General features: G+C 46.0%; 10 protein-coding genes and 2 long non-coding RNA genes across 25 annotated transcripts in view; 8 read left to right on the top strand and 4 right to left on the bottom strand.

Moving 5' to 3' along the window:
* Positions 1–628: 628 nt before the first annotated feature.
* RPA1 (replication protein A1) lies at positions 629–75,186 on the bottom strand. 3 transcript variants are annotated; one of them, XM_042915523.1, is made up of 17 exons: positions 75,048–75,186; positions 58,831–58,881; positions 57,241–57,319; positions 56,471–56,579; positions 45,399–45,487; positions 23,509–23,601; positions 20,542–20,677; positions 18,820–18,922; positions 16,144–16,212; positions 15,812–16,004; positions 15,513–15,652; positions 14,653–14,801; positions 12,333–12,465; positions 8,859–9,035; positions 6,536–6,643; positions 3,158–3,244; positions 629–1,645 (listed from the first exon to the last, which is right to left on the bottom strand). In XM_042915523.1, the coding sequence occupies exons 1-17, from the start codon at positions 75,078–75,080 to the stop codon at positions 1,538–1,540; spliced, it is 1,857 nt and encodes a 618-aa protein (XP_042771457.1). In that variant the 5' UTR covers positions 75,081–75,186; the 3' UTR covers positions 629–1,537. The 3 variants fall into 3 exon arrangements, with proteins under 3 accessions (XP_042771457.1, XP_042771458.1, XP_042771459.1); XM_042915524.1 differs by lacking the exon at positions 75,048–75,186 and adding an exon at positions 64,560–64,582; XM_042915525.1 differs by lacking the exons at positions 56,471–56,579; positions 57,241–57,319; positions 58,831–58,881; positions 75,048–75,186 and adding an exon at positions 53,803–53,893.
* A 217-nt stretch (positions 75,187–75,403) lies between these two features.
* SMYD4 (SET and MYND domain containing 4) lies at positions 75,404–122,723 on the top strand. Of its 2 annotated transcripts, none has more exons than XM_042916451.1 (11): positions 75,404–75,585; positions 76,707–76,852; positions 94,598–94,742; positions 100,723–100,812; positions 102,322–103,456; positions 116,339–116,521; positions 117,429–117,592; positions 119,523–119,655; positions 120,492–120,608; positions 120,799–120,922; positions 122,021–122,723. In XM_042916451.1, exons 2-11 carry the CDS (start codon positions 76,719–76,721, stop codon positions 122,196–122,198), a joined length of 2,403 nt encoding a protein of 800 aa, XP_042772385.1. In that variant the 5' UTR covers positions 75,404–75,585; positions 76,707–76,718; the 3' UTR covers positions 122,199–122,723. The 2 variants fall into 2 exon arrangements, with proteins under 2 accessions (XP_042772385.1, XP_042772386.1); XM_042916452.1 differs by having other exon boundaries at positions 119,601–119,655.
* A 1,558-nt stretch (positions 122,724–124,281) lies between these two features.
* Positions 124,282–135,226, bottom strand: SERPINF1 (serpin family F member 1). The gene is made up of 8 exons (XM_042916791.1): positions 135,038–135,226; positions 131,025–131,113; positions 129,302–129,500; positions 128,488–128,643; positions 127,885–128,088; positions 126,674–126,816; positions 125,113–125,323; positions 124,282–124,669 (listed from the first exon to the last, which is right to left on the bottom strand). The coding sequence occupies exons 2-8, from the start codon at positions 131,103–131,105 to the stop codon at positions 124,410–124,412; spliced, it is 1,254 nt and encodes a 417-aa protein (XP_042772725.1). The 5' UTR covers positions 131,106–131,113; positions 135,038–135,226; the 3' UTR covers positions 124,282–124,409.
* A 6,928-nt stretch (positions 135,227–142,154) lies between these two features.
* On the bottom strand, positions 142,155–148,914 carry SERPINF2 (serpin family F member 2). 2 transcript variants are annotated; one of them, XM_042917023.1, is made up of 10 exons: positions 148,792–148,914; positions 148,513–148,582; positions 148,301–148,339; positions 148,119–148,181; positions 147,621–147,822; positions 146,992–147,135; positions 146,674–146,877; positions 146,046–146,188; positions 143,945–144,149; positions 142,155–143,279 (listed from the first exon to the last, which is right to left on the bottom strand). In XM_042917023.1, exons 1-10 carry the CDS (start codon positions 148,806–148,808, stop codon positions 142,867–142,869), a joined length of 1,500 nt encoding a protein of 499 aa, XP_042772957.1. In that variant the 5' UTR covers positions 148,809–148,914; the 3' UTR covers positions 142,155–142,866. The 2 variants fall into 2 exon arrangements, with proteins under 2 accessions (XP_042772957.1, XP_042772956.1); XM_042917022.1 differs by lacking the exon at positions 148,792–148,914 and having other exon boundaries at positions 148,513–148,767.
* Positions 148,915–150,659: 1,745 nt separating this feature from the next.
* On the bottom strand, positions 150,660–164,885 carry WDR81 (WD repeat domain 81). The gene is given in 12 exon segments (XM_042915888.1): positions 150,660–151,894; positions 152,931–153,110; positions 153,391–153,536; positions 154,209–154,445; positions 154,448–154,894; positions 155,566–155,731; positions 155,820–155,985; positions 156,299–156,489; positions 156,608–156,798; positions 157,059–157,166; positions 160,976–164,509; positions 164,512–164,885. Coding segments are annotated over 12 exon segments (5,826 nt in total). The 5' UTR covers positions 164,651–164,885; the 3' UTR covers positions 150,660–151,573.
* Positions 164,886–169,373: 4,488 nt separating this feature from the next.
* Positions 169,374–174,829, top strand: LOC122207008. Its single transcript, XR_006196642.1, has 2 exons — positions 169,374–170,377; positions 172,416–174,829. It is a non-coding gene; the product is annotated as an uncharacterized LOC122207008 (long non-coding RNA).
* A 1,383-nt stretch (positions 174,830–176,212) lies between these two features.
* TLCD2 (TLC domain containing 2) lies at positions 176,213–178,879 on the top strand. The gene is made up of 4 exons (XM_042916350.1): positions 176,213–176,502; positions 176,913–176,995; positions 177,199–177,281; positions 177,846–178,879. Exons 1-4 carry the CDS (start codon positions 176,333–176,335, stop codon positions 178,296–178,298), a joined length of 789 nt encoding a protein of 262 aa, XP_042772284.1. The 5' UTR covers positions 176,213–176,332; the 3' UTR covers positions 178,299–178,879.
* Positions 178,880–186,115: 7,236 nt separating this feature from the next.
* LOC122207168 lies at positions 186,116–197,814 on the top strand. The gene is made up of 4 exons (XR_006196703.1): positions 186,116–186,435; positions 190,695–190,847; positions 192,455–192,534; positions 197,721–197,814. It is a non-coding gene; the product is annotated as an uncharacterized LOC122207168 (long non-coding RNA).
* A 446-nt stretch (positions 197,815–198,260) lies between these two features.
* Positions 198,261–229,857, top strand: PRPF8 (pre-mRNA processing factor 8). Its single transcript, XM_042914891.1, has 43 exons — positions 198,261–198,367; positions 198,554–198,664; positions 199,159–199,327; positions 200,711–200,875; positions 200,954–201,172; positions 201,300–201,512; positions 201,639–201,764; positions 201,845–201,950; positions 202,849–203,039; positions 203,169–203,288; positions 203,379–203,568; positions 203,704–203,823; positions 203,933–204,067; positions 204,425–204,554; positions 204,963–205,159; positions 205,681–205,887; positions 206,015–206,178; positions 206,331–206,457; positions 206,596–206,788; positions 207,064–207,251; positions 207,417–207,655; positions 207,890–208,036; positions 208,227–208,437; positions 208,640–208,756; positions 220,044–220,291; positions 220,393–220,572; positions 220,767–220,902; positions 221,022–221,191; positions 221,331–221,460; positions 221,585–221,731; positions 222,220–222,380; positions 222,569–222,760; positions 223,074–223,311; positions 223,443–223,571; positions 224,684–224,797; positions 224,877–225,050; positions 225,349–225,542; positions 226,266–226,505; positions 226,600–226,741; positions 228,657–228,797; positions 228,933–229,072; positions 229,177–229,379; positions 229,524–229,857. Exons 2-43 carry the CDS (start codon positions 198,565–198,567, stop codon positions 229,676–229,678), a joined length of 7,008 nt encoding a protein of 2,335 aa, XP_042770825.1. The 5' UTR covers positions 198,261–198,367; positions 198,554–198,564; the 3' UTR covers positions 229,679–229,857.
* An 860-nt stretch (positions 229,858–230,717) lies between these two features.
* Positions 230,718–234,654, top strand: LOC122206305 (Rab interacting lysosomal protein). The gene is made up of 9 exons (XM_042915366.1): positions 230,718–231,089; positions 231,164–231,257; positions 231,342–231,448; positions 231,578–231,823; positions 232,172–232,299; positions 232,692–232,814; positions 233,472–233,555; positions 233,836–233,922; positions 233,954–234,654. Exons 1-9 carry the CDS (start codon positions 230,862–230,864, stop codon positions 234,057–234,059), a joined length of 1,203 nt encoding a protein of 400 aa, XP_042771300.1. The 5' UTR covers positions 230,718–230,861; the 3' UTR covers positions 234,060–234,654.
* Positions 234,655–234,718: 64 nt separating this feature from the next.
* Positions 234,719–245,755, top strand: SCARF1 (scavenger receptor class F member 1). Its single transcript, XM_042916427.1, has 11 exons — positions 234,719–234,904; positions 235,227–235,288; positions 235,550–235,651; positions 236,522–237,047; positions 239,028–239,246; positions 239,651–239,779; positions 240,589–240,692; positions 241,179–241,299; positions 242,625–242,746; positions 242,831–242,977; positions 243,633–245,755. The coding sequence occupies exons 1-11, from the start codon at positions 234,804–234,806 to the stop codon at positions 244,490–244,492; spliced, it is 2,493 nt and encodes an 830-aa protein (XP_042772361.1). The 5' UTR covers positions 234,719–234,803; the 3' UTR covers positions 244,493–245,755.
* Positions 245,756–252,190: 6,435 nt separating this feature from the next.
* SLC43A2 (solute carrier family 43 member 2) overlaps positions 252,191–283,375 on the top strand; it is a 40,839-nt gene continuing 9,654 nt past the window's right edge. The window contains exons 1-10 of one of the 10 annotated variants that reach the window (XM_042914662.1): positions 252,191–252,700; positions 253,017–253,136; positions 253,751–254,210; positions 263,182–263,389; positions 264,679–264,734; positions 266,130–266,206; positions 279,669–279,761; positions 281,160–281,293; positions 281,377–281,579; positions 282,031–282,180. In XM_042914662.1, the coding sequence (XP_042770596.1) occupies positions 254,051–254,210; positions 263,182–263,389; positions 264,679–264,734; positions 266,130–266,206; positions 279,669–279,761; positions 281,160–281,293; positions 281,377–281,579; positions 282,031–282,180 (1,081 nt within the window). In that variant the 5' untranslated portion in view covers positions 252,191–252,700; positions 253,017–253,136; positions 253,751–254,050. Of the gene's footprint in view, positions 252,701–253,009; positions 253,137–253,256; positions 254,211–263,181; positions 263,390–264,678; positions 264,735–266,129; positions 266,207–273,243; positions 273,371–273,463; positions 273,466–279,668; positions 279,762–281,159; positions 281,294–281,376; positions 281,580–282,030; positions 282,181–283,375 lie in introns of those variants that run through there. The other 9 variants (XM_042914660.1, XM_042914661.1, XM_042914657.1 and 6 more) reach the window with 9 other exon arrangements.

Consider the following 283,375-nt stretch of genomic DNA (forward strand, 5'->3'; position numbering starts at 1 on the left):
TGCTGAGGAACAGGAGTCATCTCGCCTAGAGCTGGCCGCTTCCTCCCAAAAGAGGACAGGTAAAGATGAGACCGACAGGACAGCCTCGTTCTCCACCTCCACAGAGAGCCGCCATACGCCTCACCGGCACGAATCAAAAACCAGGTCCTCCCGCTGCAGGCTGCCTGCAACACTGCCTGGGTGCTCGGGGAGGGATGTGCAGCAAATGCCAAGTGGTGGGTCGCGGCAACCGGATAGATAATTAATATGATTAGGAACACACAGAGCAAGCATGCTCTCGCTGACTGAAAAGCTCAGTCGCATAATTACTGTTTTCTTACTGGCTCACTGTCTGTACACATTTCAAAGCCTGGTTGGTGTTAGACTGCTGTGTAAACATCAATAAAATCCCAAAGTGCCAGATCATCGGCATTCCTGGGTACAATGGCTTTTTGTTTCTAGTTTTTTCACTCTTTTAAAGATGCATCTTAGGGTTGCAAACATTAGGAAGAATGATCTCTACGCTTTGGACTAATCTGTGAGTCTGTAATGAGTTAACATCTCCCCCAAGTGAACATTTATTATGAAGGCTAATTAATTGCTTTCCAGTTACAAGAACCCTTTGCATTCAAAGAAAGTAGGATTCACACACAGAGAAGCTTCTGTTTATTAAAACAAAGCAGGGGGAAACAAAGAGCTTCTTCCTTCAAAATCCCTTCTATTTAACATAGCTTTAATCAAGAAATGAAACCTACAAATGCAAAAAATATGTACAGGTAGAAAAAGTATACATTCGCCAACCAAACTGCAACATTAATTGAAGTAAAAACTAAAGCAATGCTTTGTAGTTGCCTGGATGTCCCTGGGGGACAGCAAGTCAATGCTTATCAGCCTTCCTCAGAAGAGACAATTTTGATTAATATCAGACCCATCTGACTCATCTATTAAACCCCGAAGGAAGGATATTCTTCAGATATAAAAGACATGTCTTTGATTAATAATTCTACCCTATTGCCATTCCAAGCATTAACAACTCTGTGGCACCTCTAGAAAGGAAAGCCTTTGAATTCTAGAAAGACACACTAAAATACAGGTTCCGCACAGCCACTTTTCGGCTCTCCCTCCAGAGAAGGAACCCAAGTTGTGAAGGTGTCACCACTGGAGAGGCGGAAACCCAAGTTACATAATTTATTTCACTGTCTGCAGATTTAGGGTCAATTACTTCTGACATAATTCCTGCTTGAAGATAATGAAATCTTAATATCACTGACAAAAGCCTCAAGACAGAGGGACTGGCACTACACCTCCCGCCAGCTGACCCGCTAGGTCTGACACAGTTTACACCTCAGCCACCTGAGCACACTGTCCTTTGCCTACCAGTGGGTTCCAAGATGCGCCTGAGAGAGGAAGCGCCTAGTCCGCCGCAGAGAGGCTCTATGCACTGGGGAGCTAATGTGGAATTGTCACAAGGGGGGTTGGGGGGGGGGGACTGCGGGAAGGAGTCTGTTTCATTTCAACTCTGCTTTTTCAAACTTCCGCCCAATCAGCACTGCTCTGCTCACATCATCAGTGCGTTTCTCTTGATGTTCATGATCAGCCTTCTGCCATATTCTCTGTAGTCCACGGGCTTCACGTCCATCACAGTGGCCTTAATTCGAGACTCATCCTTTGAGAAGAGAAAAGCAGTTCGTAAACGAAGGAAAGCCCGTGGCATGGAGCAGTGGTGATAACCCCCTTTGCTTTAGAGGTTTCAATGATCCCGGCAGGAGAAAACACAGAGGCATGCTGGATTTAGTGTTCAGTAATTCCAATACAGAAAAAGTCACAAGTGAGAGCCAAGTCCAGAATTCTGGGGCTGGGAGAGTGGGGAGAAGCCCCTCTCCTTCCCTCATCCTTCCCTCATGCTCCCGAGCACTCAGAAACCTAGAATCCAAATGGGATGGACCTAAGCGGGCTTATCAAGGCCGATTTATTTTCTTTGCCAAGGTGGTAACAGGAGCCCCGAGACGATGAGTGAGGCGCTTAAAGCTACACAGTTAGTTCTGCAAGCGGTGTGAAAGCAAAGGCACCTGAGGCAGAGGAGGGACACCTGGCCTGGGTCCCATCTCGGCTCTGCAACAGACCACCTCTCTGTGCCTCACCTTCCCGTCCATACCATGAGAGGCTGAATGACCCTTCAAATGGCCCCTGGATCTCACCTCAGACACTCTATCAGACATTTGCCTTCCTACTCATTTAATGCCCATAGAAACGAACACATCTGTTAGCAGAATACATCCATCAGGGTTAAGGTCTAATAGTGAAAAAGAATGGGGAAACCCCAAAATAAGCAGAGATGTTTTCAGAAGCCTCCTCCTCACTCGTTCATCAGGACTGTGCAGTGTCTTTAGAGGAAGCACGATGTGATACCCAGAAAGGATACACAGTGTAGTGCAGGGGCTCACACGCTCTAGTGTGTGTGCTCAGTAATCACTAGTCCGATTTATAAGCAGAGTTAAGAACAAAGCTCTGAAGCTGGGGGCTGGAATCTTAGTTCTGCCACGTGCTGGCACAGGACTTGGGCAAATGACTTGTTCTCTGTAAGCCTACAGTTTCTCAGTGGTAAAACAGGGATAACAATAGTTCCTATACATCCAGGTTACTGGCAGGACCAAGTGAGATGCTATATACAGTAAAAGGTGTAGGACAGTAACTGGCAGATAATAAGTGACCAATAAATGCTGTTATATTATGACTATACAATTATATGATGCTACAGGCAACTTAAAGGAATTTTCAAGGTAATTTTAACTATGTGTGTTCTTTGTTTCATACACTAACTTTGGAGCTTAAACCTCATGGAAGATGTGAATCCACTAAACACCTTACCATTCTTTGTCAATACATAAACAAAAACCCCCAGGTTTTAACTGAAAGGACCATAAGCATTTTCTCCCCAGATGCTAGACACTGGACAAAACCCTCAACCTCTCTAAGTTAGGTTATTCCTCTGAAAATGGAGATAATAACAGTACCTCAGTGCTGGGCAGACTCGAGGAGTGATAAACGCAGGGCACTTAGTACTGAGTCTGGCACACAGCAAGCAATGATGTGACAGCTGTCACTGCACTGTTGTTGTGGGTGACAAACAGTAGCTTCCCACTGCTAGCCCGCCTGCATCCCAGGTGGCCTCACTTACATTGTAGGTCTCTAGTTTCACCCTGATCTTGAATATGAAAGTTCGGAAGTTGGCATTCTGGAAAACTTCCTCAAATGCTTGCTCATTCTGCAAAAACAAATGTAAAACTTTAGGCATGGAAGCTACCAGACCATTTGAAAATATCTATTAAGATTTTTGAAGGGGCGCCTGGCTGGCTCAGTTGGAAGAGCGTGTGACTCCTGATCTTGGGGGTGTAGGTTCAAGCCCCACATTAGGTGTAGAGATTACTTAAAAATAAAATCTTTAGGATTTTGTTTTTAAAAAAGAGTTTTGAAAAGACTTTTGAGAAAAATCTCTCTCAAAAAAAAAAAAAAAAAAAAAATTACCCCCAGTGGTTTGAATAGGAATGACTGATCTAAAGGCGATATTTCATTACATAAAACTGTTTGGGTAGAATTTTATTAAAACAATTAAAATACTCTACCTACAGTAGTCAAAGTAAGAGAGACAGAAAGTAGAATGGCTGCCGGTAGGGAGTGGGGGGACGCCTGGGTGGCTCAGTCTGTTAAGCGTCTGACTTCAGCTCAGGTCATGATCTCACGGCTCATGAGTTTGAGCCTCACATCAGGCTCTCTGCTGTCAGCACAGAGCCCACTTCAGATCCTCTGTCAGATCCTCAAAAACAAATAAACATTAAAAAAAAAAAAAAAAAAAAAAGGAAGAATGGTTGCCAGGGGCTGGGGGAAGGGGAAATGGAGTTACTATTTAATGCATGCACTGAACTTATACTTAAAAATGGTAAATTTTAGGTTATGCATATTTCAACATAATATAACAAAACAAAACCCAAAAAACACTTAAAAATTTTTTTTAAATGTTTATTTATTTTTGAGAGAGAGAGAGAGAGACAGAGAGACAGAATGTGAGCTGGGGAGGGGCAGAGAGAGGGAGACACAGAATCAGAAGCAGACTCCAGGCTCTGAGCTGTCAGCACAGAGCCTGACGCGGGGCTCGAACCCACAAACTGAGACATCATGACCTGAGCAGAAGTCAGACACTTAACCAACTGAACCACCTAGGCGCCCCCCAAAAAGCACACTTCTAAACTTTAAAAGTTTGTGATGGAATAGGGGCACCTGGGTGGCTCAGTTCATTGAGCGTCTGACTCTTGATTTCAGCTCAGGTCATAATCTCAGGGTTGGTGGGTTTGAGCCCTACCTCAGGTTCTGTCCTGAGTGTGTAGCCTGCTTGGGATTCTTTCTCTCCCTCTGCCCTCCATCCCTCAAAATAAATAAATAAACTTAAAAAAAAAAAAGTTTGTGATGAAATACATCTGAGGCTCAGCATGTTCATGGTAAATTAAGAATGGGGGGGGGAGGGGACAGTAAGAAAAAAGCTCAAGTTGCCATACATGATTTAAACCTCTACATTTACAGAGATTTGTGAGCAAATGAAGCCAGGGAGGTGGGGTGGGTAAAGACTAGGGAAAGTATGAAAAACAGTTCTCTCCTTCTTTATCTTACCCCTCAAATACTATTTAAACTTTTGTACCTTTAAAAAAATTTTATTTATTTATTTTGAGAGAGAGAGAGAGGGAGGGAGGGAGGGAGGGAGGTGGGCGGAGAAAGGGAGAGAGAGAATCCCAGGCAGGCTCCATGCTAACAGCATGGAGTCTGATGCCGGGCTCGATCTCATGAGTCATGACCTGACCTGAAATCAAGGGTCGGACACATAACCAGCTGAGCCACCCAGGTGCCCCTCCCTTTTTGTTTTTTTAAAAAATTTTTAATGTTTATTTTTGAGCGAGAGTATGAGTTGGGGGCGGGGGGGCAGGAAGGACACAGAATCTGAAGCAGGCTCCATGCTCTGAGCTGTCAGTACAGAGCTCAACGTGGGGCTCGAACTCATGAACCATGAGATCATGACCTGAGCTGAAGTCGGACTCTTAACCAATTGAGCTGCCCAGGCACCACTGCCCCCCCCCCCACCTTTTTTTAAAGTAATCTCTATACCCAGTGTGGGGCTTGAACTCACAACCCCAAAGATCAAGAGTCACAGGCTCCACCAGACTGGGCCAGCCAGGTGCCCACTAATTACACTTATTTAAAGAAAAAAAAAAAAAAAAGTCTGGTAAACAGAGAGGGATCACAGAAAGTATTTAATGCATATAAATGCGCATAAAATAAATTTGCAGTCCTCTGGGCCTTCAGATATGTAAATAAAACAATGTGTTAAATCCTAAGAAAATTAAATCAGCTGTCATTATTCTTCTAAGATTAGGGAAAGGCTGGAGTGCATACTCCAAGAACATCATGGTTCCTGAGGGAAGAGTTTCTATATGTCCTCATTCACCAGCAGTAAAAACAGTCAAATGTAATAAGCTCATAAAAAACCCTGAAAAGCTGCCTCAAGCCTTAAAATCTGATATGAAAATAAAGAACCAGGCAAAACAGATAAAAGACACCATCATATTTTAAAGTCAATTCCAGTTATTTCTATAAAAGGGCTTGTTGGCATTATTTTCAGAGATCTCACAAACAATTTAAAAAAGAGGTGTGTAGGGGGGAGCCGAATGGACAGAACTGAAGATAGGAAAGAATAAGAGAAAAATGTGCCAAAACAAATGACAAATCTTTATTCTTAGTGGTTTTTACAAGTATTCTAACCAATCTGGAAGAAGTCGGAGAAAAATACACGGATAGATGCTAATTTGTAGGGCCCAGAAAACACAGCTTTCATTGGTCATCTTTACACATTTTATCTAAGTATCTTTCCTACATTTAGCATAATTAGTAATCTATTCCCTACATTAAATAAACCAAATATGTGAAAATAAGGATTTATCAAAATGAAACATAGAGTTACCTTATGAAAGTAAGTTACTTCATAAAATTCCATCTGAAGACCTAAAGTAGCAAGTACCTTCTATCTGAATTTAAACCAGGATTTGACTCAACTTTTCAGGATGGTGTATGTTAAAAGGGCACATCTGTACTTCAGGTTTCTTCAGAAGATGTCAAGTGACTGAGGGCACACCAACTTTTGTGTGCTAACAGTAACAGGAGAAATAAGTGGTTTACACTTGTAAAAAGCTGCTTTTAAAGCACTTACTTTTTAATTTTTTTTTTTTTTAAAGTAGGCTCCACACCCAACATGGGGCTTGAACTCACAACCCTGAGATCAAGAGTTGCATACTCTGCTGAGCCACCCAGGCACCCTTGAAACACTTTTATATACATTGCCTGATTACCTCATTGTTGGTACACCCAAAGTGGACAAATTTGACAGAATCAGATGAGTCTCAAATAATCATCAGACTGAGAAACTATATACAACACCCAAGAGAAATTTAAAAAACTTAAAGAGCAAAAGGGTGTTATTGGCAACTGTTACACTAATAATAAAAGAGGGACCAACCTTCTCTTTTAACTCCCCAATATAAGCAGTGGTTTGTCCAATGATGGCCTCCGCAGACTCCTGGAAACAGGTGACCCACTGATTCTCTTGAAAATCAGCAATATTTGCCTAAAAAACACATTACATATTAATTTAGCAAAGAAATAATAAAAGGAAGACACACTCAGGAGACTAGAAGATTAACTTTTTCCATTCATTAAAATAATTCCCAGGGGGAAAAAACCCCATTACTACCACATATGCTATATTCTTTCCAAAGAGTGTGAAAAATATCAAAGAAAGAATTTAAAACATAAGTCTGGATCACAGCAGGAACACGATATGCTGTGGGTATGTGGTTTCAGATCTCAGTGGAGATAACAACCCAACTAAACTCTCCTGCAGACATGGAATCCAGGCACCCTGGACTTAGTTCCTTCCCCTCCAGCCGCAATGGCCTCTGGACTAAAGGTTCTGAATGAGCCTCCAATGAGTGAGGACAGGTTCTCTGCATTTCAAGCTGTACATTCTTCAGTCACTGGTTCTATAAGGCAATTCTCAGTCACTGCTGAGCACCCCAGACTATTTAAAAGCCTGAGTCAGGGGCCTTCCTCCAGTGGCCAAACTTGCCTAGCAAAAGAAATGAGCTTGGATCAACTGTCTCCAATTGGACCATGATGTAAAATTAAATAGGGGAGAGTCAAGGAAGAAAGTGGATCACAAAGAATCCATTTGCTGAAGTAAAAGTCTTAGTAGAAATAAGAAAGCACAGTTTTTTTGGGTTTTTTTTTAAGGTGTCATTTGATGAGTCTACATTTTCACTTGGCATATACATGGAGCTTTACTATCAAAGTTATGATGGAAAAGTAAGGGGACAAGAAAAGTTACAAACACTCACATACACAAGAGAATGTGTCTCATCCCAGTTCACACCTACAGTCTGCTTACCGCGTGCCAGAATCCTAGAGGCAGAGCACCCTCAACAGGGTTGAGAATGGCACAACGAAGGGAACACGCTGGGTCCGCACCTTGTGAAACCAGTGCCCTGGGGTTCCACTATCTACGAGCCTCACAGAAAGGCTGATCAGCCATCTAGACAACCTTCTCCATTCTCGTTCGATGGAGTTTATGGTTTACAGGAATATAAAGCTTAAATGTAGAACTTTCCTGCTGAACTAACATTTTGAGGGGCAATTAGAATATAGAAAGGACAAGTAAAATCTTTTTTTTTTATCTGAAAAGATTAAAAAAAATTTTTTTCTATCACAAGAGTTTTCACTGCAGGGGGAAAAAAAAAAAGGAAAATGCAGAAGAAACTAGAAATCAACCAGAAATAACTTCTATCAACAGTATGGCATTTGCCCGCTCAAGTCTGTTTTCTGTGTGTGTACATACCTCAAGACTATATCGAACATATGATTTAAAATTTGCCATTTTCAATTAATAACCTGAACATTTATTCATGTCATCTTCAAATACTTTAACTGTGGAAAACTGTCAAATAAATGGCAAATTCTGATGCTTGCGTGGTATTCCACTCCACAGATAAAATAACGGAATTAACCACTATAATATTAAGGAAGTTAAGTTGTATTGAACTTTTCAACATAACAGAGTAACAGATAACTTTACACAACTGTAACATCTCTGATGATTTCTTGGAAGAAATTCTCTCCAAGTGTTTAATGTGCCAGAAAACATAAATATTTTTAAGGCTCCTGATATGTTCCTGCCAAATCACCTTCTAGAAAAATAGGAGAATGCCTATTTTTCTTATACCTTTATTATCATTCAGTATTATCATTTTTTTAAAGCACACCCTTCACTTTAAAAGTTTTAAAACCGAAAGAAACAATTCTTACAATGCAAAAAAGCCACACTCCCACATCAGCACACAGTCACATTCCCGAGAAGTCAGCTCTACCGAGGGCTAAGAGGAATAGATTATCTACAAGAAAAATAACTAAATATACGCATTGGCTGTATAATTACTGCTCTCCAGAAATGCCATTTCAAATTAATTTATCTTCATAACAGTTAGCAGGAGAGTGTCACCAATGTTGTAATTGTACTACATGCACAGCAACTAAAATCAGCTGGGCATCTAAATGCAACTCTCTGGTATGAAAAAAAGCTTTTAGTAGGAGAAAACAGACTGCTATTCAGTTGAGCGAAAGGCCCCTTACTTTTGTTCTTGTAGAATAAGAAGCTCTTTAGCACTTACTCGTCTGCAGGCTTCCTACCACAAGAGATCTTGTTTTGGCCCTCGTCTCTACCGTGGCGGGTGGGCACGTGGTAGGGACTCGAGAAACACTACAGTGTCTCAACTACCCATTTTACTTACTGACAGGATCATGCGGTACTTGAAGCTGGGAAATTCACTATCACACTTCTCACAGCGGTACAATCCATTCTGTTGATCAATCACTTTCTTAAAGCAGTCCTGAGCTGGGCAGGCTTGATACATACAGTTCTCTTTGCGAAGAAACACAACTGTCGCCACACAGCTAAAATAGTCGGCCTTCAGGAGAAAAGAGTGACATGAGAGACCTGGAACACAGGGCCTACGTCCAAGAGGGACTCAGGGGCAGCCCAAGCTTGCCCTGATATATAAGTGGTAAGTGTTCACATATATGAATCCTTAAGATCACAATGTGATTACAGGGAACGATTCATGCTATAGTTTCTGAAATCACTTGTGCGGACTGCAAAACCTACAAAGGTAATAAACTAAGATTTATTTATTTTTTTTATTTATCTTTTTTAAATTTTTTTTAACGTTTATTTATTTTTGAGACAGAGAGAGACAGAGCATGAATGGGGGAGGGGCAGAGAGAGAGGGAGACACAGAATCAGAAGCAGGCTCCAGGCTCTGAGCCATCAACCCAGAGCCCGACGTGGGGCTCGAACTCACGGACTGCGAGATCGTGACCTGAGCTGAAGTCGGACACTTAACCGACTGAGCCACCCAGGCACCCCATAAACTAAGCTTTAAAGCAGATTATTCCTAGGGTGACTAGGCTCAGTCCGACTTCGGATTGCGTCAAAATCTCCAGGTTTGTGAGTTTGAGCCCCGCAGTCAGGCTCTGTGCTGACAGCTCAGAGCCTGGGCCTGCTTTGGATTTTGTGTCTCCCTCTCTCTCTGCCCTCCCCAGCTCGCACTCTCTCTCTCAAAATTAGACATGAAAATAATAATAATAATAATAATAATAATAATAATAATAATAAAGCACATTATTCCTTAATGAGAAAAGTGAATCCTAAAGTAGACTAAATTAATTAAAAACAGAAAAAGACTATATGAAAAATAAAGACGTCAGGAGACACAGATTTGTATCTCCCGTTCCTCTGACCCTCCAAAGGTTAACATCTAGGAAATACAGCGCAAGGCAGGAAAATCTAGTGCAGCGATGTTCAACCATCCTCCCACATTAAGAACGATAGTAGTGGTTTCTGGGGCCTGGAGTCACCTTCATCTTTGTCTAGGTCACAGTGGCAAACGTTTTCTGTAGAAAGCCAGACGGGAAATACTTTAGGCTTTACGAGCCTTTTGGTCAGAGTCCCTGTTGCAGCTACTCAACTCTGCTGCTGTGGCACAGAAGCATCCACACACAATATGCAAATGAGCACATGCGGCTGTGTGTCAACCCCTGGTCTAAGCCATCCGGGTGGAGAAATCACTGATAAGTAAATGTAGCAAAGGACTAAGTCATGTGCTTGGACTTTTATGTTGTTGTTACTGGTTTTGCTTTTTAACTCTCACAGAAAGGATACAGGGTAAGTAATTTTGAGGGGTGAGCAGTTTCCTCAGGGTGTACTCTGAATTTGGAGCCAGGTCAGCAATCTCTGGGGCTTCCCAATGTCTTAGAACAAAGAAGGCAAAACCCAATAATATGGGTATTTAAAGAGATTTGTTGAGCCCTCTATCTAGAAGGCTCTAGAGAAAATAAGTCTCCTAGGAGAATGCCTATAGAATTTTCTGTATTTTTAGGTAAGGTCCAGATTCAATTCATGACTTTATTTATTTATTTAAAAAAATTTTTTTTTTTTAACGTTTATTTATTTTTGAGACAGAGAGAGACAGAGCATGAACGGGGGAGGGTCAGAGAGAGGGAGACACAGAATCTGAAACAGGCTCCAGGCTCTGAGCAGTCAGCACAGAGCCCGACGCGGGGCTTGAACTCACGGACCGCGAGATCATGACCTGAGCCGAAGTCGGACGCTTAACTGACTGAGCCACCCAGGCGCCCCAATTCATGACTTTAAAGTACAGGTACAGGGGAGCCTGGGTGGCTCAGTCAGTTAAGTGTCTAACTTTGGCTCAGGTCACGATCTCATGGTTCGTGGGTTCGAGCCTCGCATCGGGCTCTGTGCTGACAGCTCAGAGCCTGGAGCCTGGAGCCTGCTTTGGATTCTGTGTCTCCCTCTCTCTCTGTCCCTCCCCTGCTCGCACTCTCTCTCTCTCAAAAATAAACATTAAAAAAAAATTAAAAAAATAAAGTTTAGGTACAAATGGGTACTCTCCAGGCATGATTTTTCTTTTCTTCTTCCTCTTCTTCTTTTTAATGCTTACTTACTGTGAGGGAGGGAGGGACAGACAGAGGGAGGGAGAGACAGACAGAGAGAGAGGCAGAGAGAGAGGGAGGGGCAGAGAGGGAAGGAGAGAGAGAGAATCCCAAGCAGGTTATGTGCTATGAGCGCAGAGCCCAACGTGGGCTCAATCCCACAACCATAAGATCATGACCTGAGCTGATATCAAGAATCAGATGCTTAACTGACCGAGCCACCCAAGCGTCCCTGATTTCTTTTTCTTTCTTTCTTTTTTTTTAAAGTAATCTCTACACCCAATGTAGGACCCAAGATCAAGAGTCACCTGCTCTTCTGACTGAGCCAGCCAGGTGCCCACAGGCCTGATTTATTACACACAGTCTACCTGTAGATCTAAGAAGAAAATTGGGAAAAGAGAACCTGAAGAGTGGCTGTTCCTATGACAAGACAATACCTATCTGTCTCATGTTTAAGTCTCAAGATGCCATATGACAGCATCATCAGATGCCGTTGACGACAATGAGGGATAAGGGAGTATAGCGAAACAAGGGGGAAAGGAATAAAAACTGTATTATATAATATGAAAACAATAAAAGTAGGAATTGCTCTTTTGGGGAGCATAAAGGAGAAATAAATGACTTAAATAATGAACTGCTGGCAGAATACAGGTTTAGATCAAGACAGGAAGAGAGTCATTACATACAAACATTGAAAGGAAGCTGCAACTAAAATCAAATACCAGAGCCGATTCCCATCAGAGAACAGTGGCAAAATCTCAGCCCGTGAGAGTTTAATACTGTACAGCCAGTGAGGGCACGTGTGAACTGCCTGATGTCTGACCCTGAGCCTGACTAGTGCTCAGTGTTAGCTATAACCTCAAAACCCACCTTCTTGGTGTGTGGGCACTTCAACTTGTAGGCACAATCAGCAAACACAAACATAGACCCGAAGTTATTACCACTTCATCAGGATCCCTCTAAGAATTAACTCTCTAAGTCAGAGTTTCTTTTTTTTTTTTTTTTTTCTAAGTCAGAGTTTCTAATGTTTTTCTGCCGCAGGATACCTGAGGGATATGACATAGCCTATTAGTAAGCACGACTCCCTCACTCTGGTGATTCTCAACTGTCACGCCATGCTCTGGTCAGACCTCCAGGTAAGAATCACAGCTCTGAATGAATGTCTGACAGGTGGTACCAGAAATCAGGTTGGAAAACTCATCCTTCCGCACACTCTATATGCTTTTGTGAAGAAAGTTAGGAATGTGGGCTACCTTGTCACCATGGCCTAGGTTCTCTGATTTAGCCTCATATAGAGTTTTCCAGTTGGTGTTGCTACCTCCTGTTCCTCCACTCTTTAGATCAGAGATGGAAACACCATCTAAGGCTTGTCCTTCAGAGTCAAACCTGAAAAATAAACAAAGAACAACAGGTACTTTATTATACTTATTGAATATGCTACTTGTTTCTAGACATCAGAGGCTATTCACTAGCCCCCCCCACCTGTCCTACATTCATAGGTCGTGGTCACATGGGCTGAAATGATTATGTTCCTCCTTGTATCTTAAGCCAACTGCAGGAAGTGAATGACCTCTTTTCATCTCAATTGCTCTGATGCCCCCCAGTGGTCAAGAAAGACAGTGCCAGAATATCACAGAACTTTTTCTTAAATTAGCATCTGTTATACACAGTTCTTTAGGCTACTGATGCTCATTCTCAGCAAGTAGCCACATTTTTATCATCACTGAACTGTATCAGTATAGAAAGTGACAGTCAGCATATTGACTGTCACGTTTTTTGTGGGAAAAAAAAAATTTCATGGTAAAAGATCTTATAAGCCTGATAGAGAATCTAAAGATTACGTAACCCGAAGTAATTTAAGATATTATCTATTTTCTTGTAGATTTATCTTAGTGAGGTTCTACCTATGCCAATATTAAAATTAACATTAATTTGTGTTGCATTATGATTAAAACTGATTATATTTCCTGAACACATATCAGCTGACATGAAGGAAAACGGCTCAGAAACATACTTGAGGGAGGGAGGAGTCAGTCTGAGATTAAAAACATGCCAATGTCATCTAAAAGGAGGATAAGTGAAAGCTAACCACAGAGAGAGCAGGCTCCTTAAAAAGGGACCATGTCACAGAATGGGTGCCGCCCTAAGCTGCAGACAACTGCCTTCACATTCTGTCAGGGAAGCGGCTAAATCCGTCACAGAAGCACAGCAAGGTCCATAAATCCATTTCACCACTATCTACACCAGTTAACGGTTTCAAAAACTCCAAGGAGACATTTGCCACCAAAGATAGCTCATCAGGAATCAGCAGAGCAAAGACTGAAGCAGCCCTTCTTACAATAAAAAAATTCCACATTGGAAAAAAGAAAAGAAAACAACAAAAACCCCTCCACATTGTTACAACCAAGATCAAACATCTCCAACCCATGCCTAGGTGGGGTGTGTGCAGTGAACTTCTCTTTGATCAACGGCAGGTTATTTTATTCTGCAGACAGCCGTGTCTTTTTATGTTGACCAGGATCACTGTTAGTGACAAGTAAAATATGAAGACCTTAATGTGGGCATGCCATTAACCTGGGGTCAAGCTCTAGAGCCTGAAAGAAAATCAAGCGAGAAGGACAGACCACAGCTGTGGTTATTTCTGGTCAGACTATGAGCGGGACCTGCCTTATAATGCAATGCCAGCTACCAGAATAGCTAAATACAGATACGTGTGGACCATACTCAGGAGGCTGGCTTAAGTGTCACGAACACTCTAGTAGATGTTTCATGAAACTACTCAAACACTAGTGCTACTACTGGTTCACATTACACTCAAAATAAAAGTGAGAAGTATGTCACAGGAGCGAATTGTTTAATCACTAAAACCCTAAGACATAGGTGGAAACCAATACAATCCCCTGGGACTACAGCTACACAAATTATTTAAGCTCAAGCTAAAGTGTTTTTCCCTGACCACATCAATTCTTGCACACTATGTTTCAGTTTGAAGTGCTCTTTAAAGGCAGAGTTTTAACACCCTAAAAAGCCAGATAGAGTGCAATCTTAACAGGCTCTCATCCGAGTGCCTGGGAATAACAAGGCAGTGCCAACAAGAGCCCACTGTTTCCACTGCACTTTATCAGAGTCCAGTGAACACACCGGAAGATGTGCTCAGCACCAACAACTGGACAGAACGGGGAAGTACACTCTTTGCCCACACCACAGAAGCCCACAGCTTTAAACCTAGGCAAGAAAGCTGGCTTTAGCTTACGGTCCCTCGGGTCCCGGCTGGAACAGCCTGGCCCCACCCTACTTTGGCAGGATAGAGGTCAGCATGCGGCACGTCCATGCTAACTGCCTCCTCCGGAATCTCTGGGTTTGTCATGGGATTACAGGCTTGTCAGTTTAAGGGCTTTAAAGCCATCCTCTCAGAAGGCATAATGCCTCCGAGAAATAGAGGAACTGCTCCATTCGGTAACAAAGCCCTCTGTTCTGCAGACAGCTCACATACTGATCATAAGAACCAAAAGAGCCACTTCTTCTCAAAGGCCGGGCTCAAATGACCCCTTGGTTTAGCCCCAAAATACCTACCATCCACGAAGCTTATAGGCCTCCGGGATGTCAGGATTCACAATGACCGTGCTTGAAGACAGTACAGAGAGGCTCCGTCCACCAAAATCAGAAACTCTGGCTCCTTTGATAGCCATCACAGGTTGTCTAGAACCATCAAATCTATCAGCCTGGGTAACAACAAAAACACCAATCAAATACAGTGAACAGGTGTCACTGTCAGGAAGAACACACAGAACATGTTTATAGAAAACAAGGAACACAGTCAATAGTAGAATAAATGCAATAAAATAGTACATGGAGTCTATCCAAGTTAACCTCACTCACAGGAATCTGTTCAAAGATACATTAAAACTAACCTAGGGTTAGAAGAAAGATCACCTCTCTGTATAAAACTTAAATCATAGCATACCTCACAAAAGTAAATCGAATAAAGAATTTCAAATATTCCCTAGACAGCTCAATCCTTCATTAGGAAGGGCCTACATGGCCAAGGCCCCACAACTCTTTTTTTTTTTTTTAATTTACATCCAAATTAGTTAGCATATGGTGCAACAATGATTTCAGGAGTAGATTCCTTAGTGCCCCTTCCCCATTTAGCCCATCCCCCCTCCCACAACCCCTCCAGTAACCCTCTGTTTTCCATATTTAAGAGTCTCTTCTGTTTTGTCCCCCTCCCTGTTTTTATATTATTTTTGTTTCCTTTCCCTTATGTTCATCTGTTTTGTCTCTTAAAATCCCCATATGAGTGAAATCATATGATATTTCTCTTTCTCTAATTTCGCTTAGCATAACCCACAACTCTTAAGACAAGACAGCCACCCAGCTCTTTACATCTCTGCCTTCTGCACACGCTCTGACTGCTCAGTACAAATGCTCACATCTTCTCCCCACAGAGTAGTGGTCACCACTTTCCCCGACATGTCCATCAAATAGATGTCTCTCTTCGAAACTTCTCTGTTGTTAGACTTCACTGTGATTTTGGTGGCATCTTCATAGCTCTTGCAGATCCCAATTACGTCTAAAATACAGGCACAATGTGTTAGCAAAAAACGGTCAAAGCTCCCATTACAGCATGATCCAAGGTTGAATGGCGAGCACTTAAGCCTTACATTTCCCTTACATGTTGCAAACAAAAACTAATAATCCCAACTCTCTTTGCTCTCATTTGCAGGCTTACCTATCAGAGAATCTTTAGACTTATTCTCCAGGTCACCAATCGCTGTGAAATCAAACTGAACTGTTGGTAAGTGATGACCATCTTCACAGGGCACGACGGAAGTCTCATTATTGAAGGTCATCTCATAGTCATTTTTAACAGCTGTGAACTGTTTGTTAGCAATCTTCAGGGTGCCTTTAGAGATGTAATAGACCTGCAAAAGAGGCCAGGTGTGGAACGTGGGTAGTCTATCAGATTAAACCACAAATTCCTCACCACTACGCCGTTCTCCGAAGGACGAGAGTCCCCCATACCGCTCAACTGTTTCAGTTCTCAACGCGACACCACCATACCTTGTTCATGTCAATAAGGGGAAAAAACTTGTCCACTTGCTCGTTGAAAGCAGTAGCTCTGATTTCACCCTGCAGAAACAAGCAAGAACCGGTTAGAATTGCGTCCATCAGGTTTTACCACTGAAAAGCAGGACACCGTGGTGTCAAAATGACATCTTTAAGCAGTAACACAAGCACAAATGGGATGTGTGAGAGGTCTACAGATGCCCCAGAAACACGTATTTTGTGGTCACACATTCAAGCTATTAACCCCAGCCAACAACTTGGGTTTAACTAGCTGATCCTGTTACGGTGCTTTATGAACCTCAAATTAGAACCCTAAAAACAAGGCAAAACAAAAAAACCCACGATGAACCTAGTGATTTTAATATTCTGACAACAGAAATAAAAACAAATTTTGAACACTGACACGAATGAAGCCCACAAGGAAGCGTGATGAGCCAAATGAATCACCAGCTGCCCTCACGTTGGCGTCAAGCGAGGGATATATTCGGGAGTCACTGTCAAAATGTTACAATAAGTCACGTTTTCAAGTTGCTTGTGATTTGATTTTCACTTTACTTTTCTGTCAGTCAAAGTACTATAGATGGGGACACCCAGCTGGCTCGTTGGTGGAGCACGTGACTTTTGATCTCGGGGTTGTGAGTTTAAGCCCCACGCTGGGTGTAGAGATTACTTAAAAATAAAATCTTCACTTAAAAAACAAAAACAAACTATAGATGGATAAGAAACTTAAAAAAGGCTCAAATTTTTGCCAACTGACAGATCACACCAATAATTTGGTAAAAAATTAGGTTCTGATACTGATTCTGCCATCACACAGTCAATACATTTGGGATATCACTCCATCTTCCAAAAACTAAAAACCCAAAACAAACCACCAATTTTCCCCCGCCCTTGCAGAAGTTTGAACCAATAGGATGTAGGCAGCAAATTATGGAAAGAGCCTAAATGTCCATCAACTGATGAATGGATAAAGAAACTGTGGTTTATATACACAATGGAATACTACGTGGCAATGAGAAAAAATGAAATATGGCCTTTTGTAGCAACATGGATGGAACTGGAGAGTGTGATGCTAAGTGAAATAAGCCATACAGAGAAAGACAGATACCATATGGTTTCACTCTTATGTGGATCCTGAGAAACATAACAGAAACCCATGGGGGAGGGGAAGGAAAAAAAAAAAAAAAAAAAAAAAAGAGGTTAGAGTGGGAGAGAGCCAAAGCATTAGAGACTGTTAAAAAACTGAGAACAAACTGAGGGTTGATGGGGGGTGGGAGGGAGGGCAGGGTGGGAGGGAGGACAGGGTGGGTGATGGGTATTGAGGAGGGCACCTTTTGGGATGAGCACTGGGTGTTGTATGGAAACCAATTTGACAGTAAATTTCATATATTAAAAAAAAAAAAAAAAAAAAAAAAAAAAAATAGGATGTAGGCAGCAGCTTGAAAACAATGTGTGAAGTACATACTAGGAATTATAAATAAAACTAACAAACAGCTAACGAGACTGTCGAGAGATTCCACAACTTGGATGTTTTGTCTCTTCATCATGCTTTGGTTTTGTTTAAGTATAGAGTTTGCACAGCCAGAATCCATCTCCCACAAAACCACTCACTTTTCTTTTAAAAAAAAATTTTTTTTAACATTTATTTTTGAGACAGAGAGCGAGCAAGCATGAACGGAGGAGGGTCAGAGAGAGAGGGAGACACAGGATCCCAAACAGGCTCCAGGCTCTGAGCAGTCAGCACAGAGCCTGACGCGGGGCTCGAACTCCCAGACCACGAGATCATGACCTGAGCCGAAGTTGGCCACTTAACCGACTGAGCCACCCAGGCGCCCCAACCACTCACTTTTCAAGGTGGCTGTTATATGCCTTCTGCTGTGGCCCAAAGCAACACTTTGCTCATAACCAGACATCACCTCTCAGGGCTTCAACTTAGCCTGCTAACAAGTCAGACAGAGTGTCTCTGCTTTCTACTGCTCATGAGGCTGCTTATACATTTAAAAAACTAATTATTGGGCACCCTGGGTGGCTCAGTTGTTAAGCATCTGACTTCAGCTCAGGTCATGTTCTCACGGTTCGTGAGTTCAAGTCCAACATTGGTTGAGCATGAGCCCCGCTTCTCTCTCTCTCTGCCCCTTGCTCACCTGCCTCCGCCCCCAAACAAACAAACAAATAAATTTCTACAAATGCTTTCATTTAAAATCAAGGATTTTAGAAGTGCCTGGTTGGTTCAGTTGGTACAGCGCGTGGCTTTTTTTTTTCTTTTTTTTTTTTAAGTAATCTCATCTCTACACCCAACGTGGGGCTCAAACTCACTACACCGAGATCAAGAGTCACATGCTCCATCAAATGAGTCAGCTGGGTTCCCCGAGCATGTGACTCTTGATCTCAGGGTCATGAATTCCAGGCCCCTGTTGGGTGTGAAGCCTATCTAAAAACAATAATTTAAAAAAATTGCTTTTCAATAAAGTAAAATAAAACGAAGGATTTTATTTAAGACCTTTAACCCTTTGCACACAGAGAGCCATCAAAAGAATACAGACAGGAAAAACCACAATAACAATCATGTTTATTTTTGGCCTACTACTGTTCCTCATCTCATAGGCCTGCACAGAGATGAGCCCTCTGTTTCTTAGGCTCCTCCTATTTCCCCACTTGACAAATACTCACACTTTCATCAACTAGTTCTAGGGAGAAGAGCTTCCCTTCCCCCCGGGAATTACTCCAGGTACGGATCTGACTTTTGTTGGTAACTCGAGCACAGATAGTCCACCTAGAAACCAAACAGATTATGTTAGTGCTCAGTCTTACGTGGGAAATGTCTAAAAGGGTGCCCTATTATCTTCCTATAGTCTTTATCTTATGCATATTCCATTTTTCAATATAAGCTGTATTTTAATCCAGCTAATTAAAACCCCAAGAGGACATACAGGTTTGACAGTTTATAGAATAAGCAAGTAGTAAAACATACGAGATGATTTAACACTAACTCATTCTCCTGTCAAATTAGTAAATTTATAAACCCTCTCCCTTCTCCAAAAAGCATCACCAAGGCAACGGTATCCCCTTAATGAAAGGTTCTAAGCTAGAAAATGCAGTAATACCAGCAATTATATTTTGCCACTATTTTCAATTATGGGAACTGATAAAACTGGTGTCAAACTTCTGTCTCCATTCTAACACACACTGAATATAAATACAAAATTATGGAACACGGTATTGGTGAGCTACCAAAGGAAAACACACCAAAGTACTATGACCTCAGACAGAGGCCACTAAAAAAAGGAGGCACAAGATTCAATCAATATCCAGTCTTGGTGCCTATCCTGGTTGGCACGTGTTGGGCACATTAGTTACCTTACTCCTTACCCCTACACTGCAAAGAGTTGAAGAATGAATAAAAACATAGCTGAAAGAACTCTGAAAAGAGAATTCACTCATTCTCAACTGCTAAAATCAAATGGAAAAGAATTATAAGAAATATCCAGGGGTGCCTGAGTGGCTGAGTTGGTTAAGCGTCTGACTTTGACTCAGGTCATGATCTCATGGTTCGTGAGTTCGAGCCCTGTGTCGGGCTCTGTGCTGACAGTTCAGAGCCTGGAGCCCACTTTGGATTCTGTGTCTCCCTCTCTCTCTGCCCCTCCCCCACTCATGAGCTGTCTCTCTCCCTCTCTCTCTCTCTCTCTCTCTCCTTCAAAAATAAATACACATTAAAAAAAAAAAAGAAATATCCATTCAGGGTATAGTAATGCAGTTATACTAATAGTACAGATTTTTTTAGTCACCTAAATCATACTAACAATTTTTAGACTAAAAGTCACTTATTTATATGATGAGAAGATGAAATGTCTTCTGAATTACAACAAATATTAATTTTTTACTCCTGATGATAAATGGATTTAAGGCATTAAATATTTTTCAAATCAAATTCTTTCAAAATTAATGAAACTCCATAATCTACAGTAGATTGCTTTTCTTGCCTTTTTTTTTTTTTTTAAACATTTATTTATTTTTGAGAAAGAGTAAGCCGGGGAGAGGCAGAGACAGAGAAGGAGATACAGAATCTGAAGCAGGCTCCAGACTCTGAGCTGTCAGCACAGAGCCCAATGTGGGGCTTGAACTCACAGAGCGTGAGATCATGACCTGAGCTGAAGCCGGACGCTTAACCGACTAAGCCACCCAGGAGCCCCATTCTTGCCATTCTTTTATGATAAGAGAGTTAATGGTTGCCACAATTTGTACCCTCTTCCCCCTCTGGAGGGAAAAAAAGAGATGAAACTTACTTTATGTATGATAGCCCTGAAGTTCGCATATACATAATGCAAGAGCCCATAATAACCCCTAGCATCATACTGTAAGTACATTCTGAACGTACTCTATGGAAAAACTCACTTGGATTGGTAAGGGGTGAGGCTGGCGATGGGTACCACTTTGACCTGTGTTCCTCCAGAACCTGTGTTTGCTAGGTTGGTAGCTCCAGCTTTTCCAAATATCTTTGAGGCACCATAAGTCTTAGATGCAGTGGAACCTTTAAAAACAAACACAAAGAAGGGCAATCATTGGTCTACATAAATTTTATGTAAGTTTTGTAATAACTCTCAATTACTGAGGTGTTGCTCATGAAATCATACAAAATGAGAGGCAACGAGTTTTTCCTTTTTATCAATCAAGAGATATGGACATCAGAGACCAAAACAGGCAGCTAGAAAAGAGATGGAGAATGAAGGCTGGGCACACAGAAGCTTACTACTTTATTTGCTGACTTAAGCTATGACTGAGGTCAAGATGATAATAGTAGTGAGTCCAGACACTGCTCTTTCAGAGGCCTGTCCTTTTTAACTTTTTTAAAAAATTTATTTTGGGAGAAAGGGGGGGGGGGGGAAGGAGGGAGGGAGACAATCCCAAGAAGGCTCCACACTGCCAATGCAGAGCCCGACACAGGGCTCAAACCCACAAACTGTAAGATCAAGAATCGAAATCAAGAGTTGGATGCTCAACTGACTGAGCTGAGACTCATCCTTCTTAAACTATCTTCTTGTATCAACGGGAGACATAATGGGTCAGAGAAAGAAAATCAACCAACATCCTTCACTGGTCAAACCAATGGCAAGTCACTGCATGTATAAGAAAAAAAAAAAACAGAAGCGGGGCGCCTGGGTGACTCAGTTAAGTGTCCGACTTCAGCTCAGATCATGATCTCACCATTCATGAGTCTGAGCCCCGCATCGGGCTCTGTGCTGAGAGCTCAGCCTGGGGTTGCTTTGGATTCCGTGTGTGTGTCTCTCTTTCCGCCCCACCTCTGCTCGGTCTCTCTCTCAAAAATAAACATTAAGAAAAAAAAGCAGAAGAAAAGGTTAGGAGGTGAAGGACACAGTAGATGAACCATCTGAGGTGAAGGACACCAATACCTATCACAAATATTTTACCTCAAAACATCTTCAGAAAACGCACTGTTCTCAACTGGTCTATAGGACTGAAAGGTCTACACTGAAGTCTATGCGACTGGGTTTAGTTGGGGGCAAAGGGCAACAATCAGTTTTTGGTTCAAGACAACCAGGTGGCTGGGAACCAAGATCCCTTCTGCCTCTTTACCCAAGCCTAAGCAGCTACTGTGCACTTGGAAAAAAACAGGTAATTAAAGCTTATAAACACTGGAATTCCTTTATATGCACAGTTTCTATAAAGTTTCAACCTCCAAATTCAGAAAATGTAATTTAGTCCAATTACTTCAAATCTTCTCTATCAAAACATTTCTTTAGAATGGAATTTTGCTAGAGATGTAAACCTACCATTATTCAGCATTTATTTACTGAGTTTGTACAACCTGTAAGACATTATTCTAGGTATTTGTAGCATTACAAAAAAATTTTTTTTTTAATTTTAGAGAGAGCATGTGCATGAGCCAGGGAGTGGGAAGAGAAATAACCTTAAGCAGGCTGCACGCTCAGCCTGGAATCCGATGAAGGGCTCCTTCCCACAACGCTGGGATCATGACCTGAGCCAAAATTAAGAGACAGACACAACTGACTGAGCCCCAGTCACAACTGACTCAGGTGCCCCAGTATTTGCAGCATTTAATAAAAACCATACAGACTGTCCTAGATCTTAACAATTTCCTATTCTAACTGAGGAGTCAAGAGAGAACTACACATACAACAGTAATAATTGCATCAAGACTATGCAAGGAAGCAAGTGAACTTCGCAGAATACATGTGTATATGCATACGTAATATCATCAAGAAGATAGTTATACAAAACATGCTTCCCCTCAATACACACCCAGTCTTTTTTTCTTTCACCACCCAGTTGATGTGTGTTTAAAAAGCATTAACTGACTTTTAAAAATAAATGTTAATATAAGCCAAAGACAGACAACTGGGAAAATAAATCTGTGAGAAGAAGGAAAGGAACAATATACGATTTGCATTTCAGGCTTAAGGAAGTGACTTTTACATTATTTACCATGTTAGTATATCTATGCCACTACCTCCTTCAACAGAACATAATTTGAGAGTTGTGTATAAATAGATACACGTATACAGGGGAGCTAGATGGAAGGTAGACTGACAGATATTGCAAGATAGATACAAACATCAAAGAACAATGAAGTCCCATGTCCTGAAAGTTTCACAGCCACCTTAGTGATGCCTTAACCTTGTTTTTCTTAAAATCTCAGCATTTAAAATTAGCAATTAATAGTTGAGAGGAAGAAAGGAGGGGGTGTATGAGACACTGTGACAGAAAAAAAGGACCTCTAAAAATAAATCCAACCAAATTCCACACATCATCATTCTCAATAGTAGTTCCTAAAGTGAAGGCCAGAAAGTAAACAAAATGATTCCATTATAGCCTCTCAGGACCTACTGCAGAGAGTTAAAGAAAGAAATGATTTCTCATCCATGAGACTGAGAAGCAGAACCTATGACCGGTATAAATGATACCGTCTTCACATTAAGATAAATACCCGTGAGGGCCCCAAATGGGAAACTTGGAGAGAGACAAGCGAAATTCAGTTAAGGGGATTCCAAACAGTTAAAAGGTGCAAATTTAAAAGATATGTAAATTCACAAGTCAAGAGAGTGCAAAACGTAAGATGTGAGAAACCACCAGATAAACTATTAACAGAGAACAGTGTATCATTCTGATTAAAACAGGCATATGAAGTATCTTTAAAAGGCTATCTTTAATCATTTTTTCAATCACATACTTTACTGTAGGAATTGGAACTATCCTTTGCAAGAAGCAACTAGCATGAATGACATTTTGAAAACTCCCTTTAGTCCCAGGTTAAATTTCTAAACACTACTCAGAAGCCTGATACATATAATCGGCACGTGTCCTCACACAGTAGTAGCTTACCCATCCCTGAGCTCCCATTCTGTTGCTGGGGCTTGCTGGCTGGCGGGTTGGCTGCTGAGGCCGGAGAAGGAACTACCTGCTGCTGCCCGTGTCCTGGGAACCCAAAAAAAGACAACTTTAGTGCAAATAATCCAGCTTTAAAGATTTAAACTTAAGCAGAAGAAATACTCCAAGAAAGTGTAATTTTTTTATTTCGTTAAAGACTCTCATGGGTCAGAATTCATGCTGTTGCATTCAACTGCATGCAGTCAATTTGCTAGGGGTTCACTTTTGTTTTCATTATATGAAAGGTTGGCTCCATTCACCTTTCACCTGTTTATAATTGATAGCTTTCAGTTTTAATGAGGTTCTCCCCTAAGGCCTTGCCCATTTCTCCTGCCTGAACCTGAAGTCAAGTCACTGGGCTGAATCGGTGACATTACCACTATTTCCATAGCAACAAATCGATGTCATCAACAGAACTGTGTTCACGGCAGGATCTATCAGAAGCAAAAGCTGGGAGGTAAGAAAAACCTAAAAGCAGTTCAATTGTCTCTGAAGTGCTCCTGCTTCAAAGGAAAAGGAGACATTCAGAAAGGATTCTACCCTTTCCCTCCCAAACAAAGCCACCTTATTTTGAAACCGACAGTTGGTGGAAAATGAGAGTTGAAAGAGGCTTAGGTACCGTGAAGTGCTAGTGAACTGTCACAGCAGGGAGAGATGAGATGGGGTTCAGAAGCAGGTGTGTCAAGGAAACAGGAAGATTAAAAGGAAAGGAGGGGAAACGAACATGTCTCTCAAGCAGAAAATAAGAAATACCATACCACGAGAGTATTTATTTGCCCTTCACCCTTTCTACAAGTGCTTTAGGAGTTGAAAAATGTTAAAACTGCAAAATATACCTAATGTAAAAAAAATAATAGATTTATGGAATTTGATTTTGCCTTTGTGGTGGGCACTAATTTAGGCTGTTCACACAAATACAGCTCAAAAAGATTTCCTAGAAAGTCCTACAAACAAACATGGTAAGCACTGCTGAAAAGGCTCCCCACCCACCACCTTGTCTCTGCCTTCTCCAATCACTAGGCTTATTCCTGCTGGGCTTCCCAAGTCTGTACCTCGAATGGGCCTATTACACCCTGACTTCATTTCCTTCTGCCAATATTCTCTTAACTAGTACAACAAAACGAAGAGCTAACCATGCCATTCAAGTAAAATAAATTTAGCATAAAATTAAAAAGGTTAAAACAGAATTTCTTATTCTTTAGTTCTTCCTACGGAGGGAAACATTGAGACCTTGCTTATTTCTTTTCTTTAATCCCAATTACCTATTTCACTCATTCCCCCCTCCACCTCCTCTCTGGTCACCATCAATTTGTTCTCTGTGGTTGATTCTATTTCTTGGTCTCTTTTTTTTCTTTAATTTTTCTTTCTTAAATTCTACACATGAATGATGTAATATGGTGTTTGTCTTTCTCCTACTCACTTAGTTCACTTAGCATTATACTCTCTAGCTCACTCCATGTCGTTGCGAATGACAAGATTTCAATCTTTCTATAGCTGAATAACATTCCATCGCAATATGTGCATACACACACACACACACACACACACACACACACACACCCCACATCTTCTTTATCCATTTATCTATCAATGGACACTTGGACTGCTTCCATAACTTGGCTACTGTAAATAATACGGCAATAAACACAGGGATGCTTGTATCCTTCTGAATGAGTGTTTTTGTATTTCTTTGGATAATACCTAGTAGTGCTATTACGGGATCCCAAGGTAGTTCTATTTTTAACTTCTTGAGGGAACCGCCATAAGGTTTTCCACAGTAGCTGCCCAGTTTGCATTCCCACCAACAGTGCAAGAGGGTTCCTTTTACTCCTCATCCTTGCCAACACTTGTTTCTTGCGTTGTTGGTTTTAGCCATTCTGACACGGTATGAGGTGATATCTCATTGTAGTTTTGATTTGCATTTCCCTGACGATGAGTGATGTTGAGCATCTTTTCATGTGTTGGCCATCTGTACGTCTCTTTTGGAGAAATGTCTGTTTATATCTTCTGCCTGTTTTTTGGCTGTTGAGTTGTACATATCAGTTCTTTATATAGTTTGGATACTATGCCTTTCTTGGGTATATCATTTGCAAATATCTTCTCTCATTCCCTAGATTGTTTTTTAGTTTTCTTGACTATTTCCTTCAGTATGCCCAAGCTTTTTATTTATAAACTGTAGTCCTAACAGTTTATTTTGTTTTTATTTCCCTTGTCTCAGGAGACACATTTAGAAAAATGTTGCTATGGCCAATGTCAAAGAAATTCCTGCTTATGCTCTCTTCAGGTCTCACAACAGGTCTTTAATCCATTTTGAGTTTATTTTCGTGTGTGGTGTAAGAAAGTGGTCCAGTTTTCCCAACACCATTTGTTGGAGAGACTGTCTTTTTCCCATTGTATAGTCTTTCCTCCTTTGTTGAAGATTAATTGATCACATACTTATGAGTTTATTTGTGGGTTTTCTTTTCTGTTCCACTGATCTGTGTGTCCATCTTTGTACCAGTACTATACTGTTTTGATTACTACAATTTGTAGTATAACTTGAAGTCTGAAATCATGATACCTCCAGTTTTTTCTTTCAAGACTGCTTTAGTTATTCAGAGTCTTTTGTAAACATTCCACACAGATTTGAGGATTATTTGTTCTAGTTTTATGAAAATTGCTACTGGTATTTCGACAAGGATTGCATTAAATCTGTAGATTGCTTTGGGTGGTATAGACATTTTAACAATATTTGTTCTCCTAATCCGTGAACATGGAATGCCTTTCCATTTCTCTGTGTCATCTTCAATTTCTTTCATCAGAGTTTTATAGTTTTCAGGATCCGGGTCTTTCACCTCTTTCATTCAGTCTATCCTAGGTATTTTATTATTTTTGGTGCAATTGTAAATGGGGTTGTTTTCTTAATTTCTCTTTCCACGGCTTCATTATTAGTGTATACAGATTTCTGTACAATGGTTTTGTATCCTGTGACTTCACCAAATTCATGTATCAATGCTAGTAGTTTTTGGTGGAGTCTTTAGGAAAGTTTTATTTCTTCCTTACCAATTTGGATGCCTTTTATTTCTTTTTGTTCTGAGAGACCTTACTTACATAGAAAAAAAGAGCCTAGATTTTTTTTTTTTTTTTTAAGTAGACTTCACACAGGGCTTGAACTCATGACCTTGAGATCAAGACCTGAGCTGAGATCAAGAGCTGGATGCTTAACTGACTGAGCCACCCAGGTTCCCCAAGAGACTAGATTATTGATAATGAGTTTTTGTGATACTTTTTAGTTTTTCCATCATCTCTGAATTTACCAAGTGTCATATGAAATTGCATGGGAAAACTGCCCTTCTTTGACAGTGTATCTAGTGATGGAACACTTTGAAATTTTAAAGTAAACTGTTTCTTAAATCGGTAGGGAAAAATAACTGGAAAAAATAAAACTATACTTATTGGGGCTAAGTAACTGGAAAAAATAAAACTATACTTATGTGCTTCAAGAAATATATTCAAAAGAATCAAACGATTTAAATATTTAAAGATGGAGCCATAAAAATATACAAACTCCACTCCACCTAGTTCCACTGTTTCAAACACATCTCAAGTCCCTTCTTCAGTATCATGCCTGCTTCTTCAAGTATCTTGCTGAATAGGACACGGTCATGGGATCATGCTGATCTCTTAACACTTAATTTCTATCACAACATAACTAACCTTTATGAGGTAACTAGAGTGATCAAATTACAGCAACAGAAAACACAACAGTGTTTACTAGGGACTGGCACAAGTAGGGAATGGGGGATTATGGTCTAATGGTTAGAGTTTCAGCTTGAGATGATGACTGAAAAAGTTCTGTAGGGGTGCCTGGCTAGTCAGTCCTGTCAGTGGAGCATGTGACTCTTGATCTCAGGGTTGTGAGATGGGGCCCCATGCTGGGTGTAGAGATTACTTAAAATAAAATGTTAAAAAAAAAAAGTTCTGGAGATGGATGGTGGCGATACTTGCACAGCTATGAATGCACTGAATGCCACCAAACTGCACTTAAAAGATGTAAATTTTTTTCTGAGTATTTTACCATAATTTTCAATAATATAACTTGCCTATTTACCTATTCTAGGTTGAATTTTTTTTAGATATTTTAACATATGAGTTAAAGCATTATTTTTTTTTTCATGCTAGGGATTTTTAAAAATGTTAATTCATTTTCGGGGTGGCTGGGTGGCTCAGTCAGTTGAGCATCCGACTTCGGCTCAGGTCATGATCTCATAGTTTGTGAGTTTGAGCCCCATGTAGGGCTCTGTGGCGACAGCTCGGAGTTTGGAGCCTCTGTGTGTGTGTGTGTGTGCATGTGTGTGTGTGTGTGCGTGTGTGTGTGTGTGTGTGTGTGTCTGCCCCTCCCCCACTAGTGCCCTGTCTCTCAAAAATAAATGTAAAAAAACCTTTTTTTTTAAATGTTTATTTTTGAGAGAGAGCAGGCGCATGAATGGGGGAGGGGCAAAGAGACAGAAGAGGACAGAGGATCTGAAGTGGGCTCTGGGCTGACAGCAGGGAGTCCAATGTTTTCCCCTCTTATTTCAACTATTTGGAAATATTTTATATTTGGGTAAGTTGTCTAGCTATATACTTTGCATTTCTCTATTTTTTTCTTATCCTTACTGGAAATGGGGGTGAACAACTTAAATACCAAACTGGTATTTGAAAGGAGAGTGTATAAGGCATATGGTAAAAAGTGGGGTTGGGAGAGAGAAGATTTGATAGATTATTAGCACCTGCAAATGAAATACATATATTTTTTAATTATCTAAATTTAGACTGGCAGACATTTAAACGTGGATGACTAGGATTTTTATGTGTGTTCAGCGGGAGCTTCTGAACAAAGGCCAGCTGAGTCCCTCCCAGTACTCTGGTAGCTGTTTCTCCAGCAGCCATTACTCTAGTTTAGTTGGTTTACTGTAACCAACAGTATTTTGTGGGTTTTTTTTAAGTTTGTTTATTTTGAGAGAGACAGCATGAGCAGGGAAGGGGCAGAGGTGGGGGCGGGGGAGAGAGAGAATTCCAAGCAGGCTCCACGCTGCCAGCTGTGGAGCCTGACACGGGGCTTGAACCCATAAACCACCAGATCATGACCAGAGCCAAAACCAAGAGCCGGACGCTTAACCAACTGAGCCACCCAGGCACCCATATTTTGTGTAATTTTGTTTGCTTATTAAAAATCCCCAACACCAAAGGACGCCTGCCTGGGTGGCTCATTTGGTTAAGCGGCCGACTTCAGCTCGGGTCATGATCTCACAGTTCGTGGGTTTGAGCCCCGCACTGGGCTCTGTGCTGACAGCTCAGAGCCTGAAGCCTGCTTCGGATTCTGTGTCTCCCTCTCTCCCTGCCCTTCCCTCGCTCATACTCTGTTTCTCCCTCTCTCAAAAAATAAATAAACACTTAAGAAAAAGTGTAATAAATGTCTTGTGTGTGTTTACAAGTACTAAATCTGACGCCACACAGAACTACAGTATACACGAAGCTACAGCAGTTATGCTAGCACATCAAAGTGTTTTTTTTTTTCTTTTTATTTAAGTTTACTTATTTTGAGAGAGCAGGAGAGAGTGCAAGCGGGGAAGGGGCAGAGAGAGAGCCAGAATCCCAAGCGGGCTCCGAGCTATCAGCACAGAACCTGATGTGAGGCTCAAACTCAGATCATGACCTGAACCAAGAGCAAGAGTCAGATGCTTAACTGACTGGGCCACCCAGGTGCCCCAAATGCTTTTTTTCTTTTTAAGTTTATTTATTTGAGAGACAGTGGGAAAGAGAGCGCATGTGCACAAGCTTGGGAAGGGCAAAGCAAGGCAAGCATGTGCACAAGCTTGGGAAGAGGGAGGAAAAGAGAGAATCCCAAGCAGGCTCCGCTCTGTCAGCACAGAGCTCAATCCCCTGAACCGTGAGATCATGACCTGAACTGAAATCAAAAGTTGGACACATAAGTGACAGAGCCACCCAGGCACCCCACTTTTTCTTTTTTTCAAGTAAGCTCTAGGCCTTGAGCTTGGGCTTGAACTCAGGACCCCAAGATCAAGTCGCGTGGTCCACCAACTGAGCCAGCCAGGTGACCCCAAAGCATATTTCTTTTAATAAAAAATTGACAGAATGTACTTTTTACATTTTAAGGGAGATTAGTAAGGAAGCAGATACAAAACAATTCCATGGGAGCTAAAAAGGATGGCTGATTTGAACTTGATGAGGTTGAGAACCAGAGGAGAGTATAAAGGGTGGGAAGCAAGGGATTTGTCAGGATTCAAAACGACAAGGTGATCAATCCCAAAGGCAAACTGCAGATCCCAGATAAAATCCAATGGGCGATCTAATTGTTATAATTTCTTATCAGTATATAATTTACTGGTACAGTCAATTACAATCATTGGATTCTCAGACTCAATAAAGCACAGTGTATTTAACAAGACACCAATTAGGCTATATTAATAATAGCTACAATCTTTGAGTGCTTACTATATGCACCAGGTACACGGTTAATCTTCAGGACTATGACAAAGGCACTATTACTATCTTCATTTAACAGATGAAAAAACTGGGTTAAAGAGAGCAAGTAACTTGCCCAAAGTCACACAGAGCTAGGAGGAGGCACAATCCAGTCCTGATCCACGTTTGTCTGACCAGATCCACCCACTTCACCACCATCCAGTTAATTTTTAATTGTAAGCAACCTATTCTGGCAGCCAAAACTCTAGTTATATAGAACATAACTAATAACCGAAACATCTAAGTCACTAATCTTGTTAGGGCAATCTTAAACTCCTGCATTGGCCCACACTTGCAAATCTGGCACATGAGACAAGAGACAGTCCTGAAACCAAATGGATGACAAGAGTCCTGGTGCATTCTAAATTGCAACAATCGCCCTTCAATTTAATGCGCTGCAACACAGCTGCTGACCACAAAACCCGAAATTAGTCCACGGCTAAATGAAAATCTTTCTAAAAACTGAAATTATACCCCCAAACAGCAATACAGAGAATCAACTGCTAATCTTCTGTTTTGTGCCACCTGCAAATGAAACCATCCCACTAAGATGAATTAAGGTCCTAATTCTTAGACTCTTTTGCTCTGTGCTAGCTTTAACCACTGTCTCTGAACCAGGGGGAAATAGGACATTAAAAGACTCTACCGGGGCGCCTGGGTGGTTCAGTCCGGTTAAGCATCTGACTTCAGCTCAGGTCATGATTTCACAGTTCGTGAGTTCAAGCCCCGCATCGGGCTTTGTGCTGACAGCTCAGAGCCTGGAACCTGTATTCTGTGTCTCCCTCTTTCTCTAGCCCTCTCCCTGCTCGCACTCTGTCTCTCTCTCTCTCAACAAAACATAAAAAAAAAAAAAAGAAAGAAAAAGAAAGAAATACTCTAGCTTCTCAAGTTACTTGCACTTACACCTATCATTTTTATTATCATTATAATGGTACATTTGGCTGACTTAGTTGGTGGAGCATGCTACTCTTTTTTAATAACTTTAAAAAAATGTTTATTTTTGAAAGAGCGTGAGGAAGAAGGGGCAGAGAGAGAGAGTGAGACACAGAATTCAAAGCAGGCTTCAGGCTCTGAGATGTCAGCACAGAGCCGAACATGAGGCTCGAACCCACGAACTGTGAGATCATGACCTGAGCCAAAGTCAGATGCTTAACCAACTGAGCCACCCAGGTGCCCCATGGAGCATGCTACTCTTAATCTCAGGGTCATGAGTTCAAGCCCCACATTGGGTACAGAGATTATTTAAAAAACTTTCTTTTTAAATATATATCAGGAGCACCTGGTTGGCTCAGTCATTTGAGCATCCAACTCTTGATTTTGGCTTAGGTCATGATCTCCCATCCAAGTACTAACCAGGCCCGACCCTGCTTAGCTTCCGAGATCAGACGAGATCGGGCGCGTTCAGGGTGGTATGGCCGTAGACGGCTTAGGTCATGATCTCACAGATGATGGGATCAAGCCCCACACTGGGCTCCACTCAGCACGGAGCCTGCTTGGGATTCTCTCCCCCTCTCTGTGTCTCTCCCCCACTCATGCTTGTGCTCTCTCTCAAGTAAATAAACATTAAAAAAAATTTAAAAAATATATAGTGGTAAATGAGCCACCAGCTGAGAAAAATTAGCTAACAACCACAGAATATACAGAGTAACAAAAACTCAATTTCTACTAGCAAGTACCTCTTAACAACCAGAAAAAGAAAAAAAAGTCGACCCATTAGTTAAAAATTCCTGTTGGCCTAATACGATCGGAATAAGGCTGAAAAAAGTTCCAACTTCTACCTTTCAATAATAAATAATGCTAGTAACTATGTATCATATAAGAAACTTAAGTCTAAGTAAAATAATGTTATAAACACTGTAGGTACACAGTAGTAATATACATAGTGACAAAAATATATAGTGATAGATATGGGAGTTTAAAATCATCCAATCCAATATTATATGAAACATGAATTACGTTTGAAGTTTTATTTCTCATGTTTGGAAAATTCTGTTAAGTATCTGTACTTAATGTGGTACTAGTTCCAAACAATTTCAATGCACATTTTGTAATTCCTCTGCCTATTTCCCAGTTGGGTTTAGTCAATTAATTTCACAGCTCACCTGATATGTCACAGGTTCTGGGTTAAGTGCTTGGAGGATACAAATCTAACTTTACTTCTCTCCTCACTAGTAACAGTTTCCTTGCCTTCACAATAGACAATTAGAAACCATTTGTGTGAAATACACCACAATGCAATAGCCACTGTAACAAAGCTATTTCCACCATGGCCCAAGTAACAAAGTGTTATTGATCTGGTTACAATGAAATTCAATAGCAAATAATCCTGGACAGCAAAATCTTCCCTCATCCCTCTGCACTTTAACAGGCCCTGAAGAAAGAGAAGAGCGAGTGGAATGGACTATTGAGACAAAGGAGTTTTTCCGCTAGTTCTATAGTCCTGACCCCAAGCGATAATTACCTTTCAACCCTTTCAACTCCAGCTTTATCTCAAATAGTTTTCCCCTGAAACACAAAATGTCCACAGCAACCACTCAATTAAATACAACATAAAAAACATTAGAAATCTGGACAAAGGTGATAAAGTTGGGCACAATGATCTCTCCCTCAACCCTTCTGCATCCAAAGATTTCATAGAGATGCTAAACACTGTTTTGTCCTGAAAGCTTGAGAAGATAACCAATGTGCTCATTTTAACAGAACTTTACTACTGCAAAACAAATGTGATGTTCCAACTTAAGATTTTAGGACTTTACCTACATAAGCTTCAGCTTTCCTTCTCCAATTTATTTATTTATTTTTTAAGTTTACTTATTCATTTTTAGAGAGAGAGAGAGGCAGAGAGAGAGGGACAGACAGAATCCCAGGCAGGCTCCATGCTGCCAGCACCGAGCCCAATGTGGAGCTTGAACTCACAAACCCAAAGCAGAAACCAAGAGTCAGACGCTTAACCGACTTAACCCAGGTGCCCCCTTCTCCAATCTAAAGTACCAAATTACTATGTTTTGTATAGGTAAACATTAAAATCTAGAAGGGTCCATTTTTGGAAGAAGCACAATTAACCAAATTTTCCCACTTCTAAAAATCATACAGAGCATAAAGGAGAATGAATACATACTCTACACACAAACACCCCACATAGAGACTACATCTTTAGTGAGTTGAAGGAGCAGAGAAAACCCATCAATTCCAAATTACATGAAAAGTGAAGCTCAAAACACCATAAATCAAGAAACCAATTGTAAGACAGAAGTGGCAATCATGATTTAAATATAGAAAATGTAATTGTGTAGATACTAGAATAAAACATGGGGGCACGTGGGTGGCTTAGTTAAGTGTCAGACTTCGGGCTCAGGTGATGATCTCACAGTTAGTGAGTTCAAGCCCCATATCCTGCTCCTGTGCGGACAGCTCGGAGCCTGGAGCCTGCTTCAGATTCTCTCTCCCTCTCTTTCTGCTCCTCCCCTGCTTGCGTTCAGTCTCTCTCGCTCTCAAAAATAAACATTAAAAAAAAAATCTTTTTTTAAGTAACATTTGAACATATTCAATGGCCATAGTAAAAGGCAGAAGGTTGGTGGTGGCCCCTGGGTGGCTCAGTGGGTTAAGCGTTCAACTTCAGCTCAGGTCCTGATCTCAGTTTGTGGGTTAGAGCCCCGCGTTGGGCTCTGTGCTGACAGCTGAGCCTGCTTAGCATTTTCTCTCCCTCTCTCTCTCTCTCTGTCCCGCTGCCGACCTCTCTCTCTCAAAGTAAATATATGTAAAAAAAAAAAAAAAAAAAGGTGAATACTTTAATAACTTTGGAGTAAGGAAGGCCTTCCTCGTTTTTTTTTTTTTTGATGAAAAAAAAAATTGTTTTTAGGTAGGCTCCATACCCAATCTGGGGCCTGAACTCACAACCCCAAGATCAAGAGTTGCATGCTCTACCAGCTGAGCCAGCTAGGAACCCCTAAAGACCTTTCTAATGATGGTTCAAACTTCCAAAGTCATTTAAAAAAGACTGGAAAATTTAACCTCATAAAAACAGCAACAAAAAAATTGCTTGTGGCAAAAAGCCACCATAACCAAGTAAAGAAGGCTTTTTATAACTGATATCAGAGACAAAGGACTAATCTCCCTACTCTTTAAAGAACTGTTAAAAATGGAGAAGAAAAAGACGAACAACCTAAAAGAAGAATGGAGGATACACAGTTCACAGAGAATCAAAAGCCCTCAAATATTTAAAAGGATGCTCATCTTGCTGAGAATACAAATTAAACACTACACTGAGATGTCAGCTTTCGAAAATCTATGAGACTGGTGAAAATTCAAAAGATTGATAACGCACTCTGTTGGTACAGCTGAGAAGAAACTAGTACTTTCATGCACTGCTGGTGGGAATGCAGAATGTTACCATGCTACAGAGGGGAATCCTACCATATCTACCTACCACTGATGCATTTATCCACTGATCCAGGCAATCTTACTTCTGGCAACCAAACCACCTCTGTCAATACACCCACGTATGTACAAAGTTACTCGCTGCAGTACTGTTTTCATTGCTACAGCATGCAAACAAGCCATGATGTAACAAGGCTGGTTACACTATGGAACAGCTACACAACAGAACACTCTTTAATTGTTTTGTTTTGTTTTTTAAATAAGGAAGATCTCTAAGTGTATATACATGGAAATATCTCTAAGCTAAAAAAAAAATTTTAAGGCAGGATCAAAAAAGGGAAGGGGCACCTGAGTGGCTCAGTTGGTTAAGCATCCGACTTTGGCTCAGGTCATGATCCCACAGTTCATAGGTTCAAGCCCTGTGTCAGGCTCTGCACTGACAGCTCAGAGCCTAGAGCCTGCTTCAGATTCTGTGCTTCTCTCTCTCTCTCTGCCCCTCCCCTCCTTGTGCTCTCTCTCTCCCTCTCTCTCAAAAATAAATAAACATTAAAAAAATGTTTTTAATCATAGAAAATTTTTAAAAAGGTAAGATAATATACACAATATCCTACCTTTTGTGTAAGCAAACTGGAGCACAGAATAAAAATAGATAATATTTTTATTTGGTATATATTTGCATAAAGAAACACCCAAAAGATAAAAAGAAACTACTAAAATTGGTTACCTATACAGGTCAGCAGTGGATACAAACATGACATTAGCCAGCGGCAGGGGTAGCAGTAAGATTTCCCTAAATATATAATTTTGTACTTTTCACTTTGGAAACATGTAATTATCTATTCAAAAGTTGCAAGGAAATTAATGTTTATAAAAAACAGATGTCTGATTATCTTAATTATATTTCCATTTTTAAAATTATACAAGTTTGGGGGCACCTGGGTGGCTCAGTTGGTTAAGCGTCCCACTCAGGATTTTGGCTCAGGTCATGATCTCATCATTCATGAGTTTGAGCCCCACATCAGGCTCTGTGCTGACAGCATGGAACCTGCTTGGAATTCTTTCTCTCCCCCCTCTCTGCACCCCCCACTCGTGCAGGCACACTCTTTCTCTCAACATAAATTAAAAAAAAAAAAATTATACATGTTTTAATGGACAAATATACTAACATGAATTAGACTACTTCTGATTATATATACACACAAAAACATTCCTATAATAGATTCAACTCACACACTCTACTAACTAAAATACAATTTTCGTAATAGGCAAAAATTTTGATATGAAGGTTAATCTTTGAAGGTCTGGGTACAGTGGAAAGCATCTTCACCTGGAAATCAGGAATAATGAGTCTCATCTGTTGAAGCGACTCACCTGCTGTGTAATTTTTAACTTGCTCTGCAATCTTGGCCAAGTCACTTATCACCTCCTTCACTTTCATTCTGTCTTATGATTAACACATAAACTGATCTCTAAACTGATCTCTATAACAGTTCCTTCTATCTCTTAACGTTCTGTGATTGTGCAGCAGGCCTGAGCATCTCAAACTTTCCTTTCCTTTCCATTAACTCCACTGAGGTGAAGACCAGAACTGAGTCCCAGATAGGAAAACAAGGACAGGATGCAGTTTGCTTCTAGCACAAAAATTACTGGGATCACATTTATCTTTCTTAAGCAAAAGCTTGACTAGTAATTTTTGATTAATGATAAATTGAAGAATTATGCTTGATAAGTTTAAATTTAGACAGTGAATTAGTGTACTTTAGTAGAAACCACCCAAGCACCTTTCTTTATTAGGACCAACAGAAACGGTTTAATTTTAACCAGAACAGTTATTTCTCTAAGTTAAAAACAAACACCTATTGGGAGTGCAAGCTGGTGCAGCCACTCTGGAAAACAGTATGGAGGTGCCTCAAAAAACTAAAACTAGAACTACCCTACGACCCAGCAATTGCACTACTAGGCATTTATCCAAGGGATACAGGTGTGCTCTTTCGAAGGGACACATGCACCCCAATGTTTATAGCAGCACTATCAACGATAGCCACAGTATGGAAAGAGCCCAAATGTCCATGGATGGATGAATGGATAAAAAAGATGTGGTGTATGTATACAATGGAGTATTACTCAGCAATCAAAAAGAATCAAAAGAAATCTTGCCATTTGCAACTACGTGGATGGAACTGGAGGGTATTATGCTAAGTGAAATTAGTCAGAGAAAGACAAAAATCATATGACTTCACTCATATGAGGACTTTAAGAGACAAAACAGATGAACCTAAGGGAAGGGACACAAAAATAATATAAAAACAGGGAGGGGGACAAAACAGAAGAGACTCATAAATATGGAGAACAAACTGAGGGTTACTGGAGGGGTTGTGGGAGGCGGATGGGCTAAATGGGTAAGGGGCATTAAGGAATCTACTCCTGAAATCATTGTTTCACTACATGCTAACTAATTTGGATGTATATTTTAAAAAATAAAAAATTAAATTAAAAAAAAAAAACCAAAAAACCAAACACCTATTTAATTTCCTACTGTGAAATCAATTGGGAAAGAGAAAGAAATACATAATGGAAAACTTTAAATAAGGTAAGTCATATATACAACCTTTGGCATCCTTTATACTGACCAGCTGAAAAGTCATTTTTAATTTTTGTATGTGTATATTTATTTTTGAGGTGCAGGGGAGAGAGACAGAAGATCCAAAGTGGGCTCCATGCTGACAGCAGAGAGCCTGATGCAGGGTATGAACTCACAAACCGTGAGACCAAGACCTGAGCCAAAGTTGGACACTTAACCAACTGAGACATCCAGGCACTCCCATTTAAAATTTTTAAACATCATGTTTATAATTAAAATAGCTAATAAAAACTATTAACTTAATAAATTATATAAGCTCTTAAAATTATTCCATACATTTCCTTAAACATATGTATTTCTCATAAATTGTGTCAGAAATTCTTTTCCAAATATTCATGACTGATTATCATCTCTTCAGATTTAGTTAAATAATTCACTGATGGGGCACCTGGGTGGCTCAGTCCGTTAAGCGTCTGACTTCGGCTAAGGTCGTGATCTCATGGTTCACAAGTTTGAGCCCCATGTAAGGCTCTGTGCTGACAGCTCTGAGCATGGAGCCTACTTTAGAGTCTGTGCCTCCCTCTCTCTCTCTGGCCCTCTTGCTCACACTCTGTTTGTCTCTCTCAAAAACAAATAAAAACATTAAAAAAACATTTAAAAAATTAACTGATAATGAAAAACAAATAATCCAATTAAAAATGGGCAGCAAACACGAAAAGACATATTTCCAAAGAAGACATTCAGATGGCCAACAGACATGAAAAGATGCTCAACATCACTCATCATCAGGGAAATGCAAATCAGAATTACAATGAGATGTCACCTCACACCTATCAGAACGGCTAAAATCAACAACACAAGAAACAACAGGTGTTGGTGAGAACGTAGAGAAAAAAGGAATCTGCATGCATTGTTGGTAGGATTGAAAGCTGGTGCAGCTACTGTGGAAGACAATTGGGAGGGTCAAAATATTAAAAATAGAACTACCAGAACAAGTGCCAAGAAAAGAGAGCTGGGAGGTGACCAAAGCCACATAGTATCAATGGGGAAGGTCACTGGAACAGCAATACAATGCAAAAAATAGCTAAAGTGAGAGTGACCAGGCTCGTTTTGGATCCCTACTTATTAAAGTATTTTAATCAGTGAAAAATCTACTCTGCTCACAATGCTCTTCAGCAGTGCACACTGGGGGATACTGTGCTTCTCAAAGCTCTACCCATCCCATGAACAAAGCATGTGGAACATGAACGGGCCGAGATATTTTCAAAGCTGGACAAGTGACTGGAAAACCCCGTGCAGGAACTATGTACCTAGAAAGCCCAGTCGGCTTGGAAACCACCTGTCTAATCAAAAATCTGGAAGAACTCAATAGCTCTTTAGCACAGTGGAGGAGGACTGGAAGAAGGAGCCACAGGGAAAGACGATGAGTAAGTCTGCTTTATGGAAAAAGAAATTTTTCTACGTTTCATTATAAACTGTCCAATTTCTTTTCCGGTATTTATGGAAAAGTTAAAAGTAAATGAAGTAAAGGCGTTGCTAAAATTTTTATACAAGTTTAATGTCATATTTTAAATTTCCTTTTCATTGGACATACTTTCCTCTTACAGTAAGTGTGCTGGTAGCAATCCCCTGTATTGTTTTGTAAGCTCAACAGCTGATAAGGCGTAACTTTTTTCATTAGAAGAAATCTCATATTTACTTAGAATCTTTACTTGGGGAGGAAAAAATGTTTTGATATCATAAAACAGATACGATCACATTAAGTGAATATTTATTTTTGATGGCATATATTAAAAATTAATTAATTTTTTTTCTCTGATTTAACCAATTAGAAATGGAAATAATCAACAGTCTGATTAGGGGCAGACTTTATCAGATTAAAGTCTGCATCTGGGGCGCCTGAGGGGCTCAGTTGGTTAAGCATCTGACTCTTGATTTTGGCTCAGGTCATGATCTCACAGTTTGTGGGGTCAAGCCCTGTGTCCAGTTCTGCACCAACAGCATGGAGCCTGCTTGGAATTCTCTCTCTCTCTCTCTCTCTCTCTCTCTCTCTCAAAAATAAATAAATAAATCTTAAAAAATAAAGTGCATTAATAAGCATGTTAACACGTAGAAAATAAAACTTAAAAATTCAAAAAAAAAAAAAAAAAAAGAATAAAACTCCAATATGATCCTGTATTTCCACTACTGGACATTTACCCAAAGAATATGAAAACATTAATTCGAAAAGATACATGCACCCCTATGCCTATTGCAGCATTATTTACAATAGCCAAATTATGGAAACAGTCCAAGTGTCCATTGATAGATGAAGGGATAAAGAAAAGGTGGCATTATTCAGCCATAAAAAAATAAAATAAAATCTTGCCATTTGCAACACCATGGATTGAGCTGGAGAGTACAAGGCTAAGTAAAATAAGTGTGTCAGAGAAAGACAAATATCATCTCACTCATATGTGGAATTTAAGAAACAAAACAAATCAAGAAAAAAAGGGACAACCCAGAAAACAGACTCTTAACTATAGAGAACAAACTGATGGTTACCAGAGGGTGGTGGGTGGGAAGATGGATAAAAGAGGTGGGGATTAAGAGCACACTTATCATGATAAGCACTGGGTAATGTATAGAATTGTACACTATATTTTACACCTGAAATCACTATATTGTACGCCTGAAAATAATAGAACACTGTATGTTAATACAGTAACTATATGTTACTGACTTCACCATAGTGTGAAGTCAGTAAACAAATGTCTACACTGAAAAATCAAGAAAGAACAGCATAAATGTTATTTAAAAATATGGAAATAAATATGGGGAAAAATATGGAAGAAATAGCTTAAAATTTGAAAAGACTGCCTTTGGACAGGAGTTAGAGGCCAAAGAAAAATAAGGCAGGGAAATGTTATTTACTTGGTTTTGTTTTAAAGTGTACAGAAAACCATTTGACTCTTTTTTCAAGTTTATTTATTTTGAGAGAGAGCGTGCGTGTGCATCCATGCAGGGGAAACGCAGAGAGAAAATCCCAAGCAGGCTCTGCGTTGTCAGCAGAGCCCGACCTGGGGTTCAATCTCACGAAAGGTGAGACCACGACCTAAGCCAAAATCAAGAGTAGGATGCCTAACTGACTGAGCCACCCAGGCGCCCCAGAAAGTACTCTGAATGGAATAAAACTTGTAACACCAGAATGTGCTTGACATTGTTAAAGCAGTGCTTAGGGGTAAATTCGTAACACCAAATGCCTCTAATTTTAGAAAAGAAGAAAGGTCATAATCAATGAGCCAGCATTCATCTAAAGAAATGGTGAGAAAGAACATATTAAGCCCAAAATAAACAGAGGAAAGGAAACATTAAAGATCAATGCATAGGGGCACCTGGGTGGCTCAGACCATTAAGCACTGAATCTTGACTTCAGCTCAGGTCATGATCTCACAGTTTCATGAAATGGAGCCCCAGGTCATCTGACAGCATGCAGCCTGCTTAGGATTCTCCCTCTTTCTCTGCCCCTCCCCAGCTTGTGCTCTCTCAAAATAAATAAATGAACTTAAAAAAAAAAATGTTTTTTAAATCAAAGTAATATAGAAAATATAAAAAGAGGAAAAAAATCAATGAAACCAAAAGGTGGTTCTTTGGAAAGATTAACAAAATTGATAAATCATCTAGCCAGACTGATCATGGGGAAAAAAAAGAATACAAATTATGAATATCAAGTATGAGAGAAATGACATCACTACAGCCTTTCACAGACACCAAAAGGCTAATACTACATTTATTTGATTCAATCTGATAATTTCTGCCACTTAATTGGGGTTTTTAGGCTACTTACCGTTATTTATTTATTTAAAAGACTTTATTTTTAAGTAATCTCTACACCCAAAGTGGGTCTTGAATTTATAACCCCGAGATCAAGAGTCACATGCTCTACTGACTGAGCCAGTCAGGCACCCCAAGACTATTTACTTTTATAGAGGCCAATAAACCCAACAACTTAAATGACATGGTCAAATTCCTTAAAACACAATCTACTACAGCTCACTCAAAAGGGAATAGATTATCTGGATAACCCTATATGTATCTGTTAAAGAAATTGCATTTGTAGTTTAAAAACCTTTCTAAAAAATATATCAGTCCCAGATGGCTTCACTGGTAAACTCTACTAAACATTTAAGTAAAAAGTAATAATTCCACATGAACTACTGTAGAAAATTTAAGAGGGAACCCTTTCTAATTCATTCTGTAAGGCCAGGATTACTATGACAACAAAATCAGACAAAAGGTATCACAAGAAAATAATAGACAAATGTCCCTCATAATATAGATGTAAAAATTCTACACAAAATCAAGTTGGTTTGTTAAATCAAGCAAATTCAGAAAATGAGATCCAACAATATATAAAAAGTATTAATAGATCATGATGACATAACACATCCTGGAAACCACAAATTGGTTTAGCATTCAAAAATCATTGAATGTAACTCACCATATTAACCAATAAAAAAGAAAAACCATACAATCATCAATAGACACCGAAAAAAACACTGGACAAAATATTCACCATTCTATTCCTGATAAAAACCCTCAGCAAACTAGGAATTAAAAGTAAACATCTTCATAATGATAAAAAAATATATATATATGAAAACCTACAGCTAACATAATACTTAATGGAAAAAGACAATGCTATCTCCCTAAGACCAGGAACAAGACAAAAACAACCAGTAAGGCTAAATATTTTTTGTTATGTATTGGCTATTTGTTTTGTTTTTTGTTTTGTTTTAAGTAAACTCTACCTCCAATGTGAGGCTCAAATTCATGATCCTGAGATCAAGAATCACATACTCTACTGACTGAGCCAGCCAGGTGCCTCTATCAGTCTTATCTTCCATAAGTATTTTATCCTAGTTTAAGTTTACATACCTTCCTACTTTTACCATATGAAATCTTATTTCAATGTAATCATGTATTCATTGTGAATTATCCCAATCCGTATGCAGCCCCATCCTCTTTATTATTTTTGATGGTTTCATTTTCTTTTTTAAATGTTTATTTTTGAGAGAGAGAGAGAGACAGAGACAGAGACAGAGTGTGAGGAGGGGAGGGGCAGAGAGACAGGGAGACACAGAATGCAAAGCAGGCTGCAGGCTCTTAGTTGTCAGCACAGAGCCTGATGCGAGGCTTGAAGTCATAAATTGCGAGACGCTTAACCAACTGAGCCACCCAGGCACCCTTATTTTCTAATTTTTAAAACAAATCTGGAAATTTATTTTGGTGAACAGTGAGGCTTTACTTTTTTTTTTTTTTTCCTAAAGTAGGTTCTATGCCCTGCATAGGGCTCAAACTCATGATCCTGAAATCAAGAGTCACATGCTCTACCGACTGAGCCAGCCAGGCACCCCTTTTTATTTAACTAATTATTATTTTTTTTTTTTTCAACGTTTCTTATTTATTTTTGGGACAGAGAGAGACAGAGCATGAACGGGGGAGGGGCAGAGAGAGAGGGAGACACAGAATCGGAAACAGGCTCCAGGCTCCGAGCCATCAGCCCAGAGCCTGACGCGGGGCTCGAACTCACGGACCGCGAGATCGTGACCTGGCTGAAGTCGGATGCTTAACCGACTGCGCCACCCAGGCGCCCCTTAACTAATTATTTTTAATTTTATTTTTATTAGACTTGGTAGAGGGACAGATGAGCCACTTCCTTTAACAGGGTCAGTGATTTACAATTCTTTGTCTTTTTCTAGAATTATCATTGTCTCTCGTTTAAAGTAATTAAATCATTCTGATTTCATTGTGCTTTTCTATATATTTTCACAAGAAAATAAAACTCATTATCAACAGATAATCACTGTTTAGGAAGTACCAGGAATCTATCTCTTAACCTAAACTATAATTGCACTGGCGGAATCTGTCTGATACAACTATTTTGGAATTTGGGAGTCTCCTGAAGGCTTGCAACTTCCAGGAGAAGATCTGGATGGCAAATTACAGTCAATTTCAGCTCTTAGCACAGTAACAGCTACCTACCTCTGGGCCCTCAGCTAAATGGCAGGCAGCTAGCTGTGCACCTTTTCCTTTTTTTCTCCCCCATGTTTATTTATTTTTGAGAGGGAGACAGAGCGTGAGCAGAAGAAGGGCAGAGAGAAAAGGAGACACAGAATCCGAAGCAGGCTCCAGGCTCTGAGCTGTCAGCACAGAGCCCAATGCAGGGTTTGAATTCACAAACCGTGAGATCATGACCTGAGCCAAAGTCGGATGCTTAACTGACTGAGCCACCCAGGAGCCCCTGTGCACATTTTCCTAAAGCATTGTGCACACAGTTTTGAAGAAACGAGGTAGGCAAAAAGGACCCTGTCCTCCAAATACTGGGGATCTGTGCTCTGAAAGCTGCCTCTGATCACAGAGGTGCAAAAAGGTGGGTGGCCACTGTTTTGCATTTTATTTAATAAAAATGAAAAATAAAGAAAAATAAAAGTTAGGCATGAGGGACACAACAAAGAACAAAATATGGTCTGCACCTTCAGGGAGTTTATTCATGGCCTGGCAATAAACACAGAAATTATTTTAAAAACTACTGGGTGTGGTGAGCTATCAAAAAAGTACCGATTACACACTTTACATTTTTTATTTATTTTTAAAGATTTTATTTTTTACTTTTTTTTTTGAGAGAGTGAGCGAGAGAGTGACAGTGCATGAGCAGGGCAGGGGCAGAGAGAGGGATAGGGGGACAGAGGACCTAGAGCGAGCTCTTCACTGACAGTGGAGGCCAATGTGGGGGTTGAACTCATGAACTGTGAGATCATGACCTGAGCTGAAGGCAGGCACTTAACCAACTGAGCCACCCAGGTACCCCTGAAGATTTTATTTTTAATAACGTCTACACCCAACGTAGGGCTCAAACTCACAACCTCGAGATCAAGAGTTGATTGTTCTACCGACAGCCAGGTGCCCCTGCTTTACATTTTTTAAAAACAAAAATAAAATAAAACCAAAAATGTGCATAAGAATGATCTTAAGAAAGTACATCTGTCAGGGCACCTGGGTGGCTCAGTCGGTTGAGCTTTCGTCTGCAGTTCAGGTCATGATCTCATGGTTTGTTGAGTTTGAGCCCCACACAGGGCTCTGTGCTGACAGCTTGGGGCCTGGAGCCTGCTTCAGATTGTGTCTCCTTCTCTCTGCCCACCCCCCAACTCTTCCTGTTTGTCTCTCTCTCAAAACTAAATAAAACACTTTTTTAAAAATCAAAAAAAAAAAAAGAAAGCACATTTCTCATTAACACTTCAATGTATTTGTTATTTTTAATCTATTGTAAGTGGGACTTTTTTCTATTCTTTCATTTTCCCTCTTTTCCTAATGCAAGCTTGTGATATTGTGATACATAAGAAATATTTTTTTGACCTTCATTCATGGTTCCTGGCACAGAGCTCTCAAAACCCTTACAACTTCCTAAGTAATAAGAGGAATTAAGGGTATCTTATTTATAAAAAGCCCATTTCAACCACACTAAGTATCAACACAGTGACTTCTGTAAAGCTCCTAACAATGGGGATGGTTGCCAGGGGAACCAACCATGTGATGAGAGTTGGAACTTTTAGCACCCACTCCCCACCTCTGGGGAAAGGAGAGAGGTTGGAGGTGGAACCAATCACCCAACAACCAATGATGTAATCCAACATGTCTATGGAGGCCTCCATGAAAACCCAAAAGGATGGGGTTTGGGGCACTTCTGTTGGTGAACACATGGAGGCACGGGGAGGACAGTGCACCCCGAGAGAGTACGGAAGCTCTGTACTCCTCCCACACACCTTGTCCAATGCACCTCTCCCATCTGGCTGTTCTCTGAGTTCTATGAACCACTCTAGCTCATTAATCTAATGGAACCTGAGGAGGGGATTGTGGGAACCTTCAATTACAGCCAGTTGGTCAGAAGCAGAGGGAACTACCTAGACTTTTGACTGGCATCTGAACTGGGGTGGAGGGGTGCGGAGGCAGCCTTGCGGGACTCTGTCTTTATCTATGGAATCTGAAGCTAACTTTGGATAGGTAGTATCAGAACTCAACTGGAACTGTAGGACAACCGGCTCTCGTCCACAGAGAATTAGAGAATTGCTTAGTGTGAGACAAACCCCACACTTTTGGTAACAGACAAGCCAGAAGTATGAAGGAAGTTGTGTGTTGAGAAAAACAGAGAGAGTTTTCCTTTTGGAGTCCTACCATCATTTCTTCCGTACTAAAAAACCTGAAAGAATAACCTGGTTCCTAAACCTCCAAATCATGAGTTTTTAGTAAGACTAACAAATCAAACTGAAACCAAAAGGTAGAATTCTGGATCTATAAAGAGGTATTCTATCGAGTGCTACAACCTATAAAAAAAGCCTTTTACCTTCATTATAGGGCACGGGATTGCCAATCTTTAATCCAACTGCTTCAGCTGATTTCAAAATGTCTAACTCCATCAAAATAATTACTCTCCTACAAATGCAAAGAAATAGAAACAAGTTAGAAAAAATCAATTCAGAACCCTTCAAATGACAAGCTACTTAAAAAGCTCTCCCCCAATAATCATTTTGATAAAACTATTTCCGTTTGTCAACAGGTTTTCATTACTGAATAACGTGAGAAATATATGATATCAATTCCTATGTAAATATTTCCCTTAATCTTTCACTGTATCATTATCAAGGCTTTTTATGATTGCAGGATTTTCATTTTCCATCTAGTCCTTTAATTAAAATGCAGTGCCCTTACCACAAACCGTACCATCAAGGAGTAAATGACACAATCAGAATTTAGATTAAACACAATAATGTATGGCACAACAACAGATGATCTGTTTTCAGAAACATATACCCATCTAAACAATTACCTTTTCCCAGCGAAAACCATTACAACTGTAGCTATTTTTTAATGTAATTATGATCTAAGAACTTATAGTTCTTTTACCTATCTTTAACTCTAATTAAAACCTTTCAATAACTTCCCAAGAACCTTAGCCCAAAACTAAAACCTTTCACACGCCCTACAGGCTCTGTGGGATCTGGTCTTGCTAATCTCTTTCTAGTCCATCTCATACCGCTTCCCAGAAACACTACTCTCCAGCAGTTCTGTTTGCTTTCAATTCCTGGTATATGCCATGTTTTCTCTTGCCACCCTCTCTCCTGCCACAAAGCCTTTGTATATGCTGCTCACTGACTGTGATGACCTTCTCTCATTCTGCCGTCAGCTAGTACTCATTTTTTGCTCTCATCTCAAATACCATTTCTTTTTTTTTTTGTAAAGTTTATTTACTGGGGCACCTGGGTGGCTCAGCTGGTTAAGTGTCCCGCTCTTGATTTCAGCTCAGGTCATGATCCCACGGTTCACGAGTTCAAGCATCGTGTAAGGCTTTGTGCCAGGCGTGGAGACTGCTTGAGATTCTCTCTCTCCCTCTCCCTCTGCCCTTCCCTGCTCTAAAATTTTTAAAAATTAAAAAAATTAAAAAGTTTTAAATGCTGTATCACAAGACACCATAAGCAAGTTATGATAAAGTGGGATAAAATATTTGAAACAGCTAAAAAATAGTTGATATCCCTGGTTTACAAAGATCTCCCACGAAACAAAAACATGAACAAAGTACATATATAAAAAGCTATTCAGAAAAGAACTACAAAGAATAAACAAGTACCTGAAAAGACATTTGAGCTCACGAATATGGAAATGTAAATTAAAGTAATGATAATTAACAATTATTTTTAAAAATTAGTAGCATACAGGCACCTGGGTGGCTCAGTTGGTTAAGTATCTGACTTGGGCTCAGGTCATGATCTCACAGCTCGTGAATTCGAGCCCCACGTCAGGCTCTGTGCTGACAGCTCAGAGCCTGGAGCCTGCTTTGGATTCTGTCTCTGTCTGTCTCTCTGTCCCTCCCCCACTCGCACTGTGTCTCTCTTTCAAAAATAAACATTTAAAAAAAATTAGTAGTATCCAATATGTTGACAAGGTTAAGGAGAACTTTCTTTCTTTCTTTCTTTCTTTCTTTCTTTCTTTCTTTCTTTCTTTCTTAACAGGTTTTTGAGATATCATTCACACACCACTCCATTTCCCCACCCGTGCAGAACCACTAATTTGTTTCCTTGGATTTGTTTATTCAGAAGCACTCTTACACAAAGTTACTGGGTGTATTAATTGGTATATTTTCTGTTAAGAGACGTTGTTTGACCCCCACAACACTAACTCAAGCAATCTGCTCTTCAGAAGTAATAGCACAAACACATAAAGATAAACTTGCAAGGATGATTGCTAAAGCCCAGTTTGGAATAAAGCTAAATGTCCATCAAAAAATAAGGGGTAAATAAGCTGGGATGTATGGACACAGATTGTCAACAGAGGCAGGAAAGAGTACAAGACATGCCACCATCCTGAGATGGTAGAATGAAGCAAAGCCCGTGGGACTGAAACTCTATCCCTGACGGTAGAGAACCAAGCCTAAGTTGTTGCACTCAACCCCAGCACAGCACTCCATCTTCTCCCATAACCATACCCCAGAGGACAGAAAAGTGGATAAAAAGCACCACTCAAGCACTCAAAGGTAGCCTGGAGTGGAAGATAATAGATCCCAAGTGGGAAGGTTGGCAAAGAGATGTATCCAGCTTAAACTATGTCGGAGCAAATATGAAGTCTGACAGAACCATCCACGTTAAGCATGAAAAAGATAAAAAGAAATGACATGGCAACAATGCAACATGCAAAAACGTATAAAAATACGAGGAACAAAAAAGGCAGAGACAGTTAGAGAATCCAATCTAGAAGAAAGCATAAGCCAAGAAAGGGAATAATACTTCCCAAGAGAGATTTGGAAAATAAGACTATTCAATAAAATAAAACTCAAAAGATGAGATGAGAGATTGAGAAGAAAAAGGAACTTAAGACAAAAACAGAACAAAAGTAATACCATTATACATCTAACACTTAAAGATTATAAACACCAAGAGACAGCAAGGAGAAAGCTAAAAACTGAACTACTAGTATGTTGGAAAATCCTGACTTAATCCAACATATGCATTAGAAAATAAACTAAAACAAACTGAAGACACAAAGGGAAGACAGTTATCCACAATGTAAATAAAAACTAGAACCAAATGAAATAGAAAACAGCATTAAGGAATAACACACAGAAAGATTTAATTGAAAAGAAATAAATCTGCAGACTGAAAGGGCATACCATGGACCAGAAAAAAAAAAAAAGGAAGAACAATGGACATTAAGACACAGCCTGGTTAAAGGGCACATGGATGGCTCAGTCAGTTAAGAGGTTAAGCATCCTACTTCAGCTCAGGTCATCTCACAGTTTTTGAGTTCCAGTCCCACATCGGGCTCTGTGCTGACAGCTTGGAGCCTGCAGCCTGCTTCAAGTTCTGTATCTCCCTCTCTCTGACCCTCCCCACTCATGCTCTGTTTCTGCTCTTTCAAAAATAAACATTAAAAAAAAAAGACATAGCCTGGTTAAGTCACTGAACTTGAAACATAATGAAAGAATTTTTCCATAATCCACAGAACCTCTTTAAGTTTTATCAACTGTCTAAACGATGTCCTTAATAATCCAGACCAGGATCACTTGTTATATTTAATTATCAAATCTCTTAAGACTCCTTCAATCTGGAACAGTCTTTCAGTGTACACAATTTTTTTACTTTCATGCTTGAGATTTGAAAATCAGAGGTCCCTTATTTTGTAGAATATCCCTTAATTTACCTGAGGTTTCTTCATGATTAGATATAGATTATGTATCTTTCGCAAAAATATACTATTAGTGATGCTGTGTTATTCTCATTGCATCTTATCAGGTAATACACGATTTCTATTTGTCCCATTACTGGTAATGTTAACCTTAATCACTGGAATAAGGTACTGTCTGCCAGGTTCCTCCACTATGAAGTTGACTCTGTTCCATTTACAATTAGTAATTATGTTGTGGGGAAGTACTTTAACCCCATAAAAAAACTTGTCACTCTGCAAACTTTCACCACTTGTTTCAGCATCTGCGGTAGACTGAATCCCCCACACCAAAAGATATCCACGTCCTAACCCCTGAAACCTGTGAGCGGGACAACAAAGGACTTTGCAAATATGATGAAGTTAATGACTGAAATGGCAAGATTATTCCTGAATCCTCAGATGAGCCCTAAAAGGAATGACATGTATCCTTTAAGACGGAGGCAGATCTGAAACAGACAGAAGGCAATGTGACCATGGAGGCAGAGACTGGGCTGATGCACCAAAAAGCCAAGGAATTCTAACAACCACCAGAAGCTGGAAGAGGGAAAGAATGGATTCTTCCAGACAGCTTCCAGAGGGAGCATGCCCCTGTCAACACCAGGATCTCAGCCCAGTGAAACTGATTTCAACTTCCAACCTCCAGGGGGAATAATTTCTGTTGTTTTCAACCACTAAGTTTGTGTTAATTTGTTAGAGCAGTCAAAGCACCCATTGATGTTTCCTGCATGAACTAATATTGTGATGATTACCAAATGGCAAATTTCTATTCCATCATTCCTTCTACATTTATTAGATGGCATTCTATGTTAAGAAGAACCTTTATCTTCCCCCCATGTATTCATTTATTCAGTACAGACTTACGAACTCCTATTTTATTCAACAGGTTGTAATCTGTTTGCATTTTTATTGTGGTTTATAAATTATCTTAGATTGGCAAGTGTAAGATTTCTGCCAGCCTTTTGACAGGGTCCCCTCTCCCTTTGGGCACTTCCTTACCAACTGACACATTAAGATAGTCCAGGCTCGACTTATAATTTCCAAGCCCATAACAAGCCATCCTCCAAGGAGCCTTGGTTCTTTTTGGCATTCAGAAACCAAGATGTGCTAAGTGGGCTCACAGCTATTGCGCTGTCGCTGCTCCAAAGCTTTCTTGGTAGACAGACCTAGGCAAGACAGACAGACACACACACACACACACACACTGCACAATATATGTATACTCCTACACCAACCAGATGTGAAGAGACAGTTTTCAAAAGAAGACATACCTAGACAAGAGGTACAGGAAAAGATACTCTACTTCATGAATCAGGGAAATATAAATCAAAACCACAATAAGACATCACCTCATTCATATCTGTCAGAATGGCAATTATCAAAAAGACTAGAAATAACAAGTGTTGGTGAGAATATGGAGAAAAGGGAACCCTCGTACAGCTGTTGGTGAAAATGTAAATTGGTGCAGCCACTATGGAAAACGGTATGGAAGCTCCTCAAAAAATTAAAACTAGAACTACCATATGATCCAGCAATTCCACTTACGGGCATTTATCCAAAGAAAACAAAAGTAGTAACTTGAAAAGGTAACTACACCCCCATGTTCACTGCAGCACTATTTATAATAGCCAAGATATGGAAACAACCTAAGTGTCCACCAATAGATGAATGCATAAACAAACTGTGGTACACACACACACACACACACACACACACTCTCTCTCTCTCTCTCTCTCTCTCTCTCTCTCTATTATTCAGCCATTTAAAGAAAAGGGGGATCTTGCCATTTGTGAAAACATGGATGGGCTTCCAAGGCATTATGCTAAGTCAGACAAAGAAAGGCAATTACCATATGATCTCTCATATGTGGAAATAAATAAGCTCATAGATACAAAGAACAAACTGATTGGTGGTTGTTAGAGGCAAGGGGAAGGGGGTGGGAGAAATGGGAGAACTGTTTTTGTTTTTAGTTTAAATAAATTGAATAACAATAAAATAAAAATAAAATAAAATAGAACTTTATTTTTTATCAATTTTTTATGTTTTTATTTATTTATTTATTTATTTATTTATTTATTAACACCTACCCCTTGAGGGTTGTTTTTTTTTTTTCTAAGTTTATTTATTTTTGAGACAGAGAGAGACAGAGCATGAATGGGGGAGGGTCAGAGAGAGAGAGGGAGACACAGAATCGGAAACAGGCTCCGGGCTCCGAGCTGTCAGCACAGAGCCCGACGCAGGGCTCGAACTCACGGACCGCGAGATCATGACCTGAGCCGAAGTCGGCCGCTTAACCGACCGAGCCACCCAGGTGCCCCTGTTTTTATTTTATTTTTGAGAGACAGATAGAGTATGAGTGGGGGAGGAGCAGAGAGAAAGGGAGAACAGAATCTGAAGCAGGCTCCAGGCTCTGAGCTGTCAGCACAGAGCCCAAAGCGGGGCTCGAACTCACAGACTGTGAGATCATGCCCTGAGCCAAAGTTGGATGCTTAACCAACTGAGCCACCCAGGCAACCCAATAAAATAGAACATTAAAACCCCAAACTAATTATCTATATCTGTATCTACATCTACCTATCAAAAACGTTGAGTTCACTCTGAAACCTCCAGTTCCAATCCAGAATCACAGATTTCTCCCTTGGCTAGCTCTCACTGCCCTCAACATATTTATTAAATCAATTCCCCTCATATGTCACCACCTGCCACTGCTGCACCCACGGACATCCTCCTCCCGATGCTCAAATTCCATACCTAGTTCTAAGATCACCACCATCTCATTACAAACAAGCACCCTCCTCTCCCCATTGGTTCTGACACTCATGCTGGGCTATCACCACTTCTTGCAGACCCCCTCCTTATTCTGCTTGGCCTCCCTCCTTATCCCACCCAGTCTCCAACAACATGCTGCTGTCACCTGACCCCCACACTCCCAGATGGCTTCATCCCTTGCTCAGGATCCAACGGCCACACAGATTCTTGCCTCACCCTACTCAGGCTCCAACAACCCATCCTGGGCCGCAGCCATTCTCCCCTCGTGTGTGTTCTCCTTACCTGCTGAGGCTCCAGCACCCTGTCCAGCCCACAAAGACCCTCTCCTCACTTTGTTTGGGCTAATACCTGGTTCCAGACCACCACCACCACCACCCCTCCCCTGTAAACACCTACCTTGCTTGACCCCCCCTAATGGCTTTGGACCCAATTATACAGGAAGGAAGAGAGCAGTAACAGTGTTTATATTGTCATTCCACTACCAAGATGATTTCCATCGATTCACCAATTATTGATAAATATGCATGGTGAGATTTTTGGAATGATGCTCATTAAATCATAATATGGTTATTTCTAGGTTGTATCAATTTTAGACCATTTTTTCCCCTTCTTTGTACCTTGTTTTGCATTGCTTGAATTGGTGATTCTGTGTGTTGTTTTTATTAAAATGATCATCTTCTCTAAAAATCTGAATACACAAAGAGCTACAAACATATTCTAAGGAACACTGGTGAAAAACTTTAAATAGTGAAATACTGTGTAATATTAAATGTTAACTAAATTAAAGTAAACTTATACAATGACATGCTAAGTAATATATGACATAGAAGTTTATCTAGGAACATGTAAAACAACAACCATAAACTTAAAAAAGAATTTTATAAAACTATATTATGAAGTTTTTTTTAAGGAAAATACAAATTTATAAGTACTCATGTTTACAGAAAAATTCTGGAAGGATTACAACAAAATGTTACTAATAGTTACTTCTAGGCAGTGGGATTACAGTTATTTTTATTTATGTGAATTTTATAATGTACGTATGACAAAAGTCTTATTTACAAAGCACCAGGACAAGGGGCGCCTGGGTGGCTCAGTCAGTTGAGCGTTCGACTTCGGCTCAGGTCATGATCTCATGGTTCATGGGTTCGAGCCCCGTGTCAGGCTCTGAGATGATAGCTCAGAGCCTGGAGCCTGCTTCGGATTCTGTGTCTCCCTCTCTCTCTGCCCCTCCCCTGCTCATGCTCTGTCTCTCTCTGTCTCAAAAATAAATATAAACATTAAAAAAAAATTTTTTTTTCAAAGCACCAGGACAAGAACACAAAATTCTATCAGGATGAAAATAGTAACAGCAACTAAGTTAACTGTCAACCTAGAATTCTATACTTAGTTAAACCGAGAGTGAAACAGACATTTTTATTTTTTAAATTTTATTTCTTTGTTTAAGTAATCCCTACACTCAAAGTGGGGTTCAAACTCATAACCCTGAGATCAAGAGTCACACATTCTACTGAGTGAGCCAGCCAGGAGTCCAGCAACAGACATTTTTAGATGACAGATTTTTATCATTCACAAACTTTCTCCATAAAAGCTGCTCAAAGATATTCTTCAGGAAAATGAGAACTGAACTAAAAAGGAAGGAGTGTGATGAAGGAGACAAATGGGAGCTAACAAACTATGGGTAAATATAAGTAACGGCTGTCTGTGTAGAGAATGCTAATCAGAAGAAATAAAAACAAAATTGAACACTAAACACAGATCATTTTGAGACCTTTGTTTTATTTGAGAGGATGGTAAAAATACTGACCTATTTTAGAATTTCTGTTAATTTACATGTGGATTTAAAAAAATTTTTTTTTTACATTTATTTTTGAGAGACAAAGTGTGAGCGGGGGAGGGGCAGAGAGAGAAGGAGACACAGAATCCAAAGCAGGCTCCAGGCTCCGAGGAGGCTGTCAGCACAGAGCCGGACGCGGGGCTTGAACACATGAACCATGAGATCATGACCTGAAGTTGGACACTCAACTGACTGAGCCACCCAGGTGCCCCCAGGATTTTTTTTAAATGTGAGAGTACCCACAAAAAACAAACAAACCAAACAAACAAAAACACAGCACAAATAGAATGTCTCTCAAACCAGCAGAGGCAAAAAAGAGGATTAAGGAAAAATCCAATCAATCCAAGGCAAGAAAAAAATAAAGCAAAAAACATGGTAAAAACACAAAAATTAGAAAACATCAATAATAAGTTAAGCAGAATAAACTCACCCACTAAATCTCAAAATGATTTCTAGGGGCACCTGGGTGGCTCAGTAGGTTGAGCGTCCGACTTCGGCTCAGGTCATGATCTCGCAGTCCGTGAGTTCGAGCCCCGCGTCAGGCTCTGGGCTGACGGCTCAGAGCCTGGAGCCTGCTTCGGATTCTGTGTCTCCCTCTCTCTCTGCCCCTCCCCCGTTCATGCTCTGTCTCTCTCTGTCTCAAAAATAAATAAAACATTTAAAAAAAATTAAAAAAAAAATGATTTCTAAAACTGTATGCTGCTGGGGCACCTGGGTGGTGCAGTCGGTTAAGTGTCCGACTCTTGATCTCAGCGCAGTCATGATCTCACAGTTCATGAATTCAAGCCCCACATCAGGCTCTGTGCTGAGGGCATAGAGCCTGCTTGGGATTCTGTCTCTCCTTCTCCCTGCCCCTCCCCTGCTTGTGCATACTCTCTCTCTCTCTCTCAAAATAAGTAAACATTTAAAAAATATTTTTTAATAAAAATTAAAAAATAAATAAATAAAAGTATACACTATTTATAAAAGACACCCAAGATTAAGAACAGAAGTTGTGGCACAAAAACAGACACATAGACCAATGGAATAGAATAGAAACCCCAGAAATAGACCCACAAACATATGGCCAACTCATCTTTGACAAAGCTGGAAAGAACATCCAATGGAAAAGAGACAGTCTCTTTAACAAATGGTGCTGGGAGAACTGGACAGCAACATGCAGAAGGTTGAAACTAGACCACTTTCTCACACCATTCACAGAAATAAACTCAAAATGGATAAAGGACCTGAATGTGAGACAGGAAACCATCAAAACCCTAGAGGAGAAAGCAGGAAAAGACCTCTCTGACCTCAGCCGTAGCAATCTCTTACTCGACACATCCCCAAAGGCAAGGGAATTAAAAGCAAAAGTGAATTACTGGGACCTTATGAAGATAAAAAGCTTCTGCACAGCAAAGGAAACAACCAACAAAACTAAAAGGCAACCAACGGAATGGGAAAAGATATTTGCAAATGACATATCGGACAAAGGGCTAGTATCCAAAATCTATAAAGAGCTCACCAAACTCCACACCCGAAAAACAAATAACCCAGTGAAGAAATGGGCAGAAAACATGAATAGACACTTCTCTAAAGAAGACATCCGGATGGCCAACAGGCACATGAAAAGATGTTCAACGTCCCTCCTTATCAGGGAAATACAAATCAAAACCACACTCAGATATCACCTCACGCCAGTCAGAGTGGCCCAAATGAACAAATCAGGAGACTATAGATGCTGGAGGGGATGTGGAGAAACGGGAACCCTCTTGCACTGTTGGTGGGAATGCAAATTGGTGCAGCCGCTCTGGAAAGCAGTGTGGAGGTTCCTCAGAAAATTAAAAATAGACCTACCCTATGACCCAGCAATAGCACTGCTAGGAATTTATCCAAGGGATACAGGAGTACTGATGCATAGGGGCACTTGTACCCCAATGTTTATAGCAGCACTCTCAACAATAGCCAAATTATGGAAAGAGCCTAAATGTCCATCAACTGATGAATGGATAAAGAAATTGTGGTTTATATACACAATGGAATACTACGTGGCAATGAGAAAAAATGAAATATGGCCTTTTGTAGCAACGTGGATGGAACTGGAGAGTGTGATGGTAAGTGAAATAAGCCATACAGAGAAAGACAGATACCATATGGTTTCATTCTTATGTGGATCCTGAGAAACATAACAGAAACCCATGGGGGAGGGGAAGGAAAAAAAAAAAAAGAGGTTAGAGTGGGAGAGAGCCAAAGCATAAGAGACTGTTAAAAACTGAGAACAAACTGAGGGCTGATGGGGGGTGGGAGGGAGGGGAGGGTGGGTGATGGGTATTGAGGAGGGCACCTTTTGGGATGAGCACTGGGTGTTGTATGGAAACCAATTTGACAATAAATTTCATATATGAGAAAAAAAAAAAAAAAGAACAGAAGTTGAAAGTTAAAAGAAGGACAATGATATAGCAAACAAATATAAAGCAAAAGTTACTTGGAAATGTACAGTTAATACTACTGTAACATACACTGACATACCCTTAAGATGGGAATGCTTGCCATATTTGTTTCTCATGTGTTCTGTGACTGAAAATAAAGACCTTAAAAGCCTCTCCCCAACAAAAAGGTCCTATTTTAGCAACGGTTAACAGTGTGCTCACCGCTGCACCTCTAGCGTGTAGCATCTGTAAGCCCTCACCATGCTCTGTATTGGCTGAATAATTTACGATGAAAGATTCAAGGTTGTAGAAAAGGAGCAGTGTTACATAATTAAATACACCTCTTTTGCTCTTTATAAGTGACCCCTTTTCATTAAAAGATGCTTTAAAAGAGAATGCTAAAAACAGTGCTTTTGAAGAGATTAGAAATAAGAGTTCTGTGTTTGGCTTTAATCTCCTGCTTTGAAATTTCCAATTTGTTTCCATATTTCTCTCCCTTTGGTGCCATGTTTTAGTCATCCGAGTTCAAATCTCAATAGCTGTAAACTCTTAGCTGGAAGCTCATCATTGTTTTTGAAATTCCTAAGTGAATTTTGGTATCCAAAGGACTTCTCTGTTCAAAAATTAGTCCCCATTCCAAAACACAATAAAACCAAAGAAAATTCTAAAAAGCAAAAATAACCCACCACATACCTTCCATCTTTCAGAGTGTTAACAATAAATCGGTTAATCTGGCAAATACAGTTGCTAGACAATTGTTCTCCCTCAACGAGATGGTTCAACTGTGTTGCCAACATGAAAGCTGAAAAGCACAAAGATGTCTTTAGTTCCCACAACATTTCAGTCATAACAATCTGAACTAGCACTGATCACACGTGGACTAGCAAAGAAAAACAATGCCTTGAATGTTTCTGAAACTAAAACTATTCAGATTCTGCACAGTGAAAAACAGTATGATTTACTATGCATTAAACATCTGCTGCTACTCTGAAATGTAAGTATTTCTTAAATTGCCCAGAATCATTTTTTCCATCATTCAGGTTTCATGATGAAGACTAAAAAAATCTTTTCTACGTTCTTCACCTTGTGACTAGAGACAGCAAGCACATATTCTGAAAACTGTCTTTCTTGCTTGTGAAGTTTCCAACACTGAAATAAAAGCCTAAAAAGGCAAGTATAGGACAGCTAACCCATTATATTCACTAAATGTCAATATCATCCTGAGGGAAATTAATCAAAGAAAACAGAGCACCAGTTAGAGAAAATTAATTAAGCCAAGTGGCAGCTTTCCACTAGATCCAGTCTATTGTTAGAATGCTCTCTGCCGGCTGCAATTCTGTCTGAATGAAGTGCACGGTCAGGCAAATGTACACTTCTGAAATGCCCCAAATTATTGCAATCAAAGTGCTGGATGTGATTTTATTATTTAAATACAAATTCCTGGATTTATACATCATACTCACAGGATAGAGTGTTCAATCCATCACTCATAAGCAGTCGATAACGGGGTGGACTATTCCCTGTAGTGATGGGACGGATGTTCTAAGATAGAAAACATGATTCATTAGACAGACTGTCTCCCCAGTCCCCAGAGATAATTACATCTAAGTGGCAGGAGAGTGGGTCTGTCATTATTTCAGCAAACAATGAACTGCTTGCCCATTCTCCTGACACCTACGTCCAAGCAAAAGAAACTTGGATATGATGATTTTCCCACCAGCTTCTCTCTAACATTATTAAGCACAACATAGATGAGAATAAAATGAGTTGCCAATACTCGTGTTCTCTCTCCCCAGCTCAAATTTAATTGAAAATCAATTAAAAAAAAAAAAAAAGAATGATAAGGTACCTAACAATGCAAGGTGCTGTGTAGAAAACATGTTAAAAATACAAAACAAAAAAAACAAAAAAATCCTTGCCCTGATGGGGCTTACAAGTGTGGTGGAGACAGAGGCAAAGAGATATAAGAGATGTGTGCACATGACATGGGGGCACAGCCAAGGCATTTATCACAACTTACAGGAAATCAGAAGCTGCTCTCCACAGGAAGTGAAATACAGAAACGGGGTCTTATGATGACCAGCAGCGAGTCTGGGAGTCACAAGGAGATCACCAGGCCTACTGACTCAGAATCCACAGAATGATCCAGGATCCTGCTTCTATTCATTTTTTAAATTCCCACTAAAATTTGAAACACCTTTGGAGTACTTGGGTGGCTCAGTCGGTCAAGCATCCAACTCTTGGCTTTGGCTCAGGTCATGATCTCACAGTTTGTGGGTTCAAGCCCTGCATCGGGCTCCATGCTGAGAGTGCGCAGCCTGCTTGGGATTCTCTCCCTCTCTCTCTGCCCCTCCCCTGCTCATTCTGTCTCCCTCTCTCAAAAATAAATAAATAAACTTAAAAAAAATTTTTGGAAAACCCTTAAATGGGGGCGCCTGGGTGGCTCAGTCGGTTGAGTGTCCGACTTTGGCTCAGGTCATGATCGATCTCATGGCTGAGCCGCGCATCGGGCTCTGTGCTGACTGCTCAGAGCCTGGAGCCTGCTTCAGATTCTGTCTCCCTCTCTCTCTGCCCCTCCCCCACCACTCACACTCTGTCTCTCTCTTTCAAAAATAAACAAACATTAAAAAAAGTTTTTTTTTTTTAATTTTAAATGAATGATAGGGTTAATGAAGAATGTTAAGCAGACACATTCATTGTAGGCCCATATAAGGCAGATTTAAGAAAGACAAACCTCAGGGCAGGAAGAAAAAAGTAAGGAGGCAATACTAATGATGTGCAGCACTACAGCCTCCATCAATTGTGGCAAGAATAGAAAGGCGAAGGCTCAAATCTAAATCCCCAAGTCTAACTCTGGCTAACTTATATTGAAGAAGAAAAAAACCCAGCCCTAGCTCCTCTCCTGCAGTTACAACAGAACAGGCCTATTTTTTGTGATGAGGGAGAGAATTTCCCAAAATGGACATGAAATCGATATGTGCTTCATCAAATGTAATGTATAATTACATAGAAGTTTTTAAAATGCTTGACATAAAACATACACAGGTACTCACAATGACCTGGAGGACAGGTTTTATGGAAGTGTCTCCCTGTTGCATTATGGCCTGAAAGAGTAAACACAGAATGAGATCTACATTCAAATTATGACCAAATCTGACATATTTTTACAGTTTGGTATTTGTAATAAACCACAGATAACATTATTAAAGAGACTTTTCGGAGCATGTCATCTGAAAATCTAGTAAAGTTTTATCACTTGGATAAAATCATAAAAGCATAAAAGTGCAATACTTGGCTTAACAAGAATACAATTACTGCATCCAAAATACAGGCATCACATGTGTGCTCATTATTCAGAACAGCACATTAATTTGCCTATAGGGCCCATTAACAGACAATTAGAGGGGCGCCTGAGTGCGCATCTGACTTCAGCTCAGGTCGTGATCTCGCGGTTTGTGAGTTCGAGCCCTGTGTCGGGCTCTGTGCTGATAGCCTGGAGCCTGCTTCGGATTCTGTGTCTCCTTCTCTCTTTGCCCATCCCCCACTTCCCTCTCTGTCTCTCAAAAATAAATAAATAAATGTAAAAATAAAAAAAATAATAATTAGGTAAGTATGGGAAATCTTTAAAATAATATTATGCAGCCTTAAAGAGATGTGTATGTAACATTGGTTGCCTCTTTTGAGAGAACTGGCGAGTAGGGCCGTAGGTGGGAGGGAGACCTCACACTGAATCCAATTTTTATATCTTTTGCATTTTTTTTTTTTTAAAGTAAGCTTCACGCCCAGCACAGAGCCCAATGGGGGACTTGAATTCACAATCCTGAGATCAAGACCTAAGCTAAGATCAAGAGTCGGACGCTCAACTGACTGAGCCACCTAAGCACCCAAAACCGTTTGGATTTTAAATCTCATGTCTCTATTAGCAATTATGAAAATAGTATCTACAAAAAACAGACCACCAATCAGGTTTTTAGTTTGTTTTTAAAAAGCCACCATTTAAAGGTAACCATCAGAGGGGTCCCTGGCTGGCTCAGTCGGTGGAACACGCAACTCTTGATCTCAGGGCCGTGAGTTTGAGCCCCACATTGGCCCTGGAGCCTACTTATAAATAAAAAAGTAAAAAATCCGTTTAAGAAATTTAAAAAAATAAATAAAGGTAATCATCAGAAAAAAACCAACAGCAGTGAATACTGGTTCTCTGACCTCTGCTCTTGCCCATGCTGAAATAAACAGCACCACCAACGAAAAAACTGGACAAAAATACATAAACTTTTCAAATACTGGACAACAGGCAGAGCAAGACTGTGGTCCCTGAAAAAAGAGAAACGAATGAGGGGAACACTACAATCCTCCTGGCTTTCTGCACAGAGGCACTCTTGGATCACAGCGTGGAGAGGGAACCCAAGAAGAACGTGGCAGTCCTACTGAGCACAGAGTTCAGGGAGGCAACTTAGTTGGATTTCGTGGATGCAGAATACCAGAGATGACAAGCTACACAGAGTTAGAGCCTCAATAACCCACACAGGGGTTCCCAGGAGTCTCTGGCTGACTTCTAAGTTGTGGATACACAAAATGAGACTCCACACGGCCAGGCAAAGATTAAGTATTAGCTATAAACTGAAAAATGAGTGGAGCTCACACAGGCTAGAACACAGCTGAGCTCTCACCAGCCTGAGTGCAGAAAACTCAATAAACACCTGCTGCTTTCAGTAGAAACCCCAGAAAGGTCATGCTTCAGAAACAGGACTAAACTAGACCCAAAGTAAAAGCTATTCTGGACCCATTCCAATCTCCAAGGGATCAGCTGATTTGTAAGTCAATGAATCAACAATCTGCCAAAACAACTCCATATTCTTTATAGAAAATTTTAAATATTCTGTGGAACAACATGGGAAGTAGGCAAAAAGTACTTCTGCCACATACTGGAGTACTGGCTGTCACCACTTGTGCAACTGTTTGAGCTGTGAGTTGAACTAGCCACTTTTTTCACGGAACATCATTTTTACTTGAAAGGCCAAATGACAAACTGGTTATTCAAACTTTGGAACTGAGTAAATCTTTTCTCAAAAAATAAAGTGACGGGCACTTAGGTGGCTCAGTCAGTTATGCATCTGACTTCTGCTCAGGTCATGATCTCGCAGTTCACTGAGTTAGAGCCCTGCAGGAGCCCACTTCAGATCCTCTGTCCCCTCCTCTCTCTGCCCCCCACCCTCCCGTCGCGCTTGTGCACGCTAAACATTAAAAAATCAAAGACAAGTATTCTAAGATCAAAACATTCAATGGTGAGTACAGCATAACATGTAGACTTGTCCAATTGCTGTGCTGTACACCTAAAACATTAATATAACATTGTGTATCAACCATACTTCAATTAAAAAAGAGAGAGAGGGGCTCCTGGGTGGCTCAGTCAGTTAAGCATCTGACTCTCGATTTTGACTGAGGTCACGATCTCAACGTTTGTGGGATCGAATCCCTCATAGGGCTCTGTGATGATAGTGCAGAGCCCGCTTGGGATTCTCTCCCTCTCTCTGCCCCTCCCCTACTTGTGCTCTGTCTCTGTTTCTCAAAATAAATAAAATGAAAAAATAAAAAATAAATTATAAAAAAACAAGAAGAGAACCACCATGTTTTAGACTATTTGTGTCCCACCTCCCCAAATTCATATGTTGAAGCCCAAACCCCCAATGTGATGACATTAGAAGGTGGGGCCTTTGGAGGTAATTTGTTTTAATAAGGTCATGAAGGTGGAGCCCCCACATTGGAATTCATGCCCTTAGAAGAAGAGACACCTTGGGGCACCTGGGTGGCTCAGTCATTTGGACATGGCAGCAGGGGTGTCAGCATAGAGCCTGCTTGGGTTTCTCTCCCTCTCTCTCTGCCTCTCCCCAGCTTGCACGCACACACATGCTCTCTCTCTCTCAAAATAAACAGACATTAAAAAAAAAAAAAAAAAAAGGAGAGAGACACCAGAGCTCTCTCTTCCCATATACAAAGAAGAAGTCATGTGGGCACATGGTGAGATAATGGTAGCTACAAGCCAGAAACACAGCCCTCACCCAGAAATGAATCTGCTGACACCTCAATCTTGGGTTTCCCAACTTCTGGAGTTGTGAGAAATCAATCTGTTCTCTACACCATCCAGTCTAAAGTATTTTGTAATAGGGGCACCTGACTGACTCAGTTGGAAGAGCATGTGACTCTTGATAGGGGTGTTGTGAGTTCAAGCCCCACATTTGGTGAAGCAAATACTTAGAACAACAAAACTTGAAGAAAAAAAAAAAGTGTTTTGTAATGGTTGTCCAAACTAAGATGAACTGCTCTAAAGCACTCCTTAAAAAAAAGTATAGCTCATAAATCAATAGTGGAAATCAATTCAAATCATAAAAAATACTCAAATAATCCACAAGTCAGGAAAAGCTAAACCACAAAACAACAACAACCAACAGATGGGACAAAGAGAAAACAAGTAACAGAACAAAAAACTTACACCCAAACATGTAACTATACTAAGTACAAACGGTTCAAGTACTCCAAGTAAAAGGCAAAAATTGTCAAAATGAATAAGATCCAACTATCTGCTGTCTACAAGAACTGCACTTCAAATATAAAGACACAGGTTAAAAATTAAACACTGGAAAAAGCTGCATCATTACTGGCAGGCAAAGAAGGCTTCAGGACAAAGAATATTACCAGGGATAAAAAAGGACATTTCCTAATAATGGGGTTGATTCCTGAAGAAGGCACAACAATGATAAATATATACACCTAATAACAAAGTTTCAAAAGACATGAAGCAAAACTCTACAGAGTTAAGAGAAATAGACAAGTCCATCATTATAATTGGTGGTCTCAACTTCCTTCCCTCAGGATGGAAAAAGCAAAGAGATAAAAAAAAAAATATGTAGAAGAACATAAAAGATTTAACTATTAACCAGCTTGACCTAATTAGATCATCTAACAATTGCAGAATAAACATTCTTTTAAGTGCCCCTGGAACATTTTCATCAAGGTTCCATAAGTTGGGCAATATAACAAGTCTCAATGAATGTTAAAAGACTGAATTCAGAGAGTACGTTATCTGACCACACTGGAATGAAACTAAAAATCCTAACAATAGGATATCTACAAAATTTCCAAATACTTGGGAACTAAGCAGTAAACTTCTATTTTTTTTAAACCCAACATGGGGCTCAAACTCACAACCCCAAGATCAAGAGTCACATGCTCTACCTACTGAGCCAGCCAGGTGCCCCGTGAACAGTAAACTTCTTTAATAACCCATCTATTGAGAAAGAAATCACAAGAGAAATTAGAAAGTATTGTTAACAGAATGAAAATGAAAATACAATCTATCTAAACTTATAGGATTTGCTAGAGCAATGTTTCAAGGGAAAATTACAGCTTTAATCCTTAGAGAAGAAAAAAATCCAAAATCAATTATATAACCTTCTACCAGAAGAAGCCAGAAAAGAATAAACTAAACTCAAGCATACAGAAGGAAGGAAATAATAAAAGAGCAAAAAATCAACAAAATAGAAAATGGATAAACAACAGGAAAAAACAATTGAACTAAAAGCTGGTTCTTTGAAAATATCAATAAAATTGATAAAACTCTAGCTAGTCTGGCCAAGAAAAAGAAACAAATATTCTCAATATCAGAAATGAAAAATGCATCACTATATATTATATACGTTAGATTATATATACAAGAGATAATGGAATATTAGGAACAAATTTATGAAAAAGATAAAATGGCTAAGTCCCTTGAAAAACACAAATTATCAAAACTGACATACAAAATGCAGAGAATCTAGACAGTACCATATCCATTAAAAAAACCTGATTTTATAATTTAAAAAATTCCAACAGAGGGGGCGTATGGGTAGTTCAGTGGGTTAAGCATCCAATTTGATCTCAGCTCTGGTCTTGATCTCAGGGTCATGAGCTGAAACCCCATGTTTGGCATAGAGCCTACTAAAAAAAAAGTGGGGGGAGGTTTCCTGGGTGGCTCAGTCAGTTAAGCACCAAGCTCTTGATTTTGGCTCAGGTTATGATCTCATGGTTCATGAGATCGAGCCCCACATCAGACTCTGGGCTGACAGCGCAGAACCTGCTTGGGATTCTCTCTCTCTCTCTCTCTCTCTCTCTGCCCCTCCCCTGCTCGTGTGCTCTCTCTCTCTCTCAAAATAAATAAATATATTTTTTTAATAAAGAAAAAAAATACTAATCTTGCATAAACTGTCAAGAAATAGAAGAGAACACTTTTGAACTCATTTTATGATGTCATTAGTTTTACCGGACAGAAAAAAACAAAGTCGTTCTAAGAGAAAAAACACAGATCTATATTCCACTACAAAATAAAACTACACATTCACTAGGATGGTTAAACTTAAAAAGACTGACAAAATTAAGTGTTGGCAAAGATATGAAGCAACTAGAATTCTCACAATCGATTTAGAAAACAGTCTAGCAATTTCTTATGAACATTCACTGAACATGTAACTCAGCAATTACATTCCTAAGTATTTATCCCAGAGAAATAAAAATATATTTCTACAAAAAGATTTGTATGTGAATGTTCACAGCATCTTCGTTTGTAATGGCCAAAAAATGAAAATAACCCAAATGTTTAACAATAGGTAAATTAAATTGATTATTCACAATAAAAGGCAAAAAAAGGCTCAAACTACTGAAACAACATAGATAAATCTCAAAAAACATTTTGCTAGACAAAGAAGCCAGACACAAGTTTATATGAAGTTTTAGAATAGTCAAGGGGCACCTGGGTGGCTCAGTTAGGCGTCCGACTCTTGGTTTTGGCTCAGGTCATGGTCTTGCGTTTCATGGGTTTGATCCCCGCATTGGGCTCTGTGCTGACAGTGCAGAGCCTGCTTGAGATTCTCTCTCTCTGCCCCTTCCCTGCTTGCTCTGTCTCTCTCAAAAATGAATAAACTTAAAAAAAAAATAGAACAGTTAAAACTAGGGGTGCCTGGGTGGCTCAGTTGGTTAAGCGTCCGACTTCAGCTCAGGTCATGATCTCACAGCTCACGAGTTTGAGCCCCGCATCAGGCTCTGTGCTGACAGTTCAGAGCCTGCAGCCTGCTTTGGATTCTGTGTCTCCCTCTCTCTCTGCCCCTCCCCTGCTCACACTCTGTCTCTCTCTCTCAAAAACAAACACTAAAAAAAATTTTTTTAGGATAGTTAAAACTAACCTAGAAAGATAAAAAACAGAAGTTAAAACTCTGGTTTGTCTAGGTTGGCATTACGGGATGGGGAATTTGCCAAAGCTTGTCAAACTGCACACATCTTGAGCTTTGTTATATATATTTATTATACATATCACAGTTTTATGGTGTGTAAATCACACTGAATTTCAATACAGTATGAATTTTTAAAAGTTTCTAGGGAACGGAACTGGGGCAGGGTGTGGCCAAACATCAATAATTTCATCAAACACCTTCCTGTTCTATTTCATTTAAAAACCACATGCATGAAATCATAGCAGAAAACTTTCCCAACCTGGGGAAAGACACAGACATCAAAATCCAGGAGATACAGAGAACTATCATTTAGATTCAACAAAACCAACCATCAACAAGGCATATCATAGTCAAATTCACAAAACACACAGGCAAGGAAAGAATTACGAAAGTGACAAGGGAAAAAAAGTCCTTAACCTATAAGGGAAGACAGATCAGGTTCGCAGCAGACCTATCCACAGAAAGTTGGCAGGCCAGAAAGGAGTGGCAGGATATATTCAACGTGCTGAATTGGAAAAATATGCAGCCAAGAATTCTCTATCCAGCAAGGCTGTCATTCAAAATAGGATAGATAAAGAGTTTCCCAGACAAACAAACACTAAAGGAGTTTGTGATCACTAAACCAGCTCTGCAAGAAATTTCCAGGGGGACTCTCTGAGGGGAGAAAAGATGAAACAAAACAAAAAGGACCAAAAGCAACAAAGACTAGAAAGGACCAGAGAACACCACCAGAAACTCCCAACTCCACAGGCAACACAATGGCAGCAAATTCTTATCTTCCAGTACTCACTGTAAATGCCAATGCACTAAATGCTCCAATCAAAAGTAACAGAATGGATAAGAAAACAAGATCCATCTCTATATTGTTTACAAGAAACCCATTTTAGACCTAAAGACACCTCCAGATTGAAAGTATCTTCAAAGGGGCACTAAGGAATCTACTCCTGAAATCACTGTTGCACTACATGCTAACGAATTTGGATGTAAATTTAAAAAAAATAAAAAATAAAATTAAAAGAAAAAAAGAAAAAAAAAAAAAGAAAGTATCTTCAGATGGAGAACCATCTATCATACTAATGGTCACCAAAAGAAAGCCAAATAGCCATACTTGTATCAGACAATCTAGATTTTAAAATAAAGACTGTAACAAAAGATGAAGAAGGGCATTACATTATAATTAAGGAGTCCATCCACCAAGAAGATCTAACAACTACAAACATTTATGCCCCCAACATGGAACTCCCAAATATATAAATCAATGAATCAGAAACATAAAGAAACTCATTGACAATAATACCATAATAATAGCGGACTTCAATACCCCACTTATAGCAATGGACAGATCATATAAGCAGAAAATCAACAAGGAAACAATGGCTCTGAATGACACACCGGACCAGATGGACTTAACAGATATATTCAGAACATTTCATCCTAAAGCAGTAGAATACGCATTTTTCTTGAGTGCACACGGAATATTCTCCAGAACAGATCACATACTGGGACACAAATCAGCCCTTAACAAGTACAAAAAGATTGAGATCATACCATGCATATTTTCAGACCACAATGCTATGAAACTCAAAATCAACCACAATAAAAAATTCGGAAAGACAACAAATACTTGGAGATTAAAGAACATCCTACTAAATAATGAATGGGTTAGCCAAGAAGTTAAAGAGGAAATTAAGAAGTACATGGAAGACAATGAAAATGGTAACACCGCAGCCCAAAACCTCTGGGATGCAGCAAAGGCAGTCATAAGAGGGAGGTATACAGCAATCCAGGCCTTCCTAAAAAAGAATAAAGGTCTCAGGTATACAACCTACTTTTACATCTTAAAGAGCTGGAAAAAGAACAGCAAATAAAACCCAAAGCCAGCAGAAGACAGGAAATAGTAAAGATTAGAGCAGAAATCAGTGATATCAAAACCAAAAATATAGAATAGATCAATGAAACCAGGAGCTGGTTCTTTGAAAGAATTAACAAAATTGATAAACCCTAGCCAGTTTGATCAAAAAGAAAAAGGAAAGGACCCAAATAAATAAAATAAAGAATGAAAGAGGAGAGATCACAACACGGCAGAAAGACAATAATATGAGAATATTATAAGCAATTATATGCCAATAAATTGAGCAATCTGGAAGAAATGGACAAATTCCTAGAAACATATAAACTACCAAAACTGAAACAGGAAGAAATCGCAAATCTGAACAGACCCATAACTGGTAAAGAAACTGAATTAGTAATCAAAAATCTCCCAAATAAACAAGAGTCCAGGGCCAGATAGCTTTCCAGGGGAATTCCATCAACCATGTAAAGAAAGGTAAGACCTATTCTTTTGAAGCTGCTCCAAAAAATAGAAATGGAAGGAAAACTTCCAAACTCATTCCATGAGGCCAGCATTACCTGATTCCAAAACCAGACAAAGACCCCACTAAAAAGGAGAACTACAGATAAATTTCCCTGATGAACAGGGATGCAAAAATCCTCAACAAGGTACTAGCCAACCGGATCCAACAACACATTAAAAGAATTATTCACCACGATCAAGTGGGATTTATACCTGGGACGCAGGGCTGGTTCAGTATCTGCAAATCCATCAGTGTGATACATCACATTAATAAAAGAAAGGACAGGAACCACATGATCCTCTCAGTAGATAAAGAGAAAGCATTTGACAAAATACAGCATCCTTTCTTAATAAAAACCCGTAAGAAAGTAGGGATAGAAGGATCATACCTCAAGATCATAAAAGCCATATACAAAAGACCCACCGCTAATATTATCCTCCATAGGGAAAAACTGAGAGCTTTCCCCCTAAGGTCAGGAACATGACAGGGATGTCCACTCTTGCCACTGTTATTCAACACAGTATTCGAAGTCCTGGCCTCAGGAGTCAGACAACACAAAGAAATAAAAGGCATCCAAATCGGCCAGGAGGAAGTCAAACTTTCACCCTCACAGAAGACATGATACCCTATGTGGAAAACCCAAAGATTCCACCAAAAAATTGCCAGAACTGATCCATGAATTCAGCAAAGTTGCAGGATATAAAATCAATGCAGAGAAATTGGTTGCATTTCTATACACTAATAATGAAGCAGCAGAAAGAGAAATCAAGGAATTGATCCCATGTACAATTACACCAAAAACCACAAAAATACCTAGGAGTAAACCTAACCAAAGAGGAGAAAAATCTATACACTGAAAACGATAGAAAGCTTATGAAAGAAATTGAAGATACCAAAAAATGGAAAATATTTCATGCTCACTGATTGGAAGAAAAAATATTGTTAAAATGTCGATACTGCCCAAAGCAATGTACATATTCAATGCAATCGCTATCAAAATAACACTAGCATTCTTCACAGAGCTAGAACAAACAATCCTAAAATTTGTATGGAACCAAAAAAGACCCCAAATAGCCAAATCAATCCTGAAAAAGAAAACCAAAGCTGGAGGCATCATAATCCCGGACTTCAAGATGTATTACAAAGCTGTAATCATCAAGACATTATGGAACTGGCACAAAAACAGACACTCAGATCAATAGAACAGAATACAGAACCCAGAAATGGACCCACAAATGTATGGCTAACTGATCTTTGACAAAACAGGGAAGAATATACAATGGAATACAGTCTCTTCAGCAAATGGTGCTGGGAAAACTGGACAGCAACATGCAGAAAAATGAACCTGGACCACTTTCTTAAACCATACACAAAAATAAACTCAAAATAGATGAAAGACAAATGTAAGACAGGAAGCCATCAAAATCCTCGAGGAAAAAGCAGGCAAAAACCTCTTTGATCTTGGCCACAGCAACTTCTTACTCAACACGTCTCCAGAGGCGAGGGAAACAAAAGCAAAAATGAACTACTGGGACCTCATCAAAATAAAAAGCTTCTGCACAGCGAAGGAAACAATCAGCAAAACTAAAAGGCAACCAACAGAATAGGAGAAGATATTTGCAAACGACATATCAGATAAAGGGTTAGTATCCAGAACCTATAAAGAACTTATCAAACTCAACACCCAAAACACATATAATCCAGTGAAGATATGGGCAAAAGACATGAATAGACACTTCTCCAAAGAAGACATCCAGATGGCTAACACATGAAAAAAGGCTCAATATCACTCATTATGAGGGAAATACAAATTAAAACCGCAATAAGATACCACCTCACACCTGTCAGAATGGTTCACATTAACAACTCAGGCAACAACAGATGTTGGCAAGGATGCAGAGAAAGAGGATCTCTTTTCCACTGCTGGTGGGAATGCAAACTGGTGCAGTCACTCTGGAAAACAGTATGGAGGTGCCTCAAAAATTTAAAAATAGAATTACCCCACGACCCAGCAATTGCACTACTAGGTATTTATCCCAGGGATACAGGTATGCTGTTTTGAAGGGGCACATGCACCCCAATGTTTATAGTAGTGCAATTGACAACAAAGTATGGAAAGAGCCCAATGTCCATCGACAGAAGAATTTTGATAAAGATGATGTGATATATACATACAATGGAGTATTACTCAGCAATCAAAAAGAACAAAATCTTGCCATTTGCAACTATGTGGATGGAACGAGAGGGTATTATGCTAAGCAAAATTAGTCAGAAAAAGACAAATATCATGACTTCATTCATATGGAATTTAAGATACAAAACAGATGAGGGGGACCCGGGTGGCTCGGTCGGTTAAGCGTCCAACTTCAGCTCAGGTCATGATCTCACAGTTTGTGAGTTCGAGCGCTGCATCAGGCCCTGTGCTGACAGCTTGGAGCTTGGAGCTTGGAGCTTGGAGCTTGGAGCTTGGAGCTTGGAGCTTGGAGCCTGGAGCCTGCTTTGGATTCTGTGTCTCCCTCTCTCTCCATCCCTCCCCCACTCTCACTCTGTCTCTCTCTTGAATATAAATAAACATTAAAAAAAAAACAACAGATGAACATAAGGGAAGGGAAGCAAAAATAATATAAAAACAAGAAGGGGGACAAAACATAAGAGACTCTTAAATACAATGAACAAACTAAAGGTTGCTGGAGGGGTTGGGGGATGGGCTAAATGGGCAAGGGGCATTAAGGAAGACACTTGTTGAGATGAGCACTGGGTGTTATACATAGGGGATGAATCCCTGTAATCTACTCCTGAAATCATGATTGCACTATATGCTAACTTGGATGTAAATTTTAAAAAATAATAAAAACCACATGCATATATTAACTTATTACTGTTTAATTTGTGTCATCATAAATAGTGCATATAAGATTAAATCTTCTGGGACATATAACATGATATGTACATTTAAAATAAAATTGCCTCGGGACACCTTGGCTCAGTATGTTGAGCATCCAACTCTTTGATTCTGGCTCAGGTCATGATCTCGCAGTTTGTAGGATCCAACCTCACACTGGGCTCCATGCTGGGTTGGAGCTTGCTTGGGATTCTCTCTCCACCCAACCCCCCACCCTCCCGCTGTGTGTGTCTGTGTCTCTCAAAATAAATTTTAAAAATATTTTAAAAAATACAAAGCAACAACCCAATTAAAAAATGGACAAAAGACTTTAGAATAGACATTTTCCCAAAGACGTAGAGATGGCCAACAGATACATAGGATCCTCAACATCACTAATCATCATGGGAATGCAAATCAAAATCACAGATTGGCTACTATCAAAAAGACAAAAAATATGAAGTGTTGGCAAAGATGTGGACTAAAGGGAACTCTGGTACACTGTTGGTGGGGAATGTAAATTGGTGCAGTCACAACAGAAAACAGTGTGGAGGCCCATCAAAAAAATAAAAATCAAACTACCATATGACCCAGCAATTCCACTTCTGGGTAGGTACCTGAAGAAAATAAAAATACCAATTCAAAAAGACATATGCACCATTATGTTCAAAAAGCATTATTTACAATAGCAAAGATAAGGAAGGAAACCACATGTCCATAAACAGATGAACAAAGACACAGACATAAACATAGACACACACACACACACACACACACACACACACACACACACAGGAATATTACTCAACCATAAAAAAGAAATTTTGCCATTGTGACAACATGGATAGACCTAGACAGTATTACGCTAAATGAAATAAGCCTGACAGAGAAGACAAATAACATGATGTCACTTACATGCTGAATCTATAAAATACAAAATAGAAACAGACAGATACAGGGAACAAACTACTGATTACAAGAGTGAGGAATGATTGGGGCTGTGGGTGAAATTTGTGAAGAGGATTAAGAGGTTCAGGCTTCCAGATTTAAAAAAAGAAAAAAGGGTCATGGGGATGTAATATACAACACAGGGAATTTAGTAACAATGTAATAACTTTGTATGGTGACAGACAGTAACCAGATTTATCATAGGGATCATTTCCTAACCTATAAAAATACCAAATCACTATGATGAACACCTAAAACTAATAGAATATTGTGTGTCAATTGTACATAAATTTTAAAAAATACAAAGCAACAGAATGTAGTAGTCAAGGGCACATCCATCCAAATATTCACCCCATTGACAAATTATTTAACCTCTCTGCACTTTAATTTCAGTGCAGATGCAGGTAATTATAAAAATCTACCTTATGGGGTTACTGTAAGTACTGAGTATTATACATAAAGTATCTGGCACAATGGAAATGGCAAAAATATTAGTTCCCTTCTCCTTTCCTTATATTACCCAGTAACTTAAGATACAAACGCTATTTATCCTGTTTACCACAGTAGTTACATGCATAATCTCTTTTTTTATGATGTTAGCTCTTGCCCCAAATGTCTCTCCTATTTATGTGTCAGTTGCATACCCTTTGGGCCGGTGTCTTTTGAACTAAAATGATACTACTTGCTTTAGCTGATAATCAGAGTTGGCAAAGGTGCTCCACACTCAGTCACCACAAACACAAAAATTTTGTCGGGTTACCTGGGTGGCTCAGTCAGTTAAGCGTCTGACTCTTGATTTCAGCTTAGGTCATGATCTCAGTTTGTGAGTTCAAGTCCCACATCAGGCTCTGCACTGACAGCAGGGAGCCTGCTTGGTATTCTCTCTCCCGATCTCTCTGCCCCTCTCCAGTTCATACATAAGTGCACACTCTCTCTAAATAAATAAACAAATAAGTTAATAAACTGAAATTAAAAAATTTTTCTTCTTGGGGCGTCTGGGTGGCTCAGTTGGTTAAGCATCTGACTTCAGCTCAGGTCATGATCTCATGGTCTGTGAGTTTGAGCCCTGCGTCAGGCTCTCTGCTGTCGGCATAGAGCCCACTTCAGATCTTCTGTGTCCCCCGCCCCATCTCCCCCTCCCCCACTGGTTCTATCTCTCTCCCTCCCTCCCTCTCAAAAGTAAATAAATAGGGGCACCTGGGTGCCTCAGTCGGTCAAGGGTCCAACTTCGGCTCAGGTCATGATCTCCCGGTCTATGAGTTCAAGCCCCACGTTGGGCTCTCTGCTGTCAGCTCAGAGACTTCATATCCTCTGTCCCCCTCTCTCTCTCTTCCCCTCCCCCGCTCGTTCTCCCTATCTCTCTCAAAATAAATAAATAAACTTTAAAAAAACCCACAGGTACTTTAAAATAATAATATTTTCTCTGACATAGGCCATAGCAACATCTTGCTGGCTATGTCTCATGAGGCAAGAGAAAGAAAAGCAAAAATAAACTATTGGGACTACATCAAAACAAAAAGTTCCTGCCCAGCTAAGGAAACAACAAAACTAAAAGGCAACCTACTGAATTGGAGAAGATATTTGCAAATGACATCCAATAAAGGCTTAGTATCCAAAGTATATAAAAAACTGACACAACTCAACACCAAAACCCAAATAATCCAATTAAAAAATGGGCAGAAGATATGGACAGACGTTTCTCCAAGGAAGACATACAGATGGCCAACGTGCAAAAATGCTTAGTATTACTCATCATCAGGTTAATGCAAATTAAAACCACACTGAGATATCACCTCACACCTGGATGAGGATAAGGTGAGAAAGGAATCCTCATGCACTGTTGGTGGGAATGCAAACTGCTGCAGCCACTATGGAAAACAGTATGAAGGTTCCTCAAAAAGTTAAAATAGAACTACCTTAGGATCCAGTAATGGCACTACTGGGTAGTTACCCAAAAAATATGAAAACACTAATTCAAAAGGATATATGAACCCCATGTTTACTGCAGCATTATTTACAATGGTCAAATTATGGAAACAGCCCAAGTGTCCATTGGTAAATGAATGGATAAAGAAGATACGGTACGTATATATATGATGGAATATTATTCAGCCATAAAAAAAGAATGAAATCTTGCCATCTGCAACAACATGGATGGAGCTAGACGGTATAATGCTAGGCGAAATAAGTCAGTCAGAGAAAGACAAATACTATACGATTTCACTCATGTAGAACTTAAGAAACAAAACAAATGAGCAAATGAAACAAAGAGAAAGAGAAAGAGAGAGAGACAGAGAGAGAGAGAGACAGACAAACCAAGAAACAGGCTCTTAATTATAGAGAACTGACAGTTACCAGAGAGGAGGTGGGGGGGGATGGGGGAAATAGGTGATGGGGATTAAGAGTGCATTTATCATGATGAGCACTGAGTAATGTATAGAATTGTTGAATCACTATATTGTACACCTAAAACTAATAGAAGTATGTTAACTACACTAGAATTAAAATTAAAAAAAAAAAACTTTTTAAAAGCTGGAAAGGAAGCAAGAACAAGAGGGAATATGCAATGATGGGAATTGGGGGGGGGGGGGGGGGGGTACACTGGGTGTAAGTGAGTAGTCCAGGCAAGAAATGATGATGCCAGGGTGGATGAAAGAGAAGTAGATGTATTTAAGAGAAATGTGTGGAGGTAAAACCAAATTCGGTGATGGACTGGACATCTAAAGTGATGGGAGTCTGCAAGAAGAATGATTCCACAATTTCGGGCTAGCATCTTAGTGGATAATGGTGCCATTCATCCCTATAGGGAACACCAAGAGGCCCCAACTTACTAAAATAATGGATCTACTTTGAGATATGTTGAATTTAAAATCTCTTTGAGGTATCGGGTGGGCAGACAGAAAATAGAGGTTTGTCTTTCAGATAAAGGTGGCTCCAGAGGTGCCTGGGTGGCTCTGTTAGGCAACTTACTCTTCGTTAAGTCACAACTCACAACTTGTGAGTCCAGGCCCCGCATGAGCCCTGCATAGGGCTCTGTGCTGACAGCCCAGAGCCTACTTGGGATTCTCTGTCTCTCTCCCTCTCTGCCCCTCTCCCGCTAGCGTTCTGTCTCTCAAAAATAAATAAACAAAAAGTTTTAAAAGGTGGTTCCGGACAAAGACACTTGTGTGCAACTGACATATAGATGGTAATGGTATGTCTTGGTAGAAGAGGGCCTAGAACATAACCTTGAGTAAACAACCTACAATGAGGGACCTGCAAACAAGACGAGGAAAGATCGGGCAAGCCAAGCCAAAAAAGCCAAAACATTAAGTTAAGAAGTAATGCTCAACACACTCAAACGCTGCTGAGAACTCTGTTGGTTAAGTTGAAAACTGAAAAGTGGCTGTTAAATTTAACAACTAGGAGGCACTGTTAACTTCAGCCAGCGTTCTTTCTATAGCGATCGAAGGGAACGATGGATTGGAGTCTGTTAATGGGTTAACCCGAGGTGTGCTGAAACGACAACTCTCGAGAAGTTTGCTGTGGACAAGGGGAGGGAAGGAGACAGAGACTAGCCAAAGGAGGGAGATGGGGGACAAACAAGTTCATTTTGCTTCGTTTTCTTAAGTACAAAAAACACGGGCATATTTAAAAGAGGACAGGAAAACTCCTTCGAGGAGAAAGTGATGATTTTAGGGAGTCACCCGACGGTTTCCTGTCCCACCCCCGTTATCTTCTCCCGCGTTCTCTACCCATAGCCTCCAGCCTCTCTCGCCTTCTCCACCCCGACACGGCCAGGGCCCACAGCTACCCCGCGGCCCGCTGGCCCGCAGGCGTCTCCTCACCGCAATGGCCCCCTCGCTCAGGTGGCCCCCCATGCCTCCGCCGCACCAACTCCCGCGCTCCGGATCCTCCGCAGCCCCTGTTTCACTCCCGGGGCCCCGCGCGCTCCAAAGCTATTGGGCCAAGGAGCTACAGGCACCACCCCCGCTTTCCGACATGCGCAGGGCACGGAGGCGGGCTTAAGGGCGGAGCAGCCACCGCGTTGGCCGAGGAGCTGCGAGCAGCCCACGTGACACGCCTGAGCACTGGTTCAGGACCTAGTCTCCCAAGCGGCCTAGGGGCGGGGCCTGGGCCGCGGGGCGCGCGGAGGATGACGCGAGCGCTAACCAAGGGCGCGAGGTGCAGTTCCGGAAGCTTGCCAAGAGGCTTCTCGGTGGAAAGCCTGGCTCGGCCTTTGGCGGGCCGACTGGAAGAGAGAGCTGTTCCCTGATAACCCTGCTGCTGGCCATAGTCAAGCAGTAACTTGACTACTTTCTCAACCCAGGGCGGAGCTCCCGCCGGTGCTAGACCTTGAGCTTGGCACAGTGGGGATCTCTGAAGGTAAATAGAATCCAGTCCCTGCCCTCAGAGGAGAGTATGGTCTGTCCAGGGAGTTACCACAGTGAGGGGTCCTCACTCCAAGTAGACATGATATGGGCCTCAGGAGAGACACAAAGTGTGCTGCGATCACAGATGGAAAATCAGGGAAGGCTTCCCAAAGGAGGTGCCATTCAAACTGAGCCCTGAAGGGTGTGTGCAGGTTTGTCAGGTGGACTGTAAGTGAGGATAAGGATGCGCCTGGATGAATGCGAAGCCTATGCACAAACTAGAGAGGTGAATAGCCTGGCAAGCTGGGGATAGCTTTAAGTAGCTCAGGATAGTGGGTTACAGAGGAAGATGACTTAGGCATTAGAAAATGAGCCAGGGGTAGGGGTGCCTGGGTGGCTCAGTCAGTTAAGCATCTGACTCTTGATTTTGGCCCAGGTCATGATCTATCTATCTCACAGTTGGTGAGTTCAAACCGTTTGTCAAGCGCCTCGCTGACAGTATTGAACCTGCTTGGGAGTCTCTGCCCCTCGCCTCCTCGCTCTTTCAAAATAAATAAATAAATTTTGAAAAAAAGGAAGAAAACAAGCCCCAGGTCAAATAGTGAAGGATTTGTACTGGGCTTCCCTAAATGCTTGGAGGAGCATTGATTAATTTAAGGCAGAGGATGGACATCTGTCTCAATATGAAGGATGAATTGAATTTAGAAAGCCGGGTAGGGGACTGAGGGCATGGAAACTAGTTACGCCAGACAAGAGATGGTGAGGACTTGAACTAAAGGAATGACCTGGGGATTGAAAGAAAAAAACTGAACTATACATAGAAACATTTGTTAATTTAATAGTTGCTGAGGAGAGAGAAAAACCTGGGATGTCTCAGTTTCTGACTTGAGCATCTTGGGAGATGGAGGTCTAAGAGGCAAGCGTCCTTTGTGGAACAAAGTAGGCCTTCAATAAATATTTCTGAATAAAAGGATGTTCAGTGTGAGAGAATATAGATCCTCAGCATGTAAAGTACAGAAAAAGACCACAAGAATTGATTTGGTTGTTTCCCATTTGCTTGAGTGAAATCTTGATTTTTCTAGGATTGTGCATTTGTAGAAATCTGAATTCTTTATTTTCTTATTCATTTTATAGACCTAAAGTAGGATGGATCTGCCTGTGGATGAGTGGAAATCATATGTATTTCAGAAGTGGTCTTTGCTCCCGAAGTCCATTCAGGTCACAATCTCTACCGCAGAGACTTTGAGCGATATCTTTCTTCACTCCTCTTTGCTTCTTCAGTAAGTGAATGAAAGCTTTAACCAGGGAAATGTTGGCCTCGAAAATGTTCTCTTTTGCCATTTTCTCTCAATTTCTATCTCTTTTTCATGGAAGGATTAAGTTCAGATTTTTTACATTTTGGAGCATTCAGCAGTTCTTGCTATTTCCTGTTTTCCCTCACCCACTGTTATAGAACAGACAAGATAGCTTTTTTGGTGTTTTGGTTTCAGTAAGCAATGCCGTGCTGTGGAAAGTAGGCTGTGAACTTTGCCATCTCCCAAAAGATATAGTGGAGATTTACTAGCTGCATATAGAAATTTATAAGCGCTCACATTTAGAAAGGACTTTAGGAGTCATATATTCAAACTCTCTTGACTACCATCCTCAATAAGAAATTCTATTTTATATCATAACCTAGTACATACATACGTATACAGAAAATTACAACAAGAGTTTCCCAAAACTTCATTCAGCGAATTTTTATTGATCACCTGTTTTGTGTCAGACACTGCTATATGCTTAGTGAACAAAAAATACATCAATGAGGGGTGCCTGGCTGGCTCAGTCAGTAGAGCATGTGACTCTTAATCTCAAGGTCATTCAAGCTCCACATTGGGCAGTAGAGCTTACTTTAAAAAAGGAGGAGGGGGGGTGGTGTGCGGGCCTGGGTGGCTCAGTCGGTTGAGCATCCGACTTCAGCTCAGGTCATGATCTCACGGTTTGTGAGTTCAAGCCCTGCACTGGGCTCTGCTGACAGCTCAGAGCCTGGAGCCTGCTTTGGACTCTGTGTCTCCCTCTCTCTCTGCCCCTCCCCTGTTTATGTTCTGTCTCTCTCTCTCAAAAATAACCATTAAAAATTATTTTTAAATAAATAAAATTTATTTAAAAAAAAATTTTTTAACGGTTATTTATTTTTGAGAAGAGAGACAGAGCATGAGCAGGGGAGGAGAGAGAAAGAGGGAGACACAGAATCTGAAACAGGCTCCAGGCTCTGAGCTGTCAGCACAGAGCCCGATGCGGGGCTCGAACTCCCGGACCGCGAGATCATGACTTGAGCTGAAGTAGGATGCTTAACTGACTGAGGTGCCACCCAGGCGCCCCTAAATAAATAAAATTTAAAAAGGGGGGTGCCTGGGTGGCTCAGTCAGGTAGGCAACAGACTCTTGATTGTGCAGAGGCTGCTTGGAATTCTCTCTCCCTCTCTGCCCCCCCACCACATGCACATGCTCACTCTCTCTCAAAATAAATAAATAAACTTAAAGAAAAAAAAGAAAAGAACCTTACCACTTAAAAAGAAAGAAAGAAAAATACATTAGTGAATCCAAAATAGACACAGAGCCTTACCCTTGAGGAGCATAATTGTGGCAAGGAGAGACAGACAATAAACATAAATAAGCACATATAAGGATATAGTATGTTAAAGGTGCTAAGTATAGTAGAAAAAAAAAACAAAAATAGAACAAGATAAGGGAAATAGGCAGTGCCAGGAGTGAGAGTGCAGGTTGTGGTATTAAACAGTGTGATCAGGGGCACCTGGGTGACTAAGTCAGTTAAGTGTCCGACTTTGGCTCAGGTCATGATCTCACTGTTTATGAGTTCGAGCCTCTCATCAGGCTCTGTGCTGACAGTGCGGAACCTGCTTGGGATCCTGTCTCTCTCTGACCCTCCCCCATTTGTGCTCACTCTTTCTCTCTTTCAAAAATAAATGAATAAACTTAAAAAAAAAAAAAAAACACCTCTGAATAGTGTGATCAGATATGGTCTCATTGAAAAAGTGGAAGTTGAGCAAAGTCTTGGAGATACAGGAGTTAACAAATTAGATATTTGAGAGAAGAGTACTCCAGACAGAGATCCCAAGGCGGGATGTGTCTGGCATGTTTAAGCAACAGCAAGAAGACTAGTGTGCATGAACAGAGTAAACCAGAGGGAGAGGAGCAGGAAATAATATCAAAGAGGTAATGAGACATGCATGGGGGTTGGGGGACAGCAAGTGGTACAAGTCATGTTGGCCCTCGTACGTGCCTTTTCTTTTTACTCTGAGTAGGAAATTATTGCAAGGCGTGGTAGGCAGACTTCTAAAGATGATGCCCCCTCCCCAACACTCCCAAGTCAGTTGACCTTGATACACAATTATCTGAGTGGGTCTGACCTAATCAGGTGACCCCTCTAAAAGCAGAGCGTTTTTCCCAGCTGGTAGCATAAAGGAACATCAAAAAGATTCAAACCATGAGATACGCATGTGCTTTTAATGACTTTAAAGATGGAGGGGGACCACATGACAAGGAATGCAGGCAGCCTCTTCAAGCTAAGAGTAGTTCCTGGCTGATAGCCAGCAAGGAAGTGAGGACCTCAGACTTACAACTGGAAAGAACTGGCTTGATTTCAGCCTTGTGAAACCCTATTCAGAGAACTCAGCCAGACTCACCTGCACTTCTGATCAACAGACTGTGAGGATAATAAACGGGTGTTCTAAGCTGCTGAAGTTGTGGTAATTTGTTACCCAACAGTAGAAAACTAATTCCCAGGGTTTTGAGAGAACGATATGATTTGATTATATTTTAAAGCAGGGGTCAGCAAACTACAGCCTGCAGGGTAAATCCGTCCTGCTGCCTGTTTTTATATGACCATCAACTAAGAATGGTTTTTACAGATAAGCATTTACAGTTGATTTGATGATTTGGGAACACTGGCTTTGAATCCCAATTAAGTAAAATTCATTAAAAAAAAAATCCATTCTCATTAGTAGACCTATATTACACAGGGTGCCTGGCCTGCTCAGTCAGAAGAACTTGTGACTCTTGATGTTGGGAAGGGCGGCCAGAGGATGGGGGGGGAACCAACTTAAAAAAAAAGTAGACTGGTATTACAAGACATTATACTCAATTATTTTTTAAGTTGTATCAATAAAAATTTTATAGAAATTTGTTTTCTCTTTTCTTATAGAACTACCTCTGTAAGAGCCTCAATTTTACCTCTTGGCCCACAAAACCTAAATATTTACTCTCAGACTCTCCACAAAGTTTGCTAACTCCTGTTTCAAGGGATTACTCTGACCACAGTGTTGAGGATAGACTATAGGACAAGCAAGGGTGGAATTAGAGAAACCTGTTGGGAGGCTGTCGCATTAATCCAGGTGAAAAATGAGGTGACGATAATTTGGACTAGGGTGGTGGTGGTGGGGTTGACGAGAAATGGTTGGATTCTGAAAGTAGACTTCATAGCATTCCTTGAAAGATGGAATGTGATATATTAGAGGATGAGAGAAGTAAAAAGTGACTCTAGGGATTTAGGCCTAAGAAAGATGAAATTACCATCACCTGGGAAGACTGCTTTGGAACAGTTTTGGAAAAGAAGATCAGGGGTTCCTAGTTCAGTTTGAGATGTCTAGTAGACATCCAGGTGGAGGTGTCTAAGTCAGCACAACATTTAGGAGAGAGCGCTGGGCTGGAGATAGAAATTTGGGAGTCATACATGGTATTTTGAGCTGCAGACTGGGTAAGTTCACCATGGTAGAGAGTATAAATGCTTACTGCGTATGATGTACCTTGATATTTTCCTTTCTATTTATCTCATTTAAAAAATACTAATCAAGGGGCGCCTGGGTGGCTCAGTCGGTTAAGCGGCCAACTTCGGCTCAGGTCATGATCTCAAGGTCCATGAGTTCAAGCCCTGCGTCGGGCTCTGTGCTGACAGCTCAGAGCCTGGAGCCTGTTTCAGATTCTGTGTCTCCCTCTCTCTGACCCTCCCCCATTCACGCTGTGTCTCTCTCTGTCTCAAAAATAAATAAACGTTAAAAAAAAAATTTAAAAAAAAATACTAATCAAGACCCACTAAACTGATTTCATGACCCACTGAGTCATGACCTACAGTTTGAAAAATAATGTCTAAATCTTTATGGGATCTGTGGATTCCTTCTACAGAGTTTCTAAAAATGATAGACAACTATTGATGAAAATAGTAATGGTAGCAGAGTTATCCCAAGGTAGTTGGATATGGCTTACAAACACCAAGATGTCCTAATCCACAAGAATCATTTGAAGTTTTGGTGCATGGAAAGGAATATAAATGAAGAGGGTTTGCTTGGTCATTTACTATTGGAGTTCCTCAAGACTCCAACCTAGGCTCTTTTTCCTTTCCACTCTGTATCCTCAACTGATACAGTCTCATGTACACCCATGACATCAGTTACCTCCTCTGTATGTTGATTATCCTTAAAATTTTATGTCCAGCCCTCATCTCCCTTCTGAGACTCAAATCTCTAAATCCAGCTGACTACTTAAAAGTCCTAAAGATACTTAAAATTGAACATATCCAGGGGCACCTGGGTGGCTCAGTTGGTTGAGCGCCTGACTCTTGATTTTGGCTCAGGTCATAATCTCATGGGTTTGTGAGTTCAAGCCCCATGTGGGTCTCCACACTAAGCATAGAGCCTGCTTGGGATTCTCTCTCTGCCTCTTTCTCTCCCCCCGCCCCCCATCTCTGACTCTTTTTCTCTCTCTCGCTGAAAAAAAAAAATTCAACATATTCAAAATCAAACTCACAGTCCCTTCCAGTGGTCCCTATCTTAGTGAATTGGCACTACCTTACTTCAGTTCTTAAAGCTAAGAACCTATGAACCATTCTATATTTAAAAATAACTCATGGCAGGGAGGGGCATCTGGCTGGTTCAGTTGGTGCAACCTGCAAATCTTAATCTCGGGGTTGTGAGTTTGAGCCCCGTGTTGGGTATAGTGATTAATTAAAAATAAAAACTTTATGGGGGCGCCTGGGTGGCTCAGTCGGTTAAGCGTCTGACTTCAGCTCAGGTCACGATCTCGCGGTCCGTGAGTTCGAGCCCTGCCTCGGGCTCTGGGCTGATGGCTCGGAGCCTGGAGCCTGCTTCAGATTCTGTGTCTCCCTCTCTCTCTGCCCCTCCCCCGTTCATGCTCTGTCTCTCTCTCTCTCAAAAATAAATAAACGTTAAAAAAATTTTTTTTTAATAAAAAAATAAAAACTTTAAAAAATTGTTTTTTTAAATAGATAAATACAACTCACAGGGCTCCTGGCTGGCTCAGCTGGTAGAACATGTGACTCTTGATCTTGGGGTTGTAAGTTTGAGCCCCATATTGGATGTAGATTTACTTAAAAATAAAATCTTTAAAAAAATAAATACATAAATAAAAACAAAATCTTAAAAAAAAACAAAAACAAAAAAATAGCTCATGAGGGGTGTCTTGCTGGCTCAGTCAGTAGAGCATGCAACTCTTGATCCCAGGGTTGTGAATTCAAGACCTACATTGGGTGTAGAGATTACTAAAAAATAATAATAATAAATAAGGTTTTAAAAAATAATTAAATTAAATATAAAATAAGAACTCATGATCACATGATAGTAGTACAAATGGAAAGATGGGCAAATGGAGGTAAATTGTTGTAAGGTTCTTCTATTGTTTGGGAAATGGCAAAAGTACTAACTGAAGATAGTAAATAACTCAGGGATTCATTTTTTAATCTCCAAGATAACCACAAAACAAATATTTAAACATTTATAATAAGAGGTGCCTGGGTGGCTCAGTTGATTTAACTTCTGACTCTTAATTTCATCTCAGGTCATGATCCCAGGGTCATGGGATCGAGCCCTGCACTGGGCTCCATGCTGAGCCTAGAGTCTGCTTGGGATTCTCTCTCTCTCTCTCTCTCTCTCTCTCTCTCTCTCTCTCTCTTCCCCCTCTGCTCATGCGCTCTCCCTCTCTCAAAAAAACAAAAAACTGTGATAATCTCCCTCTTTGCCTGTGTGGTATATATATAATACTACATCCCAAAGTTGTCTGCATCCTAATTCCTGGAATTTGTGAATGTGTTAGGTTACATGGTAAGGAGAAATTAAGTTTGCAGATGGAATTAAGGTTGCTAATGAGCCAGTTTTAAGATAGGCAGAGTAGCCTGGATTACCCATTAGCCCAGTATAATCACAAGAATCCTTGAAAGTGGAGAAAGGAAGCAGAAGAGTCCGAGGGAGATATAACTATGAAAGAATTGTCAAGAGAGATGCAGGATTGCCGGTTTTGAAGGTAAAGAAAGAGAGCCACGAGCCAAAGAATGTAGGCAGCTTCTAGAAACTGGAAAAGGTGAGGCCACAGAGCCTCCCCTGGAGCCAGAAAGCAACATGTCTTTACCAACACCTTGATTTTAGCCTACTGAGACCCATGTCAGAACTGTAAGAGAACACATTTTTGTTTGTATCAAGCCACTAATTTTGTAGGAATTTGTTACAGCAGTGACAAAAAACCAACACGTTCCCTTTACCTCCCTAATCCAAATTACTATCGGTAGCTAGAATACTACCAACTGGTTCCCCAAATGCATACTTGCCTCCCTCCAAACTATTTCCTACACCACAACAGAAATCCTTTTTCAAAACACAAATCAATTATATTGCTCTCACTTAAAATCTTTCAGGAGTTTCTTTCGCTCTTACAATAAAGACTAAAATTCTCAACCTAATGTAGCCAGTAAGACATTGCAGTCTGCCCATTGCCCGTGGCCTCCTCTTACCACACTCCTATTTCCAGCATATTGTTGACCTTCTTTCAGTTCTTTTTTCTTAATTTTTTTTTCAACGTTCATTTATCTTTGAGACAGAGAGAGACAGAGTATGAACGGGGGAGGGGCAGAGAGAGAGGGAGACAGAATCTGAAGCAGGCTCCAGGCTCCAAGCCATCAGCCCAGAGCCCGACGCAGGGCTCGAACTCACGAACCGTGAGATCGTGACCTGAGCTGAAGTCGGACGCTCAACCGACTGAGCCACCCAGGCGCCCCATGACCTTCTTTCAGTTCTTAATGTACACTGTGCTTCTTGTCACGTGGCCTTTACTTCCTGTATCTCTTCTGCCTGAAATGCTTTCCTTGGCTTCTCTCTACTCCTCCGCACCCTAATTAAGTTCTACTTATCCTTCAGGGTCAGCCTGATCTTTCCTCAAGAAAGCCTCCTGAGTCCCAGCTTAGTATATATTAACAACGTCACGTAGCTTTCCTTTCCAGGTTCATGTAATCATTTGATTGACGTCTGTCTTCACTATAGACTATAAACTCCATGAGGGCAAAGATGTTGTCTGTGTTTGTCTTTGTGTAGACAAGAGCAGTGCTGTGTCAAAACAAAACAAAACAAAAAAGGCATTTAATAAATACTGATTGAATGTCAATCTGGAAATATGTCTAAAGCTCTTCACCAACTGGCACGTATTTATGCTCAATAGGACTCATACATGAGAGCCTCATATACATGCAGATACATAAACACATACCTTTCACGTTCAATGTTAATGTCTTTATCTTTGTGCCAACAACTGCCGATAGTCTGGCACATAGCGGGCACTCAGATTTTAGTTGAATGAAATGATGAGTGCAGTGTTGAGCCTTGCCAGTTCAGGTACTAACCAGGTACAATTAGCGTTTTACTTGTTTTGGGGTGTTTTTTTTTTTTTGATACTTGTTTTTCTTTATGATAAATGCTGACAAGATGCAAATTCATTCTCATCGTGTTTGAAATGATATTTAATGAAGTTTAACGGGAAGGTTTCCCCTTTACCGTCTCTTCATTCAATTCTACAGAAACAGCCACAGTTTATTGGAATTTTCTGGTCCTTTTTGTGTATTCTCATACAATTGTAGATATATCTACATTTCTTTTTCTTTATTCTGTCATATTATGTGCTTTGTTCTAGGAGGTTTTCTCCGATGTCACACCTTAATCTTTCTAGCAACCACATGATATTGCTTATGTAGTTATACCACAATGTAGTTATTCTTTTCCCTGTTGAGGGGCAATTACATTATTTCCAAGTTGTTGCATTTTTACTGTTACAAACAATGCTGCAGTAAGCAACTTTTTTGTATGTTTTTGTACACATATATTCTTAGAAGATAAATAGCTGTATCAGTCATTACGAGCATTTTATTTATTTTTTTATTATTGTTTTTAATGTTTATTTATTTTTGTGAGAGAGAGACAGAGCAAGTGGGGGAGGGGCAGAGAGAGAGGGAGACACAGAATCTGAAGCAGGCTCCAGCCTCTGAGCTGTCAGTGCAGAGCCCGATACAGGGCTCGAACCCATGAACCATGAGATCATGATCTGAGCTGAAGTTGGACATTCAACCGGCAGAGCCACCCAGGGCATTTTAAAATGTGGTAAATACTAACAAATTGTCTTCCAAAAAGACATTACCGGTACTTTCCTATATCCACACCAGCACTAGAAAGCAGTAGTCTTTAATTCTGCCAAACTTCAGGACAAAAATATCTTGTTTTTGTTTTGTTTTGTTTTGTTGCATTTTTCTAATTACTAGTGAAAGAATGCATTATTTCTGATGTTACAACCCGTTTATATTTCTTATGCAAACTGTTCATTTGTGTCTTTTGCCTATTTTCCCTCTAGGTTGTCTGTCTTTCTCTTATGAATTTATAAGAGATCTTCAAAAATCTGGTCCTATAATTCTTTGCTATATTTGTGACTAATTTTCCCCCCAACCTATTATTTATCTTTACTTGCAGTGTTTTGCATTGTATGTAAATTGTGCATGCTTTAACTTCTATACACCTATATCTTTTTTTTTTCTGGTTTCTGAGTTATGTGTCTTGCAAATAGTCTTTATTTTCTTCTAACTCCTTTTGTAGTTTTGTGTTTTAGTTTTCACTCAAAACTCCATCTGGAATTTATTTTTGTTCCAATTCTAGTATATGTGCTGCCTAAGCGAGCACTGGAATTTATTTTTGTATGTGATGTAAGAGAATGTGCTAACTTTTTTCCAGATGATTTTTCCTAGGCATTTATTGAATAGTCCGTGATATCCTTAGTGCCTCAAAACGCCATATTCGTTAAAAATTGAATTCCCACTTGCCACAAATTTGTTCCTAGACTCTGTTTCTATGTCAAAACCAAAGGGTTTTTACTGTGACTTTATAGTATCATACTAGAATTCTTTCAGTTTCAAGTGACAGAAACCCAGCTTACATTAGGAAATTTATGCACTATGAAACTAGGATGTCCAAGGCAGATCTGTTTGCAAGCAGAGTTGTGTCCAGGGGCTCAGATGTCATCAGACTGTAGCTCTTCATCTCGCAGACAAACTGCACACCTGGTGGGCATAATCAACACTGGTAGCCTTGGACACGTCCTGCAAGCTTAACAACCACAAGAAAAGAGGCCATCTTTCCTGAGAGTTTGGGCAGAAAAGGTCTAGATCAACCTAATTTTGGACTCCAGTCAACCTAATTTTGACTGCCTGATGCATCCTTTCAACCACAAGTGTGAGGCCTTTCTGATTGGCCAGGGCTATAGCACGATGCTCAACCCTATTGCCACATTGGCGTCTTCCCTACTTCAGCCACAAGAAATGGTTTCCTCCCTGAGATTTTATTACCAGAAGTGGAAGGAAGGAACACTAGAAACCATGGAAGGCTCGTATAGATGTGGCTTTGCTGTCTGGTAGGCCAAGTTCCCAGACACTCATATACTTCTTCTTTTTCAAGAATGTCTTGGCTAGGGGCGCCTGGGTGGCCTAGTCAGTTAGGCGTCCGACTCCAGCTCAGGTCGTGATCTCACAGTTGGTGAGTTCAAGCCCCACGTCGGGCTCTGTGCTGTCGTCAAAGAGCCTGCTTCGAATCCTCTGTCCCCCTCTCTCTCTCTGCCCCTCCCCCTGCACTTGCACACGTGCTCTCTCTCTCTCTCTCGAAAATAAATAAATACTTTCTAAAAAATGTTGTTGGATGTTTGATGCAGATTGTGTTGAATTTACAGATTCATTTAGGGAGACTTGACACCTTTACAATGTTAAATTTCCTCCTCCAAGTAAAAGGTATGTCTTGCCATTTGCTTAGGGCTTCCTTCATATCCTTAAGTAAAGTTCTATCATTTTCTTTGTATAGGTCTTGCACATTCCCTCTTAGATTTATTCTTCCTTATTGTAAGATTATCGTTATCGTGAATAAGACTTTTTTTCCGCCCAATTACATTCTCTGACGATTGGTGTATAAAGGCTAGGAATTTTTGTATCCTACAGCTGCCTAACTGTATTTTCACAATATTTTATTGTTTTTATGCCAATTCACTTGGAATTTTTAGGTAAGTAGCTATATCTGCAAATAGTAATCCTCCTTTCCAATATTTTTACCTCTCATTTTATCTTTTGATTATAACATTAGTTAGACCTCCAGTGAAGTATTGAATAGTAACAGCGATTTAGGACATTTACCATAGGTTTATAGTACATACCCATTTTTAATTTAAGGAAGTTGTCTATATCGTAAATAGGTCTTGAATTTTTTTTTTTTAATGTTTATTTTTGAGAGAGAGAGAGACAGAGTGTGAGTGGAAGAGGGGCAGAGAGAGAGGGGGAGACACAGAATCCAAAGCAGGCTCCAGCCTCTGAGCTGTCAGCACAGAACCTGACGCGGGGCTCCAACTCACCGCAAGATCATGACCTGAGCCAAAGTTGGACGCTCAACCGACTGAGCCACCCAGGCACCCCCAAAAAAACTTTTTTAGGTATAGAATGTTCTTTTTCTTAGCAGAGGTCTGCTGAAATGCATAGAGGTGAACTTCTATGATGACTGTACCTACTTCAAATGGCTCAGAAAAAACATGTATATACAGATGTGTCAGAGTTAACACACTATTGTGTCTCAGCTCCATTCTCAATCCTCTGTACTCTGTGGAACTTGATGCATGGCCAGTTGACTCCATGAGAGGCCCTCAGTAGGGCTCCAGAGACAGAAGGCAAGACTGGAAGAAGGAACTCAGTTCTGTCTGCTCCCTAATTAGCATCCACATGAAAAAAACAGAGTTAGACTTTTCACCTTATACCATATATAACAGCTAACTCGAAATAGCCCAAGGACCTAAACTTCCGAGCTAAAATTATAAAACTTTTAGAAGAAAACCTAAGGTAGAAGCTTATGATATTGGCTGGCAATGATTTCTAGGCTATAACAACAAAGACACTGGCAACAAAAGTAGACAATTTTGAAAATTAAAACAGTTTGTGCATAAAAAGACAATATCAACAGAGTAAAAAAGGCAACCCACAGAAGGGCACCTGGCTGGCTCAGTGGGTAGAGAGGACATGTGACTCTTGATCTTGTGTCGTGAGTTTGAGCCCTACGTTAGGTGGAGAGATTACTTAAAAAAATAAAAATAAAAGATTTTTATTTAAAAAGGCAAGCCACATAATGGGAGGAAATATTAGCAAATCACGTACCTGATAAGGAGAACTCCTAAAACTCAACAACAAGAGAACAACCTGATTTTAAAAATGGGCAAAGGATTTGAATAGAGATTTCTCCAAAAAGGATATATCAATAGCCAACAAGCACATGGAGAGGTGCTCTCTTTTTTTTGTTTTTTATGTTTATTTATTTCTGAGAGAGAGAGACAGACATGAGTGGGGCAGGGGCAGAGAGAGAGGGAGACACAGAATCTGAACCAGTCTCCAGGCTCCGAGCCGTCAACACAGAGCCTGATGTGGGGCTCGAACCCATGAACCGCGAGATCATGACCTGAGCCAAAGTCAGCCGCTTAACTGACTGAGCCACCCCGGCACCCCTGGAGAGGTGCTCTTAACATCACTAATAACTAGGGAAATGCAAATCCAAACTGCAGTGAGATACCACCTCACATTCATTAGGATGGTTACTAGGAAAAAACAAACAGAAAATAGCTCATGTTGGTGAGGATGCGGAGAACCTGGAGGCCTTGTGCACTGCTAGCGGGAATGTAAAATAGTGTAGCTACTATGGAAACCAGTGTCATTCCTCAAAAATTAAAACTAGAATTAATATATGGTCCAGCAACCCTACTTCTGCATGGATACCCCAGAGAATTGAAAACAGAACTCGAACAGATATTTGCACACCAGTGTTCATGGCAGTATTTTTCATAATAGCCAGAAATGGAAACAGCCCAAATGTTGTCCATCCACGGATGAATGGATAAACAAAATGTGGTATCTACATACAATAGAGTATTATTCATCCATAAGAGGAAATGAAATTCTGGTACATGCTACAACATGGATGAATCTGGGAACAGTATGCTAAGTGAAATTAGCTAGGCATAAAAATGATAAATATTATATGATTCCGCTTATCTGAGTTACCTAGAGTAGACATTCATAGAGACAGAACATAGAATAGAGGTTAGCAGAGGCTAGGAAGAGGGAGGAATGGGGAGTTATCAAATTATTATTTTTTTTAAGTTTATTTATTTTTAGAGACACACAGAGCACAAGCAGGAGAGGGGCGGGGGGAGGGGGGGAGACAGAGGACCCAAAGCAGGCTCTGTGCTGACAGCAGGGTGCCTGACATTGAATTTGAACTTACGAACCATGAGATCATGACCTGAGCCGAAGTCAGATGCTTTACCCACTAAGCCGCCCAGGCACCCCTGAGGAGTTATTTTTTAATGAGGACAGAGTTTTCAGTTTGGGATGGTGACAAAGTTATGGAAATGGATAGTGGTGACAATTGCGTAATATTGTTAATGTACTTAATGCCACTGAACTGTATACTTAAAAATAGTTAAAGTGTCAATTTTGCCCTGTGTATTTTACCACAGTAAAAATAATTAGAAAAATTGTTTTGGGGTACCTGGGTGGCTCAGTTGGTTGAGCATCTGACTTCAGCTCAGGTCATGATCTCACGGTTTATGAGTTCGAGCCCTGCGCTGACAGTTCAGAGCCTAGAGCCTGCTTCAGATTCTCATTCTCTCTGCCCCTCCCCCACTTGTGCTCTGTCTCTCAAAAATAAATAAATGTAAAAAAAAAAATTATTTGTTTTGGGGCACCTGGGTGACTCAGTCAGTTTAGTGTCCAACTCTTGATTTCACCTCAGGTCATGATCTCAGGATTGTGGGATCATGCTGGGTGTGAAGCCTGCTTGAGATTCTCTCTCTCCCTCTAACACTCTCTCTCAAAAAAACAAAAACAAAAACAATAGGGGTGCCCAGGTGGCTCAGTGGGTTAAGCGTCCGACTTCAGCTCAGGTCATGATCTCACGGTTTGTGAGTTCAAGCCCTACATCAGGCTCTGTGCTGACAGCTCAGAGCCTGGAGCCTACTTCAGATTCAGATTCTGTGTGTGTCTCTCTCTCTCTGTTCCTCCCCCACTCACACTCTGTCTCTCAAAGAATAAATAAACATTAAAAAAATTTTTTTAATCTTCAAAAAATATATATATATAAATATATTTTTTAAGAAAGAAAAATTGTTTTATCTCACTTCCTCGAATTTTTTATCATACTATTCCAGAAGAAAATTTGGAATATGAAAAAGAAAAAGAACATCCATTTGCTTTTCAAAACTTTGAATCAATTACTGAGTTAACTTGGTGCCTGAAGAAAAGAATGAATTATTGCAGCTTAGTTCTTAATTGCACTAAAGAACAATTACACAACGCTGAATTTATCATCATTTTGGATTAAGATAAAAGAGTATCCATTGTTAGGCAAGAAGAGTTTTACTATAATTACTATTCACCACAATCTTTTTTGCTTGAACTAGGATTTTCAGATTTACCCTAATTTGAAACAAAACAAAAACAAACAGGAAAAAAAAACACAACAGACTCTATGGTTCACCAGATATGCATAGGGTATTATCCTCGTATTGTTTTTAGAGTGGAATAAACTTAGAACAGGCAAGCACACCTTTTAAATTAAAATTTTTTAATTAAAATTTCTAATTTTCCTTTTTATATTATTTATTTTGATATTTTTCTATATTGTATCTAAATACTAATAAAATATTTGATGTTAACTCATACATAGTAAAGATAATGTTTTGTGAAATTTCAATACATATGTACATAGACGCATCAGACTGAATCACAGTGTAAAAGATATTTCTTATTATGGGTCTTTGTAAACAAAAATTTGAAAAACATTCTACACTTCTGATCTCAATTTCTTTGAGAAGAGATGCTTAAGAGAATTTTTAGTTTTCAGGGCACCTGGGTGGCTTAGTTAGTTAAGCTTCTGAGTGGGCTCAGGTCATGATCTCATGATTTGTGAGATTGAGCCCTGCGTCAGGCTCTGCACTGACAGCACAGAGCTTGCTTGGGATTCTCTCTCTCCTGCTATCTCTGCCCCTCCCCCACTCATGCTTGCTTGCTTACTCAAATAAATACATATTTTAAAAATTGGGGGGCACCTGGGTGGCTCAGTTGGTTGGGCATCTGACTTCAGCCCAGGTCATGATCCCACGCTTCGTGGGTTCGAGCCCCACATCAGGCTCTGTGCTGACGGCTCAGAGCCTGGAGCCTGCTTCAGATTCTGTGTCTCTCTCTCTCTCTCTCTCTCTGCCCCTCTCCCACTCTGTCTCTTTGTCTCCCAAAAATAAACAAAAACTTTTTTTTTTTTTTTTTTTATTTTTTTTTTTAAATTTTTTTTTTTTCAACGTTTTTTATTTATTTTTGGGACAGAGAGAGACAGAGCATGAACAGGGGAGGGGCAGAGAGAGAGGGAGACACAGAATCGGAAACAGGCTCCAGGCTCCGAGCCATCAGCCCAGAGCCTGACGCGGGGCTCGAACTCACGGACCGCGAGATCGTGACCTGGCTGAAGTCGGACGCTTAACCGACTACGCCACCCAGGCGCCCCAACAAAAACTTTTTTTAATGTTTATTTTTGAGAGAGAAAGAGAGAGCAGAAGCAAGGGGGGGTGTGGGGAGCAGAGAGAGAGGGAAACACGGAATCTGAAGCAGGCTCCAGGCTCTGAGCTGTCAGCACAGAGCCTGACACGGCTCAAATCCATGAACCGTGAGATCATGACCTGAGCCAAAGTTGGACGCTTAACCCACTGAGCCACATAGTCACCCCTAAAGAATTTTTTAAAAAGGGAATTTTTATTTTTCACATTATGCATATTTTACTTTCTTTACAGTTAAAGAGAGAGTGTAGGGTATTCTGTTTCTCCTTGTTGGCAGAATGGTGTATTCTCCGTTGCCAGTGTGTGTGTTTATTTGTGGGGTTTTTTATGTTTATTCATTTATTTTTGAGAGAGAGAGCAGGAGAGGAGCAGAACAAGAAAGAGAGAAAGAATCTCAAGCAGGCTTCGCATTGTCAACACGGAGCCAAATGCAGTGTTCAAACTCACAGACCGTGAGATCACGACCCCTGCCTAAACCAAGAGTTAGACACTTAGCCTTTTCAGGTTGAAATAATTTCAGAATTATTTGTAAAATAGTAATTTTACAATAGTAATAGTAATTTTTACAATAAAATTTGTAAAAATAGTACAAATAATCGCTGGGTAATATACTTTGTTAAGTATATTTTAAAAAGTATATACCTTTAAGAAGTATATACTTTGTTGGGGCGCCTGGGTGGCGCAGTCGGTTAAGCGTCCGACTTCAGCCAGGTCACGATCTCGCGGTCCGTGAGTTCGAGCCCCGCGTCAGGCTCTGGGCTGATGGCTCGGAGCCTGGAGCCTGTTTCCGATTCTGTGTCTCCCTCTCTCTCTGCCCCTCCCCCGTTCATGCTCTGTCTCTCTCTGTCCCAAAAATAAAATAAAAAATGTTGAAAAAAAATTAAAAAAAAAAAAAAAAAAAAAAAAAAAGAAGTATATACTTTGTTAAGTATATTAAGTATAACAAAGTAATATACTTTGTTAAGTAACAAAAATTCAATCAAGTAAATTTTTTTAAGTTTATTTATGTATTTATGAGAGAGAGAGCAAGAGAGAGGTTGAGAGAGAGAATACCAAGTAGGCTCCTAGCTGACAGCACAGAGCCCATGCAGGGCTCAAACTCACAAACTGTGAGATCATGACCTGAGCCAAAATCAGGAGTCAGACACTTAACCGACTGAGTCACCCAGATGCCCCAACCAAGAAAATTTTATTTTATTTTATTTTATTTTATTTTACTTTATTTTTATTTTTAAACAATTTTAATGTTTATTTTTGAGAGAGAGAGAGCGCGCATGCACACACGAGCATGGGGGAGGAGCAGATTGAGGGAGAGACAGGATCCCAAACAGGCTCCACTCTGACAGCAGAGAAACCGATGTGGGTCTCAAACTCATAGACTGCGAGATCATGACCCGAGCCTAAGTCAAATACCCCTCAACCAACTAAATTTTAATGATCCAGTTGGCTTTGTTAATTGATTCATGAATTGAGCAGCATCCCAACTAGCAAGTAGAAGGGAGCTCCAAAGGGCTATGGAAAAGGGAAGGTTTTTAAAAGTAGAGGGACGCCTGGGTGGCTCAGTCAGCTAAGCCTCCGACTTTGGCTCAGGTCATGATCTCACAGTTCCTGGGTTTGACCCTCTCGCCCAGTTCTGCGCTGACAGCTCAAAGTAGGGAGGATGTGGGTGCCTGGGTGGCTCAGTCGGTTGAGTGCCCCACTCTTGTTTTCGGCTCAGGTCATGATCTCAGGGTCATCATATCATGGTCCTGATCTCACAGTCGTGAGATCTGAGGCCTCATCGGGCTCCTTGCTGACAGCTTGGAGCCTGCTTGAGATCCTCATTCATTCTCCCTCTCTCTCTCTCTCTCTCTCTCTCTCTCTCTCTCTCCCCCTATCTCTCTCTCTGTCTTAAAATAAACAAACATTAGGGATGCCTGGGTGGCTTGGTTGGGCGCCTGACTTTTGGTTTTGGTTCAGGTGGTGATCTCACAGTTTGTGGTTTCTAGCCCCTTGTGGGGCTCTTTGCTGATGGCGGGAGCCTGTTTGGGATTCTCTGTCTCCCTCTTTCTCTGTTCCTCTTTCCCTCTCTCTCTCTCTCAAATAAATAAATATTTAAAAATAAATAAATAAACTTAAAAAAATAAAGGTAGAGGGGCGCCTGGGTGGCTCAGTCGGTTAAGCGGCCGACTTCGGCTCAGGTCATGATCTCGCGCTCCGTGAGTTCAAGCCCCGCGTCGGGCTCTGTGCTGACAGCTCAGAGCCTGGAGCCTGTTTCAGATTCTGTGTCTCCCTCTCTCTGACCCTCCCCTGTTCATGCTCTGTCTCTCTCTGTCTCAAAAATAAATAAACGTTAAAAAAAAATAAAAAATAATAATAAAGGTAGAGACAGTGTGGAGAAAAAGGAAATTATTAGCAAAGAATCCATTGTTTTAGGCAAGGTCACCCTCCTAAGGCGAATGGAAGGGGTCTGTCAGTAAACTTACTAGTGCTGACCAGTAAATTCCTATCTGGAGGTTAAAGGTTACATTTCTGGGGTCTTGCAACTGCAGTCAGCTTAGGTATTAAGTCTTGGTTTACTGACTTGGGTCCTTAACAAGTGATACCATTTGGGGCCTGTGACTTTCTTTTCAGTATCTTCTTTCAGATTCCCCAAATGTTAATACTTTACTACATTTACTTTATGATTCATTTTCATTTTCTCTTTCTCTTTCCCTACCTCTCCCTCCCTCTTTGCCTCTCTTTCCTCCTTCTGTCAGCCATTCACTCAAGTATTTTCAACACAGTTTAAGTGGAGAATACTCTGCAAATACAAAACCATGTATTATGTTATTCTCCACACCTAAGCTTTTTTATGATACATTATCGTAGGGGTGGTAATTATAAAATAAATAATTAGCATTCTGTCCTCTAAATAGAAATTCTGGTATCTATGCCTCTGAGGCCATAAGATTCCCCCCCCCCATTCACATTACACGATACAGACAACCTCATGTGTCCCAGTGTTTTGCAGGTAGGTACTCACGACGTTTCAAGTGCAGTGGTTAAGGTACTTCCCTTGAAATAACAAATGTGTGCTTTTTTTGTTTTGTTTCTTTCTTCATGAAGACCCGAGGATGAGATGTTTTTACAAAATCTGTCTAGAGGCTACCTGGTGGAAAAGGACCCCAACGCTCCCCTTTTCTACAGAGAAGAAGGAAACAAAAAATTTCAGCAGAAGGATTATATGGGAGCCACAGTGCTGTACTCTAAGGTAAGGCACCGCATCTCAGCAGGAGGGGCTACCAACGATTCCGCGATGCGTAGTTCTTCAGGTCACAGAACCTTACTGCTGACTTGTGTAGCCAGTGGTTCCCTTGTTTACAATTTGTGAACTGAATTCGAAAAAGAAAACTGGCAGAATTCTGCCGTTGGTTATATGCCAAAACAAAGGCATATACGCGTCCTGAATTCCATCAAGAAACTTCTATTCCTAAATTCCCTCAGATACCCTGTAGCAATAGGCTTATTGGACCCATGGCTCTGCCTTGCCCGGGTCTGTCAGCTGTCACTGAATTGTGTGCCCTTTGTATCAGAATGACTGATGAGGCCGTTGGTTTGATAGTCCCAATTTAGAGGCCAGCTAGGTGTTTGGTCAGTCGCAGTGTTCGCTTACAACCGGTATGACTTAGGTTAACTTGGAAAGGAAAATAAGCCCAACTGCCACAGCCTATTTAAATCCCATTTTGAAGGTTGTCAACAGATACAGCAGTACCTAGGAGATGACTACCACGATGAAGCAAATATCTCAATAACGCTAGCCAAATGAATTTCTTGGCTTCCCAGTTACGTTCACACTACACTATTTATTGTCTACTAAGTGTGCCATAGCGTTATATCAAAAAAATGTGGATACCTTAAATTAAAAGTACTCTATTGCTAAAAAAAAAGCTAACTGTCAGCTGAGCTTTCAGCAAGTCGTGATCACTGATCACAGCTCATCGTAATGAATATAATGATGAAAGTTTGAAATATGGCAAGAATTGCCAAAATGTAACACAGAGACACAATGAACAATGTGAGCAAAGGCTATTAAATGGTGTTGATAGACATGCTCAAGGCAGGATTGCCACAAACCTTTAATTTGTAATAAAAAAAAAAAAACAACACGCCATGTGTGTGAAGCACATTAAAATGAGGTATGCCTATATTTATTTTTTAATATTTCTTTGAGATAGAGAGAGAACATGAGTCGGGGAGGGGCAGAGAGAAGAGGGAGACACAGAATCTGAAGCAGGCTCCAGGCCCTGAGCTGTCAGTACAGAGCCTGACTCAGGACTCAGACTCACAAACCATGAGATCATGACCTGAGCCGAAGTTGGATGCTTAACCAACTGAGCCACCCAGGCGCCCGAAATAAATAAACTTTAAAAAATGAAATGAAATGAAATGAAATGAAATAAAATAAAATAAAATAAAATAAAAACTAAGCATCACTGAGCTAGATTTTGATCAGGAAGAGTGGCTTTTAACAATCTGAGGCTTTTACTGTCCTGCTTCCATCATAGAAACTGAAACAAGATCCCTGAGAGACTTCCGTCCATAATTTTTAAGAGATAAACATGGGCTTAAAGCAGGAATGTACCAATCCTCTCACCACGTCTGTGATCTTTTATATTTAAAAGAATGAGTGTAGGGGCACCTGGGTGGCTCAGTCGGTTAAGCATCTGACTTCAGCTCAGGCCATGATCTCACGGCTTGTGAGTTCAAGGCCCGTGTTGGGCTCTGTGCCGACAGCTCAGAGCCTGGAGCCTTTTCAGATTCTGTGTCTTTCTCTCTCTCTCTGCCCCCCCTCCACTCACACTCTGTCTCTCAAAAATAAATAAACATTAATTTTTTTTTTTTTAAATAAAAGAATGAATGTAAATTTGAAGGGTAAACACCTTTACTCTGAATCTTTAACAGGGCTAAGCTTAACATTTGGAATTAGTTTTCCAACAACTCTCAGAATTCTAACAATAGCCTCTATAACTGATAAGAGCCCTAAATTGTAATGTTATAAAGTATTTAGTTGAATAATGTGAATTCGTGATTCCTGAAGAATTAAATAACGATCCACTGACAAGTGGCTTAATAGTTCCTTTTTACAGAGCTAATCTCTTCAAGTTTATGCATGTGCATCAGAAATGTGATCATATGGGAAGTTGTTCAAGGAAAACAAGTAAAATAAAAAGGGAAATCAGACAAAAAATTAAGGTTTGCTCTGTATGTGAAGGGAGATGAGCCTTCCTATTTCATGAAGCTAGTATTTTGGGGATTATGGTACTTTGCAATTTTCTACAAACCTGCTATTTTCTCTTTTTTTAAATAATATTTGTTGTTTCTATCTGATTATAAAAGTACTATGTTTTGTAAGTTACTTGGAAAATATAGAGAAGCATAAGGAGTAAAAAAGTCACACAGTCAGGGATAGGCACTGTTAACATTTTTGCTTATATCCATCCAGACACTTTTTCCTCTGAAAATGTGTTTTTCTTTTACAAAATTGGGATAATGCTGCACTTACTGTTTTGTAATCTGCTTTTTTCCCTCAACAATTTATTGTGACCATTTTCTCGTGTTATTAAATTTTCCACTAGCACATGATTTTTTTATGGCTAGTTTAGTGTTCCATTACAGAGAACTATGCTTGATTTAACATCTCCTAATGTTGACAGATTGCTTGGTATCACAAGGCTACAAGGAGTGTCTTTCTATGTAAATATTTTTACGCATCTGATTACTTCCTTAGGATAAATTCCTAGAAGAGAATTTGCTGGGTCAATTTAAATGTATAAGCCTTTGGTACTTGGTGCTGGATTGTTCTCTAGGAAAAAACTAGTTAACAACCCTTCTAGTAGAATATGGGAATGTTCATTTCTCTGTATCCTCAGCAATACTAGTTTTTAAGATTTTATTATTTTAGCTATTTATTTTTAATATGAAATGTGTTTACATAGTTAAAATTCAAAAGGTACAAGAATATATACACAGTGTAGTCTATTTCTTCTGTCTCCTGGCCACCACTTTACCTAACACCAGAACCCAGCACTGTTAAATGTGTCTTCCAGAGGTATTTAGCATATATAAATAAATACAATCTCCCATTCCTGCATGTGCATACACTTTAAAAAAAAATTATTTTTATTTGTTAAAAATGTTTATGTATTTTGAGAGAGAGAGAGTGTACGCACATACAAGCGGGGGAGGAGCAGAGAGAGAGGGAGAGAGAGAATCCCAAGCAGGCTCCACACTGTCAGCACAGAGCCCTACTCCAGGCTGGATACCATGAACCTCTAGATCATGACCTGAGCCTAAATCAAGAGTTGGACGCTTAACCAACTGAGCCACCCAGGAGCCCCCACACACATACGCTTTTTACATAAATATACACTGTTCAGCCCCCTGCTTTTTTCACTTAATAATATCTTGAAGATCATTCCACCTCAGAACATTAAGAGCTTCCTCATTCTTACAGCTGCATGGTATTACCTAATATGGATGTATAGTAATTTATTTAGCCAGCATCTTATAGATCAATATGTAATTGATCTAAGTTGTTCCTTATCTTTGGCTATTTCAAACAACTCTATGCTGAGAAACTTTGCATGTAGGTTATTTTGTACCTATCATTGGGGTAAAAGAGAGGCTCCTGGTTGGCTCAGTCGGTTAAGCATTGGGGTAAAAGATTATATCTGTAGGATAAATTCCTAGAAGAGGAGTTGCTGGTTTAATGGAGATATAAATGATATAGATATATATATGAAATACATATATATGTTGCTAACTTGCCCTTCATAATCATGAGACCAACTTATACTCCCACTGGCAACATATGAGAATGCTCATTTTCCCACTCCTTTGATGACTCCATGTGCTATCGGCTTTATTTATCTTTGCCAATCTGATAGCTAAAAAATGGTTTCTCAGTATAGTTGGGGATTTTTTTTTCCAATTTATCAGATGGAAACTTTTTTTACTCTGGTAAAATATACATTACATAAAATGTTCCATTGTAACCATTTTTAAGTATACAATGCAGTGGCGTTAAGTACACTTACAGTGCTGTTTAACTGATGTGGAAATGTTGGGGTTTGCGGCAAATGGTCAAGAAAGAATTGAAGCATCTTGAGGGCAATAAGGGTGGTTTTTATTAAAGCACAGGGACAGGACACGTGGGCAGAAAGAGCTGCACTAGGGTTGTGAAGAGCACTTGACTATATATCTTCAAGCTGGGAGGGGGTGAGGGGTAGAGTAAGTCTCTAAGGAATGTGGAAGCAAGGTTTCCAGGACCTTGAGGGGGCTAGCTCTTGTTAGGAGAAGGTAATTTATTATTGTTTAGTAAAAACTCAGTCTTGAGGTCCTTCAGATGTGTATCAGTGGGCCATAAGCTTGGAGGATGATTGCCAACATATATCTCGGGGTGTTAGAGAGAAAGGAAGTTTCCAAAGGAATTTTTATATGTTAAAGAAGACTTACAGGATCCTGGAGGTCGGGCTAATGCTAAGCTAAGCCTTTTGCCCTTAGCAAAGTATTAGCATCCAGGCGGTTGAGTTCCTAGAGGAGGGTTGCTCGGCCTGTCTCCAGGACATGTCAATGGGCAGTAAGTAGTAAGGAAATTTTAATTTTTTTCCTTTTGCCTTTGTTTCCCACATCACAACCATCATCATACATTTCCAGAACTTTCTCATCAACCAAAACCAACTCTGTGCCCTTTAAACAGTCACTCTCCATACCTCCCTCCCCCTCACCCCAGACAATCGCTGTTCTGTTTCTGTCTCTATGATATTGCCTATTCCAGGTACCTCATGTAAGTGGAATCATACAATATTTGTCCTTTTGTTTCTGGCTTATTTCGCTTAGCATAATGTTTTCAAGGTCCAGTAGAGTTTTAATTTGCATTTTGCTGATTATGAATGAGGCTGAGCGTTTTTTCATATGTTTATGAGCCATTTCTATTTCCCATTAGAACTCTCTATTCATATCATTTGCTCATTTTCCTGTTGAATTATTGGTCATCATCGTATTGATCTGCAAGAACTATCATAAAGTAAAGAAATGAGCCCTTTGCCTGTGACATGAGTTACAGATATTTTTTCCGGTTCAATGTTTGCCTTTTGATATTGGTTTTATTGGTTTGCTGTAAAGAAATGTGTTTTTTTAATAGTTGTTTAATGTGTATTTATTTTTGGGGGGGGCAGAGAGAGGGGGACAGAGGATCCCAAGCAGGCTCCACGTTAACAGCAGAGAACCTGATGTGGGGCTTGAACTCACAAATGGTGAGATCATGACCTGAACCAAAGTCAGATACTTAACTGACTGAGCCACCCAGGTGCCTCAAGAAATATTTTATGTACTCAAATTTATTAACCTTTTGTGACTTCTGGGTTTTGTGTCATAGTTACAAAGGGATTCCTCACTTCAACATCGCTTTAGATTTTTCCTATAGTTTCTTCTAGTGCTCTGAGAGTTTCATTTTTTACATTAAGATTTTGATCCATTGAGAATTTGTCCTAATTAAAGGTTTATCATAAATAGAGGGCCAACTTTATTTCTCTTCCTACTTGTCACAATACTTTTATTGAATAATCCCTTTTTTTTTCTCCAGTGATTTGAGATGCTACCTTTATGATAATTCTTGATCCTTGCCAATTTGGTGGTAGAAGGAAAGGAGCCCTGTGTGCTTTCATTTGCATATATTTTACTATCCACAAATAAATTAACTATTTGTTTTCTAAGAAATAAGTATCATTAGTGTTTCTTCTTTTGTGAATTTCTATTTGTGCCACTCACCCTTTGTTGTGTGCAGGATTGTGCTTGCAATATTTTCCTCCATTTTCATTTACCTTTAGGATTGTTTGTGGCTGAAGTGGTGTTTGATGCTGCTATCTTCAGAGTGCTTTGAGTATTTATTTCCTCACTCGATCTTCACCAGCTTTGCTCTGAGATAATTAAAAATGAAGCTGAAGCACAAAAAGATCCAGTAACTTTCCGAATTTCATACCGTCTTTCATAGCAGAGCCCTTATCTGGAACAAAGAAAAAAAACCCAAAACCTTTAGAAATGCTTGTTTTCTGGGTGCCTGGCTGGCTCAGTTGGTATAGCACATGACTCTTGATCTCAGAGTCGTGTGTTGGAACCCCACATTGGGTGTAGAGATTTTTTTTTTAATGCTATTTCCCATTTATACTTTTAACCGGTTCATTGTTTTGCAGGGAATATCACATTCAAGGCCTCACACTGCAGACATTTCACTGTGTTATGCCAATCGCTCTGCAGCCCTCTTCCACCTGGGTCAGCATGAAGTGAGTATCAGGGTGCATGGTGTGATTGGAGAGGATCTGGAGGGGGTACCCTGGAAGACTAGACTGTCTTCTCTGCTCCTACCTTAGAGCACTAAACCTAGGCCATGCTGCAGTCAGTTGAATTGGAAGAAAATTGGTATCCTCCAAAATTTATTCTTCCCCGATTCATTTTTTTCTCTCCTGATTCATTTTACCTATCACAGGTGATTATGTGGGGCAGTATTGGTTGACAAGAAAGAGTCATGGCACGTGGCACAGGGCCATGGACTATATCCAGTGGGTCAGCAGTTCTCAGTGTTGAGATCAGCAGTGAGATATGTTGCTAATAATACTTCGGGTTCCAAGTGTTTGCAAACAATTTACTTGTTTGTTTGTTTGTTTGTTTTTAATGAGTAGAGCATGTTCAAGATTATCCCTTCAATAATGCAGCTCACCCTCAATATGCCTTTTGAAAGGGCAAGTCCAAGTTGCGCTGAAATGCCTGTGTATGCCTATGAGGAAGGAAGTGGGCTTTATATGGGCGACTTTCTTGTCATTCCCTAGTTGAGGTCTAAGGATAAGCTCTCAAACGTCATTTTGGCATGTCCTTTTTTGGAATACCACAGAAATGTAAAATATTCCCTACAATTAAGAACTTTTTGGGGGCGCCTGGGTGGCTCAGTCAATTGAGCTTCTGACTTCGGTGCAGGTCATGATCTCGCGGCTCATAAGTTCGAGCCCGGTGTCACGTTCTGTGCTGGCAGCACAGAGCCTGGAGCCTGCTTTGGATTCGGTGTCTCTGTCTCTCTCTGGCCCTCCCCTGCTCACTCTCTCTCTCTCTCACTCTTAAAAATAAGTAAACATTAAAAAAAAAATTTTTTTTTAAGAACTTTTTGAATACTCACAAGTTCATACCTATTGCCCTTTGAACTAAAAGAGACAAGCAAGAATTTAACTCCAGACCCTGAGCAAAAAAGTCCTGGACAATTGAGGACAACAATTGCAAGAACTTGTGTAATATGTAACCCTTCATAACTTTCCCTATATTGGTTATTTCTATTCCCTTCTTGCAACAGTGATCATCATACATTGAACACATACGATGCCCCATGCATTCTTTTCAACCTTAGGTGTATTACCTTATTTCATCCTTAAAACAACCCTGTGAGGTTGTCCCTATTTTTCAGATGAGAACACCAAGACACTTAGAAATGAAGTTCCTTACACAGGGTCCCACAGCTCGTAAGAGGCAGTCAATAGTGGAATGCGGATCTGTCTGACTTCTGTGTGTAAGACTTTTCTTCCTCAAAACAGGAATATTCAATAAGACAAACACAATATCCTTGGCAAGTATTACTTAATCACTCAAAACATCACACGGTAGAATATGATTTAAAGAAATTAGCACGTGGTTATAATTGCTGCATCTGTAATAATCTCGTAAGTTTCCTGTAGATTTTTGTTACGATTTGCAATAGACACTGAAAGTAGGGACCAAGGGTCATTTGGGGATCTCCTTTCTGTTTGCAGATGTGTCTTAAAGACATCATGAGAGCGCAGATGCACGGGTATCCAGAGAGACTGCAACCCAAGATGATGTTGCGTAAGGCTGAATGTCTGGTGACCCTGGGGAGACGACAGGAGGCGAGCCAGACCATCAGTGATCTTGAAAGTAGCTTTGCTGCCAAACCAACCCTCGCAGCTGCCCAGTTTCAGATTCTGCAGACAAACCTCTGTCGTCTGAAAATGAAGGCACAAGAAAAGGAGAGTCTCACAGAAACCTTCCCGGCAGCTCTAACCAAAGCCTTGGAGGATATGGACCTAAAGGGAGAGAATGGACAAGTCCCCAGCGCATCGTCATCTGTCAGCTTACGCACAGACCCCTTAAGAGGCCGCTATTTGGTTGCCACAAAAGATATTCTCCCAGGAGAGCTCTTGGTGAAGGAGGACGCTTTTGTGAGCGTCCTTCACCCGGGAGAGATGCCACCGCTACGTCACCTAGAGAGCAAGTGGGATACCAGGGTTACCAACGGGGACCTCTACTGTCACCGATGTTTGGACCACACTTTGGCCACAGTTCCCTGTGATGGGTGCAGCTATGCCAAATACTGCAGCCATGACTGTATGCAGCAGGCCTGGGACCTGTACCATAGTGTGGAGTGTTCTCTAGGGGGGCTGCTTCTCACACTGGGTGTCTTCTGCCACATTGCCCTGAGGTCCACTCTCGTAGCTAGATTTGAGGATGCAAGCAACGTCATAAGGAAGCTTTGTGGTGAGATTAGGAACAAAGACGCAGGTTCACCTGAAAGAGAGACTCTGGTGCAAACACTCACTTGTGACCTGGGAGGGGAGAGTGAGAACAAAGGCAAAATGCTCGAGCCCCCAGTTCCAGGATGTGATCTGAATGGGAAATATGAAAGTAATTACAATGCCGTCTTCCACCTCCTGCCACATACTGGAAACCATAGCCCGGAGCACAGATTTCTCTGTGCTCTAAGTGTCTCTGCACTGTGCAGGCGACTTGAAGCAGCCAGTTGCTACAAGCCAGCGGCGGCAGTGCCTCCTGGGTCGGGTTCAGAGTTGGATGTCTGGGGAGTGGCCATGCTGAAACACGTGCTGCAGCTGCAGTGTAACGCTCAGGCGATCACCACCATTCAGCACACAGGTAGGAGGGAAGCTGTTCTTGCCTTACGGTACTGTCCTTGATGTAGCTAATATCTGGGGAGAAAGAACTGTGAGTGGAAACGGCAGCCTTCAAATCAGCGGTCTGATGGGAAAACACCGCTGGCTACCTCGTGTTGTCGTGATTATGGCATTGAGAAGCTACCTGGCCTTAACAAATTATTTGATTCCACTCTGCCTCGGTTTTCTCATCGCTAAAATGGGTAGTTTATGGGTTTGTTTTTTTTTTAAGTTTATTTATTCATTTGAAAAAGAGAGAGAGTAAGCACGAGCAGGGGAGGGGCAGAGACAGACACAGGACTCAAACTCAAAAATCATGAGAGCATGACCTGAGCCGAAATCCAGAGTCAGACGCTTAACCGACTGAGCCACCCAGACACCCCACTAAAATGGTTAGTTTAATCCCACCTAACTTTACTGAGTTGTGAAGAATACCTTTGTAGTTTGTAAAAATACCTTAAAAACCCAATTGCTAAGGGGGAGTTTATTATGAAATAGTAATCAAAGAAGACTGCAGAAAGAAGGTCTATGGTTGAGTTAGCATATCAAAGTCTTATTCATGTGACTCAGCCACTCGATCGCTTCCCTTTCCAATTGACAGATTTCCCTCAATCTTCTGTTTTAAATTTCCAAGAGAGCCATCTGGCCAAGCACAACTTTTCACACAATACTACCATGAACTGTTGATCCTTTGGTGCATGGCCAATAATCTAGGGGCCACCCCTAGACACAGACCAGCCTCACCCTGCTTGCCTGAAACATGCCCTATAGATAAGGCTGTTTAAGGCAGATGGAGAGACTGGATGTGCCCAGCATCACAGTGACACTGTATTGACAACAGATACTATTAGAAAAGAGATGGTGTTTCCAGCGTTTCTATTGTACGATCTCCATTTTAACAGATACTGTCTTTCAATTCAATTCTTTTGATCTTCTCATATTAGGTAATCTAGAATTTTGTCAACCTTTTGTATGCATGTTTTTATCTTAAATTTTAATTCAGCTGCCAAGTGTTATGATGTATAGGCATTTCAGTAGAGGTGTTTTGGAGGAAGACTCTCTTCCCCATCCTGAAGCACATGGAACATCCAAAAATAGCGCTGGATTCATCCCATAATACTAGGAAATCCTATTGCAAGCTAGTCTCTGTTTCCTTCTCTGCTTTCTTTTGCTTCTTTGAGCCATTGCTACCTTCTAAAATACATCTGTTGAGTGTTTTTCCAGAATTTTGTTTTCCCTTGGGTACATTCCCTGGCATTTTAAAAAATACTATTTTCATTGAGTTCTGTTTTTGCGAATATAAAAATATAGTATAGGGGGCTTCCAGATTATAATGGCAGAAAGTTACCAACTCCTGATTTTATTGTGTCATGCTCCTAAAGTACTTAATAGAACAGACAAAAAAGGTAGAAATGTCAGTAGCTCTAAGAACTGTAGAAACTCTTGTCTGGGTAGACAATAGCAGACTGACTCCCGGAACCAGAACGGTAGAGGAGTTTTCCATCCGCTTCCCTCCATGGCCTGTTCCGCACCATCAAACAATCTTAGCCCAAATGTTTTGCTCCATGTGCGTGACATCTCATTATAGTCAGGCTTTTATTTGTATAGCAAGTTTGGGGTAAAAATTTTCATAAGTTCAGAATAAACTTTTGGGTAGCAACCAATTGAGCCACCCAGGCGCCCCTATCTATGAGGTTCTATATTTTATGCATAATTTATTCTTATTTACATGATGTTTAAAAATAGAAAAAAAAAATGACTAAATGCAAAAAATTCCAAAATCTTAACAGTAATCAATTCTGAAAGTGGAAATATGGGTGATTGCTACTTTCTTCTTTGAACTTCTTTATGTGTGTGTGTGTGTGTGTGTGTGTGTGTTTATAAAGATTATATGGGTTTTTTGTTTGTTTGTTTGTTTTTCCCTATGTAGGCTTCATGCCTACCAACATGGGGCTTGAACTCATACTCTGAGATCAAGACCTGAGCTGAGATTCACCTAGGCACCCATGAAGTTTTTCTATATTTTTATTTTTTTATTTATTTTTTTTTTTTGTAGATTAATTACTTATTTTTTTTTGAAGTTTTTCTATATTTTTAAAATTAAAAACACTGATTCACACAGTAGTAACGTTATTCTAGTAAATTTAAAATGGATTGTATACTTCCTTATTATTCTCCGGGAGATTTTTTAAAAACAAGTTAACTGAGCAAAAAGATGATAAAGATGATAAAATGAGTTTTTAAGTAATTATAAATGGGCTAAACTCTAAACGAATCTTTCAAAATGAGTAAAAATAATTTAGGGGCATCTGGGTGGCTCAGTCAGTCAAGCGTCTGACTTCGGCTGAGGTCATGATCTCGTGTTTTGTGAGTTCAAGCCCCGCGTCGGGCTCTGTGCTGACAGCTCAGTCTGGAACCTGCTTCAGATTCTGTGGCTCCCTCTCTGCCCCACCCCTGTTCATGCTCTGTCTCTCTTCATCTTTCCAAATTGAATAAATGTTAAACAAAAATTTTTTAATACAATAAAATAATAAGGATCTAGAAGCCAAGATAACTAATGTACTAGGGGATTCAGTACATAATATCCATCAAAACTTGTGTCCTATAGACCAGGGTGATGTGATGTGGGCCAGGAACCAATGGTCAAAAAAGAATTGAGACATTTTCAGCACAAAAAGGTGTGTTCTTGTTTTTAAAAAATTTTTTTTCAACGTTTTTTATTTATTTTTGGGACAGAGAGAGACAGAGCATGAACGGGGGAGGGGCAGAGAGAGAGGGAGACACAGAATCGGAAACAGGCTCCAGGCTCCGAGCCATCAGCCCAGAGCCTGACGCGGGGCTCGAACTCACGGACCGCGAGATCGTGACCTGGCTGAAGTCGGACGCTCAACCGACTGCGCCACCCAGGCGCCCCTTCTTTTAATTTTTTTTTTTTTCAACGTTTTTTTTTTTTTTTTTTTTTGTTTTTGTTTTTGTTTTTGTTTTTAATGAAAGCATGGGATAGGACCCATGGGCTGAAAGAACTACGCTGGGATTGTGAGGAGGGATTGATTATATACTACTTTTAAATTGATTGTATACTTTTAAGTTAGAGATAAAGGAAGTTTCCGACAGGATTTTCCAATGTTAAAGGAAATTTACAGAATCCTGGAGGTCTGGCTATTATCACGCTAAGGCTGCTTTTTGCCTCTAGCAAAGCATTACCTTTAGGCAGTTGTGGGCTCCTTGAGGATTGTCCTACTCTGCCTGTCAATGAGCTGCAAGTTGTAAGGAAATGTAATTTTATCTACATTTCTTTTGCCTTTGTTCTCCTTATCTCAGGGCTCAGCAAACTTTTCCTGTAAAGGGGCAAATAGTAAATATTTTAGGCTTTGCAGGCCATATCATGTCTCCTTTGCAGCCACACAGCTCTGTCATTGTAGCACCAAAGCAACAAATGACAATGCACATCTGAATGAGTATGGCTGGGTTCCAATAAAACTTTATAATGGACTCTGAAATTTGTATTTCTTATAATGTTTCACAACATGAGCGTTATTCTTTTCATTTTTTTTTCCAACCACTTAAAAAGGTGAAGACAGTTCTCAGACCACAGTCTGCATAAAAGCAAGCAGCAGGCAGGATATGACCCACAGGTTATAGTTTACAGACTCCTGATATAAACAAAGAGTTGACAAATGTAATAACGAAATCTATTTAGAAAAAAAAAAAAAAGCCTGGGGGGTGCCCAGTTGGTTCAGTCAGTTAAGCATCCAGCTAATGCTCAGGGCATGATCTCACGGTTCCTGAGTTCGAGCCTCCCATCAGGCTCTGTGCTGACAGCTCAGAGCCTGGAGCCTGGTTCAGATTCTGTGTGTCTCTTCCTCTCTGCCGCTCCCCTCCTCCCATTCTCTCTCTATCTGTCTCAAAAATAAATAAACATTAAAAAAAGAAAAGAAAAGAAAAAGCCCACAAAATTAGGAACAGTGAATATAGCCAATAATATAATTTTTTTAACTTTAAGCAAATATTTAATATGATTTTAGACTATTAAACTTGAAAACATTAAGTAGAAAACTTTGTAGGGTTGCCTGGGCGGCCTCTAACTCTTGATCTCAGCTCAGGTCTTGATATCATGGTCGTGATGTCAAGCCCTGCATTGGGCTCTGCGTTTGGTGTGGAGCCTACTTACAAAATAAAAGGAAGGAAATACTTTGTAGAAAATATAAATTGCCTCGATTTTCTGAGGAGGAGAACACTTCAAAAGTCCAGTGATTGTGGAAGAAATTGAAAAAGATTATGAAAATATTTCCATAAAAACAAGCCAGACCAACTCTTTTCCGGATAAGTTCTTTAAAATTTTTAAGAACCATATTTAGGCCACTTTTTTTTTTTTTTTAATTTTAGAGAGTGTGTGCGCGGGCTGTGGAGGAAGGTTGGGGGGAGAGAGAGAGAGAGAGAGAGAGAGAGAGAAAGAGAAAATCTTAAGCAGGCTCCACGCTCAGCACAGAGCCCAAGAGGGGGCTGGATCCCACCACCTTGGGATCGTGACCTGAGCCGAAATCAAGACTGGCACACTCAGTCGACTGAGCCAGCCAGTCACCCCTAGCCACGATTTTTTTTTTAATAAAGAAAGCAAAGAAAAAATGATCTTCTAAGGAAAAGATCATTTTTATACACTATAAAGTGTTCCAGGGCATGGGGGAATCTGGAACCCTTTCCCACTCATTTTGTAAAGCCAAGAAGAAAAACTATAGACTAGTCTCACTTGTGAATATAGCTGTTAGAACCCTGAAAAAAAATCACTGCCATATCACATCCAGTAGTTTACTGACGGAACACTACTATAAGACCAAGTAGGCTTTCTTCCAGAAATGCAAGGATATTTTAATTTAGAGGGATGTACAAGAAGGCTTGTGTAAATGCAGAGACAGGCCATATCCTTAGATGGAAAGACTGAAAACTAAACATGGCAGTTCCCCCACATTCCCCAAATCAGCGTAATGCAATTTCACACAAAATTACAATTGGATTTTTCCTGGAATTTGACAGTGATTCTAAAGTTCATCTCGAATAAGCGATGAGAATGGCCTTTTTGTAAGAGTACCGAACTCTTTTACTGGGTCCTTCCGAGCAAGCTAAGGCAGCAGCTGGGGTGAGGCCCTCCCTTCCTGCACAGAGCAGCACGCCCTGCAGCGTCTGCTTGGCACTCGCCCTCCCAGGACCTCGGTGTCCGAGCTGGCCTGCATCTCCCCTGCCCTCAGCCTGTATGACCTGACCTGGCGGCGGTCAGGAAGGCTAAGGTCAATGCCCCCATTAGAGCAGAGGGTGTAAATGTCCTTTGAGAAGTTGGAGCTGATGGACCCGCCCCAGCAGCTGGCGTTGCACCCGCAGGAGGTCCTGCCCCGCCACCACTGCTGCCCATCTGAAGAGAAGGAGGTGGAAGCAAAGAAAGAAGAGCCTGAGGAGACTGGGGGCGCCTGGGTGGCTCAGTTGATTAAGTGTCTGACTTTGGCTCGGGTTCAGATCCTCTGTCCCCCTCTCTCTCTGCCCCTCCCCCACTCATTCACTCTCACTCTCGCTCTCGCTCTCTTTCTCTCTCTCAAAAATAAATCAACATTTAAAAAAAAGAAGAATCAGAAGAGTCTGATGATCATGTGGATGTAGTTGGTCTTTTTTGACTAAACCTCTTCTGTAACCTGTTTAATAAAATCTGAACTCTTAAGAAGAAGAATGCATACATACATACGTACATACATACATACATACATATATACATACATACTGAAAGGGCTTGGTACTGATATGATAGCCCCCCTAAAAAAGTATTAAATTCTTTCTCTGAATCATTAAGTTTAAATAGTGAAGCATTAAACCATAAAATATCTCAGAAAAGATAAGTGAACACTTATATGGTCTTGGGGTGAGAGAAGCTTTTTAAAGCATTGGTATCCAATTTTGATAATTAAAAGATAGCTAGATTTAACCTAAATACCAAATATCAAAAACACCAGAATCAATAAAGAAGATAGAGAATGGAGGTAAAAGAGGTCCTTGAAGGGATGAAAATATGGGACTGGAGGCAACAGACCTGAGTTTCCATTCTGCTGAATCTAACCACTAACTTTCCATATGAACTTAGATTATTTAACCTCTCTGTGTCTCACTCAGTATTATTATTTTTTTAATTCCAGTGTAGTTAACACACAGTTCTGTATTCATCTCAGGTGTACAACAGAGTGATTCAACAATTGTACACGTTACTCAATGCTCATGAAGACAGGTGCACTCTTAATCTAATCCCCATCACCTATTTCCCCCATCCCCCCACCCACCTCCCTTCAGGTAACTATCAGTTCTGTATAGTTAAGAGTTGGTTTCTTGGTTTGTCTCTTTTTTTTCCTTTGTCCATTTGTTTTGTTTTTCTTTTTTTTTAATCTCTTTTTAAAGGTTATTTATTTATTTTGAGAGAGAGAGAGAGAGAGAGTATAAACAGGGGAGGGCCAGAGAGAGAGGGGGAGAGAGAGAGAGAGAAAGAGAATCCCGAGCAGGTTCCGCACTGAGGCACGGAGCCTGACGCAGGGCTCAGACCCACAAATCTGAGCCAAAACCAAGAGTTGGACGCTTAACCAACTGAGCTGCCCAGGCTCCTCACATTTATTCTGTTTCTTAAATTCCACAGGCGAGTGAAATCATACATTTTTCTTTCTCTGACTGGCATACTTCGCTTAGCATTATACTTTCTAGCTCCATCTATGTTGTTGGGTATGGCAAGACATCATTCTTTTTTATGGCTGAATAGTATTCCATTGTGTGTGTGTGTACACATACACACCACTTCTTTATCCATTCATCTATCCATAGACACTTGGACTGCTTCCATAGTTTGGCTATTACAAATAATGTTGCAATAAACATAGGGGTGCATATATCCCTTCGAATTCATGTTTTCTGTTTTTAAAAACCTTTTTTAAACTTTTTTTAAAAAGTTTATTAATTTGAGGGGCTCCTGGGTGGCTCAGTTGGTTGAGCATCTGACTTCAGCTCAGGTCATGATCTCACAGTTCATGGGTTCAAGCCCCTCATCGGGCTCTGTGCTGACAGCTCAGAGCCTGGAGCCTGTTTCGGATTCTGTGTCTCCCTCGCTTTCTACCCCTCTCCAACTCATGCTCTGTCTCTGTCTCTAAAAAATGAATAAACCTTAAAAAAATTTTTTTAAAGTTTATTAATTTGAGAGAGAGAAAGAGAGAGAGAGAGAGAGAGAAAGAGAATGGGGGAGGGACAGAGACAGGGAGAGAGAGAGAATCCCAAGCTGGCTCCTCTTGTCAGCACAGAGCCTGACGTGGGGCTCAATCCCACGAACCATGAGATTGTGACCTGAGCTGAGATCAAGAGTCGGGTACACTTAACCAACTGAGCCATCCAGACGCCCCGACTTAGTGCTTTCATATTCCTTGGGTAGTACAATTACTGGATCATAGGATAGTTCTATTTTTAACTTTTTGAGGAACCTCCCAACTGTCTTGCACAGTGGTTGCACCAGTTTGCATTCCCCCCAACAGTGCACGAGGATTCCTTTTTCTCCACAACCTCACCAACACTTGTTGATCCTTGAGTTTTTCATTTTAGCCATTGTGGCAGGTGTAAGGTTTTGATTTGCATTTCCCTCAATGATGAGTGATGTTGAGCATCTTTTCATGTGTCGGTTAGCCTTCCATATGTCTTCTTTAGAGAAATCTCTATTCTTCTCCCCATTTTTTACTTGGATTTTTTGTTTGGGGTGTTGAGTTATATCAGTTCTTTATATATTTTGGATACTAACCCTTATCAGATCTGTCATTTGCAGATATCTGCTCCCACTCAGTGGGTTGCCTTTTAGTTTTGTTGGTTGTTTTCTTTTGTTGTGCAAAAGCTTTTTATTTTGCTTTTGTTCCCCTTACCTCAGGAGACATATCTAGAAAGATATGTCAGAGAAATTTCACCCAGTATTCTTGTTTTTTTTTAATGTTTATTTACTTTTGAAAGAGAGAGCACAAGCAGGGGAGGGACAGAGAGACAGACAGACAGACAGACAGAATCTGAAGCAGGCTCCAGGCTCCGAGCTGTCAGCGAAGAGCCCGACACAGGGCTCGAACTCAGGAACCGCGAGATCATGACCTCAGCTGAAGTCAGACGCTTAACCAACTGAGCCACCCAGGCGCCCCTCACTCAGTATTCTTATATGGATACTGAGAGGGCTGGGTGAACCTCCAGGCCTCTGGGGAGGACTGTTTGCAAAGATGACCCCAACAATTTTGCCCATCCCTATGTTTGCCCCTTTGCCACTTGACATTAGTTTTTCTCCAATCAAGAGGTAGAGTCTGTTTCCTGTGCCCTTGAATCTGGGCCAGCCCTGTAACTTACTTTGACCCATGGGATGCAGTAGAAGTGACATTATGTGACTTTTGAGTCTAAGCTTTAAGGTGCCTTGTAGCTTCCGTGTCATTTTCTTGGAATAATTGTGTAGCCACATAAACAAGCCCAGGCTAGCCTTCTTGAGGGTAAAAGACTATGTGCCAGACGAATGCAATCATGTGAGTAATCCGGGGCAAGACCAGCAGAAAAAAGTGTTCAGGTAAACTCTGGGCAAAGTTGCTGGCACACAGCACTATAAGCAAATGAAATAGTTATTTTAACAGCAAACCACCCCCAGGAAGGAAAAAAAAAAACATAAACAAAACTAAAATGTGCATGACAAAATGAGAGAATGTTTCTAACAACTGTGCAAATCTTAAAATCAAATCTTTAGCAATCAGTCTTTAAAAATATGCATAGCGGTGGGACGCCTGGGTGACTCAGTTAAGCTTCTGACTCTTGATTTCTGCTCAGGTCATGATTTCACGGTTCGTGAGCTTGAGTCCTGAGCCAGGCTCTGCACTGACAGGAGCCTGCTTGAAATTCTCTCTCTCTCTGCCCCTCCCCTGCTTGTGCATGCTCTCTCTTTCTCTCTCAGAAATAAATATTTTCTAATAAATATACATTAAAAAATAAATAATAAAATAATAAAAATAAATCCATGTCTCTATTGTAATTAAAACTGGATACCATTTTTTCCCTGTCAGATTGGCAAAGTTGCTTTGTTGGGTTTGGGGGGTTTGTTTGTTTGTTTGTTTGTTTTAACTGTGTTAAGGATTTTAGGTTAGAGTATAAAGAAATGGCCATGATATGTTAAGTGAAAAGAAGTAGCCGATAAATCGCTATGTGTACCACGTGGCCAATGACACGAAAAATTTCATGCATGAGGCTAGAAAGAGGACTACAAGAAAATGCCTCTGCCTGGTAGGCTTATAGATGATTTATTTTCTCTACAATTTTCACTTTGTAATTTCTTTCTGACTACCATGTGTTCCTTTTGTAATGTTGATTAGTTTTCTAAATAAAAATAATTCAAACAATGGGAACTTTACTTGTATGAGCATTTGTCTCTCTGATTTTGAGAGACAGAACTCAAGTGGGAGAAGGGCAGAGAGAGAGAGAGAGAGAGGAGGAATCCCAAGCAGCCTCCGTGCTGTTGGTGCAGAGCCCGAGACCTGAGCCAAAATCAAGAGTCGGACACTTAAGGGACTGAGCCACCCAGGCGCCCCGTATGAACATTTTTAAGGCACTTGATACATATTGGGAATTTGCCCTCCAGGAAAGTTGTACCAGTTACCGGCCTACCAGTGATGTTCACTTTCATTTTTGAATCCAACTGATTTTGTTTTAGTCTGCTCATATTTCTAATCTTGTTATATCCCTTTTTATTATTTCTTTGGGGTTCTGACACCTCTCAGTTTAGTGTTCTCGTTGAATTTCATTAGCAGCTCTTTCATCAGTAGCACAGAAGGATTAAAGTGTTAACTAGGATAGACTTTGACCAAAACCTATGAAAAAGTATGTTATTATCTTTGTATGAATCCTATTTAATCAAAGTTCATCAGAAACCTCTCTTTGGTACTTATCTTAAGGCACAGAACTGGCCACAGATGATATTCTAGACCCTGATATGTGTGGTTCTATCTCAGTGGGAATGGCAGATTCCAGAGGTATCTGGATTCATCACAAGGCTTAACGAGGTTCCATGCAGGTTCAGATTAATTCACTGCCCTTTGCTTTCACTCTTCAACAACCAAGGAATCTACCTCCAGTTTGGATCCTTGATTATCTGTGTGCTATACACACAAATTTCTTTTGTTATAAAATACCTACCGGAATAGGTATAGTCTGGAAGTCTGGAACAAATCTCTTTTTCTGTACTTGAACCCCATAGTAAATGCACTAGGGATATTACTAAGGTACACTTTTGGTAAAATAAAGAATCACTCCCTCTTTTGTTTTCGTTTTCGTTTTATGCACAAATGTCACATATTAAATTTGGTTGATAAGGTACATATATATTCTCACTTTCCATTATCTCTCCTAGCAGATGACTAATGTAAAATATTGGGTAATTTTTTAAAATCAATACTTCATTTTTAGAAATAATTAGAGGGAGACTCAACTCCGACATAAATATTCACCCCACTCAGTTCCTGGACCTACTTATGTTAGAGGATAATCTATAAATAATTCACAAAGCTGCCATTACTCACCGTATTGTGATAATTTTTTCTGGGAAAATTTTAACAACTGTGCTAATATAGCCTGCCAGTTATCAGTAGTTGGGAATGCAAGTCAACTTTTAATTATGCAGAGGCTGATTATTCAGAAAACAAACTGTTCGTGCCCTGTACTGCTCCTTCTCGCTGCCTACCCTTTAGCATTTTTACTGCTCATTAGCACATACACCAGAAGGTAGGCATTGGCCAGGGGGAAAAGGAAGGGAAACTAAAATCTGCTAAATACTGAAGACAAGCTCTGATGAAAGATTTCAATACAATTTGTAGAACTGGTGACTAAAATTGAGTCATTTGGATTCCCTGCGAATTTTATTTACTTGTTCTTTTCTTGCCCTCCATAGCAACAGATAATAGGATTGTCTGCAGAGAGACAACATTATTCCTATATTTAACGTTTTCCTTTCTAAGACATTTTCACATGATGGATCATGATATTTTCTTTATTCATCACATTTGCACCTAGACCGCTTCATTTCTTCGGCAACTGGTGTGTTGGGATTCCTGGCATAGGCCATGATACCGCAATTAGCCGATGGTTTTTCAGGTTTCCAGAAAACTGAAGGTTTCCCTTGAAGTACCGGCAGCTTTCATATTTCAGCCGGTTTCGTTGGGAATACGATTTCCTCATGCTTACACCAAGGCCACTGAACACAATTTAAGCCTTTCTGGATGCCCAGGGTTATCTGCCTTTGCACACATATTCCCGAGCCGTGCATGGCCATTACAAAACCCATGTAGGTACGCCGTCGGTCTAGGAACCTCTGGTTAAGGGAAGTGTTACACCGGTAGTAAAACTTGAATGGCACTAGTGTTTTTGTTTGCCCTCGGGCTGTTATTCTTATATAAGTTTTCTACCTCCCTCTCCTGTCTGTCACCTGTCTCCTTTGCCATTGTCATAAAACCTGCCTCTTATTAGTTCTCTGTTTCTGGGCTGCTGTGGGCTGAGAAACTGAATAACTAAGGCAGCCAAAACTGTGGCTAAAACAAGAGCAAATAGGACCACATGAGAGCATAAAGAACTCATCTATGAGTATCAGTCGCGAGCTTTGGTGCAGAACTAGCCTCCCTGCTTAGAGGCCTTTCCCTTCCTTCCTAATTTTCAATCACGTAGTTAAATTGCTGGCTAATTGTGTTTCAAAGAAGAGATCGTGTGGGACATGTGGCTGTCTTGAATTAGAGCTTTTCCAGAGAGGTTTTTTTTTTCAATGACTGATTTCCCATAAAGTTGGGACAGAGGGCAGAACGAATAGGTAAGCATAAGGAACATGATTTTTTTTTTTTTTTTTTTTCAACTTTTTTTTTTTTTTTTTTTTTTAATTTATTTTTGGGACAGAGAGAGACAGAGCATGAACGGGGGAGGGGCAGAGAGAGAGGGAGACACAGAATCAGAAACAGGCTCCAGGCTCCGAGCCATCAGCCCAGAGCCCGACGCGGGGCTCGAACTCACGGACCGCGAGATCGTGACCTGGCTGAAGTCGGACGCTTAACCGACTGCGCCACCCAGGCGCCCCGGAACATGATTTTTTTAAATATATTATCAGCCTGTCTAGTTTGGGATAGTGATCGGGTGACTTGTTCTATTAACTAACCAGAGACCGGTTAAACAAAAGCGGCATCGACTATAAAAGTCTTTGGGAAATCACCTCACCAGGCACTCTAGTTTCTGTGTCCTGGTGAACATTATGAAACTGTCTACCTAGAAGGCTCCCGGCTGATAATTCCTTTTTTATTCTTTTTTTTTTTTTTAATAAGTTCTAATCTTTGGGGGCGCCTGGGTGGCTCAGTCAGTTGAGCGTCTGACTTCGGCTCAGGTCATGATCTCGCGGTCTGTCAGTTTGAGCCCCGCATCGCACTCTGTGCTGGCAGCTCGGAGCCTGGAGCCTGCTTCAGATTCTGTGTTTCCCCCTCTCTCTGCCCCTTCCCTGCTCATGCTCTGTCTCTCCCTCTCTCTCTGTCAAAAATAAACATTAAAAAAAAACATAAGTTCTAATCTTTGGATTTTTCTGGTATCGAGACGCAATGGTTGGGTTCCGGGATTCAGTGGACTTTTCATGTGTTCGTTTGCTTTGCTTCCTGAGGACGAGAGTTTGCTGTGAGTCATGTTTCATCTGATATGTATCAGATCCGGCTATGGAACTATGACTCAGACGGGGCTTCAGGCCCAGTTGCCCAGCTCATCTTCTGAGGAATCGACAGTGAGGCCAAGACTACTGTCCTGACACATTTTTCCTTTCCTCTTGCTCTTTCAGGATCTAAAGAGAACAGCGTGACCAACAGCAGGCAGGTCCGCCTTGCCACGGGCATCTTCCCTGTCATCAGCCTCCTGAACCATTCCTGCAGCCCCAACACCAGCGTGTCCTTCATTAGCACCGTCGCCACCGTTCGGGCATCACAGCAGATTGAAAAAGGGCAAGAGATTCTCCACTGCTATGGTGAGCCCTCCCTGCCTCGCCACTGTCCACGTTTCTCTGGCAGGAAAGGACAGGGTGAATCAGAATGGACAAACCAATGGACAGGTGAAGGCAGTGCATACTTGGGCCAGAAAAAGAAAAGGCCTCCTGGCCTCCTTCCTTGGCCCTGTTGTGTCTAAGCTATTACGTATCTCACTGCTTAATCCCATAAACTTCCTCTGCCAAAAATGGGCTCAGAATAACTTTTTGGGTTTTTTTCCTTCCTATCCTTCCAACTTGGAAGCTTCTTTCTTTCTTTCTTTTTTTAATTAAATATTTTTTAACATTTATTTATTTTTGAGAGACAGAATGCATGCAAGCGGGGGAGGGACAGAGAGAGGAGACAGAATCTGAAGCAGGCTCCAGGCTCTGTCTGAGCTTTCCACACAGAGCCCGACTCGGGGCTCGAACCCACGAACTGTGAGATCATGACCTGAGCTGAAGTCAGACACTCAACTGACTGGGCCACCCAGGCACCCCAGAAGCTTATTTCTATATCTAGTTCCACAAATGTTTGAGTAAAAGGCACCTGGCACATGATGAATAATTGACCAGATCCTCTGCTAAGCTGAAGGGTTTTTTTTTTTTTTTTGCATTTTTATTTTATTTTAAAGTTTGTTCATTTATTTTGAGAGAACGAGAGTGCGAGCAGGAAAGGGGCAGAGAGAGGGAGAGACAGAATCCCAAGCAGGCTCCGTGCTTCACTGTCAGTGCAGAGCCCAGTGCGGCGCTTGAACTCACAAACCCATGAGATCATGACCTGAGCCGAGATCAAGAGTCAGATGCTTAACCGACTGAGCCACTCAGACGCCCCTAAACTGAAGTTTTTTAAGTTTAGTGCTTGACTCCCTCTTGCCTTCACTATTGGCCACATGTGGTCTCTCTGCAGGGCCTCACCAGAGCAGGATGCGTGCTGCCGAAAGGCAACAGAAGCTGAGATCACAGTATTTCTTTGACTGCAGTTGCGCAGCTTGTCAGAACGAGAAGCACTCAGCCGCCACAGGGCCCCGGTGGGAGGCGTTCTGCTGTAGGAGCTGCGGGGCGCTCATGCAGGTAAATCTCTCTTCTTGCTTCTCTACTTTGGCTGGAGGTCAGTCATCCAGCCCAGAGGCCATAAATCTTCAGGAGAAGCCTGGAGGCTTCTCAGGGGAGGCTGAGAGCAAGTCTCTTCCCCTTCAGCTCATCTTCCCCGCACACTGGTTACCCCTCCACAGGAACCACAGGAAACGTTGGATTTAGTAATCTGTCTCTTGCAAATAACAGAAAATCACACCTAAACTGGTGTGAGGGAGAGGGAAGGGGGGAAAAAAAGACTGGGCATGTATTTGCTCAATAAATCACTAAAAGGTCCAGGATGGGGGTACTTCAGATAACAACTGGATCCAGGGACTCAGATAATGTCACCGAGACCGATTTCTCTCTCTCCCTCCCTCCTTCCCTCAGCTCCACTTTCTCAGCGAGGCGATCCTCGGACAGACTTCCCTCTGGTGGTGGTGGCGAGATAGCTACCGGCAGTTCCAGCCTCACATCCTCCTGGTCCAGGAGGATAAAAAAAATGCGCTCCTCTCACAGCAGTATAGGCCAAAATTGTGCTTCATTTCATTGGCCCGATCCCTGTGGCTGGTGGAAAATCAGTCACATAGTTTTCCTCCAGCCATTTGGCCCAGAGGAATGGGTCAGATTGGAGCCACATGACCACCCCCTCAGCCACGGGGTCCTGAGTGGGGGAGGGTAGGAGAGGATCCTCAGGAGAAATCACGTTGCTATTGCCAAATGAGGGTGTAGATACTGGCATTTATTTTTTTTAATTAAAAAAATTAATGTTTATTTTTGAGAGAGAGAGACAGAGACAGAGCACGAGCAGGGGAGGGGCAGAGAGAGAGAGGGAGACAGAATCTAAAGCAGACTCCAAGCCCTGAGCTGTCAGCACAGAGCCCAACGCGGGGCTCGAACCCATGAACCGCGAGATCATGACCTGAGCTGAAGTCGGACGCTTAACCGACTAAGCCACCCAGGGGCGCCGATACTGGCATTAAAAAACCAGGAAATGTTCACCTCAGAGATTTTCTCCTCTGCCAGAGGACACAGTATTCTTAGGGGAACCATAAGTGTAATGTAGAGCTGGTTGTGTTAGAAAGCTGAAGTTACAAACCCAAGGTCAAATGTGGGGAGGCCTCGCCTGGCACCTCTTCCTTTGGTTTTCTTATGGCTTTTGCTTTTTTTAAATTGAAGTATAGTTGACACACAATGTCACGTTAATTTCAGATGCACAACAAAGTGATTCAACAACTCTGTACTCTTTTTATTTTATTTTTTAATTTGAGAGAGAAAGAGCCGGGGAGAGGGACAGAGGGAGAAAAAGAGAATCCCAAGCAGACTCCACACTCAGCACAGAGCCCAGTGCAGGGCTTGATTCATCCCATGACCCTGGGTTGTGGGAACATGACCTAAGCCAAAATCAAGAGTCAGACACTCAACTGACTGAACCACTCAGACACCCCCTTTAAAAAAAAAAAGTAGGCTTCATGCCCAGCACTGAGCCCCACATGGGGCTTGAACTCACAACCCTGAGATCAAGACCTCAGCTGAGATCGAGAGTCCGATGCTTAACCAGCTGAGCCACCCAGATGCCCCCAACAACTCTGTACTCATATGGCCTTTTCATAACCACTAGGAATGTGTCTGTCATCCAAAGCTCTGACCCTAAAGAGAGATAAGAAAGGAGTCTAGAGATGGAAAGAAACTGTGAATTGTAATACCAGTTTAATTTTGGTTGCAAAAATTAAATCTTAGGGTGGGATCATCTACTGCTTTCAGTAGAGTTGCTGCTGTCAAACCGAAGTGAGTCAGGCTTTGGTCATGGTGTATTATTGCCGGCATCTCTTTGGGGTCAGAAGCTGTGGAGTGACCCTATAATGTAAGGCACATGCAATGTTGCTAACCGACCGTGGTACAGGAATGAAGACAAAACTGACTTCCACAGGGAGACGATGTACTGATCTGTGGCAGCACGTCCTGTACGGAGTCAGTCAGCAGAGATCACCTCATCTCTCGGTTACAGGACCTTCAGCAGCAGGTTGGGATGGCCCGGAAGCTTCTCAGAAATGATAAACCAGGTGAGACTGGCTCCCTGCTTTGGTCCTCCAGCCCCGTCCTTTTTATTCATTCTGAGATCACCTTGGACTCAAGGAGACTCAGTGATGATGGAAGAATTACATTTAATTATCCCCATGCCAGCCACAAGATGGCTATGCAGGCCAATGAGACCAAACCCTAACCAGCTGAATTTGTGTGGTGTCCTTGAAAAAGGGCCAGAGGAGTTAAGCTGTTGTTCTCTTGTGCATCAGAGAGCTAAGTTAAAATACCCCCATGATAACTAAAGGGTTATCTCTGACACCGATGATCTTTGTGCATATCCAGAAGTTCAGTGGATTTATTTTTAATTCCAGGGCCTAATGACTTAATTTTCTAAAGAGATTCTTTGCTCTCATCAGAGCCTCATCTCTTGTAGAGAGTAGTGGAGCGTGTGTCCAATGGATGGAAGTATCCTGCTTTCTTCAGAGAGACAGTTGTAGAATTCCACATCACCCTTGCAAACTCTGCCTTCGAACTTGATGTCATAGGAATTTATTTACTGAACTTTGTGAAAGCTGACCTTTAACCTAGATTTCAGTGTCAAGAGAAATCATGGTCCTAAGTGGAATCTAGGCCACTGAAGTTGGAAACCCAGAGTAAATGGGGAGAGGCCTCACCTAGCACCTTTTTCTATCGAAAGAGAAAACATAAGAGAACAACAGCTTTACTGGAACAAACATCGTGGGTTGGTCACAACCCAAGGAGACAAAGTAGGGTTTCCACATTCAACCCAGCCAATATGGAACTTAAGAGCTGGGTTCACATTTCCAGGACTGGGTTTGTGTGGTAATGAGGCCACTTTCCTTTGCATTGATAGAGCGAGCCATTCAGCTATTGTTGGGGTGCCAGCGTGACGCCCAGAGCTTCCTGTCAGGAGAACACAGTCTGGTGGGAGAAATGGAGGATGACCTGGCCCAGGCCTATGCCGCCTTAGGTATGACTTGTGTCTTCATTTTCTGCTCTGAGGAACAAGTTTGCCTTGTATGTTTGGTCATGACCCTAGCCTACCTCTTAGCCTTCGGCTAAAGCTGTTCTCCCTCCTACTGAGCTTTCCACACCCTGAAAACATTCATCCACAGTTGACTGTGATTCTCTCCTGGAACCAGATTTTTGTGTCTCTGCAGGGGACTGGCAAAAGTCAGCTACCCATCTACAGAAGAGTCTCCGAGTGGTTGAGGTTCGCCATGGGCCGTCCAGTGTCGAAATGGGCCATGAGCTCTTCAAACTGGCCCAACTCTTCTTCAACGGGTAAGTCTTTCTCTTTTTTCCTGACACTTTCCAGGCCACTCCCTGTCTTTCATTAGGTTCTTCTGTCCTTTACCTTTTTTCTGTGGTGCCGTTAAGCATGTTGAAACTTCTTCGTTTCCCCTTTAGGAGAGATCCTTTCCTTCTGTTTTATGGAAAAATGGAAGCTTTAGAATCTCCTCCTGAGAGATATGGGGAAAGCCCTTAGCTCTGAAAGGAGATTCCGAGGGAGAAGTTGCCAAGCAGTCCCACCACCTGCATGTGGCCCCTCTTCTCAGTCCTTGGGTTCCTCACACCTCTCTCACTGCCCTCACTCTCGCAACTTCAAGTCCAGGAGCTCTTCCTCCTCCCTATCCTGTTCCTCTTAAAGCAGCTCTTCTCAACCAGGAGTAATTTTGCCCCCAGGAGATGTCTGGCAATGTCTGGTGACAGTTGGTTGTCACGATTCAGGGTAGAGACCAGAGATGCTGTTACCACAGCTAAGAATTGTCCGGCCCAAAATGCCGATAGTGTCAAGGTCGAGAAACCCTGCTTTGGAGGTTTCACGGAAGGAACAGTAGGGTTGATGTCATCTACCTTTGCGGCTGAGATCACTGGGAGGCCCTGTTTCTAGATGGAATACTTACTTCCAGCCTTGCTAAAGCTGCCATCAGTGCACCCTGGCTGAGGCAGTGTTTGAAGCTTGATCCTAAGATTACGAATGGTTTGTGGATCAGATACCCAAGACACAGAGGTCACCCATTTGGTCAGAGAGAGAGAGAAAGAGAGAACAGGGCTGCAGAGGCAGGTCAGGGATGGACTTGGTTACCTGGAGACGAAGGCTCCTGAGTAAACCGTGGCATAAACACCAGATTAACACTTTGAGATTTTCCCATTTCTCAGGACCTTGGAACCTTCATGCTTTTTCTGATAACTTTGTTTTCAATCTCTGCCTTGCCGTATGTTCGTGAAAGTCTCTCACCAACCCCTCCAGACTGTAAGATCCTTGAGGACAAATTGACCTTCTATAACTTTGTATTTTCACAGGGTGCGAGTAGACCCTTGATTAAAGTTTGCTTGGTTGAATGGGTGGATTTACTCCTTTTACCTCCCGTGGTTCAGGTTTGCAATACCAGAGGCGCTGAATACAATACAAAAGGCAGAAAAGGTTCTGATGGTGCACTATGGCCCTTGGAATGATGAGATCCAGGAGCTACAAAAGATGAAATCTTGCTTATTGGACTTACCACCCATCCCTGCAGGGCCTTCTGTGCAGGGTCCAAATGTTTTCTTCCGATAGTTAACTACCCTCCCATAAAAACTCCCAGTTCCCAGAAAAGACTGAAAACTAGTGTCTGGAGAGTCTGAGCCCTTTAAAAGGATTTTAGCTCATCTGCAGGCATCTGGAAGTTAGCCTGGGGTTTTGGCTAGACTCCACCTCACTAAGTGCTGATAGTCTGTTTCCCTGGAACATTCCTATGGTTTCTAGTAGTAATGAAATGTTATGTACCACTCCAGTGGGAACTTAAGCTCTTGGTAGTTGGTAGTTGTATTGTAATTGAAAAATAATTATAAACCAAGAAATCACCGAGGCTCCTTACCTCTATCTAGAGTCACCATTTCATGTATGATATCTAGCTTTCTCGAATCGTTTGTTAAAACTGGTACAGTGTAAATTGTGAATAGAGAAATAAATATGGGGCCACTTTACTGTTGATCGGTTTCTTCCTGTCCTTATTATCTGCCTCTCATTCTATGCTCATGGCAGACTCACTGACCAAACACTAATAAAATCGAGCTTATAGTAATGACATGCGCACCTCCGTTCTCAGTTGTTTATTAGCAAGCCTGAAAAGAGACTCCTTTCTACCAGACCTCCCCAAGCTGGTAAATACAGACTGCATATGTACTGAGGCATTGGGCGGGGGGGGGGTTTCAAATGATGCTGAGGGTACAGGCGTTGCTGCTTGTGGCTTCAAACTTGAGGGACAAAAGGTAGGGATGATGGCTCTTTTCTACCTGGATAGGTAGCAATAGTCTAGATTCCATCCTGTTCGGGAGGCTAGGAGACTCTGTTCTGAGCCCTGGTTGCTATCTAGCACCATCGGTGACCAAGTGGTTTCGATGAGTTAGTGGAAAAGAATGTCAGGTCCACAGTGCTTTGAGAGCTTGCCCACCCTGGCCATGACCAGGAAGTGTCCATTGCTTGCCTCAGCATTATAATCAGGAAACGATTAGCCCTGAAGATGTCTGGCAGTAGCTTTTCAGGAAGCTGAGTGTTTAAATTTTTTTTAAATTTTTTTAATGTTTATTTATTTTAGAGAGAGAGAGAGACAGAACATGAGTGGGCAAGAGTCAGAGAGAGAGGGAGACACAGAATCTGAAGCAGGCTCCAGCCTCTGAGCTGTCAGCACAGAGCCCGATGCAGGTCTTGAACTCATGAACCATGAGATCGTGACCTAAGCTGAAGTTGGACACTTAACTAATTGAGCCACCCAGGCACCCCAGGAAACTGAGTGTTTAGAACACAGTTTGCATTCAAACATTTGAATGAAGGTCGGGCAGAATCTCATTTATCCAAATTCTTTCTACTAATTCACTGTGGCAAGACAGTGGCCAGTTAGGTTTTTGTTGTTGTTTGTTTGTTTGTTTCATAGAGATAAATTTTTCTTCTTGAAAATTTAGTCCTGAGGACAGTTCTGTATTCTGTTCCAAACACTTGACATGTCTCATGTTCCTAAAAAAAGGTCCTGTTATACTGTGTAAAATAGACATACTCCCCGAAAAAGAATACATTTAGAATTTTTCACATATCAGGTCCCATTTTAGGTGTACTTGGGAGCTCTCTTTAAATGCTTTATGAAATATTTCCTGAAGTTACAAATTACCTCCCTTATCTGTCTGTGTTATCCTGTGTTGTCAGGTGATACTAGCTTGACTGGGGACTATCTGTGCTTGCATTAAAACCTAAAGTTTGGTTTATTTAAGAGCATGCCCCACTGAGTATAAGTTATACTCTTATAAACTGTGACTTCTGGGGCGCCTGGGTGGCCCAGTCAGTTAGGCGTTCGACTTTGGCTCAGGTCATGATCTCATGATTCATGGGTTTGAGCCCTGCATTGGGCTCTGTGCTGACAGCTCAGAGCCTGGAGCCTCTTTGGATTCTGTGTCTCCCTCTCTCTCTGCACCTCCCCTGCTTGCTTGCTCTCTCTTTCTCTCAAAAATAAGTAAACATTAAAAAAAAAATTTTTTTTAATGGTGACTTTCTGCAGAGTTTAGACAGACCCAGGCTATAACTATAGTACCAGAAAATTACTAAAGGGCTATTTATCTTAATATTAAACTTAACATAGCTCAAAATAGGAGGAACAGGGCAACAATAGTTAAGGATAAAGCACGTTTATTGCAAAGTATACATTGAAACATGATAGGGGCAGCCTTCGTGTAATATGTAATCAGCCACCCCCTAGGCTTTTCTTCTTCTGCGATATTTGAACTTGAAACTGGAGCATTAAATGCCCCTGGGGTCCAGAATTTTGCCTATGAAGAGAAGGGCCCCTGTGTCTGTGTCTCTCAGTACGAAAATGAAAGGTTGGTTAAGGTGATAGTCCAGGGGAAAGGTGAGGCGGGCAGGCTGGAGCCCTGTGCTGGGGGCAGTGCTGGCCCCATCCTCATTCCACTCGAAGCCACCTCGATGTTCCACTTGAGTAAGTTTAATAGGTTTGCCTGTGATCTTGGTAAAGTCTGGCGAATCAAACAAGGATTGTAGTTCTGCAGAGATTGAGAGAGATTTCCGTTAAAACCCTGCCTTACCCAACACCCCGAGGAAGAATATGCTCCTGATTCTTAAGTCCTGATTCTCAAGAAGGCAGGCAAGCTGGGAGTAGAACACCGCTTTGGACATTCTGTGAGGTATGTACACAGACCTCTGGGCTGGGTAGGGAGTAAGTGACTTGCCCAAGAGCACACAGCAAGCGAGTTTAAGATTAGAAACCAGCTCAACAGACCTGTCTTGAGACGCAGTGTTCTATTAAAAGATGCATGCTTCTGGGGCTGAGGAATGTGTCTGATAAGGAAGGCAGTTCAGGCTTCCCCAGTCATCCCTGGCTTCCCTACTCAAGGGCCATGGAGCCCTTGAGTTCTGCTTATCAAGGTGGAAGGCTCCAAGGCTCAACCCCATGCACCCCAAGAGCAAGGGGGTCTTGCAGACATACTTATCTCCTGCAGGGACTTAGTGACTTCGCCTTCATAACTCAGCTTCAGCTTGGGGATGGTCAGGACGGCTTGAATAGTCTTCAGCTCTCGGTCTATGTCATGAATGAATTCGGAGGTGAGGCTCTCTTCTATCATGGTCAGGTTCTGGGTTACTTTCAAAGGCAGGAAAAAGATGATGCTCATGCTGCCGGTCAAGGGCAGCTGGGCAATCTGCAACAACAGAGAAGGAGCACAGGGGTTAGTGCTTTGGAGCCCAAGAGCCCAGGGCTAGACACACACTCCAGGCTGCCTTCTCCTCTCCTGTTTGGGTCCCTGGCCATGCCTTCCCCGGCCCCTAATCTATTTAACAACTGTCCCTCTAGGCCACTGCTTTCTGGCAGCAAGATATCTACTCTGGTTCCTTCCAAAGAGTAGACTCTTGTCTTTTCTTACCTCAGCCTAATACCAACTAAAGTTATGTGCTGAAAGAATTTTCTCCTGTGGTTCTAAGGAGCTAGGATTGAATCCCAGGTCCGTATTTTCTCCTGAGGATTGTCTGCCAATAGTTACTGATCATCTGTTATGTACAGAGCCCTGGACTAGAAGGTGGGGGCGTTGAGCACAGCAACACAGAAGCAGTAATAAAATGAGTCTTTTGAGCAGAGGTTGTGAACCTAAGGTCCATGGGACAAACAGCATCAGGAGTCCTAACAGCCCCTGAAACCACATACAGAAATGTGTGCATGGGTATACGTGGCTTTTCTCTCCAGTGTTTTGGGCGTTCTGTCAGATACCCAAAGAAAAAGGTTTAAGAACTACTGATTTAGAATTAAAAGATGTCTGGTATATGTGAAAGATTTAGAATGCCAGCAATTCAGAGTTTGTGACAGTTTGTTTTTTAATTTTTTAATGTTTAGTTACTTTTGAGAGAGAGAGAGAGAGCACGGAAGGGGTAGAGGGAGAGAATCTGAAGCAGGCTCCAGGCTCTGAGCCGTCAGCACAGAGCTCGATGCGGGGCTCAAACTCAACAGGGTGCAAGATCATGACCTGAGCTGAAGTGGGGCACTTAACCAACTGAGCCACCCAGGCGCCTGAGTTTGTGACAGTTGTTTAAAGTTTTGCTTTGAATTCTAGAAATAAAAGATCTCCCCAAAGAGAGAAAAGGAGAAAGAGAGAGGAAGATGGGAGGAAAAAGACAAGAAAACACCAACATTTGAGTTGTCCACTCTTGGCCCATTTCACATTATCTTCTCTTTTTTTTTTTTTTTTTTTTAAAGTAGACTCCATGCCCAACGTGAGGCTCAACTCACGACCCTGAGATCAAGAGTCGACAGCTTTACCTACTGAGTCAGCCAGGCGGCCCTCCCATTATCTATTAATCCTTACAACAAACCCTGAGAGGATAAGTTTCAATACCTGTCCTTCATTTTAAGAAGAAAGGCTCAGAGAAGCTGTTGACTTGCTGAAAGTCCCACAGAATTTAGACAGCTATCACATCTCAAAGGTCATCTTATTTCCACTATACCATCCTGCCTGTCTCGGTCCCCCCGGCACCCACCACTCACCCTACCCCCTACAGACCTTGCAACTGAGATCAGAGTCCAAGCCGTAGCGTAAAATGGCCTTGGGGTCTGACATCATGGGGACTCTCACGGTCCTCTCCTCATCCAAATGGAAATCTTCAAGGGAAGTCTTTCTGGGGTCAAACTTTGTTACCCACTGCCCTGGAATGAGACAAATGGGGTGCCCTGAGCCCCGGGAGACCAGACAGGCATTGGGACCATGGTGTGAGACCAAAGCATATTGTGGGAAGCTGCCTGGCTAAAGCAACCGCTCCAGAATGTGCAGGCTGGACCACAATATGTCTAGGATCTGAACACCTTCCGTATATAGACTCAGGAGGAAGGAAATACATTGATTTTAGTGATTTGATGGTCTGGATTATACAATAATATCCTCCTGTGATAGCCCAGGGGGAAAAGTAAACTGGTATCTACTTCTGCAGTGAGGTGTCTGGGAGACAGCATCGAAGGAGGTCAGAGCTGTAAGGGACCTCAGCATCACCCCCTCACATCTGAAAAAGCGCCGAAGCCCAGAGGGGTGAAGGCACTTGCCAGTACAGCGATGTGATAACCAAGCTCCCTTAGTCTGACATGACCTTCTGGAGATCAGTGCTTCAAGGAGGGCTTTTCTCAAGGTTAGGGTTCCATTGTTGCTACCGCCCGAGAGTTGGTTGTAAAGCATCGGAGGTTGTCCAAATCCCACCCAAGTCTTATCTGAATGGGGCCAGCCTCGCATGGCGAACAACGGTTTGTCGAATACTTGCCGTGTCCTGGGCACAGTGCACTGGTCGATGTGAAGACAGGAGACGATACAGACAGAGGGCCTCTGACGTGTGTCATCCCATGTTAGAGGTGAGGGAATAGGCCCGGGAAGGCTGTGAGGCCTGCGCAGGGCTCTGCAGCCGGGAAAGGCCGAGCTGGGCTTTGACCCTCCTGTGACTCCAGCCCAAATCTAACGGTGCCCGCCCCAAACAGGCACAAGAGTGGTAGCACTCTCTTGTCTGGGCTGGTCTTTCTGCATAAGCCTCTTCGCTTTGTAGGCACTCCCCACGTTTGCCTGGGATTAGGTGACGAGCACAGAGCTCTCAGGCAAGGGTGTTTCCCGGGTCATCCTCTGGCTGTTCGCCTCTGGGTTCATGCTGAGCTCCATCTCTGACGTCCCGCCCTTCCCCAGCCCCTCGGACACCCACCATCCACCCTTGGCCAAACGAGAGGTGGAGGAGCCCTCACCCTTGAAGTAAGCCACACCGAGAAGGAGAATGCTGATTTCACTGGGTATCTCCCGTGTGGACCTAGCAATTTTCCCTTTCATCTGGGCCTGCACCCAGTTGTTAACTTCCTGAAGGTCCAAGCGAGAGTTGCCGGTCAGGATTCTGGGCCTGGTGCCGTAGGACTTTTCCAGTGGCGCGACAAAGCTGGATTTTATCCGCAGCTCTGGGGAGACATGGAGAGAGAATGTGCTCTGAGAGCTAACCGGCATCCGCTGTTTGAGAGCATGCCAGGCTCGGGTTCTGGTTTACCACTCAGCAGGCCCCGACTTCCTGCCTAGTGACTTCCCGTGACTTGCCGGGACTTTGTGCCAGCTTCCCCAGGCACTGGACAGGGAACAACGAATTTCTCTCATTGCCATTTCTCTTTGCGTTACCGCCCTCCCCCAACCCTCCCGCTGTCTCCCTCAGGCCACTTCCTCTTTCTGATCCTCTTTGAGCTCACGGGCCCCTTCCTGCCCACCAGTGCCAGGCCCAGCCTGGGCAGATGTGATCTGGTGTTTAGAATGAAGCCCCCATGTGGAGGAGAGAGCTCCATATTCCTCGGGCTAGCAAGGTGACTCACTCCTCTCAAAGATGATCCGGGAAGCACTCTTGAAGTTCTTCTGGGGGGCAGTGACGGCAGCAAGGAGCTCCTTATAGGTGCCGTGGATGTCCGGGTTGCTGATCAGGTCATAGTAGAGAGCCCGGTGAATGGTGGATTCTGTCCTCTGTTCTGCTCCTGCCAGAGAGACATGGGTGGGAGCCTCACTAACTGCCCACCGGGGCCCAGATCAGGCCAGATCCCAGGACAGGCCACCACACTCTAGTCTTTTACTGCTCATACTGGAAACATCTTAGACTGGCAAGAAATTTGAAGGCAATGGAAGAAAAATGTTTTTTTCTAATGCAGGCTAAGGTCATCAGGCCTAGAGAGCGCAATAAGGGTAGGACTGAGGGGTACAAGCCCCTGTGCATCTCCATCACAGCTGTTACCAGAACGTTTTGTGGTTACCTGTTTATTAGTCTTAGCTAATAGAGACTCATTAGCTCAGCTAATATGAACTCAGCTGTGAGCCGAGGGCGGGCAGAGACCACGCCTGCTTGTGTGCGGTTGAACCCCCATAATCTAGCCGGACGGCTGGTATGCAGAAGCTTCTTGAAGGAATGAATGAGTGTTGAAGTCACCCTGTCTATGAGTGGTCCCGAGGCCTCACCCCTGAGTCAGCAGTGCTCAGCGCCTCCGGGGAGCGAGGCAGGGATTGTACGTGCACATGCAGGGGACCCCAGCGGGGCCAGTCTCTCAAGCACCTCTTCGCCCCTTCCTGAGGGGAAGAGTCTCTAGGACTTAGGCATGTACACGCAGAGGATTCTGGGGCCGTCTGCGTCTGAGAACTCACCCAGTGACAGGGCAGAGAGAGCAGTGGCCACGCTGAGTGGAGACAGTAGCACATTGGCAGTGGGGCTCAGGCTGGACCTCACACGGTACAGATCATAGCCGAAGTTGGAGATGGCCGCTGCCAGCTTGTTCACGGGGACCTTGAAGAAGGGGTCCTCCTCCTCCACCGGCACCCCTGTGGTGTCAGGAGCTGGGGAGTCCTGGATTTGAGTAAAAAGGGCCATTAGAGATGAGCTGTGGATGACTGGTCTCGTTGCTTTGAGTGGGATTGTCATTCTGGCCCCTTACAGCCATCCCGCCTGAGGACCGTTCATGTAGCCTAACTTTGGAATGTGTCTGTGCTCCCTGATCATGCAGGAGCTCTCTGCTGGGGACAGACAGCCCCAAATGGAAATCAGTTGACCACATATAAACACTGGTGACCTGTGAGCCTCAGGCCTATAATAATTTTAAAAAAGAGAGAAAGAAGAGCCTCCTGCCTTCCAAGGAACTCTGTTCTCAGGCCAGAGCAAAAGCTACCTGTCTGCCCCCCTTGCTTACTGCTCCCAGGTCTCTACCTGGACCCTCCTTGCCTTTCACGGCCTTGATCACATATTATCTCCTCCACCACAGACTTTCCCTCGTTGCCCCAAAGTGAAGGCGCTTTTTGGTTTTCTGAACTTTTTACAGAGTCAGCTACCACTTACATATGAACCACCTACCATGTACTGGGCTCTGTGCTAGTTCTTTTCATTTGAGGTACTTTATTTCTTGCTTATTGATGTATTCCATGCCTCAAAAGACCGAGTGCCTTGAAGGCAAGAACTGAGCCTTTGATGTTTCTGCCCATCCCCAGCCCCTACAGAGCAGGTATTCAGTAGGTAGAAAGTGAGTGACTGACCACAATGGCCCTGTAAGGGTAGGTGTTTTTAAACCCACTTTATCAATAAGAAAGAGACAGACTCAGGTGACAGTGACTTGTCTAAGGTAACCAAGCTAGGGGCACCTGGGAGGCTCAGTGGGTTAAGCGTCTGATTTCAGTGAGGTCATGATGCCGTGCTTCACGGGTTCGAGCCCCACGTCGGGCTCTGTGCCGACAGCTCAGAGCTTGGAGCCTGCTTTGGATTCTGTGTCTCCCTCTCTCTCTGCCCCTCCCCTGCTTGCATTCTGTCTCCCAAAAACAAATAAATATTAAAAAAAATTTTTAGAGAGAAAGAAAGAACAAACGAACGAACAAGGTAACCAAGCTAAAAGAGAGGTAGAGCCAGAACTCAAACTCAGAACTCACAATGAAGTCCAGGGCTTCGGTCATTATGCCCGTGCAGCCCTGGTCCCTCACTGTCACGCAGTATTAGCTTCTCAGCATCTGCCTTTGCAGTCTCAGGCCTTCCACACTCATATCTCTGCCACACCCTGGTCGGTATCTGCACAAATATCCAGGAACTCACCCAGTCAGTGAGACCCACAGTCCCACAAGGTAATGAGAAAAGGCCTTCACCAAAGGGACCACCCTGGTCCCTGGGGTTTGTTAGACTGCCTTCACCTTTCACCTTCTGGGATCTTATTTCTGTCTCCGCTAGGTTCTCTGAAAGGCAGGGCAAGATGCTTTCTGTCTGTGTTGCTGATGTCTATATGTAAAGGCCAGAGCCTGGCCTAGAACCTGGGTGTCTGTCCCGTCTCCCATGCTGCCTGCTAAGGAGGGGCTGGGATTGCTGACGTCCCCACCTCACCCCACCCCCACTGACCTCCAGGCTGCCCGCGTTGTCCTGGCAGCTGCCTGGCCCAAGGAGGGCTCCAGCCCAGAGGAGTAGCATGAGGGCCTGCATCCCGGGGCCTGCAAGAAAGCAAGGGGCGGTGAGCTGTTTCCCTCACCCACTGCCCTGCTCCACCAGCCACCCTGGACAGGGACCAGGAGCTCGATAGGACCAGCCACCTCGCCTCTGACTTCCCCAGGCTGGAAGTGGCCCCTCAACCTGACGGTCCCTCCCTCTCATCACCTCCCCTCTCCTCCACCTGCCTCACGGCCTACCTACCGTCCCAGGGTGAACCTGCGCTTTCCTCCGCTGTGTCAGGAGACCTACCTTTGGACCCAAAGCTCCAGTGCCATGGAGATCGAGTCGTGGGCCCCTCTGTGTGGATATGGCTTAGCACAAATGCACAGCAAGGCATTTCCCTGGAGGCACCCGGCCAGCTCATTACATAGGATTTGGGGTAATGTCAGAAGGGGGCAGAACCGAAGTCCCATATGTAGAATGACAGAATACAGAGAATGGAGGCATCTGGTTGAGCCCCTGCTTTCCCCAGGGAAGTTCTCAGACTCTCCCCTTGAATTCCTCTGGTCTAGAACCCGTGGCCGCATAAGGGACTCATTCCCTTCCCAGTTCTCTGTTGAGAGCTCTTAGTCTCCTAGTTAGGAGCACTGGCCCTAGGGTCAGACAGCTGGGTACAAATCTCAGTTTGTCTTAACACCTCTCTAAATCACAGTGTCTTCTCTTGTGAAATGGAGATCAAATAGTTCTTACCTATTGTGATGATGATTAAATTGGATAATGTCTCCATAGACCTGAACAGGGCAAAAGCAGGTGAGCTCTCCAGCAATCCCTGAGCTGAAGTGGGTCTCCCTACACCTGGAACCCCAGGGCACCCCTTCATCCTAGGGAGACAGGTCCTCTTCCAGCCACCAGCTCAAAAATAGCTCTTACACCCTCAGGGCTTTCTTTGCTTCAGGTTAAACAACCGGTTTCTTAGTAGGGCCCCCCAAGTCCATTCACCTCCCCAGCAGTGGCCTCCCCTGGACCCACTCTCTCTGGCCCCTGGACCATGAGGGAAACGGGAAATCTGGGTCCAGAGCTGTATGCGTGCCACCATCCCTCACCCTCCTGCACTTGCTGCATCCGTGAGCTCACCCCTGGGAGTCTGGGTGTGGGGTGGGAGGGGCGGAAGGCAGCTAAGGGGGCTTCACGGGTAGGATCTTCTAAGAGGCCCTCTTTAAAAAGTGGGAGAAGGGGGGCGCCTGGGTGGCTCAGTTGGTTAGGTGTCCGACTTCAGCTCAGGTCATGATCTCACCGTTTACGGTTTCAAGCCCTGCGTCGGGCTCTGTGCTGACCGCTCGGAGTCTGGAGCTTGCTTCAGATTCTGTGTCTCCCTCTCTCTCTGTCCCTTCCCCTTGCACTCTCTGTCTGGGTCTCTCTCTCAAAAATAAATAAACATTAAAAAAATTTTTTAATAAAAAATAAAAAGTGGGGGAAGGCCTCAGAAGCTAGGACCTTTGGTTGGTCTGTGACCTCCCTCTGTCCACACTGCCAAGTCAACCATTTATAATCTGCCTTCCCTGCCCCTCACCTCCCTGACACACGCACAGGCCAAGGGTCTTGAGCACTTTCCTTGTCATCCTCTCATATACCCAGAAATACCCTCCCACACGCACAACACACATACTTTCCTGACTTCTCAGAACAAATAGGAAAATCGGGAGTGCGGTGTGTGATTTTTGGCCAAAGTCCTTAGAATCAAGCCAGATAATCCACCAGACAACACCGTAGAGATGAAAAGCAATGAAAGACGCCGCCTCCAGAGTCTGCCCAGCTCATGGCTGGACTGCGGGTGGGAGCGAGCCTGGCTGTCTTCCCAAACTCTGATAGGGAGCTGCGTCCCAGGGTGAGCCCCACAGACCCTCGTTCTCAGCCAGCTGCCCTCCTATACAGCTGCGGCTGGCGCTCAGGGAGAAATCTTCCGTTGAGGCAACAGGAAAAGCTTTCCGTGGTACCAGATTGAAACCTTTAACACCATCCAGGCTCACAGCTGCTCTCTCCACCCGCCAGCCCCACCCCAGAGCTGGCAAAGCCTTCTCGCCTGAGCCTCAGCAGACTGGTTTATCAGAGACCCAAAATTCCAGGAGATTCACAGGCAGCAAGGCTAAAGGATAAGCCGTTAGCTCTAGTCCCTCTGGCCGGGGGAGGTGGGGGGCATCCTGGCATAGTGTCTAAGGAAGCTAAGTTTACAGTTCAAATGCACTTGAAGGTCAGACCTTCCCCACAGGAGTCCCTACAGAGTCAGCCTAAGCCCCGGAGTCATGTGATCACTGTCCCCATGTGGGTGGGCTGAAGAGAAGTGAGGGACCCTGGCAGTGAAAGGCACATGGGTCCCCAGCTGGCCCAGAGCCAGTCGCTGGGACATGTACTATTAATGGCACCTCTGAATCTTCTATCTCAAGCCCTGGGGATGAGGGAAGAGGAGAGATTATTGAGAGCCCCCTACAAGGGCACTGAGAGAGCAGGGAGAAAGAGTCTGCGTGGGGTTGGGGGGCCCTCTGAGCCCACTCACTGCCCTCTCCAAGGTGATTGTTCTGTGGGCTGAGGGCAGGCAGCCGCTGCCTGGCCAGGGGCACAGGGACAATGATGCCATCCTGTCCAAAGGGCAGTATCCAAGCCAGACTCCTGTCATACCAGGAAGGGGAGGGCATGGGGAGGAGGTAGATACGCTCCCCGTTGGGCCAAGGTCAGGCCTTCCTTGCTGCCACATTTACTCAAATCAAGAGACACAAGGAACTGGGATTTTGTGATCTTGCCTTCAAGCTGGGAGGATAAATTTGAGCCAATACATGTGTTTCAGATTAAATCCAGCTGTGAGACAAACACCATCCCTCCTCCTTCCAGCACCACACAGCCTAAAGCCACATGGCAGTGGACCTCCTGGGCAGCACAGGGAAGGGCACCACCCTCTCTCCTGGGAGAGAGGTTCCGAGGGTCCCCTCCAGGCCCATTCCACCCATGGGGACCCTGCCAGTCCCCGGGAAGCCTTCCTTCTGAAGCCTGGGAGCCTGAATGAGTGGGGCCACAGTGCCCATGAGTTTCACCTCCCCACGCCCCAGAAGGGCCAGCCCTAGAAGCAGAAATGTCTGGCCCCCTTCCCCTCCCACCCTGAATCCTGGTGACAGGCATGGGCCAGACTGTGATGGGATTTCTGGGAAGCCTGCGGCTTTTGTTTGGCCCAGACCCGCTCCTTGCTGTGGTGTACCCCAGGGAACAGAAAGGATGCGGGCAGCCAATCTCTCCAGACCCCATACGCTGGCTGGACTAAAGAGTGGTCATTGTTTGCGAGAGGCCAAAGCCCCACTGGTCTCCCATCCCAGCCTTTACTGGAAGCTAATTTGGCCAAAGAGGAAGGATGGCGACTGGATAGAAGGACCCAGCCGTCCCTCGTCCCAGTCTTCTGTAGGGCTCAACAGGTCAGCTGCTTGGCGGTGTAGGAAGTTGCCTCTGAAATCGGCACCAATTGATTTTGAAAAAGCAGCAGGGAGCTGAGCCCAAGCCAAGGCTGGGCTGGAGGGGGGGGGGGGGGGGGGGGGGGGGGGGCTGCCTCGTAAATACCCTGAGGGAAGCAGTGCTCCGGGACAGCCTCCTTCCCTTAGGTCTGCGGAGCCCCTTGGAGGTGCTGCTCAGACCCGGCCCAGCAGCTGAGCCCTGTTTCTTCCCACTACCGCCCTCCTCCATTGCTTCCCACCCACTTCATTCAAAAGTCTTTCCAGCCTCTTCTTCCAGTGGTGCAGTAGGGTTTGGGGATAACTGGGCCCTGGCCTTCTGCCCCCAACCCCCTCTGCCCTCTCTTATCCTCTCACCCCGGTGCCCAAGCTGCAGGAGCTCTTGGCTCCCCACCTCCTCTCCCTCGCACCCCTCTTTTCTGCTCCCTGCCTGTCTCAACCCCAGGGAGCCTCTCCAGTCTTCCCCTGACACTCGCACCAGCCAGGGAGCTGCTTTACCTGTGGGTGCACCGCAGCTCCGTGCCAGCCTCTGCACACCGAGGGGCTCCAGCAAGCACAAGAGCTATTGCAGCCGCCTCCGACCCAGCGCCCAGCAAGCTTCAGATTACAGCTACTCCTTTCTTAAAGCGACCTGCACTCAGTTTGGATTCTGTGATTGCATCACTGCCTGGTGTTAACTTTAACCCACTGCTGCCCTTCCACCACACACCCCCAACACACACACACACACACACACACACACACACACACACATTCCCACACCGACTCCACCAGACCGTCCTCTGGGACCCTGGCCTTCCTCCTGCCTGCGGTCCCACCCCCAGAGGGCACCCTGGCCAACTCGGGTGGGAGACAGGCCTGAGGAAGGAAGAGACTTGCAGGAGGAGGCCCGGGAGGCAGGCTGGAGCAGAGAGGGGGAAAAAAAAAAAAAAAACAACCCTGCCCAGTGCTAGGACTCTAGGTTTTTCCTGGTCCTTGGCTCTGGCACTAGCTGGGATTTGGGGCAAGACAACTCTCCCAGCTCCTGCCTTGCCTTGGCTGAAAAATGGAGAAATGGAACTGGGATGTCTGTCTGCTTTTTCAGCCCTGGAATTCTGTGATTTCTAAAGATCCGAAAGGGCAGTGGGGGAAATATCTGACCAGAGGAAGAACTGGGCTGTGCTAGAACCGTTAGTCCTGAGGGGAGGCCAAGAGTGTGCTGGGCACCTGCTAGGCACAATACAGGTCCTCTAGATGGGGGAACACCTGGGCCCTTCTCAGCTGGGATGTTTAGGACCTTGCAGTGTGGTTGTGAACCTAAAATACTGACATGGGAAATAACGTAACAAAACGCTTTCCAGGCAGGTATGAGTACTGGCCGAGAGCCCAGTGGTCATCCGGAGAAGAGATCAGGGAAGGAACGGGGAACGCCTGGAATATTTAGCTGGAGGAAGAGAAAATTCCAGAGAAGAGATCAGGGAAGGAACAGGGAACGCCCTGGAATATTTAGCTGGGGAAGAGAAAATTCCAGAAAACACCATCACCTCCTGTGAGGCTCCAGGGAACAGAACTAGAGCCCCTGGGTAGAACTTTCCAATGGGTTCAGCTTTATATAAGAAAACTCTCTCAACAGTCAGAGTTCAAGCCTTTCAACAAAAAAAGTTGGGTACCTCTATGCAAGTCGCTGGCTAGGTATGCAGAGGAGGAGAAGGATATAGATGAATAAGGCTCAGTGCCACACTCCAGAAACTTACTGGCTAATAGTAAGAGGCTGGTACGAGAACAGATTGTTCCACCATAACGTGGCACATTCTGTGATAGCAGGCTCTACAACCCCGCCGTCCAGTACAATAGTCACTAACCATGTGGCCACAGAGCACTTGAAATGTGGCTAGTCTGATATCCTATAAGTGTAATATACACAGCAGATTGTGGATATTTCGTATGAAAAAAAATACTGTAAAGTATCTCAGTAGTTTTTACACTGATTATATGTATTGGGTTAAATGCAATATATTACTAAAATTAATTTCACCGATTTCTTTTTTAATGTGGCTACTATAAAATCTTAAATTACATATGTAGTTTGCATTGTATTTCTATCGGACAGCACTGTTCTGAAGGGTATTGTGGCAATGTGGTTGGAATATATGAATCTAAGCTGTCTTAAAGGGTGAATAAGAAGGAGCTAAGCATGGAAACGCAGGAAGGGTGCAAGTATCCATGTGGACAAGTTAAAACTGGATCCCTATCTCACACCATTCACAAAAAGTAGCTCTAGCTACATTAGGGATTAAATGTGAAAAACAATTTCTGTTTTTGAAGAAACTTTCTTTTTTTAAAAAAAATTTTTTTTAGTATTTATTTTATTTTTGACAGAGAGAGAGCATGAGCAGGGGAGGGGCAGAGAGAGAGAGGGGGGACACAGAATCTGAAGCAGGCTCCAGGCTCTGAGCTGTCAGCACAGAGCCCGACGCGGGGCTCGAACTCACGGACCACGAGATCATGACCTGAGCTGGAGTCGGACACTCCACTGACTGAGCCACCCAGGCACCCTGAAGAAACTTTCTTAATGATTTTTTATTTAAATTATTTAAGAATAGGGGGCACCTGGGTGGCTCAGTCAATTGAGCATTCGACTTCGGCTCAGGTCATGATTTCACGTGTCTGTGAGTTCGAGCGCCGCATCGGGCCCTGTGCTCACAACTCAGCGCCTGGAGCCTGCTCCAGATTCTGTGTCTCCCTCTCTCTCTGCTCCCCCCCACCCCTGCCACTCTCAAAAATAAATAAACATTTAAAAAAATTTTTTTAATTAAGAATAGGCATTAGTTGGTTAAGTGTCTGACTTCAGCTCATGTCATGATCTCACGGTTCATGTGTTCGAGCCCTGCATCAGGCTCTCTGATGTCAACACAGAGCCAGTTTCAGATCTTCTGTTTCCTTCTCTCTCTGCCCCTCCCCTGCTCATGCTCTCTTTGTCAAAAATAAGTAAACATTAAGGAAAAATTAGCATTTTTTTCACAAGTTTCAAAACCCAAAAGCAACAAAAGGTACACAGTGATCTGATCTCCAGTCACCTCATTCCACTCCCTGGAAACCTCTGTTAATCTCTTTCCTATGTATCCTTTCAGACATACTTTTAATGCTTTCAAAAGCAAATACAGGGGCGCCTGGGTGGCTTGTCTTGTTAAGTGTCCGACTTCGGCTCAGGTCATGATCTTATGGTTTGTGAGTTTGAGCCCTGCATCAGGCTTTGTACTGACAGTGTGGAACCTACTTGGGATTCTCTCTCTCTCCCTCTCTCTCTGACCCTCCCCTGCTCGTGCACTGTCTTTCTCTCTCTCTCTCTCTCTCAAAATAAATAAATAAACTTTAAAAAAAAAAAAGGGGAAAGGTATGAATGGATCTCTTTGTGATCTCTGGGTAGAAAGGATTTTTTTTTTAAACAAGACACCAAAAGAAGAACAAATTATAAAAGATTGGTAAATTTAACACTAAAACTGAAAACATGAGAAGATACCATAAAACAAAATGAAAACAAAAGGCTCACACTGGGAGAACATAATTGTTACACAGGTAACTGACAAAAAACCAAAAAAAAAAAAAAAAAAAAAACCCAAAAGATTACTAACGGTAATATAGAGACAGCTACATATTAATACAAAAAATTAAAAACTCAACAGAACCATAGACCCAAGTAATTCACGGGAGAATCCAAAGTGGCCACTAAACTGATGAAAAAGATGGTTTATTCTCACCAGTAATCAGGGGAATGCAAATTAAAACCGTAATTTGATGAGTGTGTTTCACACTCATCATCAGATCAGCAAAATTTATTTTTTTTAACGTTTTATTTATTTATTTATTTATTTATTTATTTATTTATTTATTTTTGAGACAGGGAGAGACAGAGCATGAACAGGGGAGGGTCAGAGAGAGGGAGACACAGAATCTGAAACAGGCTCCAGGCTCTGAGCTGTCAGCACAGAGCCCGACGCGGGGCTCGAACTCACGGACCGCGAGATCGTGACCTGAGCCGAAGTCGGCCGCTTAACCGACTGAGCCACCCAGGCGCCCCCAGATCAGCAAAATTTAAACATCTGACAAGACCCAGTGTTGGTGAGGATGTGGACAACCAGGATCTCTTAATGCCCTGCAGCTGAGAATGTGAGAATATAAATTGATACAACCACTTCTAAGAACAATGTGGCAACAAATGGCAAAGCTGTGCATAACCATAGGGGGCAGCCCTGGCAGTTAAAGATGGGGAGACCCAATCTGCAACTCAGCAATTCCAATCCTAAACATGCAAGTTGGCAAGATTCCACATGTGTGCACAAGGAAGTATGTATGGTCAAGAATGTTATAGCAGGACTATTTATAGTGACAAAAAGAAACAAACTAATGGGATGCCTAGGTGGCTCAGATCATGATCTCAAGGTTCATGGGTTCGAGCCCCGAACCAGCTCTGTGCTGACAGCTCAGAGCCTGGAGCCTGCTTCGGATTCTGTGTCTCCCTCTCTCTCTGCCCTTCCCCTGCTTGTGCTCTGTCTCTGTCTCTCAAAAATAAATAAACGTTAAAGAAAAAAATTAAAAAAAAAAAAAAAAGTAGATGCATGTCCATCAACAGGAGACTAGAGATGGAAAAGTCTTCCAGCCCTGAGAAAGTGAAGGGAAGTCATTTGTATCAACACAGACCTGTCTCAGAGGGTGAAGTGATACAAGTTGCAGAAACATGCAAACTGCACGACACAGTTACATAAGGCTTAAAAACACACACTATATACTACCCAAGGATAAAAAAAAATTCGTGTGATCACAGTAAAAGAAATACATGAAAATAATAGAAACCAAATTCAGGATGACAGTTATGGGAGTAGAGGAGGGATCGTGGAAGGATTTGTAAAGCTGTCGCTATATTGAGAATATTTTAATGGCATTATGCAATTCATTACACCTTTTGTCTGTCCCAATGATTTCATGATAACTCACGAAGAAAGATTTCTCTCTCCTCCGATTACCGTGAGAGGTGTCCCGCTCCATTCCCTCCTCAGTTTCAAACTTGCTTCTGTGCCCACCTCTCTTTCGAAACAGCTGTAGCCAAGTTCACGGGTGACCTTCATGTTGACCACCAAAGTGACGTCTCTTCCCTTGACAACAGGCAGCAGAGCAGATGGTTCCTCCTTCTTGAAACTCTGCCTCTCCACACACCCCCATTTGCCACTCCACTCCCCACCAACCCCTTGCCACCCCTGCCTCACACACTGCATCTTTTCTGTCTCCTTAGCTGGCTCGATCCAGGGACCCCTTTTCCTCACCATCGACATCTCCTCTTAGGTGATTTCCCCTAGTTCCGTGACTTTCAATGCATCTGTATGCTCCCAGATACTTCCAAGTGTGTATTCCTGACCAAGATACCCAATAGCCTATTTGACAAATCCACTTGGATGCCGAGTAGGTAGGATGAACATATAATTTACCATCCAAACACTCCTCAGAACAAAAGTAGAACCACAGACATAACCTGAACTGTCCCCGGTAGACGATGTTAGTCTACATTAATGTGGTAGTTCAGTCCCAACATGTTCAAACTAGAAATCTCCAGTCGGGCGCCTGGCTGGCTCAGTCGGTGGAGTGTGCAACTCTTGATCGCGGGGTTGTGGGTTCAAGCCACACGTCGGGTGTAGAGATTACTTAAAAATAAATTAAAAAAAAAAAAAAAAGGAAAGAAAGAAAGAAGGAAGGAAGGAAAGAAGGAAAGGGAGAAACCTCCGATCTATGCTAAAATCTGTCCCTTACTCTGATTCCCATCTCCGTGAAACCCATTTTCTCAAAACAGAAATCCAGGAATCTGAACTATGAACCCCACCATCATTGAGCCTTTCCTTTCCATCATGTCCCATACAATCTATCCACAGAATCTACAGCATCTATCTGCAAAATACCCGCACCCCCTGTGTCTCTTGCCTGCTAACCCACGCTTGTCCCTCTACATTCCGTTCTCCACACAGCAGCCAAAGAGAGCTTTCTAGAACTCAACATCAGACCACGGCACCCCTCACTTAAAAGCCTTCCACAGTGAGTGGATTATTGCCATCCACAACAACACAGACGAATGTCACAAACAGGAGGTTGAACAAAAGAAGCTAGACCCAACAGAGCAGACCCTATAATTCCTTCATATGAAGTTCAAAACCAGGAAAGACGAATCTGTTCCTGGATGTCAGGAGAGTGAGTACCATTTCTTGATGCAGGTGCTGGTTGCACAGGGGTATTGGGTTCATGAGAAAATTCATTAAGCTCATGTACAGTTGAGACTTGTGCACTTTGCATACCATATTTCAACACCAGATTTTCACTTGTTTATTGTCTAGATCACTCCACCACCGGATTTAGGCTCCGGTGGGTAGGGATCTTGTCTGCTGGCTCACTGCTGTCTCCCCAGAGCTTGACTCACTGCTGGACACACAGGCTCTGACAAGGACGTGTAGGGGGATACAGTCAGACCAGCAGCAGGGAGAACCTAGGAGGTGAGGGCAGGTGACCCGTGGGAGTGATGACCAGATCCAAAGCGTGGCTAAAGCCAGAATGGAGAGGAGGAGAGAGCGGAGAAGGATTTAGAAGGTGAAATTAAGTTGGTAGACTGCTGATTTAACTTTCCAATTACTTCTTACTCCAGAGATAAAAACAACACTCTCTACAGCGACCTTAAAGCCTTAACGCCATCGGTCTCCAGTTCCCCTCTGACCCCTCCCCACCCCCACCCCGCCCCAGCCTTATGGATCTCCTGCTCATCCTGAACCTTCTGAGCATGCTCCCACTTCTGCCCTTGCTCCTCCTCTGCCCGGGAAGCTCCTCCCTAAGATTTCCATGGTGCCTGCCCTCCCCTGCTTCCAGTCTCTGCTCCCACACCACCTATAGGGGAGGCCTTCCCTGCTTCCTTTCTCCCCATAGCCCTTGTCAGCCTCTGACACACCATCTATTTCACTTGTTTTATTTACTACCTGTCTCCCCACACTGCCGGTTTGTTAGAAGCAAGAGTCTATCCCAGGCACTTGCTCTTAACCAGTGTTCTTCAGGGTTGCAGGCGGCCACTGCAGAGACACCCTGCGCTCACAGACAAGGGCCCACCCACGTGGACACCCCCGCTGCCCCCAGCCGGGTGCCAGTGCCGCGGTGCGCCCAATCACTCCCCCCAGATCTGGGGCGCTGACAGCCTCCAGCTGGAGCCAGCGCTTCCTGCAGCCTGCCCCCCGGCTGGCGGGCGCCTGCTCCTGGCAGAAGGACCCGCATGTAATTAGAAACTCCAGAAGCTCCCTAATTGCCAGTTCTCCCAAACTGGGAGGCCGGCGCTATTTCTGAGCCGCCCTTGTTGCCAGCTGCTGGAGGTCCCTAGAGGGGAAGAGGCTGAGAGCAGAGCCAGGCTGGCGTGGAGGCGGCCCTGGAGACGGCTGGCGAGGTCAGAGGGGACTGCGCGGAGAAGGGCGGGCGAGTGGTCAGAGGACAAACGTGGCAGAGAGGGCTGCCTGCCCTCAGGCACCAGCCGGGTGCTCAGTGCAGCCTGTGGCCTCCTCCCACCTTCCTCCGCCCTCCTGCTCCCACTCACGCCCAGAATAGTGACAGCAAAGCAGCCAGGGCCATTCATTCTTTATTCGCGTGGCATAAAAATCATTACAAAAACTTTACAAAAGAGCCTTAGGGAACTATCCCCCTCCTCTCCCACTGCAGCCCCTGAGACACCTGGGTAGAGGAGGGAGCGGAGGGAAGGAGAGTCCTGGCAATGTGGGTATGTCCAAGGAGCGGTGGGGGGACTGAGGTGACACAACATCAGGGTGGGCGGAGGGCTGAGGGCCTTGGGGAGGTTAAGAGCGAAGCAGGGACTGGAAGGCTCAACTCCCACCCACACAGTGGGACAAGGCTCCACCCCCAGGGTCTGTCAGTTCTCTCCCCAGCCAAGGCATCCATTCCCTCCTGTCCCCACCCCCCCTCTGGTAAAACAAATGTGGAAGTGCCACCGCCAACTTAGGGAATAACCTCTCTCCCTTCCTGACAAAAGTGGATCTCTCTAGCTGCCCCTCTGCCCAAGCCCCAAACAAGGACAGCCTCCTAGCCGCTTTGGAAGAAATGATGTGGGATCCAGGCCCATGATTCCCTGGCGCCCGCCCACATCCTGGCCCCACCCACCCCAAACTCCCCGAGAGAGGAGAGGAGCGGGGAGAAAACAACTCCTCTCCGCTCCCAGACCGCCCACCCAGACCCCTGCCCTAATCCACGAAGCTGTTTGGAAAGAGTCTCAGGAGTTGAGAAGTTGGTCCAGGCAGGGACTCAGGATGCTGGCAGCTGGCCTCTCACTTGGGGCTATTAGGCTGGGGGTAATCCTCCTCTGAGGGGGGCGCAAGTTTCAAGTCAGGGCCAAAGGGCTTGTCTCCACGGGGGAAGGCTTTCTGGTTCAGGAAGGAGTCCCTGTCGTCCGGGGAATCCTGCTGTTCCTTGCGCTCCCACTGCGCGCTGGGGTTGGGGTTCCTCACGCTGCCCACGAAGAGGGGCATGCTTGTTGTGTCCTCGAGGATGAAGAAGACAAAGGGGCGGTTCACGATGAAGGAGGAGAGAGACATGCGGGACATGGCAGTGCCGGTTGCCGCGGCCGCCTCCACGCCAGCCTCGCTGAGCTCCAGAGTGGACTGATGCTGCACGCTGGACACCACCAGCCTCTGGTCAGAGATCCCGCGTAGGTCTGGGGCCTGGAACAGTTCCTGCAGGCCTGCCCAGGGCAGGGGATTGCTGCTCAGAGCTGCCTGCTGCCCCCCAGGCCGCCTGGGCACCCGGGAGGGTGTCTGGCATCCTGGCCAGGGAACACCTCCAACCCACAGGTCCCCGGTTAACTCTTATTTAACCTCCAAGTATCAGCTTAAAAGTCCCTTCCTCCAGGAAGCCCTCCCTGATCCCCTGCCCCCAAATCCAGTGAACTGGAGAGAAGCCCCTCCCTCTTTTCACTCATACTGAATTGTAAGTACCTGATTCCTTATTTGTCCACTCCATCTGACGGAGCTCTTGGTACACGGTGGGCTCCCAGTGCCTAGTACAGTGCCCCTTGCAGGACAGCCAGAAAGGCTCACATGCCACCCAGGCTCTCTAGCGGGGATTCTCTGCAATGCTCAGTCTTGGATGGAGCAGGTCCTCATTCCCTGGGCCACCCCAGCCCACCCCAGGACAGATGGTCCAGGGGCTCATAGGAAATGCTCTTGCCTCCCGAAGCCCCAGAAAAGGCTGGGACCCAAAGCTAGGGTACCCCACTGCCAGCTTGGGGTGGGGGTGGGGGTTCCTCCTCACCCACTCTGGCTGTCCCATGCCCTAGCCTGACTTAGGGGAGGCTGTCCCATGCCGTAGCCTGACCCGGGGGAGCTGTCCCATGCCCAGCCTCCTTACCCAGCTGGCTGAGGGTGGCCACCAGGTCCAGCTGGTATTTCAGATGCAGCTTAGGCAGCTGGACCTTGGTGGGTTTCTCTCGCAGTAAGGGCTGGTGCAGGATGTCCCAGCTCAGGTTGGCCAGCACCTGGGACACGTTCCACTCAAAGTGGGTCGGCATAATGACCACAAAGCTCATGTTGTTCTTAAAGGGGAAATGAGCCACCTACGGAAAAGGAAAGGCAACAACGTGAGGACCAGTAAGCGCCCAGACCCGATGGGGTCTGGGCCAGCACATGCTGCTGAGACAGATGGACCAGGGGTTCCAGGCTATTCTTCTCAGGTTGTGTTCGGCCTCCCTGAGCCTCCATTTCCTCACTTGTGAAGTGGAATAATACTACCTGCCCACATTGCAGGGTGATGTGTGACACACACAGAGAGGAGAGAGAGAGAGCCTTTTAAAGCTTCTAGCAGAGGGGCATTTGGGTGGCTCAATCAGTTAGGCGTCCGACTTGGGCTCAGGTCATGATCTCACGGTTTGTGAGTTCAAGCCCCGCATCGGGCTCTCTGCTGTCCGCGCAGAGCCCACTTCGGATCCCTGTCCCCCTCTGTCTCTGCCCCTCCCCTGCTAGCACTCTCTTCCTCAAACATAAATAAACATTTAAAGCTTCTAACAGAGTATCGGCACATAGGCAGTGCTCAATAAATGGTGACTTTCTCTCTCTTCACCTGCTACCAGTGACTTGGGTTGAGAAAGGCCCCCGTGTCGGCCTCTCAGTTTCTCCATGTGTACAATGGCCTGCGTTGTTCATGTCCAAACCACCCTGGGTTCTGTAGAGGAGCCACCGCAAAGGGTGGTTCCCTCCCCACCCCCCAACCTTCAACAGTGACTGCCCGGGTGTGTATGTGGTTTGAGGTAAGATTTCATGTCAGTGGGGTTTCTGCAGCTACGCAAGTGTGGAAAGCACTGGGCTCGATGGCCCCTGGCAGCTGTGACCCCCTCAGGCTCCAGGCAGAGCAGCCAGGGAGCAGGAGCCCTGGCGGGGGGGCGGGGGCAGCCCCACCTTTGGCTGCCCAGGGCCTACCTGCAGAGTGCATGAGGAAGAGGAGGCCCGAGGGCCAGGAACAGAGGCAGAGGGTAAAGGAGGAGGGGCAGGACACAGCCTAGAGAGCAGGAACAGCACGAAGGGCACAGGTGGGGAGGTGAACAAGACTGTCTACCTGTCAGGGTGGAAGGGAGAAGCGGGACGCTGCTCCAAGGGTCCGCCTCAACCACAGGCCCACAGCCCCTCTCAGGAGGGCTAACAGAAGCAGCTGAGGTCTGTGCCAGGCCGTCTTGTGAAACTAACCAACACTGCCGTCTCTGCCACAGCTCACGGGCCCTGGGATCCACGCTCAAGCCAAGAGGACCACATTTGGGCCAGAAGCAAGGGAGGCCTCACCTGAGACAGCTTGGCATTGCACTCCATGCGATCAGAATGTTCCAGCAGGATACTGACAAATCCATCCCAACCAGACCCTCCTTTCTCTTAAGGAGCACTGTGACAGCCAGGTCACATCGCCCAGGCTTGGGGATGCTGAGGCTGAGTGGCTCTACAGCTGTTGAGTGGCCCCTGTGCTGCCCAACAACCCATGGGCCTTTATAATAAACCCTTATCACCAAAGATCACCTGGGTTTCGACCCAAGGCCCCTCCTCAAAGAACGCTCCCTGACCACTGTATCTAAAATATCTTCCCCAGCCACCGATCAATCACTTTTTTTTTTTCCTTCGCAGCACTCACCACTCTCTGAAACTATGTTTGTTCGTGTACTCTGTATCTTCCCTCCCGAGAGCGGGGACCAGATCCCCCTTGTGCTCCCGGAGCCTAGAACAGGATCTGGCATGCAGCACATGCCCCCACATACTTTTGCCAAATTAATGAACTTCGAAGAGACTGGAACCTCAGTCCCCACTGGGTCAGGGCACAGTGAGACCTTCCAGAGCCACCTGTCTCAGCGACAGGACTGCAAGGAAGATGGGCCACAGCTCCCTCTACCCCTGTGCCTGCTCCACAGCCCCGCCCCCTCCTTTCCCCGCCTCCCAGCAGTCAGGCCCAGCCTGGGTGGGTGATCAAAGGTGACCTGTATCTCAGGCTGCTCCAGCAGGAACCAGCGCAGGGGATACGTGCGGGCTTGCATCATGTCCACTGGCACCGTGAACTCCTCATTCAGGTGGAAACTGTCTCTCTGGGTGAGGCTCGGGTCGAACTTGCTCCTCCAGAAACCTATATCCAGCAGAGGGCAGGGGCCACATAGACTGGGACACCACCAGCCTCTTCCCTATTCCACCCAGAACCCGTTCAAGGGACAAAAGGTAGAGTCAAACCCCCAAGGGACACTGTGCCAGTGCATACCCAGCTGATCTAAGGTGTCTTCCCTGTAGCATTTTGGAAATCTGGACTTGCATTCTTCCCATGCCCTGCCATGCTCCCAGGAGCGTCCCACCTGCCCCCCCACCCCCACCTGGCCGATCCTTTCAGACTCAGTTTCCTGCTAGGGCACAACAGCCCTATCCAGTTCCTGGCCCCCTCTTTGGCAAACCATCACCTGTTTCCCACCCTCCCCCAAGCCACAACCCAGAGATCTCCCTGCCTCCTGGCCCAGCCCTGAGGAGAAAAACCCTGAGGACAAAGGTTTTGCAGCCCAGCTCAGCCTACAGGGCAGGGGTACCAGCTGAGGGGTGGGGGACCCGAGGAGAGGACAAACGCACCCTGGAAGTGGATGGCATTGAGGAGAAGCAACACTGTGTCATCTGGCAGCTCTGAAAGGAAATCCTCAATCTTCCCCTCTGTGGCCTCCTTCACCCATTGGTTGATGTTCACCAGATCATCCCTCTTCCTTCCTGTCAGGCTCACGGGCTTTGCGCCAAAGAGCTGTTCTGATTGTTCCAGGAAGTCTTCTTTGATGGGAAATCCTACACAGGAGGGGCCACAAGCTGTTCCTAACCCTAACCTAGGCCAAGCCCATCTCCATCAACCCCGTTCAGCCCAGGGCACTACCTAGGGAGCTCCAAACCACCAGCACCTACCTTTCTGCAGGTACATTCTAGCAGCCAGTCGGAATGCCCCAGGGCCCAGGTCCTGGCAAAGGTGGCTCAGCAGGTGGGGGAGGCAGTGCCCTGAGTCTGCGTGCAGCACCTGTAGTAACTTCTGCAGCGTTTGGTTCTGAGCCCCTGGAGAGGACCACATCAGCTGTGGCCCAGGGCCGGGGTTCTTTCCTGCCCTGCTGCCCACTCTAGCCCCTGTTAAAACCCCATGGTGAGCACGCCCACGGCATCACATTCTCCTCCCATATCCACTGAACTGGTCTGAATGACAGTACTCCCTAAGTTTTACTTTCATCTCTGCTGCTGCCGTCTGGGTGACCTCACCTCATCCAAGTTGTTTTCCCTCTCTGAACCTCAGTTTCCCACCATGAGAGCATCCAGTCCAGTGAAGACATCGTAGCTCTCAAACCCTTGCATAAAAATCACTGGAAGCATATCCTTAGGCCCAATCCCTGGGAATCTGATTCACAGAGACTAGAGGTGTGCCAAGGAATCTGCATTTTTACCAAACATCCAAGTGACCCTGATGGAAGAAGCACCCACTAGTAAACTCTGGAGTATGGAGTTCCTACTGGCCTCCCAGCTCTGCTGGCCTGGAGAGGTCACAGTACCTAGTGCCAGGTGAGACAATGCCAGGGCCACACTCAGAGGCGACAGGATGAGGTTGGGGCTGGTGCCCCTTTGGGCCACCAGGGAGAACAGATCTGTGGTGAAGGCCATCATGGCCTGGGCCAACTTGCGGGTCTCCTCTGGGGTTGGGGCTCCCTTGCAGTCTCTTGGGGCCTTCTTCAGGGCAAAATGGCCACTGGGCTCCTACAGGGACAGATCAGAGGGTCAGTAGGGCCAAGGGGTCTGCTCTGTGTTGCAAGATCCCTTTCATAAGCCCTGTGCCTGGGAACAGCAGGGCTTCGTCCCAGTCCTGACAAGAGAAGGAGAGTCACGTGGGCAATAGCCTTCTGGGGACCCCGTCCTTTCCTTTCGTCCCTCCCTCCCACCCTCTCCCTTTAGGTCTCAGCCTCATGACCACGCCCCCGGGTCCCTCGCCCCTGCTGATTGGCCCTCCTCCCTCGGACCCCGCCCACTCTTCCCCCAGCCCCACCTGGTTGTACCTGGTTGCCCAACTTGAGGAGGATAAGCGGGGGCAGCTTCTCCTGGGCCGGCCCGCTCATTAGCTGAAGAAGGGAGGAAGCGAATGGAGCGGGACCCTTCCCACACGTCCCCCACCCTGCAAGAGCCACAGGTGAGGCCCCTCAAGGCCTTCCTCCCCCTCTCGCCCCTCACTCCCCAGTACCTGCTGGTCCAAGGGCTCCATGGCACTCGCCGCGGAGAACTGTCGAGAAAGGGATGAGGAGAGGAGAGGGAACGCCCTCAGAGCCAAAGCCTCCCTCGACTCAGCCCCCTCCTCTTCCCGCCCAGACCCCCCCCCCCCCACACACACACACCCGACCCCCGGCGTGGCCCCCCCTGCCTCCCCGCCCCACCCTGACCGAGGCCCAGGCTCACCACCAGGCAGGGGCCTTGCAGGCAGGACAAGCCAAGCAGCAGGAGCCCCCGGAGCAGCAGCGCCATGTTCCTGTGCGGGACAGGGAGCCTGCGTCCCCAGCTCGCCCACGCTCCCGCGCGGGATCCCACCCACACGTTGCCTGGCCTGGCAACTCCTGAGCCTCTACGCTGAGGGTCAACCCAGCAAGCGCCTGCACACCCACCCGAAAACACACTCGCCCTGGTTTCCATCTCTCAGGGGTGGGGAGCTCCCCCTAATTGCTTTTAACCCCTTCTTACTTTCCGGTTTTTCCCATTTCGTGCACTGAAAATGTTCAGGTTTATAGGGGAAATATCGAAACAAGAGCAGTCCTCATTCTTCAAGGCCCCATGTTGTGAGTCAGCCCTGGTTTAGAATCCACATCCTGCCTCTTCTCAGAGGACCCGAGATAGATCTCCCTTACCCCTCTGGGCTTTGCCTTTTCTTGTCAAATGGTAGCAGAAGTCCCTACCTCCTCCCACTGTTTATTGTGAGGACCAAAATAAGACCGTCTTTGTGAGTCCTGATTACAATGCCTGGCACTCAGTCACATGGCTGCTGTCGGCCTAGCCCAGGGCCCCTCTTCTGGGAAGCCTGCCCCGAAGCCTCCTCCATACTGGGGCCCCTTTCCCAGAGCTCCTATCCAACCTGCTGTCCAGTGGCCCACCTTTTCTGGCTCGTCTGGTCTTGACCACCAACGTGGACAGGCCCGTGAGGCCCTGAGGTCTCAGCAGCGTTGGTGAGATGGGCTGGAGAGCCACGTTGTTGACCCAGCAACTGAGCCCAATGAATGGCTCCCAACAGAGCCACCTTTGGACTTACGGGAAGCACAGGCCTCGCCCCCCACTCTGTCCAGGTCAGCTCCGGGAAGCCAGGCTGGCGGGTGGGGATGGGCAGGTCTAGATCTGTCCCAGAGCGGGTCCCACACACTCCAACCCCACCCCCATCTCAGGACCAGTCCTTCTATCACCCCTGGCCCCACCCCCCATCACGCACAAGGACCCTTGGCCAGGGCTCTGATCTCCAACCTGGGCTTTTGAAACTTCCTGGCAAGAAAGGACCTCTAGTTTTTGAAGTCCCAGGGAGACTCCTGCCAGAACCCCCACCTTGGGTCTTCATCACCCAGGAGGCTGGGAAATAAGAAACCTGAATAAATTCACCCCAGACCCCCTCAGCCAGGTAGGCAGCTCTTACCTCCTCTCCTGCCCAAAGAGCAGGCCGAGCCACCCCTCCCCTCGTACCTCTGCAGGCTCCTCGCTGCTGCACACACTGTCCCTCTGGCCCCACTTGGGTGCTCCCCACACTCTGCCCAGGCTCCAGCCAGCCCAGCTGAGCCCTCCCCTCCCACCAGGAGGACCTTTGCTCTCAGCCAACCCTGGTTCAAATTGCTTTCTCTTCTGGTAAATATTGACCTGCACATCCGGTTAAACATTGATATTGGGGCCGGAAGCCCCATTCCCACCAGGGCATCTAACCCTGAGATAGCTACCTGGAGCCCTCATGGATTTGAGTCCCACCTGAGTCTGAAGAAAGGAGGTGCAGGAAACGGTTGAGGAGACTGTCATCATCTGTAGGGCAGATCCAGGAAGGGCCTCCCCCCAACCCCATGAGGTGGGGGTTCATCCCCATTTTGGTGAGGCTCAGAGAGTCTATGCGACATGCCCAAGGACACAGCTGGGCTCAGAGCCACCTCCAGCTTCTCACTTCCAATGTCCTTTTCTCTCCCCCGTCCTAAGGGTAAGGAAGGGGAAGCTATGGGAGCCTATGTGGGGAACCCAAGATAAGATACCCATCCCCAATCCCTACAAGCCCAGGATCCTGATTGGCTGCCTTCAGTCTGGGTTTGGAAGGGGTGGAGAGAAGAGACAGGGCCATGGCCTCTGCCAGCATCCTCCCTCAGCAAGATCAAAGCCTCCTTACCTTCCCCCAAGCTGAGGGTTCAGGAAACTGACCTGGGGCTGCATGAACCAGAAGCCCTGTACCCCGTGGTGCCCAAGAGCAATGATCAGGCTGTCTCCCACCTTCCTCCCGCCCTACTTCTCACTCTCCTCACTGCCCTGGAAGCTGCTGGGTCTCAATTTTTCCCCACCCTGATAACCATCATCAAGAAAAGCCTCACTCAGTTCCATGGCTCTTCCAAAAGATTTATTGGTCATATTTACATCTATTGCAAATAGTGAAGAGGCAGTAAGGGCCCAGGCTCAGACCTCATCTCTGCTCCAGAATGTGAGGGTCCGGGGATGCCTGGGTCTTCCTGTCCCCTGGGAGAGACCTGAGATGCAGAGATCATTCCTGCCCCTTCTCTCAGGGTGTTGGACCACTCCCCAAGGGTTCTGGGCCCAGGGGCTGCCTCTTCAGTTCAAGGCACAAACACTGTGGTTAGGGATGGGCAGGCAAGGCATGGGGTCACTCCTGGCAGGCACCAGCTGGACCAGTCCATCTTCCCTCCCCTGGTCCTGCCCTCTTTCTTCCCCTACTGGTCCCATACTGGGCAGGGCCTGGCTGGGTGGACACTTAAACCCCACCCCAAGGCCCCTAACTCCTGGACCAGGACCAGCCCTCCTTAGAGGCTGGAGTCCAAGCACCATCAGTGTCCTGGACTGGAGCGGCTTCCCTGCCCTTGTGAGATAGGGGCACAGAGGGCTCACAAGGGGAGGTGGGTGGGGGGGCGTCCTTGGCTGGACACTGGCTGGACAGGGCCAGTCTCCCTTCCCCTTCTCAGAGCTTCCCTGTCCCCATGTGGACCCAGGGGGCAGAGCTTGGGAGAAGAGAGGGCAGCGATGCTTTCCTGTGCTCCCTCTCTTGCTTCCTGCTGACTCGGGGCAGCATCTCCCCAAGCCACAAATGAGATCCCTTCTGGCAGCACTGGTGGCTCTGGCGGTTCAGGAACCTGGACCCCTGCCTCACTGTGGCTGGCAGGCCATGTGGGCACAGAGTGTGGGGCCTGAGGCCTGCCCAGAGGGAGCTGCTGGGGAGACAAGGGTAAGGGATGGACTCCCTGGGGGATGTCTGCCCACCCTCGTTGGCCAGCCCCACCTTGGCCTAGGCCAGGAGGCGGATGACCCCATTGTCCGAGCCCAGCAAGAGGTGGCGTTTAGTGGGCAGCAAGGCCAGGCTGGTGAGCGTGCCTCGGAAGTTCTCAGAGCTGAGCTTCGTGGTGGCCTGGGAGGGTGGCTCAAGCAGGGAGCAGACTCCGATCTTGTTGGCCACGGTGCCGGTGACCACCTCGCTGCCGTACAGGTCGAAGGTGTGGATGGGGTCAGATGCTGATTTGTAGTGGTGCGTGGGCTTCTGTTCCAGCTCCTTCCACACAGTCAAGGAGTGGTCAGAGGAGGAGCTGACCAGGACACTGCCCTCCACCGCCTGCTCAGGGAGAAGAGAGCCTCAGCAGGGCCTGGGCCCTCCCATGTGCCCACTGAGCTCCAAGGTCTTCTGTTTACTCGCAGCTTATCTCCCAGGAAGACAGGGGATCCTGGGCAGGGGACCAGCTGCCCACCCCTGCCACATTACATTAACACTAGTTAATATGTTAAAGTGTCTTTAACCTAGTCATCACTATCATTTGAGCACTTACTGTATCTAGGCATTTTGTTAGGCATGCCATATTACCACATTTAATTTTCATAACAACTCTATGACGTAGATGCTGTTGCTCCCGTTTTATAGAGAAAAAACATGAGGCTAAGAAAAGTTAAGTAATCCTACCAAGGTCACAGAGCCAGTAAGTGGCATTGCCAGGTAATACCCAGGTTGACCCCAAAGCCTTCCTTGGAAGGTCAGAACTTAGAGGTGCCTGAAGCCCTGGGGCCCCGGACAGAGTTGGGGGCAGCCTGCCCTTAGTATTGGCAGTGCATGTCCCCTGGCTCCAGTCAGGATAGGGAGGAAGTGCCAGTTGCCTGGAAAAATCCTCCCACATACAGTCCTGTTCCTCCTCCTGGTCCCTCCCTGGGCAGTTCCCCAAGGTCTGTGACTGAGAATGGGCGGGGGTAGGGGCAGGATCCCCATGCCCGGGTGTCCCTACCCCCACCAGGGCAGCCCAGCACGGGCCATGGACTCTGCTCAGTGGTCGGGGGCAGTAAACACCCTCCCAGCTGAGCTTTATTTAACCTGACTGGGTCACGGACAGGACCTGACCCCTGATCCTCCAAGCAAGACAAATATGGACAAGGGTTACTCATTAGAACATCCCCAGGGAACAGCAGGGTCAGCTCGCCCCCTGGTTCCCGCCCCCGTGGCCTGCCTGCTGCCAGGGCCCCCTGCAGAAGAGCTGGCTCCTAACCCTCTCCGCCCATCAGCCATGGGGCATGTACGAGGGAGCCGGTCCTGGGTGGGCCCTAAGAGGGCCTGGAGCAGGGGCTGGGCTGGGCAGTGAGGAGGGAAAGGGGACCACGTCAGTCACCTTGATCTGCAGGATGTCCCCCTCATGGGCTGGCCAGCCACGCAAAACCAGGCCTGTACGGGTGTCCAGGAGCACCATGAAGCCCGAGGAGAAGCCAGCCACGACGCTACGGCCACTGGGGCTGACGGCCAAGGAGCGGACAAGCCCCGGGTTCAGCCCGCCACCCAGGCGGAACTCATGCTGCAGACAGAGGGAGATGAGCTAAAGCACTGCCACCCACTCCAACCCGTTTCTCCCTGAGGTCCTGTTCACCCCAAGCCCACACGGCTGAAAGGCCTGAGCCTCTATCCCCCATCGAGGGGAGGGCACCCCTTCATCCCAGATCAGAGTCCCACCCCCCAGCATTTGCTGCTGTGGGTGATTTGTCTCCAAAGAGAAACTACACCCTGCTTCTCTCTTCAGGGTCTTTCCTCCCTGCTGGGCATCCAAGCCAGGGCTCAGGGAACCGAACGCCCCTGACCTGCAGGCCGGGCTTCCTGCAGTCCACAAAGCGCAGGGTCGAGTCAGAGCTGGCCATGGTGATGCTGGTATGGGGGGCAGGCATGACAGCCACAGCAGTCAGGGGCACCCGGCTGTCCCATGGCTCTATTACGCGAAGGGTCTTCCCTGGGAAGGAAAGGCACAGTGGATCTAGGGTCCCAGTAGCAGATGGAAGAACCCCAACCCTTCCTATCTCCCTGACATACCCTGTAACTGCCTCTCATCTCCCAGGGGACCTAAGAAAATACTAACGATGATTTTTTGACCCCCCCCACCTTCCTGCATCCATGACCAGGCCAGGCTCCTGTACCCAAACTCTTCACACAGCACCCCCTGACCAAATGCTACCTCTCCTCGGTCTACCTCGATGCTACTCCATCCCCTCCCCCTTTAAAAACCTTATTAACCTTATTTCTCCCTAACACGATGCCAAAAAATCATCAAGCAACTCTCTGCCAAACTTGTATGACATGTTATGTGTTAAGCCAAACCCCTATGTGCATTATCTTCTAAACCAGTTCTGATTCCCATTTTGCAGATGGGGAGCACTAACGCTTCCAGCATCAAAGTGACTTGAGCAAGGTAACTCCGCAAATAAGTTGGCAGAACCAATTCAAACTTAAGGCTAATGGATTCCAACTCAGGTCTAACTGCTCCTCTGTGCAGCCTCGCTGGGTTGTCCCACACCATACACCAAGACACCCCAACCGCCCAACCCTGGGTCCCCGCACCCAGAGGCCTGGCCTGGCAGGGCACGGCATGGCAGCAACAGAACAGGCCTCACCTGGGCCCGCTCACCTGTGAAGGGGTCCCAGACGTGCACAGCCCCGTCACAGCTCACCACATACTGCGGGGCCTCGAGCTGGCCCACAAAGAAGACGCTCTTGCGGTGCTGGGCATAGACGAGGCGTGGGGCCGTCTCGCTGGTGCCATCCCCAGAGTTGTAGAGTGGCCAGAGGCGCACCGTGCGGTCCTTGCTGCCACTTAGGAAGAAGTCCTCACTGCTCAGGGGCGCCACGCACTTGACAGCCCCGAGTGGCCCGGGAAGCTCTGCAGGCGGATCTGATGGAAGTGGAAGTGGGCATCCTGCTGGCTCACGCCGATCTCGTACTGCCAGTACGCCAGCCAGTTCCCGCTTAGCCCGTGGGCGCTCCGCGGCAGCTCCCGCTTCAGCGCGTTGTCCTCCTCGCTGCTGGGGCCCCCACTGCCAGCGCCAGGGATGGGGCCCAGCAAGCCGGGGCTCTCAGGCTGAGAGTCATCGGGAATCTGGATGCGGTTCCCGACCAGCACGCTCCCAAAGGTCCCCGAGTGGCCGTCGTCCCGGGAGCAGCCCCCACTCTGGGGGTCCCACTCAGGGCCGGCGCTGGGCACCGTGGGCTCCACGCCGGCAGGGCTGCGACTGCTCGGACTGATGGTCTCCAAATACAGCCCCGCCAGCTCCCCAACCAGCTCGTGGTTGGGGATGATTTTCCGGATGATGTCACCTGGATGGGAGTGGGAGAGGTCCTCAGATTAGGGAAGATGGAAGGCCGCTGCCACCACCCATCCAAGGCTTGGGAACCACAGAAAACAGGGCAGGTCCTGGCTGTGCAACTCTGGGCAAGTAACTCTTCATCTCTGAGCCTATTTTCTTCCACAGAAAAAGGTAGATCCATTCACACGAACATCTTCTATGTGTGCCGGGTGTTACGCAGGGCATCAGAAATAGAATGGTAAAAGCCAGGGGGTGCTTTCCCTCCCAGGGCTTAGATTTCAGTAGAGGGATGATGACATATCTAACCACAGGGCTGCCCATCCTATTTAAGATGATGACACACATAATTGCTCAGCAGTGCCGGGCCCACACGGGAGGCTACAGAAATGGTGGGCAGCTAATTCCTCTCAGACAACTCCGGGAGATGTCAGTACGTCAGCCTGGTGGCCCTGCCATCCCCAGGGATACTCTAGGCCAGCTCCTGTGCCTCCTTGCTGGCTAATGCTCAGTCCCTGTTTATACAGCACCTTGGAACTCTGAGGTCCAAGGCCAAATCCCTTTGCTCTGACCCAGAACACTGAATGCTCGTTACTGATTCTGGGGGCAAGGGGAGCATGGGGCCCTCCCCAGAGAAGAGACATGGCCACAGAGGCTTTGCGATGGAACGTGATGGGGCAGTACCCAACAGGCAGGAGAAGGGCACGTAGATTGTGTACGCCATCTCCAAGGTGAACACCTTCTGCAGCTCGTCCAGCAGGGTAGGGTCCACCAGCCGCTGCCGCCCATCGGAGAAGGCCACCTCTGGCAGCTGGCCCTCACTGCGGCCCACGGGATCCAGCTTCAGCTCCTGTGGGCAGGGAGGCCCAGGGAGTCAGCCGAGTTCACGGCCCCTGCCCAGCCCAACCCAGCCAGGTAAGGGGGGTAGGTCTGCCTACCTGGTGCCGAAGCTCATGCAGCTGAGAGAAGACTTGAAAGAAGGTGGCCACAGGTTCACTCAGGTGCTGCTGGACCATCTCCTGCCCAATGCGCAGGCATATGAGGGCAATGAGGCTGATGGTTTTCACGCACAGGACAGTCCGGGCCTGGGCCCCACTCGGGAACCTGGAAAGAGAGTTCATGAGCTCCAGCACCCCCCACCTCTCCACAACTCTGCGGGACTTGCCCAGAATCTATGAAAAGCTTTAAGTGAAAAGAACTACAAGACAAATTTGATCCAAACCAGACGAGAGGAACCGGAGGCACAGAAAGAAGATGTGGCTTGTTCAGGGTCACACAGCTGGATCAGAACCAGGAATCCTGATAACCAAGACTCCTGACACCCAGTCCGGTCTCATCCCCAAGCTTCCCAGCCCCTCCTGGGTAGCTCCCTCAGCTGAGCTACTCCCACTCCCACAGGGGTGGGGCAGGAGCCTACCCAGTGACGAGGGAAGTGAGGAAGCTGAGCACGGGCAGCAAGACCTCGTGGCTGATTCGGGGCAGGATGTCCATGAGGGTGGTGTCCGAGAGGTACACGATGATCTTCTGGGTCAGAGTCACCGCTGCCAGCAGCCCCGCCTCCTTACGGCTGTTCAGTCGACTGGGGCCTGAGGTGCCACCTGGGGCCACCTAGGGCCATAGAGAAGGTGAGGGCCAGGCTGTCCACGGACCCCGTGGGGCCCCCAGGGATCCCAGGTCCACCCTCAAGCTCCTTGACCTCCCCTGGGACTGCCAGTCAGTAACTGACCAGGTAGCTGATGTAGGGCAGGTACTGGTAGGTGAGGACAGGCTCCCCATACAGATGAGCAATGTGGAGGAGGCAGCTGAGCACGGGCCCCGACACTATATCACCCAGCACCGGTCTCTTCTGATAGATGTTGCCAGCACTCAGCGGGGGACTCTCACCACTGCTCACGGTGAACTGTTGCCGAGTGGGCCCTGCCGAGGAAGAACCAGCAGCCTTGAGTAGCTAACAGCAGGCAGGAGGCAGGGCGGCCTTCCAGGAACTGTGGTAGCCACTCCTCGTCACCCTAGCCTGGGGGCCACCCCACGCCCTACCCAAGGAAGGAAGTAGCTTACAGATGGGGTCCCAGGACCTGCCTGGGAGGTGGAAGTAGGAAGGATCCCCTGCAGGGGGCTGAAGATAGACAGAGGGGCTGGGACGAAGCCCCATCTCCAGCACCAACCACAGGCCTTACCAACGTAACAAGATGTCAGCAGGCGGAGCAGGTTCCGGGCCACGTAGCGAGAGGCCACTGTGGGACCAAGCTTGGCAGATAGCCAGCGGACCATCTTGCAGGCTGTATCTGCAGGGCAGGAATGGGCCCTGAGCTCATCAGATAATGGTGACTTGCCATGCCTCCCACCCCACCCCAGGGCACCTCTCCTGGCCTATCCTGGCTGCAGACCTGCCAAGGGGCCCAGTCAAAGCCGGGTGCCCCACACCACCATCCTCTATTTAGCAGTGGCAGAGGTGGCCTGTGGCTTTGGGACTGCCCCCACGTGGCCCTGGCTTTGGGGCTACTCCAGGCTCCTCTCCTTCAGCACACCTTGCAGGAAGGTTATCCTTTCAGCGAATCTTCCTAAGCTGCTAAATGAGGCCTGGCCAGGCCCTGGCTCCCTCACCCTACGGCCTGTGTTCCTTCTTCTTCCTTCCACTCTCTCTGTCTAAACTTCCTAGGTTTGCACTGATTCTTTTTTTTCCTTCAAACTTTTATTTAAATTCTAGTTAGTTAAAATACAGTACGATAAGGCCGCCTGGGTGGCTCAGTTGGTTAAGCGACCGACTTCGGCTCAGGTCATGATCTCACAGTCTGTGAGTTTGAGCCCCGCGTCGGGCTCTGTGCTGACAGCTCAGAGCCTGGAGTCTGCTTCAGATTCTATGTCTCCCCCTCTCTCTACCCCTCCTCTGCTCATGCTCTGTGTCTCTCTGTCTCTCAATAATAAATAAACGTTAAAAAATTTTTTTAAAAAATACAGTACAATATTGGGTTCAGGAGCAGAATTCAGTCCCTGATTCTTCAATGGAACCATGACAACCTTAGAGCCTCACACATGCTGTTCCCACTGCCTGGTATGCTCTTCCCACTGTAAACCCTACCATTTTGCTTGCTATCTCCTATTCATTGGACCTCAACCAGCCCTACTTTCATGGGACCCTGAAAACTTGATCTAAGCCCCATTTATATTCCCTCATAGCAGCCAATCCTGTTCTTTACAGCACTAACATGACATTTACATGACACTGTCTACAGTGTGGCATCTCCTCGGCTACAGGTGCGCTCCAGGAGGGCAGGCCCACATCTGTGCTGTGTGTGAATCTGCTGCACCCACGGCTTAGCAAAGACTAGGTACTCAGAAATGTTGAATGAAAACCAGAGTGACGAAAAGCTAATACCTATTCTTCTGAAACTATTCCAAAAAATAAAAGAGGAAGGACAACTTCCAAATTCATTCTATGAGGCAGCGTTATCCTGATACCAAAACCAGATAAAGACACAAAGAGAACAACAGGCCATTATCTCTGTTGCACATAGATGCAATATCCTCAACAAAATGCTAGCCAACTGAATCCAACAATACATTAAGAAAATCATTCACCGTGATCAAGTGGGATTTACTCCTTGGGATGCAAGGGTGGTTCAATAGTCACAAATCAATCATCATGATACATCACATCAATAAAAGAAAGGATAAAAGCCATATGATCATTCCAACAGATGCATAAAAAGCACCTGACAAAGTACAATGTGCATTCATAAAACCCTCAACAAAGTAGGTCCAGAGGAAACATACCTCAATATAATAAAGGCCATATATGAAAAACCCACAGCAAATGTCATCCTCAATGGGGAAGAACTAGGAGCTTTTCCCCAAGGTCAGAAACAAGACAAATATTTCCACTCTCACCACTGGAAGTCTTAGCCACAGCAATCAGACAACAAAAAGAAATAAAAATCATCCAAACTGGTAAAGGAAGTAAAACTTCCATTATTTGCCGATGACATGATACTATTTATAGAAAACCCTAAAGACTCCACCAAAAAACTACTAGAACGGACACATGAATTCAGTGAAGTCACAGGATACAAAATCAATGTACAGAAATCTGTTGCATTTCTATACACTAAGAATTAAACAGCAAAAAGAGAAATTAAGAAAACAATCCCATTTACAATTGCACCAAAAACAGTAAAATACCTAGGAATAAAATGAAACAAAGAGGTGAAAAACCTGTATCCTGAAAACTGTAAAACATGGATGAAAGAAATTGAAGATGACACAAAGGAATGGAAGGTTCTTCCATGGATTGGAAGAATGGATATTGTTGGAATGTCTATACTAGCCAAAACAATCTACACATTTAATGCAACCCCTATCAAAATACCAACAGCATTCTTCACAGAATTAGAACAAACAATCCTAAAATTTGTATGGAATCACAAAAGACCCTGAATAGCCAAAGCAATCTTGAAAAAGAAAAAGTGGAGGTATCACAATTCCATACCTCAAGTTATATTAATTACAAAGCTGTAGTAATCAAAACAGTATGGTACTGGCACAAAAATAAGCACATCAATGGAACAGAACAGAAAACCCAGAAAAAAGCCCACAATTACATGGTCAATTAATCTTTGACAAAAGAAAGAATATACAACCGGAAAAAGTCTCTTCAGCAAATGGTATTGGAAAAACTGGACAGCTACATGCAAAAGAATCATACTGGACCACTTTCTTACACCATACGCAAAAAGAAACTCAAAATGGATTAAAGTCCTAAACGTGAGACCTGAAACCATAAAAATCCTAGAAGAGAGCATAGGCAGTATTTTTCTGACATCAGCCATAGCAACATCTTTCTAGCTATGTCTCCTGAGGGAAGGGAAACAAAGGCAAAAATAAACTTTTGGGACTACATCAAAATAAAAAGGTTCTGCATAGCTAAGGAAATGATCAACAAAACTAAAAGGCAACCTTCTGAATGGGAGAAGATATTTGCAAATGACATATCCGATAAAGGCTTAGTATCCAAAATATATTAAGAACTGATACAACTCAACAGCCAAAAAAACAAATAATCCAATTTAAAAAAAGGCAGAAGACATGAACAGACATCTCTCCAAAGAAGACATCCAGATGGCCAACCGACACATGAAAAGATGCTCCACATCACTCATCATCAGGGAAATGCAAATCAAAACTACAATGAGATACCACCTCACACCCGTCAGAATGGCTAAAATCAACAACACAAAAACCAGTTAAGTGTTGGCGAAGATGTGGAGAAATGTGCAGTGCTGGAGGGAATGCAAACTGGTGCAACCACTGTGGAAGGTGCTTGGGAGGTACCTCAAAAAGTTAAAAATAAAACCACCCTCTGATCCAGTAATTGGACTACTCCCAAAATATGTAAACACTATTTCCAAGGGACACACACACCCCTATATTTACTGCAGCATTATTTACAAGAGCCAAACTATGTGCAGCCCAAGTGTCCATCAACAGATGAATGGATAAAGAAGATGTGGTACACATGTACAATGGAATATTACTCAGCCATAAAAACGAATGGTATCTCGCCATTTGCAACAACATGGACGGCGCTAGAGAGTATTATGCTACGCAAAACAAGTCAGAGACAAATTCCACATGATTTCACTCATGTGTGGAATTTAAGAAACAAAACAAACAAGCAAGGAAAAAGGGAGAGAGAAAAAGAGTGAGAGGAAGAAACCAAGAAACAGACTCTTACCTATAGAGAACTGATGATTATCAGAGGGGAGGTGGATGGGGAAATGAGTGAAATAGGTGATGGGGATTAAAGTGCACTTGCTGTGAGGAGCACTGAGCAATGTACAGAATTGTTGAATCACTACACTGTACCCCTGAAACTAATGGAACACTGTATGTTAACTATATTGGAATCAAAAGACAAAACAGAACCCTGAGGCACCTGGCTGGCTCAGTGAGAACATGCGACTTGATCTCAGGGTCATGAGTTTAAGTCCCACGTTTGGGTGTAGACATTATGCAAATAAATAAGTAATACGATAAGATAAAAAGACAAAACAAACCAGAGGACTGTTTTACAACACCTCGAGGCCTGAGAACTCACCAAGAAGGATCTTCTGTTCTTTGCCCTCCGACTGCTCAGTTAGTGGTTCCTCCTCTTCCTCCCCATCTGTGTCGCCACCACGGGCCACGACAGTATCCATGGACAGCACCGTGTCAGAGAGAGTGAGCTCAGACGCCCTGGTGATGTCGTCTTGCTCCCCCTCTCCCTCCTCCTCCTCCAACACCACACAGCCTTCCTCCTCCTCCTCTTCCTCCTCTGAGCCTTCGCTTTGCTTCAAGTCCTGGCTGCTGTCACCTGACCTGAGGCTGCTCTTGTCCACAGGAGCACCCCCCTCATCTGCAGCCCGTTCCTCGCCCAGGGAGGTCTCACTGGTGCTGCTCTTGTCGCTCAGCCGGCCTAGGCTCACAGCCTCAGCTTCCTGGGGCTGTGGGGACTCAGCCACATAGAGCCCAGCTTGGAAGTCTTCGGTCTCAGGGAGGTAGGCCTGGTCATGGAAGCTGACACCAGACGTGTAGTCCGGGAGCCCCAGGCCCGAGGAAGCAGCAGGCTCACCATCCATCTGAATTTCCTCCCCAAAAGCACAGGGGCTGGGCCTAGCCCCTGGGAGCTCACTCTCCTCATCCTCAGTGGCCCCCACCAGGCCCTTGCTTTCCTCCTGGGAGGCCTCCACACCAGCCAGCACCTGGAGGACGTGGGGCAGCAGGTGGATGAGAAAGGCCTGCAGGCCCAGCCGCACCATCAGCTGGGCCACAAAGCAGTCAGTGTACAAGTAGAAGCGGCCGTGTAACCGGCAGGGGCTCTCATAGGCACCAATGAGAGGCTTCAGTAGGTACTTATTGGCATTTTTGGGGCCCAGGGCCTTAGCGACAGGTTCAAATAGGTACCAGGCTGTGTACACAGCCGTGTGCTCCTCAGACATGAGTGACAGCACGAAGGGCAGCAGGATCTCCAGGCCCTCCGGGGTGATGTCACTCAGCACCGCACCCAGTTGCTGCCACAGAGCAAACACCAGCTCCCGCCCCTGGGCCTCGTCCTCCACGCGTCTCGCCTGATACAGGAGGATGAACTTGTGCAGCGCCGGGAAGTACGGAGGGAAGGGAACCACGGAGCTGAAGGGGCTGAGGAGCTGGGCCGGACAGGGTGGAGGCAATCCCCGGGAGATGGGCCTGTACTCAAAGAGTGGGGCCAGCTTGCCCCTCCCTGCTGTCACAGGGCCTTCGGGTCCACTGAGCTGCAGGAGCATGTCCAGCACGGGCTGCAGAGACACGGGGATCTCCTTGGGGTGGCGTGTGCAGAGGCCCCGAACGGCCTCGAAACGTACCCACAAAGGCGCGTCAGGCTGCAGTGTCCGGACCCTGGTGGCAAACACCATCTCAGCCAACAGGACACCCAGCGCCTGCATGTCCCGATGGAAGAGGTCCTGCAGCTGCACGGGTGGCTGGACCTGGGCATGCTCAGGCACCTCCAATTGGCCCCCTAGGCCTTTGGTCAGGAAGTTGCCTAGTTTCTCCAGCCCTTCCAGAGCCTGCACAGGATTGAAACCCTCGGGAAGAAGAATCTTCCCCTCCTCACCTTCCCCAGGGTCGGCCCCAGCAGCTTTGTTCCTGCGGCCTGCTCGAGAGGCCGAGGCCACTGAGAAAGACAAGAGGCCTGGGGAGGCTTGACTGGAGGAAGATGAGGAAGAGCCCAGCTGGTCACCTGCTTTCCCTGCGAGGGAGATAGAATCCAGAGCTTCTGTGGCCTGTTCCAAGTCATCTTCCCCTGCCACGGGCCTCTCCCTGGCCCAGCCAGCCTCACAGGGAGTGGCCTCCAAAACCAGCCTGCCCACCCCATTTGTAAGCTGTCCTGGTAAGTCCTCCCGGCCTATGCTCTCCTGGATGGTCTGGAACAACACTCTGGGGATGAGTGGAGGCTCAGGGGCCAGGGCAGGAGCCCCAGCCAGGCGTTGGGGGTGTGGCTGATCGAAGAGCTGCACCACGCCATAGCTGGTCAGGTGTGTGTGGGCATCCACCAGGTGCAGGCACACATTCTTCTCTTTCACAGCCTCCTTGCCCTGGAGTTTGTAGCCAAATGTGAGGTCAATCCAGTGGTGCAGGTCCTGGGACACCTCTCGGCTCTCCAACAGTGCCCGGTGTGCAGACACGAACTCCTGACTGGAGCCACACCAGGCTGGCACATCTAGGTCAGGCATGTCAGGGTGGATGGAACAGAAGATAGAGGGATCGGTGTAGAACTCAGGAATGCACTCGTCGGGTGTCCAGTTCTGCATACGTTCCATGCTGGCGGGATACTCATGGGGCTCCCACTGCGCCCGCACATGTCCACAGAGCACCGACCGGGGTGTCCTCCGAGCCTTGTACACATAATATGTGATGTCGGAAAGCACGTCCGAGATGTGGTGAGGAACGTGAGGTGGCTCCCCGCCACCCGCACCACCTGCTACAAATGCCTGCCGCGTCATCTCGTATGTGAAGTCCAGCTGCTTATCCCCCTTGTTGAGGCGGAACTTGGACTTGCGCAGGTCTCGAAAGCGCCCGTGGGGTGTGGTGAAGTCCACCACCCAGGGCAGCACTGGGTGGTAGTTGGGATCTCCCTGCCGCCGACCTGCCAGCCTATTTAGCTGCATGAGGTAGTGAAAGTTGCTGATGCGGCCATGGACCCAATCCAACACAAGGCCTCTAAGTTCCTCCCGGCAGGTGGGACACCCAGCCCCCCCACCTCCCTCCTCTCCAAGTTCAGTGCCTGGCCCAGCCCTCGATACAGGGGTCTCCTCATTCTCTTCCTCCCTGGGCCTCTCGTAAGCACTCAGGTCCAGCCGGAGCTCGCTGCAAAGCTTCTCATCCACAGCGATGTGGTGCAAAGTTAGGGCCCCGCAGGCCAGTCCCTGGCGGTGACAGGCATCCATAGCCCTCAGCACACGGAAGAGAATGAAGAGCACCTTGGCTTGGCTGTTGGTCAGCTTGGCAGGGCTGAAGGTGACCACATCGTGCAGGGAAAACTGCACATAAGGGTGCACCACGTACAGCATCTCTGGCGACTCCAGCAGGGCCTCAGCTCGCAAAAGACTGGGACAGGCCAAACTGCCCCGAGGGGGACAGGGACCATCTCTTGTATATGATGGGCACTGGGTAAATTCACCCACTGACAGGAAGGAACAACCATAGACCCTTTGCAGAGCCTGTCGTACTAAGTCCAGGGCAGGGACAGCTGAAGGGGCAGGGCTATGACTATACGGCTGCCCATAAGTACGATAAGCATGGCGCCACAGGTTGCGATAATTCTGGGCAGCCACATCCTGCATGAAGCGAGTGAGGGTCTCAGGGCTGCTGGACCCTTCCTCGAAAGGCAAGCCGCCACGGAGCGGGTAGGACAGCCTCCGCTTCCGCAGCCCGTGCACCTCCACGCGCGTCCAGCCGGGGGGCAGCTTCTGCACGGAGCGTTGCAGAAGAGTCCTCACTTCCGCCTCGCTCAGGCCCTCTGCCCGGGGGCAGGGTCCCAGGGGCAGCCGGCGCTCGCGGAGGCTGGCCAGCCAGCGCGCGGGCACTAAGGCCACCACGTGGGTGCCCCCGGGGCCGCAGCCAGCTGCCGGGCATCGATGTTCAGGTCCCTCTCCACGCTCTGGAGCAGCTCCTCCATGTCGGGGCTTGGGGGCGGGGACCAGCCTTCGGCCCCGTTGGTAAGAGCGACTTCCCGCCCCCTGCTCCCCGGGGCCATCCCCTCCTGGCCGCCTGGGGGCAGCGCGGGGCTGAGCCCGGCCACGGCCCTTCCCGCGACGGCTTCCGGGGTGCCAGGCCGGGCGGGTAGGGACGGGCGAGGGACCCGGGCTGAGGCAGAGGCGGGGGCGGAGGGGCCGGGGACAGAGGAGGGGAGGGCGGGGACGCTCTTACCCCACTGCAGGGTCCTGCGCTCCGGGCACAGCCGGGCAGGGGCTGCGGGGCGCCCGAGCCTGGCTCTGCCGTGACCGGTCAGCTGACTCGGCTCACGTGATCGCCCCGGCACGGAAACAACCGCACGTGGCTCAAATGGGCCGGTCGGACCGCGCCTCCCGCCGGCGCCACCGCCTGGCAGGCCTCGGTGCCCTCCCTCCCAGTGCAGTTGTGGCTTCGCTCTCTCGGGGTGCAGGAGAGGGGGATGCTGAACAGCCCATGAGATTTCCCTCCCTGCTTCCTCCTGCACGCACCAGGACGTGGATTTAGGAAGGATTTTGCCGGAGATCCCAGCCTTTAGCGGGCTGATACCACCGCCCCTCTGGTTTTACAGATAAGAAACCGATGGCAGAGCCGGGCTTTTGACATTAAGTCCCTTCAGCGCCTCCATGCTGCCTACCAAGAGAAGGAGCTTTTAATTTTCCAATACATTTAATCAGTAGCATTCCATTTGGCTTTTACAACACCCCTAAAATACAGAAGACAGTTAATACTCTTTATATTTCACAAGTCATAACCAAGAGCCGCCAAAGAGACTTGCCCAAGTGGCAGAATGGCAACTTAGAAGCTGGTGCACACACTTTCTGTCCTACAGTACCCCCCCCCCCCCCCCCAGCCCTCTCAGGGCTCTTTCTTTCTCTCTTTCAAATTCTGAGCCATCTGAGAGGGAGAAAAGTGGCCCAGGCCCAGAGGCCTGTAGTTCTTGGGAGGAAAGGTTCCCCCCAAGACTTCCCGTTGAAGATCTGCCTCTGAGGTGCCAGAGCCTGCCTGCTGTGGTCAGAGCCTTGCAGTTGCTACCTTGGCTAGGGGAACGGTGCAGCACAGGACAGGGAGCAGAAACCAGACAGCTGGTGCCAAAACTATCCGGGGGGGGGGGTCTCAGTTCTGACCCATTTGAAGACATTGTAGCAAAACAACTGGCTCTGTTTTTTTGAGTCTCACTCCTAGCAGATTTTGCCTCAAGTAGGAGTTTGGTGTAGAGGGAGGAATCCATAAAGGCACTCAAGAAAAACTACTGTCCCGGGGCTCCTGGGTGGCTCAGGCGGTTAAGCATCCATCTCCATTTCGGCTCAGGTCATGATCTCATGGTTCATGGGTTCGAGCCCCACATTGGGCTCTGTGCTGCACTGAGTCTGCTTGGGATTCTCTCTCTCCCTCTCTCTGCCTCTCCCTTGCTCATGCTCTCTCTCTCTCTTTCAAAAGTAAATAAATAAAACTTAAAAACAGTTTTTTAATTAAAAAAAAAAAAAAGAAAAACTACAGTCCTAATTAGAGAGGAAACAAATGGTTCAGCTATGATCTGATTCCATCTGCATCCTCTTGAAGACACAGTGGGAGCCCCGGATGTGCTTGTTCACATGGCCTTGGGCAGTTATAACTTACAACCATCATTCATGGAGCACTGATTAGGAGCCAGGCACCCTGCTAACACTTTGCATATCTTGTTTTGTTTAAGGAGTTATTTTTATAACCATTTAGGATGAGGAAGCTGACTACCTTAAGCAACTTGCCCAAGGTCACACTGCTAAGAGTTGGTAGAGCCAAATTTCAAACCCAAACTATCTCATTCTAAAACCAATGTTCACTGTGCTCCTTGGCCATGAAGTTTTATTTTTTCACCTGAGAAATTAGGCGTTCTTTGACAGTCTCGCATCCCGAAGTTTGGTCTGAGTACCTGAGGCCAGAGAACGGGTTTTGATGGTCAGTGGGTAGTGCCTGCTTCTTAGTACCAATAAAATTGGGTCCACCTGGTCTTTGCTCGGGTTTGTTTACCTAGTCTGAATAGGCACTACTTTTTCTTTCTGTAAGTTCGTGTATGTCCTGCCCTCTAGTGGTTTTGGCTTGCAATACAACGATGACCTTGAGTGTAACTAACCTTAAGAATTCTTTTCTTCCTTTGAATAGGATGTCCTTACAATGCTGGGCACTAAGATTCCTGGGGCACTGACACCTTCCCCAACCTGAGGCCTAAAACAGTGGTTTTCAAACTTTATGATGTACTTCTGATTCAGTAGTCCGGAATGAGACCCAGGGACCCGAATTGTTAACAAGCACCCCAGTTAATTCTGATGCAGGCAATCTGCAGGCCACATTTTGATACAATGCTCTGTAACAGCTCAATTCCCAAATTTCCCTGGAATCCCAACCCAAGCACCCTTGGGCTTTGGAGAATCTGGGACCAAATTAGCCACTCCCTTTCGCCAACTTCAATATTGAGTTTCCTGGAGGTCATGGCTTGGATAGTCAAAGAGGGAAGTTGCAGCTGCCCCGGCAGTCAGCCCATGCTGAGTGAGGTTAGTTTTTGCTGATCTGGCAGGGAGAAAAGTGAAGGAAGCTAACATTTAGTGTGCCAACTGTGGGCCAGTGGGCCAGGTACTGTGCTAGGTGTTTTCGAACATAATCCTTTTCGGGGCACCTGGGTGGTTCAGTAGGTTTAAGCATTTGACTTCAGCTCAGGTCATGATCTCACCATTCATGAGTTCGAGCCCCTCACTGGGCTCTCTGCTGTCAACACAGAGCCTGCTTCAGATCCTCTGTCTCCTCTCTTTCTGCTCCTCCCCCCTCATGTGCTCTCTCTCTCTCTCTCTCTCAAAAATAAACATTTTAAAAATTTTTAATAAAAACAACATAATCCTTTTTTAATCCCTACAATAAACTCTGAATTTATTATTCACTCTATTTTGTGGATGAGGAAATTGAGGTGCAGAGATGTTGAGCATCTTCAAGTTCAGAGCTGGTAAGAGCTGGAATTTGAATCCAAGTTTGTTGATTTCGGTAGTTCTCAACTGGGGGAGATTTTGGCCCCCAGGGGACATCTGGTAATGTCCTGAGACATTCATGGTTGTCATAACTGCAGGGTGGGGGTGTTGCTAATTCCATCTAGTGGACCAGGGATGCTGCTAAAATATGCTACAAACGACAGCCCCCACAACAAGAAATTATCTAGCCCAAAATGTCAATACTGCTGAGGTTGAGAAACCCTGGACTCAAAGCCTGTGCTTTTGCCCAATGGGGTGGGAGGGGTGAGGGGGAATGGAGAGTTAGCAGAACAAAATGGACATGGGCCTACTCCGAGGGTCTTGGATAAGAAGGGAATGAGACTTCCACTGTAAGGATAATGGATAATGGGGGCAGCTGGTGAGGTTCCTCTTTCTTCCAAGCTTGGCCAAGGCCCTGCTCAGTTTCTCCCAACCTTGCCAAGTCAGTCCTGGGACTTAACACTAAGCTTGTCCTGGAATGACCCTGACTCCCTGCTCAGGGCTGGGGTAAAAATATTTACCTGGGTCTTCCTGCAGGACTTCCCAGCCAAAGCCTCTGGTTTCTGGGATCAGTGCATTCCACTTGCAGTCTCTGGGAGGCTCCACATTAGCACGCCTGCTGTGGAGGGTGAGAGTGTAAATAAAAAAAGGGCCAGGTGGCATCTAAGTTATAAGTGGAGTGAATGGGTGAAGCCAAGAGAGTCCCATTAGCTAGTCCCAGTGTGGGAAGGAATAAGGCAACTTGAGTAGGGAGTAGGGGGCAAATGGCCTGCGGAGCAGGTTTCTGGCCCCAGGAAGCGTTCTTTCCATGGCTATTCCTCTCCTCTAGGTTTGGTTTGCAGCTTCCCTGGACCTTTCCCAGTACCATTCCTGGAGCACCCACACACCCAGCCAGCCACCATTCTGAGCCTCCCCAATACTGGCCTCCTTCTAGACCTGGGAAGGCGGGTATGAGCTGAGTGTGAACTGGCTGTGCAGACAGGAAATACCGCTCGTTCCAAGCTCAGACCTCTGAAGAGCTAAACAGCAGATGGGGGGTTGGAGGGGGGGAGATAGTCTTGGAGTGAAAGAGGAAAGAACATACAAGCAGGTCCCCCATATTTGGGGTTCCATCTCCTGTCTTTCCTGAAGACCCAGGAGGGTTGGGGCGGAGGTAGAGTGGGGGGTGGGGTGGGGATAAGGGGATGGAGGAGGGCAGGCCAGGAGGAGGATGTGGTAACAGCTGATTCGTCCCCTGAGGTCACACTTTCCAGCAATCAGCTGTTACTGGGGTGGAAGGCAGGAAGTTTCCTTAAAGGCACATTGTTCTGAACACAGGCTGGGAATTCTGGAGTTCCTAGGAACCACAGCAATTACTTGGTGGAGCCTGTATTTGATACAGAGGAACTGTCTCTCACCCCAGGCTGATCCTTTTCGGTATCCTCATACTCAACTGGGAGTCTATGGAAAAGTCACGGATCCTGTCTACACGTTCCTCTTTTTTGGAACGGGGCGGGGGTGGGGGTGATAAATTGCGATGCGTCCCAGACTTGGCCCTTTAAAAAAGCGGTTTAGCAGCTTTTGCCAAGTCATTGGGTTCCTCTTCGTTTTGCCCATCCCCCGCCCCTCTAGGCTCTGATTGGCCCCTGGGGAAAGGGGCAGCCTCCCCATTGGTCTCTACCTTTGAAATCTCTTCCTAAGTAGGCCCGAGTCAGTGAAAGGCTTCTGGAGGGCGGGACAGAATAGGGGTATTAGGCGGAGGATGGGGTTACTTACCAGTTGACACTCTGGCAAGACCCATCCCCTAGTTTCCCACCACCAGTCTTGCTTCTACCCTCAAGTGAGGACTGTACTATGAATCTTTTGTTAGGAAGCTGCTGCTTGAGAGGCTCTGCCTCTATGCGACTGGGACGAGACCTACTCGAAAAATCTCCTGATTAGTAAGAGCCGCCAGGAGAGGAGGACTAGATCTCTCCAGTGAAAGCTGGGACCAGGAGAGGTGGACAGTTTTCCCTCCCCCAAAAGCCCTCAAGAGTCCTCATCCAAAGGAAGAGTCTGCTGCCCGGGAGGCTGATTTCCACCTTCAGTTCTACCCACTCCTGCTTCGCCTGCTCCACCTTTCCCTAAAGAACTATCGCCTCATACGCAGAGGTCAGCGAATCCATTTTGGGGTAGTGTAAAACAAGCACGCACGGCCCAAAAAAGGAGGGGCTGTAGCCCTTTAAGGACTTCGCCAGGATGGATTCGGAGAGGAGTTTAAAAATGCCAACTCACAGAGCGCGCTGGATTCTGGGAACGAGGTGCCAGACCGAGAACTACATTGACCAGTGTGCAACGCAAACACACACGCCTTTACTTCCTTTTGCTCTTTAGGACTCTGGTTTGACGTAGCGCTCCTCAAAGCAAGCTGCCTTAGGCTTATGGCTCAGCCACACCCTTTCACCTATTGGTGAGCTCGTGAGTTGGTGGGCGTGGCCTAGCGCAGCTCACCCAGGCAAAGGGGTGGCCTCCTTGCCAATCAGAGCTAAGACGGCCGGAGAGGCGGGACCTGGGCGAAGTGCTGGCGCCCCAGAGTGGGTGTGGTCACGCTGCCCAGCAGTGGGCGGTGATTGGCCCTGGGCGGTGCAATCGCAGCTTGTGCGTCACGACGCCGCCAGCTGATCGGAGCCTGGAGCCGGTGTGTGCTGGGCGCAGGGAAGACACAGCGCCGCCGGCCGTGGGGGACGGACGCACTGATTTGCTCCCCTACCCTCAGCAGCCCCCCCACCCAGCACCAGGTGGGTGTGAGCTGGGGTCTCCGCCGCACAGGAGGGAACCGTGCTAACAGGGTAACGGGGGAAAGTAGGGTCCTGGTGGCCACACCCTGCCCTTCCGGGGGAGGGGAGAGGGGGCGGCGGGGGTAGGGGAGCTTTGGGGCAGAGGGGCCTGAACTGACTGGAGTAGTGTGGCAGGAGGTTTAAAGAAGGAGCCAGGACAGCAGTAGTGGCGGAAGGTTTTGCAGAGTGGCTAAAAGGGAGACGAGGGGCTGGAGGGCTGGGGGCAGCTAACCTGGGCGCCCCCTGGTCAAAGGATATGAGAACTGGCCTTCTAGCTTGCGGAGGGTTTGGACGCGGCGGGTAGTGAGGAGGTAGTTTTCCTTTACTGGCAGTCAGTGGGTCAGGGCCAATTGAGCGCCCTGGCAGGGAAGGGGTCTCTGGGCGGGCCGGCCCCTCCTCTCGTTCCCTCCAGGGGATGTTATGTAAGGGGGGAGGGGAGAGGAGTAGGGGGCGGCGGTGCGGGGGCCTTATGCAACCCAAAGGTTAGGGTTTCACCGCGGTTGGTGGGGGAAGCGGGCTGGAGGAGGACCTGGAAACTCTAACCCCCCCTCCCCAGCCTAACTGGCCGTCTTGGGCCCAGAGAAGGTCACCTCTGCACCTCCCCCCAGCATGTCCGGTTGTGGGGCCCCTAGCCCAGGCCTGGCCCTGACCGCCTGGGAAGCCGGCTGACTGGGTGGGGCGCCTGGGTTAGTCATCACTGGGCTCCCTCTCTCCCCACCTCTCGGCCAACTCTTGGCCCCTCCCTATGGCCTCTCGCTAGGCTATCGCCCCCACCTCCCTCCGGCCCTAGTTACAGCCTCCAACTCATTTGGCCTGTCATCCTGGCTGTCAGACTGGGCTAGGAATTGTCAGGGTGCCAAAGGGTTGATGGAGCAGCTGGTCAGAGGGTCAGTGCCCTGGGCCCACCCCGCCCTGCAGCCAAGGGCACCTGCTTGGCACAGACTCTGAGCAGCCGCTGAGTCCTATGGGCTGAACAGAGCTGGCTCAGACAGAGGAGAGTGGGAAGGAGTTGGACTGGTCACCTGGGGGAAGGAAGATACCACAAAGTTCATGTCTCCCAAGAGGGTTTTGTAATTTGAAAACCTCCCACCCCCACCCTAGTCTTTCTTATCCTCTGAGTATAGAAGTCTGAAAGCAAGACCGCCTTGGCCGCTCACACTGGCATGGGCCATGCCCTTGGACTGAGTGTCAGCACAGACCCGCCCTCCCCAGCTCACAGCCCTCTAGCCTGCCACGCCCCCAGCCCCCTCCCTGGGCCATGCTGCAGGGCCCGGCTTTTCCTGCTGATTCATGCGTTGGAACTGTGGGGGCGGGGCTTGGAACTTGGAACAAAGTTCAGACATGGAGGGGCCGGCAGACAGCCTGGAATTCATACCAGATGTACCCGGAATGCGCAAGCGGAATGCCTGGCATTTGAGAGTCTTGGGGAAGCTGCCCATCCACCCTGCCCATACTTCCCTCCCCTCCAGCCTTTGGTCCCCTGTCCTCTCCTCACAGTCCCTGGAGCCTCTGCTGACCTTCCAAACGCTTCCTTACTCTTCCCCAGATGTAGGCCCCCAAAACTCTTCTAGCTGAACTCTTTGGGAACAAGTCAGTTGGGCTGAGCACTGAACTCACATTTTTGGACCTAAGGTACAACTTCTCACCAAGTACCTGGGCGATTGGTGGGACGTGTCCAAGGTTGTAAGTCCTGCCCTCTCTGAATGCTGAAGAGGAGGGGCCCTCCGTGGGTAGCTGAGGCAAGGGGTGGGCGGTGGGGTGAGAGCAGGCCTGGGTCTCTACAGCCTTCAGTTCTGGAAAGAGGTGCAAGGAGGTATGTTTAGAGCTGCCTCTTGCTTCTCACTGAAGTTAACCGCTCCTGCAGGCCCAAGTCAAAGCCAAGAACCCTTTGTTACAAGGTTGAGCATCTGTTGGAGCTGGACTTTGATGCCAGTGGGACAGTGTCCCTGTGACATGGCCCTGCTCAGATCCTTCCCATTTTTCTTCCCTTTCCTTTTAGGAGCCTGTCCCTCCCACATCCTCAACTGGCTGAGCCGCAGTAGTTCTTCAGTGGCAAGCTTTATGTCCTGACCCAGCTAAAGCTGCCAGTTGAAGAACTGTTGCCCTCTGCCCCTGGCTTCAAGGAGGAGGAGGAAGAGGAGAAGGAGCTGCTTTCCCCCTCATCTGGAAGGTGACGGAACTGGGGCTGGGAAGGTCAGAACAGCGGGAGTGGTGATGCCTTTTGGAAAAGGGAACCTTGTTCAGTTGGAGACCCTTCAGCCAGATTGGCCCAGCAAGAGAGAACAGTTGTAGATTAGAGACCCTCGTTGGGTTGGGGATTAGATGGCTGTGACTACCCAAGGTTAGTTGGTCTACATGAGTGTGTAACAAAGGGAAGACAATGGGAGCAAAGAAAACTGGCAACACCTTTACTCAGATGTCTTTCTTGACCCTCCTTCCTGTCTCCCTTTCTTTCCTACTGCCTTTCCAGGTGAGGTCCAAAGTAAATTTCATCTTCAGGGAAGAGCTCATACTGAAACTCCCATCTGAGTAGTCAACCCCATGCTCTTAGCTTTCCCTGTATTTCCTCAGACTGGCCTGGACTCCAGTTACAGGGATAAATCACCTATATGTGGGACCCTTGGGCCTCTTGTCTCAGCTTCAACACCTGTGAGATGCAGAATCATACAGTTGAATGTGCAGGAGGGAATCAGAAGCCTACTGTGCAGACTCAGAGCCCGGGCTCTCCTCTCCCTGTGGGTGGGAACAAAACAGCTTTTCATATAAGCTGTTGCCCCTCCCCCCATCCCTAACCAACACAACCCCAGGAGCTGGGGGCAGGCGGAGGATTAGAGGGAGGGGGCTAGAGTTAGACCAGGGCTAAGGGCTGGAGGAGCTCAGTCTCTACATTGACTTCCCACCATGCAAAGGTGGCCCCAGGTTTCCTCTGCCACCCAAAACAGAACTGCAGCCCCTGATGGGGTTCCAACTGCTGTTCCTCTGTTTCTTCTCTCACTTTACCTTCCAGGATAATTTGTGAGACTCAGCTCAGGCTTACGAGGCAGGAAATTCTCTCCAGCAACCAGGCGAGATGGGTTGTGAGATGTGACCCCCTCTGGGGAATCAAGCTGTGTAAACCTAGCACCCCTGGCTCCTGATGCCATGTAACTCTTGGGGCTCAGGCTCTGGTGTGGTTCAACCGTGGCCCAGCCTCCCTGCCTGAAGGTGGGCAAATTCAGGGGCTGCAGAAAGCTGTCCCGCTGTGGGGCACAAGATGTACAGGTAGCTGGGTCCTTTTCTCCATTTATGAGAGAGATTTAGGGGAGAGTAGATCATTGAACCCACCCTTCTGCAGCCTAGGCTGGATGTGTGTGGGACTGCGGCGGAGGGGGTGGGTAGACTGGGTCCACTCATAGGCTGCAACAAAGATTGTTCTGTCCCTGGACATTGCTTCCGTCCTTTCTTCCCCTCTCCGCTTCACTGGCCACAGTGTCTCCCTCCAGCCCTGGGTCTGTGGCTCTGCCATCCTCACCCGTCATGGAGCAGAGATGAGGAAGAGCAGCCTGGGAACACAGAGGCAGGCAGAAGACCAGTGAAGGACCAGGCCCGGAGAGCACAGGGTCCTGTCTGGGCACCCCGCAGAGGGGACCCATAAAGGCCAGGAGCACCCCAGGAGGAGGGAGGACGGCCAGCCTCCATCAAGAACAAGCTCCCGGCCACTGGCTTCATTCACTATTTCTCTCCAGTGTCACTACCTCCCTGAGATATGAGACTGTGTTAAAATGTCCTGTCGCTTCATCCTCTTACTTCTACTCCCTACCCTATAGAGTGATATAAAGCAGCCTCAAGGAGCAAGAACCAGCTGTGAAAGGACATATGTAGGGAATTCATAGAAGAAATTCAAATGGATAAAACCATGAAAAACAATGTGTGCTTCATTAGTAATTAAAGAAAGACAAGCATAGCTGAAAGCATTTTTCCCTCGGCAAACTATATTTTAAAAAATAAAAAAAGGAAGACCCAGTATCGGCAAAGGAGCACTAAAATAACACTCCCATACCTTGCATATGGGGGTGTGAATTGGTATAGCCTTCCTGGATGTCAGTTTGGTAGTATGTGTCAAACACTCTAAAAGTGTCCATCGCCTTTGACCTAGTGATTCTACACTTGGGAATTTATCCTAAGAAAACCATTAAAGATTCAGTTACAAGATGCTCACCCCAGCATTGCAATAGAAAAAATGAGAAGCAGTTGTCTGATTGGGAATTCACTTCTTCTTTGCTGTAATGAAAATTTGCAATGGGGGATTGCTTAAGTAAATCATTGTATATCCATCCAGATGGTGGAGTACTGCACAGCCATTAGAAGTCATGTAGAAGAACATTTGACTGGAAAGAAAAATGCTCTTTGAATATTAAAAAGGTTATGAAAATAGTGTCTATTATGTGATCTCAATTTTTTTTTAATATGGGTATATTCTTGTATATATAAAACAGATAAAGACTAAGGACATAACTCTTAAATGTTAATGATAGTGATTATCTTTGGATGGTGGAACAAAATCATTGTGATTTTCCTCTTTGGCTTTTCTATTTTAAAATTTTCTACATTGTGTATGGTTCTCATATAATAAATAAAATTTGAAAGAATCAGTGTAATTGTTTTAAAAACTTGGAGAGGTGGGTGTGGAGGAATGAAGGGATGCCCCTAACCCTTTGGACGAAATGGGGTTTTGGTGAAGAAAAGGGGTTGTGAGAATGTGAAGAACTTCATTCTCCAGGAGTAAGTAGCTGGAATCTACCCTCTCCACCTACGAGAAACAGCTCTCTGAATTGCTGGCTTTCAGCCAGCTGAAGAGGTGTGGTGTGGAGTAAGGAAAACAGTAAAAACCTGTCACTCTTCAGGAGATGGAAGGTGGGGGCGTCGGGGAAGATTTTATCTCCAGGCTGAAAGGTTCTAGAATCCTATCAGTCTTTGATTTTCTCTTTGATTCTGCCCCAACCTGGAGGTGACCCTGCGTGACCTCTCCTTGCCACCTCAGATTGGAAGAGAGAATTCTATTCACCTAACTTGTACCAAGCCCTGGGGGGAGGGGTGCTTTTCAAGACTTGAGCGCTAAGTGGTCTCTTTTTCCCTCCCCTCCTAATAGCAAGGGTCGTCTGTAGGGCCCCCAAAAGCGGTTGGGGGGAGGAGTCCCCAGCGGGTCGCTTCTCCAAAATGGGAGCTGTTGTTCCATTTGAAGGCACTGTGTAAGGGGACAGGACTATTGGGATTAATAGGGTTGCCATGATGTGTTAAAGGTCTGGAAACCTCGCAAAGTGGAAAGGGTGGCTCGAAGGAAATGAGGTACCCCCACAGTTGAGACGGGTTGGGGGTGATGTGGGGCAGTGCGGTGGCGATGTTTAAGCAAGTGGGAGTGGGTGTGCGCTGGCCTCTACCTTCAGGTCGGTGAGGGTGCCAAGAGTGGGATGACCAGCAGGTGAAAGGTTAGTATAGGGAAGAGGAGGTGAAAGACAATGGGGCGGGGCCTCTGGGGGTGTCAGGTGAGTTTAGCGACCTATTTCGGGAGTTCCGAAGGGTTTGGGACACAGGAGTTGGGGAAGAACCCTGTCGACAGCCTGGAAGTCCCCCTGAGCTCCGTTGCAAGGCGTGGTCCTCAGGAGCCCCCAACCCGCCACCCACCCTAGGGCGGGACAGGATCTGTTGGCTGTAGCTCCGGGGCGTGGCTCCCCGGCTGCTCCAATCACCACCTAGCCGAGTGATGGGGGCGTGGTCGAAGCCTAGAAAAGTTAAAGCGGATTCCAAAGGCGCGGTGGGCTGGGGAAGTCAAAGACCCGTTCTTGCGCGAAAACCAACTCACAGCCCCCGCAGCTGACATTGGGTGCGTCCCAGCTGAGAGCGCCGGCGCCCAAGGGACTAAATCGGACCTGCCAGGCCATGTGGGGGCTCCTTGTGACCGGCGCCTCCTTCGCTGCCTTCCGGGGGCTGCACTGGGCGCTGCAGCTGCTGCCCACGCCGGGATCTGCTGCCCAGGACCGTTGGAAGTGGCGGAACATCTGTGTCTCCCTGGTGCACAGCCTGCTCACAGGGGTCGGGGCGCTGCTCGGGTGCGGGGCTTAGAGGTTCGGGAGGCACCGGGGTGAGGGGGAGCGGTCGAAAGTTGAGATTAAAAGACCCATACGGGCACCTTCAAGAATCGAAGCAGGACCTTACACAACCCTTTTTCCTTTTCCTTTTCCTTTTCCTTTTCCTTTTCCTTTTCCTTTTCCTTTTCCCTTTCCCTTTCCTTTTCCTTTTCCTTTTCCTTTTCCTTTTCCTTTTTCTTCTCCTTCTTCTCTTCTCTTCTCTTCTCTTCTCTTTCCTTTTCTTTTCTTTCCAAGTAGGCTTCACTCCCTCGAAGCGGGACCTTGAAAGTCTGACACTGGGTGGGGGCTGTGAATGGGTGGGTGAGCGTGCACAGCGGGAGAATGGGGTCTGAGTCTGCACGATGCCGACTATGGTCCCCCATCTCCTACAGGCTCTCGCTGTACCCTCAGATGGCTGCCGACCCGATTCACGGCCACCCGTTCTGGGCCCTGGTGCTGGTGGCTGTGTCCGTGGGTGAGTCTGCAGGGAAGGTTGGGCAGGCTTGGTGGGGAACAACCTTCCGATGGTAATTCCAGGTCCCCAGGGGTCAAATGTTTCTGGCAGATTTGCTAAAGGAAACTAAAGACCTGGAAAAAGGAGGGGATGAAGATTCCTCTCCAGGAGGTACAACAACTTGGGGAGGCCTAATGGTCCTCCCCCTCATACCATGCCCATAGGTTATTTCTTGGCGGATGGAGCTGACATGCTGTACAACCAGACCTTGGGCCAGGCCTGGGAACTTCTCTGTCATCATTTGGTGGTGAGACTTGGGGAAAGGGAGACAGAAAGGGTGGTATGCTCGGGGTGGGGGCCCCCAATCTCTCTTCAGGTTTCTGTCCAGTGACTTTCCAGAGTCTCTGACCCTGTTGGGGCTTGATCCTCCCAACTTTGGGCTGGTTTGGGGGGAGAGGATTGACTGCTAGCCACAGCTGGAGTCTGAGCACTGCCTAGGTAGCTTGGATTCCCTCAGGTGGCTCATAGATTGCAGAAATGTTGAATAGGGAGATTTTCTGAGAAGGGGGAGTCCCAGTACAGGGAGTGGGGATGGGACATCAAAACCCAGGATTGGAAATCGGGGCGGGGTGGGGGTATACTGTGCAGACGCTGCTGCTGCCCCAGGGGAGACAACCTCTGGGCCGAGGGTTATTATGGAAGAGTTATTTTAATGCCATTTAGGCCCCCAACGTACGGGTAAGCCTAAAGGGCAGGTTTTTGATAGCATACCACAAAATGCTTAGAAGCCCCTGTCTTAGGGACTGAGATGTTGGCAATGATGGTCAGCAGTTCCTGGAAGGTCCTCTGACCTCTGACCCCTGTTCCCTAGGTAGTGAGCTGCCTCAGCACCGCCATTCTCTCCAGCCACTATGTAGGCCTCTCTATGGTGTCTTTGCTCCTGGAGCTGAACTCTGCCTGCCTGCACCTACGAAAATTGCTGCTGCTTTCCCACCAGGCCCCATCCCTGGCCTTCAGCATGGCCAGCTGGGCCACCCTGGCCACCCTGGCCCTCTTCCGCCTGGTGCCTCTGGGGTGGATAAGTCTGTGGCTGATCCGGCAGCAACACCAGGTGCCTCCTGCTCTGGTCATCCTTGGTGGAACTGGACTGGTGACTGTGGGTGCCATGAGCGTCATACTGGGTGTCCGTATTTTGGTCAGTGATGTCCTACGGTCTCGGCACCACCCGCCCATCCCTGGGCACAAGGAAACCAGGGACACAAGGAGATGTTGTGATGGTGAGCTTGTCACCAGGGATGGTTCCATTCTCAGCCTGAAAGACTAGAGAGAAGCGTCAGGCTCCTCTCCAGCCAGTCCTGGGGGAGACATGGCCAGGACAAGGACATGGTGGTCTACAGTGCACTGTCCCTCGATGGGGTAAGGACCGAAAGGAATTTTCAGTATCTCAATTCCTTTTCCGGCTAACTCACACCCCTCCCCATTCCTAGGATCTAAGAAGAAATGCTGATGCTCATGATGGGTGGGAAACCGGGATCCTGGGCTATTGTTCACTGAATCCCATCATCAGATGACCGCTTCGTCCAGCAGACTAACTCAAGAGGTACAGCCAGTTCTACCAATAAGAGGTGGCAGGAGGCATGAAGCTAAATGAAACTACCAATGAAATCCTTTGCTTTAGCATGGGAACAGGTGAAGAAAGGTGAGGTCCTGTTAGGATCAGAGAGATCTGGCATAGAGGGGGTGGGGTCAGAGGAAGAAAGACCTCAACTGTGACCAAATTCTAGCAATGGGAGGAGGCCACACAGGTGCTATCAGTAGCCAGTGGGGGTGGACATAATAGTCACCAAGAGACAGAAGAACTGGGCCACTACAATTGCTGCTGACATTTCTGGTTCTCAAAGCCACACTACTGTGTTTGTACTTAATGTTAGTTCTACTGCCTTAAAAAAAAAATTTTTTTAAGAGAGAGAGAGAGTGTGGGGGAGGGGCATAGAGAGAATATTTTTGTAATGTTTCTGTATTTTGAGAGAGTGCATGCAAGCAGGGGAGGGGCAGAGAGAGAAGGAGAGAGAGAGGATCTCAAGCAGGTTCCGTGCTGCCAGCACAGAGCCTGATGTAAGCCTCCATCTCACAAACCGTGAGATCACAAGCAGAGCTGAAATCCAAGAGTCCGACGCTTAGCTGACTGAGCCACCCAGGCACTGAGAGAGAGAAAGAGAGAGAGAGAGAGAGAGAGAGAGAATCTTAAGCAGGCTCCGCACTCAGTGTAGAGCCCAACTCAGGGCTCAATCTCACGACCCTAGGATCATGACCTGAGCCAAAATCAAGAATTAGATGCTCAACGCACTGAGCCACCAGGTGCCCCTGCCTTCATAATTTTTAAAAAGTCCAGCATCTTCCTTTTAAATTTTCTTAGTATCTTCTGATCTTTTCAAAGATTCTTCTTTTTTAATTTTTTTAAATGTTTATTTAGTTTTGAGAGAAAGAGAGTGTGAGCAGGGGAGGAGCAGAGAGAGAGGGAGACACAGAATCCAAAGCAGGCTCCTGGCTGTGAGCTGTCCCCACAGAGCCCCACACAGGGCTCGAACTCAAGAACCGCGAGATCATGACCTGAGCCAAAGTCAGATGCTTAACTGACTGAGCCACCCAGGTGCCCACCAGGTCTGTCTTCTTAGGACAGCACTAAAGCCCAGAGCCACGGCAGGGACTCAAACACCTGATCTGGGTGCCGACTATAGGGTTTTCCCAGGCCCTGTCTTTCATGGAAGAATGAGGGCAGAGGCAGAAGTAGATGAGGGAAGGCTTCCACTTGGCTGCAGAGGGACTAAGGTGTATCTGACTCCCTTCCAGGATTCCTTTGCGAGCTCTCCCTCTCCTTTCTCCCCTAACACTTCTGCTGCGCTTTTGTTTTTCACCACACAAAATCTCTTTTCTTCAGGCAGAACAGCCAGGTTATGGGAAGTGTAGAGGGGATTAAGTTTACTATTCTACAAAGCAATGGACAGAAAGAGATGACCCTTAATCATCCACAGAAAAAAATACATGAGCAGAAGCAAGAGACAGGAAAATTAAAACAAAAAAATCCTGCCCCAAAGCTGAGCTAGAGAAAGACAAAAGGGATAGGAGAAGTGGACATACATAGATCAAGGGACAAATAAAAGGATCACCTGTATGGAAGAGACAGAGGTGAAGACAGATGGAGGGCAAGACAGGGAATCTTTGGCGGAAACGTTGAGAAAGACCCTCATGGTTGCTGACAGGAAGCAGTCACAGAACTGGTAAAATGGTCATAAACAAAGAGGACAAGGACGAGGAAAATCAGTATAAAAGCTGACAGGAAGGGCCCCCAAGGGTGCAAGGCACAGATGGTCTAGACAGAGAAATAGAGTGAGTGACAAGGAGGAACGACCCAACTCAGGAGAGATGGAGGTAACAGAAGCCTTTAGAGAGGTTAGCAGAGCGAGAGAAGAGAGAGGTGGAGATAGAGGCTGAGGGGGATTCGTCAGGGGAGCTGAGAAGCAAAAGAACAGAAGGTGGAGAGGCACTCAATGGGAAGATTCACTGGCAGAAAAAGAAAGTAGGAAATATGTGGCGTTGGGGACAGAAAGACAAAGGACAAACGGCTACACTGTATAACACAAAGCCAGAGACTGCCAGGAACTGTTAGGCAGAGACTGGTAGGAAGATGAGGAAAAATAAGAATCAGGGATGTAAATTGACATAGAAGAATAGGCAAAGGGACTGAGGAGAACCACAGAGGGTGAAAGAAGGGGGAGGGGTGGGTGGAGAGGGGAGCAGACTGAGTAAATAAACATCCAAAGGAAGGGGCACCTGGCTGGCTCAGTTGATGGAGGATGCGTGATCTCAGAGTTGTGAGTTCGAGCCCCACGCTGGGTGTAGATATTACTTAAAAAAAAAAAAAAAAATCTAGGCATGCCTGGGTGGCTCAGTTGGTTAAGCGTCCAACTTCGGTTCAAGTCGTGGTACCAGGGTTTGTGGGTTTGAGCCCCACATCAGGATCTCTGCTGTCAGCACACAGCCTGCTTTGGATTCTTTGTCCCCCTCTCTCTGCCCCTACCCCACTTGCTCGCTCTCTCTCTCTCTCTCCCCCTCTCTCAAAAGTAAATTAAAAAAAACATTTAAAAATAAATAAAATCTAAAACAAACAAAAATGCCCCAAACCAAACCAACAAAACATCCAAAGGAAAAATCAAGGAGAAGGAGGGAACAGATGAAGAAAGAAAGAAAGAAAGAAAGAAAGAAAGAAAGAAAGAAAGAAAGAAAAGAGATAGGGAAAAACGGAAGGAGGGATAGTGACAGATACCCATCAGAGATCATTAAAGCACAAAGTGGGTGGGGCACCTGGCTGGCTCTGTTGGAAGAGGATTCAACCCTTGACCTCAGGGCCAAGAGGTTTTTGTTTTTTGGGTTTTTTTTAATGTTTATTTATTTTGAGAGAGAGAGACAGAGAGAGAGACAGAGCACAAGCAGGGGAGGAGCAGAGAGGGAGAGGGAGACACAGAATCTGAAGCAGGCTCCAGGTTCTGAGCTGTCAGCACAGAGCCCTACGCAGGGCTCGAACTCACAAATCGCGAGATCATGACCTGAGCCAAACTTGGATGCTTACCTGACAGAGTCATCCAGGTGCCCCTCGGGGTTGAGAGTTTGAACCCCATGTTGGGACTAGAGATTACTTTACAAAATTAAAACATCTTTTTTTAAAAAGTTTATGTATTTACATCTCTAAGTTTATGTATGTATTTATTTATTTGGGGGACAAACAGAGAGAGGGAAAGAGAGGCTCCTAAGCAGGCTCTGCACTGTCAGCAGCTCAAACTCACGAACCACAAGATCGTGACCTGAGCCAAAATCAAGAGTCGGACGCCTAACTGACTGAGCCACCCAGGCACCCCCAAAATTTGAAAATCTTAAAAATTTCCAAAAAGCACAAAGGGAAAGAACAACACATAGAGGCTGAGAAGAAATTGCCACAGTTGGAAGCAAACACAGGCAGACAATAAGAGCAGAGACATCAAATGTAATCAGACAAAAGCCAGAGAGGCAAAGGTATAGAAGTTGAGACAGAGAAACAAAACAGAGTTGTGTCAGAGAGGTTGTCCTTGATAGAAGTAGTATCTTCAAAACTCAATTCGCCATCTTAACTGAATACCTTCATTAACAAAAACACTATCTTGAGTTTTCAAAGCAAAAGAAATGTGACAAACTCACAGAAGAAATCCGTTCCCTAAGTATGTGTTGAGGTCAATATTGATTTGTTCCAAGCCCTGCATGTTTTCTTGTGCCGCCGACACAAGTTTATGGTTCAAGCGAGTACCCCTCAAGTGACTAATTGATAGTATCTTGTGAGAGATGCCAAGACCTTGACCATTATGGAAATATAGCTGTTCCTGTGGGTTAACTAGTAAAACTTGTACAGGAAGGGTAAGATTAGCTACTAGGTAGGGGTAGGACATAAGCAAACACTTGAAGAATTTGGGATCAGACAAATTTTCATCACAGTGACCCAGTGAAACTTCAGGAAGGCAAGACTGCATTATGATTGTAATTGATTAAGTAGATATCTCATCACAGAGACCAGTTATAGATGGTGTGGACCAGATATAGATGATGGGAATTGGAGAGGCATGGTCAGTTGGGTCCCTAGAAAAGAGAAACTCAAAAATGCAGAGGTTGGCAAATGCTGCATTTGGTACAATGAGTTGGGTCACCGTGGCAGTGACCTGTCAGACCTCACCATGGCCTAGTGAAGTGGCCCTCAAGACTGACTCCATGCCTACCAAGCTATCGGCTGATGAATTATTTGTCCTCTGGCACAAGGGAGTGGCTTCCGGGATGGGAGACATTGATATTTTATAGTCTTGAAACACTATCCTGATCATAAATTAATAAATTGCTATGCACATAATTGCAGTCTTTTATGAATGCGGTTTCTTTGAGTCATGTTTTCTTGGTTCCAATGGCGGTCTGATTTATTTTTTTTTTTCAACGTTTTTTTTTTTTTTTTTTTTTTTTTTTTTTTTAATTTATTTTTGGGACAGAGAGACAGAGCATGAACGGGGGAGGGGCAGAGAGAGAGGGAGACACAGAATTGGAAACAGGCTCCAGGCTCCGAGCCATCAGCCCAGAGCGTGACGCGGGGCTCGAACTCACAGACCACGAGATCGTGACCTGGCTGAAGTTGGACGCTTAACCGACTGCGCCACCCAGGCGCCCCATGCGGTCTGATTTATAATGAAATGCTGGACTGTGGAAGCTTTGCCTTGGGAAGGTCTCGTCTTGGCACCAACTTTTTGACCCACAAAGCCCTAAAGTGTTGGAAGATCCTCTACTATCAAGAAGCAAACCCAGAGCACCTGGATGGCTCACTCTGCTAAGCGTCGACTTGGGCTCAGGTCGTGATCTCACGGTTGGTGAGTTTGAGCCCTGCCTTGGGCTCTGTGCTGAGAGCTCAGAGCCTGGCGCCTGCTTCGGATTCTATGTCTCCCTCCCTCTGCCCCTCCCCCACTCATGCTCTGTCTCTCTGTCTCTCTCTCTCTGCCTCGCAAAAATAAATAAATGTTAAAAAAAAAAAAAAAAAACAACCGCGGGGCGCCTGGGTGGCTCAGTCGGTTGAGCATCTGACTTCAGCTCAGGTCATGATCTCGCGGTCCGTGAGTTCAGGCCCCACATCGGGCTCTGTGCTGACAGCTCGGAGCCTGGAGCCTGTTTCAGATTCTGTGTCTCCCTCTCTCTCTGACCCTCCCCTGTTCATGCTCTGTCTCAAAAATAAATAAACGTTAAAAAAAAAATAAAATTAAAAAAAAAACCAATTTATTCAATAGAATGGGCTTAGAGCAAGAGAATGGAATCAGACAATTTAGAGTGATTTGTCAATGCCAAGGTTTGAAACCAAAAGAATCTTTTAGCCAAATTAATCTTGAGTTAACAAGAAAATTAACAGAAATCTCTATACCTGAATTGTCAAGGCTTTATCGTATATAAAATCTGGATTTCTCAGGCTGAAAATTAGGAGCCCTCACTAGACAGGAAATTATATAAGGGAAGTTACTCTTTTTTTTATGTTTATTTTTAAGAGAGAGAAAGACAGAGCACGAGTGGGGGAGGGGCAGAGAGAGAGGGAGACATAGAATTTGAAGCAGGCTTCAGGCTCTGAGCTGTCAGCACAGAGCCTGACAAGGGAGCTTGAACCCAAGAACTGCAAGATCACGACCTGAGCGGAAGTCAGATGCTGAACAGACTGAGCCACCCAGGCACCCCAGGGGAAGTTATTCTTTAAAGAGTTGCACTTACATTGAAATGTTTATTAGAATCACTAACTTAAAGTCACAGCTTCCCAAACTAAACACTTGCCATGCCTCCACCACGTCATGTCATCAGTCACCTTTTATGCTTTATCCTATCTAACCCCACTCAACAGAGATGAATCCCATTATTTAGTTGAGAAAACAAAGGCTCAGAGAGGTTGAATAATTTGCTCAGGTTTAACTAGCTAGCTAGTGGCAGGGTCTGGACTCAAACCCATTTTTTTTTCTATGATCCCACCTGTGGTCAACATCTGCTATTTTTGCCTGCCTAGCAGTGTAGAGATTTTCCTTAGAAAACCCTCCTCTCTCACTCCCCTCTCAATGGGCATGTGACCTAAGCCTAGCCCATCAAAACACCATATCCTCTTTCCCTGAAATGAATGCTTAACACATAAGCAGAGCTTATGAGCCTCAGCACCTTGACTTCTGCTCGACCTTTTAGCTACGTGCACTATGTGTGCTAACATTGCTAAGCCAGTAGGATGTGAGGGAGCATCCCTGAACATGAAGGCACCACAACAAAGAGGGGTCAGAGGTGGAGATCTCTAACATCATCTGAGTGTCTAGATCAAGCTCTGCCTGAAGCCAGAACTTTTCTCCTGGACAATTCAGTTACACAAGCCAAAAAACTCCTGATTTGCTTAAGTGAGTATGAATTGAGTTTTGTTTTGTTTTTTCACTCGTAACAGTGAGTCTTTGTTAATACATCACCTTCAAGACTATTCAGTCTTCCTACTTCAATTTGCAGGAAATTGAAACCTAGAAAAGTTAAGTGACCCATCCAAGTACACCCAGCCGGTTTGTGGCACGGCCAGACTTAGAATCCAGGTCTCTGCTTTGGTTCAGGCCTCGTTGTTACATACTATGTTGTCTTTTTCTTTATAGAAAGGCCGAGGAAGGGAGAAACATCAAGGTAAAAAGATAGGAGGCAGCTGACAACTGAAGATCTATCAGATCAGATAAATTGCCTCTGGAGTGGCTGTTTCTAAGTCAGAATGCTTCGGTTTGAAAGCCAGACTTTTATATTCACCAGGTATTGATCCCTGTGCTTTTCAGGAATGTAGCAACTGCCTCTCAGAGGTCCATTTCAGCTTTCCCCTGCAAATAAGAACACCACTTAACTCCATGGTGTGAGCATATTCTTTCCCCACCTCTAACCGGGTGGGAAACCGCCCTTCTTGCCACATCTTCTGCAGGAACATTCTGCAGGAATGTGTAGGTTTGACACAGGTGAAAGGTTATTAGACACGCCATTGTGCCATAAGGATTATTCTGAGCTGAAGTCAATTGAGAAACAGATACAGGAAAAGTTCTCTGTCCTCTACATCTCTGCCTAGAGGCAGAATGTAAATTTCCCTTTTTATTTTTTTAATTTATTTATTTTTGAGACGGGGAAGGGTCAGAGAGAGAGACACACAGAATCTGAAACAGGCTCCAGGCTCTGAGCTGTCAGCACCGAGCCGGACGCGGGGCTCGAACCCACGGACCGCGAGATCATGACCTGAGCCAAAGTCAGACGCCCAACCGACTGAGCCACCCAGGCGCCCTGTAAATTTCCCTTTGTGAAGGTGTGAAGGTGTCCACCCCGCCCGGCGCCCACCCCCCACATCTTTTATCAGGAAGGGGAGAATGACTCCTAATCACCAGAGACACTCTTATCACACCGGAGGTTGAATAAAAGATTTAATAAGGTCTGCATAGCAGACCTTATGCAAATAACCCTTATTATCGCGGAAGTGATTCTTAGACCGAGTGAGTTCAACTGAGGATGCAGGCCACGTGACCTTTGGGGGGCGGGGAGAAGAATGGGAATTCGTTTGTGCAGTGCTACGGGAGGGTCCCTGCAAACGGCTCCCTGCCTACCACCGCCCACCCCCCAACTCCCCACTCTGGGGTAGTATCTGACCTTCCAAAGGACCCCTTCGCCTCCTTGAACTTCACTGGTTGGCATTGTGCAATCCTGGGAGCTGAGAGACTGACTCGGTGTGTGCCACAGATCTCAGGTTGGGGCATGGCTGCAGGAGGACCGAGGGGCCTGAAGCACTGGGCTGCCACAAATTCCTGCTGCTACTCTGCTGTTGTTCCCTAACCCTAACTCTTCACAAAGTCCAAAGGATTCCCGGACAGCAAGCAACGGTGAGGAGCCAGGGAGATGACAGAAACGGGGGGCAGGGACACAGGGGGCACTGCCCAGGGAGGGCAGCTACAGCAGCACTGCCTTGACGTGTATTAAATTTTAGACATTCAGGTGAACTTTGCATCCTGCTTCAAGGTCTATTCATATCCGTTTTAATATAAAATACCATTTGCAATTACTTAGGGGTTATGGTCCATGATTTTAAAAATTTTTACAAAATGTCAAGTGAAATTGTCGGTTTTACCATCCAGGAGGATTGCCATCGTTTTTATTTTTTTTTTATTTTTGGGACAGAGAGAGACAGAGCATGAACGGGGGAGGGGCAGAGAGAGAGGGAGACACAGAGTCGGAAACAGGCTCCAGGCTCCGAGCCATCAGCCCAGAGCCCGACGCGGGGCTCAAACTCACGGACCGCGAGATCGTGACCTGGCTGAAGTCAGACGCTTAACCGACTGCGCCACCCAGGAGCCCCTGCCATCGTTTTTAAAGTTTATTTTATTTATTTTGAGAAAGAGAGAGAGAAAAAGAAATGATTGGGTGGGGGAGGGGCAGAGAGAGAGGAAGAGAGAGAATCCAAAGCAGGCTCCGTGCTGTTGGTGTGGGACCTGATGTGGGGCTTGAAACCATGAACCATGAGATCATGACCCTAAACCAAGAGTCAGGTGCCTAACCGACTGAGCCACCCAGGTGCCCTGGAGATGTGCCATTTTATTCTGTGGCTCTAACAATCAATGGCATGCTTCACTGTTTCTTTATTTCTCCTTTCAACAAGAACTTGTAAAGTATAACATTGAGTAAACAAGCCATATCTCTCGCAGGCTAGGGGAAGCCTGCAACCAGGATTTTGTTAAAGTGGGAAATTGGGAAAGAAAGAATCATCCGGCGGAGGGAGACCAGGGGTAAGAAATGTAGAAACAGATCACCGTGAGACTGAGAACAAACAAACGATGTACAGGGAGGTTGGGATTGTTGCATTCTGACATCCGAGGGGTTGTCCAGAACCTAACTCGGGATCTTTCTTCCCAGACCTGCATCCTTCCCAGTGTTCTCCCAGTCTCCCAGTCTCCCCGTGCATGGCACCGCCATCAACTCACTGTAGAAGTCAGGAATTTAAAATCGTCCTCAAGCATGCCACCCCATGTCCACCCCATACATACGTATCTGATTATCACTCAGTTGGGCATGGATCCCACATTCATTCATTCCTTTTTATTTCCTGCTTTCCCACCCTGGTCAAAGTCACCGCCATCTCTAGCCTGGGTGACATGACGATGACTTCATAACTATCCTCCACGTAGCAGCCAGCCTGGGATTGTTAAAATGCAGAGCTGATCCTGTCATTCCCCTGCTTCATACCATCCAGGTGCTCCTCCTTCTTTTTAAGATAAAGGCATGACTCCGGGCACCTGGGTGGCTCAGTCAGTTAAGTGTCCGACTTTGTGAGCTCAGGTCATGATCTCATGATTTGTGAGTGCAAGCCCATGGTCGGGCTCTGTGCTGACAGCTTGGAGCCTGGAGCCTGCTTCGGATACTGTGTCTCCTTCTCTTTCTGCCCCTCCCCCTCCCTCAAAAAAGAAATAAACATACATACATACATACATAAAGATAAAGGCATGACTCAGAGGCTGTCCTATCGTGTTCTGCATAATCTCCCCTTGTCTACTCTCTGGACTCTTGGGACTTTCTGTTTGACTTTGTCTCATGCTTCTTTCTCAGGACCTTGCACAATGGCCAATGCCTGGTAGGCTTCCCATTATCCCCTGCTCCTGTCTTTCTGGCTGCCCTCCTGCTGCACCCCCTGTATCTTATACACTCTCTTTTCTTTCTCTCTCTCTCTCTCCCTCTCTCTCTCTCTCTTTTTTTTTACATTCTTACTTTTCAGTGCTCATTTCCAACATGTCTTTTTCCGAGGAAAGTTCCATGACCCTCCCCCTATAATTAGGTCAAATCTCTCTGTACTTTTCACTGGAAGCACTTATTACAAGTTTAATTGAAGAACCGATCGTGCTCATTTGAGGAAAGCCTCTAACATGATACATGTAGAAAAAGAAAAGGGAAAACACGCAAAAAGCAAAGACTGCATGGAGAATAAAACTTCAGAAAAGCTCTTAATTGTTTTCCTCAGATAGACAAGAGAATATATTGCACCCAAGACATAAGAACATACTAGCAAAAAAGAAAGAAAGAAAAGCATTCAGAGAAAACCAAAAAGAATATTTTGAAATTAAAAATGTGACACTGGAGGGGCTCCTGGGTGGCACAGTTGTTTGGGCTTCTAACTCTTGATCTCAGCTCAGGTCACGATCTCATGGTTCAGGAGTCTGAGCCCCGCATCAGGCTCTCTGTTTCGGATTCCGTGTCTCCCTCTATCTTCCTCTCCCCTATTCTCTCTCTCTCTTAAAATAAATAAATAAATAAACTTATATTATATATTTAATAATGTTAATAATATTAATATATATTTAAATATATATTAAATAAATTATAAAATAAATAAACTCCTCTCTCTCTCTCTCTTAAAATAAATAAATAAACTTAAAAAAATGTGATACTGGAAATGAAAAATTTATGGAGGAGTTGGAAGATAAAGTTGAGTGAATCTCCCAGAATTAGGACAGAAAAGATGAGACAATCATGGGACCAGTCCAGGAGATCCAACATCAAAATAATGGAAAGGGGCGCCTGGCTGGCTCAGTCAGTAGAGCCTGTGACTCTTGATCTCAAGGTCATGAGTTCAAATCCCATGTTGGGCATCGAGTTTACTTAAAAAAATAAGGGGCGCCTGAGTGGCTCCGTCAGTTGAGCATCTGACACTTGATTTTGGTTCAGGTCACGATCCCAGGGTCATGGGATTGAACCCCACGTTGGGTTCCGTGCTGAGTGTAGAGCCTGCTTAAGATTCTCTCTCTCTTAGGGTGCCTGGGTAGTGCAGTCAGTTAAGCATCTGACTTTGGCTCAGGTCATGATCTCATGGTTTGTGAGTTTGAGCCCCACTTTGAGCCCTGCGCTGGGAGTGTGGAGCTTGCATGGAATTCTCTCTCTCTCCCTCTCTCTCTCCCTCTCTCTCTCTGCCCCTCACTTATTCTTGCTGTCTCTCAAAAGTAAACTTAAAAAAGATTCTCTCTCCCTCCCTCTGCTCCTCTCCCCCACTCATGCTCTCTCGCTCTCTAATTCTATAATTAAAAGAGAAATAGTAATAATAATGGGAATCCCAGAAAGAGAGAACTGAGGAAAGAAAGACAATCATCAATGAAGTAATAAAAGAAAATTCCTCAAAACCAAAGAACACGTGTTGCAGGTACTACATACTGATGGGTCCGTGGACCAGTGAAAGAAAATAGATTCACATCAAGCAACATTATAGGTAAATTTCAGGACATTGAGATTAATGTTCCAGTGGGGAGGGAAAAGTTATATACAAACACCAGGCTGGGTGGCTCAGTCCGTTGAATGTCCGACTCTTGATTTCAGCTCAGATCATTTCACCATTCATGAGACCAAACCCTGTGTTGGGCTCCATGCTCAGCATGGATTCTTTTTCTCCCTCTCCCTCTGCCCCTCCCTGTCTCATGCATCTGCGTACTCTCTCCCTCAAAATAAATAAGTAAACATTTTATTTTAATTTTTTTTTTTTTTCTTTCAACGTTTTTTTTTTTTTTTTTTTTTTAATTTATTTTTGGGACAGAGAGAGACAGAGCATGAACGGGGGCGGGGCAGAGAGAGAGGGAGACACAGAATCAGAAACAGGTTCCAGGCTCCGAGCCATCAGCCCAGAGCCTGACGCGGGGCTCGAACTCACGGACCACGAGATCGTGACCTGGCTGAAGTCGGACGCTTAACCGACTGCGCCACCGAGGCACCCCTTATTTTAATTTTTTAATGTTTATTTATTTTTGAGATAGAGTGTGAGCAGGGGAGGGACAGAGAGAGAGAGAGAGGGACAGAGGTTATGAAGTGGGCTGTGAGCTGACAGAAACGGAGCCCAATGTAGGGATCAAACTCATGAACTGCTAGATCCTGACCTGAGCTGAAGTCAGACATTCAACCAACGGAGCCACCCAGGCTTCCCAACAAATAAACATTAAAAAAAAAAAATGACTTTGGACATCTAAACAGCACTTGGGAACTAAACAATAATGGAGTGATGTCACCAAAAATCTGAAGGAAAATTATTTCAAACTAGGATTTGATACCAAGCCAAACTACCAATTGGGTGAGAAGGTTGTCCTCCAAAATTTATTTTCCATGCACCATTCAGAAAAAGCTACTGGAAGATACACTCCACCAAAAAGAGGGAGTTAAACAAGAAAGAAGAATACACGGATAATGAAAACAGGAGATTCAACATAAAAGAGAAGAACGGACTTCACAGGATAATGTTGAATGGGGATCCTAGGAAGAGAGCTGTATGGTAAGCCAGTAGAGAGGGAAACAGGTGCATTCTACAGCGGGTCATAAATCTCCAGAAGATACTTTTTTGGGAGACTATCTTATATGTCTGAATATTTGGGAAGAGATTTAAAAACTAATGAGGAGCCAGGGGAAACATTGAGAGAATCTATAGAAAATTGAGCAAATGCATCTGTCAATTATAGACAAAATGAACAGTTGCTTAGGAAAGGAAATGCAATCACACTTTATTACATGAATGAGCCGCAGATCCATGGGTACCATTTGCACAGACAGGCACAATAAAGTTTTCTTGTTTGGTGGGTTTTATTTTTATTTTGTTTTGTTTTACATTAAAACCTTGTGTAAATTACTGATGATAGACACACAAATGGCAGCTGGAGGTGAGTGCACTAAACGGGGGGATAGGAGGGGTAATAACTTACAGGGAAGGTTCAGGGGAGGTATAGATTCCCCCCTATTTTTCTGAGTCCCAATATCTTCATCTGTGCAATGGAATGACAGTAATAGGATTATCATGAGAATTAAATGAATTGACATGTGCAGTGTGCTTAGACAAGGGTCTAACACAGACTACATGCTATGTAGTGCTATTGATATTGCATGCACAATTACATAAGCTTGCTTGTTAATGTTGCCAAAATTATAATATAAGCAGGCGGGGAGGATGAGGTGGTGGGAAGGGCATGCATATGTATGGGAGGCTAGGGGGAGTTGGATCTCCATTTTCTACAGTGGGAAGTGAGTGGATAATCTCTAAAAGCAAAAAGTCAAGTGGTTCAGTTGGTTGAGCAACCGATTCTTGGTTTTGGCTCAAGTCATGATCTCAGGGTTGTGGGATCAAGCCCTGCTTTGGGATCTGCGTTGGGTGTTAAGATTCTCTTAAGATTCTCTCTCCCTTTCCCTCTGCCCCTCCCCCTACTGGTGCATGCACGTGCTCTCTCTCTCTCTCTAAAAAAATAAAATAAAATTGGGGCACCTGGGTGGCTCAGTTGGTTAAGTGTGTGACTTTGGCTCAGGTCATGATCTCACGGTACATGAGTTTCAGCCCCACATCAGACTCTCTGCTGTCAGTGCAGAGCCTGCTTTGGATCCTCTGTTCCCCTGTCTCTGCCGCTTCCCCACTGGTTCTCTCTATGTCAAAATAAATTTAAAAACTTAAAAAAAAATTTTTTTTTTTTGAGAGAGAGATAGAGAGTGAGCTGAAGAGGAGCAGAGAGAGAGGGAGACACAGAATCTGAAGCAGGCTCCAGGCTCTGAGCCGTCAGCACAGAGCCTGACCCGGGGCTCGAACTCACGAGTCGTGAGATCATGACCTGAGCCAAAGTCAGATGCTTAACCGACTGAGCCACCCAGATGCCCCTCAAAATGATTAAATAGACTTAAAAAAAATAAAAGCAAAAAGTCAAAAAGTAGCAATACACACTTGTTTGGAGACATGAGAATAAATGCCAAATTAATCAGCTAAAATTGATAGCTGGGAAAGGAGAAATGGGCAGGGGAAGCATAGGCAGCTGTTCTTTGTCACAGATTCTATGAGACTATATAACTTTGTAAAAACTGAAACTACAAACATTCATCGTATAACTAGCTGTTTAATATCCGCAGGCAAGCTCTGAGCAGGCACGGCCTGGGTCTGGTTGGCTGTCTTCTGTACCCTGGCACCCTGGCAAGGCCAGCACCTGGAGGTGTGTATTCAACTTTTGTAGAAATAAATCTTTAAGGGCAGGTATGCTTTGGAAAGACTTACTGGATTGAATAGGAGTTTGGACAAGATGATCTCTGATGTCTCTGCCAGTTCTATGATTTTAATCTACCTTGCCTCTTATCTCAGTTTCTCTCTCTCTCTCTTTTTTAAACGCTTATTTATTTTTGAGACAAAGAGAGACAGAGCATGAACAGGGAAGGGTCAGAGAGAGAGGGAAACACAGAATCCGAAGCAGGCTCCCGGCTCTGAGCTGTCAGCACAGAGCCCGACGCGGGACTCGAACTCACAGACCGCGAGATCATGACCTGAGCCGAAGTCAGACGCTTAACCAACTGAGCCACCCAGGAGCCCCTTATCTCTGTTTTTCTTAACCCTCTTGCTACAGCCCAAATTCTTGTCTTTCTTTTATGCCCAAATTTTCAAATGAATGGTTGATACCCATTGTCTCCGTAGGAACCTCCTTGGCAACCGGCAACCTTATTGTCCCATAATTTTTCTGAAACTGCTCTCCGAGGTCAGAGAATTCTTTCTTGCCAAGATCGTGACTTTTCTTAGTCTTCCTCTACTTGCATCATCTAACATGGTAGAGGGCTTCCTTTTCTTGAAGCTCTTCCTTCCTGTGGGCCTCTCCCAATCTTTCCAGCTATTACTTCCCCAGCTTTTTCTGGCATCCTCCTGTTCCAGACCGTGTGTCCAGGCTTTCTCATCTGCTTTTCTGTTATTCTTTTCATGGCTTTACTATCTATCAGCTTTGGTCTGTCTGGTCTGAGCTCCTAGACTTCACACTTGTGTATTTCTAGCCAGAGGACTCCTTCATTTATATGACCCACAGTCACCTTCAAGTCCAGTTTTAAACTCCTTAAACAATGAGGAGACTGGTTTGGCTTCAATGAATGGGTCCGTAATAATGGCAGCCAATATTGTCCCTTCAGATCTGTTCCCGGCTTTGTCACTTTGCTACTCAACTGAGCTCCATCAGACTAACTCAAGCTATGTTTGACCAGTGAAGAGAACTTAAGAGAAGTTCTTAATTCTTTAAGTCTTAAAGTTTCTTCATTTGTAAATTATTTCTTTTTTTAATATTTTATTTTTATTTTTTAATGTTTTTAGAAATAGAATTTCGTGATTCATCAATTACATGTAAGGATGTACCCTGTATTCATCCCAACAAGCATCCTCCTAATGCCTCTTGCCCACTTAGTGTAAATTACTTAATTTGCACAAATGTTTTCCAGCTTTAAAAGAAAAAGCTTGGAAAACATTGGCAAATAGATCGAATCATTGGTAAAAAGTCCAAGTGCTGCCTGAGCTCTGGAATTCAAGACCAGCTACAACTTAGCCCAAATTTTCCCATCCAACAGTATGCTTCTTGGCATGACCATAGAAGTTGATGTAGCTGTATGGTCAAGAACATAAGCCCCCTGGGCACCTGGCTGGTTCAGTCGGTAGAGCATGCAACTCTTAATCTCAGGGTCGAGAGTTTGAGCCCCATGTTGCGGGTAGAGTTTACTTAAAAAACAAACAAACAAAAAGCCTGTAAGCTCTGGATCCAGTCGCTTAGGGTGAGACGGAGGCTTCATTATTTACTCTCTGTGGGGACATTATTTACTGTCTGTGAGCAAGTTGTCAGTTTCTTTATCTACAAATGAGGCTAATAAGAGTAACTACCCTGTTGGATTATTGTGACAATCAGGTGAACTAATGCATATAAAGTTGTTAGAACCTACACATACTTCATGTAATTAGCCATGTAACCCAAGACAGATTACTCGACCATTCTGAGCTTGGGTTTCTCATCATTAAAATAGGGATAATAATAACATCTATCTTGTAAGGTTCTTTTGAGGATTAAAATCGCTTATTTATTTATTAACTTAAAAAATAATGTTAGGCTCACATGAAATTTGCAAAAATAGCACAGAGAGCGCATAAAGAGAAACAGATAGATCAATGGAATAAAACTGAGAGTCAAGGAACGAACAAATGGTCAACCGATTTTTGTCAAGGGAGCCAAGACAATTCAAAGGGGAAAGAATAGTCTTTTTAACAAATGGTCCTGGGACAACTGGGTATCCACATGCAAAAGAATGCATTTGGACTCCTATCTCTCACCACACGTAAAAATGAACTCAGTGACTCAGTGTGAATCGTAGACCTACATGTAAGAGCTAAAACTATACAACTCTTAGGAAAAAACATAGGAGTTCATGTTTGTGAGTTGGATTAGGCAATAATTTCTTTCATTTTTTTTTCAATATTGTTCAGGTTTTTTTAGGTTTATTTAGAGAGCGAGAGAGCACGCACGTGAGCTCACATATACCCGTGTGAGAGCATGCACTGGAGAGGGGAGGGGCAGAGAGAGAGGGACAGAGAGAATCCTAAGCAGGCTCTGTGGAGTGAGACAATGCGCTGTCAGTGAGGAGCCCAACTCAGAGCTTGAACTCATGAATCGTGAGATCATGACATGAACCAAAATCAAGAGTCTGATGTTTAACTGACTGGGCCACACATGTGCCCCTAATTAGGCAATAATTTCTCCAAGATTTGATGCCAAAATCATAAGCAATAGAAGATTTGATAAGTTGAACTTTATCCAAATTAAAAACCTTTGTTCTTCAAAGAACATCATGAAGAAAATGAAAAGATAACCCTAAGAATGAAAGAAAATTTTTGCAAATCATGTAAAGGACTTATATCTAGGATAAAGAACTTCCAGAACACAATAATAAAAAGACAACTCAATTTCAATATGGGCAAAGGATCTGAATAGACATTTCTCCAAAGAAGATTTTGTATATATGTATATGTATGTATAGGTATACATACGTGTGTGTGTGTGTATGTATGTATGTGTATATTTTGAGGACGAACCTCAAAAACATGCTAAGTAAAAGAAGCCAGTCACAAAGGATCACTATTCTATGATACTAATGATGAGAAATGTCTAGATCAGGCAAAAAACTATAGACACAGAAAATAAATTAGTGGTTGCCTAGGGCTGAGGGGTAGGAGGTAGGAGGAAATGGGCAGTGAGTGCTAATGGCTATGAGGTTTGTTTTGGGGATGATGAAAATGTTCTGGAACTAGATAGTAATGATAATTTCATGACTCTATAAATATGCCCAAAGTCATTGGATTGTACACTTTCAAGAGGTGAACTTTATGGAATGCAAATTATATCTTAATAATGCTGTTTAGAAATAGTACGGGGGGGCACCTGGGTGGCTCAGTCGGTTAAGCGTCCGACTTCGGCTCAGGTCACGATCTGGCAGTCCGCGAGTTCGAGCTCCGCGTCGGGCTCTGGGCTGATGGCTCAGAGCCTGGAGCCTGCTTCTGATTCTGTGTTTCCCTCTCTCTCTGCCCCTCCCCCGTTCATGCTGTGTCTCTCTCTGTCTCAAAAATAAATAAATGTTTAAAAAAAATTTTTTTTTAAAGAAATAGTACAGGGGCTCCTGGCTTGGTCAGTTGATGGAGAACATGACTCTTGATCTTGAGGTTATTAGTTTAAGCCCAGTTGGATGTAGATTATGTAAAAATAAAATCTTTTTTTTTTTTTTAATAAAGAAATAGTACAGGGAATTCCCAGTAGCTTGCTACCTTTCACCCAGTAGCAAACTTCTTACATGACAATAGCAGAACAACTGAAACCAGAAGTTGACATTGGTACTATTGACAAGACTATAGACAATACTAGTGATTGGGAAAAGTCTGTTATATGATGGCTGACAGTACTGATAAGGGAATTTCAGTCCCTGCCTGAAGACTTCCCTTCTGGGTTCTTCTTCCACCCTGCTTGCCTCAGGCTCCAAATTACTACTAATGAGGAATGCAGAAGTAACAGATTATAACTTGTCCCCTCTATTAATGTTCTGGGCTCAGACCTCTGGAGAATGATCTCCTCTGAGCCCACCGGTGTAAAATAAGCCTCCTGCCTTCTAAGCTCTCCAAGTGCCACTTGGTTCTTCTGTCAGGTGATCCAGACCAGTTTCCATAACACTAGGATATTACCAGGGTTTAGAACAATACCTCCCACCCAACCTTATGCAGGTGGAAGGACTCCACAACAATGACAATGATGAACATAATAATGACAAGAGTGGAATTTCTACTGCTGCCAGATTGATTGGCTGTTTTCAGAGCATGCCATATTGGTTCCTCTTTTTTTTTTTTTTTTAAAGTTTATTTATTTATTTTGAGAGAGAGAGAGCGAGTGCACATTATCTGGGGAGAGGCAGAGAGAGAGAGAATCGCAAGTAGGCAGAGCCTGATGTGGGTCTCAAACCCACAAACTGTGAGATCATGACCTGAGCCAAAGCCAAGAGCCAGATGCTTAACCGACTGAGCCACCAGGCACCCCTATTGGTTCCCCTTTCTTTTAAATTTTTTTTTCAACGTTTTTATTTATTTTTGAGACAGAGAGAGACAGAGCATGAACAGGGGAGGGGAAGAGAGAGAGGGAGACACGGAATCTGAAACAGGCTGCAGGCTCTGAGCAGTCAGCACAGAGCCCGACGCGGGGCTCGAACTCACAGGCTGTGAGATCATGACCTGAGCCGAAGTCGGACCCTCAACCGACCAAGCCACCCAGGCGCCCCTGGTTCCCCTTTCTAAACTTCAACTCTAGCAGTTTCCACCACCTGGGATTTCTTTCTCCTTCCTCTTTCTTTACCCCCATCAAATCCCTCACATCTACCCATTTCCATCAAATCTTTACTAATCTTTACTTGTCTGGACTCTCCTTTGCATTTTTCTCTAATCATTTCACCTTTGAGTCCTATATTTTCAACCAGTTTGAGAGGTTGTATGGGTTACAATTCCTCTGCATACTCCACAGTAAACTGTGTGAGTTCAAACAAACTTACCTGTTGACTAAGTCAGATTTAAGGTTGTTAGGATGCAATAAGAGAGATAGAAAGTGAAACCAGGATGGCAGGAGATGGAGAGCAATCCAAGTAGCAAGACATAGGCAGAGCCTGAGGGAATCAAGAAGCATTTATGTCCAGTATATACTCAGTGGTATATAATACACTATATTACACAGTGTGATCATTGCCAGAGACAGAGAGAGAGAGAGAGAGAGAGAGAGAGAGAAAGAAAGAAAGAAAGGGGAAGGAGGGGAAAGGTCACCCAGCAATGTTGATCTCCATGGCCTCTTTATTGTTCTAGGTGCATTGACTAACTCCTTGACTTCACTGGCAGGGTTAAAATGTCCTGCCCCTGAACTCCCATCACATCGCATTGTAAGATCCTGGATCCTTTGGCCGCTACCCTGTGAGTTCCATGAGGTTGGCTTCCCCTCCCCCCTGCTGTTTCCAACCCCTGATACATATTGAGCACTCAATAGATGGCTTAGTGAATGAATGCATGCATGAACAAAAGAAGGATGGACTCCGAGCTAGCGGACCTCAAACCTACATTTATGAAACTAGACACAGTATAACGTGCAGATTGTTACAAATGTATTTTTCAAAACTAAGGTCTGTCGTAGTCTGATGGACCCCAATCGCAGATTAAAGTCTAGATCCGTATACCCCAGGTCCCAAAAGCAGCCCGAAAAAGGAGGGAGGCGGGGCTTGCGCCTACCCGACCCCACCCTCTTGCGTTTTAATATTTCCGCCTATGGACCGCCCCCTCTGGTCCTATGTGCAACTCTCATTGGTGAGCTCTCTAATCCGTCTGGACACTTGGGCGCCTATTGGATCGACTGCTGAACGAGAGTTGCGTACTTCCCGGCGTTGGGAACGCACAGCGGACGTAGGCTTGCCGCCATTGTGCTGCGAAGAAAGCGGCTACCTGTGTGGGGGCCTTTGGGGGTTCGTGGCGGGCTTTAAGGGCTGTGTTGCGGGAGGTGTGAGGGGGTCGGGCTGAAAGGCCTGAGGGTTGGGCTGGGCCGGGCTGGGCATACTCTGAGCAAGGAGGAACTGCAGGTCGGGGGTGTTGACGCGTTCCTGCTGGGCCCGGGCCCTATTGCTCGATACAGTTCTTTCTCTGCCCCCCAGATCCTCCGGGAATGGCCGGAGTATTTCCTTACCGAGGGCCGGGTAACCCGGTGCCCGGCCCTCTAGCCCCGTTGCCAGACTACATGTCGGAGGAGAAGCTGCAGGAGAAAGGTGAAGAACGCGTGCGGGAACGGCGCCTGCGGGCCGGGAGGCTTAGGGCGGGTGTGCGCGTGCGCGCAGCGGGTTTGCTTCTTTTCCCCGTTTTGTTAACTCGGCATGAGGTGTCAGCTCACTTGTAACCCCATTTGTTTTTTAATCTAATAGGGTAGTTAAAGGTATCTGTTATTTGCAGGCACTGATCCAATGGGGATACAATTGCAATGAAAAAAAAAAAAAGCCCTACTCTGATAAGGGTTAAGTTGCAATGAGTGAGGTAGACAATAAAAAACTTAAACATGTGTAACAGGAATGTCAGACAGTCATAAATGTGATGAAGGAGATAAAGGAAAAAGTAAAGCAGAGTGAGGTAAGAGAATTGGCAAGGAGTGCATCTACTGTATGCCCGCCCCTTCCTCATACATCCTGACAGGAGCTTACCCTGGGGCAAGAGGTGGGGATGGTTAGGCTGAGGGTGTGTAGGTCTTTAAACTGAGTTGTCTTTGTAGCCCGAAAATGGCAGCAATTACAGGCCAAGCGCTATGCAGAAAAGCGGAAGTTCGGATTTGTGGATGCTCAGAAGGAAGACATGCCCCCAGAACACGTTAGGAAGATCATTCGAGACCATGGAGACATGACCAACAGGAAGTTCCGCCATGACAAAAGGGTCTACTTGGGGTAAGGAACCTCTTGGAATTATTTCATTTACAGTTTGGCCCCTCTCCTTTGTTCCTGTCCCATAGGTTGTAGTCCTGGATAGCAGCTCTCATTTGGGGACAGGAATCCTCAATGACAGCCCATCTTGGTGGTTATAAGCAAAGGGAGAAAACTAGGATTCTGTGATAATTTTCAGATCTTGCAGTTATTCTCTTAAAAAAAATTTTTTTTAACATTTATTTATTTTTGAGACAGAGAGAGAGAGAGAGCATGAACAGGGGAGGGTCAGAGAAAGAGGGAGACACAGAATCTGAAACAGGCTCCAGGCTCTGACACGCGGGGCTCGAACCCACAGACCACGAGATCATGACCTGAGCCGAAGTCGGACGCTTAACCGACTGAGCCACCCAGGCGCCTCTTGCAGTTATTCCTTTGATTGCCCTGATTTCTTTTCTTGATCTGCCTCTAATTTGTCCTGTTGAAGCTATGTTAAGATGTGCCTATATTTGAAGGGGTTGAAACCCAGAACAGGACACTGCATTCTTATTGTTAGTAACTCCTCAGTGACCAGAATCCTGAGGTTCAGGATATTTAACTCCTGAAACCTCTATACTCTTGTTTTTCTCTGCTCCCAAGCTGAGTAAATACAGGTATAAGTGCCTTAGCAAATCTCCTTTCTATTTGGACACAAAAATGTTAGCCACTTAATGGTCTAAGGTGGCCATCTAAAAAAAAGAGGGCCATATGTTTTGTTTATCTATAAAAAGTATTTTTTGAGAAGTGTGCTAGGGATAGAGCAGTGAATAGGAAGTAATGGCCTTTCTGGATCTTCTAGTCTAGTGGCATGGCCGATATGAGACAGATGGTTACAATAAAGTACGACAAATATTTTATTATTTTTTTAAGATGAATAATTTTATTTAATATTGGTTTCTTTTATTTATGTTTTTAATTTGGGAGCAATAGACTGCAAGCGGGGGAAAGGGGTAGAGAGAGAGAATCTCAGCACAGAGCCTGACATGGGGCTCAATCCAATGACCCTAGGATCATGATCTGAGCTGAAATCAAGAGTTGGACGCTCAACTGAGCCACTCAGGCGCCTCTTATTATTATTTATGGGAAGGTACACAGAACGTAGAATGTGTGACAGCCCGAAAACTATCTCTAGAGGAAAAGAAACCCAATATTGTAGGACTGTGAAGTTTAAGAGGAAGAGTGGCACAATTGGAGAGGAGGAGGCAGGGCTCCTGGTCAAGGAAGGCCTGTGTGCTAAGTTTGGGAGTTTGGACTGTAAGGCAGGCTTTTCTGTGGAATGCTGTACTCTGATAGCATGTGGCTTCTCTGCATGGCACAGGTAGCAGAACACCTTGTCACTTGCAATCGTCTTTCTCCCTAATGTTGCAGTGCCCTAAAGTATATGCCCCATGCAGTACTGAAACTCCTGGAGAACATGCCTATGCCTTGGGAGCAGATTCGAGATGTGCCTGTGCTGTACCACATCACTGGAGCCATTTCTTTTGTCAATGAGATTCCCTGGGTCATTGAGCCTGTCTACATCTCCCAGTGGGGGTAAGAAGGGCTGGAATGGGGGGAGGGTGGTTTGGGGACAGTGAAGAGAAACCATAGTATGACATTTTTGGCTTCTAGGTCAATGTGGATTATGATGCGCCGTGAAAAAAGAGACAGGAGGCATTTCAAGAGGATGCGTTTCCCCCCTTTTGATGATGAAGAGCCACCTTTGGATTATGCTGACAATATCCTAGATGTCGAGCCACTGGAGGCCATTCAGCTAGAGCTGGACCCTGAAGAGGATGCCCCTGTATTGGATTGGTTCTATGACCACCAGCCACTGAGGGACAGCCGGAAGTGAGTGATGGTTAAGTTACTGCTCCTGTGAGAGTTTTGGAATTCCAGGAGTCCTGGGAGAGCAATAGGTAGAATGGCTTGGCTAGCTGGTATACCTAACTGACAGAGGCCTGTCTTTTTTTCCTAGGTATGTGAATGGCTCCACTTACCAGCGCTGGCAGTTCACACTGCCCATGATGTCCACTCTCTATCGCCTGGCCAATCAGCTCCTGACAGACTTAGTAGATGACAACTATTTCTATCTGTTTGATTTGAAGGCCTTCTTTACCTCCAAGGCACTCAATATGGCCATTCCTGGAGGCCCCAAATTTGAACCTCTTGTTCGAGACATCAACCTCCAGTAAGTTGAAGAGAGTGGGGATTTTAGGCACTTTGGGTTGAATAAGATCTAATCTTGATCCTTGAGAAACGTTTGTAGTTTCCAAATTCCCCAGCTGGTCTGCTCATCCTTGATTTTGTACCCTAGGGATGAAGACTGGAATGAATTCAATGATATTAACAAGATCATCATCCGGCAGCCTATCCGCACTGAATACAAGATTGCTTTCCCGTATCTGTACAACAATCTTCCACACCATGTCCACCTCACCTGGTGAGAGCTAGAATACATGTTGGGGAAAAGAGAAGGCTGGAGAGTCAGGAGAACTTGAGCTGATTGTTCTTCCATTTTAGGTACCATACTCCTAACGTTGTGTTCATCAAAACTGAGGATCCTGATCTGCCAGCTTTCTACTTTGATCCTTTAATCAACCCAATTTCTCATAGGCACTCTGTCAAGGTGAGAAGAGGGAACATTTGACCTTCGTTCTTGCAAGAGAAATTTCATGACTGTGGCTTAAGTGTTACTAGATGGAAATCAGCTAGAGGGAGACATGTTTGTCATCTGCTTTAGTGTTCCCCTTGAGCTTGAAGCTAATTTGACACTTTGGCACTTGGCTCAAACCAAGTTATTGGTGTTTAATTTGTGTTTCTGTGATTGGGGCTTTCTGTATAGTCTGTTCTGGTCTGTTTGCATTATGGCTTTTTTTGGAATCCTTTTATTAAGATAGAGTTCACATACCATGTAACTCACCTATTTAAAGTGTACAATTCAGTGGTTTTTAGTGTATTCTGAGTAGTTCAGCCATCTGTACAGGCAATTTTAGGACATTTTCATCATCCCAGAAATTCCTGCACCATTAGTAGTCACTCTATTTCTGTTGAACCTCCCTTGCCTAGGCAACTACTAATCTTTCTGTAGATTTGCCTGTTCTGGAGATTTCATATAAATGGAATCTTCCAGTATGTGATCTTTTGTGATTGACCTTTTATACTTGAAATAATGTTTTTGATGTTTACCCATGTTCCATAGTGTTAACAGACCTCCTTCCCCCAGCTCAGGTTCTGGAGCTTGGGCAGGAGGTGATTGCATTGTGTAAGGTACTGGGGCTCCTTGGGAGGCCCTTGGTGATGAGCCATTTGGGGTGTGAGGAGTGATGCTTGCTTTCCTGATTGGCCCTAGCTTGTTCTCTGCTCCCTTGGCCCCCTTTGCCCTGGCTCTTTAGGGCTTTTCTTGTCTGGCAGCCTAGTTTCCATGGCAGATGTAGCCACTGTGCTTGGCCCCAGAGAGTTTTCTTCTCATCCCAATTCTCTTCCAAGTTCAGTGGGAGCTGAACCCTTGGGCATTCTCGTTTCAGAGCCAGGAACCGTTGCCTGATGATGATGAGGAGTTTGAGCTCCCAGAGTTTGTGGAGCCCTTCCTGAAGGACACACCCCTCTACACAGACAATACAGCCAATGGCATTGCCCTCCTCTGGGCCCCACGGCCCTTCAACCTACGCTCTGGTCGCACCCGCCGGGCCCTGGATATCCCCCTTGTCAAGAACTGGTAAGGTTTCTATCTGGGGAGATGGTAATGGATGTATTGGAGAGAACACTACAACTGGGTGGGATTGCAGCCTTTACCAGAGGGACTGGAAGGAGAGATGGGCTAACTCTGCTTGGCTTGTTTTCCCAGGTATCGAGAGCATTGTCCTGCTGGGCAGCCTGTGAAAGTGAGAGTCTCCTACCAGAAACTGCTTAAGTACTATGTGCTGAATGCCCTGAAGCACCGGCCCCCTAAAGCCCAAAAGAAGAGGTAAGGTGCCTGAGGGTCATTGCTCAGACTTCTTTTGTTGCAAACATAATCAGGAGCTAACTCTCACTCTCCCTCTTATTCCCACCCCAGATACCTGTTCCGTTCCTTCAAAGCCACCAAATTCTTTCAGTCCACGAAGCTGGACTGGGTGGAGGTGGGGCTACAGGTTTGCCGCCAGGGCTACAACATGCTCAACCTTCTCATTCACCGTAAAAACCTCAACTATCTGCACCTGGATTACAACTTCAATCTTAAGCCTGTCAAGACCCTCACCACCAAGGTGTCTGCATTTCACCTTAAGGGTCTTCTGGGTTTGAGGGATGTTACTCGTTTTGCTCTGTCCTCTGGGGAAGGAGTACATCTAGTTTGGACCATTGCTAATTAATGTTTTTTCTATTTTTGGTATCTTCTCCAGGAAAGAAAGAAATCTCGTTTTGGGAATGCTTTCCATCTCTGTCGAGAAGTTCTGCGTTTAACTAAGCTGGTGGTAGACAGTCATGTGCAGTATCGTTTGGGCAATGTGGATGCCTTCCAGGTGAGGCTAGGTATCCTTGATCCCTGCCCCAGGGGGGAAGCTCAGTGAAGCCTGATCTCATCATGGAACTGACTCTAGCTTAAAGCCTGATGGGGTAATTGTGTTGCAGCTGGCAGATGGGTTGCAGTATATCTTTGCCCATGTGGGGCAGCTGACGGGCATGTACCGCTACAAGTACAAGCTGATGCGGCAGATTCGCATGTGCAAGGACCTGAAACATCTCATCTATTACCGCTTCAACACGGTGGGACCCTGCCCTCATGCACTTACTTTCTCCGATCCATTTTAATTTTTATGTCTAGTCAGGGCTTTTTCCAGGGACCTGTTTGGAGAGAGGCCTTAAGTATGTCCTTACTTGCCCTCACTGTGTGTACTTTAACACTTCCCCTAAAAGTCCACCTTTAAATAGGGAATTTCAGTTACTGGTTTGTACCTTAGAATTTCTCACCTATTCTATTTTAGATGTTGAAGTCCAGGAGTTTTGCTTCTTTTCCTTTTATTGTCTTTGATATGTTTCCCATGACCCTACCTGTGCCCAGTTTTCAATTGCTCTCTAAAAGAATTGCTAACTTACTTTCTTGATTTCTGCTTGGGGCCACAGGGCCCTGTAGGGAAGGGCCCTGGCTGTGGCTTCTGGGCTGCAGGCTGGCGGGTCTGGCTGTTTTTCATGCGTGGCATCACCCCTTTGTTGGAGCGGTGGCTAGGCAACCTCCTGGCCCGACAGTTTGAAGGTGAGTGGTTTTCTCTGTGTCCAACATTTTTTTTTTTTTTTTTTTTTTTTTTTTAATCCCTTCAAGGGTAGATCATATGTTCCCATTCTGTCCCCTCCCCTTGTTTGAGACTGAGAATCCCTTCCTGCTGGATTGCCTCTAAGTCCCGCTCTTCAGTGATTCTGACTTGGCACTGTGTTTCTTGGGCTTCTCTCCGGGGCCTTGAGGCTATCTTGGATTTGTAGGATGGAAATTCCTCAGAAGCATTGTTGTGACTATCTGAGGTAGCTTGTCTTTTCTGCATGTGCTGGGTGTGTGGACACTTTGTTTATACTTGTTGATTTCAGTGTACCCATGGTTAATGAGGGGACATGATGGTAGAGACTCACTGAGAGCAATGAATCTTGCCTTTAATCAATTCACTTCTAGGCCGACACTCTAAGGGGGTGGCAAAGACTGTAACAAAGCAGCGAGTGGAGTCACATTTTGACCTTGAGCTTCGGGCAGCTGTGATGCATGACATTCTGGACATGATGCCTGAGGGCATTAAACAGAACAAGGCCCGGACGATCCTGCAGCACCTCAGTGAAGCTTGGCGCTGCTGGAAGGCCAACATTCCCTGGAAGGTGGGTGTCACCCCAACTCTGAGAAGGCAGGAACGTCATTTTCTTAGGGTTAGGGTTACCGCTCCCGGGGACACCTGGTGAGCTCGATTGAGCATCCGACTCTTGATTTCAGCTCCAGTCATGAACCAGGGTTGTGGGATGGAGCCCTGCATTGGGCTTCTGTCTCCCTCTTCCACTCTCTGTCTGTCTGTCTCTTTCTCTCTCTTAAAAGAAAAAAAAAAAAACTTTGGGGGGGGCGGTGCCTGGGTTGCTTAGTTGGTTGAGTGTCTGACATCAGCTTAGGTCATGATCTCACAGTCTGTGTGTTCAAGCCCTGCCTCAGGCTCTGTGCTGACAGCTCAGAGCCTGGAGCCTGCTTCAGTTTCTGTGTCTTCCCTTCTCTTTGCCCCTCGCCTGCTCACACTCTTTCTGTCTCAGAAATAAATAAATGTTAAAAAAAAAAAAAAGATTATTATTCTCAGACTCCCTTTGGGAGCTATGTGGCTCCTGTCACTTTCTCACTGTGCCTTTTGCACTTTCAGGTACCTGGGCTGCCAACACCCATAGAGAATATGATCCTTCGATATGTGAAGGCCAAGGCTGATTGGTGGACTAACACTGCCCACTACAACCGAGAACGGATCCGCCGTGGAGCCACTGTGGACAAGACTGTTTGCAAAAAGAACCTGGGCCGCCTCACTCGGCTCTACCTGAAGGCAGAACAGGAGCGGCAGCACAACTACCTGAAGGTTGGGCAGCTTAGGCTGGGCTGGGCGTGGGGAGTGGGCAGGAGAATAGACCGCAGAATTGGGACTATGCCTTGTCCTGTGGGGATTAGGCTACACTGGGGGGCTAATTATCATGTCTCCTTTGCAGGATGGGCCGTACATCACAGCAGAGGAGGCGGTGGCAGTGTATACCACCACTGTGCACTGGCTGGAGAGCCGGAGGTTCTCACCCATCCCGTTCCCCCCACTCTCCTACAAGCATGATACCAAGTTGCTCATCTTGGCCTTGGAGCGGCTCAAAGAAGCGTACAGGTAAAGAGTAGAGAGTGGATTCCTTTGGGAAGGTGAGAGCGGGAAGGACAGCATCATTGTCACAGTCCAAAGAAAGAAGGTTTAGCTTCCGTGGTTTCTGGTTTTGGTTTCCTTCTTGGTTTTTCCATTCATCTTTCCTGTTTGCTTATCAGTGTGAAGTCTCGGTTAAACCAGTCTCAGAGGGAGGAGCTAGGTCTGATCGAGCAAGCCTATGACAACCCCCATGAGGCATTGTCCCGCATCAAACGTCACCTCCTCACTCAGAGAGCCTTTAAAGAAGTGAGTAAGATGCTTCCCACCCCACCCCCCCAGGTTGTCTATTGCTATTCGTTCATGGCACCAAGAGTAGTGGGTCGCTACCAAGAGTAGTAGTAAGTGATTGGTGGATCCGTGTAAGCCAGCTTCCCTGTTCTGCAGGTGGGCATTGAGTTCATGGATCTCTATAGCCACTTGGTGCCGGTTTATGATGTGGAGCCACTGGAGAAGATCACTGACGCCTACCTGGACCAGTACCTGTGGTATGAAGCTGACAAGCGCCGCCTTTTCCCACCGTGGATCAAGCCTGCTGACACAGAACCACCCCCTCTGCTTGTTTACAAGTGGTGCCAAGGTAAAGTTTTTCTGGGTTTGCCCTTGGGAATTGAGGTGGGTTGGGTTGATTTGAGGTGAATTGAGTTCTACATTAAAGTTCTCATCCAGGCAGTGTAGCTGACTCTTGCTGCGTAGTGCCAAGGAAATAGTATTGACATGAAACTGAGCACCGCTGGCACTCCTATCAGTCCACACGTGTGAATGGAGGGCAGTGTGATGAGGTTATGGACTGTGGTAGCTACCACGGGATGGGAATTTCTAACCTGCTGGACACCTGTCTTGACTACTTCTCAGGCATCAATAATCTGCAGGATGTGTGGGAGACAAGTGAGGGTGAGTGCAATGTCATGCTGGAATCGCGCTTTGAGAAGATGTATGAAAAGATCGACTTGACCCTGCTTAATAGGCTGCTGCGACTCATCGTAGACCACAACATAGCCGACTACATGACTGCCAAGAACAACGTGGTCATCAACTATAAGGTATGTCTTAGGGGCAGGGTAGCAAGGAATTGGGGAAGGGGTGTGTCTGGCTCCCTGAGGTAGGATTTGCTGAAGGGAGGACAAAAGAGGATAAGCCCCCAGAGAGGCTTCAGACATGGCCTTGGGTTAAGAATTGCCAAGAGTTTGTAAATCTTTTCTTTCTAGGACATGAACCATACAAATTCTTACGGGATCATCAGAGGCCTGCAGTTTGCCTCATTCATTGTGCAGTACTATGGCCTGGTGATGGATTTGCTTGTGTTGGGATTACATCGGGCCAGTGAGATGGCTGGGCCCCCTCAGATGCCAAATGACTTTCTCAGTTTCCAGGATATAGCCACCGAGGCTGCCCACCCCATCCGTCTCTTCTGCAGATACATCGATCGCATACATATTTTCTTCAGGTGAGGACCTTGCCTGGAGTCTTATCTTTGCAGGGCATCAAGACATATGCCCAGCCTCTGGACACAGCTTTTGTTCCTTAGTTGAGGAACTAAGGTTCCTGCTGCTGGATCGGGGCTCTAAAATGGAATGAAGTCCCGTGAGTAGGGTGGGGGTTGGAGGTGGGCTCTACAAAGCTGTAGGTCTCATGAGGTTCCAGTTTATTTGGGTCTCAGCCACGCATCTTGCTGGTATAGGTTCACAGCAGATGAGGCTCGGGACCTGATCCAGCGTTACCTGACAGAGCATCCTGATCCCAACAATGAAAATATCGTTGGCTATAATAACAAGAAGTGCTGGCCCCGAGATGCCCGCATGCGCCTCATGAAGCACGATGTCAACTTGTGAGTTTAAGTTGGGGGCTGTGGAAGCTGGAAGGACATTGGTCTGAGGGACCCAGAAAACAGGGAATTTATGACTTTGTGTCCTGTGTGGGAGGAGTGTACTCTGTTAGGATATTGTCAGTCTGGCCTTCTGAGGGAAATTCCTTCAAGTTCCAGGAGACTAATGTGACCATATGTTCCCTGTGAGCAGGGGTCGGGCAGTGTTCTGGGACATCAAGAACCGTCTGCCACGATCAGTGACTACAGTTCAGTGGGAGAACAGCTTCGTATCTGTGTACAGTAAGGACAACCCCAACCTGCTGTTCAACATGTGTGGCTTTGAGTGCCGCATCCTGCCTAAATGCCGCACCAGCTATGAGGAGTTCACTCACAAGGATGGGGTCTGGAACCTACAGAATGAGGTACAGTCCGGAAAGGGGCTAGAAGTAGCATTTCCACCCCCGTACCTTCGGGATACATAGGGTGAGGAACATCACACCTTTTCGTTATCAGTCATTTGAGCTTTGTTGGGTGGTAGGGCTTAGTGAGGGGTTGTGGTGTCAGAGTTGGTCCTTGCTCCCGTAACAGTATCAGAGACAAATTAACCTCGACCTTGTGATTTAGGTTACTAAAGAGCGGACAGCTCAGTGTTTCCTGCGAGTGGATGATGAGTCAATGCAGCGTTTCCACAACCGCGTGCGTCAGATTCTGATGGCCTCTGGCTCCACCACCTTCACCAAGGTATATAAGTCAGTCAGCCCCAACCTCCTTCACGTCCTCTATCCATCTCCTATCCTTTTGAACTCTTCCCTTGGTTTGCTCTCCTTTTTTCCCAGCTTGGCTCAGTGTACCAGTTTCTATGCTTTATGATATAGAACCTTAGAGTGTCAAATCAACTCAGTTCCTTTCTGAGAATACCCTGTAGGGATTGTCCGTGTGATGACTGAGTTAAGGTAAGAGTAGAAGTGGGATTCTTTAATTGGGACAAAACTTGACGTTTTTTACATCTTCCCAGGGGGCTTATTGTCTATTCATATAGCTCATTTTTTTTAACCAGTAACTGTGTATGTTAAAAAGCAAGTATAACTAGTATTCATTTTCCCCTTCAGTTGCTTCCAGACACCCACCTGAAGGCAGCTGGAGTTAAGAAAAAATAATCTGGAGATTTGTTAACAGTGCATACCTAAGCTTCTGCGAGGTTTAAAACGTCACCTTGTTCTTCCTGCTGTCTTTCCACGGTGTCGTAAAGGTGCACATAATGTCTTGGCTGATGCTCTCAAGAACATCAATAATGCCAAAAAGAGAAATTGAGGTTCTTACTAGGCTGTGCTCCAAACAGTGCTTTTAAGGATACATTTCTGTATCTTCGTTTTTATGTTTTATGTAAGTAATCTCTATACCCAACTTGGGGCTCAGACTGTTCACCTTGAGATCAAGAGTCGCATGCTCTTCTGGCTAGGTCAACCATGAGCCCCTTAGTATTTCTTAAAATTTCTTACACGTTTTGAGTATAGTACAAGGGGAGAGTTTACCTTTTCAGGTCTGTCTAAGGGTCAGGTAACAAGAATTCCGTAACTCATTCATTCCATTGGTGTTTATTGATAACTACTGCGTTCAAGGCTCTGTGCACACTGCATGTACGTTCGAGCTCACCTACCTAGTTGGAGAGACAAGATCCATAGACAAGAGAACTATACTAGGATGTAGTGTTTATAAAGCTATGGTGTTATTTGGGAATCTGTGAGAACACTCAAGTTAATGACTAGCCCAGTCTGGGAGAAGGAGAGGAGAGTCTTCCTGAAAGAAGTAATGTGTGATGAGGTAGATGAGGGAGGGCCTTCCTTCAGCCTTAGGTATGGAGAGGTAACTAGCATGAAATGTGTGGAGCTGTGCAAATTCAGGGTTTACCGGAGTATAGTTATGGAGTAGGGACTGTTAGGAGATGGGGGCGAGACAGATCACCAAGAGCCAGATCATGGAGGGGATTGCATGGCTTGTTAAGAATCCTGTGAGGGTTTTTTTTTAATGTTTATGTATTTATTTTGAAAGAGAGCACTTGCACCCATGTGAGCGGGAGAGGGGCTGAGAGAGGGGGGGAGAGAGAATCTCAAGTGGTTCTGTGCTGTCAGCACAGAGCCTGATGTGGGGCTCGATCTCATGAACTGTGAGATCATGACTTGAGCCAAAATCAAGAGTCAGATGCTTAACCAACTGAGCCTTCCAGGTGTCTAAAGAATCCTACGAGGTTCTTAAGCATGGGAATGATTTTCCCAGCTTTCTGTGTTAGGTCCTTCACTCTTGTAGCTGTGGGGAAGATGGGTTTAGAGAAATTGGGTGGGAGATCAAGTTTGGGGATTTCTGCTGAAGTCCTGATGATAGAGATGAGAGCAGTGAGGAGACAGGAGTATATCTGAGAAGTAGTTAGCAGGTGAAATCAGCAGCCTCATTTTGGTGGGACGCCAGAGGGAAAGGAAAATAACACTCAGTTTTTGGCATGGCTGACTAGGTGGATATCGGCACTGCCAACTGGAAGAGTACAGGAAGAAGAGCAGGTTTAGGAGGGAAGATAAATGGATTTCGTTCAGGATGTAAAAAGTTTGAAGTTCCTAAGAATATCCAGATGGAGCTGTTTGGCAGGCACTTCTTACATCCTCTGTTTTCAATTCCAAGACGAGTGTGTGTGTATGTGTGTGTATATATGTATATGTATGTATATATACAAATGTATACACACGTGTGTGTTTTTTCCACCCTAGTGATGCCTATTAAATTGATAATCTCTTAGATTTGCTGTAAAATACTTTGAGCTTGAAGCTTCAGAGAGAGAAATGAAGTGAGAAAATGAGAGCAGTCAGGGGTAACTTCGAGGCTCCTGTAGGTTGTCCAAGTGGAGATATTTTGCAGTCTGAAGCTTGGAGAAGATATCTGGGTTGAAGATGTAGGTTTAGGAGTCTGGTGGTTTAGGAGGTGGTTTAAAACTCAAGAGCGAGCAAGATTTCACAGGGTAAGGAATGAGAAGAGCAGAGGGACAGGTTTGGAACCATAGGATACACTGAGCAACAGCATGGCCAGACTGGGAGAGTGCTGGGTCATGGGAGCCAAGGATGTCAGGAATTGGGGCGGGCATTTAACAGTGTCAGTTGCCTAAGAGTCTTTCAGTTAGATAAGGCCTGAAAAGTATCCATTGGATTTGGCAGTCAGGACGTCATTGGTGACCTTAGCAAGAGCTGTTTCAGAAATAGTGGGGATAGAAGCCAGATTGCAGTGGGTGAGGCTTTATGGGAAGTGGGGGAGTGGAGACAGCAAGGACCGTCAAATTGCCAGAGCTAGAAAAAGAGGAAGGGCATGAGATGCCACCTAGAGGGAGATATAGGTCAAGGCAGTATTTTAAATGGTATTGAGTGAAGAATGTTCTGATTAGGAAGGAGCCAGGAGCAGTTCAGGGTGCAGTAGACCAGTGTAGTAAGTGATGGAGCAGCGTTCCCCAGAGTTGAGTGGGGGCAGAGTAAAGGGGAAGCAGAGGGAACCCTCCTCTAAACCTAAAAGAAAAGAGGTCTGGATATATGTGAATGTAAGGTTGAGTGGGAAGTTATAACAAATACTGAATTTTTCAGCTTTGCCTGGGTTGGTCACAGTGGTGAGGGTGTGATACAGTTTTTGAAGAAACTGTGTGCTCCAGGTGGGTTTCAAGAAAATAGAAGACAGCTGTGAGTGTGAGTTCTTCCCAGAAGCACTCAGCTACTCAGTGACAGGATGGGCAAAGTGGATATATTCTATTGGTAGTTCAGGTTTTGGGGTTTTGCTGTAGGACTCTTGTGGAGTGGTAAGGGATTGAATGCAGGAGAATCAAGAGTGCTGGCCCCTATTGGGATCCTGGATTATTGGGGGTAGCGGGGAGTGAGTAGGAAGAGACTAGAAGAGGCCAGTGGTCTTGAGTTGTAGGGATCAAGGGAGTAGATGTGTGAGAGGTGAGAGCCTGAGTAATGTCAGATTAGGGAGGCGATTTACTATAGTGGTTAGAAGTCAGATTGCAGTTCAGATCATAGCTCTGTCACATGACTAGTTGAGATCTTGGATAAGTCACCCACTTTGGGCCTCAGTTCTCTCTATAGAATGGGGATACCAATGATGGGGTGCCTGGCTGGCTCGGTAGAACATGGAACTCTTGATCTCGGGGTTGTGAGTTTGAGTCCCATGTTGGGTGTAGAGATTACGTAAGTAAATACACTTTAAAAAAAAAAATGGGAGGCAAACCATAAGAGACTCTAAAAAACAGAGAACAAACTGAGAATTTTGGAGGGGTGTTGGGTGGGGAGATGTGCTAAATGGGGGTGGGCAGTGGGTGTTCTGTGTAAGTGATGAATCACTAAATTGTCCTGAAACCATTATTATACTATATGTTAACTTGGGTTTAAATAACATTTCAAAAAAGTAAATTAAACCAAGAATACTGGGGCACCTGGGTGGCTCAGTCAGTTAAGCGTCCGACTTCAGCTCAGGCCATGATCTCACAGTTTGTGGGTTTGAGCCCCGCATCAGGCTCTGTGCTGATAGTTTAGAGCCTGGACCCTGCTTTGGATTCTGTGTCTCCTTCTATCTCTGCTCCTCCCCGCCTTGTGCTCTGTCTCTCAAAAATAAATAAATGTGAAAGAAAAAACAAAAAACAGGAATACTGATGTATTACCTAGCTCTGAGGGCTTATTGTGAGAATGAAATAGCAAATGTAATAAGTTAAATTATTCAGTAAATTGTTGAGTAAATGTTTGCTCTCATCAAGTAGAGGGATCTGGGTTTTGATCAGGTAGTAGAATATTGGAATTTGTTTCCTGAGGTGTGTTAAGGTAAAATAGTTCTTGTAACACTTCCAAGGTTGATAATAGAAGGGAAGTATCCATTAGGGTGAGAGGTGGCTGGACCTTGTGGCCCTGTTCTTGTCCTCTAAAATTGGACTCTTGCAGTCATTGCCACCACTGCCACTTTAGGTGCTCTCACCATCCTTGCTTTCGTGTGTGAAGCACACTAGCCCAAGCGTGCAGGCAGGGACCCTTCTCTTCAGTCCCAGTGGGAGCTAGAAAATAAGGCTAGAACATTTAAGCAGGGCTTTCATAAGGGCCAGGCATAACCGGGAAAACAGAGATGGGCATAGATAGTCTGACTTACAAGGTGCAGCCTACTTAGCTTCAGGTTCCGAAGGGCCTTACTGCTGCCTTCCTGCCTCTTTCACTGCCTTCCCAACACGGCAGGCCCTGTTTCCCTCACCAAGGTGTCCCTTTCACCATGTCCGGATGACTTGAAGTCTAAAGCCTGAGGCAAAGACCTCAAGAGAACATCTTTCTTTGCCTGGCAGGAGATGTATTTCTCTGTTCTTTTTTTTTGAGTTTCGTTCTGACTTCTATTTCACATTATTTATTTTGAGACTTAATTTTTTAAAACAATTCAAAAAAGGGCACCTGGGTGGCTCAGTCAGTAAAGTGTCTGACTTCGACTCGGGTCATGATCTCACGATTCATGAGTTTGAGCCCCATGTTGGGCTCTGTGCTGACAGCTCGGAGCCTGGAGCCTGCTTCAGAATCTATGTCTCCCTCTCTCCATGCCTCTGTCTCTCTCAAAAATAAATAAATGTTAAATTAAAAAATTTTTTTAAAAACTAAAACAATTTTAGTTTTATAGTGAAATTGAGAGGGAGGGACAGACTTTTCATGAACTCCCTGTCCCCGTACATGCAAGCTTCCCCTATTAACATCACGCACCAGAGTGGTATGTTTTTTACCAAGAATAAACCTACACTAACGCATCATGATCATCCAAAAGCCATCGTATACTTTCGGGTTCCATCTTGGTGATATATATTCTGTGGGTTTGGATAAATGTATAATGACATAATCGATTATTAAAACATACAGAGTGTTTTTGCTACCGTAAAAATACTAACAAGACCTAGAAAATATCTAGAATCCTGTTGTCCTAACATCAGTTTTTATTTTTCCACATTCGTTTCGGGTCATGAGGTGTGTTGAGCAAGTTGTAGAAGTTGAATTTGTTTCTTTTATGAAGACTTAAAGGCATAATGAGTGTAAAGTTCTTAACCTTGGTACCTAGCACATGGAGTCACTGATGCATTTTCTTTCCTGCCTCCCTGAATCCCCAGCAACTCTGGCTATTCTTTTTTTTAAGGCTTTTTTGTTTGTTTGTTTTTTATGTTTTATTTACTGATTTTGAGAGAGAAAGAGAACAGGGATTGGGGGGCGGAGATTGAATTCCAAGCTCCAAGTGTGGAGTGTGACATGGGGCTCCGGCTCACAAACTGTGAGATTATTACCTGAGCTGAAATCAAGAGTTGGATGCTTAACCGACTGAGCCGCCCAGGGACCTGCTATTGTAAAGGAATGTAGAATACTCCTGTTATTCGTAAAGGACTGTGGTACTTCTTGGGAATTCAGACTTACTCCCCTCCAGGAATAAAGCACTGGTAACTGCAGAATACAACTGGTGTGTTCTGTGATAAAAACCATGCAGCTGGCAGTTCCTAGAGCCAATTACAGTCGAAGAGCTTACTGAGCCTTACAGTTGTCCTACTCAAGTCTGTTTGACTTTACTCCCAGATCCAGCCCATTCTGGCCCATGGCCTTCCTTTCTGTTCGTCTGTTGTCTTCGTTGGTTCATCTTAAGTACAAGCTAGATGCTCAGTGTAGCTTTTGTGATTTGGTTCACGCTGTTACCTAACTCTAGAAAGTCCCTTTTATCTTGCCTATCTGAAGACAGCTATTTGCTCAAGACTAATTTCCATGGTTACTCCAGCCAGTGTGATCTTGCACTTCAGTAATTGTCTAGAAAACATAGTCCTTACCTTAAAATCTTGATTATATCATTTGGTATTTTGTAGTTTGCCTTTTTTTTTTTTTTTAATCTTGAAGAACCAGCTTTGGTTTCATTGATTTTTCTCTGTTCTGTTTGTTTTCAAAATGCTCTTATAGTATTTTTCCTTTTGTTTACAGTTGGGTGTAATTTGCTTTAAAGTTTTCTGGTTTAAGGTAAAAAGTTAGATCAATTTGGGATCTTTTTAAATATAAGCATTCACTGCTGTAAATTTCCCTCTTAGTACTACTTCAAGCTGCATCCCTCAAATTTTGATTAAGTTGGGTTATTTTCATTCAGTTAAAAATATTTTCTAATTTCCCTTGAGAGTTTTTATTTTACCCATATGTTATTTAGAAGTATGCTGTTGAGGGGTGCCTGGGTGGCTCAGTTAGTTAAGTGTCTGTCTTGAGCTCAGGTCATGATCTTGTGGTTTGTGGTTTTGAACCCCGTGTGGGGCTCTGTGCTGACAGCTCAGAGCCTGGAGCTTCCTTCAGATTCTGTCTCCCTCTCCCTCTGCCCTTCCCCCTGCTTGTGCTCTGTCTCTCTCAAAAATAAACAAACATTAAAAAATTAAAAAAAAATAGAAGTATGCTGTTTAATTTTAAAATATTTGAGGGCTTTCCAGGTATTTTTGTTATTAGTTGCTAGTAATTGTTATAGTCAGAAAACATACTTTTTATGGTCTTCATTTTTCCAGATGTCTTAATACTTGTTTTATGGTTGTGAACTTGAAAAGAATCTGTATTCTGCTTTTGGGTAGAGTGTTTTATAAATGTTAGTTAGGTCCAGTAGGTTGAATGATTGTGTTGTTCAAGTCTTTGTATATTTGTAATGACTTTTTTGTCTACTGTCAATTACTGAGAGAAGAGTCTTGGAAATCTCCAACTATAATTGCGGATTTATTTATTTCCTCTTTCAGGTCCATTTTTTTGTGGTTGGAGTTTTTTTGTTTTGTTTGTGGAAGGGGTTATTCAGAGACACAGTTAACTTTATTAGAGACATCCAAACTTTTAGCATAAAGCCACGTGACATTTTTCAAGAAAATTGTATATTTTTTGAGCATGAAGAATTTCTGAAGTTCAGAAATCTGGAATTCTTAAAATACTTAGAACAAAATTACTCACATAGGTTGTAATTGTATAAAAAGGCAAATGATCAGGACGTTTTGTTGAACATAATTGAAAGGTGGGCAAAATGTATTGGCTTGCAGATGGAAAACCAACAAGGAATTCATCTAAGATATTAGGCTTAGGGGAGAGGGGAGCCATTGCATTGATATCAAAATGCAAACTGACAGACCTTTTGTCCAAGGAACATTGAACCTGCATACAAATGATGACCAGGGGAGTGTGCCAGATGGAGTGTTGTCATGTACCTAAAGAGACAGCTGAAATCAGAATTGGGCCTTACAGTGGAAACACATAGATACTTCTGTACATACAAGCAACTGTGTTGATACCCCTGAAAGGAATATGTAGTGTTCATGATTATTTTTGAGTTTTCTGCTTCAACATCCACCTGTTTTTACTTTATATAAACAGTTTAGAAGCTCTGTAATTAGGTATGAAATGTATTTAGGGTTAACATATATACATATACATATATTTTTTAACATTCTTCAAACATTTTGGTGGGGGTGGGGGGGAAGAGGGGGAGAGAGAGAATCCCAAGCTGTCTCCACACTGTCAGCGCAGAGCCCAATGTTGGGCTCCAACCCACAAACCATGAGATGATGACCTGAGCCAAAACCAAGAGTTGGATGCTTAACTGACGGAGCCATCCAGGTGCCCCAAGAATTATTATATCTTCTTAATTGACTTTCTTATCATTATGAAATGTTCTTCTTAATTCATGGTAATATTTTCTGTCCTAAAGTCTACTTTGTCTGATAGTAGTGCTACTCAGACTTTGTGTTTGCATGGGTGTCTTTTTTCATCTTTAAGCTTTTTTTTATTTAAAAAAAAATACATATTTTTTACATTTATTCATTTTTGAGAGAGAGAGAGTACGAGCGGGGGAAGGGCAGAGAGAGAGGGATACACAGAACCTGAAGCACGCTCCAGGCTCCAACCTATCAGCACAGAGCCTGATGTGGGGCTCGAACTCACAAACGTGAGATCGTGACCTGAGCCGCAGTCAGATGCCCAACTGACTGAGCCACCCAGGCACCCCAGATTTTGTTTTTCTTAAGTAATCTCTACACCCAACGTAGGGCTTGAACTCCTAACCCTAAGGTCAAGAGTGGCATGCTTCATGCTCCACCAGCTGAGCCAGCCAGGCACCCTGAGTGGGCTTGTTTATTTCACTCTTTGCTTAGTGACTACATTTTTTTTTTTTTTTTTTTTTAAGATTTATTTTTAAGGAATCTCTACACCCAACATGAAGCTCAAACTTACAACCCCGAGACCAGGGGTTGCATGCTGTAATGACTGAGCCAGCCAGGCGCCCCTACACTTTTTCTTTTTCTTTTTTTTTTAATTGGTTGCTCTGTACATCACTGACTTACCATGGTCTACTGTCACCATTAGTCTTCTAAGATCACTTTACATATAGTGTAAGAACCACACATTACACTTCCATTTTCCCCTTCATTCTTTGTAGTATTTTTGTCATATGTTTTAACTTTACCTGTATTATAAATACATTACTTTGTTGCTAATTTTGTTCTAAACAGACTTTATTTTTTTACAGAAACTACAAAATGAGCAGAAATATCTTTTACATTTTACTCACATACTTTTTCTGGTATTCTCTGTTACTTGATGTAGATCCAGATTTCCATCTGGTGTTGTTTTCATGGTGCTTAAAGAATTTCCTTTAACATTTCTTATAGTAATGATCTATTGGCAGTGAAGGCATTCTGCTTTTGTCTGTCTGGGAAAGTGTTTATTTTGTCTTAATTTCTGTTAATGTAAATCATTGTTTTCTTTTGCAGTTTTACAGAGTCATTCCATCGGTGTATTTTTTTTATTTCAGATATTATAATTTTCATCTCTGGAAAGTTCCATCGAGGTGTTTAGTATCTTCTCTCCTTATTATGTTCATATTTTCCTTTATATACTCCAGTGTAATTATAAGATTTTTTAAATGCTGTTTTATAGTCCTTGGTTACTAATTTCATCACCTGTGTTATTGCTAGGTCTGTTTCTATTGATTGATTTTTCTTCTGGTTATGGATAATTCATTCTTTTTGCATGAATGATCATTTTTATTACATGCTAGAAATTTTGAATTTTACATTATCTCTAGGTTTTGTTATGTTTTGTTAAAGAGTATTGAGTTGTGTTCTGGTGTGCAGTTCAGTAACTTGTGGGTTAGTTTGGTCCTTTTAAGGCTTGCTTTTAAGTGTAGTTATGGCAACTCTATAGCACCCTTTGTTCTGGGGCTAATGAACCTCTGCTGCTGGGTTGATAACCTTCTGGGGACTCTACCCAATTCCCATGTATTACAGGTTCTCTCTAGTTGGCTGGTGGGAACACAAACTGCTGCCAACCTTATATGACCCGTGGGACTTGCTCAGCTTTCTGATCTCGGGTGTTCTTGGAGTTTTGCTCCATACACATTGTTACTCATCCAGAATCATGGGGAATCCCTTCATGGATCTCCAGAAATCTCTTTTGGAGACCTTGCTTCTCTCCAGTACCTCTGCCCCACAAATTGTAGCTGCCTTGGCCTCCTGAATTCTAATCTTGATCTCTTCAATTGAGCGAGACTATTGGGCCCTGTTTCTGTTACTCCTCTATGTGTATGCTGCAGCTTAGAAACTCGGCAGTAAGTTGTGGGGGACAGTCGTGGAATTTACTTCATTTGTTTCCTTTTCCTCAAGGGTCATGGCCCTTAGGCCTATGTTGTCTATTTGTCAGTTGTCTGAAGATACTGTTTTATATCTTTTGTTCAGTTTTCTAGTTGTTTATAGTAGAAGGCAATTTCTGTGGCCCCATTAGTTTTTATTCCCTCTATTAATTTTTAGTAGTTTTTCTCATCCCTTTTTCTCCCCCACCCACCCCAGGATTACTTCTATATTTGCTCTTGAGTGTTTATATTGCCTTAGTTGATTTTTTTATTGAGATGAAATTCACATTGTAAAAAAAAAAAAAGTACAGTTCCGGGACACCTGGTGGCTCAGTCGGTTAAGCGTCTGACTCTTGACTTCGGCTCAGGTCAGGATCTCAAAGTTCATGAGTTTGAGCCCCACGTTGGGCTTTGTGTTCACAGGACGAAGTCTGCTTCAGATCCTCTGTCTCCCTCTTTGCTTTGTGGCCCTCTCTTGTTCACACACCCTCTCTCTCAAAAATAAATAAACGTTAAAAATTTTTTTAATAAAAATTAAAATAACGAAATGTACAATTCTTTGGTTTTCGGTATATTCATAAAATTGTGCACCTGTCCCCACTGTCTAATTCTAGAATATTTTCATTACCCCAGAAAGAAACCCTGTATCCATTAGCAGTCATTTGCTCCCCATTGCTCCCCACCATTCAGCTCCTGGCAAGCATGAGTGTACTTTCTGTCTATATGGATTTGCCTGTTCTGGATATTTCATACAAGTGGAATTGTACAATATGTGACCTTTTTTGGTCTGGTTTCTTTCACCTAACATGTTTTCAAGATTCATCTACATTGTGACATGTATTAATACTTGAAGAATCCTTTTCACAGGTGAATAATATTCTGTTATATGGATATACCGTATTTTGTTTATCTTTGTCAGTTGGTGGACATTTGAGTTTTTTCTACTTTTTGGCTGTTATGAATAATGTTTTCATGAACATTTGGTACAGATTTTTGTGCAGATGAATGTTTTCATTTCTCTTGGTTATATACTCAAGAGTAGAATTACTGGATCACACAGTAATTCTGTTTAACCTTTTAAGCTACCAGGTTGTTTTTCAAAGTGATTGCACCAGTACACATTCCCACCAGCAATAGTAGAGGAGTGTTCCATTTTCTTCACATTCTTGCTAACAATTGTCATTGTTCTGTAGCCATTCCTGTGGGTGTTAAACAGATTCTCACAGTGGTTTTGACTTGTGTATATACTTCCCTAATGACACTGAGCTCAAGTCTTCCTTGAGAACTAGGAGAGTGTAATCAGCTGGACCAAGTAGTCCCCACCACTTGTCCCCTCCCATGGCTCACCTATAATTTACCTTCTCCCCACTGTTTTCAGATTGTGAATAAGTGGAACACTGCTCTTATTGGCCTTATGACATATTTTCGGGAAGCTGTAGTGAACACCCAGGAGCTCCTGGACTTGCTAGTGAAGTGTGAGAACAAGATCCAGACACGTATCAAGATTGGCCTCAATTCCAAGATGCCGAGTCGTTTCCCTCCTGTTGTGTTCTATACCCCTAAGGAGTTGGGTGGACTTGGCATGCTCTCAATGGGCCATGTACTCATCCCCCAGTCTGACCTCAGGTAGGACTTGCTTGAAAACCTTCTAGATCCTGAGGGAAGGGGATGTTTCTTTACTTTTAGGTTTTATTTTTTTCTCTAATCTTGGTTGTGCCCCCAAACAGGTGGTCCAAGCAGACAGATGTAGGTATCACACACTTTCGTTCAGGAATGAGCCATGAAGAAGACCAGCTGATTCCCAACTTGTACCGCTACATACAACCATGGGAGAGCGAGTTCATTGATTCTCAGAGGGTCTGGGCTGAGTATGCACTGAAGAGACAAGAGGCCATTGCTCAGAACAGGTACACATCCAGGAAGGCATAGCAGTCCTGTCAGGGGTGTGCAGCCTTGCGTGGAGGTCAGGAACAGAGCGTGCTGTATTTTAATGGAGACCAGGGAAGTAGGTTCTACATCTGACCCATCGGTCCTTGGCCAGGAAGGAATGCTAAATAAACTTTGTGTGAGCACATATTTGACTTCAGTGTTTTTTTGACAGACGACTGACCTTAGAAGATCTAGAGGATTCATGGGATCGTGGCATTCCTCGAATCAACACCCTTTTCCAGAAGGACCGGCACACGTTGGCGTATGATAAAGGCTGGCGTGTTCGAACTGACTTTAAGCAGTACCAGGTACATGGAGGGGATAGTACAGAGATTTCCCCTGCATTAGAGGAACCCACGGCTGTGCCAGGAATCTGGCTGGGGCAGTAGGCTCCCAGAAGCTTGATGGTGCTTGCTTTGCCATCTAGGTCTTGAAGCAGAACCCTTTCTGGTGGACACACCAGCGGCATGATGGGAAGCTCTGGAACCTGAACAACTACCGTACAGACATGATCCAGGCCCTGGGCGGTGTGGAAGGCATTCTGGAACACACACTCTTCAAGGGCACTTACTTCCCTACCTGGGAGGGGCTTTTCTGGTGAGGATTCTCTTCTCCCCTTACCTGTCATAACCCTCTGAGCTCATCTCTATTGTGCCTTTGTGTTCTGTGGCGTTTACCAGAGACCAGTGCTCTGGGAGATGGCAGGGTATCACTTTACCTGGTCTCTTTTTCCCAGGGAGAAGGCCAGTGGTTTTGAGGAGTCTATGAAGTGGAAGAAGCTAACCAATGCTCAGCGATCGGGATTGAACCAGATTCCCAATCGTAGGTTCACCCTCTGGTGGTCCCCGACCATCAACCGAGCCAATGTGAGTGTGATTGCTAGACCTGGAAGACAGGAAGCTAAAAACAAGAGTTTCTGTTTCCTTCATTGTATCCTGAAAACAAGTGTCTTGATGTCTGGGTTCACTTTCAGTCTCTTTTTCCCGTCAGGTATATGTAGGCTTTCAGGTGCAGCTGGACCTGACAGGTATCTTCATGCATGGCAAGATCCCCACACTGAAGATCTCTCTCATCCAGATCTTCCGAGCTCACTTATGGCAGAAGATCCACGAGAGCATTGTGATGGACTTGTGTCAGGTGGGCCAGAAGTGAGGGGAGAGGGTACCATGAGAAGTCAGGTCAGCTCGGGCTCAGTCAGTTAAACATTTGACTCTTGGTCTTGGCCCAGGTCTTGAGTCACGGTTGTGAGTTCAAGCTCCACCTTGGGCTCTGTGCTGGGTACGGAGCCTACTTAAAGAGAAAAGAAAAAAAGGAAAACTGTATTTGGGGTGCCTGGATGGCTCAGTCAGTTAAGGACTCTTGATCTCAGGTCATGATTTCAGAGTCATGAGTGCAAGCCCTGCATTGTGCTCCATGCTGGATATGACGCCTACTTTTAAAAAAAAAAGAAAGAAAGAAAGGAAAAGAAACGAAAAAGCTCACTCTTGGTATGGGAAGTCCACCCTGGAAGCACCAAGGAGGAGACCTGCATTGTGGTGCCAGGTGCCACATTACCTGGACTCCTACAAGTCTCGTTCTAAGTGGGCTCCCATAAGCAGTCATAACCTTTCTACCTTTGCCTTCAGGTATTTGATCAGGAACTGGATGCACTAGAAATTGAGACAGTACAAAAGGAGACAATTCACCCCCGAAAGTCCTATAAGATGAATTCTTCCTGTGCAGATATCCTGCTTTTTGCCTCCTATAAGTGGAATGTCTCCCGGCCCTCATTGCTGGCAGACTCCAAGTAAGTGCATTATAACCCAGCCCTTGTTATCCAAGAAGCTTGCTTACTGTTCTACCTGTGCTACTTTGGAAACTTTCCTTTCTTTTTTGAGAGTTAGATGTAGCGATTGAGAGTTCATGTAGTTGTTGGACATTGGTTGTGTCAGTGGCTTCCTAACGCCTGGATTCCTAACCTCTCTCCACCCTCAGGGATGTGATGGACAGTACCACCACTCAGAAGTATTGGATTGATATCCAGTTGCGCTGGGGGGACTATGACTCCCATGACATTGAACGCTATGCCCGGGCCAAGTTCCTGGACTACACCACAGACAACATGAGTATCTATCCTTCACCCACTGGTGTGCTCATTGCCATTGACCTGGCCTATAACCTGCATAGGTAAGTTGGTGTTCAGAAGCATGTATGAAATGTCAGCCCCATACTTTATTTTTAAATTTTATTTTTTTAAGTAAACTCTGTGGCCAGTCTGGAGCTCAAACTCAACAACTCTGAGATCAAGAGTCACATGTTCTACTGACTGCACCAGCCAGGCACCCCAGTCGGCCCCATACTTTAATGTACACGTTTTTTTAGTTTGCCTGTGTGGCCCTTTCCTCTTCTGGGTCATTGACCTTTTCTTCTTGCCTCTGTGTACATGGGCAGACACTTGTCAGCCTGGTCTTCACTCTTCTTGCCTCTTCTATTCTCATAGTGCCTATGGAAACTGGTTCCCAGGCAGCAAGCCTCTCATACAGCAGGCCATGGCCAAGATCATGAAGGCAAACCCTGCCTTGTATGTGTTACGTGAACGGATCCGCAAGGGGCTGCAGCTCTATTCATCTGAGCCCACTGAGCCCTATCTGTCCTCTCAGAACTATGGTGAGCTCTTCTCCAACCAAATTATCTGGTTTGTGGATGACACTAATGTCTACAGAGTGACTATTCACAAGGTGAGAATTAGAAACAACCTAGGGATGTGGGACTATATATGCCTGTGAGAGGGTGATGAGGCAAATGTGTGCATATGGGAAGGTAGGGTGGTTGTGTCTAGGCCGCACTAACTGATGATCTCATTCTTTAGACCTTTGAAGGGAATTTGACAACCAAACCTATCAATGGGGCCATCTTCATCTTCAATCCACGCACAGGGCAGCTGTTCCTCAAGATAATCCACACATCTGTGTGGGCTGGACAGAAGCGTCTGGGGCAGGTGAGCTGGTTAAAGGGTAGAGAGGCTGTGGAACCTTGCTGCCCCTTTTTCTCTGGGGAGCAGGGAGCCAGGGCACATCCTCCTGTTTCTCTCTGTGAGAGATTGTGTCTCATTTGAACCTTTGCTCCAAATTACTTAACTTGGGGAGTACTCTACAGGGGGCCCAGCAGTATGTGAGGTCCTTCATTACCTACCAGTTGTTCTCTCTGTTTCTTGCATCTCCCATCTCTAACCTACCTTGAACAAGACTACCAAGAATCATCTTTCTAAAGGGAACCAAGTATGCTTAAGACCTCATTTTTGCCAAATCTCTACCTCTATCTATCTAACTCTTTTTTTGCTGAATTAACTCTTTTCTGGCTTCCTAGACACTTGATAATTTGGCTGAGCTACCACCTGTCCACCCATGGTTTCTCTTCCTTTAAAACCTGCTTCCTGGGGCACCTGGGTGGCTCAGTTGGTTGAGCGTACGACTTCAGCTCAGGTCATGATCTCGCGGTCTGTGAGTTCAAGCCCCGCGTCGGGCTCTGTGCTGACAGCTCAGAGCCTGGAGCCTGTTTCGGATTCTGTGTCTCCCTCTCTGCCCCTCCCCTGCTCATGCTCTGTCTCTCTCTCTCTCTCTCAAAAATAAATAAAACATTTAAAAAAATTTTTTTTTAATAAAAAAATAAATAAAACCTGCTTCCTCCTAGTATCCCCAAACTCTGACATCCATTTCCACTTCTGTGGCTTTGCTCATGTATCTTTCTTTCTAGAATGATCTCTCCCCTTTACTCTGTTAATCAAGTCTTTCTTATCCCTTAAGACCTGTTTCTTTGTATAGCTTTTTATCAGTTTTAGCCTTAATTTATTTTGTCCCAGACACTTGGTATTATATAATCAAATACCGGCTTGTGGTATATCTTGTGTGAGTTTTGTCTGGCCAGCTAGGTTGAAAAACCCTTTTGGGCAAAGCCATCTGACACTTCTTTTGCACCTCCAAAGTACCTAACATTCAGTAGCGGTGTGCAACAGAAACATAGGTTGATTATCTCAAGACCTAGGCTGTTTTGTTCTAGTTGACCTGTGGTGATAGACACTCAATTTCCACTTCCTCCCCTCTTCCTTTTTAGCTGGCCAAGTGGAAGACGGCTGAGGAAGTGGCTGCCCTGATCCGATCTCTGCCTGTGGAGGAGCAGCCCAAGCAGATCATTGTCACTAGGAAGGGCATGCTGGACCCATTGGAGGTGAGAGGTGGATGAGGTAGAAGAAAGGAGGGCTGAGACGTATAGGCTATTTCTAATCTTGGACTTGATCTTGTCTCAGGTGCACTTGCTGGACTTCCCCAATATTGTGATCAAAGGATCGGAGCTCCAGCTCCCTTTCCAGGCTTGTCTCAAGGTGGAAAAGTTTGGGGACCTCATCCTTAAAGCCACTGAACCCCAGATGGTTCTTTTTAATCTCTATGATGACTGGCTCAAGACTATCTCATCTTATACGGTATGAAACTGCCTAACAAAGAAGGTCACTCTAAGAGGAGTGGGTTGGGGGTCATAAGACAATCCTGTGCCTTCCTTAAGTTTTCCCCAGGTCCCCTATGGGGCCATTTTCACATCTTCAGCCTGTGGATGAGACAGCAATTCTGTGCTCTGCATAAAAAGTTGACAGGGAGAGCGGTGGAGGCTCTACCTTAGAGTTTGAAATCAATTTCTGGGTTCCCTGAAAGAACAGAATCGAGGAAACAGGGAGGACCTCAGTGTCTGACCCCCCCGCCCTTTGTTGCCATACCTCTTCTCAGGCTTTCTCCCGCCTCATCTTGATTCTGCGTGCCCTGCACGTGAACAATGACCGGGCGAAGGTGATCCTGAAGCCAGACAAGACGACTATTACAGAGCCACACCATATCTGGCCCACTCTGACTGACGAGGAGTGGATCAAGGTGGAAGTGCAGCTCAAAGATCTGATCTTGGCCGACTACGGCAAGAAAAACAAGTGAGCGCTGGTGGGTGGGAGACATCCTAAAAGGGTGAAATGAATGGTTCGGTATGTGGTTTCTGGGTTTTTTGAAACATTTAAGGCTCAGAAATTTCTCAAGGAATTGTCCTGGAGATGCCTACAGAAAAAAGATAGTGTCTTCAGATAATGTAGAAAATGTCAGTGTTTCAGGGTTTCCATCTGATTCTTGGGCATTGTTTCATGTTGCCATTTTGAGCAGGGCATTTCTTTACCGTTCATGTTACAGGCAGTTTTAACATCCACATCCCCAGGTACCACTGCTAACAGCACACACACCCCTTCCTTCCCTCTTCCTGTCATTTTGGCAACCAAGAAGAAAAATGTCCATAGATGTCCAGGTACCCCTCCCCCCCCCGACCCAGGATGACTGAGGTGACTGACAGTACCAGCAATGATTGAGAACGTGTTCTAAGGGTTTCTGTTTTTGAGAATTGTTCTATAAACCAGGGCACTTCTTGTCAAGGAAAAGAGGGAGGTATGGCTACTGAGCAGGTTTGAGTGTTGCTGAAAGGGTGTACATGCTCAGGGCCATCCTGGGCTGTGATAAATCTTAACCGGTATTGGGACATCTCCACTATACACTTAGGATTGTCTGGGGTAAGGGTATGGAGTCCCTTGTCTTACCAAGTTACACTCTTGCCATTGAGGCATATGACCAAGGGAAGGGATCTTGTGGTGTGACCCATGCTGTCCCCGCAGCGTGAACGTGGCATCACTGACACAATCGGAAATTCGAGACATCATCCTGGGTATGGAGATCTCAGCACCATCACAGCAGCGGCAGCAGATAGCAGAGATCGAGAAGCAGACCAAGGAACAGTCGCAGCTGACAGCAACACAGACTCGTACTGTCAACAAGCATGGTGATGAGATCATTACTTCTACCACCAGCAACTATGAGACGCAGACTTTCTCCTCTAAGACTGAATGGCGGGTTAGGTACTGTAAGGGGAAGAGGTAGGGGTGGCAAAGCCTACTGATGCTGCCTGTGGTGCTCGGCCTGAGAAATGCTTACATTCCTCACCATTTGTAGGGCCATCTCTGCTGCCAACCTTCACCTGAGGACCAATCATATCTATGTTTCATCTGATGACATCAAGGAGACTGGTTATACCTATATCCTTCCCAAGAATGTGCTTAAGAAGTTCATCTGCATATCTGACCTGCGGGCCCAAGTGAGTAAGTGTGCTCAACTAAGCCATAGTGTGTGCCTGGCATTTTACATGCCTAAAACTCACCTGAGACTGCCTGGAACGCAAGGTACATAAGAGTGGCCGAAACGGCAAGGAGGGTTTTGGCTCCCACCAAATATTAAAACGTTATAAAGCTATGGCAGTTAAGAGTTCCAAAAGTTTTTGGAAGAGTATAGCATATAGTCAGAAAGGGATTCCTGTGTACATAATAAATGTGTATCAGATCTGTAGGATTAAGGATGCTCTGTGGCATTGGAACAGTCAGAACACTGCCTCACAGCACTTAAAAAATGCAGGTAGAGTAAAGACCTGAATATAAAATACTAAGCTGTAGAGTATTAGAAGAAAATATCTATTATTGTAATGCTGAGATCGCCTTTTTTTTTAAAAGTTTATTTATTTATTTTGAGAGAGACAAAGACAGCCTGAATTGGGGAGGGGCAGAGAGAGAAAGGATCCCAAGCCCACAGCCCAGAGCCCAACGTGGGGCTCGAACTCAAGAAACCATAAGATCATGACCTGAGCTAAAACTAAGAGTCAGACGCTTAACCAACGGAGCCACCCAGGCAGCCCCAAGATAGCCTTCTTAAGATACAAAACCATGGGGCACCTGGGTGGCTCAAGTTGGTTGAGCATCTAACTTTGGCTCAGGTCATGATCTCATGGTTCATGGGTTTAAGCGCTGTATCAGGCTCTGTGCTGACAGCTTGGAGCCTGGAGCCTGCTTTGGCTTCTGTGTCTCTCTCTATCTGTGTCCCTCCCCTGCTCACTGTCTGTCTCAAAACCAAACATTAAAAATTTTTTAAAAAGGACACCAAACCGTAATCAAAATCAATAGCTTGTGTGTGACAAAGGGTGCTGCAAAAGACACACTAAAAACAGGAAGAAAATTTTGCATAATTCTAAAATAACGTGGATTAGAATCTAGAACAGGGAAGTTGATTTTTAAAAGTAATTGTAGGGGCGCATGGGTGGCTCAGTCAGTTGAGCATCCAACTCTTGATTACAGCTCAGGTCATGATCCCAGGGTTGTGAGATTGAGCCCTGCATGGGGCTCCACACTCAGTACAGAGCTTCTCTGTCTAAAATAAAAATTAATAAAATAAAAAAATAACCAGAAGAATAGGCAAAGAATATGAAGGTAGTTCAGAAATGGAACTACAAATGGCAAATGTCATATGAAAAGATGATTAGGGGGGTGCCTGGGTGGCTCAGTCTCGATTTCAGCTCAGGTCATGATCTCACAGTTTGTGAGTTTGAGCCCCATGTCGGGCTCTGTACTGACAGTGCGGAGCCTGCTTGGGATTTTCTCTCTCTCTCTCCCTTTCTCTCTGCCTCTTCCCTGCTTATGCTCACATTCCGTTTCTCTCTCAAAAATAAACAAACTACCTTGAAAAGATGTTTAGCCTTACTAGTAATCAGGTAATTCATATTGTATACAATACCCAATTTGTGGCCTCAGGTTGGTGAATTTGAGAAGATTGTTAATAGAAGATTGTGGGTGGGTTTATAGGACACAGGTCCTCTTTGTCGATGGCCGTGTAAAATTCAAAATACCACCTAGTGGTGGACTTAAAGATGTGTTCATCTTGTGAAAATTCATGAGCTGTGTGTTGGTGTGCTCATTTATTTATGGATACTGCTTAATCAATTGGGGAGTGTGTGAGCAATGCAGATTCTTGGACCCCACTTGAGATTCTGATGTGATAAGTCCGAGATGAGGGCCATGTTTAACATTTCGAACAAGCACCCTAGGCTACTGTGATGCAAGAGATTCTGACCACGTTTTAAGAAGCTCTCCTTTGTTCTTGGGGAAGGGAATGAAACACAGGGCTGATAGCCCAGAGTCTGGAATGGTACTAAGAATCGTTTTGGTTCTTGACCCCTTTGTTTCCAGATTGCAGGATACCTGTATGGGGTCAGCCCACCGGATAACCCCCAGGTGAAGGAGATCCGCTGCATCGTGATGGTACCGCAGTGGGGCACTCACCAAACCGTGCATCTGCCTGGCCAACTGCCCCAGCATGAGTACCTCAAGGTCAGTGGGGGTGTGGAAGAATGGGAGCTTTCTTCTGTGAGAGTGGTGGAAGGAAGGCAGCCATGTTGTTCTCATGGGGTGATTCCCGTCTGCAGATGAGGCTCCAGATAACTTTTCACCTCTCTTTGCCTATAGGAAATGGAACCCTTAGGATGGATCCACACTCAGCCCAATGAGTCCCCCCAGCTGTCACCCCAGGATGTCACCACCCATGCTAAGATCATGGCTGACAACCCATCTTGGGATGGTGAGAAGACCATTATCATCACCTGCAGGTAGACTTGGGCCCCTTTGGGAGGAAATGGGGTGCGGCAGGCATTGCAGCACAGGGCCCAGAATGGTGGCCTGAGCTCTGACTCTGTCTTCATCGCTCTGTCAGTTTCACACCAGGCTCCTGCACACTGACAGCCTATAAGCTGACCCCCAGTGGCTACGAATGGGGTCGCCAGAACACAGACAAGGGCAACAATCCCAAGGGCTATCTACCCTCGCATTATGAAAGGGTCCAGATGCTGCTGTCAGACCGCTTCCTTGGCTTTTTTATGGTCCCTGCCCAGTCCTCATGGAACTACAACTTTATGGGTAAGTTCAGCATGGGGAAGTGGGGCTGGGGTAGGCCATCCCCCTTAGCACTTGGGGCTTGACTCTGGTTTGGAGGTGGCCAGGGTCCAGGCTGGGTGAGGCAGGTGCACCTTGTTAACACTAGACCATTCCTTCTACCCCAAGGTGTGCGGCATGATCCCAACATGAAGTATGAGTTGCAGCTGGCAAACCCCAAAGAGTTCTACCACGAGGTGCACAGACCTTCCCACTTCCTCAACTTCGCTCTCCTGCAAGAGGGCGAGGTCTACTCCGCGGATCGAGAGGACCTCTATGCCTAGTTGTATCCTCACCTCCCCCTGCTTCAGACGCTCCACAGGCTGGAGTCTTTTACCCCCAAAGACAAGCTGGTGACATTCAGCAGCTTGGCCCCATTTTCCTGTCTTTGTGCTTCTTGTGTTATTGATCTCTGGTGGCTTGTAGTCCTGAGTAAAGTGTAATAATAAATTTTGTATAAATAGGAGTTTTTGAGTTGTTGTTGTTTTCCTCCTGAGCTCAAATTCTGGATGTAGGGAGGCTGGACTTGTTCATAGCACTATGCTGGCCTCAACCTTAAAGGGGCATGAGCCTCCTTTTCATGGGCTGTGGGACCAAGTAAGTATCCCTTAGATTCCGGGAACGGAGGTGGGGTTGGGCTTTCACACCCTTACTGCTTGACCACATTTGTCAACATCCCTTCAAAATATTTGCAAACCGGGGCACCTGGGTGACTCAGTTAAGTGTCCCGACTCTTGATTTTGGCTCAGGTCATGATCTCATAGCTGTGAGATCAAGCTCTCTGTGCTGGGTCTGGACCTGCTTAAGATTCTCTGTCTTTTTCTCTTTCTGCCTATCCCTGCTCTTGCATGTGTGTGCGCTCGTATTCGTTCTCTCTCTCTCTCTCTCTCTCTCTCTGTCTCCAAATCACTCCTATTCAACATCCTTTGGAACAGTTGCTGCCATTTTCTGAGTCTGGAAGCTTATGGATTTGCCCCTCCAACTGTGGTGCCCAGCCTAGCCCCTTAAGCTTTGTGTCACTCCTGGTTGGGGAAATAGGCACGCGGCTTCACCGATGACTGTCTCTGAGACCAGGGACAACCCTCCTACCTCTCACCTCTTGCCTGTAGTGCTTGGCTGCCAAGTGGAGCCTCATGACACCAGACACTAGGGTGGAGCCTGGACTGGAGGCTGTGGGGAGGGATTGACGAAAGTGACCACTTAGAGCCCTGAGCCTCAGCCCTGGGACGCCTGGCTGGAAGCAGGCAGTCCTGCTTCCTGTGACCTTGGGGGATCCGAACAGGACAGGGCCCAGGGGACCCAGTGCACTACCTCCTTCCCCACGCCTTTTCCCTTAATCGCTCCTCCTCTGTCGCCTCTTCCCCGCCCTCTACTGCCCTAAACTGCTTCCTGGGCCGAAACTGTTTGGCTTTTTCCTGCCCTAGTTAGGGTTGGAGGGGGTGTCGCAGCTTTTGGCCTTGTGGAACCATGGAGCCCAGGGGGACGATACCCGGGGTGCCTGGCTGCGGGCCTCGAGTGGCCGCCGGGTCAGGGACGGCCGCGGAGCTCGTGTACCATCTAGCAGGGGCCCTGGGCACGGAGCTGAAGGAGCTGGCGCGCCGCTTCGGGCCGGAGGCGGCGGCCAGGCTAGTGCCGCTCGTGGTTCGGGCGCTGGAGCTCCTGGAAAAGGCTGCCGTGGGGCCCGACCCGGACTCAGTGAGTCACCGCCCCCTCCCCTCGCCACCCGCAGGGCTGGTGGGAGCGTAGCCCTCACAGCCTGGACTCCCCAGCTGCAGGTGTCAGCGCAGCAGGCCGAACTAGAGCTGCGGCGGCTGCGCGAGGAGAACGAGCACCTCCGCAGACAGCTGCACTCTGGGCCACACGGTGAGTGCGGGCACGACCAGGGTGTGGGGTGGGCCGGCTCAGGGCCCCCACCCCAAGCCGCTGCTAAGTTCGCCCCTTCCTCAGAGGAGCGCGCTCTTCTGCGGCAGCTCAAGGAGGTGACCGACCGCCAGCGAGACGAGCTCCGGGCGCACAACCGCGACCTGCTGCAGCGCAGCCAGGAGACGGAGGCGGTGAGGGCGGGGCGGGGCGAGGGGCGAGGGGCGGGGCGAGGGGCGAGGGGCGGGGCGAGGGGCGAGGGGCGGGGCTCTCCACCTCGCCCACCGACACCCCGCCTACCTTCTCTTTTGCCCCGCCCCCAGCTGCAGGAGCAGCTGCAGCGCCTCCTGCTGGTGAATTCAGAGCTGCGGCACAAACTGGCAGCGGTGCAAACCCAGCTGCGTGCCGCGAGGGACCGCGAGGGCGAGCGGGAGCTACAGCGCCAGGGGGCAGTGGAGCTGGCTCAGGAGCCGGCGCAGGACCAGGCCAGGGGGGCCGGGTACGAGCAGAGGCAGGAGCCCGAGCGGGCAACCGCTGAGGCGGGAGCCCCAGGGACCCCTGAGGACCCGGTGAGTGCCCGTCGTAGTATTCGCAGGTCTGGTACTTGGTGGGCACTCGGGAAAGGTTTGCTGTGCGGCGTTAGCAGGTCCACCGGGAAATTGGAAGGTGGCATACAAGTGTGCGTCCCCCCACCGGGAAATTGGAAGGTGGCATACAAGTGTGCGTCCCCCCCCCACCAGCCGGCCTCTGCTCTCACTCTCAGCCAGAGCACTGGTCTGTCATCTGTTGCAGTGCCCTCGCCTCCCAAGTCTCCCTGCCAGTCACTTGCTCTAGCATTCCTGGGATGGCCCCGGGGGGGGGGGGGGGGCAGGGGAACGCCAGCAGAGGCACCCCCATCGACCAAACCCGTCCTTCAGCCAGGGCGCCCCTCCAAGGTAGAACAGTGCAGCTTCAGTCGAGAGGAACTTGAGCAGATCCTTCAGGAGAGGAATGAACTCAAAGCCAACGTGTTCCTGCTGAAGGAGGAGTTGGCCTACTTCCAGAGGTGAGGGCGGTGGGCGGTGGGCGGGGTCTGGGAAGCTGGGGATGGGGGCGCTCCACTCACACCCATTCCCAAGTCTCAAGTCACCAGCTTCATTTTTTGGCTCACTGATATATCCACAGTGACATGTGCCAGGCACTGTGCGGGACACTGGGAGGACACAGCACCTGCCCTCCAGGAACTTCTTCCAAATGAGGGAGGAGGTGGTACAAAGAGTCACAGCAGTGGTCAAAGAAGTACTCCTAGGAAAGGGCAACAACTAAGCTAAGGTCTGAGGGGTGTTAGCAAGGCGGAGTGTTTTAAAAAGGGGGGGGGGGCAACATGCACAGGTACTTGGGATGAGACCTACTGTTGGCATTCCCACTGCTTACTCGGCCCCTCTCCCTCCTCTGCAGGGAGCTGCTCACGGACCACCGGGTCCCTGGGCTTCTGGTTGAAGCCATGAAGGTGGCTGTCAAGAAGCAGCGGAAGAAGATCAAGGCCAAGATGTTAGGGATTCCAGAGGAAACAGAGAGCAGGTAAGTCCCTGCCTCCATTCCCACTGAGCCAGCTCTCCCTTCCTCTTTCTGTTGAGCCTGATGTCCCAGCCTGGTCATGCTCTAACCCAGCCTAGTCACCCCTTGAGCTTACCACCTTAGCCTTACTCCCTGAGCCTGTCACCTAGTTATGGCTTAAACCTGCTAACCTGGCCTGGTTACCCCCTGAGCCTGCTGTCCTGTCTGTTCTGCTGAACCTACCACTCTGGCCTGGTCACCCCCTGGACCTGCCGTCCAGCCTGTCCTGTTGGGCCTTCCATTCTGCCACCCTTCTCTCTGGATTGCACTGCACCCACGTGCCGTGCTCACTGTACCTCCTGGCAAAGAAACCTGGTAATGCTGCTTCTTCACATGAATTTTTCAGTTTCCTGTCTTGGCTGGATCTGTTTGTTCTCAGAAGTTTCAGACTGTAGTTCCAGCTATGTCAGGGCCGGCCGTCAGGCTGTAAAGTAAAAGCCTCAAGATGTCCTTTATCTCCCCAGCACCACCTTCTCTCCAGCCTTGAGGGGCCCAGGGTCACTCTGTCCTCCCTTGGCCATTCCTGGGTGCTGTGCAGAGGCCTGAACATAGCTGGACTCCTGGTGTCCCCTAGGGCCTTGATTAATGACCCCTGCATCTCCTCTCTCCTCTTTGCCTCAGTGACGATGAAGACAGCTCATGGCTCCTACTCTCCAGTGATAAGGGAGCCCACCCTCCACCCACTGAGTCCCGAATACAGAGTTTGTATGTTGGGAGAAGAGGAAGGGGAAAGGTTGTGGGGGTGAAGGAGGGGCCCCACCTTTGTTCTTTCCCCCTATCCTGCTCCACTGATATTCGTTTTGCTGTCCTGAGCTCTGAGCATGCTGCCCCACATTGGCCCTGGTCCCGGCCCCTTTGCCCCCTCAATACCTCACACTGCCCTTTTTTCCTGTTGTATCCCTTTTCTCACCAGCCCCTGCCCTCAGCCCATATCGTTGACCTCTCTGGCATCCAAGTTCAGCGTGCCTCTTGATTCTCCCCCCAGCTTTGGCCTGTCCTATCGGGGTGAAACAGAGGCCCCTGAAGCCCAGACCAGCAGCATGGCCCCCAGTAAGCTAGGGGGAGAAGAGGAGACCCCACAGCCACCCCACTTGGAGCCTGTGGGCAGCCCCACAGTCCTCAACTCCTGACCAGCCGTGCTCTGCACTCAATGAACATCTTTGTCTCAGCTGCCCCAGAGACCTGACTTTGGAATCTGGCTATGGGTAGATGTGTGGCCTCAAATGAGGACAGGGCTTCCTCCTTCTCAGCCCTCCCCAGGCTCTTTCGCGATCCAGGCCTGAGCCAGGGGATGATGAAGAGCTCAGCCTACCTTCCTTCCCTGTATCTCTGTGCCAAGCCTCCGGGGTCACATGAAAGCGCTTCCTCCCTGAGTCTCCGTTTTCCCATTCGTAAAATGGAGAGCGGGCTACCTACCTCCCAAGGGTCTATGCGAACGGCCTAAGCCAATGTAATAAAGCCACTGCCCACGATACCCAGAAACTGCTTCATGTCTGTGTGTGACTGGTCTGCCTCCGTCTGACTCTGCCAGGACCAAAGGCAGGCTGAGGTTTCCTCACAGGGTCTTGTTGGTTGTTAGTGGGTGGGGAGGAGTCACCCAGCTAGGGCCTCAGTTGGGTAGCATGACCTAATGGAAAGATGTGGCTCCCACTCGCACCCCACACCCTCGCCTGTCCCCAGTACCCTGGGATTTGCAGCTTCATCTTCCTGCCCCCTCCACACTGAGACCAGCCCCTTAAAGCCCCGACTCAGCCTTTGCCCTCGGCTTTCCTTTTCATTTCTCTGGCGTCTGGTCTTCCCAGCACCCACCCGCCCGCCCTCTCAGGGAGGTGCCTCATGGCAGCCCGCCTCTCGGCACTGGTTTCCTCAGGAAAGGCCTTGGAAGGAAGCAGGGAGGGGGTTGGGAGCCGTGGGGGCCAGACTAACCCAAGCCCTCCCGCTGGACTGGCCGCCATGGGGCTGAGGCTGCTGGTCTCACTGTTGCTGCTCTGGACACAGGGGACCCAGGGGTCCAACCTGGACCCCAACGGGCGGCATGTCTGCACGGCCGGCAGGTGGGTCTTTGTAGGAATCTGATGGGGGCGGGGGGGTGCCTGAACTGGTATTGCGGCATTGCAGGGAAGGAGGACATGAGGGAAGAGGTCATGGGCTGAAGGGAGGGGGGCTTGGGGACAGCCTAGAAGGTGGTGGGTAGTCAAGACAGAAGGTGGGAAGGCCAGGGAAGGAAAGGGAAGGAATTGGGGACACTGTGGCTGTGACTCTTGGCTAGGCCTGCCTGATGGGGCTGAGGCAGCCTCCCACATCTCAGCCAGAGACAGTGATCCACCCGCGGAGCCAGTCTGTCTGTCCCCCGGCTGACCCCTCTCTGCCCCACAGCCCCTCTGCTGAGCTCCAGTGCTGCCCAGGCTGGAGGCAGAAAGACCAAGAATGCACTATCCGTGAGTAGCCAGAACGGATCCCCACCTGAGAAGAAAGGAGAACATAGTCCAGTGACCCTTCCTGCCTCCCCTCTTGGGGCCTCCTATTTCCCCTTCTGAGCCCTAGAGCTAGGGTCCATCCTGACAGCCCCCCCCCCCCCCCCCCCGCCCTGAGGGAATGGCTCTTGACGGGGCAGGGCGCTGGGAGCCAGTGAGAGGGGCAGAGTGTCCCCTGGTGGTGCCATGCCACCGTCCTTCCCACCTGGGTGGGGTGTTTTTCAGCCATCTGTGAGGGGCTGGATGCTTGCCGGGAAGATGAAGTGTGCGTGAAACCAGGCCTCTGTCGTTGCAAACCTGGATTCTTTGGGGCCCAGTGCAACTCCCGTGAGTCCTGAGTTTCATCTGGAGGGTGAAGTTGCCAGGCAGAACCAGGGAGGGGAGCGGGGAGGCAAAGCGGGTAGAAATGTGATCTTAAAACGGCAGAACCAGAATCCCTCCAAGCCTCACTGAGGAAATTGAGGCCCAGAGTCAGGAAGTGACGCATTCCTGGAAGATGCCCTGAGTCATCTGGTTTTTACCCATATCCACAAAGCCCTACCCACACTTTCAGTTCTGGGCCCTTCACCATCCACAACTTCTCAAAAAAGATTGTGGTTATCCCTGTTGATCACAAAATGGACACGTTCTCCGTCTCCCTTGTGTGCACTTTATACATGTGTGGAGGGTGGAAGGAGATATCTGGCAGGGCTCTGCCCTGTCCTGGTGGGCAGGATGGCCAGAGAGCAGACACCAGGAATCAGGGCTGAGAGGAGACTCAAGGGGGGAAATGTGGCTTCTCTTGTGACCCTCATGGTCAGTATCCAGGCAGGGGTGGACACTGGGACGCTCTGTCATCTCTAGTGGGGTGGGGGTGGAGGGAGGGGGGATGGGCATGAGAGAGAGGAAGGGACGTGAATGAAATCCTACTGCTGTGTGACTCTGGGCAAACCTTTCCCACTCAGGAACTTTAAGTGTGTTCTGGAGTATGAAGTGGGAGTCTGGGCCACTCCAAAGGCTTTCTGTAGTTCGTGAGTCTGAGGCAGGAAGTGAGCTGTGCCCCAGGAGGTTAGGCTGCCAGATGTTCAAGGGTCTGTCTCCGGCTCTTGGAGGGTGGGCCTGGCGCCTCTCTTCCTTGTGGAAGGGCGCGCGGGGCGGAGATCCGTGCCTGGCCCTGAGCCCACTGACCCCTTTATGTTCCCCACCCGACTCCTGCAGGCTGCCCGAGTCAGTACTGGGGCCCAGATTGCCGTGAGACCTGCGCCTGCCACCCGCACGGCCAGTGCGAGCCGGCCACGGGCGTGTGCCACTGCCAGGCGGAACGCTGGGGCAGCCGTTGCGAGTTCCAGTGTGACTGCAGCCCCCACGGGCGTTGCGACGCCGCGACGGGCGCGTGCCGCTGCGAGCCCGGCTGGTGGTCACCCACTTGCCGCCGTCCGTGCCAGTGCAACCCGGCGGTGGCGCGCTGCGATCAGACCAACGGCTCCTGCCGCTGCGAGCCGGGCTGGTGGGGCCGCCGCTGCAGCTTCCGCTGCGCCTGCCACGGCTCGCCGTGCGCGCAGGAGACCGGCCGCTGCGTCTGCCGGCCGGGCCGGTGGGGTCCCGAGTGCCGGTATGAGTGCGAGTGCGTGCGCGGCCGCTGCAACGCCGTCTCCGGCCTGTGCGCCTGCCCGCCCGGCTTCCGCGGCGCGCGCTGCGAGCTGCCCTGCCCCGCCGGCAGCTACGGGCCGCACTGCCGCGACAGGTGAGCGGGGGCCGCGGGGCTGCGGCTAGGCTGCGGGGCGGGCGTGCGGGGGGCGGGTGCTGACGCGGCTCACGCAGGAGCCGGGCAGAGGGACGGGCCGCCGGCGGTGGGGGTGCGGACAGAGCGCGGGGAGGGCGGGCGAAGGAACTGAAGGGAACGGGAGAGAAAGGGGATGGGCCCGGCAGGGGCGGGGGCGCAGGGGGAGCGTCGCGCGGTGCCCTCGGCAAAAACATACAGGGACGGGATGAAAGGGGGAAAAAGACCCCCGACGCCCCTAGGTCCGGCCTCGCCCACCCTACGTCCGGTTACTGTTAAACGGACAATAGGAGTACTAGCAAGCTCTATTTAGAAGCAGATAAAAGATGAACCACGTGACGAAATGATTGCAGGGTCCCTTTTAGACCTCGTGGCTTTCAAACTTTGGCCGGCCCCACCCACAATAAGAAATGGGTTTTAGGAGTGCCTGGCCGGCTCGTAGGTAGAACATTTGGCTCTTGATCTGGGGGTTGTGAGTTCAAGCCCCATGTTGGGCGCTGGGGATGGCGCTTACTTAAAAACAAATAAAATGAGCAAAACAACAACAAAAAGAAATGTGTGTTACATCCCCCCTATCTCATTCACACCCCCCTGTGGTAAAAGCTTAACAACATATACTTATCTTTGCTTCATATATATAATATATATTACATATGTGTGTATAGATACATATATGTGTGTATAGATACACACATATGTGTATATATACTGTAATGTTTTTGTTTTTCTTTTTTTGATGCTGGTCTGCTAAGTTGATTTTATGAACAAATGAGTCTGATCCAAGCATATGACTCCAAATAATTATCTGGGGGGAACCTTGTCAAGAAACTGTTAAGAATCAATAAGAAATTAGAATAAGGTAAACCTTGTTGGAAAAGTTGCTAAGAGAGTAGATCCTAAGAGTTTGCATCACAAAGAAAAAAGCCATTGTTTTCCCTTTTTTGTACCTATATGAGATGAGGGATATTAACTAAACCTACTGTGGTAATCATTTCACACTATATGTAAGTCAAGTCATTATGCTGTGCACTTTAAAGTTGCATACCGTTGGGGCGCCTGGGTGGCTCAGTCGGTTAAGTGTCCGACTTCGGCTCAGGTCGTGATCTGGCGGTCCGTGAGTTCAAGCCCCGCGTCGGGCTTTGTGCTGACAGCTCAGAACCTGGAGCCTATTTCAGGTCCTGTGTCTCCCTCTCTCTGACACTCCCCCGTTCATGCTCTGTCTCACTCTGTCTCAAAAATAAATAAACATTAAAAAAAAATTTTTTTTAAGTTGTATACTGTCAGTTATATCTCAAAAAAACTGGGGAAAGCATTTTTTAATATATTTTTAAAGTTATTTATTTTGAGAGAGAGAGAGAGAGGAATAGGGGCAGAGAGAGAGGGGAGAGAGACTCCCAAGCAGGCTCTGCACTGTCAGCCCAGACCCCGATGGGGGGCTCGAACTCACAAACTGTGAGATCATGACCTGAGCCGAGATCCAGAGTCCGAGACTTAACTCCCTGAGCCACCCAGGTGCCCCAGCATTTTTTTTCAAACATAAGATAAACTTGAAATTATAGTGATGAAAACAGACATGTTTTAATTTTTATGGATCTTTATGTTATAAGATAGAAGAGTCACATTCATACCAGACCTCAGAGATGGCGTGGGTAGGAGGAAGAGAGGAGAAAAGATAGGAGGGAGAAGGTTGGCCAAGGTATCTTGGCTGCTCTGCCTGGGCTAATCCTGGGACCCTGGGAAGGATGGGTCCTGGAATGGGAAGTTGGAAGGAGAGGGCTGGAATCCTACGGAGATCATCTGTCCGGCCTTTTTGTTGTACAACGTGGGGAAACTGAGGCTGAGACCTGCCTGAGTGTCCTGGATGCTCTCCAGTGTCCCTGGAGGCCTGGGTGGGCATTCCATCCATGGGCTCCTCAGTGCTCCCATGACTCCTTCTCTTCCCAGCTGCGGCCACTGCAAGCAGAACAAGCCATGCTCTGCAGATACAGGCAGCTGTGAGTCCTGCGAGCCGGGCTGGAATGGAACCCAATGCCACCAGCCCTGCCCACCCGGCACCTTTGGCGAGAGCTGCCGGAAGCAGTGCCCCCACTGCCGGCTTGGGGAGGCCTGTCAGGCAGACACTGGGCACTGTCAGCGCTGTGACCCTGGGTGGCTGGGGCCCAGGTGAGGGGGCCAGCCTGCTCGGGGTGGGGGGCCCCCCTCTTTCAGGGTCCTCATTCCAGCCCTGGGATAGCTGGCCCCTCCCCCACTGGGGGCCTGCCTCCTGGCCAAGACTGACGGAAGAGAGAGGGGTGCTGATGAGGCCCCGGGCAGGCTTCTCTTCCAGCTCCCTCACCGCTCAGGTATCCTGCTCTCTTCCCCCTCCAGGGATCTGTAATCTTGTCACCTATGGGATTTGGCCCCAGGTTCAAGGCCCTGTTAACACCTGAGCTTCATTGCTGAGGCATAGACAGTTGGGGCCCTGAGTCCAGAAGCATGGGGGAAGACGGGTAGCACCTTTTTTTTGGGGGGGGTCTGCCCTGCCAGACCTGCCCTGCCCTCCTCTTCCGAGTCTCGCCTCACCTCAGATGTGAAGACCCCTGCCCGCTCGGCACCTTTGGGGAAGGCTGCACCTCTACCTGCCCCACCTGTGTTCAGGGGGCCTGTGATGCTGTGACTGGGGAATGTGTCTGCGACGTTGGCTACTGGGGACCCAGGTGAGAACTGGGGCCCTGGCAGGGAGGCACGGGCCTCGGTCAGGCGTCAGTGCAATCTGTGTCCTAAACTTCCCTTCCCGGGGCTTCTCTGCCTGCCTCCCGGATACCCACCCAGCAAGCTCTTAATGAAGAAGTTGTCCTCCTGTTGTGAGGTCTGCACCTTCTGAAGAAGGGTCAGAGTGATCTAATCTTAATCTCAAAGACCTGGCTGTGGAACTAGGCCGGGGAAGTTATTTAGGGGTGGGACTCCCAACTCCATTGTTGTTCCCGTGAGGCCTTCATGTGGTGAAACATAATCAAGGTCAATGTCTCCAATGTCAGGTTTTCCGCCTCTAGGACAGAATGTAGTATCAAATGGAAGAGACCTCATCTCATAGAAGAGAGGACCAAGGCCCAGAGAGTTTGGGGCAGGGCCGGACTCAGACCTCCAGACCCTGAGGACGTTTCTCTGGATGCTGTTGGCATCTTGCTTATTTCACATTAGTGTTGGATGGGCTAGGGACGAGCATCATGAGGGGTGGATCTTGCCCTATACTCTGGGGTATACCCTGGGGGGCTGGGGACCAAGGGGCAGCTTGTGGGGTGGCCTCTCTGGAAGATGGGCTTAGGGGCTAGGGGATTCTCCCAGACATGGCCAGGGGTACTTAGAATGTCCTCAGAGGTCGGAGGAGTCTGCTTGGGCATCCTCCAGGGAAGTCTGCATGGCAGGGGTTGGGGAGCAGTGCCCAGAAATCCACCTTCCCCTGTCCCCTGCCCACCCCTATCCCTTCTCACCAAGCCTTCAGCCTGTTTCTCTTGTCACCCCATAGCTGCAACACTTCATGCCCATCTGGCTTCCATGGCAACAACTGCTCTATTCCCTGTGAATGCCCAGAGGGATCCTGCCACCCTGTCTCTGGGGCCTGCCAGCTGGGTAAGGTGAAAAGGCGGGTGTGGGGTGCAGTGACCAGGGAAAATGGGCCCTTTATATGGCTTCAGGGACGTATCACTTGCCAGGGAGGCTGGGCTCACTTCAGAGACATTCCCTATACCTGAAATCTGTATGGATGCTCTGGAGACCCCTGAAGATATGATACGGCCCTTGCCTGCTGAGACACCAGGCTCGCATCCAGGGCTGACATCTGTGAGCAGGCAGGTCTGGACACCGGGATGTGCATCAGGCGTGACAGTTGGGAGCAAGAGCTTGTGGGACATGGGCCATGAAGAGGGGACAGGGTAGCAGAGAGGCTGCCTTGGGGAGAGGGCCTCCAGGCTGAGCAGAGCCTGTCTCTCTCAGAAGAAGGGGAGGGACCCACAGGTGGAAAATTCCGGGGGGGAGGCAACTCAGAGCTGGAGATGAGATGCGATGTGTGGAAGACAGGAAAGCCCTGAACTTTCGGCCATCCCCCGCTCTCCCCAGGGCCTCACGGTCAGGATGCCGCCCTCATCGCGGGCATCCTTGTGCCTCTGCTGCTGCTGCTCCTGGGCATCGCCTTCTGTGCCTGCTGCTGCTGGGCCGCCCGGTTGGACCCCAAGGACAGGTGAATGCCGGCTCACCCCTTCCCCACCCCCAGCTCAGGCCACAGGGTGGGAGCAAGGTAGCATCTGGTTTCCTTTCAGCGGCGGGGAAGGGCTGGTCTTGTCGCGCACTTAGAGGGCATGAGGTAGTTGGCAGTGGCCATGGCCTGGAGACACCAGGTCGGCTGCCCGCCTTCCCTGCGAGTGTCCGAGTTGCATGCGTGTGCGCAGTGGGCGCTGGGCACCAGGATGGCAAATCTCAAACCTGCAGCAGGAGGCCGAGGGTTTAGGGACCAGAGGGGGAATGAGGGGAAGGCAGAAGCAGCAGGGCAGCTCTGGGCAAGGAGGGGAAGAGACGAGGCCTCAACACCCTCCACCACCCTCGAAGGAGAGTACAGAAGTCTGAGCAGTGGTTTAGCAGAGATAAACAGAAGTTCAACAGAAGCAGAGTTCAACAGAAGTCTGAGCAGTGGTTTAGCAGAGTAGCTTCCTGAGAAAAGGAGATAATAGGAAGGATTTGGGCTTGCGGGGGCCTGCTGCAGGGGAATGTTGCTTGCACAGGGCTTTGTTCCTTTACAAAATCCCTTGGAGACTCACAGCAGCAAGATTTAAAGCAGGGAATGTGGGGGCAGGAGGATTAGCGTTCTCAATTCACAGAGGAGGACATGGAGGCCCAAGGTGACCCAGCCTGTCACTAGCATGCACAAAGCCCCTGCTCTGTTGTTCTGGATTCTCTGTCTGGTGCTCTCTTATTACTTCGTGCACTGAGCCTTGAGCACGTCCTCCTCTGTGCTATGGGGGATTCACAGATGAGCAGACTCAATAGCCCCTCCCCTGGGGGTGGGGAAGAAGCCACTCACCGGAGGCCAGGCCGGGAATGACAAAGGCCGTCAGAGGGTTGGTAACAATGAAGCAGCTTGGGGATGGGGTCAAGGACAGGCTTCCTGGAGGTGGTGCCACTTCCAGAAACATAGCTGAGCTGGGGACTCAGCCAGATGATAACACAAAGCTGCATTTTGGGGAACCTCAGCAGGTGCCTGGAGCTATACTGGGTCCTGAAAAAGAGTCTCAGAGCTAGGAGTTGTCCCCACTTTACAGATGAGGAAACTGAGGCCCGGAGAGGGGGAAGCCGGAACCAGAGCTGCTACCCAGTTCTATTTGAGCTATGCTGCCCTCTCTGACAGGCCCAAATCTCAGGCTCAATGGTTTGGGTTTTACTCTGTCGTCAAAGGGCACCGCCGAGGTAGACAGTCGCTGTGTCGGCCTGCCTCTCTCACATCGTTCTCTCCTGCCCCCACGCTGCCCCAACCGGTGGTCTTGTGCACTGACTGCCCTCCTTTCCCCTCAGGCCAGCAAAAGATGAAGCCACCGTGTCCAGGGTGAAGATGCAGGTCTGGGGGGCGCTGACCAGCCTGGGCTCAGCGCTACCCTGTGGTTCCCTCAGCAGCCACAAGCTTCCCTGGGTGACAGGTGAGTGTGGGTGCTGCAGGTCAGGGGCTGGGACGGGACAAGGTCTTCCATGGAGCTCCGTGCCTGACCCAGAGCCCCCTGCAGTCTCACACCACGACCCGGAGATCCCCTTCAATCACAGCTTCATTGAGCCGCCCTCCGCCGGCTGGGCCTCGGACGACTCCTTCTCTTCTGATCCTGAGTCTGGCGAGGAGGACGAGGGCCCTGCCTACTGCGTGCCACCCCAAGAAGGTAACCAATCCCTCAACAGCCCGCTTGGCCCCGAGCAGCCCTGCCCACTACTTCTTTATTCCTTCAGCAAACGTGTATCAGGTGCCCATTCAAGTGCAGGTCACTGTTGCTGGCTGCGGAAATAGTAAAGAACAACACGGATTCCCATCCTCACCAACCTTCTAGTGTGGTGGGCAGGAATCAGACACGTGTAGGACCGGGTGATGCACGCTTTGATGGGGGGACAAACACGTAGGGGCTCATAATCCAGCCATGTCAGGGGTGATTAGGGGCAGGGAAGATGTCTCCGTGTTCGTGATATTGGAACTGAGCCTGCTAGACTCAGGAGTCAGGAGTCAACAAAGTGCAAGTTGAGGAGGGACGGGAATGGTGTTTCAGGAGGACGGAACAATGCACGTGAAGGTCCAAGGCGAGAGGGACATGACTGTGTGGCACTGAAAGAATGTTAGCTTGGTTAGAGTGTGGCATTAGTTCAAAGTGGGAAGGGGTGGGGAGAAAAGTGTGTAGAAGGAGTAGGCTCTTCTCCTGTCTCTGTACCCTCGCCCTCTTCCTTGCCCCACTGATGAGGATCCCCAGCAGATGCTAAACTGAGTAAACAGGACGGACTGGGGTGGCCAGCCCAGTTTTGGCCAAGCTCTTCTGTCTCCTCTGCCAGGGATGGCCACTGTGGCCCACGGAGAGTTTCCAGAGGCCAGCCTGGCTGGAGGTCCCATCCCTCCCCCTGAGGACGCCTCCACACCATTCCCTATCCCACGCACTTCCAGCCTCGCACGGGCCAAGCGGCCATCAGTCTCCTTTGCTGAAGGCACCAAGTTTGCACCACAGAGTCGCCAAAGCTCAGGGGAGCTCTCCAGTCCTCTCCGAAAGCCCAAGAGGGTCTCCCGTGGGGCCCCGCTGAGTCCGGAAAGCCAGGAGGCTGAGGAGTCCTCGGGCCCGGAGAAAGCAGAAACGGATGAGACCCTTCCTGGTGCTGCCAGCCCCAGGGATCCAGCCATTGGCCGCCGCCGGCTCCCACTTGGTGGCCGGACAGTGGCTGAGCGTGTGGAAGCCATTGAAGGCAGTGTCTCAGAGGGCTCAGGCTCCGTGACCACGATCTACATGCTGGCAGGGACACCCCAGGTATCTGAGGGCCCCGTCCGGTCTGTTCTCCGTCGTTTTGGTAGCTTCCAGAAAGGCCAGGCAGAGCCCAAGGTCAAGAGTGCCATCCCCAAGCCGCCACGCCGGGCCCTGAGTCGAAATAAGGACAGCCCCGGGCTGGCCTCCAGCACTGCCAGTCAGAGCCCCAACTTAGCCCCGAACCATGAGCTCACTAGGGCCTTAGAGTCTGCGGGAACTGGACCAGAGGAAGTGGCCGGGGGACTAGGTGATGGCACCAAGAACTCGGGGAGGGCCCAGGAGCTGACCCCTGAGGGTGGCCCCCAGGAACAGGATCCCCAGAAGCTGTCTGATGAGGAGGGGCAGGAGGAGCCCCAGTATGAGAATGTTGCACCCATCTCTGGGCCACCAGCACCCTGAGAACCTTGAATTGGGGGAGAAGGAAGACTATGGATGGAGGGTAGGCATACGAACTGCCCCTGGCTCAGATTGTGTTTTGCTGGAAAAAGATCCCAGGGCCAGGAAAGACATACCAGAGCCTCTGCCCTTTCGTGGGGAAACGTCAGAGTTGGAGGCCAGTTGGCTCTGGGCCCTGGCAGTGCTCTGGGAGTGGTCTCGAAGGCCTGGGCAGCGACCCCCATTGGGTGTGGTCAGGAAGGGGAAAGAGATGACCGTGGGGACTTTTTCTCTGTTGTCCTGGACTCTGTTTGCCCCCAAAGGTTATTCTTTTCTTCATTTGGAAAACATTTTTCTGAAATGGGAAACAACCTAAATATTCAATGATAGAAGATTGGCTAAAGCAAGATTGCTTATGATACTTTCCTAAACAACCATGAAAAATCATGTTGTGCAAGAAGATTTAATATGGGAAATATGGGAGACTGTTTATGCTTTACTGTTAAGTGTAAAAAAGTACGTTTTCTTCTTATAAATTTCATTTCCTTTTCCTTCACGATACATGTTTAGAATCCTTCCGTTTTGTGTGTGTTTTGTGATTGTTTTGCAAAGTCTTTTTTTTTCTTTTTGTATATGCATAAAAAAGATTCGGGGGAACAGCATCAAGTGGCATTTTTTTCCTGGGAGGTGAGATAGTGGCTGATATTTATTTTCTTCCGTCGTAAACTTCTGTATAATTTGTAAATGTTCTATAGTGAACATTCTTTTTACTTTTCTCCCTAGATTTAATTTTTTTTTAGAAAAAAAATATAAAAAAACAATGTTGTTAAAAATAAAAAAGTACTAACATTACAGATATGTATAGAGTAGAAAGGAGATTCCCCCTTTCCCCAGAGGAGTCTGAGGGACAGGGGAGGGGCCAGACTTACTTGTCATTGAATGCCTTTTGGTTCTGAATTCTTTTCTCACATACTTGAATTACCGAGTCAGGACAGAAACAGCAGCTCCCTCTTCCATCCCAGAGCTCAGAGAATCTTGCAGACAGCTTAGATCCTTCCTTTTAGAGGTTTTCCTGTGCACATATCGTTGTAGAATTTGGTTTTTTACTTAAATATGATCTGGATATCTTCTGATGTCAGTAATTATAAAGCTACCTCTTTTTATTAAAAAATGGCTGCATGGGATTCCATCATGTGGAACTAACACAGGTTATTTAAACCATCCCCTACCCATGGGAAGTTGGGTCATTTCTAATTGTTTTGATACAATAAATGATTCGGTGTACAACTTTGTCCGTATTTCTTTTTGCACTCATGGAAGTTTTTTCTGTAGAAGAGATTCCTACAGGTAGAATTGCTGGGTTATAGGGTAAGAACATTAAACAATTGAGTACTGGGGTGCCTGGGTGGCTCAGTCACTTAGGCGTCCGACTTTGGCTCAGGTTGTGATTTCACAGCTTGTGAGTTCCGGCCCCTCGTCGGGCTCTGTGCTGACAACTCAGAGCCTGGAGCCTGCTTCCGATTCTGTGTCTCCTTCTCTCTCTGCCCTTCCCCGCCTTGTTCTCTCTCTCTCTCTCTCTCTCTCTCTCTCTCTCGTAAAAATGAATAAACATTAAAAAAAAAAGTAACCATTTGGGTACTTACTCCAAATTACCGTCCAAAAAAGTTATGTGGTTTTGCATTCTCACAAATGATGATAGGAACTGTGTTCCCACACCCAGTCTAATAGGTTGAAATGGTGTCTCATTATTATTATTATTATTATTAATTTTATTTTTTTTAATTTACGTCCAAATTTAGCATATACTGCAACAATGATTTCAGGAGTAGTTTCCTTAATGCCCCTTCCCCATTTACCCCATTCCCCCTCCCACACCCCCTCTAATAACCCTCAGTTTGTTCTCCATATTTATGAGTCTCTTCTGTTTTGTCCCCCTCCCTGTTTTTGTATTATTTTTGTTTCCCTTCCCTTATGTTCATCTGTTTTGTCTCTTAAAATCCTCATATGAAGGAAGTCATATGATGTTTGTCTTTCTCTGACTGACTAATTTCACTTAGCATAATACCCTCCAGTTCCATCCACGTAGTTGCAAATGGCAAGATTTCATTCTTTTTGATTGTCGAGTAACAACTCCATTGTATATATATACCACTTTTTCTTTATCCATCCATCCATCGACGGACATTTGGGCTCTTTCCATACTTTGGCTATTGTTGATGGTGCTGCTATAAACATGGGCGGGGGGGGCATGTGTCCCTTCGAAACAGCACACCTCTATCCCTTGGATAAATGCCTAGTAGTGCAATGGCTGGGTCGTAGGGTAGTTCTATTTTTAGTTTTTCGAGGAAACTCCATACTGTTTTCCAGAGTGGCTGCACCAGCTTGCATTCCCAGGTGCCTCATTATTTTAGCACAATAAAAATAATAAAGTGATAACATGCTAAAGCTTCTTTTTTTTTTTTTTTAATTTTTTTTTTCAACGTTTTTTATTTATTTTTGGGACAGAGAGAGACAGAGCATGAATGGGGGAGGGGCAGAGAGAGAGGGAGACACAGAATTGGAAACAGGCTCCAGGCTCTGAGCCATCGGCCCAGAGCCTGACGCGGGGCTCGAACTCACGGACTGCGAGATCGTGACCTGGCTGAAGTTGGAGGCTTAACCGACTGTGCCACCCAGGCGCCCCCATGCTAAAGCTTCTTAAAAAGTTAACATCTTTGTACAGATAAAAGTGTTTTTTTTTGCTTTTGTTTTTTTAGCCATCAAAAATTATATCATTAAAATGTAAATTTCTATGATTATTCTAAGGTTGAGCTGCTTCTTGTATCTTTAATAATTACTTGTATTTTTTCCTATGAGCTATCTGATTATATTCTTTCCACTATTTTATTTTATTATTTTATTTTTTTAATGTTTTTATTTTTGAGACAGAGAGAGACAGAGCATGAACAGGCGAGGGGCAGAGAGAGGGAGACACAGAATCGGAAGCAGGCTCCAGGCTCCGAGCTGTCAGCACAGAGCCTGATGCGGGGATCGAACTCACAGACTGTGAAATCATGACCTGAGCCGAAGTCGGATGCTCAACCGACTGAGCCACCCAGGCGCCCCATATTTTTTTAGATGTTTATTTTTGAGGGAGAGGGTGTGAGTGGGGCAGGAGCAGAGAGAGAGGGAGACAGGGGATTCAAACCAGGCTCCAGGCTCTGACAGCAGAGAGCCTGATTAGGGGCCTGAACCCACAAACAGTGGGATCATGACCTGAGCTAATGTCAGATGCCTAACCTACTGAGCCACCTGGGTGCCCCTCTTTCCTCAGTTTTCAGGTGAGGTGTTTCTCTTTTCCTCACTGATTTATAATTGCCTTTATGTGTATCAAGGATATGAATTCTTTGCCCAATTTGTGATTGGTCGGTTAATGGTGTTTATAGTTTTTTTTTCCCTCTGTAGAAATTTAAAGTTTAAAAAAAAAATTTTTTTTTTAACGTTTATTTTTGAGACAGAGACAGAGCATGAACAGGGGAGGGGCAGAGAGAGGGAGACACAGAATCGGAAGCAGGCTCCAGGCTCTGAGCCATCAGCCCAGAGCCCGACGCGGGGCCCGAACCCACGGACCGCGAGATCATGACCTGAGCTGAAGTCGGACGCTTAGCCGACTGAGCCACCCAGGCGCCCCCTTAAAAAAATTTTTTTAACGTTTATTTATTTTTGAGAAATAGAGACAGAACACGAGCGGGGGAGGGGCAGAGAGAGAGACACACACACACAGAATCCAAAGCAGGATCCAGGCTCTGAGCTGTCAGCACAGAGCACGATGTGGGGCTGTGAAATCATGACCTGAGCCAAAGTTGGATGCTTAATCAACTTAGCCACCCAGGCACCCCAGAAATTAAAAAAAAAATTTTTTTTAATGTTTATTTTAGAGAGAGAGAGCAGAATGCAAGCAGGGAAGGGCAGAGAGAGAGGGAGACAGAATCTGATGCAGGCTCAAGGCTCTGAGCTGTCAGCACAAAGCCCGATCCAAGGCTCAAACTTGTGAACCAAGAGATCATGACCTGAGCCGAAATCAGCTGTTCAACTGACTGAGCCACCCAAGTGCCCCAGTGCCCTAGAAATTTAAAATTTTAACTTAGTCTTTTTGTCTTATGAGTTTCATGTCATTTTTAGTGGAAAGGTCTTCTCTACCCTAAAACTAGTGAAACAATCATCTGCATTTTCTTCTAGTACTTTAAGTGATTTTATTTCTTTATGATTTGCCAGCAGTGCTGGTTTTGGAGTTTTAACATCCTTGATAAAAAGACTGAAAAAAGGGGCACCTGGGTGGCTCAGTCGGTTGAGTGTCTGACTTTGGCTCAGGTCATGATCAAGTCCCGTAACAGGCTGTCTCCTGTCAGGGAGGATCCTCTGTCTCTCTCTCTCTGCCCTTCCCCCTCTGTAAGCTCGCACTCTCTCTCTCAAAAATAAATAAACATTGGGGTGCCTGGGTGGCTCAGTCGGTTAAGCGTCCAACTTCAGCTCAGGTCACGATCTCGTGGTCCGTGAGTTCGAGCCCCGCGTCGGGCTCTGGGCTGATGGCTCAGAGCCTGGAGCCTGCTTCCGATTCTGTGTCTCCCTCTCTCTCTGCCCCTCCCCCATTCATGCTCTGTCTCTCTCTGTCTCAAAAATAAACGTAAAAAAAATTTTTTTTAATAAATAAATAAATAAATAAACATTAAAAAGACTGAAAAAAAAAAAAAAACAAACAAACCCAGAATTTCATTCAAATAGCTATGGATTCAAATCTCAGTTCTGATATACTTGTTTTGTGACTTTGGAATGGGGTTAATGGCCATCTCCCAGAGTTACAGAGGGGATTAAATGCCACAAACTAAAGCATCTAGTAAATTTTTAATTCTCAATGAAGGGTAATTATTATAGTCATTACCATCATTCTCCCAGCTTTGAATCCTTTGTCCCTAGAAGCATGTACCTTCCACCCCTTTTCATTTGTTCACGTTTTCACTCAGTCACAGTATTGTGCATCTGCTTCATGCTTCCGTGTTAAGGGGGGTGGTGATTTGAAGTTGAGTAAGACCTAAATAGTTCATAGTCAGTGGGGAAAGGGAGAGACAAACAGATGAGCTGATGGTTATAAAACAGTGCAGTCAGTAGACTAAGATAGTGAATATTTTTGGGAGTGGTTAGGGAAGGCTTCCTGAAGGAGGTGCTATCCAAGAAGAGGGTATGTTTGAGGGCCAGAGGTGGTGAGAGAACAGCACGTGCAGGAACTACAAGCAATTCCCTGTGATTGAAGCATCAACTGGCCTCTAGGGGGTGGAAGACTGGTGGGGAGGAGTCTGTGGGTCAGGCTAAAGAACTTGAACTTTACCCTACAGTACAAATGGTAGAGTTTCTGAAGGATTTTAGCAGAAGTCACATTTACTAAAGTTAGATTTACATTTCCCACAGCTCACTGGGATGGGGTTGGGTAAAGAAATGGATTTGAGGGGCTGAGATTGGAGGCTGGATGAACAGCAGTTGCAATCCTTCGGACACAGATGATTTTTTTTTTTTTTCAAATATCATATATAAATATTTATTTTTTTAACTTTATTTTTTATTTTTTAAAATTTACATCCAAATTAGTTAGCATATAGTGAAGCAATGATTTCAGGAGTAGATTCCTTAGTGCCTCTTACCCATTTAGCCCATCCCCCCTCCCATAACCCCTCCAGTAACCCTCTGTTTGTTCTCCATATTTAAGTCTCTTAGGTTTTGTCCTCCTCCCTGTTTTTATATTATGTTTCCCTTTCCTTAGGTTCATCTGTTTTGTCCCTTAAAGTCCTCATATGAGTGAAGTCACAAGATCTTTGTCTTTCTCTGACTGATTAATTTCACTTAGCATAATACCCTCCAGTTCCATCCACGTAGTTGCAAATGGCAAGATTTCATCCTTTTTGATTGCCGAGTAATACTCCATCGTATATGTATACCACATCTTCTTTATCCAGTCATCCATCGATGGACATTTGGGCTCTTTCCACACTTTGGCTATTGTTGATGGTGCTGCTATAAACATGGGGGTGCATGTGTCCCTTCAAAACAGCACACCTGTATCCTGTGGATAAATGCCTAGTAGCGCAATTGCTGGGTCGTGGGGTAGATCTATTTTTAGTTTCTTGAGGAACCTCCATACTGTTTTCCAGAGTGGCTGCACCAGCTTGCATTCCCACCAACAACGCAAAAGAGATCCTCTTTCTCCACATCCTCGCCAACATTTGTTGTTGCCTGAGTTGTTAAAGTTAGCCATTCTGACAGGTGTGAGGTGGTATCTCATTGTGGTTTCGATTTGTATTTCCCTGAGGATGAGTGATGTTGAGCATGTTTTCATGTGTCGGTTGGCCATCTGGATGTCTTCTTTGGAGAAGTGTCTATTCATGTCTTTTGCCCATTTCTTCACTGGATTATTTGGGGGTTTTTTTTGGGTGTTGAGTTTGATAACTTCTTTGTATATTTTGGATACTAACCCTTTATCTGATATGTCATTTGCAAATATCTTCTCCCATTCTGTCGGTTGCCTTTTAGTTTTGCTGATTGTTTCCTTTGCTGTGCAGAAGCTTTTCATTTTGATGAGGTCCCAGTAGTTCATTTTTACTTTCGTTTCCCTTGCCTCTGGAGATGTGTTGAGTAAGAAGTTGCTGCAGCCAAGATCAAAGAGGTTTTTGCCTGCTTTCTCCTTGAGGATTTTGATGGCTTTCTGTCTTACATTTAGGTCTTCCATCCATTTTGAGTTTATTTTTGTATATGGTGTAAGAAAGTGATCCAGGTTCATTTTTCTGCATGTCGCTGTCCAGTTTTCCCAGCACCACTTGCTGAAGAGACTGTCTTTATTCCATTGGATATTCTTTCCTGCTTTGTCAAAGATTAGTTGGCCATACGTTTGTGGGTCCATTTCTGGGTTCTCTATTCTATTCCATTGATCTGAGTGTCTGTTCTTGTGCCAGTACACAGATGATAAATATTTAGGAGATACGGCTGTATTGGTGGGGTGGGGATGGGGTGAAGGAGAGGGAGAATAACAGCAGTTGCCCAATAAATATTTGTTGAAAAGATGGTTTTATGGTAGTGGTGCTATTATCTGAGAAAGAATGGGAGGGACAGTTTTGGGGGTAGAGGGTGAATCATTTTTGATGGTTTTTGAAACAGTTCAGAGATGTCTATCGAACAGCTGCCTGAAGACGTCCCTTAGGCAGGTGGAAGTAGGAGAGAAGGACTGAAGTTTATCAAATGACAGTCGCACGTGAGGAGTGAGTGGGTGAGATTCTGTGAGGGTGGGTAGCCTGATAGGTAACCAGCCAGTATCTCCCCCAAGCCCACAGCGCCAGGCGTGGTGTGAGCAAGGTTGCCAGCGGTGGGTTCATGGCGGCAGGGGGCGCACTCGGATTCAAGGACATGAAAGGGGAGGCTGTTGAGGCTCCCAGAGCCCTGGAATAAGCCAGCTCCCAAAGCGAGCCGAGGGAGACCAAGCTGAATCTGGGGGAGCCCGAGGGTCCTCAGAGATCGGGCTGGCAACTCCGATCCGGAAAACTCATCTGGGCTGCTGAACCTCCCCAGTGCCGGGGCTCCATCCCCCTGCCCTAGCAGTCCTGGGGACAGGTCCAGCTCTGATCAGACTGAAAGCCTAAGTCCTCCCCACTCCACGCGCTTTCCCCGAGGCGCTGCCCGCCGCGTCACCAGAGAGGGCCCTTAAAGGAGACGTCCGGGAATGGGGCGTAAGGGGGTGGTGGCGGCGCAGGACAATGGGGATGGGATGGGCAACTCTGGGTAGGGGTCCCCAAGGGGACCAAGGACAGCAGGAACGGGTGGGCGAGGGATCAGTGGATGGGAGAAAACCGTCCTAGGGTATAGACAAGCCCCAAACTCCCACCTAGGGATCCCCCAAGAGCATATTCTAGGGATCGGGCAGATGGCACCCAGAAGGGTCGATGAATCAGGAGAGCAGGGAAGAGGCATAGCACGCCTGCACAGGAGTCCGGGGATCCGGGATGTGCAGACAGCGCCTGGATGGAGAACACTGGGGACAGGAGAGCGAGAAATCAGAACACAAAGCCCGAGGCAGCCGGGGATGGCAGCGTTGCGTGGGAGAGGCAATGGAGACGGCAGGAGCGAACGACCCACACGGAGCCAGGGCATCGGGACGTGGCGCCCAGGACAGAGGGGAAGCTGGGGACTATGTAGCGGGCTGGAGTAGAACGGAGTGTAAGAGCCCAGCTGGGTGTGCGAGGGAGGCAGGCATGCAGTCCACCAGAACATCCACAGAGGGGACCGAACCCAGGGTCAGAGCTTCGGAGTAAGGCTCTAGAGAGACGCTGGGGCAATGCCCCGGGGAATTCCCAGCCCGGCTGTTACTCCAGTTTAAGGCAGCAGTAGCGGTAGAGGCAACCCACCGCTGCCCCCGGCAACCCCCCCCCCACCCCCCCAGCTCTCTTGTTTGTCTCTCAAGTCCGGCCGGAACCGGCTTCTGCTCGCCGCCGGGCGGGCGGGTAGCTGCTGATTGGCCAATGCCTGTTTCCAGCCCCCACTCAGCCAATCAGCGTGCGACAGTGTTTTCGTCTTGGGGTCGAAATAAAAGCTCTGGAATAAAAGGAGGCAGAAAAGGCGCCGGCCGGGCCCGATACACGCCAGTAGAAGCCGGGTGAGCTGGATCTTGGGGATCTGGGAGAAGGTGCTAGGGGGACAGAAAGCGCACGAATAGGGGCATAGGGAGAAGATGTATAACTATGAGAGGAAACAGATTGGATGAAGGTCTGCCAGGGAAGAGATGACGAATGGAGGAGGCAGCTCGGAGATGGAGGGACGGGGGGTCCGCTTCCATGGGAACAGACTAAATGGCGCGGAAGCAGCCGGAATGGGGGTCGTGCAGGTGGCTCGCGCCGCCGGTTTGAACCGGCTTCGCCTCTCCCATGCGGGGTTCGCGTGGCCGCAGCGCCTAGCGACCTAGACAGCGGCCAATGGCGCAGCAGTTCCTAGCCGTCCAGCCTATGAGCGGGCCGGGGGCGGGCCGTTCCGGATTCCCTGCGCTGATCTTGTGGTTGAAGGAACCAGCTCTGGGGAAGGGTCTCGAGTGCGGGCGGGAGGGCGCCTGTCAGGGTCCCAGGGAGTGGCAGTCCTCAGGTATGGCCCTGCCCAGGTATCCGGACCCGAAGGTGCCTCCCCTGACAGTCCCCAAGCTATGTCAGTCCTGCGGAGAGCCAGGATTAATTCCACGTCCCTGAGCATGCGTTAGTCCCTCCTGTTTTCATGCTTCAGGTTTCCTCGGGATGAGCCAAGGGAGAGGTCTCCCTGCCTGGCCGGGGCCGCTGTCCCGTAGCTGAGGGCAGACGTACGAGCCAGCCGCGGACAGGTTGGCCTGGGACCCAGGCAGGGCTGGGGCTTCCTTCGCTGTGCGCACCCACGGTCCGGGCCGCGGAGGGGTGACAAGCTGCGCGCGCTGCGGCAGCGGCCCGGGTTGGCCACACAGGCTGGGCAGGGCCGGGCGCTGACGCTGACGCTGACTGGGGTCTGTGTGCAGGTGGCTGCAGAGCCGGAGCAGGGCCGCCGCGCCGCGCCATGGCGCCCACCCTGGCCACTGCCCATCGGCGCCGCTGGTGGATGGCCTGCACAGCCGTGTTGGAAAACCTCCTCTTCTCGGCAGTCCTCCTGGGCTGGGGCTCGCTGCTCATCATGCTCAAGTCGGAGGGCTTCTACTCATACCTGTGTACTGAGCCAGGTGAGACGGGCGTCTCGGGCTCGGGGTGGTTCCCGGAGTGGGAGCTTTGGGAGAGGGCGAGATGGCAGTGAGGACCCGGCCCGCAATACCGCCTCGCTGCGCAGCGCCTCCCATTTAGCAGAAGCCCCATTTGATCGTCCGCCAGCTCAGCTGGGTACATATCATTGTCCCTGTTTTGTGGGTGAAGAAACTGAGGCTCAGACAGATCTGCTGACTTGTCCAAGGCCACACAGTTGAGGACTCTGGTAGTTCCAGAACCTCCAGGTCCGGGATGTTCTTTCTGCCACCTAGGAACCTTGCTGGATTTCTCTCCTCCTCGTGTCTGGCGTATCACTTGACTTGAACTAAATATGTTGCTCTCTGACTGTGAGAAAGAGGAACTCCTGACTCAATGGTTGGGGTGCAGCAAGAGAGAGAGGAAGTGGCTTGGCCTCCACCCCATCGAAGTTTCATCTAGAATCTAGATGTTTTTTAGGCCATTATGGAGTCTCTTAAGGGCATGTCAGCTACAATTTCTTGTCTGTTTTTGCTGCTTTATGATTTTCCAAAGGACATTTCTCCCACAGGCCATGAGAATGTCTCTGTGGCCTTCTATCTGCCTATCATGGTAGGGGAAGGCAAGGGGAGTATTTAAGGATATAACACTAGTTCTGTCCTCTCCCTTTGCTGCATCATTGGTGTTGCTGACGCAGGTTGAGGATGCTTGTCTACAAGGAGTGTAACCCCCACTCCTACCCTCACATGCCCCCTGACCCCGTTTAAGGATCCTAATTGCTATAGGCCAGTAGATTAAGCCAAGAAGTGGGACCCAAGTCCCCACCTCTACCCTGGATCCCCTTTCTTAGGTAACCTTGATAGGAAATGTTTCCCTCTGCCCTCCTGTTGTCCCCAACAGGGGCTATCTAATAGTTGAACTCCGGAATATCTCTTCCCAGGTCCTTTGTCAGCCAACCCCTGTGCGAGTCCCCTTAAAGGGAGATAGCTTAAGTCTGTCCCTCTGAATCACACCGCTGGCATGCCTTTTCTTCCTAGAGTTCTAAATTGGGGGGGAGAGAAAACTTTGGACCAGCTCACGCTGCCTGGAACCCCATGTAGAAACCTCCTTGTTTCGGGACGCCTGGGTGGCTCAGTCGGTTAGACGTCCGACTTCGGCCCAGGTCACGATCTCGCGGTCCGTGAGTTCGAGCCCCGCGTCGGGCTCTGGGCTGATGGCTCAGAGCCTGGAGCCTGCTTCTGATTCTGTGTCTCCCTCTCTCTCTGCCCCTCCCCCGTTCATGCTCTGTCTCACTCTGTCTCAAAAATGAATAAACGTTAAAAAAAAATTTAAAAAAAAAAAAAAGAAACCTCCTTGTTTCCCTCTCCTGACAGTCCCAGGAGATCCCCAAGTGTTTCAGTCTCTAGGCAAGCTTTGCGGGACAAGTTTAGAGCAGGAGAAATGGAGGAGATGTAGAGGCCACCTGGGAGAGAGGACAGAGAGTATGTCATTTATAACCTTTAGCCTTTAGCTACTCAGAAATATTTCCAATAGCCTAAAGGTTCTTGGCAGAACTTTCCCCACATCAGCAAGAAATCTTGGGAGATGGGAGAGTCATTCAGACCTTGTTCCTTGAACGAGCTTTCTGCTTTGCCCAAGAGATGTTAGCAGATTAAGGACTATCTGGAAGGAGCAGGTTGGAGTGTTTGGCTCCTCCCCCGCCCTCCTGCTTTAGATCATGACCCTTCCTGCTTGCCTCTTTGATGGATTCTTTCAAGGTACGGCGGCGAGGGTTTTAAGAACAGCAAGAAACATCATCATCCCCAGATGAAGCTTTTAGCGTCTCGTCCAGACTGAGGGACTGTTGTGGTCGATTTTTTTTTTGTTTTTTTTGGACCTCTTGTGGAAGGTCCGATTCTAGGGTTTTATCCCCCAGATTGTCCACTGCTTAATTATTTTATGGTATTGGCAGCATCGAGGCTGGTCATTTCATTCCTGCCTCGACCTTGGCTTCTTCCTTCGTTAAAATGGGAGGAGTCCTGGAGATTGTGCCGACACAGTGCTGAGTTGGTGTTTAAGCCCTAGAGAGGCTTGACCTGTCCCTTCTATAAAGCAAAGTGAAGGTGAAGGGTCAGGTTGTAGGTTGAACATCAACTTCTTATCCCGTGCCTTTGCTCCTGCCTTTGATTTTGTTTTTTCTGCCTACCTGGCAAACCTGCTGACCCAGCATCCTTGACGGACAGGCCTGCCGGTTCCACTTAGCTTATCTCTGGCCTCGCTGCTCCTTGCTTCTTGGAGTCCAAGTAGCCTGTTGCCTTTGGGAGCCAGGAGTCTCCTCCATGCCTAACTGGGAGTGTCTGGAGGATTTAGGGTCAAGGTTTCTGCTTAGGCCTAATATTTTCAAACTTGGTGGGTGGCTGAACTACAGAGAAGCCTTTGGGCCATTTATTGAATTAGACTGTGAAAAACATACTAGTCTACATCTGATTGAGATGCAAATTTGTCAGCTTTTGGTTGCCTTTAGGACCTTTGATTTGGTTTGTTCTCTAAAGAAAATTTGCCTGAACCTGTTGAAAGGTTCTTGGGACTCCAGCCAGAATCTCACCACAGACACGGTGTTGGGTTCCAGCATAATGAGGTGGGAGAAGGAAAGAAAATGAGCGTTTCTCTGTTGCCTCTCAGCTCTTTTTGCCTTGCCCACCAGACAGGATTGATAAGGACTGGGGGTGGGCCTTTGGGCTTTGCCTCCTGGTGTGGATAGGAAGCTGACTGGCTTCCCAGCCCAGGAAGAACAGGGCTTTTCCAGAACCGTATCCTTCTGGCCTCCGGATGGCTGTAGTACCTACCCACTCTTGACCTCTTTCTTCGTTCTCTCTGTCATCTGATGGCCCTCTTGGACAGGGTCAGATCAGGGGGCTGTTAATCTCCTCTTCATCTAACCTCCACGCTCAGTAAACATTTAATTGAGGTGCTGTGCTGGGGGTGTAGAGCAGTCCCGAGGGAGTCTGTAGTCTGCCAGCATTAAACACACAGACCATATAATTCCAAGAGGGGGTCAGAACTCCAGTGGAGAGCAAGGTGCCAGGAAGGAGAGCCACAGAGGGCACCTGGTTCAACTTGGGTGTCAGGGCCTCTCTGATGTTTAGAGGGCCAAGAGAGGTGAGTTGGGAGAGGAGGGGGCAAGGAGAGTGGGAAGGAGCCAAGGCCCATTGGGCCTAGGAGGCCACTTGGGGAAGTTGGATTTTATTTAATTAATTAATTATTAAAAAAAAATTTTTTTTAATGTTTTTATATTTTATTTTTGAGACAGAGACAGAGCATGAGCAGAGGAGGGACAGAGAGAGAGGGGGAGACACAGAATCCTAAGCAGGCTCCAGGCTCTGAGCTGTCAGCACAGAGCCTGATGTGGAGCTCAAACCCATGAACCGTGAGATTCTGACCTGAGCCGAAGTCGGACGCTCAACCGACTGAGCCACCCAGGCGCCCCGGGAAGTTGGATTTTATTCTCAAGGCAGGAAGAAGGGACAGAGGCAGAAGAGGGTGACCATCACGTTCACCTATTAGATTCTTAAAAATTGTTGAGGTCTTGCCACATTCTGGGCGTGGGGTGGGGGGGGAGGGGGCGTGGAGCCGCGGCCTCTGCCTGAGGAAGTCTCAGTGCAGCTCCTCCGTGGATACTGAGGCAGATCCCAGTTCTGTGCTCTTGACCACTGCAGTCTCTCTGCCTGTGGTGGCAGGGGAGCTGAACCCCTCACGAAACAAAGCTGGGCCCTGAAGGGGCAGAGGTGCTGCTGTCACAGCAGGGAAGCAGAGCCAGGACTGGTCCCCTGCAGGTGGGCTGAAGCTGTAGATGTGGACAAGAGACATTCCCTGTTGCTTAGAGACCCTCTTTTAACGGTCTCTGCCTCACTCAAAGGCTGCTGGCCTTTGATAGCTTTTGAAAACCCACCCTTTTACTTGTATTGCTGTGAATGTGACTGTTTCCATCCCTCCCACCCCCCACCCAGTGTATTTTGGATTAAAAAAAAAAAAAAAAGTATTCTGTAGCAACGGGTAAGGTCTAAAGGCTGGTGCCCTCGGCCTCAGGATGCATCACAGAAAGGAGCTGGCACCCTCAGCGTCCCTTCCTACCACCCCTGCCTTCCTCCTGTCCATTTCGTGACCCAGTTTCCCTCCCCCACATCCGCTGGCCCCACCTGCCGTCGTGGTGTTGCATTAAGGTTCTGTTCAGCTTGGGTTGTCTTTCAGGGAGGATCTTGGGGACGGTCCCATTCACACTAGGTGTCATTAAGAGCCACCTGGTGCTGTCCCCGACACTGTGACAGCCTTGGGCTGTCTCCATTCCCTCAGCATATTTTCTCTGAAATGCCTCTAACTCAGGTGGTACAGCATCAGCACAGCCTGAAGGTTAAAAGCAGGAACTTTGGGGTCTGGCAGCCTGGATTCAAGTTCAGCTTCCCCATAATGTACTGTCTGGGAGACCTTGGGCAAGCAACTTGCTGGTGTCCTCGTGTGGCGGGCGTCTGGGTGGGGGTGAGAGGGCACTGAGTGAAACAGAACGAATACCACTGAATACAGCAGCCAGCATACACAGGCAGTCCGGGACCGCAGCAAGGGGCTAGGCCCTGGCCTCCCCACGATGGCCCTCTGACTGTCTGTGTCCTGCCTTTTGTTTGCTCTGTGTCTGAGACTGACCTCTCACCTACATCCCCCTGTTGGACTGAGATGCTGCTTCCTGTTGCCGGATAGACTAAGGATTTGGGAGACAGACAGGAGATCCTGGGGCAGGGACCATCAGCAGGGAGGTCCAGGGGCCTGCATCCTGGGTGGAGGGCCCAGTGAACAGCCAGTCAGAGAAGGGGGCTGCTCAGAAATTTGGAGGGGTCTCCAGCCCCGTGTCCCTCGCTCCCTTAAGCATCATGCAGCCAGCTGTTCTATTCCTCATTCCCTTTGTTTCTCTGGGGCAGGGGGAGCTCCCTCTTTGACCCAGAGATGTCAGGGGAACCTGAGTGGGGTCATAGCACCCCCTTTTGTCCCCTACTTTCACTGTGCAGATTGTGTGCGAGTCTTCTGGGAGGAGGGCTGAACAGTGCAGGCATTGTTCTCTCTTCCCTGCCCCTAAGCAGCCTCGAAGCTATTTTCTCAGCACACTCGGGCCACACCAATTCCTTGCCTGTCCTCTTGATTCACCTTTCCCGGCTGGGCTGGGCCAGGCCACCCTGGCCGCCCACTGCAGAGACAGACATCTGTTTGATAAACAGGTGCAAGTGAGGTGCAGAGCAGGCCGGTTTGGAGTGAGGCCTGAGCTCTAGGCTGGGAGCAGAGGGGCACCCCAGGGCTTGACACTTCCTCTGTGCTTATCTGTTTGTGTCTTTCCTGGCCCACGGTGGCCCAGGTGAGAGCAGAGGGAGAGGAACAGCTTGGGTGTGGCTGTGTTTGGGCATCTCCTGGATCTGTGACTATTCACGTGGACTGTTTACTGCCAACAAAGCTTGTGGGCTCACGGAAGATTTAGCCCCCTCTAGGAGCAAGGGACACTTTTAAATTGCTTCATGAGCAGACGAAGAGAGGCCACTGGGACCCCCCACCCCAGGCTGATCTGTTGCTGGACATCCCTGCCTAGAGGCAGGAGGGCAGAGGGCCAGGCAGCCCTGTTGGCAGGGAATTTTTTAAGGAGAGAAAGCCGGTGGCCCAAGGTGTGTAAGGTCCCTGCTCCTGTGTGCAGTGACTGTAAGATGAAAGACGGGGGACAGATATCCTTCCCCCTGGTGTTGCCTTTCTCCTTATGAGCTTCTCTGTCTAGCCATCTCTAAATAATTCGAGATGTTTCCGTGCACATCCCCAGTTATGGCAAATCAGGGAGACTGCTTTGGGTACATTGCCTTGGGATTGATCTTCTCTCTGTTGGTGAGTATCATCATGGATTTAGGAGTCCAGCTCTGGGGAAACTGAGGGTGGACACCCTGGGGCCTCTACCCAGAGATGGTGCTGCCTGGCTCCATCAGTTCCCGGTCCAGCTCTGGCTCCCTGCCGGTAGCAGCAGATCCTGCCGTGCTCCCGAGTCCTGAGTTATTTTGTGTCATTTATTTATTTATTTATTTTTAATGTTTATTTATTTGTGAGAGAGAGAGAGGGCGCGCACATGTGTGAGCAGGGGAGGGTCAGAGAGAGACGGGACAGAGGATCTGAAGAGGGCTCTGCCAGCAGCGAGCCCGATGTGGAGTTTGAACTCACTAACCGAACCGTGCGGTCACGACCTGAGCCGAAGTCGGACGCTCAGCCGACTGAGCCATCCAGGCCATTTTGTGTCCTTCAGTGCCGTCATGGGCTCCAGACCCTGCATGGCCGCAATCAGGGTTCGCCAGCCAATGATCCTGGGCCCTGAGGGGCCTTCTGCACCCATCCAGCCTGTCACACGTGTGCTGCTTTGCCCCTATCTGCACACCAACGTGGGGATGGCCGTTGCTGTGTGGGGACCCCCGTCCTCCCGCTTCCTGTTGCTGCTGGCTGAGCTGTCACCAGAAACCAGTGCCAGCCTGTGAGGCAGCCCCGGCTCTGCAGAGGCTATCCCACAGTGGATGAGCGGCTCGGGCCCGCTGGCTAAGGCAGGGTGTGTGGTGGTTCTGACCCGGATGCTGATGGACTCAGATGATCCTGTTTGTCCTGTGTTTGGGCTGTCAACGTGGTGGGGCCTCTTTTGGAAAACTGGAAGTGGCAGAGATTGGGGGTGGGGGGAGAATCTGGCGTGCTGGGTCTTGTTTCTGTGGCTTTAGGAGGTTAGCAATGTGCCTGTCATCTCCATACGTCCCCTCTATTTTCATGGTTCCGTATGTCCTAGTTCCTTTCTTCTCTCTGGGGCCTTTTGGCTGTTGTGATCTGATTCCGTTGTTTTCATTCATTCAGTAAATAGCTACCGTACACCAGGATCTGGGTGAGGTGCTGGGGACATGGCCCCCAGCCTAACAGGCGAATAGATGCACATTCATGCTACGCACACACAGTTATGGGACCCTGCACCCAGTTACTTTGTCTGGCTCTGCCGCCACCCAGGTGCACCCTCCCAGGACTCCCATGATAGTAATAATAATAACTCATAACTATTGTTCATTGAGTACTTTCTACGGCCATGTGAGCCCCAGAGCGTTATCTGGATTTTCTCATTTATCTCCCGGGCAGACTCTAGGGGGTAGATACTGCTATTACGTTATGCCATTTTACACATAAAGAAACTGAGATAGAGTGAGATTAAGTCACTTTTCTGAGGTTATACAAGTAGGAAGTAGAGACACAAAATTGGAACCCAGAGGCCAGGTTGTAGCACCTCACCCTCAACCAGTGTGCCCCCAGCAGGGCTTGTTGGTTAGGAGGTTGGCATATAGCATGATTCACCTTAAGTGCATCCTTTTCCGTGACCCTGGGGCAGCCCTGAGAGGCCTGGGCAGGCCTTTGCAGCCCTCAGCTTTATAGCCCTGGCGCCAGAGGGCCGCAATCCGGAGTCAGGCAGTTATCTGGAGAGAGGTGTTTCCTTGACTCTCCCGGTGTGACCTCGCATCTAATCAGAGGCTGCTCCTCGTGGGATTAGTCAGCATCTCTTAACTAGCAGTCAGGGAGGGAGGGCTTCTGTGCCGCCTTCCGGCCTGCACTCCACCCTCCAGCCCTCAGCTGCTCCATTGCTTCTTCCTCCCTAGTTTTTGTTGTCTTGGTGCTGGGTGGATTTTGGAGAGGCGGTTAAGGGCTGAGATTGCAGCTCAAGATTGTGGCCACAGGGGACAGCAACACTTGACCCCAGCAAGAAAAATAAGAAAGGTGAACCTCAACGAGTGAAAGCAAGTAACTTGGGACTGTTTTAAAAAAAATCTTTCCTGGGGTGCCTGGGTGGCTCAGTCAGTTGAGCGACCGACTTCGGCTCAGGTCATGATCTCACGGTTTGTGAGTTCGAGTCCCGCGTTGGGCTCTGTGCTGACAGCTCAGAGCCTGGAGCCTGCTTCTGATTCTGTGTCTCCCTCTCTCTCTGTCCCTCCCCTGCTCATGCTCTGTCTCTGTCTCAGAAATAAATAAATATATAAAAAAAAAAATTAAAAAAAAAATCTTTCCTGGGGTGCCTGGGTGGCTCAGTCAGTTAAGCGTTCGACTTCGGCTCAGGTCATCATCTCACGGTTTGGGGGTTTGAGCCCCGCATCAGGCTCTGTGCCGACAGCTCAGAGCATGGAGCCTGCTTTAGATTCTGTGTCTCCCTCTCTCTCTGACCCTCCTCCGCTCACTCTCTGTCTTTCTCTGTCTCTCAAAAATGAATAAACATTAACACATATGTTTTTTTTAATTGAAAAAATAAAAAAAACCTTTCCCAGGGATTCTGTGACACAGTATGTGTGGTGGTCGATGCTGTGAAAATACCCGGGGGAGGTAGCAGGTGTAGGTATGAGAAGTCTCCTGTACTTAGCAGTAAAGGAGACCCGCTCACTCTTCCCTTTGGTTGACCGAGGAGAACCGGAGTGTTGCGGTGAGACCAGCAGCCTGTGCTTGCCAAGTGATCTAGGATCGACCGCCTACATACTGGCTGCTGTCCGTTTCCAGGGACAGAGCTGCTGAGGAGGTTTTAGCCCACCTGCGGCCCCACAGCCTACACTGGGTCCTGAGGCCTATTCTTCCAGAGCATAGGTTACTCTAGAATGGGACTCCCAAGCTGGGGCTTGTGTGTTTCAAGGGACACATAAAACTCCTCAAACTGTGGACAAGACTTCACATGCATTTTCTGAGGAGCAGGAGTAGAGCCTCCTCCGTTGGATTCTCCAAAGGGTTTGTGCCCTCCACAAAAGACCAGGGCCTCCACCTTATCGCTCCAGGGGGCTTGGGCCAGATGGACAGCCACACCTGCTGTGGGGGAGCCAGAGCCAGCCCTGACATTTCCAGTGGGGTCTGAATGTGCGTTTGCCCTCTGATCTTTGGGAATCCTGGCCTCAACCCTGTGGTCAAGTTTCCCTCCTTCTGCACACACAGAGAATGTCACCAACGGCACAGTGGGGGACACGGAAGAGCTGGAGCACGAGGAGGTCAGCTGGATGAATGGCTGGCTCAGCTGCAAGGCCCAGGATGAGATGCTAAATTTAGCCTTCACCGTAGGCTCCTTCCTGCTCAGCGCCATCACCCTACCTCTAGGCATCGTCATGGACAAGTATGGCCCGAGGAAGCTCAGGCTGCTGGGCAGGTCAGTGCAGGAGTTGGGGGTGGGCAGGTGGGACTCCTGGGGCTGAGGTCCCCACTGTAGGGAATCCTTGTACCTGCTATCAGATGCACGGTGGACCTCCCTAAATGCCCACCCGGAGTGGGCTTCCTACTCATTCCACCACCAAATCAGTAGGTCCTGTGATCCTTGAGACATGCCAGTACTGCATAAAAAAGGATCAGGGCCCCAGGCCCGCCTGGGAGGGTTTGGAGTTGCTTATCATTAAGAACACTGGTTTCTACCATCTTTTTGACCTCTCCCATCAGAAAAAAAGATTTTGAACGTGTACGTCCAATATAAGCATGGAATTATCAATTATATACACATATGCCATTTTTAATGTTTTATGTGCTTTATGATGCATGTACAAAAAGTGTCAATTAAAGTGGCTAAGATTAAAAATAATAAAATAGTTTCTTTTTTTAAAAATTGCAAAAAAAAAAAAAAAAATCACTGAATTCCAGTCCTGAAACCAGTATTGCACTGTATGTTAGCTAGCTAAAATTGAAATTTAAAAAAATTTTGAAAAAAGAAAAAAAAAGCGATAAAGCAGAAGTCCTCCTGTTTCCATCACCCCCCGGCACCACAGTGGTTCATCTTGTGCACTTCCTGATATGGTCCGTAAAGCTCCAGTCTGCCAGACTCAGGGTCAGTCCACCAAGAAGCTAGCCCTCTCAGGCCAGCATCCTCCCCAGACCAGGACCACTGGGAACGATCACATGCAGGGCAGTGGTTTGCAACGGGTGAGGCCTGTGACCGTGAAGGGCATGGGTAGGGGATCAGTTTCACTCATTCTTTGGAGCTTGAGAGGCCTCTGTCCCCAGGATGGAGCCAGGCAGCCAGGACTCAGAAACTGCCATTATCTCCCTCACGCTCAGTGCGGTTCTGTTCCTCCCCTGGCGCAACGGGCAGAGGAACCTGGAGAATGGATTGTGCTCTCTCTCACTTCAGAGCTTTGGCCTCTCCAGTCTGAGGATGGGAGGGGAAGGCACAGGGGACAGTGGTATTTACCAGATCTGCCTTCGGGCCTTGAATTGCAGTTTAAGATACCTCCTAGCTATGAGACTTTTGAGAATGTAGTTTGTTTATTTCTTTCTTTTTGTTTAGTTTTCTTCATGAGTAAAATGGAGCCAATTATACTCCTTAGAAATGTTAAATTAAATGAGAGAATGTATATGCATTTTCTGAAAACATCTGACCTATAGTAAATACTTCCAAATAACACTATTTACAACAATAATAAATAACGTACTATTTCTGCTTGGTTTTAGTGCCTGCTTTGCTGTCTCCTGCTTGCTGATTGCATATGGAGCAAGTAACCCAAACTGTGAGTATGCTTTTCCTCTACTCTTTGGTCAGGGACTGGGGAGAGAGTGCCCAGAGGTGCTCACAGGTCCATCTGCTCTAGGAAGCCATGCCAGGCCTTACTGCTCAAATTAGAGGGGATGCCTGTTAGGCCTTCACGCAGTTACTTATCTCAAACGGGTGGCTGGGTAAGACAGCAGTCCCCCAGACAGACGTCTGAGAGAAGCTCCTGGGGTGTACCGTGCTCCCATCTCATCACAAGTCAAGCCAGTCCCTGATGGCCTCATTGATGCCAACCCCAGACAAGTTCTAAGAACCAGGCTAGCTGAGGGGTGTGTCCAGAAGTTGGGAGCTGAGTCCCCTGAGGCAGCCTAGGCCAGCACTGTGAAGTTGGCTTAAAAGCTGGGGCATCTAGGGGGCGCCTGGGTGGCTCAGTCGGTTAAGCGTCCGACTTTGGCTCAAGTCACCATCTCATGGTTCGTGGGTTCGAGCCCTGCTTCAGGCTGGGTGCTGACAGCTCAGATCCTGGAGCCTGCTTTGGATTCTGTGTCTCCCTCTCTCTCTGCCCCTCCCCTGCTCACACTCTGCCTGTCTCTCTCTCAATTAAAAAAAAAAAATTAAAAAAAAAAAAAAAGAAGCTGGGACACCTGACTGGCTCAGTCAGAAGAGCGTGCAACTCTTGATCTCAGGTAGTGAGTTCAAGCCTCATGTTGGGCATAGAGCCTACATTTTTAAAAAATGGCTTAGAATCCAACTGGTCCCCAACCCTGTTTAGGTGGAGCTGTTGCTTCAAAGACTTTCAGAACAAACACCAAAATAGAACTTGGGTTTCATCGGGGCGCCTGGGTGGCGCAGTCGGTTAAGCGTCCGACTTCAGCCAGGTCACGATCTCGCGGTCCGTGAGTTCGAGCCCCGCGTCGGGCTCTGGGCTGATGGCCCGGAGCCTGGAGCCTGTTTCTGATTCTGTGTCTCCCTCTCTCTCTGCCCCTCCCCAGTTCATGCTCTGTCTCTCTCTGTCCCAAAAATAAAATAAAAAACGTTGAAAAAAAAAAAATTAAAAAAAAAAAAAAAAAGAACTTGGGTTTCATCAAAATCTTAGCTGGGCTCATCTACTGATTTTTGAAGACCCGTATTTTTGGTTTCGGTGAAGCAGCTTCTTTGGGCCTCTGGCTTGCTCTAAGGTTAATGGAGAAAGGAGGGGGTGGCGTCAGACCTTTAGCAGGAGTCCAAGTCCTGTAAAATCAAAGAGGAGGGTGGTGAGGAGGAAGAGGCTGTTCCAGCTCCCCCTCCCCGGGTGTCTGGCGCTAGCCCCCGATGGCCCGTCGTCCATTCTGCTTGCTCTCTGCGAGGCAGTGGGCCAGGCCTCCCTGAAGCTCAGCCGTGGTTCCCGGCTGATGAGCCTTCTGTTTCCTTCCAGCTCTGTCTGTGCTCATCTTTATCGCCCTGTCTCTGAATGGCTTTGGTGGGATGTGCATGACTTTCACCTCGTTAACAGTAAGTATTGATTTTTTAAAGCTCTCTCGTTTGGTCATCTCCTTGTGAATCTGAGGCAGCTTTTGTTGGCTTCAGTTGCCCTGCTTTCCGTTGGCCTACCTGCGCCTGGACATCCCAAGCAGGAGAGGCTGCTGGTGATGAAGCGGCCTAGCAGCAAAGCCAGTCATGGCCTCCCGGGCTGGGAGGTTCCGGAGGCGGGCCCGAAGGCAGCAGAGCACGGCTCTCAGAGTGAGCCCATCCCCTGCCTTCTGATCTTGGCTTAGGTACCCAGGAAGCCACCTCACTAGCCACGTACCCAGAGAAGACAGGAGCAGGAGGGAAAAAAGCTGCTGCCCACTTTCTTTCCTCTTCTTTTCCATGGCAACTCTGGCTAATAGTGCACTCTAGAAACAATCCTCCCTTGGAATCTCCTCGCCCTTCACCATTGCCTTTGTCCAGAATGGAATGGAAAGCTCAGGGGAGTACCCGGCTGCGTCTCTTCTTGGTTTTCTACATGCCAGGGCACAGCGAGCCGACCTGAGGAGGGAGATGTTTTCTTGGGATGCTTGAGCACCTACCTTACCTATAGCAGTAGAACACCACAGAATGTGTTTCTTTTTGAGGTGAGAGTGGTTGCAGGAAGGTCCAGGTTGAAAGAAAGAGAGTCAAAGAAGGCCAAAAATGTCTTCCCCAGGAAGACGAAGGGAGCTTTCTGCAGGCTTGCCCTTCAGAGCTGGGTGATGGGAAAGAAGTGAGAATACTACGTTTCTCAGAGAGATTTCCACCCGACAGCAAAGTCTGGCTTGCCTTAGTTTCCCCTTGAAAAACTTATATGATGTAATATCTACTGTTGCCATTCGCAGGGCACTCTGGTTTCTGATTTCCCTTTCTACTAGTGAGTCGAGTCATGCTATTGAGGGGCCCTGGGACTGCTGGTCTTCTTGGAAGGAGCTTAAATAGGTAGCTGGCATCTCCATGACCCCTCTACCTGCAGGCTGTGAGCCCATGGCCAGGCCCAGCCCAGGGCCTATCCTGTTCACTTTGCCTTATTAACTTTGTCCTGGTGGGAAGGGGTAACCGTCTGGTGGAGGCACATGGAAATGGGGAGTTCAGAGAGATCTGTGTTGTGTGAGAAGGGCACAGCACAGGGCTGTGTATGTGGGATGCTCAGGGTGTGGGTGATAACTCGGGTGTGGGTGACAGGCACAAATCTGGGAACTCTGCTTGCCTTGCCCTCTGTGACAGGAGGGAGATTTACTCTGTACTCTTTTGTGCATTTTTATTTCTGTTTTTTTTTAACCAGGTAGATTTTTTTGTTTTTAATGGATATATCCCTCTTTCTCTCAAATTCTCAGGGGAAAATAGATACCAAAACTATAAGAAATATATCAAAAGTGTCCAAAGTACACAAGTCCCACTAAGTTGTGTAAATTGTGAAACAAGAGTCATGGTTCTGTTTGTTCTTTGACAGAGTGAAAATGACCAACTTTTTTTTATCAACATGAAAATTAAAAACCTGGCATCATCTCCATTACTTAAGTCAGGCTGTGCCTATGTTATGGCAGTTCTGAGTTTTGGGATAAAAACAAAAGATGGGCCTTGAACATCAGTAGTTTATGCTCTGAGACAGAGAAGGGTGCTCTATTGTAATCAAGCATAAGACACATGGATAAAGACGACCACACCATGAATCACCTTTAAGAAAGCCTTTAGGGGCACCTGGCTGGCTCAGTTGGTAGAACATGTGACTCTTGATCTCGGGGTCATTAGTTTGAGCCCCAGGTTGGAGGTAGAGATTACTTAAAACAAAAAAAAAAGAAAAACCTTTAAAATGAGCTTGTGGTTGTTATCAAGGAACATTTAGGGGAGGCTAGTAGGCTTATAAGGATTTATTTTCTGAATGTTTTTTATGATTATAAACAAAAATGTTTTTATGTTAACAAGTCAATATTTTAAGGGCACCTGGATGGTTCAGTTGGTTGAGCATCGACTTTGGCTCAGGTCATGATCTCGTGGTTCGTGAGTTCAAGCCCTGAGTCAGGCTCTGTGCTGACAGCTTGGAGCCTGGAGCCTGCTTCGGATCCTGTGTCTTCCTCTCTTTCTGCCCCTCCCCCACTTGTGCTCAATCTCCCCCCCCCCCCCAAAAAAAAAATAAACATTAAAAAAATTTTTTTAAGTCAATATTTTGGAAATATATACTGTAAAATTCTCTAAGTACACCTTCATCAGTTTAGACTATATCTTTTCAGTATTTAAAAAAAATCTGTGCCTGGGTGGCTCAACTGGTTGAGCATCCAACTCTGTTTTGGCTCAGATCATGATCCCAGAGTTGTGCGATCGAGTCCTGCCTCTGGCTCAGCACTGAGCATGGAGCCTGCTTGAGATTCTCTCTCTGTCTCTGCCCCTCCCCTGCTTGCGCACGCACTCTCTTATAGATAAACAAACAAATCTGTATATACCCGTGTTATTTTTTTAAAAAGGCTGGTACAGCTTGCCTTTTTCAGTTAATATATCTTTCACATGTTTTTCTGCTGGCACTTAGAAATCTGCCTTATTGTTTTAAACTTTAGAGATCTACTCATTGTGAAATAGTGCTATATTATTGTGTAATATAGATGTACCATGATTTATTTAACCAGTTTCCTGCTAATGGACACTTGGGTTGGTCCCCAGTATTTCTAAACTTTTTTTTTTTTTAATGTTGTTATTTATTTTTGAGAGAGAGAGAGAGAGAGGGAGAGAGACAGAGCTCGAGAGGGAGACACAGAATCCGAAGCAGGCTCCAGGCTCCGAGCTGTCAGCACAGAGCCCGACGCGGGGCTCAAACTCACAAACCGCGAGATCATGACCTGAGCCAAAGTCGGATGCTTAACCGACAGAGCCACCCAGGCGCCCCAGGTCCCCAGTCTTCCTGATTTATGATGATTCTAAGGTGCACACCCCCGTACGTATATTTCTGTAAAATAAACTCCCAGAAGTGGGATTGCTGGTCTTCCCCATACTGGTTCTGGTGGACCACCAGGAGTAAGAGTGGCCCTTTCTCCACACCCCTTCCTGTGCCCTGTTATTAGTCTTTTAAACATTAGCCAGTCTGATCTGGTGAAAATGATATACCATGATTTTTTTTAATTTGCCTTTAATTGTTTACGAGGCAGAACATCTTTCCACCTCTTTTTTTGTGGTCTTTTGTATTCTGTGAATTGCTTCTTTGTGCGATTTGTCTGTTTTTCTACAGGGTTGTTGATCTTTTTTAAGTGTTTTGTAAGAGCTCTTTTGTATATAAAAAAAATTAGCTCTCTTTTTGGAGTGAGCAAGGGATCTTCCCCTAGGGTTTTGAGGCCTCTGGGTGATCATGAATAAACTTAAGGAGGACTGTACACCCCCTTAAAGTTGTATGCAAGCAAATTGTGTGTGCGTTTCTCTGCGGGAGGGTCTGTTGCCCTCATCAGCCTCTAACAGGTCTGTGTGTTAACACAGACCAAAAGCACTCACAGTCCAAAAGCACTGTAGCAGGAGCACTCCCATTGGCTCCTCACCCGCCCACTGGGAGGTCAAAGGTACATAGGATACATAGTGACCAGGCAAGAAAACCATCTGATTGTTACTTAAAGCGTTTGGTTAGCAGCTGTCTGTTTAAGGGAGGCTGGTGGCTTGTCTCCTAAGGTCTCCATTCTTGTGTCTAGAGCAGGGGTTAGCACACTGCTGCCCCTAGGCCAAATCCAGACCGCTGGTGGGTGTGGGGCAACCGATCAGGTAGAGGCCAGGTGGAAGCCGGAGGCGAGGGCAGTGAAAGAATTCACCCAAGGCAGAACAAAGGAGATGGGAGTTTATTGAATACACTGCAAGGGAGCGGTGGGTGAACAGCCAAGGAGAGACATCTGCCAGGAGGCAGTGGTGGGGGGCTGTAGTTAAGGTGGGGAGTGAGGAGTTATGGGAATGTATGCTCCTTCTTCGGCACCTGTGCCCAGTTGTAAGTGGCCCATTGGTCAGCTGGGAGTTATGGCTATTTTGAGGTGGGTCACCTAATGGGCCTGTTTGTACTCAGCCCAGTGGTCACCGTGCGCCCTTTTCCCTTACTCAGGTTTCCATTGCTCAAGCCTGTTGCCTAAAAGAGGCCTCTACAGTGTGGGGTGCAGATTGTAAACAAAGTTTTTATTGGAACATAGCTGTGCCCACTTGTTTACTATTGTCCGTGGCTGCCTTTGTGCTGTAGGGGCAGAGTGAGGGAGTTGTACAGAGACTATATGGCCTGCAAAACCTAAAATATATACTGTCGGGCGCTTTACAAGCTTTGGTGCAGGGCGCCAAGAAGCTGCTCAGTTACTATTCCTTGTCAGAAGGCAGGTGCTGCCCTCACCCCCTCATCCCCTCACCCCCATCCTACTGATCCCCCTCCTAGGTACATGGGCCAACTCCCTAAGCACTTTCTAAGTCATTCCCCGCCTCCACCACTGCCCCTGGCCCGAGGGATCTCAGTGGGCATTCTCTTGTCCCATGTGGTCTCAGATGGGGGCTCTCGTGGCTGTCCTTTCCAGAATAGACCCCAAAAGGGGAATGAGAAGCAGGTCAGTGAGGACAGAGCCAGAGCTCTTGGGCAATGTTTTAGGGCTGGCCGAGGCTTCTGCTGAGCAGAGCTCAATCTCTTTCTGACACAGCCCAGGCCTTTAAAAAGCAGAACTGCCAAGATTGCCCCCCAAAGATGCCAAGCTAGCAGCACAACGGCACTTTCTGTTTTGTCTCCCACCCATGTTCTAATCTGGGGGACAAAGGAGTCTTTAGGGTCGCCTTTAGGAACTTCCTAAATCAAATCTCCTATCACTTCTTTGGGGCCGTGGATAATCACTCTGTGATAACCTGGGAATTTGGGGGAATGTGTTGTCATAGAAATGCTAATTTGGGGACTTTCTGAGTTCTAAGAAGTTTTGTGTAGTATGGGCTGTGGTATAAATAAAAATGACCAGGGGCTGTGAGCCGTCACCCCATTGGTGGAGAAGAGGCCCCAAAGTTGGCAAAATGCCTTTTCCCCACAGGCCAGGGCGAGATGGTCAATAGTGCCTGAGAGGCCTGTACTCCTGAGTGATCCTTCCTTCCAGAGCGGAGGCTCCAAAGGGCAAGACTGAAATACCATGCCCGTGGGCTGCCGACAACCAGAACTGACTTTCCTGGGTCCCCACAGCAGAGGGCCTGAACCTCGTGACATCCTCAGGGGAGGGTGAGGTCATTCCATGGGAACAGAGCACTCCCCGAGGTGCAGAGCCCAGCCTTCCCGCTGGACATCTGGACAGAACACTTTGGTCTGTTTGCCCAATGTCTAGCGTTTGTACAACCCTTTAACTCGCTTCATTGGCTGGAGTGTAAATACCGGCCGGCGGCTGAGGCGGCATCTTTGGGTTGCCACCCTGCGATCCAGGGCCCGGGGTTGCTTAGAGATGGGAGCAGATGCGACCAACATTGTGAACATATCTTTTCCACTTCATTACTCTGCCCCCTGTCCCTGTCGGCGGGAGTGGGTTCTGAGCTGGAAACCTTGCAGCAAAGTGGTTCCAAACTGTTGTCAGGCTCCTTAATGAAAAATTTCTCTGTGGGCTTTTCCTATTTGATTCACTGAAGTCTGACTTTAAATCTGAGGAAGAAATGATCCCATGGGAGTTGGGACTAGAGTTTGAGGAGAACAGAATAAATATCCCTCTTTAAATACCAAGAAGAGGTGAGGCAAAGGAATAGGGCACAGCAGTGAAGCATGTGCCCCCTGGTGGGGGGATGGGAATTCGGCGTTGCTGCTCAGCTGGCCCATTTCTACCACCAGGAGAAAATCCCCACAGCACCCCAGCCAGCTCTCTGGGAGCCCACTTTGGGAGGCCAAAGTGCCAGGTGAGCAGGACTTTCAGTGCCCGGAGCCAGCTCTGTCTTTTAGCTTCTATCCCGGGCCTTGAGAGCCCACTAACCAGCTGATCGCCACCGACCTGGGAAAAATTCACCCATCCGAGAGTTCTGCCTTATGAATTTGTTCACCATGTGACATGTTCGGGGGTGAACAGAAGGTGTAGTGGAGGCATCGGCAGGGCTGGCCCTGGCTGGGAAGGCAAATGAGGTGGTTTCGGGAGTGGAACCCCTCCTCCCCACCCCTACAGCAGTGAAGCGGAAAGGTGACCACAAGGACCTTTTCCTGGCAGTGTGTGCTTGGAGCTGCCCGGTTGTTTGGGGTTAGGAAATAGCCTAGCTTTGCTGAGTCTGCTTGTCCAGACTGGTACCTGGATCCCGGCCTATACAAGTTGTACAGGGCTCTGGGTGTGTACATCAGCCACCTCTGGAAGGGGCCTTGTGTCTTTTCCCTGAGGGCCAGGGTGCACCCTTAGCTGGTGGGCTTGGGGAACCATGGATTTGGAAAGTCAGTTCGAGGGGCTATACGGTGGTCCTTCTGTCCCTGCCTGCCAGCCAAGGCCTGTCTTTGGGGCCCCTGAGTAGAGAGGCATCTTAGGGTCCTGCAAGGACGCTAGCCAGTCCTCACCATCACGGAGCCTAGGCCTCTGGGTCCTCTTGTCCAGTAGCCATGTTCTGTGGCCAGAACTCCAGGGGAGGGCTGCCTGCAGCTGCTGTTTTCCCCTCTGGGAAGGTCACAGAGCCAGGGCCTGTTTACAGTGCAGCCACGGGGCTGAGAATGAGTCACCACTGGTATCCCCGAGTGAGCTAGAGTGAGCTAGGCCGTGGGTTCTGCCCTGCGAGCTATTCCAGCCCCAGCCCTTGCAGACAGCAGAAGTGGCTACGGGAAGCACCCAGAGCGTGGGGAGGGGGCCTGCCTTCCCCCCATGTGAATGCAGTTGTGAATCCAGAATCAGGAAACCCCTCCTGCTGAGTGTTTTCCCCTGTCGTCTGTCATTGTAGCCTGGCTCCAGCTTCCTACTTGGCAGAAGAGCTCGTTCTTCCCTCTCCACCTAGCGCTTGAGGCCCGCACTAAGGCACTCTGCTCAGTGCCCAGCCATCACTCCATCATCAGGGCTTCTGAGTAGCCATTATGTGCAGATGAGGTCATTTGGAGCCAGAAGGAGGGAGAGGGTGGGAGGGAGGAGACCAGAATGGGAGGAGACAGACATGAGGAGGAAATAGGAGAAAGTCCAAGGGCAAGTGCAAGTCTACTTGAAGGTGTGGCCCTGGACCACGGGGAGGTCAAGAGGAGGGAAGGGGCAGGTAGGTCCAAAAGGAGCATTGGAAGGGACGTAAAAAAAACTCTAGTGGGGAGAGCAGACAGAGTGCTTAATAAGGAACAAATAGAAGCTTGAGAGGTGATGGTAATTGCCCTGGGGACCAAACTCAGATTTCCAAGAGGCAGAGTAGTCCAGTGGCTATGCACGGAAGCTTGACCTGCTTTGAATCCCAAATTTGACCCTTACCGGTTTGAGGGTGTCCCTCGACTTTTCTAATCCTAGAGTTTTATACCCAACAAGTGAGTGTAAAAAGTGACCCTTGGAACCTACCTTGGAAGGTTGTTTTGAGGGTTTTTAAGATAATACCTACAGTAGGTATTAAAAATGGTTGCTATTATTATGATAATGCTATTGTCTTATTATTATATGCTATTATGCTAATATAATTATGCCATATTATTATATATTATTACTTAATAAGAAAAATCATCTAATCAAGCTGCTTCTGGGCATGGCAAATGGGGAAAATCTCCTGGCAGGCATGACAGCTTTAGGAGGAAGGGAAGGAAGTGGCTTAAAGGAAAAACACAATTAGTATTAACATTTAAAAAATAATTAGCGTCCTTAGGGAAACCCTCTCTTCTCCTGTGCTTGCTATTCTTTTGTGACCACACATTGACATTGTCAGGATGTTTGTACTTTGGGGTTCATTGGTCAAGGTCACCCTTGATGTTCTTTCAGAGAGATTTCATCTGACAGAAATTCTACGTAGGCCCTAAAAGCTGACACACACTTTGACTACCTATTTAAATACTTCTGTTGATCAAAAGAACACCATGAACTAAGAAGAAGGCAAAGTAACTAAGAAGTTAAATGACAAACTAGGAAAATATACCTGCACTCTATGGACAAACCGTAACTGTCTTTAATATATAAAGAGCCTGTATGAAATCAATATAAAAAGATTAACATCCTCATAGGAGAAAAGGACAAGTGAGGAATACAAATGGCTGATTTTAAAAATTATAGAAAATGTTGAAAGTCATTAGTAACCAATAAATGTAAATTTTTTAGTTTCATTTTTTAGTCATGGAAAAATTTAAATATATACATGGTATTAGAATAGTATAATGATCCCATGTGCCCATCTTGAACTTCAACAATTATCAACTCACAACCAGCCTTGCTTTGTTCCTGTCTCTACCCACCATCCAGACTATTTTGAAGCAAATATTACTCATTCATTTCATCCATATACACAAAGAAATGGATTTTAAAACAAGGATGTTGGTAAAGTGGCAAATATTAAAAATAACACGAAATGCCAGAGTGGATACAGTGAAATAGACACTCTACTGTACTTCTGGTGGGAGTTATCAATTGGTGTAACTTTCTGGAGGGCAGTTTGGCACAGGATATCACAAAAACTTAAGAATGTGTATTCCCTTTTGCCTAATGATTCTACTTTTGGGAATTTACCTTAAGGGAATAATAGCTATGTGCACATAGGCTTATCTTTAAGAATGTTAATTAAAAAGGACTTGAATTCCAACATCAGAGAAGTGGTTGCATAAATTATAGACCATCCAGATAAGGAAATACCAGACAGTCATTACAAATTATGTTGAAGGTGAATACTAAGTTAGAAAGCGTTTATAGGGGTGCCTGGCTGGCTCAGTCAGTGGAGCACGCAATTTTTGATCTCAGAGTCGTGAGTTCGAGCCCCATGTTGGGTGTAGAGATTACTTAAAAATTAAAAAAATAATAACAAAAAAATTAAAAATCTTAAATAAACTTAAAAGGAAAGAAAACATAATATATCAAGTAAAAGGGAAAAATTGTAGAACGACATGTAGCATATGATCCCAGTTTTGTTTAAAAGCTACAGTTATTTATAAGACAAAGGTTAATGGGAAATATATAAAAAATAGTTAATGGGTATATCAGGGGGATTTTTATTTTAAGCTTTCTTTATGTATACTTTGTTCCAAATGTTTTACAATGAACATACATTACTTTTGTAATCAGAAAAAAATAACCCTAATTTAAAATAAAGGATATAGGTGTTGGTGAGAACACTGTGTAGTACAGTTTGACTTGAGGCTATACTCCCCCTAAGAATCGCCCTACTGACCAAAATAACATGTTGGGGCAAATTTTCTTGGTGTCGCTAAGAGTGTTCTAGGCAGGGAGAAGTTGGACAGCTAAAAAGCCACTGTCCTTGTCTAGGTATGAGGGCAAGGGCCTCATCCATGGGCAGATGGGAAGTCAGTCCTCTTTCTCAGCTTCCTGTTCTTCCCTGCCCTGGATATTTTCTGGGGAGAAGACTCCAGAAGATCAGTCCAGGGTTGTATGCTAGCCCGAGTCCATTGTTCTGTTGGCCTCTAGCCTAGGTTAGGATTAAGGCAAACTTGAGCTTAAGAAGGAAAAAGGCTAGCTAGCAAGCTGTCTCCTTTTTAAGAGTATTCCCAGCCCTGTTGAAAAGTTGGGAGATACCTTTTTGTGCTTCAAGGTGACTACAGGCAACAAGAGTGTTTTTCTGGCTTGACTTTGTACCAAGTAGCCTTTCCTGTACCGGGCGCTTGGCCTCCATGCGCTCTTCTGGTTCGGTTCCAAGGCCTCTTTGATCCCTTTCTTCCTTTATTTCCCATGGCTGGAGTGGCATCCCAGGTTGGAACAGTTCCTTCCTTCCATATAAGCAGAACAAATCTTTGGATTCTCCCTGGGGCGGATATGACCCCAGAAATGCCTCCGCTGCAAGGTTGCCTTGCTGGGTGAGCCAGCACAGAGCAGCCCGAATATGTGAGCTCAGGAACAGAGGCATGTCCTCTGAACCGCAGCATACCTGGGAAGCAGGTGTGCAAAGAGTAAGATTAGGCACTTTTAGTAGTCACCTAGGTGTTCCCGGGCACACATGAGCGTTCACATTGCCTCTGTTTCCTGCTGGGGGGAATTTCAATATGCTCTCTATCCCCCTTTGATCCTATCTGAGAAGCCTGAGTGGACAGAGGGTCCACTCTATGTCAAGGCTGGAAGAAGAGCTCTTTGTGTGCTTGGAATTCTTAGGGGAGCCTAGATGGCCACCCTGGCCCTATGCCATAGAATGGCTTATTGGCCATACACTATAGATTTATTCATTTTCCTTTTTAATCCTGGGACCCCAAATCATCTTATGTATCTTACTCATGTATTTTTTAACAGTGATGTTGAGACAAATTTACATACCATACAATTCACCTAAAGTGTACAATCGAGTGTTTTTAGTACATTCAGAGTTATGCAGCCATCACTGTAATCAATTATATCACCCCAAATAGAAACCCTGTACCCATTGGCATTTCCTCCCTATTCACTCCCAGCTTCCTCTACCCCAGCCCTGGGCAACCACTAATCTATTTTTTGTCTCTATGGATCTGCCCATTCTAGACATTTCGTGTAAATGGAGTCATACGATATGCGGTCTTTTGTAACTTGTTTTTTTCATCTCTCATAATATTCTCAGGGTTCATCCATGTTGTAGTAGGTATCAGTACTTGATTTGCTCTTGTGGCTCCATAACATTCCATTGCATAAATAGACCACATTTTGTTTACCCATTCATCTACTGATGGACATTGGCCTTGTTTGCCCTTCTTTGTTATTGTGAAGAATGCTGCCACAATTTTTTTTTAACATTTATTTATTTTTGAAAGACAGAGTGAGACAGAGCACGAGTGGGGGAGGGGGTGGGGGGAGGGGGACACAGAATCCAAAGCAGGCTCCAGGCTCTGAGCTGTGTCAGCACAGAGCCCGACGCGGGGCTCGAACTCACGGACTGCAAGATCATGACCTGAGCCGAAGTCGGACACTTAACCGACTGAGCCACTCAGGTGCCTCCCAATTTTTTTTTTTTTTTTTTTGAATGCTGCCACAATTTTGTGAGTCCATTTTGTTTCCATTTCTTTTGGTATATACCTAGGAGTGAAGTTTCTAAGTCATATGGTAACTCTGTGTTTAACTGTTTGAGCAACTGCCAGACTTATCCAAAGTGGCTGTGTACCATCTTATATTTCCACTAGCAGTGGATCAGGGTTCTGATTTCCTATATATATCATCAACATTTGTTATTATTTGATTTTTTATTATAGCCACCCTAGGGGGCATGAAGCGATTATCTCATTGTGGTCTCAACTTGCATTTCCCTAAGATGAATAATACTGAGTGGATTTTCATATGCTTATTGGCCATTTGTAGATCTTCTTTGGAGAAATGTCCGTTCAGATCTTTTGCCCATTAAAAAAATAGGTTAGGGGCGCCTGGGTGGCTCAGTCAGTTAAGCGGCCAACTTCGGCTCAGGTCATGATCTCACGGTCCGTGAGTTCGAGCCCCGCGTTGGGCTCTGTGCTGACAGCTCAGAGCCTGGAGCCTATTTCAGATTCTGTGTCTCCCTCTCTCTGACCCTCCCCCGTTCATGCTCTGTCTCTCTCTGTCTCAAAAATAAATAAACGTTAAAAAAAAAAAAATAATAATAAATAATAAATAAATAAATAATAGGTTATTTTTTTATTATTGAATTTTAGGAGTCTTTTATATATACATAGTGTATAGACACATGTCCCTTATCAGATGTATGATTTGCAGACATTTTCTCTCTTTTGTGCATTGTCTTTTCCCTTTCTTCGTGGTGCCTTTTTTTTTTTTAATTTTCTTAATGTTTATTTATTTTTTTTTTTTTTTTTTTTTTTTTTTTTTTCAACGTTTTTTATTTATTTTTGGGACAGAGAGAGACAGAGCATGAACAGGGGAGGGGCAGAGAGAGAGGGAGACACAGAATCGGAAACAGGCTCCAGGCTCCGAGCCATCAGCCCAGAGCCTGATGCGGGGCTCGAACTCACGGACCGCGAGATCGTGACCTGGCTGAAGTCGGACGCTTAACCGACTGCGCCACCCAGGCGCCCCTGTTTATTTATTTTTGAGAGAGAGACACAGAGTGCAAGCAGGGAACGGGCAGAGAGAGAGGGAGACACAACATCCGAAGCAGGCTCCAGGCTCTGAGCTGTCAGCACAGAGCCCGACGCAGGGCCCGAACTCACAAACCGTGAGATCATGACCTGAGCCGAAGGCGCATGCTCAACCAGCTGAGCCACCCAGGAGCCCCTTGATGGTGCCCTTTGAAGCACAAAAGCTTTTAATTTTGGTGATGTCCCTTCCTCATTTTTAATTGTGGGCAAAACAGGCAGAAATGATGAGGGGCAGGAAAGGCCAGTTCAAACTGCCTGCACTCAGCAACAATGGATTGGCTCCCAGGCAGCAGTGTTCCGTGTTTAAGAAAACCCCAATGTGATTCCGGACAAATGGGAGAGGGGGTCATAGATTAGGTCCATATGAACAGCCTGAATTCAGTGAAGCAGGTTGGATAGCTACACAGAGAGTGATCTTGATGCTCTGGACACTGTGGACGTGGGACAGGAGAGCTTCACAGCATGGCAGTTCCGTCTCTTTGGAGGCAAGGGAGAGGAGATACAAACTGGCTGTTTGGGAGGATGTACTTTGCCCTAGGTCTGTTTGCCTCGGTGACTGTGTTGTCACATTTACTGTGCCTGGATTTGTGTAGAATCGCGGGCTGGGTGGGTCTTAGCTTTGAAGTTGTGGCGGTAGGCCCAGAATGAGCTGATAGGAGATGTGTGAGCGACCTCGCTGGGACAAGAGACTGAGTCTTTCTTGCCATCGGTCTCCTCCGATGCCCATCACTGGGGTAAAATGTGAGATGGAGAGGGAGGGCTCTCCTTGCACTTAAAAACCAGAAGCAGGAATCCCAGACTAGGCTGGCTCCCCTGTCAGCCCTGAGGAACTGTAGAATTCAGATTGGCACCTTCCAGAAGCTTACTGTCTTAGAACCAAAAGCAGCTTTTGCTGACATCTGGTTCTTCTGGGACACTGATATTTTTATGTATACAGTGACACTCTCATCCCCAAATAGATTCTTATTTTTAACAGGCTTGCTCCCTTTGAGGGATGCCTGAGGCTCCCGACTTTGCTCGCTGGCATCTCAATGAAACCCTGCAAAGACGCAGAGGCCCCTGGCATGAGCAAAGAGGAGGGACACTCACCAGCCAGGAAGTCCAACAGCTCAGAGTCTGACCCGGTCTCCAAGTTCTGCATTAATCTCCCCTCCCCTTATCAAACTAAGTCCCAGATGAAAAGCCGTAATTACCCACTCCCCACACCACCCCCTCAATGACACAGGAAGGAGAGCTGATAAGAAATGGAACCTGAGGATACCTTGATTCTTTCCCCCACGCCTCCCCCACCAGTCCGCTGCCCATTCTCTCAGCAGGTCTCCCTTGCTTCTTGTCTTTCAGCTACCCAACATGTTTGGTGACCTTCGGTCCACGTTTATTGCCTTGATGATTGGATCCTATGCCTCCTCAGCAGTCACCTTCCCAGGAATCAAGGTGAGGGTGTGACCAGCCTCACCCTCTTGTCCTAATGTCTGAGCAGAGCCCTCTCCCAAGGCTCTTTCAGCCTCCTCTGAAGAGGGAAGTAATTGTGGGTTCTGGGGTTCGCCCCTCCCCACCACCCACACCTGGGAGGATGCACCTGGCCACCACAAGAGTAAGAAAAGAAAACCACTGAGCCATGGGAGACGGAAAATTCAAGCATATCACACAGGGTGTTACCGCAGGCCGCCTTTGCATTTCTGGGCTGGGGTAGAGAAGAGGGATGGGTGGGTTTGTCCCAGGTCACCCCACCCCCAGGTCTGTTGTTGTTGGGCTGTTACTCCTCATTAGCCAGAGCGCTGCTCTTGGCTAAGTTGGTTCAGCTGTTTCCCTCCCAGGCAGGATTCTGAGCCCATGGAAGTCACACAGGGTCAGGAGGAAGCAAACACCTCACAGTCTGTCAGCCCCGGCACCCGCTCCAAATACTGTTGCCCCTGCCAAGTCTTCGAAAGGGGCTTGTCCCACCTGTGGTCTCAGCACCAAATCAAAACCCCTTTCCTGCGATACATGGCGGGGAGGCCATGGATAAGGAGGAGGAGTCGTAGACGCGGGCTGGCCACCGGGGAATCAAGGTACCTGGAGGGTGTGGAGCGAGCCATGCTGTGGCCTCCTAGGCGTTCTCACCCTTCCGGAGTGTGGAGAAGTCTGCAAGTTCCTCCTCTACCTCTTCTTGCTGTCTAACCACTGGTCCCCTCCCTGGGGAGCTGGGCAGCTGTCTGCCAGGATTCTGGCAACTCTTGTGCTGGAAATAAATGGTAACAGTGACAACAACGGCTAATATGCTTGCTCAGCAGGCTTCCCACCTGCCAGGCCCTGTACTGAGCACTCTGGGGATCACATCTGCAGCTCCTTGAGGCTACAGGACAGTGTTATGCCCATTTCAGACAGGAGCAAAGTGAGACATCCATCTGCTTGCTGGGTGTTTTGGGGCAGCTGCCACGTGCACCCTTCAAGGCACATCCGTGAACAAGGCTAGCAGGTTCCCGTTCTCAAGGAGCTGGACTAGTAACAGACTAGGAAAGTAATCAAGAAGTCAGTAATCTCAGCCAGGGCTGTTCACTGTGAACTTGTGAGGTGACAGTGACAGAAGCAGTCAGGGAAGGCCTCTCCAGGGAGGTGACATGTGGTCCAAGTTGGAGGCACAGGGGGTTAACGACGTGCCAGGGCAAGCTGGGATTGCTGGGATGCGGGGCCTCTGACGACCAGACACCCAGGCTGGCGGGGCCATGCCTCCTTACGCAGCTCAGCGCAGGAAGAGCAGGGCTGACAGATGCCCCCTGCCCGCCACCTGCCGTGGCTTCCCTCTGCTAACTCTGCCCCCTGGCCCTGCGCCTACCCCATTGTGCCTGTCAGGTCATCTACGACTTTGGTGCCTCCTTCATCATCATCCTCGTGGTCTGGGCCGGCTGCTCTGGATTGGTTTTCCTCAACTGCTTCTTGAACTGGCCCCTGGAGCCTTTCCCAGGGCCGGAGGACATGGACTACTCGTAAGTGGATGTGCCGTCCGCCCCACCCCCGCCCTGGCCAGGGTCCTGGGCAGCACCGATGGACACTCTCCTGTGGCCTCCAGGGTGAAGATCAAGTTCAGCTGGCTGGGCTTTGACCACAAGATCACAGGGAAGCAGTTCTACAAGCAGGTGACCACGGTGGGGCGCCGCCTCAGCGTGGGCAGCTCCATGAGGAGCAGCAAGGAGCAAGCGGCACTGCAGGAGGGCCATAAGCTGTGCCTGTCCACCATCGACCTGGAGGTGAAGTGCCAGCCAGACACCGCAGGTACCCGCCTCGTGACCTCACCTTCAGGGCCTGCCTAGGACGTCGGCGGGGCTGTCTGCACCCAAACCCGCACCTCGGCGGTGGGGAGGAGGCGGCCAACCCATCCCGGAAACCCCTTCGCCGGGGCCAGCAGCAACTGAGGGCTTCGTGGGTGCCATCTCACTTAATTCCCACTTGATCCCCAGAGGGCAGGCGGCACCCTGCACCCGGGCTGACAGATGAGCACACTGAGGCCCAGAATGGGGAAGGGATTCTTCCAACTCACTTCACACACCTGGGTGACCCAAGTCCAGCACCCACACATTTAACCTCCCCCGGGCCCATCCCTGCATCCAGCATAGGGTGATCTGGTCAGCAAATCAGGCTTCCCCTGGACGGTGGGTAGGCTGTGGGCCGGGGGTGGGGCGGGTAGGGGCGTCGGTTCTCCTGAGCACCCCTGGTCTTCTCCCAGCAGCGGCCCCCTCCTTCATGCACAGCGTGTTCAGCCCCATCCTGCTGCTCAGCCTGGTCACCATGTGCATCACACAGCTACGGCTCATCTTCTACATGGGCGCCATGAACAATATCCTCAAGTTCCTGGTCAGCGGTGACCAGGATGTAGGTAGGTGGCCCCCCCGACCTCGATGCACTTCCCCACAAGAGGGCACCCCGCGATCCGTGCTCATTCCTACCCGCCTGAGGTTAAGCCCACCGCCGGGAAGATACTAGTCTGGAAAATGGCAGGCTCCGAAGGATTCACTGCTGATGAGAGCCATTTCACCCCAGCCGGCCCCCACTGTTCTCTCCCGTTGCCATTAGAATTTCCCGGTTTAGAGGCGGGGGAGGGGGACTAAAATAATTACATGTGTTCAGGGTGTGGGGCGTATGTTTTTCATTGCCTCGGGGCCATTGGCAAGCCTGTTTGTGAATGAAAACACTGTGGGGAACGGAGTACTCCACCTGAGAGCTTGTTGAAAGACAGGCAGTCAGCCCCGTTGCCAAGGGTCTCCCTGCCCTGGGAAACCGCAGGCACGGCCGTGGAGAGGCTCTGTGCGAAGGGGCAGGGGTGGCCCACACCGCTGGGTACTCAGGGTCTGTACCCAGAACTGGGAGGCAAGGCTGGGCGGCGGCTTCCTTGTGCGTGTGATCCAGTCGAGGCTTGTCAAGTTCGGTAAACAGAGCTGATAACGCACACACCACTTTTCTAAAACAGCACAGAAGGTCTTCAGCTGATTAGAGGTTTTGATTCTACAAAGAAAATCAGTACTTCCTCAGGGCCTGAGCTGAGTCAGCTTTAGTCATCCCTAAGCTGGACAAACACAGTCGGTAAATCCTTTTTATTGGCATTCTCACTGGTGTGCAACTGTTTGTTGGTTTAGTTGGTTTTCCCTAGGGGTAGTTACACTAGGGGTTACAAGGAATCAAATATAGGTTTTTTGGTGTGTTTTATTTTTATTTTTTTAAATTTTTTGAGAGCTCATTCGCACAAATGGGGGAAGGGCAGAGGGAGAGGGAGAGAGAATCATAAGCAGGCTGCACACCCATCTCCCGATGAGGGGGTCCATCCCACGACCGTGGGATTATGAGCTGAGCCACAAACAGGAGTCGGACGCTCAACTGACTGAGCCACCCAGGTGCCCCTGAAATACAGTTTTTAAAGGGGATGAGTCAGTGAGCAGCCTGCCTGGAATTCTCTCTCTCCTTCCTGTCTCTCTCTTCCCCTACCCCATGCACATGTGCACTCTTGCGCTCTCCCTCTCTCTCTCTTAAAATAAATAAATAAACTTAAAAAAAGAGAGGGGTGCCTGGGTGGCTCA

The sequence above is a fragment of the Panthera leo genome, chromosome E1 (genome assembly GCF_018350215.1).
Source record: "Panthera leo isolate Ple1 chromosome E1, P.leo_Ple1_pat1.1, whole genome shotgun sequence".
Lineage (NCBI taxonomy): Eukaryota > Metazoa > Chordata > Mammalia > Carnivora > Felidae > Panthera > Panthera leo.

Coding starts and splice junctions, on each gene's coding strand:
- RPA1 (XM_042915523.1), bottom strand. CDS start 75,080: ATGGGGGGCCACCTGAGCGAGGGGGCCATTGCG. Junction 20,678..23,508: donor GAATGGGAGCTCAGGGATGG/GTAAGCTACTAC, acceptor TTGTTTTTAAAG/GTTCCACTGCATCTAAGACT. Junction 9,036..12,332: donor ACCTAGGCCATGGTGACAAG/GTAGCCCACATT, acceptor TTTCTCCTGAAG/GCCGACTATTTTAGCTGTGT.
- SMYD4 (XM_042916451.1), top strand. CDS start 76,719: ATGGATCTGCCTGTGGATGAGTGGAAATCATATGTATTTCAGAAGTGG. Junction 116,522..117,428: donor AGAGATTCTCCACTGCTATG/GTGAGCCCTCCC, acceptor GTCTCTCTGCAG/GGCCTCACCAGAGCAGGATG. Junction 120,923..122,020: donor GCCCAACTCTTCTTCAACGG/GTAAGTCTTTCT, acceptor CCCGTGGTTCAG/GTTTGCAATACCAGAGGCGC.
- SERPINF1 (XM_042916791.1), bottom strand. CDS start 131,105: ATGCAGGCCCTCATGCTACTCCTCTGGGCTGGAGCCCTCCTTGGGCCA. Junction 129,501..131,024: donor ACAACGCGGGCAGCCTGGAG/GTCAGTGGGGGT, acceptor ACTCAAATCCAG/GACTCCCCAGCTCCTGACAC. Junction 124,670..125,112: donor TAAGTCCCTGCAGGAGATAA/GTATGTCTGCAA, acceptor CAATCTCTGCAG/AACTACAATCCTTGTTTGAT.
- SERPINF2 (XM_042917022.1), bottom strand. CDS start 148,743: ATGGAAACCAGGGCGAGTGTGTTTTCGGGTGGGTGTGCAGGCGCTTGC. Junction 144,150..146,045: donor TGGAGCAGCCTGAGATACAG/GTCACCTTTGAT, acceptor CCTTTTCCGTAG/GTGGCTCATTTCCCCTTTAA. Junction 143,280..143,944: donor GGCCACCCTCAGCCAGCTGG/GTAAGGAGGCTG, acceptor TGCCCTGGGCAG/GCCTGCAGGAACTGTTCCAG.
- TLCD2 (XM_042916350.1), top strand. CDS start 176,333: ATGTGGGGGCTCCTTGTGACCGGCGCCTCCTTCGCTGCCTTCCGGGGG. Junction 176,503..176,912: donor GGGGTCGGGGCGCTGCTCGG/GTGCGGGGCTTA, acceptor CATCTCCTACAG/GCTCTCGCTGTACCCTCAGA. Junction 177,282..177,845: donor TTCTCTGTCATCATTTGGTG/GTGAGACTTGGG, acceptor CCTGTTCCCTAG/GTAGTGAGCTGCCTCAGCAC.
- PRPF8 (XM_042914891.1), top strand. CDS start 198,565: ATGGCCGGAGTATTTCCTTACCGAGGGCCGGGTAACCCGGTGCCCGGC. Junction 204,068..204,424: donor TCTATTACCGCTTCAACACG/GTGGGACCCTGC, acceptor TTGGGGCCACAG/GGCCCTGTAGGGAAGGGCCC. Junction 208,037..208,226: donor ATGAAGCACGATGTCAACTT/GTGAGTTTAAGT, acceptor CCCTGTGAGCAG/GGGTCGGGCAGTGTTCTGGG.
- LOC122206305 (XM_042915366.1), top strand. CDS start 230,862: ATGGAGCCCAGGGGGACGATACCCGGGGTGCCTGGCTGCGGGCCTCGA. Junction 232,300..232,691: donor GAGTTGGCCTACTTCCAGAG/GTGAGGGCGGTG, acceptor CCTCCTCTGCAG/GGAGCTGCTCACGGACCACC. Junction 233,923..233,953: donor AAGCTAGGGGGAGAAGAGGA/GACCCCACAGCC, acceptor TTGGAGCCTGTG/GGCAGCCCCACAGTCCTCAA.
- SCARF1 (XM_042916427.1), top strand. CDS start 234,804: ATGGGGCTGAGGCTGCTGGTCTCACTGTTGCTGCTCTGGACACAGGGG. Junction 239,780..240,588: donor GTTGGCTACTGGGGACCCAG/GTGAGAACTGGG, acceptor GTCACCCCATAG/CTGCAACACTTCATGCCCAT. Junction 242,978..243,632: donor CTGCGTGCCACCCCAAGAAG/GTAACCAATCCC, acceptor CTCCTCTGCCAG/GGATGGCCACTGTGGCCCAC.